The 215,176-nt window shown below is 43.5% G+C and overlaps 3 protein-coding genes and 1 pseudogene across 9 annotated transcripts; 1 reads left to right on the top strand and 3 right to left on the bottom strand.

The window, feature by feature from the left end:
* Nucleotides 1-24,696: 24,696 nt before the first annotated feature.
* On the bottom strand, nt 24,697-48,791 carry RBP2 (retinol binding protein 2). Of its 2 annotated transcripts, XM_003942597.4 has the most exons (5): nt 48,665-48,791; nt 46,201-46,324; nt 33,810-33,988; nt 26,523-26,624; nt 24,697-24,956 (listed from the first exon to the last, which is right to left on the bottom strand). In XM_003942597.4, exons 2-5 carry the CDS (start codon nt 46,271-46,273, stop codon nt 24,906-24,908), a joined length of 405 nt encoding a protein of 134 aa, XP_003942646.1. In that variant the 5' UTR covers nt 46,274-46,324; nt 48,665-48,791; the 3' UTR covers nt 24,697-24,905. The 2 variants fall into 2 exon arrangements, with proteins under 2 accessions (XP_003942646.1, XP_074261474.1); XM_074405373.1 differs by lacking the exon at nt 48,665-48,791 and having other exon boundaries at nt 46,201-46,330.
* A 6,747-nt stretch (nt 48,792-55,538) lies between these two features.
* Nucleotides 55,539-56,416, top strand: LOC101030604 (heterogeneous nuclear ribonucleoprotein C-like; annotated as a pseudogene).
* Nucleotides 56,417-70,066: 13,650 nt separating this feature from the next.
* On the bottom strand, nt 70,067-94,909 carry RBP1 (retinol binding protein 1). The gene is given in 5 exon segments (XM_003942596.3): nt 70,067-70,311; nt 71,046-71,147; nt 93,866-94,044; nt 94,538-94,640; nt 94,642-94,909. Coding segments are annotated over 5 exon segments (597 nt in total). The 5' UTR covers nt 94,801-94,909; the 3' UTR covers nt 70,067-70,257.
* A 22,321-nt stretch (nt 94,910-117,230) lies between these two features.
* On the bottom strand, nt 117,231-213,981 carry NMNAT3 (nicotinamide nucleotide adenylyltransferase 3). Of its 6 annotated transcripts, none has more exons than XM_010330425.2 (5): nt 213,760-213,981; nt 168,764-168,912; nt 131,223-131,406; nt 125,435-125,517; nt 117,231-119,520 (listed from the first exon to the last, which is right to left on the bottom strand). In XM_010330425.2, the coding sequence occupies exons 2-5, from the start codon at nt 168,870-168,872 to the stop codon at nt 119,138-119,140; spliced, it is 759 nt and encodes a 252-aa protein (XP_010328727.1). In that variant the 5' UTR covers nt 168,873-168,912; nt 213,760-213,981; the 3' UTR covers nt 117,231-119,137. The 6 variants fall into 6 exon arrangements, with proteins under 6 accessions (XP_010328727.1, XP_010328728.1, XP_074261938.1 ...); XM_010330426.2 differs by having other exon boundaries at nt 168,764-168,909; XM_074405837.1 differs by lacking the exon at nt 125,435-125,517.
* Nucleotides 213,982-215,176: the final 1,195 nt, after the last annotated feature.

The following is a 215,176-nucleotide window of genomic DNA, read 5'->3' as shown; positions in this document are numbered from 1 at the left end:
TCAGCTGTTACTACTACTAACGTCATGAGTTGCAAATCAGGTCAATTAACTCCATCCATTGAGTTCTATGGGCTCAAACTAAATCTTCAACAAATATGGTCATCTCAGCACCTCACAGAAGGGCTACAGGGTCCAGGCAAAATCATGTGGGTGGGCACCCATGCAAATTCTCACCCACTGTTATCCCGCCACACTCCACACTCATAAAACAGTAGCATAGAACACAGGTGCCATGTACCGTGGTGATGTGTACTTGATAGACAAAAATTACGTGAATTATGCATGTGTGTACATATGTGTATGTGCACACATTTGCAGGATAGTCTCTCCAAAAAAAGAAAAGAAAAGAAAAGAAAACCAAACCCTCCCACCCCTGCAAACTCAAGCAAGTAGTCCGCTTGCCCAATAGTTGTTAGCCATATTATTTCCTCGCCTAAATACAATCACTAGGAGGCGCCTTAATCCTTCTCTTTAGCAGCCTTTCTGCTCATTGTTAACACCAGGGAGTCAGATCTAAAAGTCTTTAAGTGAATCTTTCTCAACCCACTGCAGAGTGCGCAAATCATTTCCTCAGCTGATTCAGATGTATTTTGAGGTGCTGGGAAAACTGAGCATTCTCTCACCCTGTGGAGATTAATTACCTTGAAATATTCATTGGATTAAATGTATTTAAACATGTACTGTTTAAAGCTCAGTGCTGCAACACGCCATCCTCAAGATATATATTACGGGCATTAAATAATTAACTTTGTGAGGGGAGAGAAGCGGGGAGAGGAAGAGCGAAGGTGGGGGGAGAGGAGAGAGAGAAAGAATGAGAGAGAGAAAGAGAGAAACGCATGTTTATTTAGCGCTAGGCCAAGGGTGAGACTGAGAGCAACCAAGTCTAAAGCGTTCCACAAATCAGCTAAGTTGTGGCCTCACCTGTTGCTAGAACTATGTGACCTTGGGCAAAATACTTCACCTCTCTAAGCCTCTTCTGTAAAATGAGAATGATGGTATCTCAGAAGCATGAATTTCAGATGACCGATACAGGGAAGGCACTGGGTATCCTGCCTAAGACATAGCAGCACACACACAAAGCAAGACTCAGCCTCATCTTCCTTTTTTTTTTTTTTCTCCCTTAGACCCAGATATGAGGGCTTGATCTTGCCTCTGCCATTCTCCTTCCTTCTCGGTGCCAAAGTGTTGTCACTCAGCTCTGGGAATGGCAGCAGAGCATGCGTGTGAGGCGCACCGTCTCCAGAGACAAACTGCCCAGGCCCATGGCCCAACTCCAGCACGTACCAGTTGTGTCACCCTCAGTGCCTCAGCTCCTTTATCTGCAAAAGGGGATAATAACAGAACCTTGCCCCACAGGGCTGCCGTGGGGGTCTAAGGAGTTCTCACACATATAAGTTCGTGAGAACTGTATCTGCCACATAACCAGTGCTTTCCAGGGGTTGGCCGTTGTTATTATTTTAGGTTCAATTCAGATCTCATGTGTATTCAACTCTGCAAGCTGTATTTCTCCCAGTGCCCCAACCTACCTGTCTTGGTGTCACATTTAGTTCTTGAATCTTTCAGCAGCCCCCATGCAGGCCTGTCTTCTCCAGGTAGCATCTGCTGTATGCTTTAAGCTTTGGCCTCCCCTCTTTCACTTATCCAATTTACCTCTTCTTAGGACACTGATTTATGGCTCCTGTAGAAACTGAAGCAAACCAACTCATCTTAACGTCGTACTAAGATGCTACAGCTGATATAAGCTCTCGGCGGGCAGAGGTGCTAGCTGCCTTATTCACTACCTAGCAGGTGCCTGAACATAGAAAGTGCTTATTCAATATCTGTTTTGTGACTCTTTGAACTTTTGGAAACATGAAATGTTAGTTGAAAGTAATGGATCACCTGAGGTCAGGAGTTCAAGACCAGCCTGCCCAATATGATGAAACCCTGTCTTTACTAAAAATACAAAAATTAGCCAGGAATGGTGGCAGATGCCTGTAATCCCAGCTAATCAGGAGGCTGAGGCAGGAGAATTGCTTGAACCTGGAAGGCAGAGGTTGCAGTGAGCCGAGATCACATCATTGCACGCCAGCCTGGGAGACAGAATGAGACTCTATCTTAAAAAAAAAAAAAAAAAAAAAGAAAGAAAGAAAGAAAGAAAGTAATGTATCTTTCAGGAATTTTGACAGGATGCTGGAGAGAAAAATGTTGAAGGTAGGGGACTCCCACCTGTGTCCTTCAGAACACAGTGGTTAGGAGACCTTCAACTTTACTTACACATGCAGCTGTTTTTTTTTTTTTTTAACTTTTTCTTTTGAAATAAAATTTAACTTACAGAAAAGTTGCAAAAATGTACAGCGAGCACTCATATATGCATTGCTTGGTTTCCCTAAATGTTAAAGTAACATCCTAAGTAACTAATAGTACGGTGATCCAAACCATGAAATAAACATAGGTGCTATTACTGATGTTATGATGAGTGTTATTAATTACTATTAATGAAACAACAGGCCTAATGTGAATTTCACCTGTTCTTTCACTAACTGGCTCTCACATCACATTTCGTTGCCATGGCTCCTTGGTTGCATCCAATCTGTGACATTTCCTCAGTCTTTCCAGCTCTCCCTTTCCTTTGGTGTCCTTGCCACTTTTAAGAAGGCAAGTCAGTTAAATTGCAGAATAACTGTCAACTGGGTTTCACTAGATGTTTTCTCACTATTGAATTGAGGCTATGCATTTTTGCCAGGCATACAACAGTGTTATGACCTTCTCAGCCTATGGATCAGGGAGTGCATGATGTCAATAAGTCTTATTACTGGTGATAATTAACCTTGATCATTTGGTTAAGGTGACATCTGCTGGCTTTTTTTCACTGTAAAGTTACCATTTTTCTTTTTATAATTAGTGAATATCTTAAAGGACATATTTTGAGACTATGCAAGTATTTTGTTTCTCCTCAAACTTTCTCATATGAATTTGAGCATCCATTGGTAGATTTTGCATGTAATAATTATTACTGTGGTATTTGCCTAATGGTGACTTTAAAAATATTTTCCCATTTAATCTGCATTTATTAATTGTAATTTTTCTGTAAGAACTATCCTTTCTTCCCAGTTTATTTTTGCAATTTTTATTTTTATATCAATAAAGATTCACAGATATTTATTTTATGAATTATAATGCAATACTTTGCTTGTTTACTTCTCAATTTGTTCAGATTTTGGCCAATGGGGTCACCTTCAAGTTGACCTTTGTGTCCTTTCATGTGCTCCTATCCCTTTTTGAGTCCTTCCCTAAGGTTGCATTTGCTAACCATGTACATCACCTGGGCATGTCCCCCATTATTCATGGTGGGTTGGTGGGGAAGTCCGAGGAGGCAGACAATTGTTACGTCGTGGTTGGGCTTTGAAGCCAGGTCTCCCGAATGCTTGTCCTGCTCTCTGCCAAGGCATCATTCTGCCTCTCCACACATCACAACTTTTATTTACCATGAAATTCACATAATTCCTCCTGCTATGCTTCCCTGGGCTCAGCCAGTCACTGAGAGGCTGGGAAGGTAGGAAACAATGAGACACATCCAGAATGTGGACTATTTACAAGAAAATTGGCCTGTACTATTCAATAGCATAAAAACAAAAAACAAAAGTGGTGAGGATGTTGTCGATTAAAAGAGGCCAAAGAGACATAACAATATCAATCTCCTGTGGTTGCCATATGCTGGATTGTGTCTCTCCACAAAATTCATATGTTCAAGTCCTAACCCCCAGTAGCTCCGAGTGTGAGCTTCTCCGGAAAAAGGCTTATTGCAGACGTTATTAGTGAAGATGAGGTCGTAATGGGGTAGGGTAGACCTCGAATCTACTATGACTGGTGTCAGTATGCAGATTGACAAAGTGTCAATCTCAGATGGGATCCTGCTTTTTTTTCCAAAAAGTCATTTTAGAGACAATTGAGGCCATTTTAATTTAGACTGAACGTTAGACACTAGGAATTATTGATTTTCTTAAATATTACTTTAGTATTATTAGAATTATTGACAGTATTATTATTTAGTAATAAGTATTACTAAAGTATTTAAGTATTGCCCTTTTTTCGGTATTACCATTCTGTAGAAGAATATCCTTGTTTTTAGGAGATACAAGTTTAAGTGTTTAGGAGTGAAGTGTCTTGATGTCTGCAACTCATTCTCAAATAATTCTGAAAAATGTGTAGTCCACTGAGTACACTAAAGGTGGGAAAATTGTTAACAGTTATTAAATCTAGGTGTATGATGTAAGTGTTCCTCTTTCCGCATTCTGTATGTTTGAAACTTTTTAAAGTCAAAGCCTGAGGAAAAATTACTCCTATAATCTTGTTTTATATCTTCCATTTGTTGAGGAAACCCCCCTTTCTTTTATTTCCATAAAAATGACAAAGGCCGGTTCCATCCAACTAAAAGGGTCACACAACCAGGAGTTCAGGAACTCACAGGAACAGTATCACGGGTATTGAGCCTGGATATGTGGAAGATGGTCAGGTATGGAGAGTAGGGCTCCAGTCCCTGCATAGCTGGGCTCAAATCCCAGCTCCTTTGCTTTTTCCTCATCTAGTGGTCTTGGGCAAGGCACTTACAACTTTGGGGCTTAAGTTTTCTTGACCGTAAAGTAAGGATAGTAGCATGTTATTTGTTGTGAGAATCATATGCTACATTTGTGCATGTTATAGGATATTTATGTGTGTAACACCTACATGTAAAGCAGTAGGCCCACCACAAGCAGTAGCTGTTGTATTAAGTACCAAGGGCCATCTTGTGAGTCCCTGCAGGCAATTCAGCCCTACGGGAGAATGCAGAGAAAGTTACCTCAAGGCAGCAGAGTTGGGGATCTCACAGGGCAGGTGGGAGTGGGCTCTGTCTCCAAAAATGGTTAGATAATTTTAGCAATTGAGATTGTACATACAATCAGTGTGCCTTCATGACTTTTGGGTTAAGAGAATTAATGTATTAACTGTGAACATTTAAAATATGTCACAATATTTAAAAATTCTGTTTTGGCCTAACAATTTTTTTTGAAGCATTATCAGGAGCCTCAAAAAATAGAAAGGTTGGTAACTGGAGATCTTTATGCAAAAGTTAAAAACTTGACCTTTTTGTCACACCACATATAAAATAAATAGACCATAGACCTAAATGTAAGAGCAAATTGTAAAGCTTATAGAAGAGAAAAAGTCTTGGTGATCTTGTGTTAGATGGATTTCTTAAATAGGATATAAAAAGGATGAATTATAAAATAAAACATTTATTAAATTGGACTTCATCAAAAGACAGTGTCTTCAAAAGTCATCGTTACGAAAATGAGAAGGCAAATTCTACCATGGCAGAAAATGTTTGCAAAACATATGTCCAACAAAGAACTTATATCTAGAATACGTAAAAGAATTCTTACAACTCCGTAATAAAAAGACAACCCAAATTAAAAAACGGGTAAAAGATCTGAACAGAGACTTCGCTAAAGAGCATATTCAGATGGCAAATACATACATAAAAAATTGCTCACCATCATTAGTTAGAACCACAACGAAGTTTGGGTGCAGTGGCTCATACCTATAATCCCGGCATTTTGGGAGGCCAAGGCAGGCAGATCACCTGAGGTCAGGAGTTCAAGACCAGCCTGGGAAACATGGTGAAACCCCATCTCTCCTAAAAATGTAAAAATTAGGTGGATGTGGTGATGCAAACCTGTATTCCCAGCTATGCAGGAGGCTGAGACAGGAGAATCGCTTCAACCTGGGAGGCAGAGGTTGTAGTGAGCTGAGATCATGCCATTGTACTTCAGCCTGGGTGACAGAGAAACACTCTGTCACAAACAAACAAACAAAACAACCATAACAACAAAAAACCCACAATGAATCATCACCACATATTCATTAGGTGACTAAAATTTAAAAGACAAGACCAAGTGCTGACAAAGATATGGAACTTTATTACACTATTAGCAGGAACGCAAAACAGTAAGGCTACTTTGGTAAACAGTTGAACAGTTTCTTATAAAGTTAAGCATATACTTAATGAAATTTATAGCAATTCCACTTCTAAGTATTTATGCAAGAGAAGTGAAAATATATGTCCACAGAGACTTGGATGGGAATGTTTAAAGAAGCTTTATTCATAATAACCAAAAACTTTGAAGCAGCCCAAATGCCCTCAAGTTGGTGAATGGATAAACAAACTATACTATGTCTATACAATAAAATGCTACTCAGTGGGGGAAAAAAAAAGGAGTGAACAAAATCATGGAGGACTATCGAAAACATTATGTTAAGTGAAAGAAGGCAGACATGAAAGTCTACATATTACATAATCCTACCTATACAACATTCTGATACTTTAAATAAGAGAGTTCTGGGAAAGACAATCTAGTGGTGATGTAGAAGTGGCCTTAGGTGCAGAGATTTCCAAGGTGGGGTACCTGGTAGGAGGTTGGTTTTGTTATCCTGGTTTGACATTATGAGGGGTGGGGTTGGGGGTTGGTTAGAGAAGGTGTGAACATAAGAGAGTTGTTCAGAGACCTGGCTTTTCATTCTGACTCTGCTTGGTATAAACTACGTATTATTGTGAAAATTACTTAACCTCTTTGGGCTTCAATTTTCTCATCAGTAAAATCAGGTTAAAAATCTAGTCCTGTGAAGAGTGAGAGTTAAGCTGAGCTTACTGTACTTCAGCTCCCAGAACCAAAGTAGACACAAGGAAGATTAATTTCCATCCCACCTGGTTTCTTCCCCTTGACCCTCATTGACATGTGTCTTGCTCCTCCCCTCCGCCTCACTTCCTTAGGAAATGTAGGCACAAACCTAAGCTGGGTCAGATGTGTCCCCTAGCCAACTTCTTCCCAGCACCAGCGCACAGTGGGGTCTTTCTTGGGCATACCTGAGCCATAACCATTTCATGTGATCTTGGGCAAGTTAATTTCCTTTCTTGGGAGTCTTCTTTAAAGTGAATAGCTTGGGTCAGATGATTGCTATGGGTGCCAATTTCAGCTCATTCATTCTAGGACTCCCACCCAGAAATGACAAATCAGCAGAGTTCAACAAGCAGCTGCATATGAAAGTTTGTGGGAGGAGTGAGATCCTCAAAGACGTTGGGCCTGGGTCTGTGGTCCATCCCTCCGTGGAAAGAGGGCCTTAGAAAAGAGTCTGTTGGGAGGAGAAAGATGATGAAGTTGAGGTGGTTCCTGTTCCCCCTATGTCCCTGCACAATCCACTACCCAGCAAAGTTCTGTGTGGTGGGTGGGGACAATGTTCTTTTTTGAAGGAAAATCATTTCTCAGGGTCCAGTCCCCAAATGTTCTTAGTCAGAGGTGCCAATCTCTGCTCTCCTATGACACATCAGGTTTATCAATAGCTTCCAATGAATAGTGACCTGTTGCCATATCCCAGCTTCTTCAAGTAATAATGTCCTATGATTTCTGTCGGGCTCAAATACCAAAGCAATGAAAGCAACAACAACAACAACTAACTTCTCAGCTGGCTTCTTGGAGGATTTACACAGTTGGGGTTGTTTTGCTGAGTAAGGAGTCCAGCATGGACTTGACTTCCTTGTCTGTTTTCCTTGTAATGATTAAGACATTTCACATGGGAATAAACTGCCCATTCAGGGAGTGGTTCAGATCCTGGGACTCACCAGACACTGACAGGGTCTGCTTCCCTCAATTTCCTCCTATCCTCCCCCTGGCCTCCGGGAGGCAATGCCTTGTCTCTGCAGTGGAAAATGAGATGCCAGTACTGACTTGTGTGGCAGCAAGAGGCAAGGCACGTTCAGGAGGCATGGGGTGTGGCTGTCAGCACAGGCCTCCACCCGCCAGCAGCACCCACTGCGTGAGGAAGGAAATGGCAGAGCACCGCTGTCAGCCCTGTGGCTTCCTCCTCCAAGGCAGATTCTTCCAGCAGGTGGCTGAGCTGCTTCAGGGGAAAGAACCAGTAAAGAGCCACTCACCTCCCAGGCTGAGGGTGATTGATTTCAGCCAGCGATGCCCTTTTTCTTTAAGCTGCAGTACACAGTAATTTCCCAGCTGTCCTGCTGCATCAGCCCCAAGTTCTAGCTAGACCAGTATTTTGTCTCTGATGTGCAAATATTTTGTAAAAAGACCATGTAGTCACATAGGGCTGGCTCTGGATCATGGTTCTTTCCCTTACACAAGTAGCTTAGCTTTTGTGCCTTAGTTTCCCCATCTATACGAGATGGGGAAACTTCCCATCCACTTCAAGGAGTCGGTGCAAGAGGTGACTGAAGGAATGCCAGACATTCAGTGCAGTGGTCTGCATGTGGTGGATATTCCATAATGATGATAATTTTTACAATTGTTTCTAAGACCCTGCACACAGACAAGGATCACATATCCCAGGCTGTTTTGACTACACAGAGGTTTATTTTAGTATCCCAGTAGTTCTCAAAGTGTAGTATGCTGACCAGCAGTATGGGGGAACTTGTTAGAAATGCAAATTCTCAGGCTTCATCTCGGATGTCCTAAATTGGAAACTGTAGGTGAGGCTCAGCAATCTGTTTCAATAAGCCTCGTAGGTGATGCTGATGCACACTGAAGTTAGAAAACAACTGTGCTTTTTCTGTTGTCGCAAAATTGAGCTAAGAAAATTTAAATTGGTATAGATAGCATAATATGTTCATTGATCTCACTTTATGTACTACATTCAAAATAATGCCAATCATGATTTGCGTCATTTTTAAGGCTGATCGGCTGAATGAATTTTGAACAATATTTCTGTTTTACCTACTTTGTGGTGTCTTTTTAGCTGGTATCACTTTGAATGCTTTTGGTTGCAGATAACAGAAGATCCTGACTCAAAGTGGCTTAAGAAATAGGAAAACATGTGAGTTAATATGATAAGAATTCCACAGGTGGGGGCATCTGGAAAACATCATCGGGGCATTTGGCTACTCCGTGATTCTCTCTGTTCCGGGTGCATCTCCGTGTTGGTTTATCCTGAGGATGGGAATCATATGGCTGCAGCAGATGTGGATATCACACCCAGACTTGACAATGCTTCAAGAAGAAACCTATTTGTGTGACACTTTAGGACCCAGGAAGCCTTTCCTACGAGATTCTGCAAGTCTTCCACACAAGTCTCATTGGTTATTCCTAAATCACATGCCCACTTCTAAACCAGTGATTAGCAAGAAGGGAAGAACATAATTGGCCTCATTGATCTCTTGTGGTTGCTATGAGTTGAATTGTTTTCCACCACAAAATTCATGTTTCAAGTCCTAACCCCCAGTGCCTCGGAATGTGAGCTTTGTCAGAAATAGACTCATTGCAGTTGTTATGAGTTAAGATGAGGTCCCAATGAGGTAGGGTGGCCCCCTAATCTGCTATGACTGGTGTTTTTATACAGAGGGCAAATTCAGATACACACTCAGGGAGAACATGGAACATGAAGGCAGAGTTTGGGGTGATGCAGCAGGAGCAAAGGCATGACAAATCCTGGAAAAGCAGCATGGAGCAGCTCTCAGAAAAAACCAGTCCCGCCAACGCCTTCACCTTGGACTTGTATCTTCTAAACTGTAAGACCATACAGTTCTATTGTTTCAGCCACCCACTTTGTGGTACTTTGTTATGACAACCATGGCAAATTAATACTATAGAGGGAGGACTAGATGTTGGGGAATCCATCACCACAACCGCTACACCTGCCATCAGGTAGTGAAGGTTAAATGAATACCTCAACTACAACGTGTGTCTAAAATGTGAGAAAAGCAGCATCATGAAATAGAAGGTGCTCAGGCTTTGGAATCCAAAGATCTGGGTTTAAGCTATGTCCCTGACTGGCTATGTGTCTTTGAACCCTTTAACTGTGAAGCCCACCACTGACCTGTGAGATGGGATATCAATGATCAATTATTAGCATAAAAGATTTCAAAGACATTTTCCTCCCTCAGTCCACCCATGAGAATACCCACCAATTTTCCACCTGCTTCAATTCTATTCCTACCTTGATTCCTCTCTGCCACACCCCACATCAGCAGAGTTTGAAGTTGTTTTTGTGGAACTAATTGAGTAGAGAAGGACAAGACAGTATAAAAGAGAGAAGAAAGAGAGGAAGAACTTAGCCTCTAGAGAAGGAAGTCAGGCTGTAGAATAGAGATTTAAGAGAAGGAAGGGAAGAGATGAGGGGAGATGTTGAGACGGCTGGGAGTAGAGAGAATTTTGAGGGCCTTTAGCTAGTGAAGGGGCCTCAGTGAGAGTGGAGTATACGACAAGATTTAGGAAGAAGAGAAAATAGGTTTTCAAGGAGATTTGTTAGGGGTTATGGGTTAGATCTTCCTTTTACATTTTCAAAAAGTTCCAATAAATAATGGAGTTTCTGAGCTTTGGATAGAGAATGAAGTTAGACTGCACATTTGCTCTTCAGGAGTACTTAATTAAAGAATTTAAACAATAATAAAAAAGATTAAATCAGCTTCTTTCCTCCAGCCCCACCCCCACCCCCACCCAAGCAGCAGCCAGTTAAGAAAAGGGATACAACTTCATTCTATGAAGTTTAAAAAGTGGCGATTGAACAATGAAATGAAGTCCAGCTTGACTTAACATGACTGGTAAAAGTTTCCAACAAGCTATTCTGATCGAAGAAGGTAAGTGAAAGAAATTCTGAGAATTGAGACAACTATGCCCCACTCTGGAGAGAAAGGAACTGAGGTAAGACTGCCTGCTTAGATACAGGATACATAGTCAAATTTGAATTTCAGATAAACAATGAGTAAGAATTTAGGGGATGTCTTATGTAATATTTGGGACATACCTATACTAAAACATTATTTTTTTTCTTTCTGAAATCCAAATTTAACTGGGATGAAGATGATGATGATAATGATGATGATGGCTAATGTTAGGGTGTGTCACTCATGTAAAGAGACCACCAGCCAGGCTTTGTATGAGCAACATGGCTGTTTATTCACCTGGGTATGGGCAGGCTGAGGCTGAAAATAGAGTCAGGGGAGGGTGGTGGGTTACTAGTTGGTTTTATAGGTTGGGGCAAGTGGTCAGTTGAAGGTGGTAATCTATTTTAGGGAGAGGGAGGGCATCACAGGATGCATGATCACAGGGTAGGGGTCATCTATTACAAACAGGCATGATCATGGGGCAGGGGTTATCGTTTGCAAGCAGAGGGGAGGGCGTGGTAAATGACATACTTACTGGGGTAGGTCCTGAGAAACCCAATGTTCAGGGCGGAAATTCTGCAAGGCTGAGCAGGAACAATGGTTGCAGGCTGCAGGTTGCAGGGGGAGAGCAATCAGTTGAGGCAGGAACAAGTTGTTTCACTTCTTTCTGTGGCCACCTGGTTACCTGTGATTACTTCAGACTTTCTGGTTCCTGGGGACCATCCAGAGGTGCACGTGAGGGTCACCAAGGCTATAATGGCCAGGCTTAGACTTGGAGTCCTGATAGCTAGATCTGGCAACAGTACGTAATGAACAGGCATAATGAACAGGCACTCTGTAGAAAATTAAAAAACAAAACATAATGAAAAGTCTTAAATAAAAGTCCCTAACTATCCCAGAAAGGCCTCAGTGGATATAGGGCTCACTGGTACTGTGGTTCTTTTTCTGAATAGAAGCACCATTATAAAGCCTCAGGGGAGCTGCTTGTGGACTTTATTAAAATCCCAGTAGAGAGAGAGGCGAGGTCCTTCAGGCTTCATGTCACTTATAAATGAGCCCTTCTCCTCCCTACTGCACCCTGAGGCTACGAAAAAATTGATAGACTTGAATTACCCCAGCCTCTAGAACTTGGAGAAGACAAACAGACTTTAGGAACAGTAGGATGGAGTCCATAAAGAAAGTTTTACAGAGTCACCTACATTCTAATGAGCGAAATATAAAGGTATATATCACAAATAGGAAAGCAAGCAATATGTAGAAGGTAAGGAATAGATGAAGAACTCCCCCAGAGGAAAATCCCAGGAATAGGAGAAAAATCTCCTCGGGTCATTTTGAGGCAGCTGAGTTTTGTCCAGATTTTTATAACAATGAAAGAAAAAGAAAAGAAAAGATCTTAGATTTTTTGTTAACTCACTGCTTTTGGGAATTTATGGTTAGGGAGATAATCACAGATATACAAGAAACAAACATCACAACCATATATATATATATATATATTTTTTTTTTTTTTTTGAGACGGAGTTTTGCTCTTGTTACCCAGGCTGGAGTGCAATGGCGTGATCTCGGCACTGCAACCTCCGCCTCCTGGGTTCAGGCGATTCTCCTGCCTCAGCCTCCTGAGTAGCTGGGATTACAGGCATGTGCCACCATGCTGATTTTTTGTATTTTTAGGAGAGGCGGGGTTTCACCATGTTGACCAGGATGGTCTCGATCATTTGACCTCATGATCCACCTGCCTCGGCCTCCCAAAGTGCTGGGATTACAGGCTTGAGCCACCGCGCCCAGCCCTATATTTTTAAGGATGTTTGTTCTACTGTTGTTTGTGATAGGTAACAAAAATAATGTATACAGTCAGGGATTGGTTGGAAATTTATAAAGTGGAATACCGCGCAGTGTTGAAAAAAGAAGGAATTACATCTGCATTTTCGATTCTGAGTGGGAATAATCAGGTTATGGAACAGCATGGAAGGGAAGACCCTCCTGAGGTCTTCTGCGCACCTGTGACCACGTGCTTCTCTTTGGAAAAGTGCCCAACTGGGTGTCTGCTAAGATGTTATCAGTGTTCTAATTTTTTTTGTCATTCTCTGCACTTCTCTATATTGCAATGAAGTTTTTTTACCTTCTACATCAAATATGTATCATTTTTATTTAAAACAACAACAAAAATGCTTTGCCCTCTTTAAAAAAAGAAAGAATAAAGAAAGAAAGATTGTCTCTGTATCTGCCTTCTTTGAGCCAAGAGGTTTTTGATGTACCCAAAGCACTGTGGAATGAGGAAGACCAGAAGACAGGAGACAGGGTGATGTTTGCTTCTTAGTGAGTGGCCAAAGAACACTGTCCTTAGGACAGTTCTTCAGCCACGAGCCCTCAGGTCGTCTCAGGAACAGCTGCTTGGCCTGAAGCGACCTGGGACCAGCTGGACAGGCAGCTGATGGGACACTGGAGTTGTGGCAGTTGAAATGTTTTGAAAATCAGAATGGAGTCCTAAGAGGCAGCACCCAGCAGCTTACTCACTAGGCAGCCTCGGGGAATTGTCTCTCATCGCTAGCCTCCGTTCCCTTGTCCATAAAATGGAGTTTATGGAACATACATTATAGGGCCATTGTAGGGATCAAAGAAAACAATGTACTTTAAAGATAATAAATGCCAGTTCCCTACTCAAAGTTTTTCCATTGTGCTGTTAAAATTGGACGTTCATTTTATTGATGATTGGGCCTTGGGTTGAGGGCAAATGTACTTGAAAATGTTTGTGGCACGATGAATGTCTCCCATGCCTCCCAATCTGTACCTACACACCTAGCCTTCAGCACACTTCAGGATTTCACTGCTGCTGGGAGGCTTAGGATTTCATTATTCATTTCCAGAACTTGATTTCCGTGTGCATTATCTTGTTCGATACATGAGAAATAAGAGAATTTTACTGTAATTTCTATGAATAGAGCATGATTAAACAGTTGCCAGAAAATCAGAACAAAAGAGTGCTTTGCACTCAAAAGGCTCACAATCAGCAGTAAAAGGTCAGAATGCTGTCTGTCATCTGAGATGAAGGGGGTTTCCATTACCTGCTCCAGGTGACGGACTCTTAGCTACCAGCTTTTCATCTCTGGATTTCAGCACAATTAAACAGCCCAGGCTGAAATACAAGTTGAGCACATTTGGTTACTTCCAGCTTATTCAGAGCAGAAATTTAGATTTTAAAAGCTAAGATGAGTTAACCAATCCTCCATGCTCTTTTGGAAGGACAGTCTGTCCAGTGGTATGGAAGATACCTTCTCTCTAAAGTCCCTTTAACATAAGAACCCCAGCAAAAAGGAATTGCTCACCAGACTAAAGCTTTGGAAACAATGTTTACAAGAAAATATTTTGTGGCAACTAGTATACCAAAGCAGTGAATTAAAAGAGCTGGATTCTAGTTCAGGCACCAAGCATGCATGCCATGGAATCCAGGATTAAATCAGAACAAATAGGCAGTTTTGTCTCAGCTGACAACATGTGTGCTTTTCATGGGGTTAATGTTGAAAAAGATGGATATACAAGAAACCCTAGACACATGCTTAGGCTGGAGCTTCAGAATTCAAAAACATAGGCAGAGTCATGCCATAACCTTCCTAAGTCAGAGTTCCCTGACCAGGCATATTTCCCCTCTGTTGGAGTGGGTGTTTGTGAGTACAGGTTTGACGTCTTGAATGTCACAAACATCCTCCGTATGAGAGGAGGGAAATGTGGAAGCTTCCAGGACCTGTGTCTTGGGTAGAATAATGAGGTAGTGATGACGCTGATGAATTAACAGCCACCAATTGTCCAGCATTGAGGCCAAACTCTTCAGGATTTTGGTCATTGGTAACCATGGCATTAGTAATTCGGCCTATTGTGAGTGTGACTGTGTGTGTGTGTGTGTGTGTGTGTGCTTGCGTGCATACACATTCAGTGGAATGAGAACAGAAATAAGACATTTTGAACAATTACCCAATTAGTTGTCTCTACAATTATGGGAATGTGACATTCAGTTAAAAATGCAAGGATCATTTTACGTTAAATTGCTCATTTTGAAAGCATCCTCCTGGCTCAGTCGCCATGCCAACTGATTCTTAGAGTGGTGCCCATGGCTTTTGAGAGGCAGGGCACAATAGTATCTCTCATACCATGCCTGAGCCGGCTTTCTTATTTAGTGGAGTTGAAAGCAGGGAGGGAAAGAGTTGTAGTTGGGAGCTGGGGGCTCAGCCAGATTGAGGATGGCCTGCCTTGGCCACTGCACCAGAGGAAATATTGCCGGGGAGAGGCAGGGCAGGGCTGAGAGACTGCCTGAGCAGGGATGTTATTGTACAGTCAGCAGGAGGTCTCTTTTCAAAGCAGGGTGATGTATGGCAAAAAATGAAAGACAAGTGAATAGGGGCGAAATGGCAGGTTCCAGAGAGTTAGCAGCGCTGATTGAGGTCCAGCTGGATGCCCACCAATAATTCCTCCTGGCATCCAGAAAACCATGACAGAGGTAGAACCTAAAAGCCCTTCTTCCTTCTCTTTGTTTTCAAGTGCCTGTTCTCAGGGTCTGACCTGCTCACCCACCCAGAGCCCATCTCCAGGGCATACAAGAACCTGTTTTCTTTGGCATTGTTCCCTCCTGGCATCATGCCCACCCACTGCCCACCCATAAAGAGAACACAAGCCTGAATACAGTGGGGCCCACTATTCCCACATGTATCATTTTCACATCCTGGAGCTTAGAAAGAAGCAGCTGAGGCGAATTAGGATTTCAAAGGGCACTGGGCCTCTGCTTCTGCCTTGGGTGGCAGCTCAGATCCCAGAGCCTGGAGAGGGCTCTGCCGCCAGTGAATGCTTAACAAACACAAGCTTATCTGACACGGAATTCCTGAGAAAGCCCCATCAGCCAATGCTCTTCTCTCCTGCACTAAGAAATGTGGTGCTCATAACAGTCCTGTTGGAGGACATTAACCAGCGCTTGTTTAACGCAAGGGGGGCTTTCAGATTTGGGTTTACTGCAGGCTCTGCTGCTCCAAGCTGGGAAATGTGGACATGTTCCTTGAGTGTCTGAGCATCAGAGAGCTTTGTCTGCAAAACGGGGATAAAAATGTTACCTACCCCACTGAGTTATTGTGAGGACTAGATGAGCAAATGCATGGGAGAAGTCCAGTTCTGTGCCTAACACATAGTAAGTACTCAAAAATGGATACCTTTATTACCATATATGTACTTTCAAAAGATGACTCATTGTCAAAGCTGAGACTCCTAGAGAGGATCCTTAGTCCCTCAAGCCCTGCACGCAGATCCTGGGCCCTGAGTTCTGAGACAGGCCAACTTGGGCACGATTCAGCCTCCACATGGCCACCAGGGGGGTCTTTCTGAAAAGGGAGCTCGGAATTCGGGCAACAGATATGACACCCAAAGGAGCGGGGGATGGTCTGGGGACTAGGGTTGGGCAAACGGCGTCAAAGTGCAGGCTCCTCTGTTAGCTACCTGGACCAGGAAACATCAAATTAACCTTTTTGTGCCTCAGTTTCCTCATCAGCCATTGAGATTTTGATACAACTTTTCCATCCTGGTTCCTATAAAGATTACATAAGATAACAAATACAAAAGTGCTGTAAAAACGGACAGACGCTTCATAAATGTAAAGTGGTCCTTTCAGTTACCCTTAACCGAGTGCTATGCTTTGTAATGTCTCCCGATTTGGAAAGCATGAGAGCCTGAGAGAGGGCAGCACGGCTTTCGGTGAGATGGCTGTTCTCCTTAGACCTCATTGTCCTTGGAAAGAGGTCTGGAACACAAGACAGGAAAATCTGAATTTGAATCCCAGCTTCCGCCATCACTGAGCGATCTTAGCAGGCCCCTTCTCTGGCTGCTCACAGAGGGGAGGGAGTAGTGTCAGATGACCACTGACACTTTCACAGCTTTAGCTCTGTGACTTTTACTGCACTCCTTATCCCTCTAGCCAGAGATAACCAGGTTCCCCTCATAATCTTGACTTTAAAAAATAAAAATAAATGCTTTTTTGAGGTGTAATTGGCAGATGATAAACTGAGGACTCCCACTTCTGGCCAAGGTGGAGTATCAGGGGTTAGAGTTTGACCCCGTAGGTCTTCCATTGCCTCACGTTTAGAGAAAATGGAACTGCTTCCTGGGTCCTGATTAGGGAAAGCAGCACTATTTTTTTCTAATTATCCTGACATTTCTGACAAGGCCATTGTTCTTTAATCCTAAAAAGATTTGAAATCGTTCTAATCCGGCTGGGCTCACGTCACATGGCACTGGCTTCTGGGGTTTCCAAGAGCTAGAAGTGCACTAACATTCCCCAAAGGTCACAACGGGCCTAAGAAAGGGCCTCTGGGCCTGTGATATGGGAGAGAAAGAACTTTGAGAGGGTGACCTTTACAAAACTGTACCAAAATCCTTGGAACCCTGACTCTTTCTGCAAAGAAGCAGGTTTTGTCCAGCTCTTCCAGGCTCCCTGAGAGTCAGCAAGACCCAGGAAAAGTGGAATGAGCCAAACAATGGCAACACCCAGAGCCTTTCGAGGAGGAAGTCTTGCAGACAACTCAACTGTCTCTTAAGTTGTCTTTACTGTCTCTTAAGAAGTCTCTTACGTCGGGGTAAGATTAATCCTATACTTGGATTATAAGGCAAAAAAAATTAAAAAAAGGTCTTTTTAATCTAATTTATTCCAGGAAGTCATCAGCCCCATGTGGTCAATCACTCTGTGTTCACTGAAAATAATGTTATCAAAGAATAATCAACAAGCCAGGAAAAGTCTCCACAACACCAGCTTCTCATTGTCTGCACTGGGGATGTTTGGGGCTGTCCTGCGTGTTGTTGGATGTTTAGCAGCATCCCTGGCCTTTACCTACTAGATGCCAGTAGCGCCCCACCCCCAGTTTTGACAACTGAAAATGTCTCCAGACATTGCTGAATGTCCTCTGGGGGGCAAAATTGTCCCTGGGTGAGAACCACTGCACTAGGGCGATATGGCCCCGTTTTGGTTTAAAACAAGACAGTAATGATAGACTATTGTTTTAGCCACCACTTATTGGGTGACTGTAACATGCCAGGTACTGTGTAGAGCATGTTACAAAGAGAATCTCCTTCCTCTGTGGCCGGTGGATCACAGGGAACTCTTTCATTTGAATGAGAAACACATCAAGCATTGACTTCGGGTCTTCCCATTTCTCCAGTTAATTTGCAGGTTCTCCCTCCGCTTGCCACTCCACCCAGCAAGGAGGAGAGGCAGGGTTGAGCAGGGAAGAGATGAGTCCCGGCCCTGTCACTTCTTAAGGGTGTGCTTTTGAACAGCCTGCTCACTACGTTTGAACCTCACTCTTCTTGTTTATAAAATCACGACAATGACACCTGCAAGACTGTGAAGTTAAAAAACAAAATCTGTGAAGAGAGAGAACTTGCCTCTTTTACTTACCAGCGATTTCCTCAGTGCCTGGCCACTGGGCCTGGTTCACACTAGAAGATCACTGAAGGAGTAGGTGGATGAAAGAAATGTCTGGCTTCCATCACAGGCACTGGCCTTGATATGTGCTTGATAAAGATTGGCTGGCTGTGAGTGATGCCGACGGGCAAAGGACAGAGACACCAGCAATGGAGAACGGGACACAGAAGCACGGCCTCAGCCCCTGCAGAGTTTCTAATCCGGGAGGACGGGAACAACAATTAACAATAGTTATAGATCATTAAACAATTCCACGTGTGAGGGGCACTGTAAAGAGAAGGCTTTGAGTCCCCAGCGCTCACACTCACACCCAGCCGCAGGCAGCCCATGCCCGCGGCTTGCCCAGGCCACAGGCCACACCCCCAGCTTGCCAGGCCATGGGGTCTGCGGGGAGGCCAAGGACCTGGGCTCTTGAGAAGTTTTAAGTTGGAAAACACTGTTTTTTAAGCTTAAAACAATGAAACTTACTAAAAGAAAACATTTCCATTGAGCTTTGAAACAATAGGAGTTAAAAGTAATCACGCTACTAAAATAGTCTTTTTATTAGCATGACAACCCTGTCAGGGGCTGCCTTTTGTGTGGAGGGCCTTAGGGCTCTGGAGACAGACCCCCTGGGTTCAAATTCTGCCTCTGCTACTTACCAAATATGGAACTTTGGCTGAGTATTTCACCTGATCTGAAGGGCATCTTCATCCTAGTCCTGGAAAGCGCTTGAATAAGGACAGAGGAGGCGCTTAACACAGGATTAAGCCTACAACCTGGATCTGTTCCTTGCCTTGAAGACCAGCGGAGGGCCCAGGATAAGCCTCCTGCGTGCGCATTAGCTCTGCCTCAATTGCCTGTTGTTCTAAAATGAATCTTTCTGTGCTTCGGAGAAGAAAACAACAGAGACTAGAGAAAGGCCCTGGAGTCTGTCTCAGGTGCTTTCTCTCAGTGAAAGAGCAATGATAGACTATAATCTGGGCCTGGCTGCGGCGTGTGAACCCTGGCTATTCAGGACACAGTTCCCGCCTGCACCTGTTTTCGATCTTTGCCGGTGAGGAGCAGGTGTTCTTTCCAAGCTTCTCCTTTCTCTCGCCCATCCAAAGGACTTGTTCTAGTCTTTCTCCCTCCTCTTCCCTCTCCTCTTCTTTCTTCTCCCTTTGCCTTCTCCTCGCCCCTGCTTTCCCCTTCCCAGTCTTCCCCTCCGCTGCTCTTTTCTCCTCTCTCTCTCTCTTCTCCCCTCCTCTTCCTTCTGTTGTTCCTCTACCTTCCTTTTCATTTCCCTTTCCTCCTGCCTTTCCCCTCCTTTCCCACCTTCTCTTCTCCTCCACCCCTTATCCCGCCCTCTTCACCTCTCCCCTTTCTTTCCCTTCCTCTCCCCGCACCGTTCTTTCTTCTCCTTCCTCCTTTCTCCTCTCCCTCCTTCTCCCCTCCCTTCCCTTCTCTTGCTCCCCTTATCCCGTGTGTCATCATCATCTCCCAGCCTCCAAGCTGGCAATGACTGCTTCATCAGCTCTGGTCCCAGCCCAGGCCTCCCTCCCTTCTTAGCCAGCAGCAGCTGCGGGCCTCCTAAAGGTAGTAACAGCCATTGGAGGGTGGCAGTCGGGGAGGAAGACAGAGCATGCCGGCCTTTGCAGTCATTGCTCTGTCACCTCATGTGCCACAGGCTTAAACCAATATGTGATCTTCCCTCTGGCATCCCCCTTTCCCTCTGCCACTGCTGAGCTGTGTTGTGTGTATTTGACCTCTCCCTTCCCCAAACCCGCAACCATCCTTAGGCCCTCGCCTCCTGTGTCAGCTCTGTGCACCCACTGCCTAGAGCAGCAGCTCCCTCAAGCACCTCTCTTGTTCTTTCCTTCCTTCCCGTGACCACTCCCTATCCCTAATGTGGGTCCCTCCCTGCTTCTCCCTTGAAATACTTGAACCTGAGTCCCTCTCCTCACCTTCATTTGTCCTTTCGACAATGGCCGGAGTGTATTCCTGGTTCATGTCCTCCGAGGGATGAAAAGGGGTGACGTCGTTCCTCTTTGTCACACTCTAGAACAAAAGATAATAGGAGAAAAGCATAACACATTTATTTGATCGAACTTTTATGTGATATGGGAGACTTCAAAAATGAAGACCCCAAGACCCAGGGAAAACTGTTTTTCATGCTTAGGTTTGATGAAGAGTGGACAGCTGTGTACTTTTTGTACTGGACAAAAAGGGTATAATCCAGTAGTAACAGGCTGAATGGGAAAACCCAGCAAGGCCTGTCTGTTCAGATTCTCCTTGGCCTCTCTGTTGTGGCATTTCTTCCTTCTAGGTATGATGTAGACCCCTCTGGAATGAGGGCCTTATGATCTACTATCAGACAAGGGGAGGTCAGAGAATTTCTTTATGGCCAGTTTCTAGATAGAAAGGCAGGAGGAGATCAGAGTAATATTTCCAAGGGTTCTTTGCTTTCTCTGGAGGAGACGGGTTTCCGTTTTTCTGACCCATTTAGGGGAAGTGGAATTATGTTTCTTCGACCTGCTTTGAGGGAGAACGAAGGGTTAGAGATAGGAAGCAGAAAGTCAGAGTCCATGGTTCCGAGGCTGCTTCTGAGGTCTTTCCAACGTCTTTTTGTTCAAAGTACTCAGCACACCCAAATCCCATACTTTGGGGTATCATTTTCTGAGTCGCAGAATCCCAGATACATCCTTGTCCTCAGAGGCTCTGGCTCCCATGGTGCACTGACTAAGGCCAAACAAATGTTCATGACATACCTGAGCCTGAAAGAACAGTCTCCTCCCCGCTCCCCCGCACCAGATTCTGGTCCTCCTTCCTTCCACCACAGGCAAGAACTCCCACCCCACCTCTCCCCAGCCCTCCTTGCCTTTTTCTGCCTTGTGCCTTTGCTTCTGCTGGTTCCTTCTCCACTATACGCTGTTCCCATCGCCCACCCTCATTATTCAGGGCCTCAACATCTCCCCCATGATGAAGTTTCGCTAGATAGGGTGACATTGCTTCTCTTATAGAACTTGCTGGACACAGTCGGGGGCCCTAATACTGATCGGCAGAAAGATGGGTGAGTGGTTCACATGACCTTTGACCACTGACTTTACTCACCTGTGGAGGTGGACTTGGGCTTTTGCTTGAGAATGTGGATGTACATACGTGTGTGAATACACTTAAAATGATCGTGCTTTGGATGAACAAGTCAGGGTTTACCAGTGTACTTGCTAAGCACCTGCAGTGAATGCACCTGGGAGCTTGAAACAGTCCAGAGTTCAGGGCCCTGTCCCTGACCTCAGAACCAGATGAGAGGAGCAGGGGAGGGGGCAGGAATCTGTGTTTTTAATACGTTCTTCTCTTTGATCTTCACATTTGGAAATGACTCCAGTAAGTGATCTCAGTATTAAAACTCTTAGAAAGCAAAGAGTTTTCATGAAGGAAATCATCACCTCATCATGTATGTATGAATATGGATAAATATATGGGACTGGGGAGGAGAATCTGTGTATAGGGAGACAACTGATTGTTGTTTTAGGCACTGTATGTACCACAGGGTCTTATTCAATCCTTACTATTCACTATGAAGCAGGTTCTATAATCCTCACTTTACAGATGAGAAAGTGGAGGCTCAGAGAGGGGAAGTAACTGCTGCATAGTCACAGAACTGGAGAGTGACGAGGTCTGTGTTTGAATCAAGGGCTGATGCCAAAGTCCAAGCTTGAGTCACCCTGCAATGCTGCCCATTTGTGAGCCTGGATTTTTTTTTTTTTTTCAACTTTCAAGGACAGGTTTTCTTTAACTTTGAAGAACAGACCCCACTGGTTAACAGCTAAGCCCAGTGTCTCTCATGATGCTCCCTAAAGGTGGGGCTCTGAGGTTCCAAGAATGCTTCCCACTGGCCTTCCCTGTCCTCAGTATAAGCCCCAGATGGGTCTCAAGGGTTAATCTCTTCTACTCTATTCCTGACTAGGCTTGTTGGTGCTGAAGTGAAGCAATCCTGCCATGGTTTGGTTCTGAAACAGACTGAGGGAACAGAAATATGAGAGAGGCAACTTGACTTAGCCTACCCACAGTGAGTGCTGAAATGAAAAGAAGGCCCGGGCCCAAAATAGATGCCCAGGCTTTTCAATGGGACCTAAAATTTTACTACTCTGAATTCAGATGCATCTTCTTTAAAAAAGAATTCTCACTAAAAAGAATATAGCCGCTAAGACTCTTTTATACTATATGTAAGCTAATTCATTCAGTTACTTTTCATTTGTGGAAAAAAACACACTGAGAATAACACATTTGGAAAATGAGAGATTTAAATTACATTGTTGCTATCCATAATTGAAAAAGTGGTATGCACATATGGGGAATGAGTTCAATTGCCTCCAAAGCACCTTGTGGATTTGAAACTCTGCTGGGTGAAGGGAATTCCATGGTTTCAGGCTGGGCATCTTTGCTACAGGACTTTTCAGAGCTTTAAAAATGCTAATTCTCATTGTGCATTTCTAGGAAGGAGATATAGTTCTCCAAATTTCTAAAGTTTATTCGATCATAAACCTTTTCACGGAATCTTAGGGACTAATACTTCCTAGAATACACTTCGCGAAACCCAGGATCAAACATCATTAATAAATACTAAGCCCTTACCTGCACAGAATATTAACCCCTTACCTGTGCAGGAAACCCTATTGAATGACTCAGTCCCCAGTAAGTTTCAGACACAACTTCATTCTGTTTCTTGAGGGACAGAAGACAGGTCATTTGAGCCTGTGGTGAGCAAAGGTAAGCCTGCGGGGAGTGATAGTAGTGGGCAGGGGCTCTTGGGAAAGCTCTGGGAAGGTGGGGACAAAGGGCCCACTTCATTGGTCCCTCTACTTGGTCCCTATCTGCCCCAGGAGAGGAGGCCTGCACCTCCTCAGGCAGCTCCCCTTCCTCTCCAGTGCCTCCCACTGACTTCACCAAAAAGGCCACGCATGTGAGAGGACTCTGCCTCCTCTGTTTTCCCTGCCAACATGTGGCTCCAGCCAGGCACTTTCCTGGCTCTCTTTCTCCAGAAACATGGCATGATTATTTGCGAGCACAGCTTGCCAGGGGGCCCATGGCATGGTGGCTTGATCAAAGGGCTTGAGCCAAGGCTGGCCCCGGGCCACATGGCTGGATTGCAGCCTTTCTATCCATCCCCCTAATCCCATTTAGGATGTTCAGGAACAATGAAAAGATCTGATCATTCAAATCATACCAATGTGTGCTAACACCATGCACTACCCCTGTGGGGATAAACCTGCTTTTCAAAGGGAATGCTTGCCTAATGGTGGGACAGAAGGATGAGGGATAGCCTTTCACCTGCAGGGCCCCATGAACTTAGGACCCCATGAAAGATCCAGCACAAATCTGCCCGCATTAACTACTCTGTCCTTCCAGGTGTGCTATTCCATCTGTGTACCCAGCAGCAAAATACAGTTCTGCTCAGAGTAATGAACCTAATGTTCTGATGGCGCCAGAAGGTTGTGGAAGTATAGACCTATCTCTACTTAGCATTTGCTTATCAGGACCCCTGAGACTGTGGAGAGAGTAACTCAGCAGAAGGACCAAGGCTAACAGGGACTGAACCCTTACCACATACCAGCGCCCATTCCAAGTACTTTGCGTGTATTAAATTGCTTAATTTCTTTTCTTGCTTTCTTTCTTTCTTTCTTTTTTTTTTTTTTTTTTTTTTTTTGAGACAGAGTCTCACTCCATCACCAGGCACCAGGCTGGAGTGCAGTGGCGCGATCTGCAACCTCCGCCTCCCGGGTTCAAGCATTTCTCCTGCCTCAGCCTCCTGAGTAGCTGGGATTACAGGCGTGCGCCACCATGCCCAGCTAATTTTTTTGTGTTTTTAGTAGAGACGGGGTTTCACCATGTTGGCCAGGATGGTCTCGATCTCTTGACCTTGTGATCTGCCCACCTCAGCCTCCCAAAGTGCTGGGATTACAGGTGTGAGTCACTGCGCTTGGCCGAATTGCTTCATTTTCACAGTGATCCAGTGGAGATGATAGTTTTGTCTCTTCTCCATATTATGGTAGAGGAAAATGAAGACAGAGAGACCAAATGACAGGCCCATAGTCACCCAGCTAATAAGTGAAATGGCAGGACTTGAACTCAGGCCTCCTGGCCCCAGAGCTTGTGGCACCTAGCATGTGGCTGTGGTTGAGAAACCACACTGAGTTTGAGTAGACATGGGGTCAGTGGCCCCCTCTACAGCACAGGGCTGATGGAGAGGGCTGGCTTGGGCCAAGAGCAGCTGGCACTGCAGATCTGTTGGAATAGCTCTGCCCAGCCTGCTCAGGGCAAGGTGCAAACTAGGAGATGTATGTATCCTGAAATAGAACTTTGGAGAAATAACATGCTATCCAAAGTAATGAGTCTCAAACGAGGGATGTTCAAGAATCAGTAGCAGATGCTGTGTTGGCCATAGAATGTTTCCAGCTAAAATGCCCTCCCCCACCTCAAACCAACAAGCACACTAAGAAAAAAGAAACAAAATAAAATAAATTGAAACAAATTAATAAACAGCAACAACAAAGCCATGTAAAAAACCACACAGCCAGCCACCTCTTCTGCCTGTGAGTAAAACTGACAGCTCTAGAAATAAATAGAGAGCGATATAAATGGTTTCAAAGTATTGAAGTAAGTTTTGTTTTTCCATTTAATGCTAGGTTTCAAAGGAGGAGAATATATCTATCATTGTTACACACGCATTCTGTTTAAAACCCATCCAGATGCCTTCATGGGGCTCTGTCAAGAGTGGGAAGGTCCCCACAGCTGCTTCTCAAAGCCAGGAGAGACCGCTGTGTGGGCAGTGGGGAGCTCGTGCTTGGCAGGCCTCCCGGGTCACCATCACTTCTTTTTGAACACTTGACGGCACACCTGGTCGCCACAGGTCAGCTCCTGCAACGTCAGAAAGTGGGTGAGGGGCTAACAAGCCAGGTCTTTCTTTTGCCCAGCCCTCAGGCCCTTTGGTGTCTAGGGGTGGGAGGCTGGAATAAAGAAGACACTTAGGCATTTTGGGCAAAGGGCATCTCACAGACCCAATCAGCGGGCATGCCCTGCAGGTAGCAGTAATTTGATTTTGACACTTGAACTGAGCTTGAACAACTATAAAAATGAAAAATGCAAAGAAATGACCCTCTTGGGCAGGATTTCCCCTACTCCCATGATTAAAGTAACGTGGCCTAATTTATAAAAGGCAGCGAAGCCACGAGGAAGGAAAGGACCTAGAGTGGAGAAGAGTTTGGAAGATACGGGCCTGAAAAGATGCTGGCCGGTGAGCTGCTCCTCCAGCCTGTGGGCTTTCTGCCCTCTGGTGATTAGAACATTTGCTGGCAGTGGCACAGGTACCCACAGGGTGTGAGCTGCAGAAGGGCTTTCCCAGGCTCGCCTGTGCAGCCGACAAGGTGCTGCTTTTCATCCAGATAGGGGGAGCCCCAGGCCTTATTTGACCCTCACTGATCCTTGAAGGAGGAGGGAAAAACATGAGTGTGGGAAGGACCACCACAATCATTGCAGTTGACTATGAATCCATTGTCTAAGCTACAGGGACTGCCGGGGATTGTATTACAATTAGAAAAATCCATCATCCAAACCAGAGCAGGTGGGGAAAGCCGTCAATGGAAAACATGATGAATGCCTCCCATATATCATCAGCTGACATTGCCTTCAAAATAAAGATCTCAGGTGAAGCAAGGCTGGCTGTGAAGGGTACCATGGCAACCTGAATACTGACATTGGAGCCAGGTACCTGCCTGACTCCAAAGGTGAGTGAATTAATGAATGAAGAGCCATTCATTGAATGAGCCATTCATTTACAAATGAGCAAAAAAGGATGAAGGAGTGAAAAATTTTTCACTATTTGAATGCTGAATCCATGAAGTGCCTTGAAGATTGAAGAATGAAAAATTAAGCTGTTTTGACAGACGTAAGTTATTTAAGGATATCAGCTATTGTTCCTACTGCTCTGTTCTAGTGCTAAATTAACCTAAAATATTTTGGGGTCAGGTGGACATACTCATGGAGAGAGGTCAATGGCTGTACCAGTTCCCGGGCAGAGTGGGTCCCCTCTCATCCCTACCCCACTCCCTCTCCCTTCCAGGCTTCCCTCATTTTGAGAAGGTTCTGTCCCACCCTCCTCCAGGGCATCTAAATTCTGTGGCTCACATTTCTCCCCAGCTGGTCTTCAACAGGTTCCCTGTATTTCTCCTTGGATCTTGGCTTCCTAACTCAGCATTTTGAACTTTCTTTTGAATTGCAGCTGTTCACAGAAACAGCCATATAGATTTCTTCCTGGAGTCCCCTGAGCCAGATGGGAATGACTTTCTGCCTATATGACCACATGCCTTTGGCTGGAGCTCAGGGGAGGAGCGCAGGGTCATTTTTCTTATCAAAGCACCTGGCTAGGTGACCACAGTAGTGTGTGTAAGAGCAATGGAAGGGAGGTGAGCAGACCCCAGTACTTACCAGGTACAGCTTGCCCCCCTCGACCCACTGCTTCCAGCCGCGGTTCTCCTTCTCCCCCTTTTGCACACACACAAGGACATCACCTTCCCAGGTGATCAGTGTCTGTAAAGACAGATTCCCAGGCACATCAAATGTGATCTTGAGGGACTGAACAAATCTAAATCTGCAGCTGCAATTCCTGCAGCCACTTCAGGGTCCTGCTTGCTCAAAGGGCAGAGCCCTCAGCCTCAGGGAGCCAAGATCTTTCTAATTTCATTTTCCACAGACACCTTCCATTCCAGCCAGACCAGCTCATCTTGGCTTCCTCCGTTTTCTTTTAAGGAATTCTACTCTTCCATTTTTCCTTATGGTAAAGATAGCATTTCAAATCAGTGGGGAGAAGATAAATTTCATTATATAATGAAGTAAAATTTCTTTCTGGAAGGGGAAAATACCTCAAAGTCAACAGAGAAATAATAAACTGGGGGAAAATGATAACATATCAGTAAAGATTTAATTTTCTTATATGTAAAGGGCTCCTGTAAATCAATAAAAAAAAGTCATTATCTTAATAGTTCATGTTAACAAAGAACAAGAACCAACAGCTTACAAGGGGGAAAGAACCCTAGCAGATGGCTTCTAGACATAAGAAAAGATATTTAGCCTCATACATTATAAAAGAAATGCAAATGAAGACTTTGTTTTTCAGATATGATCAAAGATTAAAGAGTTTGAGAATACACTGAGTTGGTGGGAGAGTAGAGAAGCAGGCGCTCTCTCTTATACATGGCAGGTGGGGATATAAATCTCTTTGGAGGGCAATTTTATATTACCTTTCAAAATATAAAATTGCATATACTTTTTGATCTAGAAATCCTACTTCTGGGAATTTCTCCTTCAGGAATCACACTGTGAGAACTGTCTATTGTAGGAAGGTAATAAAGGCAGGGGAGCTCCCTTAATAATCAGGGGTTGTCTAGATGGCTCCAGTGCCAGGCTTCTTATCCCGAACCAGATGGATGAACCTTCTCCTGGTCTGTGGGTTCCTCCTAGCAGCAATGCCAACTGGTTCACAGCACAGGGGTAGCAGCAGAACATGTGCTGAACAGCCAGGCTACACTGGCCGGCAGGTTGGAGAAGCCATAGCCCTGCTGGATCCCAAGAGTGCTCAAACCCCTGTGCACATATTTACAAATGATTTACTCTTCAAATTTCTCCTCCTTCTGTTCCCCACTTTTACGCCTCTTAGTATGTGTTATAATCTGTACTACCCGTAGGTGGTCCTACAGGGCCAACCACTTCTGTGCCCAAATTAGCCACGTACTTCCTGAGATGATTACATCATTCCCATCTGAATGGTTCTGTGTCTGTGCTGTTCTTCTTCAGGAATGCTAGCTGACTTTCTTCCGAGTCTGTGCAAACTACATTGTGCCTCTCTGAACAATAAGGACCAGATGTTTATTTTCCTTGATATCTAGTAAACCCAGTTGGTGATAAACTGACCTGTGGTTCTTTTTCCCAGTGTCCTCATACATTTGGGCCTGTTTTTTGTTTTTGTACAAATCTGTTTTCTACAGATTGTTAAATCTACCTATTTCTAAAATAATATTTGACCTTGGCCATATTACATACTTTATGTGCAATTTTATTCCTCCTCATTTTACTCCCCAGTGCATCACGGCGTTGTTTGTTACAGAAAAGGACTAGAAGCTTCGTAAATTCTGTCAGTGGGTGGCTAGTTAAATACGGCATGGTTCATCCCTGCAATGCAGTCATTGAAAGAATATAGCCATAGTGTATAGTTTAAGTCAAAAAAGCAAGGAGCAGAGCCAAGTGCAGAAAGTAGGGAGTGGGGAGTGTGTATGCACGCATATGTTTGTACATGCTTCCTGCAAGGAAGTGAAAGAAACCCTAAATAGTGATTGTCCCTGAGGAGAGAACTGAGTGGCTGGCAGCTAGGATAGAAAGAAAATTTTACTTTTTGATTTTTTAAAACCATCTGCATGTATTCATATTCCCAAAGCTAATTTGAAAATAAAATTCTACATGTTTTCTAAAGAAAAAAAAGGTCTCCTCCTCCTTCAGGGCCATCCTAAACCTCACATCTTTAAAGGTCTCGGAGAAGCTCAATTCATAGGTTGCCTTCCTTGCTCTTCTGGGAGGAAGATGTTGTCTGGAATAATCATCTGTGACGAGCCTTGGACTCTGAGTTTTCCTCTAAACAGATGACAAAGGACTCATGTCTTCAATTTAGGCAAGGACTGTGTCTTCTCTGCCCTTCTTACTCCCAGTTTGCCTCACACATGATAAACACCTAATACATGTTGGTTAAATTGATGCCTGTCTCCCGCAATAGTGGTAAACTCCATGAAGAAGAGGCTGTATCTGCTGTTCATTTCTGCAATACCAGACTCAGCACAGTGACCAGCATTGTTGAATAAATCTCTGTTTGTTGAAACATAATCTTGAAGTAAATCCATTTGCCTCCTTGCCTTAGTTTCTGTGGTCCACCCAGAGTGCACACACATCCATCAATATGGACGCTATATGGTCATTGCTCATTTACTTGTCTGCCTTCCCCAGGAGGCTTACAATGCCTGAAGGCAGGAGAGGGCATCTGATTCATCGTATTATCACTAACTACTTCCTTAGCCCTGGCATGTAGTAGAGGCTTAGCAAATTTTGTGGAAGGAAGGGAGGAGGAAGGAGAAAAATGTTAGTGCATGGGGCCTGTCCTAATATTTGGCTTTAATAACTCGTATTGGACAGCAAGATTAAAAGTTGTTCTGACCCCAAAGTTAATTGGTTGCCAATAAATTATGGTATAGGCTTACTCTTATATAAAAGTAATAAGCAGAAAGAAGAGAATGGTTAAATGAACTAGAATTTCTTATTTTAATTTGCTTTCAGTTGGTGCCCTTCATCCCTGCATCAGAAGAGATTTTAAAAAGAGGCTAAATTGCCTTAAAAGATCCTCAGGTTGAGGAAATGGATACAAGCAAGGAAAGCCCTTGGTTCTCAGCTAGGGGATGAAGAAGGAGAACATTCCAAGGGCAATAGCTACACACAGAATTAAAGAAGAAACCTGGGCCCCCGCTATGCTTTCCACTATCACAGTTTCCAAAGCTAACATTGCTTAAAGGAGCCCTTTATGATAAATGAGATACAGGTACTGTATCAACGTTAAACTTATACAACCCTGATAACTATACTGCAGTTTTACAAGAGAATATCTTAATTCTTAGGAAATACATACTGAACTACTTAAGGCGAAGGCATCTGATTGTTCAGAAAAGAATTGTATATTAGAGAGACAGTATGTGCAAATGATAAAGCAAAGGGGGAAGATGTGGTAACTCTTGATAAAGAGTATACAGGTGTTCTTTGTTATATTCTCATAACTTTTCTGTAAGTTTGAATTACTCTCCAAAATGTGTGTGTGTGTGTGTGTGTTTAAGAAAAAAACAGCTCTTTAGAGCACTGAAGGACAGTATTCACATGCTCAGCCCTCCGCAGTGCAGTTGCCCTCACTTAAGAGTTCTTGGATTTGCCTGCAGGGACCTGGTCTGACAGCCCCTGGTGCCATCCCCTGGTGGAAGGTGGCTTCCCTGCTTGCCACCCCTCTTCTGGGGGCTCCCATCTTCTGCCATCAGAATGTCATTATTGGCTTTAACTGCCATTGTCTATCCCTGCTTTTTCCTGCCCTTACTGTCTGCCCCAGTTTCAATTACTGATTATTTATTGTTAAGATATAATTCACAAAATATAGAATTCACCCTTTTAAAATATATAATTCAATAGCTTTTAGTATACAAGGTTGCATAACCATCACCATATCTGAATCAGGTGATTTACTTCACTCCCCAAAAGGAGACCCTAAGTATTAGCAGTCACTATTCATTTCCTCTGTCTTTTGTCTCTGGGAAGCCACTTTCTATCCCTAAGAATTTGCCTATTCTGGACATGTCATATATATCACACAATATGTGGCCTTTTGTGTGGGGCTTCTCCCACTTAGCACATTTTCCAGATTCATCCATGTTGTATTGTAGCATGAGTGTGTGTCCTTCATTCTTTAGTATGACTGCATATAATCCACATCCCATTACATGAATATCAATTACTTATTTTAATTTTACTTTGGGGTAGCTTGTGTGGTTTTGAAAGGGGCTTTAACTTCTTTTAAAAATCAGCCAGAATAGGAATTTGGGAATACATAGGATCCAAAGGAAGGAAGAAGGGGGTCCCTGGCTCCTCAGAGGAGAATTGACTCTGTGATCAATGTGGTTTCATTGCTTCTGCTCTGGGATGGCATAGAACTGGGCACTACAGGGCACAATATGTGCTTCTCCTCCACACTGCTGAATGGGGAGATTTCCAGAGGGCTCGTAGGGTGACCAAGTAGTTGAAACATGGAGCCCTGGGAAACAACAGCATGAGGAGTACCACACACACGCCCATATGCGTCCTCACACTCCCACATGTGCGTAAGTGTTCACTCAGGCGTGCCACCAAGTGTGGGTGACAGAAGTTAATCAGATAGGCCAGTTGTGGTGGCTCATGCCTGTAATCCCAGCACTTTGGGAGGCCAAGGCAGGTGGATCACTTGAGGTAAGGAGTTCGAGACCAGCCTGACCAAGATGGTGAAACCCCATCTCCACTAAAAAATATATATACATACAAAATTAGCCAGGTGTGGTGGCATGCACCTGTAATCCCAGCTACTTGGGAGGCTGAGGCAGGAGAATTGCTTGAATTCTGGAGGCAGAGTTTGCAGTGAGCCAAGATTGAACCACTGTATTCCAGCCTGGGCAACAAGAGCAAAACTCTCTCTCAAAAATCAGTCACTCAGTCAAACAATCAGAGAAAGAGATTCACCCACTCTCTAGCATCCCCTTCCAGCTGAAGGGTTCCAGTGAAGTTACAGGAAGTAGGTAGTTATTGGGTATCTGTTCTGCATGGTGATTCTCATGGGAATGACTCATTGTTGGGGGCTGGGAAAATTGTCCTGGGTACTTCTCACCCACTACCAAGGGGGTGTGTGTGTGTGTGTGTGTGCGCGTGCATTCACTCTGGCTTTCTGATGATGCAAAGAGGAGGCAAGCTGTGGGAAAGAGGATTCTCTCTCTCTGCAGGGCTAATTGCTGATTCTGAAGAGGGGAGAAAATGGAACATGAAGAGGCAGAAGGGTAGGAGTGGTGTTAACACGTGGAATCCATTAAGGGCTGGAAGGGTGATTTATTTTAGGAAGAGCAAGTTATCTACCATCAAAGGTGACAAGAGATCAAGTCAGAGAGGACAGGCCTGCTTTTCAAGAGCCCACACCCAAAATGGAAAGGCGAGGGAAAATGAATCACTTTGCACTGATTGGGTTGGAACAGCAGAGTGATACAAAAAATTCTGAGACCAATTTTCCTAGCAACTCTGGTGTCCAATAAATTGGCTTTTCACACATGGTTCACAGGTTCTGAAAAGGCTTGTTGATCCATTATCCCCTCAGGGAGGGGTTCCCTAAGTGGACATTCCAGGGCCCAGAATCTTAAGTGCTCATGCCAAGAGTGCTCTGATGGAAAACTTTCTGTCATGCTTTATATTTCTTTACTTTTCTTTAGCAAAGAACACTAAATATAATTCAGCCTTGACTTGATGGCTGCGATTATCAATTCTGCAGGCCAACTTGTCTGAGAAATAAAGTGTGTCCAGCTGCCTCGGCTTTTAAGTCATCGCCAAATAATAATAACAGCTTTTCCTCTCCACCCCAGGAGAGGAGTCAGAGCTCATGCCCATTGCTTTGGGGAGAGTTGAGACCTCTGACTTTGAAGGAGCTCCTGGAAGCACAGTGCGAGAGTCTTGGGGTGGTGGCCTGACCCTGGGAAGATCAGGACTCATGGTGAGAGGGAAAGGGCAGGGCGGAGGGTGTTGCTTGCTTTGTTGTGGCACCTGAGGGGCTGGCCCTTTGCCCGGGTGGGAAGGAGACAACACAGATCCCTTGGGTTGGAGTACTAAGCTTTATCCTCCTTCAGTTTGGGAGATGGGAAAGAGGTTCCAGTGGCTGAGTTGGCACAGGGGGAAAGGATGCTTTGAATTATTCGAACTGCCCACCTTGTACAAAATGCATGGGAATAGACAGTGAACAGTCAATTACAACCATGATAAATGACAAGCCAGGAACCTTTCCAAATCTTTTGGACCGTGTATCCCTGGGATTTGTTATGATGGGAAGGTTGGGTGGAATCCTTAAATACGACTGAGATTGGATTTATCCTATTCCTGTTTGGTGGGGATTGACCAGGTGGAATTTGATTTGGAAAATCAAAAACAGGCACACTGAGCATGAATATGAGCAGGGCTGGTTAACTGGGAAAGGATACCACACCGTAATGCTGGGAAGAGCTGCTGCTCCCCCTGCCTTCCCCAGCAACTCTCCACTTCTCCCTGGTGCCTCTCTGCCTCATTTGCAAACAGCTCCTGTGGGCAAGGGCCTGCCTCTTCTACAAACTCAAGTTTTTGGGGTTTGAGATAACTCTCCACTCCCCTCTCAGAGTTGTTTTCTGCCTGCCTTCAGGGTCCTACCTATATTGAATAGTTGAAAAAGTGAAAGTCTGGCCTTCTGGTACATGGAGGTTGCCTAGATTATCCCGTCGGTTAAGGCAACGCTAGGACAGAAGCCACAAACTTGCCAGAGACTTCCCCAAGTTATTAGGGCTGGATAAATCTTGACTTCACTTAGCTTACCGAAGTTTTTTTTAAATTTGCATTATTCTTTTCTTAAAAAAATGAAATCAGTTGTGCTCATCTATAATGGAGATGTTTTATTTATTTTATATTTGCCCTTTCTCAGCAGAATCATAAAAAATTATGATATTTTATATAAAAGCATCTGATTTATCTATGTCTCCTAAAAAAATCTGCCACCTTCAGCCTTCACTCCATGGTAGTGCTTGGCTGGCGCTGGGCAGGGCTGTCCCCTTTCCAGGTGCCCTTGCTCCCCAGTGGGTACAGGTGCTGTTCTTCCCTGTGATATTCACCTTGCCCTCGTCCCTCTGCCTGCCAGGCCCATGGCTGTATATGATTCACAGGCCCTGGCCCAAGATCCTGGAGAGGTTGAGCTCTTAATCCCCGCTTGGCCTGCCTCTTCCTACTAAACTTTCAGTAAGTGTTCATTGCCAGCATCATTAAGGCCATCCTGATCTCCCTTTCCTAATTTTTCCCAGGTTGTTTCTATCATTTTTGTTTCATCATGATACCCAATAGCCAACTCCTACACAGAATGTGTGAGTGAGAAGGTAGTAAAGCCCCGTTTAGTACCTTAACATGCCGGTTGTCCAGGCCCTTTGTGTACTCGTCAAACTCTACTCCAACAGTGAAATCCAAATCATAGTTGCGGAACGTGCTAGTGGTTTTTGTCTTGAAGTTATCACCATTTTGATCAATAACCTTCGTCTGAGTGAGATGTACTGCAATCTTGCGGGTGGCAAAATCAATATCTGTTGGCAAAGGGAGTTGTGGAGGTTATGATGTGCTCAGCCAGACTCATTAATTTCTTTAACAAGACCAAACATTCAAGACTAGAGATACAGGCCAGGCGCGGTGGCTCAAGTCTGTAATCCCAGTACTTTAAGAGGCCGAGGCAGGCAGATCATAAGATCAAGAGATCGAGACCATCCTGGCCAACATGGTTAAACCCCGTCCCTACTAAAAATACAAAAATTAGCTGGGCATGGTAGCACGAGCCTATAGTCCCAGCTACTCAGGAGGCTGAGGCAGGAGAATTGCTTGAACCTTGGAGGCGGAGGTTGCAGTGAGCCGAGCTTGTGCCACTGCACTCCAGCCTGGTGCCTGGAGACAGAGTGAGACTCTGTCTCAGAAAAAAAAAAAAAAAAAAAAAAAAAAAAGACTAGAGACACAGATCGTACACAGCCCACTGTCTTTGCTTAAGTGGGAAATAAGCTTCTTACTTGCGGCCAAGTTGAGCATCTCAGTGAGTTGCTGGGGAAACCTAGGAGTCTCCTAGCACCTCCTTGGATCCCTGATGGGAGGGAGAGGTAGCATACAGGGGTCACTCCTAAGCTGCAGCTCTCCAACACACACACACACACACACACACACATACTCTCTCTCTCTCTCTCTCTCTCTCTCACACACACACACACACACACACACACACACACAGAGCAGCTCTATTCTAACTGGCCCATTGGGCATCCTCCTAAGAGTTCTCTGAAAATCTCATGGTTTAAAAGAAAAAAGACTTTGGAAACCACTAGTTGTAATCATGGATAAAGATGAAACTTATAAAACTTTTGTTAATGTCCACAGCAGGGGGGGATAGTTACAAGCTTCCATTTAAAAAAAGTCAGATTTGAGCCTGATGGAATAATTTTAAGTAATATTAGCTACCTGGAAGGTAAAAGAATTATATGCCTGTCTCCTACATTGAAAAGAAAAGTAAGTTTAAGTTGGCATGAGCTGCTGCACAAATGCCAGCACCTTGCTGACCTCTCCTTCTCTACTATTTGTTGAGTACCTTCCATGTCTGTGAACTCACCAGGGGGTCCCAAAGCTAGTTCCCCTCTGAATCACCTGAGACTATGTAAAAAATGCAGATTTCTGGGTCTTATCCCAGGCCTAGAATCTCTGGATAGTAGAGCTCAGTGATTTCAGATTTTGAACTTCGTCATAGGAGGCTGTTTGGAGGAAAGCTTCCATGGCTCAAACATTTTGAAAACTGTTTAAGTGCCTACTTGTCATGTCAGAGACAATGAAGTGAAGACCTAGAGAGGCTAGTTTACTTGTCTAAACATACATGGCTGAAACAGCAATCATAGTGGCTTGGTAATTGGATGGATGTGTAGAGAGATTGAGGGGGAAGAAGGAAACAGTGGTTTTGAGCTTGGATGATTAAGGTGAGAGCCAGGGAAGTAAACGAGGGAACTAGTTTTCCAGGGACACATAGGGAGCTGAATTTTAGGTAAGATGAATCTGTGAGCCACGCTGTGTGGACCCTTAGCAATATTTGGGGTGGCAATATAAGACTCTTTGGAGCTAACCAGGGATGGTGCCTCAGAGTGTACCCTCCCTTGGGAAGCTTTCCTCATTTTCTTCTTCAAACAAACCCACAAGGTAAGTTTTATTTTATCTTCATTTCACCAGTGTGGAAAAAACTGCCTCAGAGAAGTTGCGTCCCTTTCCCTGGATCATATGGTGAGGAAGCAGTTGAGATGGTACGTGAACTCTGGATAGTCTGTCTCCAGGGTCACTGCTGTGTTCCCCAAGCTCTGGGGTAGCCCAGTGAGATCATCCCCATGCGTGCACTTTCCGTGGCTGCCCAAGATACTGGTAACTTCTGACTCAAATTTCCCCTGGAGACACAGAGGCTGTGGGATTCAGCTGGATGAGCCCTCCCTGCTTGAGGCGGTTTGTTTTCCAGAGCTCTTGCATACTGTCCCGCACCAAACGACAATGGTTTTCTAGGCCTAGAGGTGTTTAATAAGTCAGAGCTGAAGCAATGGCACTCCAGCCAGGTACATTATCTGACCTCTCGTTCAGCTTCAGCTCTGTGGCTTATGGAATTGTATACGAGCACATCCAAGCCACACAGCCGGTGAGGCATGGGATACAGGTGAGATGAATGGTCTCTTGGCTGCCTTTGGTACTGTGAATTCTTCTAGTCTTCTTGGACAGCATTCCCAGAGCCCCCATTTCCCCATTGTGTTTGCCATGGGGTGCAGCTCTGTAGGATGTTTCGTGAGCAAATAAGTTTGGGAGATGAGGAATTAAAACCAAGACAAGCTGGTTTGTGCCCTGGAGAATTTCATAGATTCTTTCACATAGGAAAGGTGCTTTGTAACTCCAGGTTGGAGGAAGAGTACTGGATGCAGCTTTCCAAAGTCTTAGGTGGGCGTGGAACCCCTCTGTGGAGGGGTCTCCCACAACTTACTATGGAAAGGGCTCACAAAACCCTTTCTGATCCATTTATCTCAGCCACCTTGGCTTTGCAATCATAAAATACCTGTTTAATTTTTCTCTCTTCGGGGTAACTACTGGCCTGTTTAGGTAGGACCTAAGAAATACTAAGTGGTCAAGTATTTCTTACTTAAAAAATGAGCACTTCCTTAAAATTGCTACAAACCACTGAAGAGCATCTTTCTTGTTCTAGTGAGTACACACACATACTTGTGGCAGGTAGAGGAGCTGGCAAGAGGCTGGCATGTCACACTCCAGCCCTATTTCTCTCCTTCTACCCCAAAGACACAGTCTAGCAATCAGGGACATCTGTGTGTCCAGCTTCAGTCCTGTCGCTGTACTCATGGTTCCAGATCTAAAGCACCAGAGGGCAGTGGCCATATGCGGAATTATTATTAACCGCATTACCTTGTTGTGAGGATCAATTGTGATGGTGTTTGGGAGGAGCTTTGCCCCGTGGCTGGCAGCCTGTGGTCATGGCTCTGTAAATGGAGGCTGCCATAATCATAAAATCATTATGAAGCCCCGATCTCACCAGCCAATTTCCTTAGAGTCCTTTGTGTTTTTCCATATACCCCTTGAACAGTTGCTCTCTGAATCCCTGCCGCTCTCATCCCAGCTTTCCAAGTCTCATAAGACACAGCCCCAGATTTGCCTCCTCCTACTCTTTCTTGCCTCCTTCCTTACCTGCCATCCAGGCCAAACAGTTTTATTGCTCCCCTCTTCCTGCCAACAGGACTCTGCATCTCCCCCTGCATTTTTCATGGAGTTGGTTATTCTTTCCTGCAATCTCATCTCTATTAGGACAAGGACGATGCCATCTTCTTGCTTCATGTCCCCCCACACCAAAGAACCAGGACTGGAGCTTGGCACATAGTAAGTGTTCAAGAAATACCATGGATTGGGTAGTGGAGTCAGCAAGGGCCAGGACAATGATTATCAAAGTCAGGTTCCTGGGCTGGCAGCAGCATTAGCACCTGGGAACCTGTTAGGAATGTGGATTCTGTGCCACTGCACTCCAGCCTGGATGACAGAGCAAGACCCTGCCTCTAAATAAATACATATAAATAAAAATAAAAGAAATGCAACACTGGGCCCCACCCTGGAGCTCTGTGGGCCAGGCTCTGCTTGTTCTAACAAGTCTTCCAAGTGATTCTGTGCATGCTCAAGTTTCGAACCGTGTTATAAATGAGTAAGGGTAAGGGGCAGATGCAGGTACAATCCTGTCTCTTATTTCCCAGCTATGTGACCTTGGAGAAATCACTCTTCCTTTGTGGGAAAATGAGGAAAAGAATGCTTACTTCAGAAGACTATTTACTTCAGTAAAAAAAAATAGTGTGGATTCAGTAAAAATAATGGTAAAATGTTTTACATAGTACCAAGTAGCTTGTCAGTATTCCGTGAACACTGCCATCCACTCTTGACCTTGTCTGTTTGGGTCAAGTAGGGACCAAGTCAGCGTTCAGTCTAGAATGAAATCCTTTGATATTTATGCATCGCCATAGCTGTCTGCACTTCACGTTTTTTTAAGGGGCTTGGACTCCGCAGGAGAAGTGGGAATGGTAGCTGATACACTCCCTTACTCTCATAGCCTTGGTCTGTCCCACAGGCATTTTATCCAGCCTGGTGAAACTTTTCTCTGCATGGAACAGTTTCCTCACTCTGTAGTTTGGTGATGGGTAGAATCAACTTTAGCTCCTTCTCTAGGCCTTTGTTCTGAGGTCTGAGCTGTATTAAACCATACTTCTGGAACAATAGTTGGGATATGGGAAAGAAAAACCGTAGGTCATCTGTTAACCAGATGAAAGACAGGGGAGGGCTCTAGGAAAAACCACTAAGGAAGAATTAAAAGTCACAGAGAAATTTAGAACTGAAGTGTTCCTCTGAGAACAAGTCTGTTTCCACTCAATGGATATGAAAACTGAGGCCCTGAGAATTTAAGTGGTGGGTTCAGAGCCACCCAGTTAGGACAGCACTCCTGACAATTTCTTTACACATTCTGTTGCTATTTACAACTGCCCCCTCCCCCCAACTAAAAATTATTGCTTGTCCCTGCTTGCATAGAAAGGTAGATCACAGCTAAAAATATCTATTGCTGAGAGAACTGCTTTGTCCTGGAAACACCAACCCTAGTCAATCTTTGTGACCAGTGCCGGGGGAATCTTATTAGAAGACTATGCAAATGGAATCAAGCATCACTTCTCTTCTGAACTGAAAAATGGCTTGGCCTCTTGGCCACCCTTCGGTGTTTACACAACCCAGTAAATCATGTCGCCTCTGCTTTGCCCCAGGGAAGGGAGCCAAATGTTCTGTTGGTGGACTCACGATATTTCTAATCAAAAGGGTTTAACTGCAGTTGTAGAAGGAACACACACACACACGCACACACGAGATTATAAAAATACTTCCTCTCTGTACTTTGCAGAGAAAATTATTTTCTTGGTATGGTATTTTAACAACAGGGTTATCAAGTATGTTTTATCTGCTTTTCTGGATTAAAGGTATCTCTGAGTCTGATTTATAGCCAGGTGAAATGAATTTCTATCTCAGAAGGAAAGGTCCAAAGGCAAGCTATTTCTGAATAATATATATGGCTTTTAGCTGCTGCAGAAGGGAAAAAAAAAACACTGACGTGACTTTATTAAAGCATACTTTTCATAACTGCATTTTGAACAATACAAGCCATAAAGGTGAAATATGAGTATGCAACTCAACATTAAAATGCTTTGTAATGTACTTGTGAAAAAAGCTAAAGTTGCCGGCGAAAAGGGCAGGTGCTCTTTGTAAATTAAAGAGCAGAGAGGCACAAGTATTCATCATATGAAATCTGAGAACCGTTTAAAGTGCAGCTGTGATGGGCTTCAAACTTGGACTCCTTAATTCTCAAATCATTGGCACTCTTAGGCAATTGAGAGAAGCAGAGTGGAAGAACAATTTTCTCCTTTTTTCCATGCCACTTCCTCCTCAAGAGAATACATTTAGAAAGGAATTAGACGGGATCCCTGCCTGCCTCCTCCTCTCACTTCCTCCCATGCACTGGGGGCAGGCTGGAGACCCTGGGGAGGCTCCTGCTCCCTCCGCACAGTTTCTCCTCCCCATTCTTAGTCTACTGAATCCTTACTGGGATGGAGATTCGGGTGGAGGTGCTGCTAACACATGCAAGGGGAGACCTGTACAAAGGGATGACACCTATCATTGCCTGGGCTTTTTCCATCTCTCAGCAGTTCCCCTTTGAAAGTCCTACCAGGTACTACATGGTTCAAGTAGAGACTTTGGCAAGGTGTATAACGTCATTGTCATTGACCTGTGAGCACCATCAGGAATCCAGATTTTATGAAACAAATTCATCATTGGAGCTTCAGACATCTATCTATCTATCTATCTATCTATCTATCTATCTATCTATCTATCATCTATCTGTCTGCCTACCTACCTATTCATTTTCACCCAGGGACTGTGAGTGACTCTTTTGCAATATTTCTGAGGGTCCTGCCTATTTACTTTGGAGGCCTTCATCTGGACAAACTTGTTCACAATGAAGCTCTTTCTTCCCTGCCTCCACGTTTCATACCCCCACCAAGAGTAGTGCTAAGGAAAGGGAGGTGGGTGTTAGAAGCAGATAGCCTGGGCTCCTGTCTCAGGCTCCATCATTTCCCAGCCACACATGGCTGAGCGAGCCTCTCCTCTTCTCTGGCTTCTGATTCGTCACTCCACAAAATGGAAAGCATTTCTTCTGTATTTATCTCTGACTGTACCCTGAGCTCTATATCCCATATCAAAGTGCCAATTTTAACACTCCACTTGAATGTGTAACAAGTATCTGAAACTCAAATATATAAACTGGAATTCTTAATACATACTCCCCTGCTACCCCAGTCTGGTACTTCCCCCCGACCCACCCAAACTCACTGCTCCTGTGACTTCCCCATTTCAGCCAATGGAATTGTCATCTGCCTGGTTATTCAGGCCTAAGCCTGGGACTGACATTCATTTCTATCATTTCCTCTCACTTCATATTCATCTGCAAACCCAACCCCATGAACTTTGTCTCCAGAATATACGCTGAATCTGCCCTCTTTTCTCCAGCTCCACAGGCACTGCCCAGCCTAAGCCACGGTCGTTTCCTGTCTGGACAACACAGCAGCCTTCTAATAGGTCTCTCGGCCCCTCTGCTTGCAATCTTGCCTTCCTATGATTCGTTTTCCATGCTCTGACCACAGTGATCCTTAAAGAATACAAACAGGAACAGTTTTTCTTCCCAGGATACAGCGCGTGTGTGCTTTGCCTTCTGCCTGCCTTTCCACTCTCACTCCCCAACCGTACTCCAACCCCACAATCCACACACTTCCAACTCCCAGCACCAACTTTCTCAAACCCCTGGGCCAAAGCGATTCTCCCACCTCAGCCTCCTGACAAACTGGGACCACAGGCACATGCTACGATGCCCAGCTAATTTTTTTATTCTCTGTTTTTTTTGTAGGGACAGGAGTCTCACCATGTTGCCTAGGCTCATCGTGAACTCCTGGCACCAAATCACCCTCTTACCTTGGCCTCCCAAAGTGCTGGGATTACAGGCTTGAGCCACCGCGCCCGGCCCTGGCTTCATGTTCTTAAACACACCCAAAGCCTTTGTATTTGCTGTCCCCTGTGTCCAGAATAACACTTGCCAGCGTTCAAACCTGGGTTCCGCTGTCACTCCCTCAAGCCTTCCCTGACCACGGATCACACCCCACTCCATCACTCTTCTCATTTTCCTCCCAGCACTTACCACTACCCAAAATAATCTTAAACTACTTGTTGACTTTGTCTCCCCACTAGCATGTAAACTCCATGCTGGCAGGGAACCCACCTCCTCACTTCTCACTATACCACCAGTGCCTAGAGCACTTCCCAATGTGTCATGGGTGCTCTATACATTTGTTGAAAACTGAATTCACTAAAACAAAGAAATGCATATAAAACTCTAGTGTGATGCGTATCATGGTATGAGAATAATTTGTGCACGTGCTTACCCATCATGCTAGACATCAGGCTCTTAAATGGTTAGGATGAGATTTTGCACATGGCACATATTCGGGAAATATTTCCTGGCAGAGAGCACTTAGACAGGAGCTGTCAGACTTCAGTCTCTCCAGGCTCCCCCTTCCTAGTGGAGCTTTCAGAGCCCTACTAGAACTGCTAGAACCGTTTGCAATAGCCACTGCACTAAGTCTGTGCATGTTCATGTAAATGAAAAAGATGTTCTTCATAGAAGATAATCCTCACCTTCTTTTGTGAATTAAGAAATGATGGGTTTTCCTCAAATAACTACAACTTATGGAATAAAAATTTCCTAGAAGAGGTAAAAATTTAACATTATCTAATTTTCAGACACATGCTTCCCCATCTTCACTGGATAAAGTTATGTGATGGTTTTTTCATTTTCTGGGCTGACTCTTCCTCCTCCAGTCACCAAATCCAGTCTATTTCCTGCTCTGGACAAATTCCTGTTCACCCTTTCTGGGTACTGCTCTCAACACCTTCCCAGGGCCATTGTAACAACCTCTTCAGTTCTCTGGCAGTCTGCTGGTCTATTCATTTCAAGGCTGTCAGAGTGAGCACTGATAGTGTCTCCCTCCTCCGCATACAATTTCTTCCCAGGCCCTCCCCTTGCAAGCTGAAGTTAATGTGTGGCATACTGACTTAAAGATCCTGTTGCTCTTCTAGAGTCTTCTTTTGCCTCCTCCTTGCACTTCACCCTCTGGCAATACAACTCCTTCTGGTGTCCCAGGCCCATGCCTGTGCACATGCCCATGGGGCTGTGCTTGACTCCATCTCTGCTTGGAGAACTGTTCTTCTTTCAAAACCCCACCAAGAATTACTCAGGACGCCTTCACTGACCCCATGTACTGCAGCTCCCTTCACTGCCATGCACACACTTATTGTTACTATTGCTCTATTGAAGCTATAGCCCCTTTGAGCCAGGACATAGAATCTCAGTTGGCCCATTTGTGGCTGATTATATCTTCTTAAATGGCTGCGACAACACTTTTCATCCTACCTGCTGTTCTTACAGTACAACTTTGACATTCGTCCCACTGAGAGGTGGGGTCTATGTCCCTTTCCTTTGAATTTAGCCAGGCTTGTACCACTTCCACCAATAGAATATGGTGGAAGTGGTCCCTGGTAGTTTCTGAAGGTGGGTCATAAAAGGCCATGTATCGTCTATCTCTTCTCTTTGGACACAGCCAGCATATTATGAAAAAAAAAACAAACAAACAAACAAAAAAAAACCCAAAAAAAAAACCAGGTCACATGGGGAGATCACATGTAGATGTTGAAGCCCCAGTTAAGGTCTCAGCTGCCAGCAAGCACCAATTGCCAGACATGCATATGAGTGAGGAAGCCTGAGATGGCTCCAGCCCCAGCTGCTGTCCAACTGCAACCAAATGAGAGCCTTTGAGCAAGAACCATGGGGGTGAACCCAGTCAGCCTCCAGAACCATGAGAAATAACAATTTAATGACTGTGGTTATTTCAAGCCACTACATTTTGGGGGTGATTCATTGTGCAGTAATAAAAAACAAGAATAGCATTTGTGCATGGCTGTGACTTAACTCCTTGCAAACAGATTTCAGGACTGGTTCTGCTTCAGACGGCACCTTCTAAAGTGTTGGTGGAGGAGTTGAATGAGTCCCACCTGGGCAGAGTTAATGCACTCTCTCCCAGTATTCTTTCACATTACTGGGAGCTCCTTATATCTGTCCTCCTTGGTCTCCCCTTTAAAATGAAGACCACCCCACCAACTTCTTCATCCCCTGATCTGACCTGAAGGAGGGCCTACTTCAGGACATGACAAGTTCCTCAGGGCAAAAGTGTTCACCAACTGGTTTCTTCATTGTCACAGAATTATCTGGGGCCTTGAGAAACACCAGGTGCCTAAGAAGGCAGGAGAGGAAGTAACATTGACCCTTGGCTCACTCATCTTTTGAACTCTTAATGATGTAATTTGTGGCAAACCCAAAGGTTGCCGTGATGTGTTACTCTGCAGTGTGTGGAGTGAGTCACTGGTCTCGCAACAAAGCCAGTTTACTGCCCAACCCCACCTCTCCATAGAGTTGCTCTTTCCTTACTGAACCAACAACCAGGCCCACAGAAAAAGTGAGCTCTCTAGTGTTGGGGGTTAAAGTGTTAGAAGTCAATAATTCTTAGACAGGGATAAGGCATCATCCTTAACTAGAGTTACACATCTGGGGATGTCTACACATGCTCTTCCCTAATGCCCAGGGTCTCACTGCTCAAAAGGGTAAATAAGGCAAGCTTCATTGACATCTCAGTGTTGGGAAAGCAACTCTGCCTTGTGGCCTGGGCATGGAGGAAACTGTTGAGATCTGTTGGGCTGCTTTTAGCAGGTTAGATTGAAGGGGTGGCTCTACCTCACCTGCTTCTAGCTGAGCCACTGAGACCTGTCTTCAATCACTGCCATGGCTTCCCCACCCTTGTTCCTATGGCAGGTTGAAAAGGACAAGGGGTCCCACTTCAATGGTGATAAGATGACTCTGGGTGAGGCATTTCTGCACAGGGCATCATGGGCTTGAGCAGGAGCAAGTTCCTGGGGTCCTGAGACACTGGGCTGTCAGCAGCTAGGTAAACCAGGCACCGACAGACCCACACTCTGGGTTTAGCTAGTAGTACCACCTGTGGTATTAATCTTAATCAGTGGAGTGTCAGCCTAACACTTTATACTGCAGAGATCATGGGACAAAGAGATCAAACAATTTTCTCATCATAATGAAATCAATGTAATATGATGTTAAATTGGAAGTTTGGGCTGAAGCTTTAAAAGACAATAAATATTTGATACCAAGGAGAATTAGGAAGTTCAATATGAAACCTCAATGATGAAGATATCCAAATATCACATTCACAACTTGTGAGCCCCTCACTCACATTAAAGGTGTAAGTTGGTGTGAAAAGAGTCCAGAGGAAGGCTGTTGTTAGAGGGAGGATTTCTTGGAGAGAGCTGACGATGTACTCCGCATCCTCCCAACCCCCAGGAGGAGAAAGAGGATACTGGGAATGCTTGCCTCCCACCTTAAGCCTAGAGAGTTGGGCTTTAGGGGTTCACTCTGCAGAGCCATTAAACTAAACAGAGCCTAGATTTTAAATCTAAGTCATCATAGGATTTTTTATTATTTAAGTAAAGGCAGCAAAATACACAAGATTTCTTTCTAATTATATTACTTGACTCTGGCTTATTCAGCATACTGCTGAAACCTTGAAACTTCCAAATAATCCTTGTTAAATACTTTCGACTGCTCAAAACCACAACTACATCCAATATCACCTGGAGGGACAGACAAGGCTAGGGCTGTTATCCCTAATTGGCAGATGAGGAAACTGAGGTTCCAAAAGGTTAAAACACTAGTTCAAGGTCCCAGAGCAAGCCCTGGGCTCTAGTCCCAGCTATGCTGACCCTTCTGCTTCGGTGTCCTCATTCTGTATAATCTTGTTCAGAATTCTGGTTCTGAGCTACGCTCTAATCCATTTACTCATGTGTAGAACCAGAATGCCATTTTTGCTGGCCACTACTGGTACTGAAAAACACAGGTGCAACAGGGTTGAGGATGAGGCTCTGGTAGGAGGATTTTTGCCTCTTTCTTCTTTCCCACAAGCATATTGAGGTAAAAATCCTGCTAACCCAATAAAAAAGAAAGCTATTCAGTGTTAGAAATCCATCTAAAGACCATGAAGAAAGCACTTAGCTTATGGAACTTATCACAGCTTTCCTTGTTCGTTGAGATGGTGGACATTTTCAAACTAGAAGTTTATCACAAAGAAAAACTCATGATTTCCACTCTTGGAGAGACCTCCCACCATCATATCCAAGTTACTATTGGGCCTCTAACTCCTTCCACTGCCATTTTTCTCATTCTATGTATGGAGGAAGTTCCAGTGAAGTAACTCCGTATGTGGAGAACTTTGAAGCTAGAAGAGGAGTTAAACAGGCTGCTGAGGGAGGGAATAAGGATGGGCAACCGAAGCCCCTTTCCCAGCACCTGGAGGACAAGAGCTGCTCAGCAACTGTGAGTTCCCCTCTGCGGACCCACTCGCTCTGGTTTCAGGTAGAACCCGTAGGCTGGGCAGGGCTATGTGTGTTCTGCCAGCTCTGCAGGGAACCTGCCCTGTGGCGAACTCAGGACACACTGATTGGTAGCCCTTGGCCTGGAACCCAGTTCAGAAGTCAGATAAGCAGTGGGTTGTTCGTGCTATCTGACAAAAGTCTCTGTGGCCTTCCATGAGCTCGATGTTCCCTAGGCTGAGAGATGTGCTAGCTATTTCTTTTTTGCTTCTCTATTACAAGACTGATAGAAGAGCAACAGGGGTCATTGGTGGATAATACAGGTCCGAGTGATTATCAAAGAGATGGCGGTCACGAGCTAGGGTAGTGACTGTGTTACCCTCTCAAATTGGCTTCACTCTGTGGGTGTGTCCTCCTAACACACACATTCAGTGTATGTTTTCTGTGGGCCAGGCACTGTGCCAAGGCATCCCAGACATAATCTCATTTATCATTATTCCCAGTTTCCAAATTAGAAAACAGCCTCCGAGAATTTTTATGATCTGCCTAATGTTGCACAGCTGTACATGAGGCATGAGGATTTGCACACAGGTCTCCACAGAAGCACTGTCTGGAGGGCCAGACCACAATACTCCCAACAACAGCTTCCCTCCCCATCCCATCTCCTCCTTACCCAGGGCCTTCATGTAGCCATCAAAGTTTTCATTACTCTCCATCTCCCAGGTTCCATTCTGGTCCCTTGTCATGGTTGTGGCCTCTAGTTCAGTGAGGGTGTGTGATGGATGGCAAGGAGCAGGCTGCAGGGAGAATGTGTTGGAATGAGCTGCTTTTATAGCCTAGTGGACCAGGTTTATGACTCTGAAGATAACAGGTTCAAAGGGCAGAAGCACAACTCAAAAGAACTTTCCCTTGCGAAGTTCAGCAAGACTATGGGCAACCCAGGAGCAAAGTCCTGGTGTGGCCAGGCATGGGTGTCCCAGTGTCCTGCACCATAAGCAGGGCCCTTGAACAGCTCAGTCTTTGGCTGGTTGAGTCCCTACAGGGCCCCTTGTCCCACACAGAACATCCCATCTGGCACTGGAGAAAAACAAACAACCGGGGTCTACTCCGCAGGCACTGTGTGTCACCAACACCCAGACCTCAAGCCTGGAGTCTGTCAGTCATGAATCTAGTGATTGCATCAAGGCTGGTGAAACTGCAAAGACAAAATTCACACCTGTGGAGCTCTACTTTACTCTGTTCTGGATAGCTTGCATACTTCATCTTGTTTCAGCTTACAGGAGCTCTGTGAGTTATGTTTAACCATCCTTATTTTACAGATGAGAAAGGATCATGGAGGTTATATCACATGTCTAATCATAACTTGTAAGTGGTTGGGCCAGGATTCAAACTCAGACCTGTTGGGCTCCAAATCCTTTTCTTTTACAGTATGCCAGGTCAGCTTTGAAAGATGGCTGGAGCCTGACTTGAGAGCCGAACTATCTCTTGCTTCCTGGGAAGTGCTCTGTGGGCTTCCAAACAGCAGGGTGAGACGTGAGAAAAGTGTGTTCTGGGAACACGATTCTACTAAAAGCAAGCTGGGCCTGGAGGGAGGTCAGATGGAGGCAGAGGGGCAGCAGGATGTTGTTTTAAGACCCAAGGAGCAAGCTGAGGATCACCTGGATCAAAGTCGGGGCAAAGCTGGACAAAGACCCCTGGTTCAGGACTGTTCTCCAAATGGGCTATCCTGATGGAAATAGGTTAGTTTATTGCTCTGACACTCTATTCCAAGATGTGGCATCTAAGAAGGGACTGTGAGGAATGGGGGTGTGGGCTGAGAGAGATATACCATGAGTTCCAAAATGAGACCTATTTTGATGCTGACAGTGCAGCTCTCATATATGTATCTTTGTGCTGTGAAATCTAAGTAAATGGCTCTGTGTGTAATGTGAAGGATATAAAACAGCACATTTATCTTTTGGTAAATATACTGGAGTTGGGAAGACAGAGTGAAAAATGGCCCAGCTGTTGTCAAAAGGCCAATGGGGAAAGGTAAAGGATGAGAAAGAAATAACTTTACCGCAAACGTAAAATGAATGGAGGAAAGCACTCAGTCTCCTAGGCTGGAGAAGTAGATATTCCCTCCTAGCCTTGAATTTCAGGGCCTCCACAACCCCTCTTGCCCGCAGCTGAGTACTCCAAAGACCTCTCCTATAAGAATGTGTAACGAAAAGCTGGCCTGGTAGGGGAAGCGGTTGGGAACAAGAAAGGAGTTGCTAATTGCACTAAGCCAAAGGCTTGCATTTTCATGGGCGTTGAGGGAGGAGGCACTGGTCTTGGTGTAAGATGCAAATTTGAAAATGAGATACCTGTATAAAGCCAGGCACTTGAAGGGCTACTCCCTCATTGAGGATGTAAATTAGTCAAAATCTACAGCAACAGACAAGAAAAAAGTTTATCTATTTAGCATGGGATCTACATAGGTTAAAAAAAAAAAGTCTGTTCTGCTCTGACCTTGATTTGGGGTTTAAATTTATCCTTTTGGCTAGCTAAAATATTAAAATAATAAGCACCCCATGCTTGTTAATACTTTTAGGCTGCCAGGAATAAGTAAATGTAAAAGCTCTATAGAGGAATGCACCTTCAAAACCAAACTAACCAGAATTCTGTGTGATAAAGCCATGCCAAATATTAGCTCATAATACAAAATTGTAACACACACTGACAAACCCACACAAACAGATGCTCTTTGTAATTCACCAAGAGCATCGTCCAAAGAAACATACAGTGAAACTAGATTTCCAAGAGTTTCCATTAATAAAATCAGATACAGACTATAAAATAATTATGTTTAAAATGAATAAAGAAAAAAGCACTAAAAACATAAAAAAGAAATAATGTTTTTAAAAACAGATTAAAAAGGTAAAAAGAGTAGTTCTATATATTAAAAATATAATCACTAAAATTAAAAAGGTAATAGTTGGGATAAACAGTTGATCCAACACAGTTTAAGAAACAATTAGTGAAATGGAAGAAACAGTCTAGGAGATTATCTAGAATATACGTAACACAGAATACACTGTGGTACAAATTTAGATAAAAATAAAAATACAATTCTAAAATTTCTCAGAGAGAACCAAAACAACCATACAGATTACCTATAAAAGAACAATGTAGGGTGGCTGGCAAGATGGCTGAATAGGAACAGCTCTGGTCTGCAGCTCCCAGCGAGATCAATGCAGAAGGTGGGTGATTTCTGCATTTCCAACTGAGGTACCTGGCTCATCTCACTGGGACTGGTTAGACAGCAGGTGCAGCCCATGGAGAGTGAGTCAAAGCAGGGTGGGGTGTCTCACCCAGGAAGTGCAAGGGGTTGGGGAACTCCTCCCTTAGCCAAGAGAAGCCATGAGGCACTGTGCCGTGGGAAATAGGGCACTCCAGCCCAGAAAAAAAGGTTAGAGGAATTGCTAACTAGAATAACCAGTTTAGAGAAGAACATAAATGACCTGATGGAGCTGAAAAACACAGCGTGAGAACTTTGTGAAGCATACACAAGTATCAGTAGCTTAATTGATCAAGCAGAAGAAAGGATATCAGAGATTGAAGATCAACTTAATGAAATAAAGCATGAAGACAAGATTAGAGAAAAAAGAATGAAAAGAAACAAACAAAGTCTCCAAGAAATATGGGACTGTGAGAAAAGACCAAATCTACGTTTGATTAGGGTCCCTCAAAGTGATGGGGAGAATGGAACCAAGGTGGAAAACAATTTTCAGGATATTATCCAGGAAAACTTCCCCAACCTAGCAAGACAGGCCAACATTCAAATTCAGGAAATACAGAGAATACCACAAAGATACTCCTTGAGACGAGCAACCCCAAGACACATAACTGTCAGATTCACCAAGGCTGAAATGAAAGAAAATACGTAAAGGACAGCCAGAGAGAAAGGTCAGGTTACCCACAAAGGGAAGCCCATCAAACTCACAGCAGATCTCTCAGCAGAAACCCTACAAGCCAGAAGAGAGTGGGGGCCAATATTCAACATTCTTAAAGAAAATAGTTTTCAACCCAGAATTTCATAACCAGCCAAACTAAGCTTCATAAGTGAAGGAGAAATAAAATCCTTTACAGACAAACAAATGCTGAGAGATTTTGTCACCACCAGGCCTGCCTTACAAGAGCTCCTGAAGGAAGCACTAAACATGGAAAGGAACAACAGGTACCAGCCACTGCAAAAACATACCAAATTGTAAAGACCATTGATACTATGATGAAAGTGCATCAACTAATGGGCAAAATAAGCATCTAGGATGATAATGACAGGATCAAATTCACACATAACAATATTAACATTAAATGTTAAGGGGCTAAATGCCTCAATTAGAAGGCACAGACTGACAAATTTAATAAACAGTCAAGACCCATCAGTGTGCTGTATTCAGGAAATCCATCTCATGTGGAAAGACACATAGGCTCAAAATAAAGGGATGGAAGAATATTTATCAAGCAAATAGAAAGCAAAAAAAAAAAAAAAAGGAGGGTTTTCAATCCTAGTCTCTGATAAAATGGACTTTAAACCAACAAAGATCAAAAAAGACAAAGAAGAGCATCACATAATGATAAAGGGATCAATACAACAAAAAGAGCTTACTATCCTAAATATATATACACCCAATACAGGAGCACCCAGATTCATAAAGCAAGTTCTTAGAGACCTACTTAGACTCCTACACAATAATAATGGGAGACTTTAACACCCCACTGTCAATATTAGACAGATCAATGAGACAGAAAATTAACAAGGATATTCAGGACTTGAACTCAGCCTTGGACCAAGCAAACCTAAAAGACATCTACAGAACTCTCCACTCCAACTCAACAGAATATACATTCTTCTCAGCACCACATCACACTAATTCTAAAATTGACCATATAATTGGAAGTAAAACACTTCTTAGCAAATGCAAAAGAATAAAAATCATAACAGTCTCTCAGACCACAGTGCAATCAAATTAGAACTCAGGATTAAGAAACTCACTCAAAGATGTATAATTACATGGAAACTGAACAACCTGCTCCTGAATGACTACTGGATAAATAATGAAATTAAGGCAGAAATAAATAAGTTCTTTGAAACCAATGAGAGCAAAGATACAACATACTAGAATCTCTGGGACACAGGTAAAGCAGTTTATAGAGGGAAATTTATAGCATTAAATTCCCACAGGAGAAAGCGGGAAAGATCTAAAATCGACACCCTAGCATCACAATTAAAAGAACTAGAGAAACAAGAGCAAACAAATGCAAAAGCTAGCAGAAGACAAGCAATAACTAAGATCAGAGCAGAACTGAAGGAGAGAGAGATATGACAAACTCTTCAAAAAAATCAACGAATCCAGGAGCTGGTTTTTTGAAAAGATCAGCAAGATAGATCTTTCAGTAAATATAAATATACTGGAGTTAGGAAGACAGAGTGAAAAATGGCCCAGCTGTTGTCAAAAGGCCAATGGAGAAAGGTAAGGGATGAGAAAGAAATAACTTTACCACAAATGTAAAATGAATGGAGGAAGGAGTAGACAGATAAGAAACCTTGGCGATTCATCCTGTGAATGAATAGAAATACAAATTACCATCAGAGAATACTACAAACTATATTTTGTATCCCCCAGAAATACAAACTACCATCAGAGAATACTATAAACACCTTTGTGCTAGAATACTATAAATACCTTTCTTCTAGACCAGAAAGTCTAGAAGAAATAGATAAATTCCTGGAAACATACACCCTCCCAGGATTAAACCAGGAAGAACTTGAATCCCTGAATAGACCAATAACAAGTTCTGAAATTGAGGCAGCAATTAATAGCCTACCAACTGTAAAAAGCCCAGGACCAGACAGATTCACAAATTCTACCAGAGGTACAAAGAGGAGGTGTTACCATTCCTTCTGAAATTATTCCAAGCAATAGAAAAAGAGGGACTCCTCCCTAACTCATTTTATGTAGCCAGCATCATTCTGATACCAAAACCTGGCAGAGACACAAGAAAAATTTTAGGCCAGTGTTCCTGATGAACACTGATACAAAAATCCCCAGTAAAATACTGGAAACCGAATCCAGCAGCACATCAAAAATCTTATCCACCATGATCAGGTCAGCTTCATCCCTGGGATGCAAGGCTGGTTCAACATATGCAAATCAATAAATGTAATCCATCACATTAACAGAACCAATGACAAAAACCACATTACTAGCTCAATAGATGCAGAAAAGGCCTTTGGTAAAATTCAACACCCCTTCATGCTAAAAGCTCTCAATAAACTAAGTATTGATGGAATGTATCTCAAAATAATAAGAGCAATTTATGACAAACCCACAGCCAATATCATATTGAATGAGCAAAAGCTGGAAGCATTCCCTTTGAAAACCGGCACAAGACAAGGATGTCCTCTCTCACCACTCCTACTCTACATAGTACTGGAAGTTCTGGCCAGGACAATCAGGCAAGGGAAAGAAATAAAGTGTATTCAATTAGGAAGAGAGAAAGTCAAATTATCTCTTTTTGCAGATGACATGACTGTATATTTAGAAAATTCTATCATTTCAGCCCCACATCTCCTTAATTGATAAGCAACTTCAGCAAAATCTCAGGCTACAAAATCAATGGGCAAAAATCACAAGCATTCCTATATACCAATAATAGACAAACAGAGAGCCAAATCGTGAGTGAAATCCTATTCATGATTAATACAAAGAGAATAAAATACCTAGAAATACAACTTACAAGGGATGTGAAGGACCTCTTCAAGGAGAACTACAAACCACTGCTCAAGGAAACAAGAGAGGACACAAACAAATGGAAAAACATTCCATGCTCATGGATAGGAAGAACCAATATCACGAAAATGGCTGTACTGCCCAGAGTGATGTACAGATTCGATGCTACCTCCATCAAGCTACCACTGACTTTCTTCACAGAATTGGAAAAAGCTACTTTAAATTTCATATGGAACCAAAAAAGAGCCCGTATAGCCAAGAAAATTCTAAGCGAAAAGAACAAAGCTGGAGGCAACACGATAGGGAATCTGGTTTGTTAGTCTTTTTAATTTGTCTTCTGTTTGCTTAGATGTTTGTCTATTTTGAAACAAATCAATTGGAAATTGCATGCCCACTAGGAAGGAGAGTATCTCTTTGATATCTGGAATGGTGAGGGTTTTTTTAATTTGCTTTTTGTTTTTAAATTTCTGTGTCTCTTGTATTACTTGACCTGTGGCTAAAATTGTAGAATTGAAGCTATAAGCTCTCTGTCTGTAATTTGGAAAAGCATTTACCTCTCAATGTGTGTGTATATTTTTCTATTTCTGGAGGGTGTAAATAAATAAGATTATAAAGTCTTTTAAATTGAAGGATATTTGTTCTGATTGGTTAATTGAATAAATAAATGCCTATATAAAATCCCTAAAGCATAAGCTAATTAAATTTCTAATACTTTAATGTGCTATAAAAATGTGCTAAAATTGGTTTTTCCTGAAACTAACTCAGAAACCTTTTAAAAGTCCAAATTCACATAACTAAAGCAAATATTTGGCAAATGACTAGTTTACCAATGTGAGTTTAATAAAAACAGCTTTGTCTTTTCTGATTTATCACTATTATGTGTAATACAAGCTAACAGCTTATTTTACCTGAGTATGTTTTTCTTAACATTTTTTAACAGAACAAATAAGCTAACATTATTTTAATGTAATGTTTTATGTATATTTATGTCCAGGTGAAGTGAATCCTTATTCTGACACAGTTTTTTTTCCCCCTCTTTTTGCAGATGACATGACTGTATATTTAGAAAATCCTATCATTTCAGCCCCACATCTCCTTCTGAGATTCTTCTCTGAAGCTATGCCATCACCTGACACACTTATTTCAATAGTAGTTGTGTTCTATAGTTATGTCATGTTGAAGATAATTTCCAAGATCTCTATCAATTTAAACCTTAAATTGATATTAAATTAATATGTAATCAATAGATATCTAGTTGCTTTCTAAGTAGGATAAAACACTGACACATATTATTAATAATTTTGCTTATTTTTTTATATTAGAGAAACTATAACAATAGGTCATGTTAATAAACGTGCTCATTTTTGCCACACCAGGTTGCATGTGACTACAAAATGTTATGTTATGAATTTTGTTAATCTGCTTAAATGCTTTGAGATGACAGAAATATGTTCATTATCCACTTTCTTGTCTTTTCTGTGAAATAGAAGTTAATTACTTCAGTTAAAAGTTATAATTAATATGAGTGGTTACAACTGCACCTGGGAAAAATAGTGACAGAAAAATGCAACTGAGAATATGGTTTTATTTTTTCATAAGCAGCAGTTCTTGGAATTTTTGTTCTTCAGATTACTTCACACATGCTTAGGACCTCAAAGAGCTTTTGTATATGTGATCACAACTATTTGTATTTACTATATTAAAAATCAAAACTGAGAAATATTTAAAATACTCATTTATTCATTTATTTAAAGATGGCAATGATGACTTATAGCATGTGATCATAAATAAGAGCTTCAGATTATTATAAAATTAGTTTTAAACTTGTGGACCCCTCACATCTGCAGTACAATAAAAGTGTCACCAGAGTATGAAAGAGCATAATAAAGGTTAAAATTTGAAAGTGAAAGCTTAATGTTTGAGCTACTAAATGTGTTAAAACTTTTGCAAAATCCACTCAATCTTGATGTACTTGGTTTCTTGATTTACTGATTGTCTTTACCTACAATGTGAATGGTTATTCTTTCTATGGTAACCAACCTTCCTGATCTGCCTGGAACCACAGGGTTTCCTGGATATAAAACTTTCAGCACTAAAACCAAAACAGTCCTAGAGAAACCAGAATAGTTGGTTGCCCTATTTACTTTCTGTGTAATCTGCCTAGAAAGCAAAGATTCTGTGACTCACTTGAATAACTGTGCATTCTGTATGTTAACTTTATGCTCTTATCTATGAAAAAGTAGAAAAAGGAAAAGAAGAAAACAAGAAGAGGCCAAGGAGGAACAGATGCAGGGGAGGAGAAGAAGGAGGAAGGGGAAGAGGAAAAAATTAAGGAAAAATGTCCCTTATTTATGAAAGTAAGCTTTTTCTTTGATGTAGGGTTCTTTACAACCATGTTACCTTGTATATTTTTAAATGTTTTATTGTCACTTTAATAGGAAACCAAGTACTGTTTCTCGGGAACTCATGAACCTATCTTAAGTGTCCAAGTCTTTGGCAGCCTTTTTGATTTTTGCCTTCTGAAAATCAGATCTGAAATACAGAAGAAAATAAAACAAAACTTGCATGACATCTTTTATACCTACAACAGTTTTTGAGATTTCCCAGAGGGTCCCTAGAAAATCACACGGATTTGTTATTTTACCTTATAAAAAGAGATACTGAAAATGATTACCTTTTGTAGATTCCATGGAAGAGTTGTCACATCAGAAGAGCTGTCCTGTGTTTCCTACATTAAATTTGCACAGGTCAGATGCTATTAACACAAATATTTTAGAAACTCTATGCCTTATGAGGTATTCATCAATGTTTTACTTTCTGTATATGTTTCAATTTTAAGGAAAATACTGATCAAAAGTCTTATAAAATAGTTCTGTTGAATTTTCCTATGTTTATCTGAGTCTGAGTAGTGTTTTACCTGATGATATTGAGCAACAGTATATTTCAATTGTTTAAAATGTTAATTGGCCACAGCCTTTTCTCATTTTTTAAAAAAAGCTTGAATCGAATAATTTTTAGGCTAGTGGGTTCTCAGTGCACATCAGATATACTCAGAGAGTTTTATAGAAATAGAGAAGTCTGCATTTTGTGAAGAGACAAAAACTGAGCGGTTGTGGCCGCATTGCCGACCTCCAGCAGCAGTCGGCTTCTCCACCTAGAACCCGGGAGGGAGTAGGAGGAGACTCAGAATCCAATCTCTTCTCCCTCCTGGCTCCTGTTTTCGGCTTTATGAGAAACCTTCTAATCAAACACAATGGCCAGCAACCTTACCAACAAGACAGATCCTCGCTCCATGAACTCCCGGGTGTTCACTGGGAATCTCAGCACTCTGGTGACCTAGAAATCTGACGTGGAGGCAATCTTTTCGAAGTATGGCAAAATTGTGGGCTGCTCTGTTCATAAGGGCTTTGCCCTCGTTCAATATGTTAATGAGAGAAATGTCCCAGGTGCTGTAGAGGGCGAGGATGGCAGGAAGATTGCGGCCAGGTTTTAGATATTAAAACCTGGCTGCAGAGTCAAAAGTGAACCGATGAAAAGCAGGTGTGAAACGATCTGCAACAGAGACGTACCGGTCAGTAACAGAACACCCTTCTCCGCCCCCTCTACTCAGTTCTTCCTTTGACTTGGACGATGACTTTCAATGGGATTATTATGATAGGATGTGTAGTTACCCAGCACGTGTACCTCGTCCTCCCCTCCTCCTACTGCTCGGGCGTAATGCCTTTGAAACACCAGCAAGTATCAGGAAACACCTCGTGAAGGGGCAAAAGTGTCTTCGATTCTAAGAGTGGACAGCGGGGATCTTCTGAGTCTGGAAAGTTGAAAGGAGTTGACCTTCAGGTCATTAAGAAGGAATTGACCCAGATAAAACAAAAAGTGGATTATCTCCTGGAAAACCTGGAAAAAAATTGGAAAGGAATAGAGCAAATAAGCAGTAGAGATGAAGAATGGTAAATCAGAAGAGCAGAGCAGCAGCTCCGTGAAGAAAGATGAGGCTAATGTGAAGATGGAGTCTGAGGGGGTGCAGATGACTCTGCTGAGGAGGGGGGCCTACTGGATAATGATGATAAACTTTCTAACATTCCAAAAGTAATAGCAAAGAGTTTTCCGACATTTCTAATAGAAAATTAAGGATTTCTGTTCAATGAAGAACACTACTGACAAGGCTAATTTGTAACAATGAGAGAAAACAGTTGCAATATGCCAAACCAACAATTGAATATTAATAATATCTAGTAGAAGCACAGAAGGTAAAACTCAAAATTCTAACAAATATATATACAATTTTATGATATTGAGTCTCATATATAGATTTGTATAACCACCACTATAATTATGACACAGAAATGTTCTGTCCCCACCAAAGAATGCTGATGTGCTGTCCCTTTACTGCCCCTTATAGTCATATCCTTCCTTTACTACCCTAACCCCTGGCAACTCCTGATGTGTTCTTCATCTATAATTTTATAATGTCATTTAGATAATGTCATAGAAATGGAATTATATAGCACATATCTTTTGAGATTGGCTTTTTTCACTTTTCCTTATGCCCTAAGATCCATCCAAATTCTTGTTAAGAATCAATAGTTTGTTCCTTTTTATCACTGAGTAATATTCCACTGATGGATGTAACACATTTTTTTTTTAAACCTTTTGCCTATTGGAGGGCATTTGGATTGAGTTTAGTTTTTGGCTGTCACAAATAAAATGGCTATCAATATTCATGCACAGGTTTTTGTGTGAACATAACATTTTATTTCTCTGGGGAAAGTATCCAGGAGTGTGATAGCTGAATTGTATGGTAAGTGTAGGTTTAATTTTTTTGAGTAACTGATGACTCATTTCTAGAGTTGTGCTTCTATTTTATATTTTCACCAGCAATGTATGAGTAATCTATTACCACTGCATCTTTGCTAGCATTTAGTATTTTTTTAGAAAACCTCACTAAAATAATTATTTTCTTCTTTGTAACTTTATTTACATGATCACATTTTTAATAATGAACATGTATGTTTTCATTTTCATTTTCCATGGTTTTGCATTTACTGATTTATTTAAATTTTAGTTTCAGGGGTAAATGTGCAGGTTTGTTACATGGATGTATAATGTGATGCTGAGTTTGGGCTTCTATTGATCCCATCACCCAAATAGTGAACATAGTTCCAAGAGGAGCTTTTCAACACTAGTCTCTCTCCCTTTCTCCCCACTTCTGGAGTCCTCATTGTTTATCGTTTTCATTTTTGTGTCTATGTGTAACCAATGCTTACCTCCTACTTATAAGTGAAAACATGCAGTATTTGGTTTTTTGATTCTGCATTAATTCACTTAGGACAATGGCCTCTAGCTGCATCCATGCTGCTGCAGAGGACATTATTTCATTCCTCTCTATTGGCTGCATAGTATTTCATGGCATATATGTATCACATTTCCTTTAACCAGTCCACCAGTCCACATTTCCTTTAACTAGTCCCACCATTGATGGGCATCTAGGTTGATTCCATGTCTTTGCTATTGTGAACAGTGCTACAGTAAACATAAAAGTGCTGGTGTCTTTTTAGCAGAATGCCTTAGATGCCTTATCAGCAGGTGCCATAGATGAAGTCAAGAAAGTTATCAAGGAAATGTCCTTTCTCACATAAACACCATGCCCTGATGGTTTCAAAGGCAATTTTTCATTAAATCTTCAAAGGACAAATAATACCATTGCACATTTTTCCTTTCAAGGCTTCGTTGTGTGTATGTGTGTGTATGTGTGTGTATGAATAACTTTATTCTTTTTGTCTTTGTTCTTTCATTCTCTCTGCTTTAGTGTTAGCATATTTTTACAAGATGTGCAAGCAGAATAATTTATTTTCTTTTGGGCATATACCCAGAATGGGATTTCTGGGTCAGATAGTAATTCCAATTTTAGTTCTTGGAGACATCTCCAAACTGCTTTCCACAGGGTCTAAATTAGTTTACACCAACTGTGTAGTGTTTTCTTTTCTCCACAACCTTACCAACATCTGTTATTTTTTGACTTTTTAATAATATCTATTATGACTGGTGTGGGATGGTGTCTCATTGTGGTTTTAACTTGTGTCTCTGATGATTAGTGTAGTTGAGCATTTTTTCATATGTTTGTTGGCTACTTGTATGTCTTCTTTTGAGAAGTATCTGTTCTATCCTTTGCCTACTTTTTAATGGGATTATTTGATTTTTTTCTTATTGATTTGTTCAAGTTTTCTATAGATTCTTTGTCAGATGCATAGTTTGCAAATATTTTTTCCCATTCTATAGGTTGCATGTTTACTCTTTTGACTGTTTTGCTGTGCAGAAGCTCTTTAGTTTAATTAGGTCCCAATTGTCAATTTTTGTTTTTGTTGGATTTGTTTTTGAAAATTTAGTTATAAATTCTTTGCCTGGGCCAATGTCCAGAGTGTATTTCTATGTTTTATTCTCATATTTTTTTATAGTTTGAGGGCTTACATTTAAATATTTAATCCATCTTGTGTTAATTTTTGTATATGGTCAGAGATAATGGATCCAGTTCATTCTTCCACACGTGGTTAGCCAGTTTTCCCAGCACCCTTGATTGAATAGTGTATCCTTTCCCCATTGTTTATTTTTGCTGACTTTGTCAAAGATCAGTTGGTTGTAGGTGTGTAGCTTCATTTCAGGGTTCTGTATTCTGTTCCATTGGTTTATATGTCTATTTTTGCACTAGTACCAGCTAGCAGTTAGTATTAGCAGTATTTTTAATTTTAGCCATTATAACAAGTATTTTTAGCGGCATGTCACTGTGGTTTTAATGTGCATTTTCTTAATGTCTAATGGTGGTAAATATCTTTTAATGTGTTTATTTACTATCTTTGTTTCTTCACTGGTGGAATGTCCACTTAAATCTTTTGCCTATTTTCTTATGGAATTTTTTTGCTTTTTTCAAAAAACTGGAGAGTTTAGAGAGTTTCATATTGTTTTAGATATGAGTCCTTTGTCAAATATGTAATTTGCAAATATTTTTCCCATGTAATTTTAATATTATCAACAATGTCTAACCATTTTGCCATTTAAGTTTGGATTTACAGTTTAATTCAAAGGTTTTTAAGGGAGTAAATAGAACACAAAAAGAATAAAATTTATTAACAACATAATGTTAGCCGGAGGTGTTATCTAGGGCTAAGGGAAAGGCATCTTGCTTAGGCAGGGCTTTTAGCAGTCTCGAAGAATAGATAGGGCTTGGGGGAAAAAAATCTGTGGCTGATTACAGCAACCTTGCAGGTTTATTAATCAGGGGCTATAAAATAATGAGAGTCCGAAAGTGCAAAATAGCAGAGACTTTCTGAAGACATCTCCAAGCATTATCTTCATACCCCAGATTAGGTGATACAATCAATGCCCACCTCACCTGAAGAATAGCACCCTCTCAGATGTGGCCTCTTCTGTGGGCCAAAGGTCCCCACCTGTGGCTGCGTGGCAGGAAGATTTCTTAACATGGTCTGGAGGTCTTCATAGAAGGGCCATAAATGTAAGCATGGTCAAGGTTGGGCTGATAATCACAGTGTGTGAAGTTCAGGCTATTAATTAACTTATTACACAGTTTTGTACAAAGTAACTTAGAGAACTCAGGGAGCAGCAGAGAGGGAGAGCTGAACAGTGTGAGACTAGGTCCTACCTGGCTAGAGAAAGTCTAATGGGGGCCCTGTGGTCATCAAATGGATCAATAAGAAAGAATTCCTGGACATGCAACCTGACTTGGCCCCTGTCTGCCAAGGTCTCAGCAGAACTAAACCAACTGAAATTGAGTAAACTTAATTAGAAAAGAGTGACTCAAAGAGGGTTTCTTGGAGGAAGGACTTTTTGAGCAAGTTCCTAAGGATTGCTAGAAAGGGAAGGATCAGGCATTTTTCAGGAGAAAATGGGAAGGAAAATAATGTGCAGGAGCCATCACATTCACTTCAGGAGACAAGCCTGGCTCAAACAGAAAGGGAGTGTTCAGGTCTTCAGAAAAGAGACTTAAGGGGGCTTTAAACACCAAAATGAGCAGGACAGATGCTATATGACAGGAATTAAGGTGCTACTCCAGGCACTGGAAGTTCCTGGAAACTCTCTCCCCTGACACTTGTCACAGTGTCTGAGACATCACAGAGGGTCTAAAAGCACTTTTTTTTGGATTAAAGCCTTACTCCCTTCAGGTTCTTCTTTTAGAAGCAAAAAGATATTTCTACCCTCTAATGCCCTTACACAATGGACCAGCCTACAGTTCTACACCTGGGGTTGCATATCTGTGTTTTCTAGAAATTTCCCCTCTTATCTTTGCAAATACTTAGTCCCTGTGCAGGGGGTCTTTCTAGATTCCTGCAACTAACCCTGCCCTCTAGATGCCAGCAAGCTCTTGAAGCACTGGCCCTCTGGGTACTCATTTGGTCCCTTGGCCTGATGTGAGGTTTCCTGAGTGAATGCCAGTCATGATTTCAGCACTGAGCCGGTGGTCAACACACGTTTACGGAGGAATGAAAGACTTCAGAGACATCTCAATCCCCCAAGGCTGTTTTGTAATTGTTATCTGATATTGCTCCCGTTTATTTATTTTATTTCATGGGGATTATTTCTATTGTAGTTGTTCTTGTTCTTGTTTGTTTTGGTGTTTTTGTTTTGTGGCTTACAACAAGAGAAATTTATTCTCTCCTTTCAGGAGGCCAGAAGTTAAATAAAATCCAGACGTTGGCAGGGGTGATTCCTTCTGCAGGTTCAAGGGGAGAATCTGTTCAATGACCCTCTCCTGTCTTCTACTGGCTGCCAGCAATCATTGGCATTCTTTGTTTTGTAAACACATCACTCCAATTTTTGCCTTGATTTTCACATCACCTTGTTCTGTGTGTGTCTCTCTCTATGTCTTATAAGGAGACTATCATTGGATTTAGGGCCCACCGTAATCCAGTATGATCTCATCTCAATCTCTACCTGAATCTCATCTCCACTGAGTTAATTAAGTAATTAAGTTGACAGGAGAACCCCTATCTTATTCTGTCCTTCAGTTCCGGGACTCTTCAGGATTCAGAACAAGTTGAGGTTTGTTAGCTCTTTCCCCCACCTGCTAGCGTGTCCCCTTTTTGCAGCTTCTTGGCACCCAGACTATGCAATGTGGCCTCATGAGAAAGGAAGAGTCTTTGGCATCACAAAGACCCAGGTGCCAGTCCCAGTGCTGCCTCTTAGTTCTGCCTATAGAACCCTGTAGAGTGGAAGAAAGTCTTGCTGTGAGCTGGAATGGCAGACACATGGGGTTCAGAGGACAGGGCACAGCAGTCCTTCCTTGTTCCAGAGGCCAACCTGATTGTGCATTGAGTTTCTTTATTAGTTATCAATTTCTGTGTAACAAATGACCCCAAGACTTAGTAGTTTGAAATAACACAAGTATTTATCATTTCACAGTCCTCTGGGTCCAGAATTTAAGAGTAGCTTAGCTGGCCTGGAGATCTTCTCTCAACATGGCTCACAGGTGATGGGTGAGAAGTTTCAGTTGCTGTCCGCATGTGCCTTTCCACAGGGCTGCTCGAGTGTCCTCATGACCTAGTGGCTGGCTTCCTTCAGATCAAGTGGTCCAGAAGAGAGAGCAAAGAGAAAACTATATCTTTTGTGACCTAGCCTTGGAACTCACACACCATTACTTCTGCTGCCAGTCCACATTCAAGTGGAAGGAAATTAGTTTGCACCTTTTAAAGAAGTTGTGTCAAAGAATTTGCTAAAGTATTTTGAAACCACCTCAGCAACCTTCTCCACTAGGTCTCCATCCTCCTTCTCCATTCTCTTCATCTACTTAGTCTTATTCCTGCTCTGCTCCCCTCACCTCCCAGCTCCCATCCCCAGGGTCCAGGATCTGTTAGAGTGGTGTGTTTGTGGTTCTGGGGCAGTGGGTGCCAGATTAGATCTTAGAAGTCTTAGGCAGCACTGGAGGGGTCCTTAGGTCCTTCTAGTTTTAAAACTTAAGTGTAGGCAGGCATGGTGGCTCACACCTGTAACCCCAGCACCTTGGGAGGCCGAGGTGGGTGGATCACCTGAGGTCAAGAGTTTGAGACCAGCCTGATCAACATGGTGAAACCCCATTTCTACTTAAAAAAAAAATTAGCTGGGCATGGTGGCATATGCCTGTAATCTCAGCTACTTGGGAAGCTGAGGCAGGAGAATCGCTTGAACCCAGGAGACAGAGGTTGCAGTGAGCTGAGATCATGCCATTGCACTCCAGCCTGGGCAACAAGAATGAAACTCTGTCTCAAAAAAACAAAACAAAACAAAAACAAAAAACAAACTTAAGTGTCTACAGGAAAACTCTGGTTAACATTGAAACCGTCTCTTGCTGTATAACCTTAATGCTCACAAAAATCTCTTATTCTGTAGTTCAAATAAAAGATGAATCAGGAAAGAAGAAAAGGGGTCAGAAAGAATACCTTCTTTTGACATATATAAGTGCATACTTTTAACCAATTTTACTAACTTATCAGAGATTCAATTTATTTATCAAGAATATGGGGATAGTAATATTTGTCTCACAAGACTATTATGTTAGGACTGTTTTAGTTGCAAATAATAGAACCCCAACTCTTGCTAGTCAAGTACTGGCGTTGCTTATTGACTTGCAAATAAAAAGTACAGGGTTAGGACTGACTTCAGGAAGGACTGGCTCCTGCGGCTTAAATAAGGAAGCACCTCTTCATCTCTTGCCCCCTGCTATCCTCCATGTAGGCTTCAGGAACAGAGGTGCAGCAAGCAAACTGGCAGTGGTCCATTACACTCATGGTGAAGACTGAAGGGCATAAAGGAAATAAACTGCCCGGAACTTTGGATGGGATTTTTTTTTTTTTCTGAATTCTTCTCCTTTCCCGTCTCTCTCTCTCCATGGAATTGTTTAAGTCATTGGGATTCTCCCTTAGCATTGCTGCATGCAAACACCCCTCCTCTCCATTCCACTGCTTGCTATGGCCTTCTACTGCCACTCCTGGACTACTGGAGCATCTGAATCTGAATCTGGCTCTGGATGATCCATCATTCCCACACAGCTCTGAATGGCACCTTGGCTACAGAGGTCCATAGGGATGGTTTATGCCAGAGGAAGCTGGCTGCAGGTGGGCGGTAGAGCAAAGCTAGCTGAGATGGAGTGGAGATGTATGGTAGCCATGGTGCTGGCACCACAGATGCTGGAAACCAGAGCATCTGTGAGCCGAGGGAGACCAGATGGCCAGAGTGCACTGCAGCTTCTCGGCTTCCACACACAAGCAGCTTCACCCTCTATCTTCCCTCCCAGGAGCAGGGATTGCTTTCCGTGCTTTGATCTACAGTGGAAAGTGCCTGGCTAACCCAGCCAACCAGCTCTGCAAGGGGATTCACAGTGAAGCCAGATGGAGTTTGATTTTGTTTAGGCTTATTTATTTATTTTAAATGTTATTTATTTGAATTTGCTTTTAAAAAAGTTTTAAATCGTGAAATATTTCAGACATCTATATAAGCAGCCAAGATAGTTGAATGAATTCCATATACCCATCACTCAGCTTCAAAATCTATCAACTCGTGGCAAGTGTCATCTCAGCGCCGTTCCTATTATTCTTCTCCTCTATTATCTCGAAACAAACCCCAGACATTATGCTCTTTTACCCAGCAGTATTTCAGCATGTATTTCTAAAAGATGAGCACTTTTAACATACACGACCATGATGCCATTGTCATACCTAAAAATTTAGCAGTACAGTATTTTCGGTAATATCAAATATCCAATCAGTTTACAAATGTCCCTAATTATCTTTTTTCTGTTTATTTCATTTTTACAGTTTATTTGTTAGAATTAGCCTTCAAATACAGGCCATATAGTACAATGGATTAATATGTCTCCTGAGTCTTTTAGTCTGTAGGTTCCTTCTTGGTTTCTTTTTTGTTCCTTGCATTTCTTTTTTTTCCATGAAGAAACCAAGCTATTTGTTCTATAGGATTTTTCTCAGTCTACATTTTACTGAATGCACCCCTATCATGTCCGTTAATTTGTCCCTCTATTCCTGCAGTTTCTGTAAATTTGTAGCTAGATCCAAAGACTTGATCAGGTTCAGAGTTGACCTCTTGGCAGACCAGGTCACAGGTGGCATAGGAGGCAAAAGCACCTCCTGGTTGCCTCTCTGTTTCGTGACATCACTGCCTTGATTTATTAATTCATCAGGAGGTATTAACTTTTCTTAATTATAAAAAGGATATGTTCACATTTTGAAATGACTTAAATCATATAACATGATATAAAATGAAAAGTGAAAGTCAAGTGTCGTGCTTTTCCTCCTGGCCCTCTATGTGCTACTCTTCAGAGCTAACCATGTTTATAAGTGATCACGGGTTTGTAATAATTTAAAAATCTGGACCAGGTTCCATGTCTTATGTCTGTAATCCCAGCACTTTGGGAGGCCAAGGAGGGCAGATCAAGAGGCCAGGAGTTCAAGACCGACCTGGCCAATATGGTAAAACCCCGTCTCTACTAAAAATACAAAAATTAGCCGGGTGTGGTGGCAGGTGCCTCTAGTGCCAGCTACTTCAGGGCTTGAGGCAGGAGAGTCACTTGAACCCGGGAGGCAGAGGTTGCAGTGAGCTGAGATTGTGCCACTGCACTCCAGCCTGGGTGACAGAGCAAGACTCAATCTCAAAAAAAAAGAAAAGAAAAGAAAAGAAAAGAAAAATTGATATGATTACTTCAGGAAGGTAAGAGGGTATGCATGGCAGAGATATGCTAAATGTAGCCTCCCCACCCCATAAACTCACATAATTATGTATAAAACAACTCTGTTACATGTATAAGACTCATACAATAACAAGTATAAGGATATATTATATTTATATATACATTATAGAAAACAATAGCAATATGAGACAACCATCTTGGGAAATCTCAAGAGGTATGTGATAATTACCAAATGAGTGGTTGTTTTAGAAAATATTCTTACAGTTTAAAGTAACAAAATTTTGCTGGCTTAAGGCTGAAAGAGAAATGCGATATGCCAGGAATAAGTCTAAGTGTCTTCTAGTGGGAAGTATCACTTGGCCTGACAAAGGATTATTGTGTCCACAATCTAAAAAGCCACCAGGAACATGGCAGCTGCCACTCCAGGCGTCTGTCTGCATATTTGCTTTATTTTTCTCTCTGCAGAGCAGACTTCTCTTCCTTTGTATACACAGATCAACAGAACACTCCTTTCCCCTCCTGCCCACCAAAACTCAGGCTCTGAATCCTCAATTTGAGCAACAGCAGAGGCTCACCAGCATCTCTGAATCCTGTTTCTAGATTTCCAGGGGAGATCTGCTTGGCTCTCATGAGTCAGGCGTCCATCTAACCTGGTCTGGTCAGCTCTGACTGTGAGCCAGGCTGGAAAGAACAGACGTGCAGCACCTTCCTCTCCTGCCCGGCACCGTAGATCTGAGGGGCTGATCTCAGGGAAGAGGAGAGAGCTATGAGATGGGCAGATACCCACCAAAAGGTGTGGCAGTCAGTGTGCTTTATTGCGAACAGAATCCACTCTAGCTCAAGTGAAAAAGGAATTACAGAATTTTAGGTATTCCACAAATCTCTAGGATCAAGCCTAAAGACTATGCATCAGGGAGCAACACACAATCTACACTGCAGTACTACTGAGTGTCCACTGCCAGTGTAGATAATGTCCATGACCCTGGACAGCAGGAACCAGAAGCTGCACCGCTGGTGCCGGCCCAAAGCCATTCCTCTGCTGCCACCATTTCCAAAGGATCAGATCCACGTAATCCACCTTCCTCACACGGCTCTCTTTCCAAACCTCTTTACTGGGACACCTCTAGTTAAGGGAACATCAGCCTTACGTCTGGAATGTGGTTTACAAAATCAGCTGAAAAAGTGAGTTCATCCTGCTATTAATAACTGGAAGAGGTGGAGCTCCTAACTGGATGGAAGGAACTTCCCTAAACACGGAAGAGTTTTTCATGGCAGTGGGCAGTCACAAACAGGCCCAATGCCTACAAGGAGTGTCTAAGATGGTAAGACTGAGTTAAATGTTAGGAGCTCAAGCAGGGCCTCCAATGGGGAACACAGTGTTGGGGGGCGGAACTATTTGGCCCAGACATCACATTCATGAAAGACTTTGCAAGCTTTGATAGTATCTCCAAATGAAATGACACACAACGCATGAAGAGAGACAGCGATGGGACAGAATGAAGTTGTTCTCTGCCTTTAAACTGTGCATGGTGATTGAACCAGACTGCCTCAGATCTACTATGAATAAATTTTATAAGCCCCATGCTTGGAACTAGCACCACCTGATTACGTAACATTGTATTTAATTTGTTATATGTAATCACTTAAAATAATCTTCAACTTTTGTAATTCTGAGCTAGTATTTCTTTATTGGGAGCACCTGTTTCAGAAAGTAGAAGTGGCCAGGATCACCTTTGAGAGGCTCAGATCTCAAAGAAGGGGAATCTTGTGGGCCGTTTGTGGTTGGGGAGAGGAGGACCCCAACTTGTCTCTGAAGGACTGGGAGGGTTTATTTTGATAATTGGAGGGGGGGATAGGAAATGTCATCATTCTTAAGTGTCTCTTTCAGAGTGAATCAAATATGTTATCTATTTAAACAAAGAAACAACCATCCCTATCCTTGTCCCAATTTTCTTGGAGAGGAAAGCCCATTTCTCTGAGGTGGATGATTAGCAAGTCTCTGCTACTTAAGTTGACTCAGTCCTGCAGGCGCTGACTCAGCTGCAGAGTGGGATTGACTCAGCAGGTGTTGACTCAGCTCAGAGTGGGATGTGGGGCCAGGCTGAGGAGGAGGAGAAGCCCCTGGGGACTCAGGGTTGAGAGAGACCCAGATCTGCAGGCGGTGGGGGGGAGGGGGGGAGGTGGCATGGGAAATTGCTGCTGGCAGTGTTGGCATGGATAGAGGGAACATATACGAACGTTACACAGGGTGTAATTGCAGTGTTGAGTTGTCCAATTTGCTCCTGAAAGGAACAATAGTCATGCCCTAGTGAATTGAGATAGAAGTTCTACATTAGGGTTTCCAGAGAGGACACTGGGATTCAATTTGTCATGTTTTTCTTGTGGAAAGGTTTTGGAGGTTGCCCAGAGAATATTTTCGGGGCCTTGGGAGTTTAGGGTCCGAAGTCTGTCCTCCCACCAGCTCTGTAATTTCGGGTCACTGTGTCTGTGCATCAGAAGCTCCAGTGTCCCAACTAGTATCTTGTGTGTGTATAGAGAGGCGTGGTAGAGAACCTGCAATCGGGTTTTCATCCCCAGGAGATCAAAAAGGCCTCGTTCTAGCCTATCTCTTTGCTGCTGAAATGGTGTCTTGAAACTTCCTGTCCTAGACAGGCTACCCCCAAATTTCCCTCCCCAAGTTCTGTTAAATGCTTCCCTGGCTCTCCCTCGGTTTCAGTTTCTATCCATGCCTTGTGGGCAAAAAGTCATGTGGATTCCACCCATGAGGTGCCTCTCAGTCCCTTAAAATAAAACCCACCTGTAAATTGACATGCCAGACACTGTTCAAATCTCTTTGCAAATAAAATACATCTACTCTAAGTTGCTTACATGTATTAGATTCTTTTAATCCTCACAAAACATCTATGAGGAGTAGTTAGCTTCAATTTACAGATGAATAAACTGAGGCACAGAGAGTTTGCACTACTTGCCTTAACTTCACAGAACTAGGAAGTGGTAGAGCTGGGATTTGAACCCAGGCCCTGTGCCTCCAGAGCGTGGACACTCAAGCACTTCACCCTTTGCCTTTGCTCATTAAGAGCTTGTTACTGCACTGGGCTCAGCTTCAGTGCCTCCTGCCAGAGTTACTTCACATGATAGTCCTATTTTTTTAAAGCTTGAAGTTACGTACTATACATATATTAATAAAGATTCAGAGGCTGGGCACGGTGGCTCCCACCTGCAATCGCAGCACTTTAGGAGGCTGAGACAGGCAGGTTACTTAAGGCCAGGAATTTGAGACCAGCCTGGCTAGCATGGCAAAACCCTGAGTCTACCAAAAAAAAAAAAAAATGCAAAAATTAGATGGGTGTGGTGGTGGGTACCTGTAATCACAGCTACTCGAGAGGCTGAGGCAGGAAAATCGCTTGAACCTGGGAGGTGGAGGTTGCAGTGAGCCAAGATCACCACTGCACTCCATCCTGGGTGGCAGAGTGAGACTCAGTCTCAAAATAAATAAATAAAAAATGGAGACTCCTAGTATGTTTTGAAATATTGTAAATTTCAGTTCAAAAATGTCAAAAATCCTGTACTTTTCAAGGTGGCAGGCCCAGGGGGTTGTCAGGTGTGGTTAACTCCACTTCCACAGCCTAGAGGTACCAGATGAGCTGATAGATACAAAATCTCCATCCTTTGTCAGTCCTCAGGGGCATCACAGTATTGTTGCCATGCTTTGAAAAGTCACAGAGTGATTTCTTTATTAATGCCCAGTTATGTTATCAGGTGCTGTTAGAATTGAAAATCTTTTTTTATATCCTATAACAATGGCATCCAAGTGCTGGTTAAGTGGTGGTACTTGGAGTCGTGTTCCGAAAATGGAGTGAACATCAGTAGCTTTCAACCAGAGGTGAGCGGTGCTAGCATGCCACCGAGAAGCCTGAACAACCCCCGTGATGCATGCTGCTGCCAACTTAGGAGCGAGCCCTCTGTAAACTTTGGATAGTGCTGAGAAAATGAAAAGCAACATTAAAGCCAAAAGCCTGTTTCTGTGGTTATAGATTTATGTAAAATAGAAAACATTCCTCTTATTTTACATGTATTTCTTCGGGAACATTAATCTCATATGAAGTGAAATTCCTGTGCTGACTGATATTCCTAACTGCCTTACTGGTATTCTTCATTTTTTTTTCTTGCAGCTGAGAGAATGGCTGGCAGATTAATTCTGCTCAGAGGATGATCACGTCCCTCACCTGCTCAAAAACCTCCCGTGGCTCCCCACTGCCCGCTGAGATGAGTCCCAGTATTCTCTGTAAGTGATGAAGTTGGGACTTTTACTCAGCTGATCTGACTCCTAACTCTTGTCAAGGAGCAGGGCATAGCCCAGGCGGATTGTCAGGTGCACCAAGGGGATCCTCCGTCTGTCCTTTTCCAATTGTTTTCCCTATCCATGATCTCTCACATCCTCACTCCTCCTTCCGTTTCCTTGTGTTGCTTTATGCAAAGGTGCAGCTAGCAATCGCCTACACTTTAGCACGAACATGAGGCGGCTCTGTCTCTTTCAGGGGGAATTGCAAGTTATGATTCATCTACAACAGTGAAAAGAAAGGCTTCACACCAGCCCATAGATGGGGTGATGGTCTGGGGGTCGTGGCATTTCTCATGACATCTCTGAAATTAAATCCAATAGGTGATTACTTATGTTTAAGTAATTTTAAGCTTTGGGCTGAAAATCCTGTTCAGCTCCATTTCACTCCCAAATATGATGAAGCTTCTCCTGCGTGTATTGTGCAGTTACATAGACATTCTCTGCTAGTCGGATCTCTAGGGTGGAAGGTACCGTCTGCTTTCGTGGCACTCACTATACTTTGAGCACAATTAGATATATAACGTGATAGGTACTTGATACACAAATGATTGACTGTCAGGCTACCTCCCATCCTGCCGTTCTAGACCCAAGCCTATGCCCTTGGAGAGAAACACAGGTGCAATTTCAGGACTAAATATGAAGACGTGGCTGAATTTATCCCCTCTGCCCATGGCTGGCACCAGGAGAAGCTGGCCTCAGAAGCCCCGGAAAAAAAGTGAGCACAGTGGGCAGTGAAACTTCCCCTGAACAGAAGTCTTGAACAGAGATCACTTTATTGGCATGGCTTCGTTTTAAGAAAAGGAAAAGAGACAAAGGCAAGAGACAGATTCTGCTAACAGATGCCTGGGGGTGGCTGGACATTTGCCTCATGCTGTGCAAAGAGGGAGATCCTGGCCCACACATCCACACTGCTCATTCCCTGGGACAAAGTTGTTTTCCTGGGCCTCACTGCACCTTCTTGAATACTTGCTTGCAGACCACACCCTCCACTCTCATCTCCTGAAACAAAAGCAGATGTTGGTCATTGGCCAGAGCAGAGTCACACTTGTGGCAAGAACTCTGAAAATACTCGTTGGCTGTGATTTTTCTCCGAGAGTTGGTTTAAGTAACCAATTGTTTGGAAAGGCAGTTAAATTGTACAGCGGCGTGCTCTGCAGCACCCTGTAGACAGAGCTGGCTGAGTGGAACAGATGTGGCTCAGAGCTGCCCAACAGGACCCCCTGACGCTTCCCCTCCCGAATCACCTCCCGCTGACCCAGACTGAGATCACATCTTAGAGAATTCTTCTTGGCTTTGGCCTATGCAATTTGGCATGGTGAATATATACATCATTTGGGAGCAAATGTTGGTTCTGTCACTTTCTAGATGTGCCGTTTGGGCATGTAACCTAAACTTTCAGAGCCTCCATGTCCCCATCTCTAAAATAAGAGCCATATTCCTATTCTGAGAGAATAGAAAGAATTATAGAATGCAAAAGGGCTTAGCTCATTGCTGATGCTTAATGGATATACCTCCTCACGTCTTCCCTCTGATTAGACGACTGGGTCAGCCTAGACCTTAACAACACACTGCTTGGATTTTAAAGTCACTCAAGCATGATCTCCAGGCCCTTGGAAGAGAAGCTTCAGAACAGAACCAAGGCCCAGCCATACTGCCTTCTTTCAAGGTCCATCTGGACCTCAACAATGACCAGGGCCTCTGAGGACCCAGCCTGACCCAGGTCAGGAACCTACCAGATGCAGCTCGTCACCCTCAATCCACTGGGTCCAGCCACGCCCCTCCTTCTCGCCCTTCTGCACGCACTGGAGCTTGTCTCCGTCCCAGCTTACCGTTGTCTGCCAAGCAAGAGGCACATTTGTCAATCCTGAGCAAGCAGGCAGCTCCTGGGGGCTGGGGGAGGGGGCAGCTCCCAAACTTGATAATCCAGGATGTGCTTCTATTAATTTCATTGCAGAAAATTTGCAGCCTAATACTCCCTGTCCACCACATGCTTTTATTAAAGTGTGTAAATCAGTTTTAAAATTTATGAAAACCTTCATAAATTTTATTTAAAAGGGTAATTAGGAGGGAAAAAGTCATTGGGGTGGAGCTGTCATTGCAAGTGTGGAGAATGAGGCTAAGGTGGGGAGGAGGGCCTTCTGAGTATGGGGAATGAGGGATGTTTTCCTGAATCTTATGGTGGGGAGCAGACTTCTCAGAGTACCCTGACCATCCCCAGACACTTCATTCATCCAGTCATTGTTTCAACCTATGCTAAGTCCTGGGACACCAAAAAGACCCCACCCCTGCCCTCAAAGCGCTCTTCATCTCACAGGGAGAATGATCTTAGATATAAATAACCCAGTGAAGGTACAATGGCAGCTGTTAGCTGCCTGCCTGCTCTGCCACACACTCCCTATGCTGTCTCTGAAGCCTCATTAGCATCTCCTTCTCACAGATCAGGTTAAGGGACTTGCCAAGCTGACCCATGTTGTGCAGTGGAAGAGCCAGGTCTGAACACAGATCTGTGGGGCTCTGAAGGCCCCCTCTCCAATGGACTACATTGCTTCTCGAAGTGTTCAGGGCCCCCAGGGTTATAGGCCAGAGGCTGTGGGAGCCCAGGGGGTGGGATGGGTCCTAAGGAGGAAGAATGGAGCCGAAGGAGAGGAAAAGAGGCGCGGGGGAAGGAGTTCCCAGTGGACCATCACGACGTGAAGGCCCGAGGTGGGACAGCAGGACGTACCCTCAGGAGCTCATCCGATCACCAGGGAACCCAGGAAGGGGAGGAAGATCGCACAGCCCAGCCCGGGCTCAGCAGAGCACAGATGAGCACTGTGGCGCCCTCTACACTCCACCTTCGGGCCCCACATCTTCCCTGAGCACTGTGAGCCCTGCCAGGTGCTGGGCATGCTGAAGGGAAGACAGGCAGGAGGAGGAGGCCCACCTTGTGTCCTGGGGAGATTTCAGTCTTAGTGGAGCAGGAAAGGCCCACCTAGCAACACAGGGCTGAAAAAAGTGTTGGAGTTCAGAGGCAAGGTGGTCCTGTCACCCCAGCATAGCCATGAGTATGCCCTAGACTGAGACACATGTCCCAGGCATGGGCACACAGAAAGTGCAGGGGGCATCACTCATATTTGGGGCTGCCCACCTCCTTTTGAATAGCTGTCTCACAAGGGGCAGCTCCATGTTAAAAGCCCAGCCTTCCCACAGTAGTGCTCAGATCTCTGTTTGCCCCTTGCTCACTGTGTGGCTCTCAGCAAATTCATCCCTTCTCAGGGCCCCTGCGGTCTCATCTATCACATGGGGACGTTAACTCAGGCCTTGGATGTAGAGAGCTAATTCTTTTTTTTTTTTTTTTTTTTTTTTTTTTGAGACGGAGTTTCGCTCTTGTTACCCAGGCTGGAGTGCAATGGCGCGATCTCGGCTCACCGCAACCTCCGCCTCCTGGGCTCAGGCAATTCTCCTGCCTCAGCCTCCTGAGTAGCTGGGATTACAGGCACGTGCCACCACGCCCAGCTAATTTTTGTATTTTTAGTAGAGACGGGGTTTCACCATGTTGACCAGGATGGTCTCGATCTCTTGACCTCGTGATTCACCTGCGTCAGCCTCCCAAAGTGCTGGGATTACAGGCTTGAGCCACCGCACCCACCCGAGAGCTAATTCTTGTGTCCCTTGCCATACTCAGCTGAGTCAGGACAGTCAGTAACAGCCTGATAAAGGATTTGGGAGAGGAGACTTACGGGAGCTAGGTGTGGAGTCAGTGGGGCCACTCCCTATAAGAGGACCTCCCACCCCAGGCCTTCTTCTGGGCCTGCAGACCACTACTGCCCTCTGCTGTTGGGGTGAAGCCTGCAATGCAACACCCACACCAGGGATGCAGGTGGAGCCGCATGTGCTCCCCCAGCTTTGCATAGGAATGTCTGGCCTCTGCTCCAGAGAGAAATGGGGCACAAAAGGGCTTGAGGGGCAGCTCCTCTCCCTGATCCAGAAATTCACTCTGGGTGCAGTCTTGTCCCAGGTCAGAAAGAAGGTCTAGCTTCCAAGTCAGAATATAGAGTGGTAGGGCCAGGCTCAGTGGCTCATGCCTGTAATCCCAGCAAGTTGAGAGTCCAAGGTTGTGCATCACCTGAGGTCAGAAGTTTGAGACCAGCCTGACCAACATGGTAAAACCCCATCTCTACTTAAAAAAAAAAAAAAAAAATTAGCTGGGTGTGGTGGCATGCACCTGTAATCCCAGCTATTCAGGAGGCTGAGGCAGGAGAATCACTTGAACCCAGGAGGTGAAGGTTGCAGTGAGCCGAGATCGCACCACTGCACTCCAGCCTGCACAATAGAGGGAGACTCTGTCTTGTCTCAAAAAACAAAACCAAACCAAACCATAGACCATAGTGTGGTTAATATAATATGTGGTGAGACATGTCATGGGTAAAGACTACTCATGACTTCACGCCATAAATAAGACAGGGTGCCCATTCACTTTATCTGTGCTTCATCTGTCCCAGGCCTGCAGAGGGAAGTGGGGACCCAGAAATCAGTCTTCAGCTTTGAGAAGCTTATAATAATTGGTTTCCTCATCAACTGATCTTTTCTTCATGTGTTTATCCAGAAGGCTACCGTGCATATGAAGGGCTCTAGATTCACTCAGAGGCATGAGAGATAATTGCTTGTTTTCAGCTATGATGTACATTTTTGCCTCTTCTGGAAATATTAGGAAGTACAGTCGTACTCTTTGTATTGGAAAATTTAAAAAAAAATCCAAAGAAGAAAATAGTAATAAAAAAGAATACATGTAGTTTTGCTTCCTTAGAGATAATTGCTCTAGGCCAGGTATGGTGGCTCACACCTGCAATCCCAGAACTTTGACAGGCCGAGGTGAGGTGGGTGGATCACCTGAGGTCAGGAGTTTGAGACCAGCCTGACCAACATGGTAAAACCCCATCTCTGCTGAAGATACAAAATTAGCTGGGTGTGGTGACACATGCCTGTAATCCCAGCTACTTGGGAGGCTGAAGCAGAATTGCTTCTTGAAGTGTTCAGGGCCCCCAGAAGGTGGAGGTTGCTCTGAGCCGAGATCATGCCATTGCACTCTAGCCTGGGCAACAAGAGCAAAATTTCATCTAAAAAAAAAAAAAAAAAAAAGAGAGTGAGAGAGATAATTGCTCTAACATTGTATATAAGGTATGGTAAATTTCCATTCACTCTTTTTCTAATTATCTGTCGACATGTTTCTATTTTATACAAAATTAGAATTGCATCATTTGTGGTTTCAGATCCTCATTTCTTCATTTAATTGAAGCAATTTCCCATTTCAATAAATATTCTCCATAAGCATTATTTTAATTGCTACATAATATTCTAGGAAGTAGCTACATAGTGTGTGTGTGGCCCACACAAAATGAAAATGAGCGGTCCTTTGCTCAAAATCATTAAGAATTTTAAGCCAGTGATAGCGGAGCATTAAAGCAAGTGAGGGGCCTTCTGAGCCTGCGGCCCTGTGCTTTGGTCACAGGCCCATGAAACACTCTCTGGTATTTAGCCAATTACCTATTTTGGACATTTAAGTTATTTATTTATAATTCTGTGCTACTATAAATAAGACTTCCTTGTATACATAGTTTTAAACACAGTGTTCCCTTAGAAGAAATTTCCAGCTGGGCACGGTGGCTTGCGCCTGTAATCCCAGCACTTTGGGAGGCTGAGGTGGGTGGATCACCTGAAGTCAGGAGATCGAGACCAGCCTGACCAAGATGGAGAAACCCCCGTATCTACTAAAAATACAAAATTGGCCGGGCGTGGTGGCATGTGTCTGTAATCCCAGCTACTCAGGAGGCTGAGGCAGGAGAATCACTTGAACCCAGGAGGTGAAGGTTGCGGTGAGCAGAGATTGCATCATTGCACACCAGCCAGGGCAACAAGAGTGAAACTGTCTCAAAAAAATGAAGAAATTTTCAAAGAAGGAATTGTTGCATCAAAGAGTGTGCATATTTGTAAAGCTTTTGATGAGTATTGCCATCTTTATCTCCAGAAAGCTTATACCTATTTATCTTCCAACACCAGGGTCAGGGAATGACCATGAAAGAGATGCTCATTAATGGTAGCGCAGGCTTTTGCTCCTGGGGCTACTGTGTCACCATTTCCAGATCACTGGCATCTTTTAACAGGCGCCATCTGGATATAAACAATGATAATAACTTAGCCCAAAAGAATGACAGATGGCAGAATTTCAGGCATCATAACAGATTGAGGGACAGAGAGAGCAGAAGCCTGCTGGGGTGTAGAGAAGGCTTTCTGAGAGCCCTCCAAACCAGGCCTCTTAAAGAGAAGGATCCCTATCACATGAATACTACATTAGTCACCAAGGAAGCCTTTCTTAACTCCAAGCTCTGACATTGGGTGAGCTGGACAGAGCAGAGATTATTCTTGTCTGTATTAGATGTAGAGGAGTGGCTGACCTCAGAGAGGTTCCATGACTTTCTGCGGTCACCTAGTAAATGATAGAAAGAATCTGGGCTGGAACATGGGGTTTGCATGACTTGGTGTCCAATTGTTTCCCAGTCTAGGGAAGGGCACCTACCAGGTGCCCAGCAGATGGCTACTAAAATAGTTGGGGGCTGCAGAAAAACACATGGACATCGTGCTAAGACTCTGAGCAGGCTCCTGGAGGAACACCCTTCAGTTCACTCCAACCATTGTGGGGGTATGGGTGCCAGGAGTCAGAAAGGGGTCTTAAAGGTTTCTGCCTATAGAGACGTCCCCACAGAGAAGTGCCCAGGCTGTCATGGCCTCAAAAAAGTTTCTAGAAACGGGAGGGGCATTCTAGGCAGAGTGAATAAGGATGCAAGGGGCAGGAGGTGATGAGGGAGAAATGACAAGCCAGTGCTATAGAAGACTATTCTGGAGTTAAGGAGAGGAGGAACAAGGTCGTTGGGAGTGGTGGGGAGATGGGGGCAGAGTATCAGACTGAAAAACCCAGACTGTGGCCTGGAGCATGTCTTCAGGACCTGTCTTTGCTGCCTGTGCTGCTGGGTGGAACCATCCAGGGGGGCAGGTGGGCCACGGAATCGGCCAGGCTGTCCTCTGGGTTAAGGAATCCTGGAAGCTCACTTGCCATTTGTACTGGGCTCCTGGTCCCTGCACACCTCCTACTATACCACCTCAACCTATATCAGATTGACCCAGTATTGGTAGCAAAGGGGTGCCAAGGCAGGAGAATTGCTTGAACCAGGGAGATGGAGGTTGCAGTTAGCCAAAATCGTCCCACTGCACTTCATCCTGGGTGACAGATCGAGACACCATCTCAAAAAAAGAAGAAAAAAAAAAAGACCATGGTATTAGATAGACCTGGGTCCTCTGTTCCTGACTATGTCAGATGACTTTGGGCAACTAGATCAACCTCTCTGAGCCTTGGTGCTCTCAGCTTCAAAAGAAGGCGAAATGATACCTATTGTGGTAGACTCTTCCACTGGTAACTCCCAGCAAGTCATATGATATTTAAACCCCTGTGAAGTCTCCTCCTATATCAGCTTGGTTTGGCTACGTGACTCGCTCTGGCCAGTGGGACACGAGCAAGCGGGATGGAAGCAGTGCCTTTGTAAACACTTGTATGCTGGGGGTTAGTCCTCTTGGAACCCTCCCCTCTTGAAACCCAGCTGCTATGCTTTAAGGCAGTCCAAGATACTCTGCCAAAGAGAAACGCCACCTGGAGAAGCCCTGGAGGATGGGAGAGAAGCCACTTGGAGAAGAGCTGAGGCAGCTCAACTGAGCTTTCAGCTAAACACAGCCACTGGCAGCTCAGCTGGCCAATTAACCTACAGAATCATGAGAATATATGGTTGTTGTCTTAAACTATTAAGTTTTGGGATGGTCTGTTTACATGGTATTAGATAAACAAAGCACCTACTTTACTAGGTTGGTCTGAGGATTCAAGAAAATATACAGAAAATGCAGAGGGCTGGCTAATATAGGAGGCATGAGGGCCCTTTGGAACTGCACTCATTTTAGCCCACGCTGGAGTGCAATGGCATGATCTCGGCTCGCTGCAACCTCCACCTCCTGGATTCAAGCAATTCTCCTGCCTCAGCCTCCCAAGTAGCTGGGATTACAGGCACGCACCACCACACCCAGCTAATAGTAACGATGATGCCCAGAGCTTAGATAAAGATGGATTTGCTTGTCAGCATTGAACAATAACAAAAACCTTTTTTTTTTTTTTAAGAGTTGGAGATTTGTGAAGCAGTGATAGACATGCTATTCATCATGGCTAAAGTTTTGGAAGCTCCTTCTCTTTCCGGGATACTCTGGAGACCTGGTGGGGGCTGCCTACTGGGCTCCACTGACGGCTGCTTCCTTTATATGTTAACTGGGCTTTGTTTAAGCAGGAGATCTGTTTGAAGACTCCCCACTGATAGCTGGGATGGCTCAGCAATGTGATTTAGTTCTCCCACTCTCCCTGTGTTCACTTTTGATGGGACTGGATTTTTCATTTTAAGTTTTTTATCTTGTGAGAATAAACTAGTTATTTCAAAGAGAATCCTATTTGTCATAAGAACAGAAAAAGGAGGTGCGGAGCCAAGGAGGGGGACTATCACTTAAAAACACAAGACAGGGAAAAGGAAATAAGGAATGTTGGAAGGCGTATGCCTAATAAACAATGATAACTCATTTTCTTGTGACACAAAATGGAGCTTATGATAACAACTTTCCCCAGGACTCAATAACTTATTCCATGACCTCCCTCTGAAGTCAGCAGCCGGCCATCTTTGCTAGATCAGGAGCAGGGAACATTCTGGGACAGGGATTCAGCCAGATCTGAAAGGGTCATTAAATGGTCACTCAATCTGATTTCCTAGATTAATCCAGTTAATCAGGGTCTAATGGAAGAATTTCAGGTAGGAAGATATTCCTGATGCTTTTCAAGTCCCACAGAAAAGGCAGGTGGCTGTGGGTGTGGGATGAACATGGGTGCAGACCAAAGGGGCTAGACAGTGCTGCTCTCCCCAACCTCCACCATGGGCTCTGAGACCACCTTAGAAATGAAGCCCAGACAATCCAAGAGCAAGGAGGAAGGATGGCCATCTTCAGCCCACCTCCTCACCAGAAATTTTCATCCCACGACCACCCAAAAGTCTGCAAATGGGCTGGAACAAGGGAAGCTGGTTGGAAAGTGAAGCCAATCTAACTTTTCTATTAAAAACTAATAATACGGGCACAGTGGCTCATGCCCGTAATCCCAGCACTTTGGGAGGCTGAGGTGGGCAGATGACCTGAGGCTGGGAGTTTGAGACCAGTCTGTCCAACATGGAGAAACCTCATCTCTACTAAAAATACTAAATTAGCTGGGCGTGGTGATATATGCCTGTCATCCCAGCTACTTGGAGGCTGAGGCAGGAGAATAACTTGAACTCGGGAGGCAGAGGTTGCAGCGAGCCAAGCTCATGCCATTACACTCCAGCCTGGGCAACAAGATTGAAAGTCTGTCTCAAAAACAAAACACAGACAAAAAACCCCCAAAAACCAAGAAACAAAAACTAACAATAATCCCTATCACTTTGGCCCTATCAGCAGTTTACCCAGAGAGACATGTGCCAACGGATGAATGAGGGCAGCTTTGTACCACTGTGACAAGGGGCTGTTAACGTCGGAAGCCATTTTCCAGCTCCTCTACCACTTAGAAACCCCAGCTGTCACTGCTGCATGAGACAGTGACACAAAAAGCCCAGCTCCCACAGGCAGCCTGAGTGAATGTGTCCCAGGGATGTTTCACCGCCCACTTGCCCCACTCAGGTGACTTACACTGGGAATGCCAGACAATTCCTACTAAATGGAACCATCTCTTGGCAGTGACCTGGTATTGCCTGCAAATGGTGGGAACTGTATTTGGTATCAAGAAACTTGTGACATTCATCAACACTCCCATGCCAATACACCACTCTCAAGAGCAGGGGATGAGGAATCACTCATAGCCCTCTACCCAGCCCTAGTAGTCCCTCTGTTTGTGAATCCACCTCTGGAGGGCTGGGACTGAATTCTGTTGTCTCTGTGGTTCCAACCAGGTTATAAGAGGTGAAGCCTTGCCAGTGGTGATACTGCCTGCAAAGGCTAGAGCCAGGACTGACCCAGGTCTGACTCCAAAACCCATGCTTTTTAGATTTGGGGTAAAATTTAAAAACCAGACAGTGAGTAGATACTTTCTCTGCATAATGTAAACTGCTAAAAGATGCAAATCCTGGAGCTTGATTTAAAAGTGTGCTTCTCCCTTTGAGGGTATGTGTGTTCCTGGGACAATTAGAAGGTTTTCAGCATCTGGTGCTTGTGTTAAATAAGTGGTCAGGTGGGAAAGGTAAGGAAGGTAACAGAGAACCTGCCAGGTACCAGGTACTCTGCTGGGAGCTTTCCACAATGTTTCACTAAATCTTCGAGCTTTTTTTTTTTTTGAGAAACACTCTCACTCTGTCACCCAGGCTGGAGTGCAAGGGCAAGATCTCAGCTCACTGCAACCTCTGCCTCCCCGGTTCAAGTGATTCTCCTGCCTCAGCCTCCCAAGCAGCTGAGATTATAGGCTCGTACTGCTGCGCCTGGCTAATTTTTATATTTTTAGTAGAGACAGGGTTTCACCATCTTGGCCAGGCTGGTCTTGAAGTCCTGACCTCATGATCCACCCTCCTTGGCCTCCCAAAGTGCTGAGATTACAGGCATGAGCCACCACGTCTGGCCAATTTTTAAGCTTTAGAGCTGATAAAAATTAGGCTTCTGTAAGTAACAGCCCATCACCTAGGGGTTAGGGCTTGAGCCATACTTGAACCCAGTTCTCTCTGGCTAAAAAGTCCATGAGCTGCTCCTAAGGCCAGGCTAGTGAGTGGGTGGGTAGTGGCTCCTCTTCTCCAGTACATTTCTGGGACCATAGAATTATCTAAAGTCAGCACATTCAAGAGAAAAAGCCAGTTTCACTCTAAAAGCAGATTAAAACTAAATTAATAAGGCCTTAAAATGTGAATAATTAGAGACATAATAGATGTTCAAAACAACTACTATAAATAGTATAGCCACAACAAGGCCTTTGTGAGCATGAAAAAATGCAATTCGAATACTATGAGAAAGATAACAGCAGATGATAACACAATTCTTAAGACAAACAAAATGAGAAAATGTTAAGACTAATAATCTTGACATGTTATAGTTATTTTTCCTTAAACAATTCAGAAGCTTCCTGGTGTCAATTTAAAGCACTGGAGTGATCGAGGCCAATCACAGGTGTCAAGCCTCTTATGCACTAGCTGTAGGTGCTGGAGAGAGAGAGGTAAGGGGAGTGGCCTGTTCTTGAGGGCTCACAGACTATCTGAGAAGAAGGTAAGAAGACAGAAAATGCCAGCAGAATGGTAAGTGCTGGTAGACAGGTGCTGGAGGTTATGGAATTCAGAAGGCACTTTGATAGCCTCTATGGTGGAGAAAGAGGCCCATCAGGGAAGGCTTCCTGGAAGAGGTAAGGCTAGAAGTAATGCTGGGAGTGACACCAGAAAACACCATGGGAGTTAGCGTAAAGAGTGGAAAGAGGGGCTGAGTGCAGTGGCTCCTGCCTGTAATCCCAGCACTTTGGGAGGTCAAAGCGGGAGGATCACCTGAGGTCAGGAGTTGAGACCAGCCTGACCAACATAGTGAAACCCCGTTTCTACTAAAATTACAAAATCAGCCAGGCATGGTGGCACGTGCCTGTATCCCAGGTATTTGGGAGGCTGAGGCAGTAGAATTACTTGAACCCAGGAGGCGGAGGTTGCAGTGATCCAAGATCACACAACTGCATTCCAGCCTGGGCAACAAGAGTAAAACTCTGTCTCAAAAAAAAAAAAAAAAAAAAAAAAAAGAGTGGAAAGAGGAAGAAGAACAAGGGAGTCTCAGTCAAAGGCAAAGGGAACAGCACAGGCAGTTGCATAGGTTTTGCCCAGCTTAACTCTGTTGGTTGACCCTTTCCATGAAGGCTGACCCTGTACCTCCGACACAGAATTTACTGGGGAGATTGCTCATAGCCTCTCTTCCTCACTGCATGTCTTCGTGCTCCAGTTGGCCAAACCTGGTGCCATGGAAAACCCAGATGCTGCTCATTTATAGGCAGTGCTGGATTTGCTACCTGGGGCCAGTAAAAGGGATTGGTGTGTTATCAGTTCCACCAGCATAGGCAGGGGGGTGGGACTGGGGAGTAGGTTGGGAGAATAAGAATAAGAAAGGGGACATCCTGTTAAAGAGTGCTTAGGAGGGGCACTGAAGGCCTCATCCCTTCCATGGGAATCACTAGCCTCTATTTTATATACATGCATATTTCAAGGTAAATAGAAATAAATGGGTCCCAGAAGATAAGAGATGCTAGATCAGTAACCAGGTAACCAGAAAAGAGTGAGCATGTCAGGATCTCTTGATGAACAACTTGGGGTTTGGGATCCTTATATTCACTGCAGGATACCAGCCCCCATGTTAGAATCCATGGCAGAGAAAATGTGCATTACCATTTGTTGAATGGATGAATAGCAGGAAACATTCAAGTGGCACTCTTGCAATGAACACCCTGCTTTCTCCAGGCAATGCGGCTGTTTTTTCCTCACAGATAAGCCTTATAGAAAGGAATTAGCTATTGTAGTGATTTGACCCTGAGTCTCTAAGGCTCAGAGTGCTTAGGCTCTACACTCAAAGGCATGCAACTAGGAATACTATAAGACATGGTGTAAATCCCCTCTGCCCAGCTCTGGGCCCATGGTCTGCCTACTGTTCCCACATGAACATTCTGCTGGCATGAATACTGTGGCCACTGAATATCACCTGGCTGGCTGCGGGCCTGCTCTGGCCCAGCCATGGGACAATGGCCTGCCTGCCAAGCTGGGCATTCAAGAGGGACCCAGTGATAGCCTTTGGTAGAGGAAGACCTGAACTGCAGTCTGTCCCCACTTCTTTCTTGCTGGGTGACCAAAGCAGTTTACTCTGCCTCTCTGAGCCTCCACTTACTCATCTGCAAAATGGGGCTAGTAAGCCCTGTCACAGAGCAGAGCCAACAGAATGAAATGAAACAAGGGAGGCCAGGGGCGGTGGCTTACACCTGCAATCCCAGCACTTTGGGAGGCCAAGGCTGGCAGATCACCTGAGGTCAGGAGTTCGAGACTAGCCTGACCAAGATGGAGAAACTCGGTCTCTGCTAAAAATACAAAAAATTAGTCAGGCATGGTGGTGCATGCCTGTAATCCCAGCTACTCGGGAGGCTGTGGTAGGAGAATCGCTTGAACCCAGGAGGTAGAGGTTGCGGTGAGCCGAGATGGCGCCATTGCACTCCAGCCTGGGCAACAAGAGTGAAACTCCCGTCTCAAAAAAAGAAATGAAATAACGGGTTTCAAGGACCCATTTCAGTGCAAAATACACAAAATGCACAGTAAGCAGTAGTCCCCTCTGCTCTTGGCCTAGCCCAGCCTGGTCCCTGTGGGTGCAGAGAGGCACATGCCTTTTCAGGCCAGCCTCCACTCTCAACATCCTGCTAGCTCTTCTCTGGTTTGCCAGGTATCCCTTCATACATGTGACTATCCCCAGAATTTGTCTTCTGGAAGTCATGGGTCGGTGTGAGCGGATTAATAACAGCTCACACTGACAGAGCAGTTGCACTGTAGATTTTCCCATACACTGTTTATTTAATCCTCACCACGAAGCAGGTATCCCTTACTTCATAATTATCCCCATTTCACAGACAAGCAAAGGCACAGAGAAGTGATGCAACCTGCATAAGGCCACCCACTTTGTAAGGGGCAGAAATGAGATCCCAAAGATGACAGTCTGGCTGGCCCAGCTGGTCTAGCTCTAAAGCTGAACCAGTTAGAATTCAGTCAGACTGAGTCAATTTCTTCAGGTATAATATAAAAAGAATTTTGGCATCTTCATAATAGAATTATTGTGAGGATTAAAAGAATTAATGCATGGAAAGGGCTTAGAAGAATTTTTGGCACAGGCAATACCTAGCAAACACGAGCTATTATTAAATGGTAATTGCACCTTGCAGTGATACGGTCAATGATGACCATTTGCATTTCTGAGGTTCACTTACCATTCATTTAATAAACACACTGTAGCTCACTGAGCTCATGGTGGTGTGGGTGCTGCTGTGTAGAATCTCACACACATTAGCTAGCATCATAGGTGCCCAAAAAGCAGCAGCTGAAGGGAGAGGCTGCAAGGCAAATGAAGGGCATGGTGGTGGAATGAGGAATCAGGATGGGATCAACAGTAGTTAAGCCTGGGCTGGGTCTTGACCAGTGGGTAATTCTCCTCCCAGAGGAAGAGGCAAGGAAACATCTTAGGGAAGTGAGAAGAGGGATGCAAAGAAGATGGCAAGTGAAGGCAACGACAAATGGCGGGATGGGACCAAGCCTAAGAGGTGAGGGAGGGAACAGGACTGAAGAGGCAGGCAGGGTCATGACCGGAAGAGCCTGAGTGCCGCCTGGCTTTTTCCCATCGGCACTGGGGAGCCCTTGGGAATTTTGAGTTGGGGAGTAGCATGATCAGATTCCCTTTTTTAGAAAGGGAGGGATGGGCTGAAGTGTTGAGCATGGTAAAACAGAGATCAACGTGAAGATACTGCAGTAATTAAATGAAATAATCCATGGAAAGCGCTGAGCCTGGCACACAGTAAGCATGAAAGATGTTAATTGTTATTATTATTACCGGCACGAGGTGTTCAGAGCAGTGGGAATGAGGAAAAACAGGAAAGATGTTAAGAAGCAGAATCCATGGAACTTGGTGACTGAACGCCTATAAAAACCTTTCATTTATCTTCGGAGTGATCATTTACATGGCTACGTAGTGGTCTGCAGAATTACAAAACCACAGTCTTTCTAACCACCCACAGTTATTTGATATTTAGGAATACCAGCAGGAGACAGCCTATTCTAGAAACCATACAAAGTAGGGAATGAGAGACATCTGAAGTCAGATCACAAGTCTATGATTAACCAGTAACATGAACCTGGGCAGGTCCTTTCGCTTCCTGTCTGTAAAATGCGAGAGCAGCACCTCCTATCAAGGATTGTAGGAGATTAAATAAACATGAAGTGACAGGGCAGGCCCTGCCGCATAATAGGGCCTGAGACAGTGATTATGCTTATGTGGGTTGTCGAGAATTATTATCACAGAGTGACTAATAGATACCTTTGTACAAACAGAATGATTTTCCTGAAATATAATCCCATAAGTGGGATCCCTCAGTCAAAGAGTAAGATGGTTTTCTGATCTACATTGTGAGAAGATTATTTTTTTTAATTTCCTAAGTGCAGGGCCAGTTCCACTGTAAAGCTGGCAAAGGTAGGTTGTGGAGCCTGGGTTCCCTGCCATCCCCACCTTCACACCCATCTTGTTTATACTGTTATTTCCCAGAGTATTCTTATGCTATCCTTGGACCCTCAGCTAAAGAATGAAAGAGGGAAGGAAGAGGGAAGGGTGGGAAAAGGTAGGAAAAAAGGAAGAACTCATTAATCCCTGTATTAAAGGTAGCTAGCGTCCTAAGGTGTTTGCATGTTAAAGGAAATACCTAATGAAATCGCTGAATATTTAACTAAAATAAATGCACTCTAATGGTAGAATTTCAGACCTGGGGTTTCTCTCTGGAGGACAAGGGTCAGTGAGTGTACATGCATGTTTTATGTGCACATGTGTGTACTCTAGGACAGCTCACATTATGACAGAGCTACAGAATGGTTCCCAGGGAGAAACCAACAGTGAATCGTGCATAGTCCTTGGCTTCAAGGGAGTTTTCAATCAACTCTAAGTCAAAAATACAAATAACCCCCTGAGTCCAAGTGAGAAGTCTGCAAAGGACCTGGACTGCCACAGCTGGTTTCTAGAGGACTACTCACCCTGAGGGTGGGCTGTCCAGGGAAAGACATAAACTCCCTCAGCCCCTTTTTCTCTTCCAACAAAGGGGACCCTAGCAGCAGTCATCAGTGAACATCCACTGGATGCCTAGAAGGCTTCTGGACCACTCACGTCTTCTGGTTCTAGTCTCATGGCACCAGCAAGCCAAGGTTGATGGCGAGGGCCAGAGATTCTAAGCCAGGAATAGTAGACCAGAGCAAAGAAGGCTCCCACACTGAGCTTGAGTTCAGAAAGTGGTTTCAAGCTACTGTTCAGATACATCTCTTTGGAACTTGGAATGGGGTGCAGGGCTGAAGGTGAAGTCCTGGGCTACCCGAGCACTTACAGACCTTTCTACAGGACTCCCCTTTTCCCTTCCAGCCTCCCATCCTGGGCCTAGGGAGGTGAGGAGTTCTTGCCCCAATCACAAAGGCCTGGCTCCAGGAACCACTGGCTACTCCTCTCCCACTCTCCCACCCCTGCAGATTAGTCAGAAACAAACAGCCCAATCCCGACAGAGCCTTAAAGGTTAGCCAAAGACTAGTGTTCCAACACCCACTGAGTGTGCACTGTGTGCCAGGTACTGTGGTAACAGCCTCACATGCATATAATACACTTAACTTTGCTAAAGTGTCTGGCACCCTATGTGCTCTTCTAAAACTTTGCTGTATGCTTATTAAGACATGGAGTCTGTGTCCCCTCCCTGGAAGATGGGTCTTCTAAGACTGCTTTGACCAACAGAGTATGGCAGACCTACTGCTATGTGACTTCAAAAGACTAGGCAACTCATAAAAAATGCCTTGCTTTTTTTCTTGAGACTCATTTTTGGAAACTAGCTGCCATGTTGTGAGGAAGCCCAAGCAGCAAGGAGAGCGTGAGTATAAGTTAGCCATCTGGAAAGTGGATCCTCTACATCCTCACTGGCAGGGTAGGCAGCAGGGAAGAGGCATCCCCTCTGAGCCCTGTTCAAATTGCAGATTTGTGAACAAAAGAAATATTATTGCTTTAGGGTACCAAGTTTCAGAGTAGTTTGTTACACAGCAATAGAAAACAGAAATAATTCACTACCACATTTGATTCTCACATAACTCCATTAGGTGGGTATTCATCTTGGCTCCTTTTACAAATGAGGACATTGAAGCTCTGAGGGATAAAGTACCCTTGCCAAGGTAATATCTGGATGGTAGAACCAGGATTCAAATTCAGATCCATCTTAAAGTCAAAGCTCCTAATTGTTCTGTGTCAGCCTGCACGTATCCGCCTGCACACACTGTTAGTATCACTTCCTTTGACCCTCAGTTGCAATCCACTGTGGGCTACTGCAAGATTGATGTCTCCAGGCAGTCTACATCCCCCACTACGCTGACACTGGGACGGAGCTACACTTACCCATTCTCATTTTTTCCCCAGTACAGGCTTATTACATTGAATCATGAGAAAATCACAGGAAACTAGGCACAGGCCAGCCTGCTTCCTTGTTTTTCTTTCTTGGTAGAAAGCATGGTCCTTGAACCAACAACATTGGCATCATCTGGGAACTTGTTAGAAAAACAAGTTTTCAAGCCTCACCCCAGACCTTCACAGTGAGAAACTTTAGGGGTAGAGCATGCTCAAATTTGAGAATTACTACTCTAACTACTTATGTGGGTCTTAACCCTTGATCTCTGGAGTTTGAATGTCTTAGAATGTTTTCAGATACAAGTGACAGGAAACCAATTCACATAGCTTAAGGGGAAAGAAAGGAAATGTATTGGTTAAAGTACATGGAAAATCTAGGAATGGTGTGTCAGGAACTCCAGTAACCCTCTACTGTTTCGTTCTGTCTGTATTGGTCTCATCTTTTATTTTCCTTCAATTGGATTTTTCCATGCAGCCAAGGAAGGTGGGGTAAGGGGACTGGCCTCAGAGAGTTCCAAGCTTACATCATACCAGCTCATCAACATTTAAGGGAACAGAACTCACCTGTCTCTCAGGGTTCCTAAATTAACTACCAGGAAATGGTGATTGGCCCAGCTTGGGTCACATGCACAAGTATGTGACAGGCCATGGGACACTGTGATTACCCTGGGAAAAGGTGCTTGTCCCAGAAGAGACAGTGTACTATGATTTGCAGCCCCATCAGGAACCAAAAGGTTAAGCAAGAGTAATTCCCACCATAAAGAAAAAGGTGCTTCTTGGGTGGGAAGTGGGGAGCAATGTTGATCAGGAAAACAAACAGTGTAATTCATTAAGTAAACACCTGGCCATTATAAGTGATTATGCCATGCCCCTCAGTCTCGGGTATCACAGGCACTGGCCCTGTTCTGCACATAGCATTGTGGCTTCCCAAGCCTCTGTGCCCTGAACTATCTCTACGGCCCTCAGCTTTGCCTTGTGAGACACGCTGAGCAGCAATTATGAAGCCCATTTTGTGGATATGAAAACAGAGGCAGTGTGTCTAATCATTTAAGGTCGCTGTCAGATAATCGAGAAGAATTCAAAACCAAATGTTTTCCCTCTAATAGCACTGCTCCTTTCACTCATCCTACGCCTTGTGGAAACTTCCTGGGCTTACCTTCAGATTGTGAGGAGGCTCACAAGAAGGAACTGAGGGGCTGGCCTTCAGCAAAGCTCTGTGGGAGACCTTGGTTTAGACAGCTTTATAAACAGACTAATTAAAATTCTTCCTCTGCCACCAGCTAGCCGGGTGACCTTGGGCTAAAAAGGCACTTCCCTTCTTTGAGCCTCAGATTCTCATCTGTGAAATGAGTATAATGATACTTACTGAACAGCATTTCTTGTGTGGACCAAAGGAGAAAAAGTACAAAAAGCAATTGGGACAGGCATGGCACTTAGTGAAGATTTAGTAGATGTTATTTTCCTTTATTCCTGCCTAACAAAACCCAAAATCCAACAAACCAGTGTGATTTTTGAAAGCTACTTTGTGAATTTTATTTGGGTTGCTTTAATTCTTCTTTTTGTAATCCTCAAAAGCACGCTGCTGACACCGATTTCAAAGGTCGGAGAACTTTAGCTAAGACATGAAAGAGATCCTGTGTTTCTAGCCTGGAAAGGGCCCAGCTGAATGCCGGGTGCCTGATCTGGGCAGGGGCAGCTCTCAGAGGCTCCCAAATCCAATGGCATTCTCAGCGCTGCAGCCCAGGGAGGTAATTTAACCAGTGGCATTGTGTGTGTGTGTGTGTGTGTGTGTGTGTGTGTGTGTGTGTGTGTGTGTTTTAATAAGAACCAAAAAATCTCTTTAATCGGTCAAGAATAGGATCAGAAAGCTGGCAGGAGTTTAAACCAAAGTGTTAACAGTGATTTGGTGGATTTCATGTATTACTGTATATAACTAGATGGATGGATAGATGGATGGAGAGATAGAAGGATGTAAGTAAGGAAGTCTAGGAAGGGATGGGAAAGAAACATAGATGGTTAAAAAAGAACTTAGAAAATCTGTACGTGCTGACATGGAAAAATGCCTAAGAAATATCACCGAGTTAAAAAAATACGTAGAGAAGTGGTTTCTTCCCTGCTTTCTCTATCTTTTTTTTTTTTTTTTTTTTTTACTTTCTTTCTTTCTTTTGGTTTTAGATAGAGGCAATGACCAACTGTTCAATCAATAGATAGATAACTGGTAACTCTGAGGAAGGTTTCCGGACAGATCCGCAAGTAATGGTAACAGTGATAACCTCTGGGGAGTGGGAATGGGGCCAAGTCGGGGAAGGGGCCCTTTTCAGCCCATACTCTCTTGTGCTATTTGAATATTTTCCTTTTATAATAAAAACAAAGAAAGCAACAGAGGGGCGGAGGGCTGGGAGCAGAAGGCAGGCCCTGTGGAGGGGTCATCCTAAGTTCAACGCTGGATATGAAGTTGAGGCTCCGGCCATGGGGGGAGGTGACAGTTCCCTGAGTGAACAAAGCCATCTCCTCCAGAAAAAACCTGACCTGGACACGGGGATGACAAACGGCCCCTCTGCTACCCCCACAGAGCCAGGCTCACGGCTGTGATTCCTGGCTGAGGCTTAGTCTTCTCACAAAAGCTGCTCATGCTGGGGGACTGCGAGACAAAGAACCAAATCATTCTGAGACACTGCCTTGCTCAGGAGTGAGAAAACGCTATCTGAAGTCAGAGCACCTTTCTTTCTCAAGAGCTCCCACCCTGCCAAGGCACATATGTGCTATACTCAACAAACGCTGCTGGTTCCTGGCCAGGCTGGATCGCACTTTCTGGTGGACAAAGGCGTGCAGGAAGCAATGGAGAAAAGCCCTGTGTCTGTTCAGCCGAGCCCAGCTTTTGTACATCTCTACCAAACTAGCGCCTGCTGTTTGCTGTTACATAAAATCTGATTAGATCAGACTAGAAATGTGAGCCGAGCAAGGCAGAGCCGCCCAGATCTGAGTCCCTCCGCCTCTCCACCTGGGGAGAGAACACAGAGCTATTTCAGGTGGTGCTGGGCTTGAAATGCAATGTCCATAGGACTCAGGTGATGGGCCACACCGGCCCTCTACATGTCCATGGCCCTCTACACTTAATTTTACAGGTTTTCCGTTTTTTAAATAGAGACACAGGAACAGAGTGTGTTTCTTTACTCCAGAGCAGTGATTCTGAAGCTTTAGTTGCATCAGAACCACCTGGAGGGCTTATTGGCACACAGCTGGCCCCACTCCCAGAGTTGCCGATTCAGTAGGCCAGGGGCGTGGTCAGGGAATTTGTATTTCTAAGAGGCTCCCGGTTGCCTCTGCTTTGGGACCCACAGCTCTAAAGGAACCCACAGTGCAAACAGCGACACATGGCCATTTGATCCTTGACTTCAGGTAACAGGATGGGCTGAAGACTGCGGTAAACTAGAAAATGAGCATACGTATGCCAGGGATGCATGCGGTGCAGGAATAAATGGGGGCCCAGTGTTTCCAGGGCCCTTCCTTTTCTTGCTTTTGTTAAGAACAGCCAGAAATATAGATTTTTCTGTGAAATCTTACAATCTTTGGCAGTCATTGGCAACTGACTCTGCAGTTTTTCAAACATTGCACAGGCCAAACAAAACACATCTGCAGGCTGGGTTTCACCCTCTGGCTGCAGTTCTAGAATACAGATAAGGTTCCCATGGAAAAGAGGCAGGGTCCGAGATCTCCGAGCCAGAGAGAGCGTCTGCCCTTTGGGGAGGGACGTCAGCCTGGCCACACCTCTCCCAGCAAGGGCTCACAGAGGCCTGTGAGGGTCACATCAAGTCTCCCTGTCAGGTTCTCCTGGCTCTCTTCCCTCCCAGCCGCGTCTTACACTCCAGCCATGCCGAAGTCTGCAGACCGCTCCTCTCTCACCTCTGAAACTCCCTCCCAACCAGGCCTGAGCCTTTGTCTATGTGATTCCCTCTTATTTGAAAGCTCTTATTCTTTTCTCCACATCTGCCCTAATCAGTCCTTCAGGGCCCCTCTCAGCTGTCACCTCCTCTGGGGCTTTCCCTGCATTCCCACTCCCGGCTGCGTGCTCCTCAGCCTGCCGTGCTCCCATCATGCATTGGGCTGGAACGGCCTGAAGATGTGCCCGTCTCCTCCACTGGCCTGGGTGTCCTGAAGGCCTTGCTGCCTCTGCGGCCCCAGGGCCAAGCCCAGGTCCTGGTGTGGGACAGCTCCCGGCCTTGGCCTTTCTCTCAACCCTTTTCTGTTTGCCTGGCTACTTCCTGTCTATCTTTTAAGCCACAGTTCAGACTCCACTTCCTGTGGGAACCTTCCCCGGGCAGGGAGTGCTTCTCGGCCCGTGTCAGCACACTGCCAACTACGGCGTGCCTGGCTGCTTCAGTCCACCTCCTCCTCACACCGGACTCCGCGGGGGCAGGAAGCGTGTGGGATTTGTCTCACTGACACGGGGGGTGCAGATAGCGGAAGCACCGTGAGACGCTTGCGGGGTCCAGAGAGGACTGAAAACAATAGGTGAATGAAAGATCCCAAGTGAGAACGGGACTCCTGTAACATGCTGGCAACAAACTCCTCTGGGGCACTGCTCCTGGCCGGTGGGTGCCCCGGGTGAGGCAGAGGGGGTGCCAGTGAAAGTTACCTTTGGCAACCACCTTGTCCAGCATCCCCAGCAGCCCTCAGAGAGCTCAGTGGGTGGCCTCTGGGCACCCGGCTCCCCTCCACTCGCAAGTCTCAGGCCTGACAGTTGCTCTAATTCTATCATCCCAGCCCTATCCAGCCATGTCCTTCCCGAAGTCTAAAGCTGCACACCACCCAGCGGGCAGCCCAGCGAGAACGGCTTCTCTGCACTGCATGGGGCTAGAGGATGCTTGAGCAGAACAGAGGGGCTGTTCCACCTCCCAACAGGCCACAACAGGTGAGTGAAGGGCTGTCTACTACAGAGTGGGTATTCCTGAGTCCTGGGGCAGTGACAGGAACTGTGCGTCCTAGACCGGTTTCACTGACTTCGTCCAGTGGCTCGTCTCCACTGTCTGCTCAACTACTGCTTGACACTCGGTTGACACCGACACTGAATTGAGAAGAAAAGGCGGCCCTTGTCTTTTCCTTTGTATCCGAAACCCTCCCTTCCACCTCCCCGCTTTTATTTTACAATGAAGCACAGAAGTCACCTCTTTCAGAAATTCTTGTGGGATCCCCTTCTCTGGGTAGTCCCAATCCCCTCACTCCCACCCCTGGGCTTTTCTTTGCCAGACTGTGTTGTGAGTGTTGGTGTGCCTGCCTCCACTGCAAAGACTGCGTTCCTGGACATCAGGGCCTGTGACATGCTCTGCTGTCCTGTGCCTGCCATGGCGAGCAGCCCGTGAGGACAGCCGCTTGTTCAGTGCAGCGGTTAACTCAAACCCCCTCTCTGCACTGACTGGACCTCCCCAAGGTCACACAGCAGAAATCCTGCCGTGGTTTTCTTTTCTGTAAAATGAGGTTGGAAAGGGTGTTGTGAAGATTAAGTCAGTTAATGTAACGTTTGAGTAGCATCTGGCACAATAGTAAGCACTTGCTGAGTACTATATTTGCTAGTATTACTAGGTGATCAATCAATGTTTCATGTGTTATTGGATGAGGAAAGGAAGGAAAGAGTGAAGATCATTAGTACAAGCCAGCACCTTCCAAAGTTGTGTGGACCCAAAATGAAGTTTCAATGTGATCTGTGAGTTCCACAATAGTGAGTGGGGGTAAGGATTATTCTTAAGGAGCAAAGTTCTATGCGGTGTGCCAGGGAGCAGGTCTTGGGCAGTAATGAGAAAGGCAGATCCCATCTGAAGGTTTCCTTCCCTATTGTGAGTCTTTCCTGCAGATTAAGAGTCCTTGAGATTTTTAAAGGCGCAAGCTGACATTTCCCTACAACAATGGTGTTTTCTCCCATTAGTGATCCTTTCAAGGACACTCCCTGCTGACTATCCCTTCTTCCTCATAATTCCAAACAGCAGACTCAGATACCAGTCCTGACTGCCTTCAGATGAATAAACAAGGTGGGGGGATGAGTCATCCAGGCTCCAGACACCTATTCCCAGACACGGGCATCCCTTCAATTACAATCCTAACAGACCTCAGCTATCTTGCTTCTGCACAGACTACCAGCAGAGAAGCTGGCAGAGAGCAGGAGTGTGGGTTTCAACATCAGAAGGCCTTGGACTCAAGTCTGATCTCTTACAAGTCTCTTCCTCTCTCTGAGCCTCAGTCACTACATAGCGTGGGGTTACTTATCCCTCCCTCACTGTGCTGTGCTGTAAGATGACTAGCACGGTGCTGGACACATAGCAGGCCAGTGGTAAAGACCCTTGGTAGATTGTGGGAGGGGGTGGGTGAGGACCCCATCAATAAGCAAGGCGGCTTCTGGGATGAACATAAACCAGTTCTGAACCCAAGACTATAGAAGGGAGAACGAGAGTACCTTGACCTCTCAGCAACCAGAGAATGTTGACGGAGGCCTGGGGCTGGCCTTCTGGAGTCTGCTGTTGCAGTGCTAATCGGGGTGTCCTAGGTCAGGAGCTTCCCACCCTTGTGGGAGGGGAGCTCTTGGCACTTCCCCTTCCCCCATTGCTGTTTCCTCTGGCCTGGGCTGGAGGGGCACTGACTTACTGACTAGGTGTCAGCTGCAAAGTTCAAAGAATGCTCAGCAGGCATTAGATGACAGGGTGGGGCACGGGATGGCCAGAAGCCAAATCCCAGCTTTGGGGCAAGGGTGGGCAGATCAGAGGGCTTCCAGCAGAGATCAAGGTGCCCCCGGGCTTCCTGGAGTGACTTCACACTAGGTCATACAGAAAGTTTACACTTCAAAGGGGTTACCTGCGTTTCTTTTTTCTTTCCTTTCTTTGCTTTTTCTTTGCACCAGCCCAGAGTGAGCCAGAGAACAGCATCAACAGACTTGCTTTGACCTCCAGGTTCCCTAACTGTGCTACTCTGGACATGTTACTTCATCTCTTTGAGCCTGTTTCTTCATCTGTGAAATGGGCATATTCATATCTGCCTCAAAGGTTGTGTGAGGCTTAGGTGAAGTTATGTGCATAAAGCACCCGGCAGAGTGCCTGGACGCAGTGGAGACACAGCACATGGCAGCCTTCATAACCATCACCTTCCAGGGTGGAGAGAGCAGGATGCTTCATGAGTCAGTGCTGCCCACCGTGGGGGCTGGGAGTGGGAAGTGTTTTCAGACCTTCAGAGCACAAGGGCCCTTGCTCCCTCTCGGATGAACTAGCCCAGCCCTTGGTCAAGCCCCCCGGGCAGGAGACACCGGGTGTACGCGAATCCTCACCATGCACTTGCGGTCATCAATGCCTGTCAGATCCTCCTCAAACTCCTTCCCAACCTGGAAGTCCATGATGTAGTTCCTAAAAGTGCTCAGCGTGCGGATGATCATATGGTCACCGTCCTGCACGATCTCTTTGTCTGGCTTCAGCAAGTTGGCTATTTTGCGCAAGGCAACGTTGACGTCTGCGGGGGGGACGGGGGTTGCGGGTAGAGAGAGCGGCAGAATTGGCAGGAAGACTCACAGAACCGGTCCCAAGGTAGAGGAGCCCAGGAGCCCGCTCCGCCCGCGAACACTGTTAGGGTTTCCGCTGGCTTTGCGCTGTCTCAGCGCACAGCTTGCCTGTACCTCCCCCACCCCCAACAAAGTTTCCTGCTCTCATGTTAACCGTTTAAAAACAAAAACTAGTAAACCAAACCCAGATTTACTAATGGAATTACGCACGTCCAGGGCCAACGAGCAGACATTTGCCATCGGTTAACCTAGCAACCCCGAATTTTCCAATCCGCAACCTGCTGGCCGCCCTGGGAGCGGAGGACGCCTTTTCTGGCGTCCGGAAGCACCGAACAGCGGCTCGCCCTGGCGGCGGCAGGCGGGCGGCGACTCGGGAGGGCTCTGCGGAGCGGCCTGGAGCTGCTCCCCGCACCGGGCGCGCCAGGCGCGGCGGGCAGCGCTTACCGAGCGCGCGCAGGTACTCCTCGAAATTCTCGTTGGCCAGCATCTTCCAGTACCCAGTGAAGTCGACTGGCATTTCGGGGAGTGACTGGAGCCAGGTGGCCACGGAGCGGGCGCGACGGCTGGAGGCTCTGCCGGGACAGCGGCTAGCCGGTGCTACGCGCGTGGTGGGCGGCCCGGAAATGAGCGCCCTCCGGGGACAGGGGGCTCTGCGGGGCGGCGACAGCTGGATTCCGAGCGCGCACAAAGCCTGCTGGAGGATCCATTGTGGCCGTCGCTCCTCCCCTCCTAGCGAGGGCGGGCGTGGGGCTGGGACTGTCGAAGGGTCAGGTTTGTCCCGGCCGCGCCACCTTCGTTTCAGACGTTCAGTGCGTTTCCCCACAAAGGAAGAGGAGAGGAGGGAGAAGGGAGGGTTGCTTTGCTGGCCGAACTCTTCGGTTCCTCGGGATTTGCTTCAAACGCCATGAACTTCTCACACTCAGCAGTCTCCTGGGGGTTGCTGGCGTGATTAGGGAAAGAGGCCGCTTAGAGGTCTTTGTCTAAACGCCTTGCGCTGGTGTGGCTGGGGTCAGGAAAGCTGGGCAGTTCAACTAGGGGTGAGAAAAGTGGGGCACTGTCCACGTCTCTCCTGAAAATAAAGGTAAAGGATGCCAGGCGTGGTGGGGTGGCTCACGCATGTAATCCCAGCACTTTGGGAGGCCGAGGCGGGCAGATCACGAGGTCAGGAGTTCGAGGACCAGCCTGACCAACATGGTGAAACCCCATTTCTACTAAAAATACAAAAATTAGCCGGCCGTGGTGGCGCGCGCCTGTAATCCCAGCTACTCAGGAAGCTGAGGCAGGAGAATCGCTTGAACCTGGGTAGTGGAGGTTGCAGTGAGCTGGGATCGCGCCATTGCGCTCCAGCCTGGGCGACAGAACAAGACTCTCTCTCTAACAAACAAAAAAAGGTTGATGTTATTTGAAGTGCATGTGGCTAAAAAAAACCTTCTGGGTGATTCTGATGCACAATCAACTTTGAGAGCCACTGCTTTATGCAAATGTAAGCAATAGACTCTTTATTAATGTTTCCTCCCGTTTCACCTGATGGCCGCACTGTACTCCACGGCGTTCTGCACTTTGCTTTATTCGCTTAATATATTCTGGAGACCTTTCCATAATTGGACATAGAAAACATCCCCATTATTTTGCGGTATATTCCATTGCTTATCCAGCTTGTCCCCTGACAGACAAACTACACTGTTTCTGATCTTTCACTATTAAAAGCAGTACTGCAATGAAAATCTTTGATCACATCTCCTTTTCTACCTGTGTGGGTATGTCATAGGGTTTTAACATAGCTGTATTTGCCACCAAGGAGATGACATAATCACATGGGCTGACTTTTTGACCCTCTTTTTAACGACCTCTTTTAAATTGCTTTTTTGCACAAATCACAGCCTAAGTGACAGCAGATACGTTTTCTTTCCCTCTAGCATCACCTTCCTCAGGCTGCCTCCCTGGGGCTCACGTGTGTTCTCACAGTGCAGACTGAATTAGAAGAAGCCTCTTCCTTGGGGTAGAGTCATCTTCGTCTCACGAAGGGACTTGAATTTCAGCCCTTCTCACCCTCTTGCTCTACGCTATGGTTTCTTAACTTCTGTGCTACTGACATCCTGGGCCACATAAGTCTTTGCTGTGGGGCTGTCCTATGTATTATAGGATGTTTAGTGGCATCCCTGGCCCCTCCTCACTAGATCCCAGTGGCACCTACACACAAAGATGTCTCCAGATACTGTCAAAGGCCCTGGAGTGTGGGTGATGGGTGAACCAGCCCTGGTTGACAGCCACTGCTCTAGACAGCTGTTCCCGATATTCTGCCTCTGTTCCCCACTGCAACTTTGTCTGGCTCTGGGATGGTCAGGTCATCGGTTGTTCACACAATCACTGGCTCTCTGTCCCTCCCCAGTCAGCTCAGGGCTCATCTTGGCTGGACACAGGGCAACCCAATCCAGTCCTCCCAACCTGAAGGTGCAGCAAGACACCTCTGCAGGGATGGATGGAGCCTGGCCTGGGTTCTCTAAGGTTCTCTCACTGCTATTTGAGCCAGAGGAGCCCTAGAAAGGAGCCACGGGAGAGAGAAGGGTGCTGGTTTGTGCCCCTCTTCTGGGGCTTTAAGATCAGTCCAATGAGGTGAAATGGGAAATGCTCTTCAAAGCATCAGGTATCATCAAAGTTATCCTTCCTCAGCCACTCTATTATGCTCAATTTAATCCATTTGGTTCTTGATTTAGAAACAAAAAGTAGGGCCAGCTGGCACCAGGGCCAGCCATGCTCTGGGCTTCCTTGTTCTGACTCACCAGAATGGAGCATCGGCCAAAGGCTTACGCAGTGAACTGGCCATTCCTTGGTCACTTCCAACTAGTCTAAACTCTTCTCCCAGCTCTCTGATGCTATCCAGCCCAGCTAACCAAATTTCTCATCCTCCCCAAACGTCTCCCTTTGTGCTGAATCTCCTGAATAGTTTATGCCAAATGCCCAGCATAGGGCCTGGCACACAGCAGAGGCCAGTCAGTTTTGGCTCTCTCTATGCTTTGAGTGGCCCCTTCATGCTCGAGGCAGGGGCCTGCCCACCTCTCCAGTCCTTCTTGTCTATCCCAAAGAACCACAAGCCTTCCACTCCTCCCTCCTCTGACCGCGTCAGACAACTCCTGCACACCTGACCTCACTTTTCTGAGCTGGTCGGCTCAACATATAGCACTTAATTCAGCTGGTTTCACTCAGTTTCTGTCTGCCTCTTTATCTAGTCTTCCAAATGCATCAGTACGCTCCTGCTGTTATGGGTCTCCTCCCAGGAATGCCCTCCCAGGCACAGCCCCTGGCGGCTATGCTGTTTCTTGCAGCAAGGGGTAGGTTGCATAGGTAAGCTTTACAGGCAGAATGCCTTTTCTGCTGCAGGCTGGGTCACTGTCTACCTGAATGATTTGGGGTAAGATTTGGTCTCTTTGTGCCGCGTTACCCATCTGTGAAATGAGGACACTGTGACCGCCCCTCAGGGTGCTGAGAAGCAAAGGATGAAGAATGTACAAGGCATGGCACTGACTGTTGTTCCCGGTCCACTGCTGTTTGAGCCAGAGGAGCCCTAGAAAGGAGGGAAAAGCCACGGGAGAAAGAAGGGTGCTAGTTTGTGCCCCTCTTCTGGGGCTTTAAGATCAGTCCAATGAGGTGAAATGGGAAATGCTCTTCAAAGCATCAGGTATCATCAAAGTTATCCTTCCTTAGCCACTCTGTTATGCTCAATTTAATCAATTTGGTTCTTGATTTAGAAACAAAAAGTAGTTTTTGGAGTTCCTTTCTGTCTGGGGTGATGTGAATTGGGATGTGTGAAGCAAATAAAGAGCTGAACACATTACATAAGGAAGAAGGAGGGCGTCTGTGTGGGCTTGCAATCAGTGAGGGCTCCCTGGAGGGGGTGAGGCTCTAGCTGGATCTTGAAGACAGCCAGAATCAGAGAGATGAAGAGGAGGGAGGACAGTCCAGGGGACTGAGGAGATAGATAAGCAATGGGGTGCCAGAGTGCCAAAGCAATGGCAGACTTGCTAATGACCGAGAGAAAGAGATGTCAGTACATGCAGGCATCCCTAAATGGGCTCGCTTCATTCATTAGCTTTAAGGAAGAGCAGTAGAGATCTACAACCAATATTTAGAGGCCCAAAGAGCTCCCAAGGCCACAAAGAAAAACCAGGCCAGTGGGAAATCACCCTGGCTTGTGTGTAGAGTGAGATAGATGGGCATGAAGAACAATTCTGTGTTGGAGAGGAGAGGAGAGAGCCAAGGATCCCTAGCATGGGCTCCTGAGTGAGGGGAGCTCACGGACACCGTAGGCCCTCCCTGTGAGGATAGGAAGGAAATGTGACTTTTCATTTTTCAGCTGATTAGTCAACTCCACAGGAATAAACCAGAGCTCAGAAAAATATGTCCATGACCTGGGCATGATAGCTCACCCCTATAATCCCAGCACTTTGGGAGGCTGAGGTGAGCGGATCTGATGAGGTCAGGAGTTCAAGACCAGCCTGGCTAATATGGTGAAATCCCATTTTACTAAAAATACAACAATTAGGTGGGCATGGTGTCACACGCTGTAGTCCAGCTACTTGGGAGGTTGAGGCAGGAGAATCGCTTGAACCCTGGAGACAGAGGTTAGGGTGAGCTGAGATCGTGCCATTGTACTCCAGCCTGGGTGTTGCAGTGAGACTTTGCCTCAAAAAAAGAAAAAGAAAAAAAGAAAAACAGAAGAAAAGAAAAATATGTCCATGAAGTGATGCCTTGATTGCCTGCTTTGTGAGGTGGGAAGTACTATGCTTATGTCACTGCAAATCAAGCAGCTTGTCAGGGTCCCCAGTTGTTGGGGTAGCAGAGCTTCCCAAAGGCAATGAGGTTAGAGCAGAGAGCCCTGAAACAGACCCCAAGGCTCTGTCCCCACCCCCCAGAAGATACTTTTCTCAAGACCCTGGGGTAGGGGGTGACTTGCAATCTCCTTCCACCCTCTCTGACAGGTCTGCCACACATCAAGAGATTCACTCCTAGCAGGGGACAGGTGGCCTGGTACTTCTCCCTCATCTTGTAAGAAAATATTTATCATTTGGCTTCCCTGGCTCTGAGACCACTCCCCTGCTTTTCTTCTTAAGGGATCATTGTTATCTTGTAGACTTGTAAAATCTTCCTTTTTCCTGTATTCAAATATATCTCTGGAGTTATGCTATGGAGAATGACCCTGCTCTAGTCTCCGAGCTGTCACCATGCCATCTGTGAGGTTAATGACTGAAAGGATGAGAGTGGCCCAACAAAGCTGCCTTCCTGCATCGGGGAGTGAGAGAGCTTGTCAAGAGGCCACAGAGGCTGAGGGGCACTGAGGTCTACTGAGGACACTCCTTTTTGATGAGTTCATGAATATTCAAACATGCAAATGAGACACCATGTCTACAGGCCCCAGAATCTTCAATCTGCTTTTGAGGGTGGCCTGTGGATTTATTTCTGTGTAGAAAATGGTTCTGCAGAGTGGGTCAGCTACTTTCTGTCTGACCCTCTTCATTTAATCACATATTAGTTTCTGAGATTATGACATATAGTACAAGAGATGGGCTTCTTTCTCTCCCTCTTTTTTTGTTCTCTCTCTTTCTTAGCTATTTTATTACAGAAAATCTTGAACCTATGTAAACTTAAAGAGAATAGTATATTGAGCCACCATGGGTTCATTCCCTAGCTTCAACAATTATTAACCCATAGCCAATCTCGTTTCATCTATATCATCACTACTCCCCAGTTTTCAAAATGATTTTGAGGCAAATACCAGATATCATATCATCTGGGGACATTTCAGAAAGTGTCTCTCAAAGATAAGAACTCATTTTTTAAAAAAAGCTTAAAACAACATGAACTTTTACAGTTCTGAAGGTCGGAAGTCTGAAATGGGTCTCATGGACTGAAATCAAGGTGTTGGCAGAATTGCATTCCCTTTTCAGGCTCTAGGGGAAAATCTCTTCCTTGCCTTTTCCAGCTTCTAGATGTTGCCTGCATTTCCTGTCTTGTGGCTACTTCATTCTGACTGTTGCTTCCTTCCTTACATTTCTTCTCTGACTCTCTTGCCTTTTGTATAGGTACCCAGGTGATTGCATCATGCCCACCCACATAATCCAGGATAACCTCTCCATCTATAGATCTTTAATTTAATCACAGCTCCAGAGTCCCTTTTGCCATTAAAAAGATAACCTATTTGAGATTAAGATGTGGACATCTTTGGGAGAGCCATTATTTTGCCTACCATATCAAGGAACAACAACAACAACAACAAAATATCCTTTTCCAGTAATAAAAAGTCAGTCAATATAGTAAGCAAGACCTTAATGTGATCTCAACCTTCTATCTGTCCCAGTTTATGACTTTGGGCTAGAAAGCTAAAGGAAATTATTTTTCTGGATTTTCCTTCTCTATGTTACCCAGCAAGCTGGGCTTTTTAAATTTAAATTTTTATTTTTTATTCCTCCTGTACTAAACAAGGAAAGGGGGTAGTGATATTTGACTGGGAAGTTCTCACTTCCACTGTTAATAATCTGCTTCTGTCTGTCTGGATTGGTGGGTATTCAAAGGCAGTTCCTTCTTCGGGCACATTTTTGTGGGGCCCTCTGAGATTATCTTGCAGGGAACATATAATTGTGCAGGACTGCAACTTCTTTGGATGACTGCTTCTAAGGAGTCATTTTTTGGAAATGTAACCACAACATTATCATAACTAGAAAAAAATTATTAATTCCTAATGTCATCAAATATCCAGCAAGTGTTCAATTATCTCATTTTTTTTCAGTATATTTGTTTGAATTGGGATCCAAAAAAGTTTTATACAATATCATTGGTTATCTCTTTTATTTTATGGCTTATTCTTTCATTACAAGATATAAATTTAAATATTTATCTATAGCTCTGCTCTTTTGGGAAGTGGTAGCATAACATCTACTTTTCTTTAGCTTAAGAAAGCATCCTGGAGATTACTGCACGGTAATATACAGAGAGCTGCCCCCTCTTTTACAGCTGCATGGTGCTCCTTTTTGTGGGTGTACTATAGGTTCCGGAAGCAGTATCCTACTCATGGACACCTCGGTTGTTTCCAGTCTTTTCCTATAAAAAACAGTGCTGCAATGAGCGGGTTATGTCTTTTTATATTTTTGTCAGTGTGTCTTTGGAATAGATTCCTGGAAGTGGAATTGCTATGTTAAAGGGCAAGTATCTAATGCACTTTTGCTAGATATTGCTGAATCTCCTTCCATAGAATTGTATTATTTTGCTTTTCCACCAGCAATGTACGAAAGCATCTGTTTCCTCACAGCCTTCCCATCAGATGATGTTGTCAAACTCTTGGATTTTTGCAAGTGAAAAAGGGTATCTCAGGGTAATTCCCATTTGTACTGGGGGAGGGTTCTGATACAAAAAAGTGAGTAGTCATTTTCTTATTTAGCCAACATTATAAAAGCCTCAATTAATCTCCTCTGCACATGTGAATAATTATCAGAGTGGGATGCAACTACTGAACACAAATATGACTTCTGGGTTTATTTTAGAATTTGTAGTTCTTATTCCTGGATGTTATGTCATGTGAATGGCTGCCCAGTGTAACATGCTACCAGAAATGCCGTATGTATCAGGCTCAGGGCTCTGAGTAGAGCAGTGTCTCCCAGGATCTGGGGAGATGGGAAGTGACCTCACGAGCAGCTATATCTATCCACCATCTTGGTGGGCTCCCCACTAAGTCATGTCAGGGTCCAGTTTTAGGGAAGGAGGGCCATTTTTCACATGCCTTCCGGCTATTCAACCACAGGCTCATGTGATAGACCCTTCTGTATTGCCACTAGATGCCTAGGGCACCTTGGAAAGGGTGGTTCAGCAGGTGGAACTTGGCAAGGATCCTGCCCACAGTGATGACAACATGGTTCAGTGGGCAGATCCAGGCACTCAATGAGGCAGCTTCTATTGATATGTGTCAGTCTTGTGAAAAACAGAACACCTTCGACTTTATCTATCCCAGCCTACTCGCCCAGCCTAACATCCTTCTGCAAATATACCTGGGTCTCACCTCTCCAATCCTGCAGCGTTATAGACATCAATCCATTCGCAAGGGAAGTGCCTTCTGGAGGATGAAACATGAGTCCTGTGGAATACTGTAGTTTCAGTGGGGCAAGCATACATGTGGGGTGGGGATATGGGTTACCCATTGGCTGGTGGAAGCCCACACATGAGTTCCAAGGTGGTGCCAGGGGGAACATGTCTTGTGTCCTGACGGCCCTATCTTGGGGGTGAAGACCTTATGAGTCTCAGAGGCCCACCAACCCAGATAGTGGGACTAGGGGGATGGTAGGGTTATGGATGCCAAACAGGATGGTTGTGCACTGTGCTGGATCAGCTGAGAGACAGCATCTTAGGTAGTGGCACAGCTGATAGGAAATCACAAACAGTCAGCCTTTGAATTTCAGTCTTATTTCAGTCTTTAAGTGGCCATTTCAACCTGTGAGAGACATCATAGATGAAACAACTGAGAATGTCATGATTCTGTCCCTTCTGATGTCATGACAGTGATCTGGGAATGTTTTTTAGTCAGAAGCAATTACTAAAGGAATTTTTAAGTGAGATGTCAATGACAGTTTGGTTATATTAGAGTGACTGAAAGTGGGGGTAAGGGTCAGTATAATCGATCTGCTACTAGAGGCCAGTCAGCCCCCACCCCATGACATGCCCATAAAAGGACTGAAATAGGAGGTAGAAGAGGCTGTCTGAGAAGTTCGGCAAATAGGAGCAGCCATTGCCAAGTTAGTTTTAGATAGAACAGAGGTGTAGCAGATTCTTAATCCACATGGCTGCTTGTTTTGCTTTCCATAGAGTCATTGAGCCAATGATGAGTGTGGAGAAGGATTTTTTTTTTTTAATCTCTTACACTGAGTAGTCTTTCTCAAGTACTTGGTGTACTTGGGCTTAAGGGCTTAAGACTTCTCAGAATATTTATCAATTTTGTGTTTTCACTTTGGTTTAACTCTTAAAATGTATTTTTGCCAGGAGTAAATTTGAAAAAGATATGAATTATATAAATTTACAGCCTAGTTTTGTGTATTTCACCCTGCACCCTCTTATTGAGCGAATTAGGGGCAATGGGTAGAGGTACAATTGCAGGTGGATCTATAAGGTGAATAGAGGAAGAGCAGGTAGCTACCCTTGGAAGAAGAGGGGAGATGGGAGGGTGGGATGAGATGGGAGTCCTTGCATAAGTTAAAGACTTTGCAAGAGTAATTGTTATGACCATTTATGGGCTTTTTGCTGATTATAGAATCCTGGGTAAGATAATACTCCATTGGGCCTTCACTTTCAGAAGATAATGAGGTTTAGAGAGGTTTTATAACTTGCTCAAGGTCACATGGGTAGAGTGGCAGGGCTGGGGAATCAGTTTGTGTCTGGCTCTGTCTGATCCTAAAACCCAAGGTCTTAAATACATATTTTTTCCAGAATGAAGCAAAGATCCATGGGATCCTGGCTTGCTGGATCTGATAAATGAGCCTGCAGAAGGAAATCCCAGAGAGAAAATAAGTCTCCTAAGTCATCATCAATATGGGAGTAGAATTTGAATCCCCAAGTGAAATGAAAGCACAGGGCATACATTCTAAGCAGAAAAATCTATAAACAGTTAAAGATTAATGCACCTCAGTGAGGCTCTGGCCAGATTTAAAAGGAACAAATCTTGCCATAGCAATGTTTTGTGTTCTTGGGGCAGAATTGTACAATGAAGAGATGAAAGGGAAGCAGCTGGTCAAAAATGTATTGATTTCCAGGAAGCAGGGGACTGAGTTCTCTAAGGCCTTCCCTGTGAGTGAATCCAGATCAGGGCTCATGCTGACTCATGACGAAGAGGGGCAGCCTCGAGGAGTGAGCCAAGGTCACCCCTTCAGAATTAGCCTCAAGGCCTTAGTATCTGTCCTGTTTCCTTGGAAGCAGCAGAGGATAAACACGATGTTTAGGCAGCTTGTGGAGAGTCTATACTTCTAAAAAGATAAGGAATAGGCCAGGAGCACATTGATTCAGGAACAGAGAACACATTCTAAGTAGCATTATAATAATATTTATTAAGCCGGAGTGCCTCTGGAGTGATAGAGTCCCATGCAATGAATAGAGCTGGCTGTTAGAGTCAGCCTGGTGTTAGCCCAGGACCACTGTTCTCTAGTTATGTGGTCTTGGGTCAGTCAGTCATATAATGTCTCTGAGCTATCACCCTCACAGGGCAGTTTTGAGGACTCAGTTTCCTTCTCTTCCTTGTCCCTCCACTCTCCGGCCCTAGCATCTTTTCCCAGCCCTATGCTCACTTCCCTTTTCATTACCATCTCGTGCTGGTGGCTTTGTCTTCTGTGCCCTCACAGTCTAGTCTTATTAGTGTAGATCCCCTGGCCCAAATGTTCTCCGTCTTTTCTTTTGTGTGTGTGTGTGTGTGTGTGTGTGTGTGTGTGTGTGTGTTTTGTTTCTTGAGATGGAGTCTTGTTCTGCTAGGCTGGAGTATAGTGGCACAATCTCAGTTCACTGCAACCTCTGCCTCCTGGGTTCAAGCAATTCTCCTGCCTTAGCCTCCTGAGTAGCTGGGATTATAGGTGCGCGCCACCATGCCTGGCTAATTTTTGTGCTTTTAGTAGAGACAGGGTTTTGCCATGTTGGCCAGGCTGGTCTCAAACTCCTGACCTCAGGTGATCTGCCTGCCTTGGCCTCCCAAAGTGCTGGGATTATAGGCGTGAGCCCCTGGCCCAAATATTCTCCACCTTCTCTTTATTCTCCATTCACCAAGGTCCTTGTATTTCCATTTCACCGTGATCTCCACTCTGAATCCTTAGAGCCCTGGGCTCTCCCAGCTGTGCTGCTTATACTACCTTAGGTGGACAGAGATTTTTCTCATGTGTGAGTGCTTGTCCACATCTGCTTCAGCTCCTCCACCAAGACTGTCAATGCTTTGTGGCTAGTGACTGTCTTAAATTCCTTCTGTATTCCTCTCAGCACCTGATCAAGAGCTGGACGTACAGTAACATGAGCTTAAAATGGATACTCATTGAGAGGACTAGGGGAAGGTGTCAAAGCTGTGAGCTTATGAATCCTTTCAACAAACACTTCTGGGCACTTTCTGGGTGCCTGGAACTGGGCTAGATGCTGAGGGCAGTGCCATGAGTGAGACACAATCCCGAGGAAGTCAAAGTCCAGTGGGAGATAGAAATGTAACAAGTAGAGGATTGTAAAATGTGCTTCAAGGTTAAGACAGTGGTTGAGGGTATAGGAAAGCTGGCATCTTCAGGGAAAGTGGAATAGTCAAATGTGGCTCAGTATTGCAAATGGGGAGCAGTGGCGGGCAGGAGGGATGAGATGGTCCAACACCCTGGGAGAAAATGTTGAAGAGACAGGCGGGGCCAGGCCATGGAGAGCCTTACAGATATTATCAAGCTACTTGGATTCCATCCTGTAGAAAATCGGGAGCCACTGAAAAGGTTTAAGCACAAGAGTGTCACGACAAGGAACAAGAGAAGAGGAGAGAAATGGGGTTATGGAAATAAAGTTGTGTAAGTGAGCCTCTGTGGCAAGCCAGCCGGCGCAGCAGGAATGAAGCATACCGTGGGGGTAGAGGGAGTAGAGAGGGTAGGGTTTTGTTTGCCAGGAGATGGCCAGGACACATACAATGACAGGCACAGCTGTCTTGTTCTTGTGCCACTATGCTCCAGGGCTATAGGGATGAGAGTAGGGTGTGAAGGTCGCCTTTCCACCCAGTCACAAATCCACCATCTATTACAACAACCTCCTTTTATCTACCCACATAATATACCTCCGCAGAAATTGTCCCACTGCCTGCCCATTCACTTATCTACACACTCATTCATTCATACAGAGCATTGCGCATCTAACAGATATCCTTCTGTCCTTCCTTCCAACCATCCATCCATCTTTATTTTAAAACAGAGTTTTTGTTTTTTACTGCGATGCACAATTACGAACCATAAGCGATGCAGAGAAATGTTTGAGGTCTGCTGCGTAGATTACAGAAGTGGCCATAAAGCACAGTGCTTTGCAGCTCTTCTTATCAGGACATGGAGCATATTTCCCCACCCCTTGAGTTTGGGCTGGCCTCATGACTTGCTTTGACCAGTAGAATTTGTGGTGGAAGCAATTAGTTGTATAGGTTTTGGGCATAGCCTCCAGAGGCCTGCAGCTTCTGTTGTCAGACACTTGGGAAACTACTACCTGCTTCTAGGTGAACGTACCTGGCTGGTCTGATGGGTGATGGATGCATGGCTCAGCCACCCACATTACCCCAGACCACCACCAGTCACCACTGTACGTGTAAGTGAGCCCAGGCAAGATCAGCTGATCTTGGCCCAGAGGCACTGGCTAACAGACTCATGAAAAATAATAAATGGCTCTGATTTTAGATCACTTAATTTTGGAGTGGTTCATTACACAGCAAAAGCTGACTGACTCAAGGGAGTAGCATATTCAAAATCCTGCCCATCTCCACTTAAAAGAATTGTGTCTGCACTTAGGCTCCCAGGGCCCTTGCCAAAGTACTTGCCTTCATTTTCCTTGGCAGACCAGATAGTGGATGTGGAGGGGCCCCAGGCAAGACACAGGAGCACTGGAATAGATTATCATGAGCATCAAAGAAAGGTTCAGAACTTTTTTTTTCATAAAGCCTGATGAAGACAATGACGAGGATGATCCTAGCCACTGTTTGGGTGGTCACCATGTAACAAACTTGTTGCATATATTATCTAAATTAATCCTTGAACCACACCACGGGATAGATGTTCTTATCACTCTTACAGATGTAAATAGTGAAATTTGGAGAGAGTAAATAAGTCAAAACCCCGTAATTCTAACCCAGCTGTGTGTGATTCCAAAGCCCACACTCCTTTCTGTTACTGCGGCACTGTGGAGTCATTTATTTGGGCTGCTTCCTTGGAGGTGTGGGATAAGGTGTGATCTTTGCTGAATTCACACCTTTCAGCTGGTGATTTGTCAGTCTAGGGTCCTCTTGAGGGACGAAGGAAACCATTTTGTTCGGGCCTCTGGATGCCTGGGCAAGCACAATGCACCTGCAGGCAGGTGGGCGCTGTGCCACATGCAGCAGAGAGAAGACAGGAGCCCAGAAAGGGGCTCAGGGAGAACCGGGCTGATGAAACAAGAACACAGTGGGTCAACTTAGAGCTTAGAGTTGGGTCAGGATGCCCGGTGTGCCCTGAGAATTGACGCCGTGGTCTGGAGACCTGAGAGTCCAACTCAGACTTGCTCTGGAAATCTGCCTGCACCACCCCGTTTCATTCCAGTTTTTCCAGATGAGGCAGTGTGAATGGATTTCTCCTCATGGACTCTCTGACACTCTCTGATTCAGAGGCAGAGAACCCCCCACGTCAGCCTCAGGTGTCTAATACAGAGATGCGAGGTCAGAGGAGGGGGAACAGAGTCGGGAGGGGGAGCTTTCTGGAAGACACAGGGCTCGAGGGGTTCTCAAGGACTGAATAGCACTAAGAGAGGATAAGAGGAGAGGAGTGTGGATTCCAGAGAAGAGAAATGGTATGGGCAAAGATTGTGAGGTGGGAGACCTGTGATTTATTCCAGCGACAGAGATCTCAAGATGTTCAGGGGCATGGATTAACAACTAGAGAGCAGACAGGTGCAAAAGGGGGTGATGAAATTCAGAGGCTCAAAGGTTGACTAAGAAGCCAGGCCTTTTTGTCGAGGTGATGAGAAGCTATTGAATGCTTTTGACACCAGAGTGACAGCAGCACAATATGAAGACATTCTGGGAGGAATTAACTTGGGAGGGGTGAAGGGCAGACGTGCTCCATCCCTGGGAGCTCTGCAGAGGTTCAGTCAGAGGCCAAGCTGCCTGCTACTGCCGGGGCACACCTACCTGCATTTCTTCCTTCTCTCAATTCTCAGTGTCTTCTGAAGAGAGACCATTTGCTTCAGAGTCCTGGGGTGCTGGTAAAGCCCAGATTCCTGGGCCTACTCCCAGTTACTGAATCACAGTATAGATGGGCCCAGCAGATGGCATCTTTACCAAGCTCTGCAGGTGAGTCTCATGCTCTCTGCATGCTGGGAACCTGAGTCCTGACATCTTTCTTGCTTAGTTGCCCTGGCCGCTACCCTGCACTCTGACCCTGGCAATCTGAGGGCCGGGGCTGTGGCCTTCCTGTGTCTGTTAGCAGGAGCTCAGTAGGGTCAATTAGTCATTAAATGGCAGAGGACACCATAGACCTGATAACATTTGTGAAGTCTAGGGAGAATTTTCTGAAACCATCTCCATGGCTGGTCCAGGGTTAACATAGATGTGAATGTCTGGGCTTGGTCTGGCTGTTCCAGAAAGACAGTATTGCTCATCACAGCAACCGTCACCACTGTCCACTTCTGCCCTGCTGATAGCAGGCTTTCCAGCCAGGTCGTGGTCTTATTTCATCCATTCACTCACTCAGGGTTTGAGTTAGTTTCCCTCCCTTCCTCCCTTCCTCCCTTCCTCCCTTCCTCCCTTCCTTCTTCCCTTCCTTCCCTCCCTCCTTTCTTCCCTCTCTTCCTTCCTCTCTTCCTTCCCTCCCTCCCTTCCTCCCTCCCTTTCTTCCTTCCCTCCCTCCCTCCTTTTCTTCCTTTATCTCCCTACCCTTCCTATTTAAGGTGCAAAGAACAGAAACAGATTCTGGAGATCTTAAGAAATAAGAAAATTAATTAGATGGCTTGTCAAGCACTAAACGACATTTTTTGGAGGGCAATAAGAAAAACAAGTGTGACCTCATATTGGGTTCTGGTTAGAACACCTCCACTAGAATGACCTTCATTCTTTTTCAGTCTGTTGCTGTACTTCAGATTTAAAAGCTGGGAATGAGCATGCAGCAGTACTCCACCAGACGAGGAAGAAAAGCTGTTAAAAGGAAGTCAGGATGTTGTTAGGACAGGGAAGTGGATGCCAGGCTTTCACCAGACTATCCAGAAGCCGTTCCATGGGCATTTGGTCTGCATACTGTGAGACGCTGAGCTGGTTCCAACACAGCCCCTGCCCTCACCAGGTGCACAGTCAGGCCAGGGAGATGGCCATGGAAACAGGGCAACCAGGATGAGTGGGGATGTGACTGGGGATGCACAGGGCACAGGAGCAAGGAGGAGAGGCTCTCCTCCAGCTTTGATGGGAAGGAGGTGCAGGGCACTGGTTGGGAAAGATAAGATGACATCTTGAGATGAGATGAAAATCCACACAATCCTCACAAACATCCGTTTGTACAGATTTGCCATGCTTTTTCAACAAGCCAGTTGAGTTTTGGCCATGTTAGGGTTCCCAGAGAGGTTGTAAGGGAGGAGACAGCTTTCTGGGGCTGTTGCAGAGGGTTGGGCCCCCAGGGCTGGCTCGATGCTCCCAGTCCTTAGCTCAGAGAGCCTCTTGGGCAGGAGGGCCCTGGTTCCTTTGCAGAATCAGGCTGAAGGTGGTGGCTCACCAGGCAGCTTCAGTCCCTTTCCTCTGTCCTCCTCTGTGGAAGTCAGGCTCATCCAGGCCCAGCTTCTGCCCAACCGGCCAGGCTCAGGTCCTGGATGCCCACAGTGGAAGGAGGAGAGTGAAGGGTGGGTGACATGCAGGTGCCATCCCTGCCAGCTTTCCTTTCCTCCAGTGGTGTGCTTTGACAACCAGCATGCATCCTAGTTCAGTGCCTCCAGCAAAACAGGAGTAAGGAGATATATGCACAAAATGCCAGGTGATTTTGTGACTTAAGGGGCACTTACTCTGGTGTTGGAGGTTCCTATCATTTCCTTCCTTCCTACTTACTCTTCCCCTGTACAAAAATGTAACTGGCTCAGTTTGAAGAAGAAGCATATGGCCCCAACCTGCCAGTCATGGCCACATGAGCAAGGATGAACAAGCCCATTCAGGGAGTATCTCTAGGAATTTAGAATCATGACACTGAGATGAGGGGTGAAGGGGGAATGTCACCTGGGTACAGGTGTTAAGGCTGCTGCTGGATAGGGAGAGAGAAGAGAGAGAAGGGGGGGAGAGAGAGAGAGAGAGAGAGAGAGAGAGAGAGAGAGAGAGAAGATGAATAAGAGAGAGGAAGAAAGAGACAAAGGGAAGAAGAGGGAGAAAGAGGGGAAGAGGAAGGAGAGAAGGAAGGAGAGGGAAAGAGAAAGGAAGAGGAGGAGGAGAAGGGAACTTCAATTTCTTCCTTTTTTCCAGTACTCCTGAAACCTGTATATATGTCTTGTCCTTGGGTCCTTCCATTCTTGACATTCTTATGATACCTGATGCTCCCACCTCCCTTATTTAGACAGTTTGAAGAGTTCCTTTTTTGCCAATTATTAAAAATAGTCCTTGACTTAGGCACCCAGCAAATGCCAGGAACAATGTTTGCCTGTGAATTGCTATCTCTCCATCGCAAATTAATTCCTGAAATTCTTCATCATAGATTATCTGCTGAAATAAAGAAATGGATTTTGCTTAGGTTTGTATCAAAGATAATGAAGGAGATTCTCTGCAAAGGAATAAGGAAATGAGAATTTTAGCAACTCTAAGGGATTCTGCTTTTTTTTTGTTTTTAAATCAACTTACTTAAAATCTACTGTCTACAGTCTGGTAACATCTATTAGAATAAAATGTACACACACCATTTGATATAGCAATAACCACTCCTGGGAATCCATCTTACAAAAGCATTAGCTTCTAAGGGTTTATGCATAAGAGTGTTTATTGCAGCATTGTTTGTAGCAGGAAAAAAACTAGAAAAAACCTTTAGGCAGTAATTTCCTGAACTGGTCTTCTGAATATCGTGTTGCACGTATTATCAAACAACACTATATGTGTATAAAAAGGGGTTCTCCCTGGGAGGGGTAGGCTGCAGAGAGCTGAGATCACGCCACTGCACTCCAGCCTAAGCAACAGAGAGAGTCTCCATCTTAAACAAAACAAATAAAATGAAACAAACAAAAAAAAAGTAGAGTAGGTGTTCTTTGTGAAAACATACCTCAAAAACACTGGTTTACATAAAGTTAAGCATGTTTATCATGAGCTTCTCAGAACTATTCAGATGCTTATTCAGACACTATTTTGTGAAATATTTACTGAGCACCTCTGTGAGCCAGAAACTGTGCTTAGGAGAAGAGTCAATAGTTTCAGGAGTGACGAGTGTCCCTAAGGCGAAGGGCAGGGAGCTAGGAGTGCAGTGGGCAGCGCCAGACAGGCTTCCTGTGAGATGTGACTTGAGGTGGAGAGCTGAAGAAGACTCGGAGTTATCCTAAAGAAGTGGAGAGGCAAGAAAGCATGCCAGGCAGAGGGAGCAGCACCTGGAGCACTCACGGGGAAGAGAGTGCGATGAGAAACTGGAGAAAGCCTCACAGATGAAGCAGACAGAGAAAGAGCTGGAGGGGAGAGGCGGCCACCCCATGAGGAGCCACGTCTTCACCTCAAGCGGAAGCAAGAGAAGCATAGGGAGATTTTTCTTTTCTTTTTTTTTTTTTTTTTTTGAGATGGAGTCTTGCTCTGTTGCCCAGCCTGGAGTGCAGTGGTGTGATCTTGGCTCACTGCAACCTCTGCCTCCTGGGTTCAAGCGATTCTCCTGTCTCAGCCCCCTGAGTAGCTAGGACTACAGGCACACACCACCACACCCTGTTAATTTTTGTATTTTTAGTAGAGATGGGATTTCATCATATTGATCAGGCTGGTCTTGAACTCCCGACCCCATGATCCACCTGCCTTGACTTCCCAAAGTGCTGGGATTACAGGTGTGAGCCACTGCACCTGGCCCAAGATTTTTCTTGTAAACTCCTTAATTAAGGTGTTATTTATATAACACAATATCTACCCATTTTATGTGCATAGTTTGATGAGCCTTAGTAAGTTTATACAGTTGTACAACCATTATCACAATCTAGTTTTAGAACATTTTTATCACCCCAAAATTTCCTTGTGCCCGCTTACTACCAATCCCATTCCCAGGCACTGACCTGCTTTTTTCTCTATAGTTTTGGCTTTTCTAGAAATCTCATGTGAGTGGAATCATTTGATATGTATCTTCTGTGTCTGTTTCTTTTACTTAGCTCATTTTGAGGTTCATCCACGTTGCTGCAGGCATCACTAGTCCTTTGTAAAACTGCTAAACAGAATCCCATTGCATGGATATGATACATTCGTTTATGTATTTGCCTATTGAGGGACGCTTGAATTGCTTCTTGTGTTTTACTATAAAAAATTATGTTGCTATAGATGTTTGCCTACAAGTCTGAGTGGACATGTGTTTTTATCTCTCTCTCTCTCTCTCTTTTTTAAATTTTACTTTAAGTTCTGGGGTACATGTGCAGATCTTGCAGGATTGTTACACAGGTATACCCATGCCATGGTGGTTTGCTGCCTCCATCCCCCCATCACTCACATTAAGTATTTCTCCTATTGTTATCCCTCCCTAATCTCCCCACGCTTTGCTATCCCTCCCCTAGCCCTCCACCCTCGAACAGTGTGTGATGTTCCCCTCCCTGTGTCCATGTGTTCTCATTGTTCAACACCCACTTATGAGTGAGAACATGCAGTGTTTGATTTTCTATTCTTGTGTCAGTTTGCTGAGAATGATGGTTTCCAGCTTCATCCATGTCCCTGCAAAGGACATGAACTCATCCTTTTCTATGGCTGCATAGTATTCCGTGGTGTATATGTGCCACATTTTCTTTGTCCAGTCTGTCATTGATGGGCATTTGGGTTGGTTCCAAGTCTTTGCTATTGTAAACAGTGCCGCAGTGAACATACGTGTGCGTGTGTCTTTATAATAGATTGATTTATAGTCCTTTGGGTATATACTCAGTAATGGGATTCCATCTCTTTTTAATAGACATCCAGGAGTGGATTGCTAGGTTAATTTTAATTATTCTAGTGGGTATAAAACGGTATCTCATTGTGTTTCTGGTTTGTATTTCTCTAAGACTAATAGTGTGGAGTGCCTTCTCGTGTGCATGTTATATGCATTGATATGTCTTCTTTGGGGAAATATCTTGTTTGGGGACTTGCTTAAAGGACTCACAGACCTCAGAGTCAGCAGTTGCATCCATGCAATGGTTATCATGGTGAAAACACACGCAGCAGGAGGAAAGGTACATAAGGTAGAGCAGGCGTCCCTAAACTACGGCCCGCGGGCCGCATGCGGCCCACTGAGGCCATTTATCCGGCTCCCCGCCGCACTTCAGGAAGGGGCACCTCTTTCATTGGTGGTCAGTGAGAGGAGCACAGTATGTGGCGGCCCTCCAACGGTCTGAGGGACAGTGAACTGGCCCCCTGTGTAAAAAGTTTGGGGAATGCCTGAGGTAGAGTATGGAGGTATCCAAGTGTAGGCTTTTAAAGTTCTCTCTTCCGGGGTGGGGTCTTCACTGAGCATGCTTCTTCTCCAGCAGTGAAATGCAGCACCAGTCCATGTTGTTTCTGCCAGGAGCTTTGCTTGAGACTCAACATCCAGAGTTTTTTGTGGACTAGTGATGTAGGGACTCTTCTGCCATATGACCAATCGTGATTACTGAAATTCCAAACTCCTAGAGGAAAAGCAGGTGTGCACCATAAATCATAGAGTTTGTACAGACAGTTTAGGCAAGCTGGTAAGGTAGGATTCAGTGCACCGGGAAGACAAAACAGCCTTATCAGTTAGAAACATAGGTAACATTCCAAAAGCCAGGTTCTCAGATGCCAGGCAAGGGCCAACTCCACAGGCAGACCTTTCTGCAGAGCAACATCAGGCCTGCTATGCTCCCCTCTCCTGCGCATGTCTAGTCAAATCTTTTGGCCATTTTTAAATTGGGTTGTTAGTCTTCTTGTTTTTGTCATTAGAGTTCTTTAATATATCCTGAATTTAAATTGTTTATTAGATGCACATTGTGGGATGTAAAAAAGTTCCTCTTTAAAGTTTCCTTTCTTGTTAAAGAATAAATCATAAGTGTGCTAATAACCCTTTGTTAAGCCCTATCCTATGTAGCTGATAAACATGGCATGCTTACAGGTATGTAGTACATTCTATGTCCTTGAACTTGAACCAAGATATCTGTGCTGGATGTGCTCACAGACATGTCCCAGCTCTCCATTGCTTTTACCTGTTTAGAAAAGTTTTAAGTTTTTTGCCAATCAGATTTTAGTTTAAATCGTGAGGTCTGGGTCCAGCCAATGGAGACCAGACACAGCAGTGAGGGCAGCCCAAATGCATAAGGGATAAATATGTTTTTTTTTTCCTTTGTTCATTGTACTCTTGTGGCAAGATGGCTAGTGGGGGTACCCCTCCTGCAGTCCAGGAAGTAAAAATTGCACTGCTGAAAGATCCTTTGTCTCAGTGCTAATTTTTCTCTGTGGCACTGAGCATCTGCTTCCAACATACATTTTGCAATGTTTCCCCCAGTCTGTGGCTTTCCATTTTCTTAATGTCCCTCAGAAGGAGTTTGGGAAGGGAAGTAATATGACCAGATTTGCACACACATACAGTGCCCTACCTACTATGTGGAGAATGGACTGCAGGATTCAGAAATGGATTGGGGCATCCTGTTAGGAGGCTGTTGTGTGGTCCAGGTTAGAGATGATGGCAGTTCAGATGGGGAGGTGACAGAAGGGATGGAGAAAAGCAGCTCCATTCAGAGGGTGTATGGAAGGTAGGACTCAGAGGGCACACACTCCACACATTATAGATTTTCGGCAGGGGAAAGGAAAGGAGACCTTCCCAAATTCATCCACAGAATACATTATCATTATTAGTCTTTCTAGTAGTGAAACTCCATTTATTCGTGGGATTTACATACTGATAATTTGGAAATGTGGGACCAGATGAATTTGAAGGTTCCCGCTAGTCCTCACAGTCTGTGGTGCCATGAAAAATTCTTTCTGAGGTTATTTTAACAATACTAAAATATTCTGAGGCGTGTGCCCAGGTGCATTGTTAGAGATTGTTTATTAGTCACACATGTATATCTATAATGCCAATTTTTGATCCAAGAAAATAACTTCATGACTGAAACTGAACACAATGTATGCATGAAGACCTTTACAGAAAGGGATGGCAAAAACAGTTAGTATAGAAAGTGTGAGGATGGGGATAAGGAAATTCATATTTATGTATTAACCCAATTACCAAATGTACCTTGCAAATCTAGAGCACTGACGGTTTAACATGGGATTTCACATCATTCCGTCCCAAGTGATACAGACAGTATTATAAATGAAAAATTCTTTCCTCAGGCTAGGATACAGCGCTCCTCTCATTTGGGCAGTGCATGCTATCACAGAAGAACCTTTATTTAAGGCTGGAAATTCTATTTACTCAGGAGCTCAAACCACTGTTTTTCTGTTCTTGCAAAATAAACACAACACCCTGGCAAAGTAGATGCAGGGAAGACCCGAGGGAATGGAAAGGAATGTGGAATCAGGTATACAGGTCAGTGTCAACACATTAAATCAGGAGCACAGCAGTGATATATTTTTCTCTTCTGATTCCAGAAAAGGGAGGCTACATGAATCAATGAGATAAAGTGAAAGTACAGAAATTAAGATATATCATGTTTCATTTATATATATTTAATGAAGGAGGTTTTGTGGTTCTGTTGTTTTCTTTTAGAAAGAGACAATGTAATGGCTCAGAAATGGATGTTTTGCCTAGTAGGGGATGCATCATGCACACAGGGATGAGGGAGATGATGGCATCACCTCCAAGCCTGGTTGGACCTGGTGCCCTGAGCCTATGGAAAGGCTGGACAGGGGCATGGGGGCTTGAGACTCCTGCTGTCAGGTGCATGATGCAACAAGGCACCCCTTCTCCAGGAATTGAGGATGAATCCATCTCAGCATGCTGCACATTTTGGCCTCTTCTGCCTCAAGGCCTTTGCATATGATGTTTCCCCTTCCTGAAAGCCAGTTGCTGCCACCCATCCTCAGGTCTTGTGAACTCACCTTTCATGTATCAAATCCATGGTCATTTCCCTTCTGTCTACACTGTCATCATGGCAAATCCATTTTATATAGTCAAAATCTTGTACAATTTTGAAGGCCCCTTTTCAGAAATAAGTGTAAAAGTTATTGATTTGAAATTAGAGATCCACATAATTAGGGCCCTTTTTAGGACCCTGGAAAGGGCCTGGGCAAGTGAGAGACTGAAGCTTAAGCATCATGAGCTTTGCAGTGAACCTGCTGTCTCTGGCTGGCAGACTATGTGTGGATTTGCCTTCAGAGCCCTCATCACAGTTTGGAATCATGTGTTTAGTTGTGTGATTATTTGATTCTTGTCTACTCACTACTGGATTATAAGCCCTTTGAGGGTAGAAACAGTGCCTATTTTGTTTACCATTGTACTGTGTTTAGTGCCTGGCACAAGAGGTCCTCAGTAAATGTGATTTGAATAAATTAATTCTTAATTTTGAACAGTAATAATAATAAATCTGTTAGCTCCCACTCATTGAGAGTCTCTGCTACCAGGAACCCCAAGTTTCAGGACTGAGGGTCCAGAGTATGTTGGACCCTGTGAAAATGCAGCAGAGAAAGTAACCAAGGGCACTTGAAGGTAATGGGAGATTCAAGTTGGGTGTGACTGTGAGTCATGAATGTGGCTTCTAATTCTTACTGTGGACAGCATGGTGTCTGCAGAATAAACATGACTTCATGAGTGGCAGGAAAGCCCCCCACCCCAACTACTCCTTTATAAAAGAGGACTATTCTAAAGCTGCTGCCTCTTGATTTTCCCTGCTAGGAAATAGAGAACCCTTCCTCATATACACACCTCTCACAGCCATATTCTTATTTGATGTCCCAAGTGATAGTTGGCAATGTCTGGGGGCATTTTCGTTGTCACGATTATGGGGGTACTGTTAGCGTCTAGTGGCAAGAGGCCATGGATGTTCTAAGCACGCCAAATGCACAGGATAACCCCATATAGCAAAGAATTATCCAGCCCAGAGTGTCAATATTGCCAAGGTTGAGAAATCCTGCCTTAAATCCACAGGCTCCCTCTCATCATTTTTTCTGGACACTGCAACTGTTTGTAGGTTGGAGTTTTTCCCCCCCTTTCCTCTGCTTTCTCCACTCCACACAGAAGACTGTGGCAGTGAAGCTCTGAGGATAAGATAGAAGATATTCACCATAGTAAAAGTCACACAATCTCAATCATATGTTCAATTTATTGAAAATAAAACTATTATTTGTTGTAAGGGGCACTGTTTTGAGCCAGTGACTCATATCAAAATGCCGATTTTGAGGCAGGTCTGCAGTAGGGCCCGAGAGTCTTCATTTCTTGCTGGCTCCCAGCGGGTGCAAACATTGCTGTTCTGGCAGTTCACTTTCTGTAGCAAATTTCTAGGCATTTGGGATATATCAGCAAACAAAACAAAGATTCCCTGCCCCTGGAGAGCTTTCAGTCTGGCTGTACGTGTACTGGATCCAAAGAAGGCTGGATAGGCTGAAGCCAGAGGCACTCATAGTCTTAGAAAACCAGAACTAGGAGATACTTTAGAGGTGTCTGATTAAACCTCCCACTTTACAGGCAGGGAAACGATGACTAACAGTAGGGAAGGGAGTTAGTGAAAATCACACAGCTTGCTGTGGCAGCTTTTGGACAAAGTTGTGTGATTTCTATTCCCCTGAATTATCAGGGTCCTGACCTCTTGGAGGGCAGAGTTTATTTAGGGTGAGGAAAGGCTGGCAGCTTCAGCGGTTGCAGGGATGGAAATCTGCTTCCCACCCGAACTTGCTGGATCCAGAAAATCTTGACTTCCTACTTCATTCATATATTTCATGACACCTATGTGAACACTGGTATGTTTTGGGGGTGGATAATGGATTCTTCCTAACAGGCCCTTTGTTTTTCTGCATGACCAAACCCAGAGCAAGGATGAACCAGAGTAAAACTATGGATAATTAAATTCTGAATGCATTCAGTCATCTGGTCAGCAAGTTTAAAGAGTAAACCCAAACAGAATTAGGTCAATCAAAACCTTTCCCTAATTTGGGAGTGGAATGACAAATCCTGAGTGCACGAGGCCCCTGTTCTAATATTTCAAAGGCCCACCTGAAAAAAAGCTATCGACCCAGTGCTTTCTTTTAGAAAGCCATTTGCATGGCACTGAAAAGCAGTTGCTTCTTCCATTCCTACTACCTGGAAACACACACTTTTAAATTCATGCCAGTTCAACTGCAATAGCAGCAAGTTTCATGGAGCAGCTAAAAAGAAGAGAAACAGCTGGGACATCAGGCATTAATAATATAACAAAGGAAGAAACTTTTCATTAGTACTTTTTGATGTCAATTTATTATTTATCCCTTTGCCAATATTCAAACAGACAGGCAGTCATAAAACATTAAAAAAAAAGATCCTTTAAAACAGTCAGGCATCTGTTTTACCTCAGTTCCTTTTTAGAAACCTGGAAATCAGGAGCCCCGGCTTTTATACTTGCACTTGCCATATGAAAAATACTGCTTGAGGATCACTATGTAGAAAGAGTTTTGTTTAAATTTTATGAAGGGCTGGTTAGTCAGGCAGACAATGGTTTGTAAGGCAAGATTCAGTGTAAATCAGCAATGTGCTGTTTCCAACTGTTTGACTCCTCAGTTCATATTCTGAAACCAGGGCATTGACAAAACCCACTGTTCAGTAATTAGCATCCTGTCAAATCTCTCCAATCAAGACTAGCATGCTGCACCTGGTCCTAGTTAAAAAATGCATTGTGGGCAATTCTGATCTGACCCTCAGGGGCCCCTGCCATTCTCAGAACTGCATTCAGTGTGCACGCTGTAATTACCATCCACACAAAATAAGTAGTCCTCCTTGGTCCAGCAGCTCTGAGAGATTCTGCCTAATCCTAATGACCTGCCATGCTACTTTAACTTCGTTGATAAATGTCCATCCTTGTGATTTAGACCTTTCCTCTCCCACAAAGAAGAATCTCTTCCTGAGACAGAAGACTCTTCAGAAGTAGAATCGTTGTAGAAATAAACCAATGAAAAATGGAGAAGCAAAAACCAAATTCAAACAGAAACCTTAACAGCCCTCTCCCGAGCAGGAGCTTGGTGGAGGAGGTGTGGGTGCCAAGTCCCCTTCCCTAGCTGGTCTTTCCCTCAGCGCTCTGGGTGCTTTTGCCTTTCCAGGCACTGTCCTTGGTGTAGAGGCCGTGGGCCTTGATGTAGGTGATGACAGCATCGGGGATCAGGTACTTCACACTCTGCCCTTGGCTCAAGGCTCGCCTGATGTATGTGGCACTGATCTCATTCTGCACGGGCTCCTTGGCCAGGTGAATGTTGTGCTGGTGCATCCGTAGGATGGGAGATTCTGAGATGTACCCTTTTGGGTCGTGACCCACCCGGCTCACGCACACCAAGCCAAACTTCTCCACTATTTCCTGGATGTGCGCGTCCTTCCAGAGGTTGGGGGTGTGGAAGGTCTTCAAGACGTCTGCCCCGCAGAGAAGCTTCAGCTCAGGCACAGCTGCAAAAACAAGGATAGACTCAGTAAAGTTACAGAAGGGTCACTGCCAGGAAAGACAACATCACTTCTGTTGGAAAATCTCACAAAATGCTTTCCTTGGAATGTATCAGTGTCTCCAAGTCCATGACTTGAAAAGAAATAGTATGTAAACAAATCTGCAGCTATTTCAGGGAATACAGTTATAAGTAATGACTTAATCAATACATCTTTTGTTTAATATTGGAAAAGTGCCAAGTAATACAAAAAATATTTTTTTCAGTGTTCTAACATAAGTCGGTCTGTGGTTGCTTAGGACCAAAGCAGAGTGCTCTAAAGGTGACTGTGCTGTACCCAGTCCTGTGTTTTCTGATGGAAGGTAAGTTTCTGAGAGGTCTGAGACCAGCAAGCTGTGGGCCGTGGACAAGTCACTGCTCTATTGGAAATCCATTGCAGCCCCAGTATTACTAGGAACTAGTACCTGGCACTTTTATATAAAAATCTCTTTATAAAGATTAATTATAAAGGCTCTTTGGATAACCAAAAGGTCTTAAAACTCCAGCTGGTGGCCATTTCATTGCAGTTTCCAATAAAACAAAGCTCTAGAACAACGATTAATGTGGATAATCCTTTGGAATGTGTTCTAGCAGAATGCTAATTGTGGTAATAAAACAATACCTAACATGGATTGGGAACTTACTATGGGCACCACCACTAAGCTCTTTATGTGTATAATGCCTTATGCACCCCAGAACAACTTATGAGGTGAGTGTTGTTGTGCCCATTCTGTGGAGGGGGAAATGGAGGCAGAGAGATGTAAGTGACTTCCCTCTGGTCACTCAGCTAGGCAGAGAAGTCAGGAGTCCAACCTGGCAGCCATCCTCTAGGTGGGGCATTTGTAACTGCCGGGTTCTGCTGCTACCTGCTGGTGGGAATCTGTACTTGCAGCCTACTGGAGACGCCCTTTCTAGAGACCCAGGCTGATTTTCCTGGCACTATCTGTGTCCCTCTTGGTGAGCTAATCGGCAAAGGAAATCCAAATCCATGCTAGAAACAAGCTGCAGCGTCTCCGGGGCTGCCATACTGGGGAAACCTTGGTGTAAATGGTCAGTTTAGGATCCTCTAAGGCAGAACATTTGAAGGAATCCAAACATGGACCAGAGAGATGAGTTCACACAAAAGCACCGGAGCGACTGTGGACTGGAAAGTGAGAGACTGGAGGTGTCCTGGGCAGGTCTGAGTCCTGGCCTCAATTGGGCACAGGCTGCTGTGGGGCTGGAGCCAAGACCTTTCTTTCTTTTTGTCTCAGTTTTCCCAGCCATGAGATGATGTGCTCTGGACTCATTTAAAGCAACATACGAAATCAAAGAAACACACTTTTCAAATGCTTTAGCAGCGTAATATTGGTATAGTAAGTGGTTTTCAAACATTCCTTTATTCATGCACGTATGAACTCTTAGTGGTTACAAACTAAGAGTCTAGAGCCAGACACCTTAGATACAAATTCTGGTTCTGCCATTCAATACCTCATGTGATCTCAACTTTAAAATGAGGATATTGTCCCTCATTTATTCATTCATTCACTTATCCATTTACCCATTTATCTACCATTCTATTCATAGAAACTCCCACCCAACATTTATGAATTATCTCCTAGTGTCTGGCCTTTTTAAATCAATAAAACTGCATTTAACAATTATTCAGTAACTCATACTTTTCACTAATTTGGGCTGGTCCCATTGTTCACAGCATATATGTGTATTTGAACTGTTCTGCCTCTGTGAAGTTTTACTCTAATTTCTTATCTACCCAACCAGTGTAGTATAAAGAAGAACAGTGTTTGGTCTTTCAAATAATTAGGTATTTTTATGTGGTCTCCCTGTGTGGGAGGTACTACGTAGTGGATTTCATTCCAGGATCTGCTGGGGCCTGGGACACATCCTCTCTCTTCCTACAGGTCAGAGAACAGAGAAGATACTATCTTCTTTTTCCAATAGATTTTCTTTTGTGGGGACAATTTCTACATGTCAGTTTCAATATTCAGTACTGTTTGATTCATTAACAATGACAGTAAGGAATACTATTCACTTTTGGGCCTTGCCTAGAGGGAACAAGCTCCCACACGCCCTCTGCCTCCCAAATCAAAGGCACGTGTGTGTTTGAGGCAGGTGGCACCTGTTATTTCATGGCAACAATACCATGTGATAGGTCACTTCTTGCGCAACATGGGCCTCAGGCCTCCAACTCCTGGCAGTCCTGTCTTCAGGGCTCACAAAGGCATTCAGACATCTCCAAATCCATTTACAACACTGTTACAAAATTTTTAGACTGAGTGACTCTATCCATGTCCAAAGTATGTGACTCCAGGGTGTAGTATAAAGGTTGTCAATATGATTTCTCCTAACAGTGATACAGAGACATAAACAGGATGTCCGTGGGTATTTTGAGGGCAGTATGCTCTACCTTTGAGTAGCTAAGGGCTTTGAAAGGCAGATAAAGCCGAAGTTTACATAGACTGTGATGGAAGTTCCACTGGGATCTTTGAAAATTTGGTTGTCCTAAGTCTGTGACATCAAAGAGCACCAATCTTGAGGTCACTAAGCTCTGGCTGGGTTCCATTTAAATCTACTGGTACCCCAGGAAAATTACTTAGCCTATGGGCCTGTTTCTTCAGCCATGAAATGGGGATAGTAAAGCTTTCTTTGTAAGGTATGGGAATTGAGTGATAGCGAGAATGCAATGTAAATTTCCTGTCCGGCGCAATGTCTGTCATGGTACCTCACAGACACACTCAGAAATGTAGGACTTCTGGATCTAAACAGGACACAAGAGATGAAGCATCTGACAGGCAGCACCCAAATTTGCCATACAAGACCATCTTGGAACATTCAGTGTAAAACAGAAACAGGTAAAGGGCCTGCTCTGTTGGGAGAGGGAATCCTGCACGTGGCTGAGCTGTGCTCAGCTCCATCAGCCATGGGTAGGGGCCACCTTCACGAAAGACAGACAGTCAGCTGTTAAAGGACTGGAGACATCATCCATCCCAAAGTGTCACACCCAAGCAGCCCAGCATGTAGCAATCCATATGACTCTGAGTGAGCCCAAGGAGGCCTGCAAATCACAGAAGTGATGGGCAAAGCAAGGCTCTGGCAGCCAGAAAGTGCTGAGCTCATCATGTAATTTGCAACCCCAGAGTATAACAGCACATCAATAAAACACGCAGCACACAAAATGGTCCTTTAGAAATATGTCACTAGTAACACACATGCCATCTCATCAAAAGCCAAACTTATGCTGAGAAAAATTTCACCTTTCTGTTTTTAATTGCTCTACGGTTTCCTGGATGACAAATATCAAACTGTATTCATTATGGAACGTATGGAAAATAAGTATTTAACGTAGAAATAACAACAATAATAATTCTGCTTTCTACAAAACACCATCAGTATTTTAGTGTATTTACTTAGTCTTTTCTATTTAGACATGCACAGATGTGAAAGTTTAGTCATATTTTTATATACTTAAGGTTATATGCAGTATATAATTTTTTATATACTGATTTTTTTCACTTCCTTCATAAGTGTTTTTCCATATCATTAAAACCTTTTATGTAGTTTGTTTATCCTATGTATACAGTGTAATTTACTTACACATTCCTTTATATTTAAACATTGAGGTTGCTTTTACTTCCTGCTACTGTAAAAACTGCTGTGATAAACATCTTTGTGCATAAATCTTTATCCCAGTTTCTAATTATTTCCTTAGCCAGATTCCTAGAATGGGAATTTATCAAGCAGAGTACAAAGCTTTTTCAAGTCTCTGATACATTTTGGTAAACTGGAAAACATACTTTTCATTTCATGTAAACTTCCTTTTTAAAAAAATAGTTACTTTAGAATAGAACAAGATGAGTGGGATTTAGGGTCTGAATAGAGAGAAAGAGGCCCTCGACAATATAGCGCCAAGGAGAGTAGGCTAGTAGCCCCTAGGAAAATGAATCTGGAAAGAATCTGCAGTAGGCTTTGGCAGAGGGAGAGTTCATATTAATGAGAGCAGCTGGGGCTGTTTTATAGGGAAGGTGAATTCTGAACTGGGCCTCACAGGCCAGACAGGTTTTCAACAGGGGAACCAAGAATTAAAAGGAAGGAGGGGCAGCCCAGGCAAAGAGCCGAGACAGGGATTCTGGAAGCATAAGCAGAGAGGTGAAGTGTGAGAGGCTGGGAGCCTCAGTGTGGTGTCCTTCCCGAGTCACTCTGGCTGCCCCTGCCTCTCACGGGAGACCCCAGCCTGCCCCAGCGGCATGGAGTGCCCCACGCTTATGCTGTCTTCTGCCTTTGTGCTTTCCTTAGCCTGCCCCTTGGCCCAGAAATGTCTCCAACCTCAATAATCCACTCATACAAGTCTCAGTGCAGGTGCCCCCTCCACCATGCAGCCCGCCTAATTCATGCCTGGACTCGCCTCCGTTCATACCCTGTCTCCAGCTTGGGGTAGGGGCTGGGGCTGGCTGTCTCTGTTCTCAGCCTGAGCCCAGAGTCTGTTCCAATGAGGTGCTCAAAAAGTGTCTGCAGAATCCTTTTAGGAATGCCTACTGAGCCAGAGAAGATACAGAAAGAAGGGAGAGGCTGATAATGAACAATGGGCACTGTGCTCATGAGGGATGGGTGGGAAGGAGCCCATGCAGGTAACAGAGAGGAGAGGCATTCAGAGAGACCAGAGGAATATAATAAACATTATATAAGATGATTATATAGGAGGCACTGTAAATCCTTCTTAGATTCTTACTTTCATGCATAGCCCCCCAAACTGGCTGTAAAGCAAATCCTCAGAGTGCTTGTTAAATATCCAGATTCCTGGGCCCTTCTCCCACTCTGAGAAGTAGTGCTTTTAACAAGCCGCACAGGGGATACTGCTGTGAGTGATCCTTTGGCCAGCATTTGGGGACTGTGGCATGGCACCTATAGGGTCTGCTAGCATTTTCAGTTTCTTTTTAGAAGAGTGTTTCCCAATCTTGCTTTAAGGAGCACTAGTTCTGAAAATTACTAACAGATCTTAAACAAAGAGTTCCATATGGTAAGAACAAGGTATTTCTCTTTCTTGTAGAATCCAAATGCACATGGACATAGTAAAGCCTCTGAAAAGTCATGCCGTAAAGAAACCACTTCAGGTGTGCTTAACCTCAGCGTACCCGAACCCTTCTAATCTGGAACCAGTGTTCCATCAACTATCTTCCCCAGGAGACCCTGCCGTAGGAAACTCGGCAGATGACCTGCAGGAGTCTGCGTGCCCACCGCTGCATGGTGCTCCTGCTTATTTGCATGAAAGGGTTAATGCATTTGGCCCCTGACACCAGGGCTGTTCATACTCTGAAATCACAGCCAACAAGGTTTTATCAAACACCAGGAAATGACAACACTTCCTGGCTTACACATCTAGGCTTACAAATTAAGAGGATAATCCAAACCAACTTTAAATTCCCTTAAAAATAGGTTTCCTCTTCTGAGTGAACCATTGAGTAATTCTGCTATAAAAAAGTCTTAGTCTCTTTGTTCAAGTTTTATAATGTCATATTTTACATTCAAAAAGGCTAAGGCTTTTAAAAGAAACCCAGCAGCCCTCATCAGTTTATCCCTGTGTGACCCTGACTGTAATCCATGTCATTAGAACAAGTCACAAGGGTAGGTAAACTTCTTTGGGGCAAAAAAAAAAAAAAAAAAAAATCCCAAATTAGCAGAGCAATTTACAGGGGGTGGTGGCAGATTGTCTAATCTGAACTTCAATCTCAGAAGTGTCTTCCCAAGCAGGCAGCCCCTTAAATTCCTTGTCTGTGCCCAGAGGGTTGGCCTCAAGTCCTCTGCAGCTATGACTACCCCAACCCCGTTCAGTTCTCACAGAATCCCTGACATCTCATTCTCCTACAGACAAGAGGGTCAGCACCCACCTGCAGGGGTTGGGGAGAGTGCCTTGCCGTGGTCTGGGCCTTCCATCTGGGGTGGAGATCTGAGCAGTTTGCTGTGATGATGCCTGCGATGGAAACATATGGGCTCAGGGTATGTCTGTCCTCCAGCCCTCAAAGCAACCCAGGGATTTTCAGATTTTGTCTCAACCTGCTTTTATCGACTTTAGTTCACTCATTCCCCAAATATCCATTGAGGGCCTACTCTGCGGCAGGCATTGTCAGGTGCTGGGACAGAAAGTCAGGTGGGTCTTCATGGAGAGTCCTGTCCAAGACAGTTCACTACTTTCCATGTGACATGTGTGAAAGCAGGGAAATTAATACATTTCTACTCTTTTAACATTTCCTTTAATATTTCTCACCTTAAAAAAAAAGGAGTCACTTTTGAGTAGGGGTTAAGGACATGGGCTATTGAGTCAGACAGACTTGAGTTCAAGACACATTTTCATTTGAGAAGCAGGGAAAACACCTACTTTTAGACTCTTGTGAAGGTAAATGAGCTACACACACGAAGCACTGGCACAGTGCCTGGCCCATAGCGAGGTCCAAGAAAAGCTGCCCGCTCTAATTAGAAACTAGTGCTTTAGACGGCAATAGAGTGGCAGCCTAGAGCCAGGGCTTGCAGCCAGATGGCCTGGGTTGGATCTCAGTTCCTCCACCAGCTGGCTGTGTGACCCTGGGTGGGTGATTTCAAGTCTCTATGTGGATGGTGCTGCATCTGCCAATGAGGAATTATGACAGTGCCCACCTCTGACGGGTGGTTATGAAGATTAAAGGGGTTAATACACACAAAGTACACCGGGCATTTCAAAGATGATTAGACTTTCATAAATTTGCCATGCCTCCCTTCTTCAGCAATCTATCTTCTGCAAATCATGAGGTACCGATATATTCTTTTGTCAAACAGAGGCAATCACTGTTCACCCCGTCTTGTATCAAATTGATCTTCCATCTTCCACTTCCTGTATTATGCATTTACTAGAGCTGTGTTGAGGGGACAGTAGTGCCTGCTGGAAAAAGCATATGCTTTTCAGCCAGAGTGGGTGGGTTTAAAGCTCAGGCTTTTCTGCTTGAATGACCCTGACACCCTGTGGCACTGATAATCTCCGAGCCATGTGGACTTCATCTGTTAATTAGTCATGAAAGTTAATGCTGGCCTTATCTACAAGAAGTGTTGCAAGATCATGAATGAAAAACTACTTCTACCTTGCGAAATGCTGGGGAAGTGGCCTGCTGCTGATTATAATTGGGAAGGGGCACAGTGTTAAGTTCTACAATTAGACTTTCTGGGTTGGAATTCTGGTTCTAACTACTAGCCACGGAGTCTCGGTGTCTCTGGTTTCCTTATCTATAGAGTGAGGGATAATGACAGAACCCACCCCAGAGAGCTGTCATGAGGATTGATTGAAACGCTTAGCCCTGGCCCATACACAGAAAGAGCCCAAAAAATATTAGCTGTTATTATAGTCTATCTTCCCACGAGATTGTGAATAGGGACCCCACTGAATTCACTTTTATATTCCTAGCACCATGAAAATGCTCCTTAAGTCTGCTGAATTCAGGAATGATGGAAGGAGTGGATGAATGAATACATTTAACCTGGTTCAAAGCCCTTTCAGATTATCTCAGAGACTCAGTAGAATCTTCTTAGAGCCTGGCTGGACTCAGTGGCTTCATTATTGTTTTACTGCTTTGGTTTTGGTGAACTTTATTTCTGATGATTCACCCTTGGGTTGGTATGGGCTCTCCTATCAGACTTGAGTAGATTGAGTCTCACCTCCACTTTCTAACTGTAGGACTTGAAGTATTTTATGACCCTTTCTGAATCTCCACGTCCTCACTTATAAAATAGGACTAAACCCACCTACTTCTTGGAGTTACTGAGCTTACTAGATATACATGAAAGAGCCTGGGACACATAGCGGGTGATCAGTAAAAGGTGGTGATTGTCATTTTACTTACCTTGAATGTCCTAGTTCAGGTTGACCCTACTTTGAATATTAGCTGGATTGCTGAACTTTGTTGTGGAAATCATTGCTTTCAATACAACATGCATTTTCCAGGGACTTTCACTGTGCCTCCATGGGGCATGACCGTTGCTGCTTCTTGCTGCCTGCCTGAGTGGCACCTTGGGCCTGTGCACTGCCCTCGGGGGCATGTTCTTGGTGTCCTCAGCAGCCCCACTGGTCTTCGGGAAAGCCCGGTTGGAGGGTAACTGTGGCAGGTTGAAAGCCAGCCACATCATGTTCCCAGGCTGCAGATCCCTGTTTTTCAAGGTGGCCATAAGCAAGGCTTCAGGGCTCCACAGATGGGAGCTCCATTTCCTGTTTGTTTATGTGTGTGACTGTTATTAACTTAGCCTCTTTGAGCCTCAGTTTCTTTATCTGTAAAATGAGGACAACACAAGATCACGTATGCAAGGGGGTGCACGAAAGAGTGATGATGATGACAATAATGGATTATATCAAATGGCATGTGACTGGGGCCTTGCCCACAACACAGGGAGAACGTGAGTGAAATGTATTATCAAATGTCCTAAAGGCATGGAAGTTGGCCTAGATTTTAAAAATTAGAATAAAAATAAGCAATCTTATGAGGAAAGAAGGAATCCTCAATAAGCTCTACAGTGAATTTACATTATAGAGATGTGTGTTACTATGTCACTATGATGTAGATTCACGATGGACTTTATCAAGAGGACAGTAAATGGAGCAAAGGATGGGGTGGATTTCTACCATGCTTCTAAAACCACCTGACTTTACAGTTATAACCGGATTTTCAGTCTTAAGAAAACTGTTTCTGCCTACATATTAAAGCTAAATCATTTGTTGGAAATTTTAGGAAAGTGTTAGTAATCAAACACAAATGCAATTGGTATATTTTGGAGACAAAACTCACTCCAAACGATAATTTTTAAAATCTGAATCAGCATTTGATAAAACTGTGTTGACTATATCAGTGATTCTCAATTTTGGTTGCACAAAATACATCTGGGAACCTTCATGAAAATAGTAATGTTTAGAGCCTAATCCAGACAAATCAAAATCTCTGGGATGGGTGGGAAGAAGTGAGCATTTTAAAAAAGCGTATTAAGTGATTTCTGCAGCCAGAGTTGAGACCACTGGTTTAAATGCATCTTGGTACTGATCATAAGCTTAATTCATGTACTTGGCAGCTGAAGCTATGGGCTAGCCATGTATTAGAATCACCAGGGAGCTTTAAAAAATCCTGATACCCCAACCTAGACCAAGGACATCTTAGTCTCTGGGGTGAGACCCAGACATGGGTACTTTTAAAAGCTCCCTGGGTGAGTCCAGTGTGCAAGCCAGCACTGAGAAATACAGGAATAAAGGAGTTATTTAAACAAATTAAAAAGAGGCCAGGTGTGGTGGTTCATGTCTGTAAGCCCAGCACTTTGGGAAGCTGAGGTGGGTCAGGAGTTCGAGATCAGCTTGGACATCTCTACTAAAAATAAAAAAAATTAGCAGGGCATGGTGGTGTGTGCCTGTAATCTCAGCTACTTGGGAGGCTGAGGCAGGAGAATTGCTTGAACCGGGAGGTGGAGGTTGCAGTGAGCTGAGATTGCGCTACTGCACTCCAGCCTGGGCACCAGAGCTAAATTCATAAACTTGACAGCTGAAGCAGTGGGCTAGCCATATATTAGAATCACCAGGGAGCTTTTTTTTTGACACCCTGTCTCAAAAAAAAAATTAAAAAGAAAATGAATGTGTTCAGTAGAATCTTAGCTCACCCCTATATTTTGCCACAGAAGCACAAGTAATCATAAATAGTACTATGGTCAACTCCTATTTATCCATGAATGGCTTATCTGTTCTGAGGACAAATTATGGGACAGCATTAGGGATTCATGGAAGGTAGCTTACATTATTAAGTACCTACCATAAAGCAGGTGTTTTGCCTACATCATCTCATTTAATTCACATGGAATCCTAGTGAAGTGGATGATGTCATTTCCATTTTATTAGGTGAGAAACTGAGACTCAGGGAGGCTAAATCACTTACATCAAGTCATTCAGCTAGTAAATTTGGCTCTAAAACCTATATCCTAGGCTACACTGCTTCTCACAGGGTAGAGGAGAAAGCGTCTGTTTCTGCCTACATATTAAAGCGAAATCACTTGTTGGATGATCTATTTGCTTGCTTCTATTCCCCCTCTCTTAGACTAGATAAATGAGAAATAATTGCATGACTCATTCTAAAAGGATGATCTAGGTGTCAATTTATTCCTTATATAATTTTCAATATATGAATTTTTGCTTATATTAACGGGTAGTTTACAAAAGTAAAGAACATGTGTCTAACAATTATTTTATAATGGCTCTCCTTTTAATTTGGCAACAGGCGCCAGACGTGGTGGCTTATGCCTGCAATCCCAGCACTTTGGGAGGCTGAGGTGGGTGGATCACCTGAGGTCAGGAGTTCGAAACCAGCCTTGACTAAAATGGTGAAACCCCATCTCTATGAAAAACACAAAAATTAGCTGGGTATTGTGTCATCTGCCTATAATCGCAGCTACTAGGGAGACTGAGGCAGGAGAATTGCTTGAACTTGGGAGTGGAGGTTGCAGTGAGCCAAGACGGCACCTTTGCACTCCAGCCTGGGCAACAAGAGCAAAAGTCCGTCTCAAAAAAAAAAAAAAAAAAAAAAATTGGCAACAGGTTCTGAAGCAACACTGTAACTGTAACTCCTGAATGCTTCTGGCTGGTTCTTTCCCCAGTAAAAGGTAAGTAAAAAGAATCAGGATATAAAAACGAAATGATTACCTCTACTATAAAGGTAAACCTTTTCTCCCAAGTGATTTTTGAAGACAAGTATAAAATGAAAACCAAAACACTTTATGAACAGGCCTGTCAATCATGTCACCTCATTCCTTGTGCTTCCCATTTCCTGCCAATCCTAGTGGTTCTAAATAGACAAAAAACACAGCCTGCAATTTGCAATCCCTTCCAGCAGAGCTGGTTGTCATTAGTGATGAGGCAGCCCCCCCCCTCACAATCCCAGCAGCCAGGATAGGTGGGACTTCCCACTTCTCTGGCAATTCCCCTTAAAGTCGGCAGACACAAGCTAGTGACCCACTGCCTTAACATGCAGGGCTTGCTTGGGGTTTTAAACAGTTATATTACTTACACTGAATACAAATAGCAATTCCAGAAGAAAAAATTATCCTGAGTAACTATTTCTAGATTTATAGTCTTTCTTTTTCCTATTTCACATAAAAGTCTGGGTTTATATAGAACCCAGGAATTGTACAATTTAAAAAGATGGCTTAATATGTAGATGCAGTTTTCACCCTAGACAATGATAAAAATAATGAAAGGTCCCACCTACTGAATATTATTATGTAGTTCTGGGTCAGGAAAGTTATTTGCATTTAAAAAAGTCATTCATTAGGTTTTGTTGTTTCCATTTTGCAAGTGAGAAATATGTCTCAGAGATATCAAATCACTTGCTCAAAGTCACGCAGCTACTAAGTGGTGGTGCTAGACCCCAGTGCTTCCATCGTCTGAAATAAGGTTGAGTGTTTCCACAAGTGCATCTGAAAGGACAGTGTTTTGTAATTTTTCTGCTCAGGGACTTCTGAGAATGTGAATCTGTTGGCTCTCTCCCCCTATGTAGAAGCTGCTTCTCTGATGTATGCTGAAAAGGCCTGGCAGAACCCCAGCCCCACAATCTGCCCTACCTTTTACCCTGCAGGCTCTGTAGACGTCTCCCGTGGGCCCTGCTCATCAAACAGGAGAGTGACTACCATTACCTCAGCACCTTCACTGTCTCCATCCACTGTGCCTGCTCACTCTCCCAAGGGTCCACTCGGATCCAGTCGGACGTCTGCAGGGCCAGCTGGGCCATGGCCACTCGGTGACGAGAAGCTGCGAGGTCTTTCTTCCCATATTTGTCATTGACAGGAGAGATGATACCCTGGATGACCTGGTACATTCCTAGGTAAGAGAGAGCAGTGGTATTGCACATACAGACAGATGCTCACCATCTGGTAGTCTGAATTCAGGCAGGTGCTAAATCTCTCCAGTGCCTCATCCTGAGTGGGAGTAGAGTCTGGCATTCTCTCATGGGGGAGGAAGGGTGGCTCCCTTAGGCAAGAGTAAAGGCACTACCTTAGGATGACCACGTGCTTCTCCTCTAGAGCCTTCTACAACCCAGAGTAGCACTGAGAGGAAGGCTTCTCTGCTGAGAGAAAGGCTGTGGAGGTGGAGCTCAGGCAAGGTCCCATACAGCAGTGTGGACCGTTAGGACCAAGATATAGTTGAGGAACAGCATGACTTCCCCTTCTATAGAAATTAACAGAGGCACTATTTTTATCCTCTATGTGAGGATGAAAATTATATATAGTTTCTTAGCCCAAATGGGGATTTTGAGGATGAAGGACGAAGGATAGGATTTTAGCATGAACCAGGGTTGGTGGGTATTGGCTGTAGATGAACTGCACAGGTCACCACTGACCTGGGAGGATTGTGCTGCTAATGGAATGGGAAAGTGTACTTTGGAACAGACGTGGACTGTGCTTGCTAACAATGATAACTGCCCTGTAGATCTTCTAAATCCACACAGGGTTCATCTGGTGAGAGATAAATTTTCATGTGTTAAGCTCCTAAAACTGGAGGATTTATTATTGCAGCGAGCCTAGTCTATCTGACAAATATGTTATTTTGAGACATTCCCTGTTAGTCCTAGTTTGAGTGCCTGCCATAAATGTTGAATTTTAATAATTTTTTTCTGTAACTCTTGCTTGTGTGATTTTTTTTCCTTTACTCAGTTAATATGGTAAATTGCATTGATTAATTTTCTAATCTTAAACTAACACTGCATTCCACAGATAAACCCGATTTGGCCAAGATATATTAGCTTTTTTGTGTATTGGTGAGTTCACTTTGCTGATTTGTTTTTTAGGTAGTAAGACAGGTCTATAATTTTTCCTTTCTCTCACTGTCCTAATCAGGTTTTGGTATCAAGGTTATTTGAGCCTCATAAAAAGTGTTGGAGAGTTCTCTCTTTTTCTATGCTGTAAGAGATTTTGTGTGTTAGGACTGAAATAACTTTCTTTTTGAGACAGTCTTGCTCTGTCACCCAGCCTGGAGAGCAGTGGGGCAATCGCAGTTCACTACAACCTCTGCCTCCCAGGTTCAAGCAATTCTCCTGTCTCAGCCTCCTAAGTAGCTGAGACTACAGGTATGCGACACCATGCCCGAACAATATTTTTTAATTTTAATTTTTTATTTTTAGTAGAGACAGGGTTTTTCCATGTTAGCCAGGCTGGCCCCAACTCCTGACCTCAAGTGATCCACCCATCTTGGCCTCCCAAAGTACTGGGATTACAGGCATAAGCCACTGTGCCCAGCCTGAAATAACATTTTTTAAAAAGTGTTTTGTAGAACTCACCAGCGAAGTTTTGTGAGGCTAGATTTTGTTTAATTTGTGTTGTCACTGACAGGAGAGATGATACCCTGGATGACTGGTACATTCCTGGGTAAGAGAGAGCTGTGGTGTTGCACGTACAGACAGACACTTGCCACCTGGCGGCCTGAAGTCAGGCAGGTGCTAAATCGCTCCAGGGCCTTATCCTGAGTGGCAGTAGACTCAGCAGTCAATTTTTTGACTACTGATTTAATTTCTTTAAGGATTATAATTCAGATTTTCACTTCTTCATTATGATTTTGGCAACTTATGTTTTCCAGGATTTTGTCCATCATACCTAAAATTTGAAATTTCTTGGCATAAAGTTCTTTACAATATTCTTTTATCTGTTTAATGTCTTTTATCTGTACCATCTGCAGTGATGCCCATTTTTATTCCTAATGTTTGTTTCGACTTCTTTCTTTTTCCTTGGGTACTATTGCTAGAGGCTTGTCATTTTATGAGTTGGTTCTTTGAAAAGAACCAACTTCTGCCATATTGGTTTTCTCTATTGAAGGTTCATTTTCTGTTTCACTAATTTCTGGTCTTGTTTTTAATCATTCTAACCTTCTACTCTATTGGTGTTATTTTGCTGTCCTTTTTCTAACTTCCTGTGATGTATGCCAAACTAATGAATTTGCAGTCTGCCTTATTTCCTTGAGAGCTTGTCTGGAGGTTCTAGCAGGCGAGGGCAGCTACTTGTACACCCTTGACTGAAGTCCTCCTCTATTGTGGATGGTCATCCTCTTTGACCAAGCGTGCAGTTTCCAGAAGGACGTACATGGAGCAGTGAGGGAGGAAGGGGACACCTGCCCCGCCAGCCAGATCAGCCAAATCAACATCGGTGATCAGTGGGGTGACAGATGTCTCAGCCAGATCGCCCTCACATCCTTATTTCCTACTATATACAGTTCAGGCTATAAAATTGCCCTGTAAGCAATCCCACAAATTTTGATATGCAGTGTTTTCATGATCATTTAGTTCAAAACATTTTCTAATTTCTATTATGATGTCTGTTTTGATCCATGAATTATTTAGAAATTTTAAAAAGAGTGCGTATTCTATGGTTGTCAAATGTAATGTTCTGTCCATTCAGTCAAGATTACTAATTGTTTTGCTTAAATCTATGTTCTGATTTTTTTTTTGTCTGCCTCTTTTGTTAGTCATAAACAAAGGCATGTTAAAATCTCTCACTATGATGGTGGATTTTTTCATTTTTCTTTTTAGGACTTTCCACTTTCGCTTCATACATTTTCAGGATTGTTTTTTAGCTCAGAATATGACCTATCTTAATGAATGCTTAAAAATATATTTTCTGCTGTTGTTGGATGGAAAGTTGTATTACACATCAGTTCAGTGCAGTTGTTGAGTGTCTTTAGTTCTGTCCGGTAGTTCTGTCTAGCAGTAGTAGTTGCCAACTGTGGGGTGTTGAAGTCTCTACCTGTAATTGCAGATTCGTCTGTTTTTCCTTTCAGCTCCATCAGTTTCTGCTCTGTGTATTTTGGGATCCTGTTTTTGGTGTATACACATTTAATGGATTTTCAATGAATTTCTAATTTTGTTTATTTTGATCATAATTTCTTGAAATTTTGATGAGTTTTTCATTAAGTCTGCTAAGTGACTTTCTATAGTTTCTTTTTTTTTCCCTTAGCTATAAATGCTACTTTTAAAATCTGTATCTGACAATGCCAATTTCAAAGTCTGTATAGGTTATTTGTGTTGTCTGTTGTTTCTGATAGTTCTTAGCCATACTGTTTTCTTTCGTGCTTGGTTATTTTTGAATGTTTTCTGGTGAATGCCCCTGAGTAGTTATTTGTGAAAGACCCTCCAGATCTAAGATAGATATTTCAGGGACACTTCATATTTGCTTTTGCCAGGCACCTAGAGTTATTAAAACTCATGAATAATCTGAAATCAAATTCCTGGCTTGAACTTTTTTGGCTAATCCAGGCTGGGGGTTTCAAATCTGAGCAAGGACTCATGTGTGGCTGCTTCTTCCTAGGGATATTTGATCCTTTCATTAGTCCTCTAGGATTAGGAGGAAAAGGTGAATTAAGATCTAGTTCACCTTACCCCTTAGGGTATAACTCCTTGTGGGTCCAGTTTAATGTGGGAGAAGTCAACTCTGAGGCCTCTCAGCTTGGAAGGGACCCAGCCTCTGAGTTTTGACCTTCCCAGCTTGCGTGGCTGCTGATTCAAAGTGTAAGTGAGCAGTTCTGGCAAGTGCTCACAGGACAGCAGTGGCTCTGGCGCGCCCGTAGCCTGATCACCTCTCTGGTTACAGTTTTTTAGCTTTAAAAGTGAAGTTTGCTAAAGACGAGCAGAACAGAAAACCAATGCTGCATGTTCTCACTTATAAGTGGAAGCTACTGACAGGAACTCATGAACACAAAGAAAAGACCAACACACACTGGGGTCTACTTGAGGGTGGAGGGTGAGAGAAGCAGAGAAAATAACTACTGGGTAACAGGCTTAATACCTGGGTGATGAAATAATCTGTACAACAAACTCCCTGTCACATGAGTTTACCTACACAACAACCCTCATAGGTACCCTTGAACCCAAAATAAAAGTTAAAAAAAGGTCAAGTGTGGAAAACGTTCTACCCACCACTTTTTGTTGCTGTAATGGGAAAGTTGATCCTAAGAGTATAGCCTGTCCCCTGGAAACTTGAAACATTTTCCATACATGGTAATCCTGGCAGGCCTAGGCTCTCCTTCCTGGGGTACCCCCTCCTTCAAGGGGATGACAAAACCCAGCTGAGAGCAAGGAGGTCATATTCAGTTTTTGACTCCCACAACTGGCTCTTGAAACTCATTTCAGAGGTAATGCTTGTGAAGGTCAAAGCTTTCATTTATAAGGGCCAGGCTACATTGAGAGAGAAAAGGTTTATTTAAGTTCCAAAAGTTACTCTTAAAATAATCAAGAACCAGAAAACCCAGGGAATCAGAGTGCACAGTTTCACTAAAGCCCACAGAGCAGTGAAAAGAAAAGAATGTGAAAATGAAAACAAAAGGCCCTTTTTGGCCTGAGGATGAGGTGAGGTGGAAAAATGGGCAGAAGGGCAGAGAAGAGCCTGATAGACGAGGTCTGTGGTGACAGTTTAGACAGGCATTTGGTCTGCTCTCTATAGTCTCATATCCTGCAGAGATAAAACTCATTTGTATTGGGGTTTGGGAGGGCATAATTAAGAGGCCCAGTTAAGTCTGGCAATGGTAGAGAAGTGGGGTTTATATTTTGCTTCCCACCTGGAATTCTGGAAGACCACCTTGCATTGCCCTGTGCCAATATGGAACGGCATTGACAGAGTAGAAATGGCATGTAGCGTGTATCACACAGAGGGCTTCAGAACACCCTCCTAGAGCTTTGGCAGGGCATGGCACAGATCCACAGCAATTCTAAGTCTCCTCGAGAGGTATTCCTCGCTCAAGGAGGAAAATTAGCAGTCAGCAGGTGCCTGGGCTACTGGCGGGTAGATACAGGGTATAGGGAGTACAGTCCCAAGCCAGGAACTATGGCCTTGGCAGTACCAAGGAGAGCCCAGGCACAGATCCAGACAGCAGGGATATAATACCTGACACAAGAGAAGCTGAAGAGGCTTCAATAGTGGAGCGAGAGTGGATAGAGGCCAGGGCCTGAGATTAGGGACAGAGTCCGTGAGCTAGAAAGTAGTGAGGGCAGCTGCCCTGTTTTGGATGCCAGGATGCTAAGCCACCCAGGATGCTTAATGCACTCTTGGGGAGGTAGGCAGGAAAAGATGCACTTGATTAATAACTAGTCTGTAAAAGACCAACCTGAAAATTAAAAGGTTTACCACTTCAAGAACACCTTGAAGTGGACAAATTTTTCACAATTCATGGAAATGGTGGCTTAAGAGTAAGTCGAATGTCATAGAAAGCAAGTAAATTTCATTTCTGCACATCTGAGCTCCATGTTATACATGGGACATACATGCTACTTCTTTCTCTCTTCCTGTTTAAAAGAAATGGGGGCTAGGAGGACTAACTCTTGTTGGGTGTTGACTCTCTGAAGTAATTTACATACATTTAGCCTTCATATTAATTTTTGTTTTATAGAAGAAAATGGGATGGAAGGACAGAGCCCTCTCCAGGCAGCTCTGCTGGGCATGTCGGATAGTTAGGTGTCACTGTGATGGTTTAGCTCATCTTGATAGGGCTGGTCCTGCATTGAGAAATCAATGCTTTTTTATGACACCCAGAAAAGGAGAGTCAATAAAAATAACAATTTGATCTAAAACTCCTTCTTGCCCTCCAAATGGTCATAAGTCCAAGCCCTTTCCCTCTTGGCCACAACCCCAGTGACCCTCCCAGCCTCTCCCCCACTAGATGCTGATACTTGTCCCGTGACCCTCTGCTGCTCAGACACACCCCGTTATAGCACTTGTATGAAAATGATCCATCTGCGCATGTCTTTCCCCTGCCACTGAGCGCTCCTTAAGGACATGAGCTTGTCTTAGCCCCTCCCCCACTAGATGCAGATATTTCTGTGACCTTCTGCTGCTCAGACGCACCTCCATTACAGCACTTTTATGAAAATGATCCATCGGCCCATCTCTTTCCCATGACACTTAGTGCCCCTTAAGGACATGAACTTGTCTTTTCGCTCTGGGTAACATGACAAGCATTATCAGAATGAAGCTATACTATCCTAACATGACAGATAGAATTCCTTGTTTATCTCCACCCTCTCTGAAAACTAATAAAATAAACAATAAAGGAATAAACAAAGTATGAAATCACAAGGACAAAGAGAGTGCAAAAGGAGATGACAATACTTGGGAAGATGTGAAACATTTTGGAAGCTGGAGTGCTGATAAAAAATGATAACAGGCTAGGCGCGGTGGCTCACGCCTGTAATCCCAGCACTTTGGGAGGCCGAGGCGGGTGAATCACAAGGTCAAGAGATCCAGACCATCCTGGTCAACATTTTTAGTAGAAACCCCGTCTCTACTAAAAATACAAAAAGTTAGCTGGGCATGGTGGCACGTGCCTGTAAACCCAGCTACTCAGGAGGCTGAGGCAGGAGAATTGCCTGAACCCAGGAGGCGGAGGTTGCGGTGAGCCGAGATTGCGCCATTGCACTCCAGCCTGGGTAACAAGAGTGAAACTCCGTCTCAAAAACAAAACAAAACAAAAACCAAAAACGATAACAAACCAAGCAGAGTTTTCTGCATGCAGGGAAGGCAGTAAGAGGCAAGCTGAGCAATTGCAGAGGCCCAGAGTGGCTCAGGAGCCAGAGGAGCCAAGAACCTCTCCAGGTGCGGGTGCCAGAGGGCCTGAAAATAGGAGGGCCAATTGAGAGTTTGTCTGAAGAGTCCTTAGATCCACCCCAGCCTCCAACTGCCTACCTTATCTTCCCATCATGGCAGAAGGCTAGATATCTGCTTTCTCCCTGGGTTGGACCAGAGAGAACCTTGATTCTCAAATTTAGGCACAGCTCAGGGAGGGGAAGTAACATCTTTAAGACAGAAAGATTAAGTATGTTTCCCAGAATGTCACTGTGGGGAACAGACCTACCTAGGAGAAGACACCAATACCCACACACATTTGAGGGCCCTACCATATAACCATGAGGTCTACCAGCTTTAGACACACATCCAGAGCTTCTAGCCTAGATTTAGGGCCTGATCTGCAAACATGAGTGGACAGTTGAGGAAGAGACAAATTTTAGAAAGGTGCTTACCATGAAAGAGAGCGACTAAAACAGCCACCAGGAGGACACGAACTTGGAGGATACAAAGGCAATGCAGAAAGCAAAAGGAAATTTCGGAAACCTTCAGATAATCTTGTCAGAAATACTACAGAGATGATATCCCATCCATGAAACGAGAATGGGGTTTTATAAAGAAACAATCAAAAACAGGAAGAAACTTTAGAAATTAAAAAATATTCACTCATCTAACTAGATTCACCAGCTGCCTATTACATGCCATGCGCAGTCCTAGATACTAGGGAAATCCTGCGGTGATGAAACAGACCAATTCATTCCCTGGTGGAATTTACATTCTAGGGGACGATAATAGCAATTAAATTAAATAGAAGAATTAGAAGATAAATCTGAGGGAATTGCATACTAAAAAGAAGAAAAGACTAGAGGTTTAATCTAGGAGGTACACATTGAACCAATAGAAATTTCTGAAAGAGAACAGAAAAACAGAGGAAATCATCAAAAAAGTAAGACATTCTATTTTCCCAGAGTAGAAGGACATATATTTTCAGAATCAATGGTCCTCTGAGAATCAGCATTTGGTATAAAAAACAAATTCACACAATGGCAAATCATTATAAAACCAGTAGGTTTAAAGAGAAGATCCTAAAAGTTTCAAAGGAGAAACCAGAGGTTTAATCTACAGAACTGGAAAGCAGGATAGCATTGGATTTCTCAACAGCAAGTCTGGAATCCAGGAGAGAATGGAGTGAAGTCCTCAAAATGTTAAAGGAACATCCTTTCCAACCTTAATTCTACAATTGATCAAACTACCAATCAATTAGAACAGGGAGTCAGCAGGCTTTGTGTATCATTTAGAAATGGAGTCGAGTACCAGAGAAAACATGTGAAAGACTCATAAGTGATTGCTCTGGGAACCAGGAATCAGAAATGAGGATGGAACAAATAACACTATAAGCCTTATAGTAACAATATTTATTATGTAATAAATTTATGATATGTAAAATACACTTAAAAATTAATGCACACTGTAGAAATATTGTAGTCTATTGAAAAGTGTAAAGGATAAAAAGTTAATAAAAACTTATCTAAGAGGTTAATATGGGTTATATTATAGTTCATTTTGTCTTTTTTTCAAATGATGCAAATTCACTTTTATATCTTCTTTATTTAGATTATATCATAAATGTTTTTCTTGGTCATTAGCACTCTTGAAGACATTTTTAATAGCTGCATAATGATATAGACTAAAAATATAAACATTTTGTGTTAGAATCCAAATACGACTATCTTTGTAGATCTTGGTTCCAAGTCTTGGACAGTTTTTAAAGATAAATCATCAGGAAGAAAACTATAGACTTGACAATTTTGGGGGCTTTTTGCTATATCTTGCTGAGCTGCTTTTCAGAAATTCTGAATAAGAAGAGAAAGTCACCAGCAGGTATGAAAGATGCCATCTCATTGCATCTGGCCATACTGGGACTGTTCATTTAAAAACATCTTTGCCAATCTGCAGGAATATTTTGTGGCTTCAAATTGGCATTTAAAGTTACTTATGTGATTTTAATTTATTATTAGACACTTTTATTTCTCTTTGTATGAACTGCCTGTTCACATTCATTGATCATGTATCTGCTGACACACATAAACTATTTTAACAAGTACAGTCATCCATTGGTATCCACGGGGGATTGGTTCTAGGCCCTCCCATGGATACCAAAATCCACAGATGCATAATTCCTTTATAGAAAATGGTGTAATATTTGCATATAATCTATGCACATCCTTCTGTATACTTCATCTCTAGATTACTTGTAATATCTAATACAATGTAAATGCTATGTAAATAGGTGCTATACTGTATTGTTTAGAGAATAATGGCAGCAATATTTTTTCCTCTAATTTCCTTTTATCTGTGCTTGGTAGAATCTGGGGGTACAGAACCCATGAATCTGGAGGGTTGGCTGTATATTAAATATTTGTCTGATGGGTCTTTTGGCAATCATATAGAAAGGAGAGGACTCTCTTCCAAATCATGATTTCCCTTTCACCCAGCTCCTGTCTGGCTGCTGGAAATTAGGCCCAGATCTTAGATTGACTAAGTTTCCCCACTTTACTGAAGCAAAGCCTCAGGTCTTTATCTCAGGGATCATTTCTTCTGTCATTTCCTGGGTTACTATTGAGCCTCTGCTCTGTTGTCTTCCACCAATTCTCTATGTTGGATTTCATCATTGCCATCCCCTTATCTTTTTCTTGAGTTCTGGAAGAATTCCTGGGACTGATGTTCTAATTTTCTATTTATTGCCATAAACAGCCTTCCTGCTGCCCTCCTTGAGCACTAATTGGGCAAGGGAGTTTTCACTCCCAAAGCATTTTACTGTCCACAGAGTGCACCTTTTACTGACAGGCTGTTCTTTCGCTATTATCACATTCTTCTGTTGAGTCTCACGGAGAAACAGAAATTTAAAAATTTTATATTCTTCTTAAACGAAGAGCCACTTGCCCTGAATCTGCAGCCTGGTCCCTACTTTGGAACTACAATCCCTTTTCCTATGACCTGTGGTTTTTCTCTGCCAAGTCAGCCTTTTACAGAAAGGTCTATGTGTCCCTTATGGGCCTCTGGGTAGCCTTGTCAGAGCATGGGTAGGTCCTGTTTAATTATTTTTGTTCACAGCAAAAGGATCAAGGCAGCATTTAGGCTTACTGTAATTCTTCTCTGCCCCTGAGAAATATACTACCTGTGTAGTTCTAGGAGGTAGCTGCAGGTCAAAGGAAACAGCCATTGATAGGGAATTCTCCACACTTAGGTTTTATGTTTAGTATTTTACTGAGTGAAATATATGTGGCAGGAAATCAAATTGCTTTTTTTCTCCTCCAAATACTTAGGTGACTATACTGTTTTCTTTTCCTGAATAACTTTCCCCTGACTCCCACTGACTTTTTGTTTTTCCCTTATATTAACTTTTTATATAGAGCCATGTTCCATTATGCTGTGTGGAGTCAGTATCATACTCACTTAATCACTTTCAAAAACAATTACATTTTGATATTTGCAAAAGCTTTCTGAGCACCTGGTTAGTCTTCTGGGAGAACCTCTGGATACTTTTCTCAAGTTAACAAATAAAGAAAAATATCCACCCATTGGCATTTTCACTGGAAAGCCAATCAATAAATGGCTGTTTTCGTGAGGAGCTGGCCATGTTTCCATTTAGTCCAGCTTCAGAGCAGGCAGAGCGGCTGCCTGCTGCCCTTGGTGCCCTTCATGCATGTGGTTCAGGTTAGCCTTGGTGACAAATGTACTTGGCTTTTCATCTTGTGAATGAGATCTTTTTTCCATTATATTTTGTCATACACACACACACACACACACACACACACACACACACACACTACATTGCATTACAACCATTATATAGGAAACCCCATACTTTGGTTTATTTTGAATCTGGGCTACCTTACTGAACTTATTAGTTCTAACAGTTTTTCAAATGCCTCTCTTGGACTTTCTAAGGACACAGTAACACCACCTGCAAATAATGAAAACTGAATCTCCTTTTATAACTGTATTTCTTATTTTTGACTGATACCATTGGAAAATAATGGTGGTGAGTAGGCATTCTTTTCTATTTCCTTGCTTCTGTGGGGATGCTTTTGAAGTGTTACGCTATTATGCATCATGCTAGGGAAGGATCCTTATAGTTCTAATTTACTAAGAGCATAAAAAAAAATCCCCGAGTAGGTGTTGGATTTTATTGAATGACTTAAGTGTGTATTCAGATGATGATTTAAGTTTCATAAAAATATATTGTCTTAGTAATGTGGTATATTAATAGATATCTTTATGGTATATTGTCCTTGAATATCTGGGATAAATGCTACCTGGTCTTGTTGAATTATTCTTTTATTAGCAATTTGATAACCTACTATTTTATATGGGTATTTTGCACCTAAGATTATATTGTTAAACACTAGCTGTAATGCCACAATATCCTTATCCAATTTTCTTTGTGCTAGAAAACGGCTATGGTAGATTGAATTATTGCTCCCAATTCCTCACTCTGCCATTATAGTATTATACACCCACAACTCTGCCACAGCCTCACAAAGGCAGAATGTATTTCCCTGCCCCTTGACTTTGGAATTGGCAATGAGACTTGCTTTGACCAATGGGATAGCAGCAGATGGGACATAAACAGAAACTTAAAGCTTGCTTGCTTGGTGGGGCTTGCAGTCCTCTGCCTGTGCCATCTAAATGAGGATACATAAGGCAGCTGCTGCCTCTCCTAACTCTCCTAAACCTCAGATAGGAGAGGAGGAACACTCCTGTCTCAGCTGACCCAAGATCTGTGATCAAGAAATAAACTGCTTATTCTTGTATGCCATTGTTCATTTGTAGCTTTTATGCAGCTGAAGCTGATCAATATGTCTCATCTGAAAACAAAAAAGTATGTGAATACTATTTTAAGACTTAAATAATTAGAATTAGATAACAGATGAAGAGCTCATGGCACTTAGCTTGTGCTTAGCAATCATCACTCCCTCCATTCTCTGGCCTGGTGGGCTCAGTAGAGGTGACAGAGAGTCTTTTCAAAACATGGCCACAGGATCATCTCCTAGTTCACATGCTCTTCTAGAACCTGGCCACTCCTCCATTGAAAGATGATGTCTGTGTTCCTCCTGGTGGACTGGGGTAAGCATTTGTGACTGCTTCACTCAATGGCAGAAGTGATACTGTGTGACTTCTGAGACAAGGTCATAAACATGCCACACACTTACATCTTATGGTCTTGGGGCACTTGGGTTTTAGAAACCAGCTGCCATGGCTGGGTTCTAAACAACACCCAAACTCGCCGACTCAGAAAGACCCCACAGAGTGGCCACATTCATGTGCTGTGGTCAATGTGCCACATCCAGCACCAACTGCCAGACACATGAGTGAAGGGTCCCTGGATGACTGTAGTCTCCAGCTGTCCACTCAGTCTCAGTCTTCAAGTCTTCTCAGCTGAGTCCCCAGGTATCATGGAGCGGGGACAAGCCACCCAATTGTGCTCTGGCCAAATTCCTGACCCACTGAATCTATGAGCATAACAGAATGGTCAATTTACATCACTGCGTTTGGGGTGGTTATATCCTAATAACTGGAACAGGAATGGAGATTCAAAAAGGTTCTGTGATTTTCCCATGGTTATACTACCTGAAAATGGCAGGATTGTGATTCAAACCCAGGTTTGCCTGTATTTTTTTCTGCTGCACGGTACTGATAATGTACAGTGAATTTGGAGAGGTGGTGGCTAAGCCAGGCAGGGCTAAGAAAGTTATCACTAAGCAGCTCCACCTCCATCCATGTGTAGCCTGAAACCAGGTGACTCTGAGGTGTGATGGAAAAACTGTCCTGTCTGGAGCTGACCATCCCCCTCAGCAAGACTGGGCCTCAATAAAATGTTATTGCTGCTTAAAATGCTAGCAGCCTCACAAACCATGAAGCAAAGACTTAATAGCATTCCAAACTGTAAAGACTTCATTATTTCCACAGAGAACTGCTTGGCACATTTATCAGCATTTTATTAAGAATTACCATACATATTTAAAACAAAACTACACGTGTCAAAACAATTGAGAAAAGCATTAGGCAATGCTCAGACGTGGCTGCCCTGTAGCACAGACTGATTACTAATCCGCCTCTTCCTTTTCTCAGACTTCCTTTCTGAAGCTTCTGCTGGGAGAAGCTTGGTGTTCTGTGGGCACAAGCACAGTCTGGCCCCTGCCACCTCATGCACCCTTTTGCCCACTTTCTTCTTCACTTAGTTGTGTTGGCTGAAGGGCACACTGGGAAACAAAGGCCGTGAAAGACAAAAATCTAAGAGATCAGGAGCAACTGCCTCAAGTGATGTTAAGAATCAAGTAACAAAGAAAAGAAGCTGGGGGTAATATAGCAGGTTAAGAAAAAACATAACGGGCCCAGTATGGCAGCTAACGCCTGAAATCCCAGCACTTTGGGAGGCCGAGGCAAGTGGATCATGAGGTCAGGAGTTCAAGACCAGCCTGGCTAACATGGTGAAACCCCGTCTTTACTAAAAATACAAAAGCAGCTGGGCATGGTGGTGTATACCTGTAGTTACAGCTACTTGGTAGGCTGAGGCAGAAGAATCACTTGAACCTGGGAGGCAGAGGTTGTAGTGAGCCGAGATTGGGCCTCTGTACTCCAGCCTGGGCGACAGAGCAAGACACAGTCTCAAAAAAAAAAAAAAAAAAAAAAAAAAAAAAAAGACCAGAATCTCAACTAAATGGTTATGCATGCTTTTGCAAATAGATTATTGTGATTAAACCTCACCACTAAGTGAAACTTGGAAAATATAATCTGGCTGAGGCTACTGAGGCTTTAAGGCCATTTTGGCATCATTTTCTTTATTTTCCTCGTCAGCCTTCAAGATTATTTAATGTTTTGCATCTTTTTCATTTCTCCAGAGAGCTCTTCACCTGTTTGATCCAAATGAATCTGAGACCACCTATTTAACTGCTCTACCCTATGTTCTGTGGGCCAGAAGTGACCATCAGTTTCAAAGGCCTCTATGTGACTGGACTGAAGAAGCCAGAAGCAGGTAGAAGAATAGATCCAGGTTTTCCCTTTACTCCAAAGTAGAGCTTGGCCTGGCACCACAGTCGGTCAGCTGGGACCATGGTGACAATTACAAAGTGTGATTATCCACCCTCCCTCCTTAGTGCCCTTGGAGAATGTGCTCTTCTGTCTGCCTTCAATTTCTCTTACTTATTTCTGTGTGAAGAGTCTTCCTTTCAATCAGCAAACTCTTCCTGCACACTATAAAGCCCACTTTGGTCTTCAGAATCTTTCAGTGCCAGAGTTTGTCAGTATGAGGTTTCTCTTTCTTTATTTCCAAATGTCCTGCTTTCTTTGTGTGCAACTTCTTAAGAACTTAGCAAAGTAAACAACAAAGCAGCAATATTTCCTAGGGTTTAAACTTCCCTTTGGTCCTGGATACAAAGGATTTTTTTTTTTTTTTGAGATGGAGTTTTGCTCTTGTCACCCAGGCTAGAGTGCAATGGTGTGATCTCTGCTCACTGCAACCTCCGCCTCCTGGGTTCAAGCGATTCTCCTGCCTCAGCCTCCCAAGTAACTGGGATCACAGGCTTCCACCACCATGCCCAGCTAAATGTTTTTGTATTTTTTAGTAGAGGTGGAGTTTTGCCATGTTGGCCAGGCTGGTGTCGAACTCCTGACCTCAGGTGATCCACCCGCCTCTCCCTCTCAAAGTGCTGGGATTACAGGTGTGAGCCACCATACCCGGAAGAAAGGATATTTTTGTTTCCTTTTTCTCCTGTTCCTTTCTCTGCCATCATCTCTCCAAGTCTCAGAGGTGATTGAGTGGCACCTTCTGTGTGTCTGAGCCCTTACACAGCTTTCAGAGGAGGGGGTGCTCAATTAGGGTCCTGCCTGCTTTTGGAGTATTAACGTCTCTTTCTTTTGCATGCCTCTGTCTCCCACCATTTAATACCCACATGTGTCTCTCTCTCCCCACTGACCAGAATGAACATCTTTTCGCAGTAGGTAGGCTTTAAAATGTGCTCTTTGGGGTCCTCAGACTTGGCAGGAACCTCACATAGGAAGAAAGGCAGCCAGGGAGCAGGCAGTAAGGACTGTAATCAGGCCATTCTGGCTGGACACAGTCTGCTCCTGCTGAAGGGAAGTAGCTCAGCCCTGCACTGGACATTCTCCATGTGTGGAATCTAAGCAAAGCAGCTCTGTTCTCTATTAACAAACAACTGAGCCCGGGCAATCTGTCGCTTCAACTGTCCTCTCAAGCCAGGCTTTGCTGTAGCAGGAATTTAGGTCCAAGAGGCAGAGACAGACCTAAGTGTGAGCCTCTGCTTATGAGCTGCGTGACCTGGGGCAGATTACTTAACCTCTCTGTACTCCAGTCCCTTCACCTGTGCAATGAGAATAAATAATATCACACACTTCAGAGGCATGGTGTAAGACTCAAATGAGCTAATATAGGGATAGTTCAGGGGCAGAGACATGGTTGGAGAGCACACTAGAAATATCAGTAGAATCTGAATTTTCCCCTACCTGCCTCCTTGTTTTCACTACAAATAGCATTTCCTCTGCTGCTTTTAAGGCGAGTGGAACACATTCATCATTTAGCAGACAGTTTAGCATGCACTTCAAGCCAGGGAATGTACCAGCACTGTGGATTCAGAAATAAATACGTTGGGAGCCCTGCCCTAACAGGACAGGGTTGGGGTGGGGGTTAAAGTATGGACAGTCACCACATGGGTGGTCACTGCTGGACAGAGACACATGAGGGAAGTTTCAGGAGCCTGAAAGAAGCTCTGACCAGGTGGGAGCAGGTTTTCTGGAGTATGGGACACTGAAACTGAATCACCTAGACTGTTCAAGGCAGATGGTGACCTAAGAAAGGTAAAGCCTTGTTAATCAAATCAACTCTTTTCACTTTAACTGTATTGAAAAGAGATTTAAAAAATCTTCATAACAACTGAAGCTCGATGATGCCTTGATTCTGCACTAATATTCTTGCCATTTCTTGATACATTTTCAATTTACCTTCATGGCAATTTACACTCAAGGAAACTGTCCAAGATATGCAGAGGATTCAATAAAATAGGTCATGGAGTTAAATGCTGTGCTGAAACACGGGGCTTAATTTTATGGATAAAATTTAAACTGCTTAGCTGCCTTTTTTGCATTATTCGTGTTAAGACTAATGATTACTCATAAATGGGAAGGAATCACTGTAGAAATCAGGAAGCCATTTTCTTAATTCTTTAAGCACATCTAGTGGGGTTGTGGACTCTACCCTTGAGGTTAACAGACATTGTATCAGGGAATAGACCTGCTTGGCCCGCCAGTCAACCTCCCCTGCCTGGGCTGCTCCTAAAACTGCTGCAGGAATGGGAAGCTTGAAACAAGATTTTTTTCCTAGAATTGACATTGGGTAGAATGAGCAGAATAGGAGACAACATATTAATGTCAGTTCCTTCTGGTATTTTTCAAAGTGAAGTCTACATTGATGTCATTGACAAAAATGCATATTCCAGATTGTAACCAAATCTGCTTACTGGCAATGAGGTTTAGGCACTTCAGTTATTCATAAGCATCCCAGGCGGTTCTGATGCGCTAGTGGAGAACCACAGATTGACATCGGCTATAGAGAGACCACTTCCTTTCAGTCATCCAAGGTTATTTTATTAACCTAGCTTTGGGCTCCAACGTAAACGAGGACCATGTTTCTATAATGATCAAATTACTAATTTTCTAAGTATAGAATAAAAGGATATGGGTTTCTTAGATTGTAAATGTTTTATTTAGTTAATGCAATTTCATTTTTGAGGCTTGTTTCTAATAATACTCCTAATTTACAAGTCTAATGCATTCCTTGTACACAATTCTGATTATGTAAACTTAAGATAATCTGGTCCACTTTATAAAACAAGACATTTACAGTAACCTAAAGTTGCCCATTCTCACTAAGCACCTGAAAATTATTCCCTGTGGTGAAACTTTGTTTTATTTTTCTTTTTATTTCAAGTATTGTTTATGTTGTTTCTCTGTTTTACGTAATTGTTGATAGGCACCTAACTTCCCCAAAGAAAAAGAGTAAAGTGATCAAAGAAAAAGAGTAAAGTGATCCTAGTGTTTGGGAAACACTAGGGCAGACAAAGTGAAACAGACTTTTACTGCAGATTGCAGATCCTCTGAGAGCCCTTAATGTGCACAGTAACTCTCCAAGAAGGGCACAGAAGTCCCAGGGCTTCCCAAGCCTGTTTAGTTTTTATGGATCACTCTGCTGGATGAGTGTTCACAGGATCACACTTTATGAAGTACTTAGCTCTGTCAGAAAATTATATCAGGGTGATTGGGTTGCTTTCATTTGGATGCATTTCCCATGTTACCAAGACTTAGGAAGATACTTTATGAGATATCTGGGGGAGTTTCCTCCAATACCAACTTCCTACTTCTGACTTTCAGGTTAAAACACTGACCTAAATTGTGGAAATCACAATCTATTTCACCATCACCAACAGCACCACCATCATCAAATCATGATCAGCATCAACCAACACAATGATTCCTGCTACCACTATCACATTAATAGCACCACTACCATCCTACCATGCCCAGCAAGACTACTGCCATCATGGTCACCATTACTACCACTGCCACTGCTACGCCAATAACCACTAACACCATTACCACCACACTCTGACTCCACACTCCAACTAACCAATATTGCTGCCATCATTACTGCCATGGTCTGTACTACCACCATGCCACTAGTGCAAACATCACCACCACTGCTGTGGAAGCAGCCAGCACCACTGCTCCCACTGTCTTCACTGTACTTTCCATGTTCAGACGAAGAAAGAAGTGGAGATAGAAAGCACAGTGTCATAATTCTAGGTTGTACTACTCAAAGGTGGGTTGGTAGATATAATTGCACATATGTTTCCCTAGTTACTGTGGCATCCCAATAGCCAAGAAGTGGAACTAGACATGGCCTCATGCAGAATCCTGGAGCCTAAGGTCTAGTTTAAACAAGACATCTGATCCAAGGCAGGGATCCCTCCATTACCTCTATGATAGGAGGCAAAGATGTCACACAGGGCTGCGTGCCAGGTAAACTCATTGGAAGATTCATTTCTGCCTTCAGAAATGTAGACACTGGACTTCAGCTAGTCGAACCATGTGGCAACTAGAGGGGCTTTAAAATGAGCACAAAATTAAGTGTTGTTGCTGCTTTGAGAAACGTTCAGGGTTGAGGGGAGGGGATTACAGCAGACAAATGTCTAATTTACTCAACTATATGTTCAGGTTTATGTAATTGAGCTACTTTAAAGTTATATTTGATGCATGCATTGCTGTATATATTGCACATATATAAATGTACAATAACAATAAAGAGTGGCATGTATGAGTCTCAGGAATTGTGCCCAAGGCTTTACATATACTCTCTTTAATCCTTGCAAACTCCTGTATGAAAGGAGTGTGACTCTCTTTCCCCAATGAACAAACTGTGGCAGGAAGAGGTTAAATACCTAGCCTAAGGTTACAAAGCTAATTCATTTTAAGACTAAGATCTAAAACCCAGGTAGTCTGGTCCCAGGGCCCCTGACCTTAACCAACACTCTACACTGTTAACACTGTCTGCACACTGCCTACACACAGATGCAGTGTGTATCCATCGGTTGTATATACATCATCTTGCATGAGGTGATTTAAGGGATATTCAAGGGTACTGTTGATTATATGCAATTTATTTCATATGCTAATTTTTAAGCCTATTTCCAGAGGAAATGCAAGTTCACTGAAATCTCAGGGGAAAAGAAGAGACATGAAAAAGCAACAAGTGCAAAGCAACGTGGTGCCAAATGTGGTGGCTGAGCAACAACCATGCTCAGAAAAATCCTCATTAACTCATGCCCATAAGTATGCAATGAGGAGCTGCAGTATTCAGGGCACTGGGTGGGGCAATGCCAGCCCTCCTGCTCCTTATCCCATGACTTGTCAGATGTGTTGAAGTTCTCAGCGGGTATCAAGAGAAAAATATCTCAGATTCAAATTGTTGCAAAGTTTTTCAGTCACATTCACAGATAACAAGACCCACTGGAGGCAGATCAGGGATACGTCCAATGGTGGTGCAGAGGGTGCCACCAGGTGATCACCAATCCTTCCTCCTCATCTGCATTCATTCCTTAGACATCTTGATGTTAGAAATTATTGGTTTGTGAATGCACATATTGTTAATTTTTTCAATATACAAATACATGCAAACATAAGTATTTTCTACATATATGGAAAGGCATAGATTTTTTTTTAAGTTGGACTCCTCCAAACAGAATTAATCTGTGAGGGTATAAACCCACTCCACAGTGTCCATAGTGTGGCCAAAACTGCTTTTGGGGTGATCAACTCTTTGCTGGGGGAAGGGGAGTTCTTGGCTGAACTCAAAGATGCTTCTCAGCTCTAAAATACCATCATCATCTTCACCCTCATCTTCCTCTCCTTTTCTCCTAAGTGCCCAGAATGTGCCAGGCTCTGTGCTGAGTGTTTATGGGGTTTATATTCTCACAAAACCTCAAAAGGCAATTGCCAGAATTTCTCTAAAGGTTTTTAATTGGTTTGGCCAAGGTTGTACAGGCTAGAAATGGTAAAGCTTGGATTTGAAAGCAGGATCATTTGCCTGGCTTTGAAGTTTTTTTTTTAAAAATTAATTAATCAATTAATTAATTTTGAAAATGTGTTTGGTGCTTGTTTTTACCATACTAAGCACCTCTTAGATTTAAATTCTTCATCTCTAAAATGGGGAAAGGGGCAATAATACCAACCTGATGGGATGTTTTGGCAATTAAATACCAATGTAAAATTCTTTTTGTAAAATTTTGTAAAATTTAAAAAGCCATGCACATATAACATTACTATTATTTTGGTTTCATGTGATATTTTTTTTTCAATCTAACAATTCAAAGTCATTATCTAGATGATGACTTCAACATAATTGCCTTCCTTTGTAATTCTACATATTTTAACTTACTTTTAGATAATTTTAGACTTATGAATGTCACAAAGATAGTATGAAGAGTTCCCATACATCCTTCATTCAACTTTTACTAATGTTAATAAATAACCATGGTACAGGGACCTGAGCCAGGAAAATTAACAATAATTCAACACTGGTCTAGGCACATCATTTCTATTTCCCTATTGTACCACAGTCCAATTTAGGATCTCACATTGCATATACTTGTCCTGTATCTATAGTCTCTGCTAATCAAGGGCAGCTCCTCAGTCTTTCAGCACCTGGGCTCTTTCAAAGAGCACTGGCCAGTTATTTTGTAGAACATCCCTCAGTTTGGTTGGTGTTTTCTCATGATGAGATTAAGCTTATTCACCTTAGGCAAGAATACCTCAGAACTGATGCTGTGCTCTTCTCAATACATCCTACGTCAAAGGGTACATGATGTTGATTTGTCTTGATTTTGGTCATATTAACTTTGATGCTTACATGCTAGATTTCTCCACATAAGTTACTATTTCCTCCTGTGTATCTGTAAATAATATGTGGCCTGTAAGAAAATACTTTGAGATTATGTAAATATCCTGATTCTCATTATGTTTTGCCTACTAATTTTGGCATCCATTAATGATTCTGGTCTGTAACAATTATTACTGTAATATTAGTTTGTAAAATAGTGATTTTCTATTTCTGACATTCTTTCTACAGTATTAATTAGTATTCTACTACAAGGAAGGACAGACCTTTCTCCCGCATTTATGTATTCATTTAATAATTTATTTTTATCAATATGGATTCATGGGTACTTATTTTATTATGTGGGGTGTAATCCATTATCATTATTTATTTTCTTCCTCAAATGATCCCAGATTTGCCCAATGGAAGCTCCTTTAAGTTGGCCCCTGTGGCTTTTTGACATTCTCCCATCATTTAAGTATTTCCTTGCTTTCAGAACTGCAAGATGTTCAGTCTTATCTTGTGAGCTCCCTGCCCCAGCCCTGGAATCAACCATTTCTCCAAGGAGCCCTGGTTTCTTTTATTGAAGAATGGCATTTAGAAACCAAGGGGACTAGCTGTACTCATGCTACTGGGGTTTTATGGTTTCTAGGCCCTCTTAGAGAACAAAGCTAGAAAATTTTATATAAATATAATAATTATATTAATTATATCTGTGACTATCTGTGTCTATCCTCACACGTGTACACACACCACTCTGTGTTTACTTCTAAAACTATCCATCTGTATATATATTGAAAACTGTTCATACCAAAACCTCCAATTCCAATACAACACCAAAGAGTTTATTATAGCCTCCTCTCCCTTATTTGTAATTCCTTTCTTCAACGTTAAGAAACCTGGCTCAATCATCTACAATCATTTACTCATTTGCTCAATCCTAGCATTTACATAAAGTAGTTTTAAAATTGCTCATCCACACCCCTGTGGGAAACAAATTACTAACTAGTAAACAGTACTTATATATACCTTTTCTTGTCCTTAGCCTTGCAGTATCTGATCACAATGCTGCTTTCCATATTACTGAGGTTATTTTCTTTCCTACTGCCCTCTGTGTGGCTATTTATTCATTTGTAAAAGAGCCAGGCTCATTTGTTACTGTTTGCACTTCATCTTGGGTTCCCCTTGCATCCGGATTGACTTTCATTATATAGTATTTCTGGCATGTGATCCCATGGTTCTAAGAGTCAGAGCTATATAAATAGGAACACTCAGAGAAGGCTCTTTCTGCCCTCCTCCTATCTTCTACCCCTTTGCCATTTCCTCATTCTTTGTATTCTGTTCTCATCCAACCCTTGTAAGTCACCAATAGTTTATAAAATCTATTCTTAAATGATTTTGACCTTTTAAAATTTATTTTCCCTATAATTATTAGTAACTCATAAATTTCCCCAAGGTCTTGACAACCCCATCTTTAGGAATATTTATACAGCCGCACCTATTCGATTCATTTTAATTAACGTCTTTGTGCTATTGGGAATTTTACTTCACTCTGTGTTATCTGATGCCATCCTGGGTTTTCTGAATGCTCTTTGCAGGGTTTCTCTTTATGGTCTGTTTAGCAAAGACGCCAACTGCTGGTTCTCCCCTCTGAATGATCACCGCTTCCCATTTGGAAGACAAAGATGGTTACTGGCCTTGGCATATTAACTCTGGAGCTGCCTCCCCAGTGAGTGAAGAGTTGGGCTGGGCTGGCTGGTGTAGCAGCAGTGGCGGCAGTGGAGACAGCACGGCCTGCTCAGAAGGGGCGCCCAGGTGCCAAGAACAAGGGCACTGGCTTTGCATTCCTTGGGACTGGGGCATTACCTAACGCTTGCAAAACATATCACCCTTCCAGTCCTCAGGTTTCCTTGTACCTATAGAATAGGAATATTAAAGCTTACTTCACAGGACCGTTTTGGGGACGAAGTGACGATTTGAAAACTTGGCCATGGAAGCAGTCCAGTGAAGGACAGTGTCACTTCCTCACTTCACCCTGTCATGCCTAAATAATAATTAATTCATAATATACGTTGGCCCCCTTTTTTTTGTATTTTTAAGTGTAGATTTACATACAGTTGTAAGAAATAATACAGAATGATCCCAGGTACCCTTACCTAGCTACCCCAATGGTAACATCTTGCAATATTATACCACAATGTCACAACCAGGATATTCAGATAGATGTCATCCACTGCTCTTACTCAAAATTCACTCATTTCCCATACATTACGTTGACTGTGTGGTAGTTCTATGAAATTTCATCCCGTCATGGAACCATCGCCACAATCAAGACACAGAATGCTTCACTTCCATCACCACAAGGAGCCCTTGTGTTGTTCTTTTATAACCACATCCACTTCTCTCCTGTCTCCCAAACTCTATCCCTAATCCCTGGCAACAACTAATATTTTCCTTACTTATATAATTTTGTCATTTTTCAAGACAGTTATAGATATTGAATCACTTAGTATGGGGACTGGTGTTTTTCACTCAGCATTATTCCCTGGAGATCATCCAAGTTGTTGGATGGATAATTTGTTTCTTTTATGGCTGGGGAGTAGTCTATGGTATGGATGTATCACAGTTTAATTATTTGCCCCTTGAAGGACATTTGAGTGGTTTCTAGTTTCTGGTTATTATGAATGAAACTGTGACCACCATTTGTGTATGAGTTTTTGTGTGAACATAAGTTTCCATTTCTCTGGGATAAACGCCATGAGAACAACTGCTGGGTCATACGGCAATTGCATATTTGGTTTTACAAGAAACTGCCAAACTGCTTTCCAGAGTGGTTGTGCCATTTGAAATTTCCTCCAGCAAGTATAAGAGATACAGTTTCTCGGCATTCTTTCCAGAATTTGGTGGTTTACTATTTTTTATCTTAGCCATTTTGGCAAGTGTGTAGTATTTTGGCAAATGTTAACTATCTTCTCATGTGTTTATCTGCTACCTGTGTATCCTCTTTGTGAAATAGTTCTTCATGCATTTTTCTAATTTCCTGATTGTGTTTTAATTGTGAAATTTTGAAAGTTCTTTAGATATTCTAGACACTAGTCCTTTGTTGGATATGTGGTTTGCAACTCTGTCTCTCTTTTTTAAGAGATAAGGTCTTGCTATGTTGCCCAGGCTGAAGTACAGTGGCTATTCAGAAATGCTATCCCATCATTAATCAGCCCAGGAGTTTTCACCTGCTCTGTTTCTGACTAGGGCCTGGTCACCCCTCCTTAGGCAACCTGGTAGTCCCCCACTCCCAGGATGTCACCATATTGATGCAGAACTTAGTGGATCAGCATAGCACACTACAGCCCAGAACTCCTGGTCTCAAGTGATTCTCCTGCCTAAACCTCCGTAGTAGCTGGGACTACAGGTGCATACAATAAGGAATAAGACACTAAAACTAAATAAGCAAAAAACAAAACAAATACATGTATTTGTTTTAGCTTTCTATTTGGGGAAATAGAGAAGAGGATGGGAAAAGAGGCAAAGAGGTAAGCGGTATCACAAATTGCAAAGATGTGAGCAATGGTTCCCCATTTTTCACAGCATTGTGTGTGTTGGCAGTAGTAAGGCAGTGAATTCCAGAATACAGGGGTCTCATGAAGTGCCTGAGCACCTCCAAGTAAAGCGCGCTCATCTGTCAAGTGCTGTTTATCCCCTGACCTGGTGTAGCCAAGTCTGGTTCTAGAGCACATGCCATGGACATTTCCTTCTCAGAGTCCCTTTCCAGATCTGTTTCATTTAAACCACATCTGGAGATAGACATATTAAAAAGAAGGAAAATGCTGATTTGTTATTAAATTAGTAAAGCATTTTATTTTCAAAGAATTTGGAATCTAACATGTATAACCTCAAATCCTGGAAGCCTCACATGATATCAAAAAAATTATTTTGGTTCAAAACAATTGTTGGAGTAACTCAACATTCTTAAAACATTCTCTCTTCTTCAGAAAAATTTTTTAAGTTAGAGATGTGAAAATGAACAGTTTTCAGACCAGGCTGGAGAACTATCTGTGAATATATATTAAAATCACTCTATTTGGTTAATAAACGTCAGTGTGAGCCCAAGATTAAAGCAACACACTGAGCTTATATAATATTTACTCATGCTCTTGTGGTATCTCCTGAAGCCCAGAAGACCCAGGGCTGGGGCTGTCACTGCCTTAAATAGAATTATCATAGCTTAATTTCCCCCTTATCTCAGATTGTATTGTACCACCTTATCATATGCATTTAATTCTCTCTATATTCACTGTGTAATAGAGAATTCAAATGAAAATCACCAAGGCAGCAAAAGTGATATACATCACACTGGACACTGATCAGACATTTTTATTTAACACAGAAAATTGCTGGTGTAAATGATATTACAATAAATATGCTTCAATTTAAAATGCAAGTCACTGACGGGAAAAACTGGGAGCCATAAAATACCTTTCCTCTCCTCAAGGTTGTCCTAAGTTGGTGGGGATTGGGGCGGGGGGCGAAGGGGTGGTAAGAAAAGGACAAGGCTTTGGACTGGGTTGTTATCTTTACGATGCAATTTAATCTGGGATGCCACAAGCACGTGGGGCAGGATCGTTAGGAAATAACATCATAAAGAATCAAGAAAGCTCTAAAAGAAAACAGGAGAAACTGTCTTGAGACTTTCTTTCTCCCATGCATAGTTATGAGAGTATTACGATAACCTGTCTGGACATGGCCACAGGAATAGGAGATGCTTTAAGGAAGCATTGAGTTGGGGTCCACTCAGGATACAAGAAAAGAAACCAAACATATATTGGATATATTGCATGGGCTAGACAGTTTATGTATATCATCACATTTGATCCTTAAAATAAACAAGCCTGTATGATTAGAAGATATTACTCCTTATTTACAATTGAGAAAACACAGGCTAGAGAGATGTTCAAGGTCCTACAGCAAGTGAGTTTGACACCAAAATTTGACGCCAAAGCTAGTGATCTCTTTCTGTGACACCACAGTCACAAGAAGGGGAGCATGTCCCCTCTGAAGTTCACCAAAAATTCTGCAGTTTTTTCTTTTGTGGGTTGTGACATCTAAGGGAAAGCAGAGATAGCAAAGAGAATCCCAAGACCCAGGAGCAACCAAGTGAGAGCTGAGCTTAGCTGGGCAGTGAGCCAGGGCTGAGTGGGGTCTTTGTGTTGGTGGGTTGCCAGGCATGGCCTCCTGCATCCTGCCCATGACAGGATAGAGATTTGGCTGACAGCAGATCTGTGCCCATTTCTGCTTCACAAGTCAAGAGAACCAGTACTCTTCTTTCTGGGGTATCTATTGAGTTGATCATAGAAAAAGTATAGAGGAGGGCCAGGTGTGGTGGCTCATGCCTGTAATCCCAGAACTTTGGGAGGCCAAGGCAGGTGGATCGCCTGAGGTCGGGAGTTTGAGACCAGCCTGACCAAAATGGAAAAACCCCATCTCTACTAAAAATACAAAATTAGCCAGGCATGGTGGCACATGCCTATAATCCCAGCTACTTGGGAGGCTGAGGCAGGAGATTCACTTGAATCTGGGAGGCAGAGATTGCAGTGAGCTGAGATCATGCCATTGCACTACAGCCTAGGTAAGAAGAGTGAAACTCCATCTCTAAAAGCATAGAGGATACATTCCGGAGACCATAGTTTGGCACTCTGAATGTGAACTAGAGCAAAATCAGGGAAGCGAGTCTAAAACATAGTTTCTGATTGCTTAGAAAAAGTGATGACTGCTCACAGCTAGCAAGAGTTCACTCAGAGTAAGTCATTTTCCTACTTGGTAGTTTCCAGCTGAGCAGGCAAGTAATGGCCATGAATGCAGGACCTTATCCTGCATTCGACATTTGACAAGGCATTTGACAAGGTGTCACAAGATCACCTTGGCAATGAGGTGGAAAATGCATGCTAGATCAGGCTGCAAGCAGGTGGTCCAAATAAATGCATGCATCCCTTTTCTGGTGAAGAGGGCCTGAATGCTCAGAGTCAGCAAGTCCTAGCACTAGATGGGGATTTGGCCTGAGAATCAGGTTGCTGAGAGATTCTAGTAGTTGCTTTTGCAGAAAGGTGTTTGAAGGTTCCTATGCTAAGGGTCCTCCTGTGGTCTAGTAGGCATGTGGTGAGCTAGTTGGTTAAAGGTGTTCAACAAGTTTCTTTCACCTAAAGTCCCCATTTCTTATTAGGCATTTCAGACTCCAAGATCAAGCCCTGACTACTTCCCTACATTCTGCTAATCTTCCAGACTCTCTGCTCTCACCAAATCTGTATTTGGGGCTTACACATTGAGGAGGCCTCATAGAAACCTGCTGTTGCCTCTCCGAGCACAAAGCAGCGAGAGAAACACTGGCCCTTGGCCCAGAGACCTGGGTTCTCTTTAGCTTGCTTTCTTCTGGAATAGCTCTTTAGTTGTCTCTCATGAGGTTGACATTTCATATAGGCCAATTATTTAGCAGAATGTCCCTCACTTTAGGTTTGTCTGATGTTTCCTCTGGAGGAGGTACAGGGTACACCCTTCTGGCAGGACCAGCACAGAAGTGGGAGTGTACCTTCCTCAGGGCATCATATCAGGACATGCATGATGAGGTCATTATGACTGATATTGGTGGTGTTACCTTTGGTCACTTGGTTAAGGTTGTATTTGTCACATTTCTCAGCTATAAAAATACTTTTTTCCTATGGAATTAATAAGTCTATTGTCAGGAGTTACTTCGTGACCACATACCTATCTTGTTATTTCAACCCACTAGTATTGAGATTCATTAGTGATTCTTGCATAAATCAATTATTTGAATGGTTGCTAAATGGTGATTTTCTAATTCCACTATTCCTTCTGCATTGGCATTCTACTGTAGGAAAGAGTCTTCCTCTTTCTTGCATTTGTTTGTTCATTTCATTAACCAGTACATTTATTTGCTTTAAATCAGTTTAGACTCGTAGACTGTAAATGTATTCAATGAGTTATAATCCCTTATTATTTGTTCTTATGCTCAAATTGTTCTCAGATTTTATTGTAGGGAGACCTTACATTGGATGTGGTGTCCCTTTGACATGCCATTCTTTGAACTCTTCCTTACTTTTTGGTACCACAAGATGTCCCTGTTTATCTTGTGCTTTCCATCCCCAGCCCCAGATTCAACCATTTCTCTAAGGAACTCTTTTAGTACAAAATAGTATTTAGAAACCAAAATTAGGATGCTAGTTTATATTATGGCTACTGGGTATAACTATTTCTAGGCCCTCTCAGCAAACAGGGCTAAGATAAAGTTATACATGTATCTATAAAAATATCCACACTCATCTCTCTATCCACCCACTCATCCACTGTATCTATCCTTTTTATCTTATCTATTCATGAGTTCACACTGATACCTTTAATTCCAATCCCACATCTCAGGACATTTGTAACTTCCCTCTGTCCACATTTGTAACTTATTTCTCCAACAGTGAAACGGTTGACTTCCATTATCTATAAGATATTTACTTATTGCTTAATGCTAGGGCACACAGAAAGTAGTTTCAGGATTGCTACGCTATATATCAGGAAAAAGAAATCTACTTATTAGTGTAGAATATTGTTTAGAGTTTAATAGTTTGTTTCCCATATTTTGCAGTTTCAAGCAATGCAGGCATCAACAATCTTTCAAACATGGAAGTTCCTATTTCTAGCTTCTGGCGAGAAATGAGAAGGTGTGGCTACTCCTCGCTCTGGACAGAGCATGTGTGCTCTACCAGGGCTGCTATTCTCAATTGGCTCCCTTTGTCATTACGACAAATCATCTCTCCTTGTTCTTGTACATTTGACCTCACTTTACCTGGGTCCTTGTCATTCACAAGAGGACTGTGGCTACTAGCCACCTCTATCTCCTCTTCTTCTAGTCTCCCCTGAATGCATAGCCAATCCAGTTGTCAATACCACTGCTTCAACAAAGCCCTTCTCTCAGACATCACCAACTCTACATTGCTCAACTGCACAGATGTGATTTTTCAGTCCTCATCTAACTCCAATACTAACCTCTAACACTAAATGCTGGGGACCCTTTATCTTTCCTGTCTTCTGTGACAGAAACTACTCTGGTTTCCTCCTATTTCTTGGGTCTTCTTGAACTTCTTTATAAGGCTGTCAAATCCTGGGGCTCCTCAGGGCTCCTCTCTCCTTATAACTCCTCTCTCTCTCTCTCTCTCTCTCTCTCTCTCTCTCTCTGTGATCTCATGTTCCCCTATGGATACCTTCATGTATTATCCACAGGTCATTTGCAAATGTCCCTCTCCAGTGCTTTATTCTCACAGGTCTCTGAAATTCAGCATATATGGAGGTAAACCTATCTATCTCCCAGATCTGGCCCTCCCTCAGGACTCTCTCTCTTTCTAGTGGGTAGCACTCTCTCTTCCTTACATTCAATCCATTACCAGTTCAATTTCACCTTCAGTTGTTAACTGAATAAGTATTCACTAAACTGACAAAGTTCGATTTAAAATAAACACAAGTGGATTATTGCTGAAATACAGGCCAATAATTAAATTATATTGATTAGAAGTAATACATTGTCTAAGTAACAGAAAACAGAATTTAAATTTAATTCAATCTCTATTAGTAAGTTTGTTGGTAAACTTACTTACATGTTGGGGAAAACAAGCATTTACAACTGGGAGTACATCCAACATCTTAAGAGAAATGCAGGCTCAAATTCTGAATACATTCAATGAATGCTTTAGGGATGTCCGTCCAAAGCTATGGACTAGTCATACGTTGTACTGAACCATTTTCTGTCAAAAATCAGCAAAACAGGAATAAGAATTCCAAGTGAACTTTTTGAAACCACTCACATCCACTACACAAACTCATCCATCAAGCCTTTGAGAACCTTCTCTGTGAGAACTTGCACAGCACGTGACACAAGACAAAGAAGTGCCTATGATTAAAGAACCACACTATAAAGTATAGAAAATCCACAGCTAACACTCAATTGTGCCAGCCCAGATCTAATTCCCAAACATTCTTTCAAGTAAAGGAGTGTGAAAAACATAGCTGCGTTCAACATTTCATCTCTTGATCATGGATGACTTTGGCAGTGTATTATTAACAATGAAGATTGACAGACGTAAGTTCCTTTTTGTATAACATACACTTTTTTCATCATAAAGAGGTGTGTTATCACAGGACTAAAGATAGAATTTTTGGTGTATGTGTCTATCAACTCTAAAACAGGGAGAATAGTAGTACCCACCTGGTAGGGCTGTTATAAAAATTAAATGAGTTCATGTAATGCACTTAGAGCACTACCTGGTAAACAGTAAGGATGACATAAGTGTCTTTGTCAGTTTTTAAGGTTATGTTGTTATTTCAAAAGAAAAAGGAAGAAATCAACAAAGGAAGGACAATTGTAGTTTGAAGAAGGAATGCTTGTGAAAGGGGAAAGAGTCCAAAGCCGAAAAGGAATTAGTGCTACTGCAGCAAACCAGGAAGACACTATTAATTTCTGTTTAAAGTTACTAAACAAATTGCTTCAGCTTGCTTAATTCAATTTATATGCATGTAATATTGAATGAAAATTGTGAATTGTTTTAGTGAAAATACACCCACAGAAGAGATATTTAGTTTTCTTAATGAAAAAAGAAAGTTTGGGACCAAATTTTCATTCAGCCTTAATTGCGAATTGGTTCAGATGGAGAATAAAGGCACTGTTTAAATGATCTGTCCCTGGAAAGATGACGGGTCAGGTTATGGCTCGGTGCACAGATCAGCTGGCTGTGGGTAACGGTGGGTGATGCCTGGCTGTGCAGAAAAGGGAATTTGACTCCACATACTCTCACGGTGGCAAGTGGGTCCACTCTGCTTTACCAGCCTTATCTCTATGCTTGAGTCTTCCCTATCCTGTCAGCCTTATGTTTTCTCCCATGCATTAAAATGTGATTCTCCTCCACCTCTGGGTTTTACCCATGCTGCTTTCGCTGCATAAACTCTGCCTAAACTGTGCCTGGCTAAACCGCCTCCAGGGAATTTTCTCCAGCTCCAGGTGGAAAATGCTCTTTGTACCTAGTGCTACAATTACCTGCTACCATGTGGTAGGTCTCTCGCCACCTATGCCTTTTGGGCAGGGAGTGCAATTTAACCAACTCGATTTCCAGCAATAGTGCTTGGAAAATGCAGTAAATATTTGTGGAATGTTGAAAGGTGGCAACCCAATGTATAACACTAACACAGGTAGCAGAGTCCATTCTTAACTTTCAAAGATGACCAAGCACTTTCCATGGAGAGAGGACTGAATATAAAGGCAAGAGGGTGATTGAGGTCATAGGTGACCAGAACCCCACTACCTAATATTCCCAGAGATAAAAATTACATGTAACATAAATGCATAATGTATCCAATGTGATTAATTATCTATGCATGCTGTGGTTGTCATAGCCTTTGGGGACCAAGAGTACTCTCTGAAGCCTCACTGGGCCTTACCGAAGTTTCTCCTGAGGCTAAAGGAGAGCCTGCAAGTACATCGAGCGTCTTATAAGTGTCCAATACAACGTGTAGGTGGACCTGTTTGAGAAGCAGCACGTTCTGCAAGTAGAGTAGAAACCCTGCCCTTGGGAAACCTCACAACAAAGACAACACCAAAGATGCCAGGGGCCTTTCTAACAAGTCAAGGTTGGCAGGAAAAGAGACTCAGTGGCTTACAGTCAAGCCTGTGTTTTATCAAGCCGGGAGAAAGTTATATACTCCCCCAAATAACTTTAATGTTATTCGGCTCACTATTTTAAGATATGCAGGGAATACATCCTTTCTTCCTCTGCTAGACTAAGGGTACAAACATGTTTTTCTAAGAGATAAGGACACATTTTGTTTTAACACAGCAGCAATACCATTCTTGGCCTGAAAAAATTTAAACAATAATTTCTAAATACCATCTAATATCCAGCCAGTCTTCAGATTTCTCCAACTCCCTCATAAATAGCTTTTGATAGTTGATTTGTTTTGAATCAGGATTCAGATAAGGTCCATACATGGTATTTAATTTATACATCTTCAAAATCCCTGTGGAATTTTATAGTTTTCCATTTCTCTTTCTTACTATTTATTTGCTTTGTCTTTTGCCCTAAAGAATGTATTGCTATCTTATATATAGCTAAAGCAACCTTGTTGAGTCTTTAAAAAACAAGTTTAATCTTTTTTACTGAGGTATAACTGATATACAATAAACAGTATATCTTTAAAGGGTATAATTTGATAGGTTTTGACATATGTGTTGAAATTACAGGCATGAGCCATGCAACTGGCCATATTTGACTTTTAAGAAACTATGAAGTTGTTTTCCACAGCCATTCCACTATTTACATCCCCACCAGTAGTGTATGAAAATTCCAATTGTTTCATGTCCTTAGTCATACTTGGTATAGTCAATTTTTAATTTTAGTCATTCTAATAGGGGTGCAGTGGTATCTCACGGTGATCTTCATATGCATTTCCCTAATGCTACTGAGCATCTTTCCACCTACTTATATGTCATTCATATATCTTCTTTGGTGAACAGTCGGTTCAAATATTTGGCCCAGTTTTTCATTGGGTTGTTATTTTGTTTCATTTATTTATTCATTTATTTGAGACAGGGCCTTGCTCTGTTGCCTGGGTTGAAGTGCAGTAATGTGATCTTGGCTCACTGCAAGCCTCCCAGGTTCAAGTGATTCTCATGTCTTTTTGCCTCCTGAGTAGCTGGAATTACAGGTGTGTACCACCATGTCCAGCTAATGTTTATATTTTTAGTAGAGATAGGGTCTCATCATGTTGGCCAGGCTGGTCTTGAACTCCTGGCCTCAAGTGATCCACCCACGTTGGCCTCCCAAAGTGCTGGGATTACAGGAATGAGTTACCACGCCTGACCAGAATTTATTCCTTCTATCTTACTGCATATTTGTACCTTTTAACCGAGTTCTTATCATCCTTCCACTTCCTCTCTGACTCACCCTTCCAGTCTCTATTAACTATCTTTCCACGCTCTACCTTCATGTGTTCAAATTTTTTAGTACCCACATTTAAGTGAGAACATGTAATGTTCATCTTTTTGTGCCTGACTTATTTCACTTAAGATCATGATTTCCAGTTCCATCCATATTGTGGTAAATGACATGATTTTATCCTTTTTTATGGCAGAATAGTATTCCACTATGTATATATACCACATTTTCATTATCTAGTCATCCACTGATGGACACTTAAGTTGATTCCATATCTTTGCTATTGTGAAAAGAGTGGAATAAACAGGTGAGTTCTGGTATCCCTTTAATATATTGATTTCTTTTCCTCTGGGTAGATATCTTATAGTGTGATTGCTGAATTAAATAGTGATTATATTTTCAGTTTTTTGAGAAATCTCCATACTATTTTCCACAATGGCTATTCTAGTTTACATTCTCACCAATAGTTTATAAGAGTTCCCGTTTCTCTGCATCCTCACCAACATTGGTTATTTTTTGTTATTTTAATAACAGCCATTCTAACTGGGATAATATGATATTTCATGTTGGTTTTGTTTTGCATTTCTCTGACGATTAGTAATGTTTAGCAGTTTTTCATATACCTGCTAGCTGTTTGTATATATTTTTTGAGAAATGTTCTAAACATATCTCAACAAAGAAAAAGGTGCAGGAAATATATGGTATAAAAGATAAACACTACACCTTTAGAGGGCACTTACCATGAATGGAGCCTGCGGGACTGGAAGTTGCTCTTGGTGAGTCAGGGCATGAGTAAATGTGAAGGACTACAATATTACTGTGGACTCCTATAGACTCTATTATCACTGTTTATTTAAACTATACTACATTTTTTAAAAGATTTTTCTTTCTTCAATAATACATTAACTTTAGCTTACTGTAACTTTTTTACTTTATAAACGTCAATTTTTTAAACTTTTGGATGCTTTTGTAATTATACTTAGCTTAAAACACAAACATATCGTACAGATGTACACAAATATTTTTCTTTATATCCTTATTCTATATGTGTTTTTTAAAAATTTTTACTTTTTAAGTTTTGTTAAAAATTAAGATACAAACACACATATTAGCCTAGGCCTACACAGGATCAGGATCATCAATATCACTGTTTCCTACTTCCGTATCTTGTCCCACTAGAAGGTCTGCAGGGGCAGAAACATGCATGGAGCTGTCATCTAGGATAACAATGCCTTCTTCTGGAATTCTTTCTGAAGGACCTGCCTGAGGCTGTTTTACAGTTAACTTTTTTTTTTTTTTTTTTTTTTTTACGAATAGAAGAAATACACTCTAAAATAAGTATAAAAGTAAATACATAAACCAGTAACTTAGTCATTTATTACCATTATCAAGTACTATGTACTGTATATAATTGTATATGCTAGACTTTTTAGATTTTAATATGATTAGTCATGCATAGGTTTGTTTACACCGGTATTACCACAAAAATGAGTAATGCCTTGCACTATGATGCTATAATGTCACTAGTCAATAGGAATTTTTCAACTCCATTACAATCTTATGAGACCACTGTTGTACACACGGTCTGTTATTTGCTGAAATGTCATAGTATGGTGCATTATTGTATTTCCTTTCTTCTGCTTATTTTGGGTTTTGTCTATTTTCTGTTTATCAAGGTGAAAGTTGAAATCATTGGTTTGAGACCATTTTTTTCCTACTATATCTCATGCTATAAAACTTTCCTTAAGTACTACTTCAGTGGCATCCTAAATTTTTTTATATATTGTTTTCACTTTCATTCAGTTCAAAATGTTTTTTAATTTCCATTTTGATTTCTTTTATGACCCATGAGTTTGTAGAAGCATGTTATTTTATTTCCATATTTGGAGATCTTTCTGTTACTGATTTCTAATGTTATTCCACCGTGGTCAGATAATACACTTTGTATTACTTCTGTCCTTTTACATCTACTGAGACTTCTTTTATGGTTCAGAACATGGCCTATTTTGGTAAATGTTCTGTGTGTCCTTGGGAAGAATTCTGTGATGTAGGATGCAGTGGTCTATAAATGTCAATTAGGTCAAATTGTTTAATAGTGTTGTTCAAGGCTTTTATTAATTTTCTGTGTGCTTATTCTATTAATTACTAAGAAGAGCATTAAAACAGCTGACTGTAATTATGGGTTTGTCTCTTTCTTCTTGTAATTTTAAGAGTTTTTGCTTTTTATGTATTTTGAAGTTCTATTACTAAGTGCAAAAAGTGTTAGTATTACTTCTGCTTAAAGAATTTACCCCTTATGATTATGAAATAACCTTATTTATCCCTGGTAATATTCATTCCTCTGAAATCTACTTTCTCTGATACTACTATAGTTACTCCAGCTTTCTTTTAATTGGTGTTAGCATGGGACAGTTTTCTGTTCTTTTACTTTTAATCTATTTGGGTTTCTATATTTAAAGTATGCTTGTTATTTATATCTGGGCCCTGCTTATTTTATTGAATCTGGCAGTCTGCCTCTTTGCAGAAGTTGTTAGACTATTTATATTTAATGCGATTATTGATATAGTTAGTTTTAAATTTCTTATATTGTTTTCTATTTGTCTCATATGTTTTTTGTTTCCCGTTTCCTCTTTTTCTTCTTTTGAATTAACTGAGTATATTCTGATTCTATTTCTTTTGTATATTTATTAACTATAACCACTTCATTTTAGCAATTGCATTAGAGTTTAAAACATATCTTTAACTTATCACAGTCTATCTCTTAGTGATGTTCTACCACTTTATGCATACTTCCATTTCACCCCTTCAGCCTTTATTCTACTGTTAGCATATATTTTATTTCTACATATGTTATAAATCCCACAATGTATTGTTATTTTTGTTTAAACTGTGAATTGCATTTTAAAGAAAATTAATTAGTATATAATTGCCTCATGTGGTTACCATTTTTAGTGCTCTGCATTCCTCTGTGTTGGTCCACGCTTCCCTTTGGTATTGTTTTCCTTCTGCCTGAAGGAATTTAGCACTTCGTGTAGTGCAAGTTTGCTGGTGGTGAGTTCGATCAGCTTTCGAATATCTGAAAATGCCTTTACTTTGCTTTTGTTTTTGAAAGATATTTTTGCCAGAATGGAATGGATATAGAATTCTAGGTTGACAGTATTTTCTTTCAGTTCTTTAACAATGTTATTACACTGAATTCTTTTTTGGTAAATTCAGTAACAAGATATCTGTTGCCATCTTTATTTTTGTTCTGTGGCTGCTTTTGACTATTACTGGTTTTGAGAGACTTGATTATTATATATCTGTGTTTTCTTAATGTTTCTTATATTTGGAGTTTGTTCAGATACTTGGATCTGTGGGTTTTCACCAAATTTGGAGAAATTTCAGTCATTATTTCTTCAAATACTTTTTCCAGTTCTTTCTTTGTTTTCTCCTTCTGGGATTCCAATTCCAAGTATATTAAGCTGCTTCAAGTTCTTCCATATCTCACTGCTATTCTTTCTTTTTTAAAATTCCTTTTATTCCTGTATTTTATTTTAGACAGTTCCCTATCTACAAGTTCACTAATCTTTTCTTCTGTAATGTCTAATCTGTTGTTAAATCTTTCCAGTATATTTTTCATTTTGCAGATTGTAGTCTTTAATTCTATATGTTTGATCTGGGTCCTTTTTATATTTTCCGTATCTTTACTTAACTTGAACATAGAGCATTTAATTATAATAACTGTTTTCAAGCCTTTGACAGCTAATTCTAACATCTGCATCAAATCTAGTTTGGTTTCCACTGGTTCATTTTTCTCTTCATTATGAGTGTGGGTACAGACTTTAAATTTCTTTGTCACAGAACACCAAATTGTCCTCAAAAATGTTTTATCATTTATTCTATTACTACCAGTACAGTCCTATTACTACCAGCGCTTCTTTATTCTGCCAGCACTGAATTTTGTCAATCTTTAATCTTTGCCAGTCTCATAGGCTAAAACTATTTACTCCTATAGCAGATATTTTGTTGAGCACTAACTATAAGCCCAGTGACACATGGTTACAATTCTGTGGTGTTCCAGCAGCCATAGGAGATACCCTCATGGTGGTGCTTATCACCTTGTGTAGTTTATCACATTCTTATTTGCACTTTATTTGGTTATTGTGATTTTAAGCACCTTTCCCTAAGTTTGTTGGCCATTTATACTTCTTCTTTGATATACTGCCTACTAATATCTACCAATTAGTTTTAATAAATTGTTTGAATATTTTTTTATTTCTATTATTTACTAAGCTATTTATTTGTCAAGGATAGACACTCACTTTCACTTTTTCACTAATAAAAATATGTTTTTAAAATAAAGACATTTCCTTTAAAATAAACTAATACTTGTATATGATTTCTTTGAAGAAATGATTTCTATGTTACTCAAATACTTTTTGCTATATTAAAAGTAAATAGAAACTGATTTTGGTATAAAAACAATGTCCTTAAAGGCAAACTTTTTCAAAGAATATAGAAACACAAAATACATATATAAATATACGACATTCACAAATATGCAAGTAAATAATTTCATATATATATCTGATAGCAACATATGCATTACTTATATTCCTTAGAAACAATCATGCAGATTACAAATGTCACTTTACTTTTAACAATGAAATAGAAAGACAAGGAGATTAAACATCCTCAGACTATATATTTCCAGTTGATTAAATATTTCTGGCAAAGTCATGCCATCTGTATTGGAAATGCCCCATGTATAAGATTATTAATTTGCAATAATCTAGGATCTCTCCTTTCAAGAAAGTGTCAAAATGCCCATTATCAAGCATTTGCTTATCCTCTGAAGAGTATCAGGACCTTTCTAAGGTACATGCTACCTATTCATCTGGCTATATAGGCAAATGTTGGGAGTACCAGGGAGGATGCCCTCATTGTGGCACAGGTTCTATAGAGGGCCTGTTGTCATTCATTGCCAACGTGAGGTGGACAGGGAGGGGAAACCTTGAGATGTGTTCAGCTCCATGGAAAGGGGTATGACTTGTACATGTGTCATAAGACTATGAAGCATCAGCCCTCTGAATATGATGAAAAAAATATGCCACCAGTTATGCTGTGAATAAATAAACTGAGCAGTTTTAATAATAGTGATGCCAGCAGCCAGAAAAGTCCCATGAAGCCTAACCCACCAGTTCTTCTGTTGGGCTCAGGGCCCCCTGACTGACCTGTTTGGTGCAGGTGATCTCTGGCCACCTCAAACAAGCGCAGGTGCATGTTGGTGATGGGGTTAAAGGAGCCACAGGCCAGGAGCACCACAGGGATCGGGCTCTTCATCTTGTCAGGCACCTCCACATCAGTTGCAGTGGCCACCCTGCTTTTATGGAGACAAAGCTCATGTCAGGGAGTTATCACTGAGACAATTATCCAGACCAGTTTCTTTAAACCATACACAGACCATTACTTCTCACTTGTAAGATGACTGAGGAGGCCATAAAAACAACATTTAAGGAGAGTTTGCCATGGGCCATGAAGTATGCCAAGTGCTATGCCAAGATATATCCTTCTCTTGCCAAGTCCTTTTTAACAACCCTGAGTGGTTACTCATATAGCTCAGGGACCATAGAAGCTACTGGGCTGGGACTGGAACCCAGGCAGCCTGATCCCCGAACCTGTGTTCTGTTCTGAACCTCTGTATCCTCCCTGGGCTCTGACAGATCACCCTGGGGTCAGAAGGAGGGCTATAAAACCCCCCATAGTGTCATCTCTGGTAGTTCTAATAGATTTCACAAGGTCCAAGAGTAGATCAGCACTTTTAAAACACTTTTTGTTTTGAAACAATTTCAGACTTATTGAAAAAAGGTTGCAAAATGTGTACAAATTTTTTTAATACTCTTTATCCAGATTTCCCAATGTTAACATTTTACCACACTTGCTTTATCATTCACTCTTTCCACACACATACAAATCTGTATATAATTTTTATCTGAAATGTTTAAGAGCAAATCATAGACATAAAATCCCTTTATGTCTAAATACTTCAGTATGTGTTTTCTAAGAATGAAGACACTTTCTTACATAACTGCAGAGTGATGAGTGAAATAAGGAAACCACCACTGTTACCAGACTATTATCTAATGTGCAGACTGTATTCTGAGTTCACCTATTGTCCTTTATCTGGGGCCCAAGCATTTTGAGAGGGCGCAGCACACCGTCTGGCCTCACTCTGTTGAGGTTAAAGGTAAGAAGGAAACAGCCCGGACTCCAGGGCAGACTGGCAGACATGGCTCTCTTGCTTCTGAGATGCTGCCTCCTTGAGGTGGGCCTTGGTTGACCCCTAGTCTGCCTCTCACTGGCTTATGAGACCTAGGACAAACTGCAGACCCTTTCTGAGCCTCAGTTTCCTAATCTGCAAGATGGGGATAATGTTACTTACTCTTACAAGGTTGCAGTGAGGATAGATCAGTTACATATGGAAAAGTGCCTGGTACATAAGAAGCATTTCATAAACAATCACTGTGACTGTGGGGATGAGGACAACAATGGTGAGAAAGGTGCTGCTGCTGCTGCTGACCCTAACGGACAAGGAGAAAGGAGATGACGGTGTGTCTGTGGTAGGCAGTGTTTAAGATGGCTCCCAAGGATCCTTCTAGAATTCTGGTAATCTCACCCCTTAAGTATGGGTTGAAACTTGCTTCCAACAAACAGAATACAGCAGTAGTGGTTACCACTTCTGAGATCAGGTTACCAAAGGCCTCTGGCTTCCCTCTTGCTCCCTTCTTTTGCTTTGTCACTTGCTCACCCTGATGCTGTGAGCTGCCCCACGGAGACGCCCATGGGCCCAGGGAGTGAGAGAGACCTCTGGTGGCCAACAGCCAGTGAGGAACCGGACCTGCCAACAACTACGTGCATGAGTGTGGGTGCGATCTTTCCCCAGTTAAGTTTTCAGATGTGATTGTGGCCCTGTGAACACCCTGAGTGAAGCTTTATGAGATAAGCTTTTTAACTTAAGTTATATCTGGATTCATGACCCACAGAAACTGTGATATACTAAATAAAAATAATAAATAAATGTGTTGTTTTAAGCTGCTACATTTTGGTGTAATTGGTTATGCAGTAATAGATAATACAGCAGCCAACAGGAGGAATGCATTTACTGCCTTTATTGCTCATCTTGCGACGATGCTCTTAGCTGTAATCCTGCAGTTCTGGGGACAGCATGTGGAGTGCTCAGTCACGGGAACCTGGAGCCCTATTTGTATCTAAGGGAGACTGTTTTAACTTGGCCCATGTTATCTGCTTCTCTAGGCTTTCATCAAGCTTCCTACTTTATATTCTAGCAAGAATGAACTACCTGTTAGGGCTTCTTTGTGAGACCTTAATGGTTTCCTGCTTCAACCTTCTGTATGAGCTATTTTGGTTTCCTCCAACCAGAAAACCCCCTAGCACATTCCAATCTGTTAAGACCCAATTTATGTGATCACATTATTTATGACTTCAATCACTATCAATTACCTGCTAGGTACCTATATCAGTTAGGTATATACTGGCTGCAAATACCAGAAGCCTAACCTCAGTGGTCTAAACAAAGAGCGGTTCACTTGTTTCTAACATGACAAAAAGTCTGGAAGTAGGTACCTAATGACATTAGATCACCTGCAGTTCAGTTTTTCCCTCACAAGCTTGCTGTTACAGCTATAGCCATCATAACCTCAATCAAGGTAACGGGGAGGAGCAGGGAGCTGTACTGGATTAGCTATTCCTGTTAATCAATAACACAAGAGTATTTTAAGAACCTCCTGTAGATTTTGCTCCTGTCTCATTGGCAAGACTAGGTTACATGGTTACTGTAGCTACAATAGAGGCTAGAAAGGCATATATTTAGCTTGACAGCCTCTCCGGTGAGAACAGTGAGGGAAAGGCTATTGCAAACTGGATTAACTAATCCACTGTGGCTGCCACAGAGTTAGGGATACAAGTGTCTGGGAGCTGGGAGGGTAGAAGGCTGCTGAGATGGCTTCTCTAACATCTAGCTTAGGTTAGCTCATCTCTGACTTACCTTTAATAAATCACATCCCACATTCTATTGAAAAAAGAAAAGAAAAGAAAAGAAAACCTGCTTATGAGTCTCTCCTATCCACTGATCAGTAAATGCTTTAGGAGGGGAAGTGGTGTTTTCTCCGTCTTTGGATTTCAGCTTGAAGCACAGAGCCTGGCCCAGAGTGGGGCTCAGTGAAGACTGAGACAGGACACTGGCTGGCTGGAGGGCAGACCTGCCTCCTGCTGGCGGGAAGGCCCAGTGCATCTCCTACTGTACAGAGTTGTTCTGCATGTACTCTGAGCTACAGTGTGAAGATGAAAAGCTCTCAGCCTACGCGGGCCTTGGTCTCTCCACACTTCCTTTAAGGAAGCAGGAATACCCCCTACCGTGTGGGAAGAAAGCAGTCAACAAACTGCTGCTAGCTTCTTCCCAGGGAGGTTGGATGATTTAACGAGTTATTTGCAAAGTGTGCCAAGCTATTCACAAGAGCAGCCTCGTGATGACTGTATCTGAAAAGGGGGCTGACTGTTTTTTTTTTTACAACTATTATAAAGTCTTTCAAAATCCTATTTCATTTCGACAAAATATACATTGTTAGAATTGTTAAAACATGTAATTGTAGCATCTCAGGTAACCTGGGGCTCTCATCCATTTTTCCAAAAGTTCCCAAAAACTGTAAATGTGTTTGAATGGTGGCATCAACAGCACTGAAGTGTGATGCTGAGAAGGAGAATAAATGACCTTTATTAAGTGCCTTTCTTTTTCTTTTTTTGCTGTGGGCATACTGAGCCACACTGTTCTAATGGTAACTGTGCTCTGTCTGGGCCACATCTCAGGCTGAAGGACACAGTGAGTGCACATTTCCAGCATCAGTAACAGGATCGGTGCACCTGTACCATTTGTATACTCTAATTTGCTTCAGCTAAGTATCTTCCCAAGCCAAACCCAGAGAAATACAGTGATAGGGTTAAAATGGACTCACTCCAGGAATCCACCAGGACAATACACTGACTCTGGGTTGAGTGCAAATCTCATCAGACACAAGGCAAGACGCATGCCATAGAAGTGTTCCATCTGCCCTTATCATCTAATAATAGCTAGTGAGACCGAGCGAGTGAGGGAGACTTGCTATTGGGAAAGGCTTCTCATCAATAAGCATTTAATGGAGGCCACAGAGTGAGTAATCATTGCTGCTGAAGGATTTAACAAGTTGAGAATGTGGTGTACAAGCCTGTTGGAATTTATCATTAAACTGGAGATAAGGCAAATGGGTTCCACCCTTGGCTCCCGCCCCCTCTCCAGCTTTACTGTCTCCTACTCCACAGTTATCTAGAGAGCGTTTCATCCCACTCCTCAAGTGTAACGTGCTGCTTCTGCAAATGCAGTCATGACCACCCGAAATGCCCTCCTCCCCCTTGTCACCCTGGTGATCTGCCTCCAAGATTTTCTCCCTGGAATACTTACCTTATCTCTCCCCGCACTGCCCCTACCACCATGTTAACTCTGTATCTGCTACACATTTTATCACCTTTCTCTTTCTTCACCACAGAACTCTCACTGTTTTTATGCATGTTGCTGTTCTCCAAGTGGAGGATAATCTCCTGGAGGGTTTTTCCTTCTTTTTTCTTTTTCTAAGAGACAGAGTCTCACTTTGTTGTCCAGTTTGGAGTGCAGCGGCATAATCATAGCTCGCTGCAACCTCAAACTCCTGGGCTCAAGTGATTAGAGGGTGGTTTTTTTTTAAGTAATTTTTTTATTACACTTTAAGTTCTGGGGTACATGTATAGAACATGCAGGTTTGTTACATAGGTACATATGTGCCATGATGGTTTGCTGCATGCATCACCCCATCATCTACATTAGATATTTCTCCTAATGCTATCCCTCCTCTATCCCCCCAGTAGAGAGTGGTTTTCAAATTTATCGTGGTCCTTTCAACTCCTAGCACTGTGCCTGGCACCAATAGGTACCCAGGAAATGTGTGTGGAACAAACAAGAGAGTCGGTGTCTGTCCCTGACCAAGTATTTTTGTCAGAAGGCTACCTCCTCTCTTCGGTTCTGTCCTAGTCAATGGAGTGGGTCTTCCAGAGATATACAGTGAACTTTCTGGCTTCCTGAAGGCACACAAGATCCCTCCCCAAAACCCCACTTCACGCGACTCAATCTGAAATAAAAAAAGAGACATCCCTGCCTGTTGGGCCCTCTTTAACACCATGATCCTGTCAGAAGGGATATGCTGGCCTCCTGTACATTGACACCGAGGTCATTCCTCTGCCATAGAGAAGTGGAGGTTGATGGCTGTCCAATTGCCAAGACAGTCCAGATAATTCCTTCCAGGTTTTACTGCCCAGACATTGCTCACTACACTGGTTTTCAGAGTCCATCCAGTTTCTGCACAACAGCCAGGTCTCTGGCACCCAGCTGCCTCTGAAGGTTTTTAAATAGGGATGTGACTTGCTCAGCCTGTGTTTTAGAAAGAATATTCAAGTGCATCAGGAAGTCTCGGGCACAGTGGATGCATCAGAAAGTCTCAGGATGGCCCAGCTGCCCTCAGGTCTTTCTGGCTGGAGAAGGTCAGGCAGCCTCCACCTTTCTGGAATATGGCCTCTTCTGCTGCTCACGTCTCACTTGACTCAGCAGGTAATGTGATGCTGGCCAATACTCCATGTGTATGAAGTTCTAACCTAGTGTGCACCCCTCAGCCCATTTGTCAGAGGCCGTCACAGAGGCACGGAACGGAAGGCGAGCTGGGAAGGTTAAGTGCCACCACTGCAGATGTAATGTCCTAATGCTCATCGCTTTGGAGGCAATCAATTTACCTTTCCCTGCAGTGAGCATTTCTAACAGGCCCAGGCCCGGGAAAGTGGCTGAAAACATCCCTGTTTATTATAGACATAAAGCAGATGGCTTCAGGCAGAATGGAAATGGATTCTACGAACATCTTTCATTACACAGACCTCTTGACCAGACTCCTCATCTTAAAGAACAAGAGTCACGGTTTGTATGTGGGGCTGACGACCACATTTTTCAGGACTTGGTGAAATCATTTCCGTCTGTGTGAGTGTGTTGATTCCTCTAGGGCAATCAACCTTCATGCCAACTCTGGTACTTTTTCTTTTTAACTTTGTGGCATTCACCCGCTGTCGCTATGGGCACACAATGCTGCTAAAAACAAAAGCAAAGCATACCTTCCTTGTCAGTGTGAGGATCCTCTGCCAGTCACCCCTTGGAGGAAACAAATACATCAATTAAGCATTCACCCTAATTGTGAGACTCTCAGGAAAGGGGGCCGCCCACTCTTCAGTTTTGAGAAATTTCAAAAGATTTAAGGAACACAAGGAGTGGAATGAGATCTCTTGCAATGCCACACTCAGGAGTTTGGGACTAGTTTCAATTGCTGCAATAAAGTGCATCTGGGTAACTGCTACTGGGTTTATTGAGTAATAGGCGAGGCACTGTGCTAAAAACTTCACACACATCAATACTAATTCTTTCAACACGCCTGGAAGGGAAGGGTTTGTGCTTGCTTTTTGGTAAAGAGTCCAATCAACCTCCCTAAGGCTCAGTGAGCCCAGAGAAAATGGAGTTAATTATAGGTACTTCTTAGAACTCTCATGAGGGTTATTGGAAGTGACCCATCTAGCACAGTACCTGGCCCATAGAGAGTTCTCCCTTTTTCTTTTATTATGTTTAAAACATAATTTGCCATTCCCTATACCAGCTTCCAGGCACTTCTTTATCTTGCTTGAAAAAGACCTCCCATTTTTCTAGTTACCCACGATCAAGACCTGGCAGCCCTTGAACACACATTCGGCATCCTTCTGCCTATTAGGCAGCTCGCTCAGACCAGCTCAGCTTGGAGATGTCACCACTGAAGGGTGCTGATGAGGAAGGTCAATCCCAAGTACCACTGCTGTAGTCCTTTGTCTAGCTCCAACAAAGCAACCCTCCTCTAAGCATCTCTTGTCCCTGGAATTCAGAATCAGTATTGAAAAACATGGGAACAGACAGTCTAATATAATTCTGGAAGAAATAACATTTTCTGAGGATGAAAAATAAATATGCCTCAAATCATAGCTGACCCGTCAACTTGGACAAAAATGGTGGAAGAAGGGGTTAGAAGGTAAGGAATGTCTTGGGTCTGCTGTTAGGAATGCAAATGGCAGAAAATTAAAAACACAACCCACCATCCACTGTGCTAGTGCCCTGGAGATAGAGGAGTAAATAAAATCTGTTCCTGTCCTCAAGAAGGTTCTAGCAGGAAGAGCAAGCATCAAGGACCTCTGGAAGGATAGAGTTTGCCGGTGACTTCTCAATATCCATTCTCCCATCCTCTTTAGACACAGAATGCATGTTTTCAGCTGGGCATATTGCTACCTTTTCCAATGTCTTTGGCAGTAGGGTGAGGCCATGTGCCTAAGGTCTGGCCAGTGATCTTTGAATAGAAGTATTAGGTCAGGCACTGTCCTTAAAAGGGAAAGGCACGCCTTTCTCTTCTTCTCTACTCTTGCTACCTGGAATCTGATAGCTGGAGCGTGGCAGCTATCTTAGACCTTGATGACAAGGACCAACTCCAGGTTTGACAAAGAACAGGTCAAAAGAAAACCAGAACCCCATGACCCTGAAGCTGTCACAGCAGCCCCGGGCCACCTACCTCCAGGTTTCCTTTACCTGGGGGAGAAACGATCTTCAAAGCCACCATTATTTTCCATTTTTCTGTTATACACAGCTAAACCTAATTATAACTGATATGCCAATATTCAACAAATGTTTATCAGGTTAGTATATAAAAATGGAAAAGTATGTAAACTTTTAGAGGTTTCTATTGACCCAGTTAAGTCTATTTTATATGCAGCAACTCAAATGGACATTGTTTGAAAGGGAAAAAATACACCTAAGAAGAAAAACCTACCATAACTTATTATATGAATTTTTCATGGGAGGAAGAATCCTTACTCAGGACTCTGGATGGCTGAAATGTGCAGCAGCGAATCTGCTTTTCTGTAGATCACAAAAAGCAGACGCTGTCCTATCAACGTCCCCCCCCAGAACAGATTCATTAGGGCTTGTTGTCGCACTCTGCTGCTAGTGGGCATTTGCCATATGGCTTGGCAGTTTAATGGTTTTCTGATACTTGACAAAAATGAAGCGCAATTATTTTGCAAGGAGCTTGTGTTCCTAGATGGGTCTTTTCCAAATAACAGCTGTGCCTCAAAATTGAGTTACTCAATTTGCAATTTGTGGACACAATACTCAAACATTTACAAGTGAGCAAAACCTCAAATCACTTGGGCTATTTCCAGGCATCAGAGTTTATGAAGATTTTAGCAACGTTATGAGTGTGCAGCTGTCAACAAACTCAAGCCAGCATCTCTGAACCAGCAGACCCGCCAGGCAACAGTGATGTCCTACTTATCAACAGGCCATGTGGAATTGACTACAAACCTGTGGGACAGAAAAAACTTGAGGGTGAGAAGCCTTGCCCTCAAAGCCCACAGACTAAATCTCTATTACTTCCTCTCCATTTCCTATCACATTTGTGTAAGTGATGCCTAAATCTGCAGCTCTAGACTTGACCCTGCTTACAGGCCCCTAGAGGTCTGCAGATGTCTGCCTGACACTGGCTTGATGGCAAGACAGACATGAAATCAAAGCCAATGAGTACTTCCTAACCGAGTTATCTTGACTAAGTGTATCAGTCAGGAGAGGCCATGCAAGCTACACTAACAAAGAACCGCTAAAGGAGTTTTTGGGCTGAGAGAATGGGGTTTTTGAGACATAGTATCATTCCATTTGCAAACAGGGATAGCTTGACTTCCTATCTTCCTATTTGGATACGCTTTATTTATTTCTCTTGCCTGATTGCTCTGTTTGGATTTCCAATACTAGGTTGAATAGGAGTGCTGAGGGAGGACATCCTTATCTTGTGCTGGTTTTCAAGGGAAATGCTTCCAGCTTTTGCTCATTCAGTATGATGTTGGCTATGGGCTTGTTATAGATGGCTTCTGTTATTTTGAGATAGGTTCCTTCAGTATATAGTTTATTGAGAGTTTTTAAAATGAAGAGATGTTGAATTTTGTCAAAAGCGTTTTCTGCATCTATTGGGATAATTATGTGGTTTTTATCTTTAGTTCTGTTTATATGATGAATTACATTTATTTATTTGCAGATGTTGAACCAACCGTTCATCCCAGAGATGAAGCCTACTTCATTGTGATGAATTAGATTTTTTATGTGTTTCTGATTTGGTTTGCAAATACTTAGTTGAGAATCTTTGCATCAATGTTATATTGGCCTGCAATTTTCTTTATTTGTTGTATCTCTGCCAGGTTTTAGGATCAGGATGATGCTGATCTCATGGAATGAGCTGGGGAAAAGTCCCTCCCCAAATCTTAGTGGCTTAAAACAATAAAGGTTTATTTCATGTTCATTATATACACCCATTCCACATTCGTTGAGGGCTCTGCTCTATGTCATCTTTGTCCCTCAACTGAGCAAAACCTCATCCATGACTCAAGATGATAGATCAGCCACTATATGGAATGCAGTCAGTCACAATAGTAGACAAAAAGAATGCCCTAGAATGTTCCCCACCAGTGACTTTGCGCTTGGCCCCAAATTGTCACATGTCACCTCTATAGACCCCGTGCAACTACAGTGAGCTAGAAAGTACAATTGGTCTCTATGTGCTGAAGGTGGAAAGCCAGAAATATTTGGCGAATAGCCTTGTACATACTATATGACTTACTCAGTCTGTCTCAACCTTAGTGACCCATATGGAAAATGGAGATTCTGGCCTTGCTCTACCTCTCCTACTCGTCTCCCACCCACCTTTATTTCCTACAAGTACTCTATATCATCACCAAGCTGGGATTACCTACCATTCTCTAATGTGTCTTCTGCATGTTCCTGTTTCTTAGGCATCTGTTTATGCCAATTCCTAGGGCTAGAATGTTCCAGGTGGTCCACTTGGAAGTCAGCGCTCCCTCCTCTGACCTTGTAAAGGTGACATACTGTATTTGTCTATATATAGACAAATATTTTTAGTCTATATTTTTGAGCCCCTACTCTTTTCTTGTCTAGCACACTGTAAATCCCCGAGGGCAGGGAGTCCACTGGGTCTAATGTGGAGTAGAAGGTGAGTATAAGAGATATTCACCTTATTCATTGGAAGACAAGGCAAAAATGAAAAGCAGATCAGAGTGGGAGCCAGGGATCAGCAGCCCACTTCATGGCAGGATCTAGGCTGAAGCAGGTGGCTGTGGAAGAAACGTTCCCCAAATCAAAACAGCAGAGCCCCAGGTTTGTCCACCCTCCCATCCACATGATTCCCTTCAACATCTGGCATTTCTCCTTTGCCCAGTTTGCTTTACCTCTTGAGAATTTCTGCCTCCTGATCTGGGGTGCCAGTTCTCTTCTGAACTTAAATTTTGTTTTAACCCCATAAATCGTTTCTTCTGCCTTGGCTGAGCCCCATCCAAGGACCCCGATTCCTGATTCCTACCTTAGAGATAACATTTGACTCCTCTGTCCTCTCCCTGCCTCTGCCCATATCCAACCTGGGGTCCATGCCAAAGGCCCGCACTCTAGTCTAACAGTGGATAATATGCCACATTTAGTGTTGGGAAAGCAATCCCATGCCATCTACATCCCTGGAAGCTTCCCTGTGTAGCTGCAAAATGCAGAAGCAACTGTTCTTAATGACATGAAGGGATGGCACCATGGCCCTTCTAGTGCCCAAATCGTGAAACTGGCAGCCATTTGGTTCTTCTCCCTCCCTTGCCTTGACAGTCCGTCAGTTTCACCTCTGTAATATCTTCATGGCTCATCCCTCTCTCAAACTCCACAGTCCCTGTCTTAGATTGGGACTCATTATTTCTCATCTGGACCTGAATGCATTCCTAGCCTGTCTCTTTTTCCCAGTCTCACCTCTGATCCATCCTCTTTGTGCTGAATCTTTCAACACACATATCAACATGTGGATTCCCTGCTTAATCCCTTCCCTACCAGTCCCACTCTGGATAATGTGGAAATTCCTTAATGTGTCATCCAGAGCCCTTATCTGGTTATGACCTTTTCCCCCAAGCCTTGCTACTTACCCTCCAACTCCCTCCCTATGGCTGCTCTGTCAAACCGCCTTTCATCCTGTCCTGAGTGCTCCACTCACTCTCACCCATGTAGGTCAGGCTAATGGCTACATCACTTCGACTTTGTCTCCTCTGCAAAGCTCTCAATGCCTATTCCTTCCAAGCTAAGTTGGGTTTCCTCCCCTGCCTTCCACGTCCCCTTAGACCTTTCTCTCTTCCATCTCATCCTATTCTACCTTACTCTCTATTCATTGCCTATCTATCTTACCAGAGAGTGAGCTTCTTAAGGGCAAAGCATGTGTTTTATTTTTGTATTCTAAGCTCCAAGCATAGGATCTTGCTCAGAGTAGGTGTAAAACGTGTGTGGAATAATCAAATTGAATGTATGGATGAGGTCAACACAAAGACAATGTTGGAAGGTGATTCTCCATGGGTTGCTCATGTTTCTGCACGCCTTTCAAGTAAGGCATTGGCTTCTGATTGTTTTGGACTCTCTTTCATGGATATTTGAATACCTAACAGCAGCCCTAGAAGACTGATACTGTCTCCTGCTGGGACAAAGGCAGGCAAAGTTACTATCCAGTATAATGAAGATGATGTCCCTCTTTGGAGCAAAAGACAGGCATGTTTATTGACCCTGATAAAATATCTGGGTTCCCTAAGCCCAGGGATCTTCTCCCATAACACAATCCACTGCAACTGTGGGTGTCACCGTGGCTATCTTCCTTCTTCCTGTGGGAATTCTAGCTGAGAAAATGGCACAAGAAAATGCTGACACCTGGCTACTGCTGTTGCTGTGAGCAATAAAGTCTTTTGTCTCAGGGAGAAGTCTCATGTCTTCTGCCAACATCCATGAAACTGTGGCAGGTTAATTTGTTAGCTTGCCAGTAGGGTAAAATTTCAGACCCTTTATGGTTCTTTACAGACAGCAGAGTAATTCTGGACTTCGCCTAGTGACCCAGGAAATACCACAGAGGGGCAGACAATTGAGAGAGATGTTGAGGAGATACTAGAGGTCAGGAGGCCCTGACCACACTCCTTCCATACATAATAAAATTTATTTCCATCAGAAAGAAACTCAGATAAAAGTGACTGTCTACATAGCCACAGCCCAGCTGTCTTCACATGGAAACAGAATCAGGAGAACCCCTTTCCCAGTGAGGACGGTGCATGATGGGACTCTGTCGTCCCATGTACCAGCAGGACAGGTTTTCTGAAACTGTGAATGCCTAAGGGTCCTAGGAACATGCTAGTAGAAATGGTACCATGAGCATCAGTATGGATGGTAGATTCCAGTCAGCAGAAAGAGGTCAGGCAGAAAGGGCAGTGAACCAGTGTCTGCCCTGTGCCTGAGTGGGCAGAAGCAGCCTGATGGGGGAAAAACTCAGGACATCAGCCAGGCTGCTTTCTGGTTTTAAGAAATAAAGATGCTGATACAGGAGAAGAAAAAATTGCTGTGGAATATAGGGTAACAGCTGTCTCCCCTATACTATGTCAGCCTTGTCCCTAAGATCTCACATCCCCTTGGACTAAATTTTAGGACCAGCCCTGAAATGTAATCTAAAAATCCTACCAGAAAAGGCCACTTTGTTTTAGCTTGTTTTTTCGTTCACTCACTCAAAAAGAAAACAAGCACCCATTGCTACCAAGTTCCTCAGGGTAATAGGAGGACAACAGGATCCTGAAATATCTGGGAGGTGGAAACTTGGCCTGGCTCTCCACGAGGGCTGAACAGGCCAGAGGAGGCTCCGTGCATCACAGTGGGGAGGTGCAGGCAGGACCCCTCTCTCCCAGGGAGAGCTGTTTGCCTGATAATTTCACTGGGCACAGCACAACCAAGTCCAGAGTCACTCTCTCCAATCTCGTGTAATATAATTTCCTCGTAGAAAGTATAAAGCCAAGCAGCCCAGCTTCTTTTCTTTACTGAGCTATGAGTAGACTTACAGTGATAAGCAGATAACTGCAAATCTAGGCAGTGATCTATGAAGTCGGAGCAGACCTGAGTCAGGTTTGAGGTTGTGATTAATTAAAAATTTTAACTGAGTTTATCCAACATATATTGAATGGTATGCATAATTGCTACTGTGTTGGCTAGAAATTAGGACCAAATGGTTGGCAGCTCATAAATAACAACCGTACTCTCTATGATCAGGCATCCCCAAACTACGGCCCGTGGGCCGCATGCGGCCTCCTGAGGCCATTTATCCGGTCCGCCGCCACACTTCAGGAAGGGGCACCTCTTTCATTGGTGGTCAGTGAGAGGAGCACAGTATGTGGCGGCCCTCCAACGGCCTGAGGGACAGTGAACAGGCCCCCTGTGTAAAAAGTTTGGGGACGCCTGCTCTATGATTCTTAAACAGACAAACTTTGTTTCTTCCTGCAGTTATTGTTTCAGAATCCACAACTACAACTGGCAGAACATGTCTTGCCCATGTTCTCACCAAAGCCCATGCATAGGTTAACAAGTGTCAATGAGCCTGACACATTTGCCAGCAAGTCATACACAACCCTCCAGCTAACCCCCTACCAGGCTCCCTCCCACAAAATGAGGACTTGTTGACTTTTCCTACTGTGTATGAATTTAAAAACCAGCAAAAGCTTCATTTGCTTCTGTGATTTCCAAAGAAATTAATGTATTGATCTGCTAAAGTTGATGAATGAGAGTCACAGATTTGCTGTGAATAACAAACATGGGGGAAAATAATGCCTTAAATAAAACTGGGCCTAAACTTCTGTCCCATAAAATGACATTGAGGAAGGTAGGCAGTTCAGGGCTGGGGCAGCAGCTCTGATGTCACCAATTTGCCAGGATCCCTCTAGATTTTTTTTCTCTGTTATTCTTAGAACATGACTTCCAGCTACCCTCAAGATTATCTTAAGGTCACATGATGGCTGTTGCAGCTCCAGCCATCATACCTGTACTCCAGGTAAGAAGATGAAAGAGAGGAGAAGGGTAAAAGGAACCTACCTGTTGAGCCGGCCCCCTTTATAAGGAGTTTTCCTGAAGCCCCAATTTCTGCTGACATCTCACTGACCAGAACACTGTGGCAAGGCAAACTATAACAAGAAAAACTGAGTTCAGTTTTTTTTTTAGATGGCACATTGTTGCTCTCAACAAAATTGGGTCGTTTTAGTAAGAAAAAAGGGGGAAACAGATATCTGATAGGCAAACTGGCCATTGGTGACTCAAGAGATAGAAGTGTATTATTTAAGTAAAAATGTATCCAATTAAAGAATAAAAATCATAATTGAATCATCAAAAGTGAGAGGAAGGAGGAAAGGTGATGTGCAGAGAGTATAAATGAGTTAAATCCTTGTTTTTTGTAATGGAACTCAGGGGCATACAATGTAAAATTCCTTTTAACTTTCAAAATAATTAAAACTCAAAAGGCTAAAGCAACTTGCCTTCAGGATGTAGGTGGGGTGGGGGACAGTAGGGACAGAGCTCCAGCTTTTTATTAAAAGCCCTTCTGTAGCACTTGAGTTTTTTAAAAAACATGTGCAGATATGGTTTTGATTTAAAAGTATCAGTGTTTAGTATTATGCTGGGAAACCAAGCACCACTATGTCTCCTTTGCAATCTGGTTCTATAGTGAACATTTTGGTATGTTTTAAAACCCCCATCGCTGGCTTAGAAAATGACAAACTTAGCCATGGTCAGGGCTTTATTTTACTTCTTTCAATTGATTTGTTATCTTTTAAACGTTAGCCATTCAAATTGTCGCTATAAGGCAGTCTCTGGCAGTGCCATCCCCCTGTTTCAGGTGCGGCAGTCCATGGATGCCCCATCCTCTGTCTGAAATGAGGCAGCCAACATCACCACAATCATTCACCTGAGCCACTCCTATTTGCCCACAGACCTCTCTGCAGGGAACTATGTTCTCTTCCTGCCTGGTCTACACTCTCAAATCACTGGCCTAATATCTCTATAATATATTAACAGGCAATGGCCAAAGGGAGTTCTGCTGAAATAGGCAGCAGTTGGGGCCATTTTGGACTGAATCCTAGAATGCACACGATAATGCTGAGCGATGCAGTTTAATTTATGAGCATGCAGGTCTGCTGTGAAATTGGGAAATGGAGGTATTAGACATTAGCATTCACATGACAAGGGGAGGGCCAAGTCCAAAATGGCTTTTTACAGGGAGGACTGAAGAGTTTGAAGAAGCAGACATACTGTCAGTTAAATGTATGCTTATGAAACTTATCCTTGTATTTGAATGCTGCTAAATGCCTAAGAGGTGTGCACTTCTCCTGGCCTTATGCTCTTAATGTTGCCTAGCACCATTCATTGTTTTTAACAAGAGCGAAACACCTGTATGCACATCTGGGAAGATTTTTTTAAAAAAATATGGCACGAGTGTGGTTTGATCTGCAGGAAAGAAGGTATAATAGCTTCTCAACTTCCTTCTAGCTAGGGCATATAAACTTTCATACAGCTAACTATTTCTAAATCAAAAAGTGAAGACAGGGACATTTGTAATTTAACTCACTATAGTTGTGTGTGCAATTCATGCCACATAGTCTCCAATTTAGGAAGCTTGTAAGCCAGAGATTTTCTGTCTGATCTTGACTCTGGCACTTCACCTTTCTAGCTAAGTTTTCAATGCACAGAGCAAAATAACATCTATTTCTGCCTCCCTTATGAATAAAAATACATTCTTCCAAATGGCTCAAAGGATATATCAAATGTGCCCCAGCAGTAAAATATATTGGGAAGAAGGTCAACAACTCCATCAAAGTAGGTCGAATAATGTCCCCCAGAGACGTCAGGTCCTAATCCCTAGAACCTGTAAATGTTACCTTACTTGGAAAAAGGGTCATTGCAGATGTGATTAAGAATCTTGAGAAAGGAGGTGATAAATGCAATCACATATATCCTTATAAAAGGGAGTTGAAGGGAGTTTTGACACACAGGCCGTTTGAAGACACACACACACACACACACACACACACACACACACACCCCACTGGCTTTTACACCAAACTCCCTGGTGGTCTGCCATGTTTTTAATTTTAAAAAAGAAAAAAAGACATACAATCAGTAGTCAAAGTCCCAGGTAAGTGTGTCTTTTGTCTCTTCTACAAGAGTGGGGCAAAGCCAACATTCATTGACTCAGCGGTTTCACACAAAAGCCAAGGGAATCTGTCTTTTGAACACTTTCTTTCTGAAAAATTCTATATGATGATGTTTCTAAAGGTTGTTTTACCTCCTGGAAGGGCAGTTTCTCACCAGTGGGCAGATGGTTCCTGCAGGGTTAGTTACTGTACACAGCCCTCCTAGCGTTTGTGAGCTGCACAGCAGGGAGGGGCGCACTGTACCTTTGAAAAGGACACTACTAGCCTCCCTCCCGAGTATACCCCAAAGCACACCCAAATCATGTTTCATTACATACAAAAAAAGAGCTCTTGGATCAAAGAGTCCCACCTTACTTGCCAATTTGAAACACTGTTTTGGATTAATGCACAGTCAGGCTGAAAAACTGCATACCCAAAAGGCATTAATACAGCTAAGAGAAATATGCATTGACTTCACAGCATTCAATTCAGGGGCACTGAAGAGATGAATGGGAATGTGTCTCAAGCCCCCAAAGCAAAGATGTGATTTCTGGACAACAAGAAACTAGAAGCCCAACTACCTTTTGGATAAATAGAAGACGGGCATGGGTAACTTCTACCTCAAACACAGACTGCATGGGCACAATGCTTTAAAGGTGACAGGTCTCGGCAAATACTCCTTATGTGATGGCTCTTACTGCAATTACTGCTTTTTGCTGAACGAAAAGAACCAATCCCTCGCTCTTCTCCATATAATATGAAATGTTTATTTTTTAAAGACATATTTCTCCAAGATTTGCCACAAATCATAAAAAGTCTTGACATTTTATGACTGCTTATTACAAATTTCTGGAAAGATTTCATCTTCTGTATTTTAAAGATACTGTCACAAAAATACACAGATTGGGAGTTGGATTTTTCCTTAGGCTGAGGGAATGCTCTATCTGGAAGGCTTATGCTTAACCAAGATATTTAACCCTGTTGGTTTTGTGCTCCAATTTGCAGAATGCTAACATGTGGTCTAAACTCCCTGTGTTATAACTGAAGAAACTCACTTGTAGTTGAGGACTGGAGAGTTGATGCTGCTTATCCAAGGTTATACAGTAAGTTAATAACAGAGCTAGAGTCAGAGCTCTAGGCTCAGGGCTGAGATTTCTATCGCACTGGGACAGTGCTTTATAAACAGCTCTTTAGCTATGGAGACTTTTGGGTTTTACCTGAGGAATGTATCCTGAAATATATCCCTCACCACTGGGCCTAATGAGATGGACATTCTGAGACAAATGTGGAAGATGCGGGAGATCGCTTCTGTGAAAGTGATAAATTTAGAGAAATCTAAGGCTGAAAGGCACCTGGAGCGATTCTCTAGTCCATTTCCCTTCCTCGAGGCAGAAGTTGCTGACATCATGCCAAGGGAGAAGTACTTATCTTATTTCTAAAACCCTTCAGGGAAGATTTCATAACTTGACTTACAACAAGGAATATCTGATTTTGTCTGAACAGGAGAATCCAAGAAGTGATCAAAGAAAACTGCCATATCGTTTTTAAAATATAAAAAAATACTTCCTCATTTTGATACCTCAGAAGTAATTATTGAAAATACTTTTTTGTTTTTTCATTATACTTTAAGTTCTGGGGCACATGTGCGGAACATGCAGGTTTGTTACATAGGTATACATGAGCCATGGTGGTTTGTTGCATCTATCCCCCATTATCTACATTAGGTATTTCTCCTAATGCTATCCCTCCCCAATTCCCCCACCCCCTGGTATCCCTATCCTAGTCCCCCACCCCGCTATAGGCCCCAGTGTGTGATGTTCCCCTCTCTGTGTCCATGTATTCTCATTGTTCAAAACCCACTTGTGAGTGGGAACATGTGGTGCCTGATTTTCTGTTCTTGTGGCAATTTGCTAAGAATGATGGTTTCCAGCTTTGTCCATGTCTCTGCAAAGGACATGAACTCACCCTTTTATATGGTTGCATAGTGTTCCATGGTGTATATGTGCCACATGCAGCCAACTAACATATAAAAAAACCTCATCATCACTGGTCATTAGAGAAATGCAAATCAAAACTACATTGAGATACTATTTCACGCCAGTTAGAACGGCGATCAATAAAAAATCAGGAGACAACAGATGCTGGAGAGAATGCGGAGAAATAGGAACACTTTTACACTGTTGGTGGGGGTGTAAATTAGTTACAACAACCATTGTAGAAGACAGTGTGGCAATTCCTCAAGGATCTAGAAACGGAAATACCATTTGACTCAGCAATCCCATTACTGGGTATACACCCAAAGGATTATAAAACATTCTACTATAAAGGCACATGTTTATCGTGGCACTGTTTACAACAGCAAAGACTTGGAACCAAACCAAATGCCCATCAATGACAGACTAAAGAAAATGTGGCATATATACACCATGGAATAAAATAACTTTCTAATTTAATCCAATATGAACATTTCTGTTGGAAAAGGAAAATACTTTGGAAACTAAGAGCATGGAGTTGGCATGACATCTTACGTACAATTTTTGTAAGAAATGCTAAGAAGATAAGAGACCCACTTAGGCCTGTTTGTATGAAGAACTTTGGTAAAAAGTATAATATATAAATAACCACACAGCATAAAAACTCAGGAGCTAGAGACTAAATAATGGCTTTCGTTATATGATTTTCATTTTAGGTTTCCCAAGTCTCCATTTTTTTTGCAAGGTAGTTTCTGTATGAGGCCTTAGCTCAAGAAGGTACATTTCCAACTGATCTGAATGGAAAATTAACAGACTAAAAACTCCACCAGTGATTCCGTATTTATTCATGCCAAAAGATTCAAAAGCCAGAGGTTATTCTGAGAGGGGAAGGCTGCCTAATTTCTGTGATATTAAGAGAAGAGAAGCTAACAGTGTGTGGTTGGTGCTCTATCTGCAGATAATGCTGCTGACCACCACCAACGACTTTGAACTGCTTCTCCATCAGACATGGTGAGATTCCAGACTCCTGAAAACCAAGGGGTGCATATCAAAGGCAGCTGCTGGAATTAAGGTGGCCCGCATCTGTGGTATAGCTCAGACTGTGTGAGAGCTGGCAGGTCTGAGAGCAAAGCGAATCCCTAGAGGCCTGGCCCAGGTTCTGCGCAGGGGTGAAAAACGGCCTCCTTAATTACTTCCCCTACCCTATCCCACCCCGTTAGTGGCCTAGTCAAGCTTCTCCCAGCCATAATCAGTGCTCCTTCTCCAGCTATTTCCTGCCTTTTCTGCTATTCTAAAGTCAGTGTTCCTCTAAATGCTCCATGCTCCCTCCCCTGGAAGAGGGAAACTGACAGCCTGGGGACCTAAGTCCTCCCTTCCTCACTGAGCAGCATATCTGGGGCCCACTCCTTGACCTGTGTCCGGCCCTCACGGTCCACCCAGCTTCAGGCCTGCCAGATAAAGTTCTAGGTCCTGGCCTAGAGGCCCCAGAGCCTAGGCTGAAGGTGATGCTGGGAGGAAGCCTTCTGCCCTGGGAAGACCCACCTGCCCTGGGGTCTATCCTTAGCCAGCCAGTGCCTCGGCCAGGCATGGCATCCCAGAAGACTCTCAGCATCACTGCCCTGCAGCAGCCAGGGGCTGTAATGCCCCCTTACATTTCGTGGGTACCCAGATAATCAACCTCACTGTGTGTAAGGGGACTCAGAGCTAAATGGCTCTGGGTCAACAATCAAAGGAAAGCTAAAGAAGAAGCATTTGTACTGTTGGATATTTCCAACCATTTAAGGGGCACACATATTTCAGATGCTATTACTCCATCTTTGCCCATGAGGAAACTGGGACTTAGAGAACTGAACTTGTTTGCCCAGGGTGGCATAGCAAGGAGGAAGGAGCTGAGATTCGACCCCACCCTGCTGGGTGCTCCAGCTATCTGCTGGGCTGTGTCGCGTGGCCCCTCAGGACCTGGATGTGATCAAGAGCAGCCCATGGGTGGCAACAGCACTTCTCAGTGGCCCTAAGAGTGGCCCTTATGAGGACTTCACTGCTTTGACTCCAAGGTTCTCAACAGTGCAATGTTTTTAAGTGAAATTGCAAAAATATCAAAACCAAATTAAATCCCCTTTAATTCTGAAAGCAAAAGCAAACAGATGTCCTGCAGCCTCTTCCCCTGGGGGAGGGTATTGAGATCCAATAAGCTAAGTCTCTTCTCTTCCTTGAGAGAAGCTGGGTATCACCACAGAGCCAAATGCAGCTCTGCCACTGTGAGAGCAAACAGCTTTGGCTGTATTTCAGGAAGTCCAGAAGCAAAAGCGACCAGAGAAAAAGCAGGAGCTCCATGTGCCTCACCAGTGAGAGGCACATTCACTTAGAGAGGATTAAAAAGATTCAAAGTACAAAATGGGTTTCATGGTAAGTATTTTACTCTCATTTTATTGAAATAATAGAGTTAAAATGTTAACGAAAAGGATAGATTGGCGGTGGGAAGGGGGTACCATAAGTTCCAGTTTAAGGAGTCATTGCTTCATAAATGTCATTCTGTTGGCATTATTCTGTCATTTTCTCTGCCTGCTCCATTTTATAAACATACTTATGTTTGAATTAAATGGCTCCTAAGAGGTCATCTGTTAAATAACATGGGACTCAGAGGTGTGTGTGTGTGTGTGTGTGTGTGTGTGTTTTAATTCAAATGCAAAATATCTTACACCTCTCAATGTGTCATGGAATGCAAAGGTGATATTATTAAAAATTCCCTAATTTAAAAAACTTCTATTTAAAATTAATGGAAATCAGAAGTTATGAAATGCTTATGTGAGTTGAAGCCATTATTTTCTGAGCAATCAAACAGATCATTTATCAGCAAAACCTACTCTTTCCTTTTATGCTCATAGTTCCTTTGTCTACATCATATTTAATAAAGTTATCTGACTATATCAGCAAATACATCCATCACCGACACTTTTGGAAACAACTGACTGCTAAGTGTAGTAGCCCTGTGGTGGGGACAGGAGGATGCTGAGAGGGCTCAGCTTGTTGCCTTCATGGTCTCTGTGCCTAGCATGGGGCTGGAACATAAGCCAGGTTTAGGAAATGCTGGCTGAATGGAGAAATGAGCTTCCCCACAGCCCAACACCACTCTGGCTCCAGAAACTCCTCCAGCAAATCCTGGCTGCCTAGACATTCTTCCCCTACTTCGACGACTTACTCACTGCTTGAGTCCTAGGGCGTGGCAGCATTTCAGAGGAAGGTGGAAGGGACCAGAGACATTTTCTAGTCCAGCCTCACCATCCCATGGGTCAGCAGGTTGGAGACAGGCTATGAGATCTAGTCAAGAGCAAGCAGTGCCCTCTGACCACAGTGCTTCTGCTATTCCTTCCTGTCCCTCAGTGTCCAGGTCCTAGTACAGTACAGGACACACACAGTCTTACACGGGGACAGCTCCCAATACCATTGTGCTCGCCATGTCTTATGAATGAGATCTTTCAGGCAGGGTTCGCACTTGGCTCCCCTTTACCTCCCCGTGGCTAGGAGCATGAGAGGTACCTGAGTAGCTGAAAAGCTAAGCATTTGGCAATTAACCTGCAGATAAAAATAAAGTCGACTTCAAGCCAGGGGGCTGATTTAAATGTAAATAATGTGTCCCAACTGACCCGTGAGGCTAGAACTGACTCAGAATGAGGATGGCGATGAAAAAGTAAGGTACTGGGAGACGTGCCCATTCACTGGCAGGCCTGTGGGCCCACCAGGGGGAGAGAGAGCCAGACGCTGGGTTACAGAGCAAGGGCGAAAGTGAGAAAACGTGCTTCCTGGGCTCACAACTGATTCATTAATAAGACTGACCTCCTTTAGATGACGGAAACATTTGTGTGTCCTTCAGTACTTATAACAATATCACCAAAATAAGACGCAAAGCGGCAAACACATTGCTGGCCTGATTATGGTACAGAGGCAAAACTATTATGTTTCTAAAGGCTAATTTTGCCTTTGATTTGAAAACTGGGAGGCCTAACTCATGACCCCCCGCCCAAGTCCATCACAAAAATGAACACAGACACAGAGGACCCAAGCAGCCCAACTGGCTGTAGAATGCATTATGGGATTTATATTATCAATGACTCTATGTCATAACTGTGCTTTTCAAAGACAAACTTTAAAATGGTTTCAAAGTCCTTGACCGCCCTTAATAATCTCTTCATTCAACAAATATCAAGTAGCAGCTACTCTGAGTCAGGCAATACACCAGGAACAAGGGAGACAGAAAGACACACCACAGTCATGCCTAGAGGCTCACCTGTCTCTGCTGGGTGGGAGACAGAAAGGCTAAGGATGATCACAGCCCAGGGTGGTCAGAGCTGGAAACAGCAGGAGCCCCGGTGGTTAGAGGAGAGCCCTCAGCCCAGTCAGATTAAGAGTGAGGAATGCTAGGAAGAAGTAACAGGTGTTTTGAGTTTCAAAGGATGACTAGGAGTTAGACAGGTAAATGAGTTGGGAAGAGGAAACAGCATTTGCAAAAGCCTGGGAATGTGAGAGGCCATAGGGCTTTCTGAGGCAGTAACAGGGTCAGCAGAGTGACTAAGGTACATGGGAGGCCTGGGCCAGCTTGCCATGGGCCTTATGCTCTATGTTGACAAGGTCCAACTTGATTCTGATGGTGGCGGCTGGTAAGCCTCTGTATGGTTGTATGCAGGAGAGTGATCAATCTATAAGTGATTACCTGAGGGGCTCCTGAACCAGCTGAGCAGCTCTCAGGGATGCTTTCTTTTATTCACTGCTCCTGAGGCAACAGCAACTTAAAAGCCTCATTAGCAGGCAGGTCTCCAACTAACAAGCAAGCCTGCCTTCCCTTCCATAATGCCCTCTCTCTGAGGCCACAGCCTCTTTCAATTGCATTCTAATTTCAAGAAGTGATAAACATATGCTCATGTTTCCATTTACAAGTTTTTGATTATCAGCCTGGCATTGTAGCTGCAAATTACCCATTTTCTATTATAATTATTTTTACGTCTCTCTACGAAGAAGAAGAAGCAGCATTTCTAAATTACTAAAGTGCCCGCGCTACAGAGGGAGGGAAGCAGAAAGCACTGCTGTGTCTTTTGCCAATGGCAATATAATAGCAAGAGTTTGAAAACCATAATGTAAGCTTGTGGGATGTGTCAGACCAGGCCTTCCAGATGGGCACATTTGCTCATTGTGATTATTTACCTAAAACCTGGCTGGATTGCAGCAAACCAGGGGTGAGCCGGGCTTGTGGTAGAATTGCTGCCTGTGAGGGTTTTCCAAGAGTAGCTCCTTGCAAACTGGGCTGCTTTACGTGACTGGCCATCCCCTCACGCTCCTAGTATCTAAATCTTGCTTTTTCTGTTTCTAGCAGGAATTTTAAAAGATTAGAATGCCACTAACTCAGATACGTCCAAGCAATTACAATATTTGGTAATGTGCTTAAAATTCAGCCATGCTATTTCCTAAAGAAGACCCACGGCAGGGCCACGTCTCGCTGCCTTTCTGCCCTGGTTAGGGGTGGCTGGGGTTGGGGTCGAGGACAAACCTCGATAATTAATGGATAGGATGCAATGAATTCAGGTCACCAGCTGAAGTGAGAAGGATTCTGTCATGCAGAGTTGCAGACCTTTAGGCAGCTTAATGTCGCATTTAATTGGCATGTAACAGTAACTGACAGAGTAGCATGTAAAAAGAAGACCACAACCGTGGCTTTGAAGGTCCTGTGGGCGGCTGTTTCTCAAGCACAGCTTGAATGAGCTAAACTGTTTTGTTATTCCTAACATCTTCCATGTGTGACTGTGCTCAGTCCTGGGGACAGAGGCATGGAGGATACGCTCTCTGCTCTCATGGAACTCATTTTAGTGGGGCAGTCAAATATGGGGAAACAACAAACAGCTACTTATTCAAAATGCCAGCACTTTGGGAGGCTGAGGCAGGCAGACTGCTTGAGGCCAGGCGTTTGGGACCAGCCTGGGCAACATAGTAAGACCCCCATCTCTATGAAAAGTTTTTTTAAAAAAAGTAGCGGGGTGTAGTGGTGCATACTTATAGTCCCAGCGAATTGGGAGGCTGAAATGGGAGGATCTCTTCAGCCCAGGAGGTTGAGGCTGCAGTGAGCCATGGTTGTGCCACTGCACTTCAGCCTGGGTGACACAGTAAGACCCAGCATCTAATGACAAACGAAAACCAAAATGCTATTTGTAGTAAAAAACAAAAGGTCATAACATTGTAGCTACAGAAATTCCAAATCTTGTTCTTTTCATATTTTAAAACTTCATGGACAATAATACAATAATAAATCAAGCATAACAAACCAATAACAACTAAAAGTTAACATACTATTTACTAGGTGCTTTTCAGGTGTACTAACTCATATTTTGGCAGTACGTATACTGTGCCTAGAATTACTTTTATCTTTAATATTTGCAAACACTGCAGAAATTTGCAGAGAAGTACTATCATCTTGTTTCTGATGGGGACACAGAAGCTTGGGCTCCATCCCAAGATGTGGAACTAGGAAATCCAGGCAAGTTCAAGCTCCTGTAGTGAAGGGCCTGCCAGCCATTTCACTCCCTGCTGCTTTTGGAGGGGCTTTTGGAGGGGTAGAAACTAACAGAAGCGCTGACTGAAACCAGTCTGCCCCACCATCCAAACCACAGGATCTTTGGTATTTAAGATGGGCTTATTCATCTTTGTAGGAAATAAATGTAATCAGCATATTAACAATCCTTTAGACATCAATTATACCTTCTTCCCTCAAGAGTGAGTTGTTCCCCTTCCTGTGTATCTCAAGATCTTTGCCCAAGCAAAGGAAGGTAAAAACAGGTTAGTGCAGCAGGTGTCAGAAATTACTCTTTCTTCAGCAGCAAAGTGAATGAGGCCTCCAGTCAAGAATCAACAGGAGTGTATCTTGGGAGGTGTGCAGTGGGTTGTGTGCTGTGGCTGTCGTGGGTATGTGTTGGTGTTGTAGGGGTTGTCATAGAGAAGCACATGCTGTAGTGGGGTGCTGTGGGGGCTTCTGTGGTGGGGAGTCTGCCATGGAGGGATTTGATGGAGAATAGGTCTCTAGGTGTCTCATGGGGAAGGGTGCCATGAATGTGGGGTGAGGGTGGGTGACAGGAGGGCCATGTTGCATGATGTGTTGTGGAAGTCATGTTGTGGGGGATGGATCATGGGGGTATGCTATGGAGGATATAGCATGGGAATGTGCCATGACGGTACACTGTGGGGGGTTTTGCTGTGGGGGGTATCATGGTAGGTGTGGTGGGTGGTGCTTCAAGAGTGTGTCTTGGGTTGCAATGGGCATGTTGTGGGGTTGTGCTGTGGAGATATGTCCTGAGTGAGCTATGGGGCTCCCTCGAGGGCTCCCTACCAGCCCAGAGAATGCCATTCTTGCCCACCAGACCTGCCTAATCCCCATAATAGTAAGTGCCTGCCCCAGGAACCCCACCCTCACTCTGCCCCGAGCCTTAACATTCTCTGGTCTCAGGGTAGCCAGTGGACATCACGGGTGGCATGTTTTGAGGTTCTGCTGGTTGGAGAAGCTCAGGAAGCACCCCTCTCTGTAGTACAGCTCAGGTAGTATCTGCAGGTCACATCTAACACAGCTTCTGCAGGGATCCTTTCCCAGAGCTCACTGCCCAGCTAACCCACCCTGGGACTTCCCAAGATACAGCACAAGTGAAAGGAAGGAAATACCCTTGGCATTCTCCCCTGCAGTGGGGCCTGGCACTGAGGAGTCTAGGCTCAGAGTCCGCTCTCCCAGTGCAGCGGCTTCTCTTAAGGGTGCACCCTCGCACCCTCGCACCCCCAGCTCATCGCTCCAAGCCTCTGGCCTATTTGACTTCCACGAGGAGCCATCCCCTAGCAAGACCTGGGGTGGCAGACACTCAAGAGCTCAGACATGCAGATGAACTACTTGTTTGTTTTGAATGTATGCATCAAATCACTCACCCCCCAAACTTTATTATGGAAGATTTTCAAACATGCAGCAAAGTCACAAGAATTTTAAAGTGAACATCTGGATATCCACCACCTAGATTCTACCATTAATATTTTATTGTTTGTTTTATCATATATCTACCTTCTATCCATTTGGCAATCCAGCTTATTTTTTTGATGCCTTTCAAAATAAGTCGCAGACAGCAGGATACTTATTCCTAAACACTTCAGCATGCCTATTTTTCACCAGAGTTCAGTATTTGTTTAGCATTTTTTCCTTTCTTTGAACATACAATGAAATGCACAGATCTTGAGGGCACCATTCAAGGAATTTTAACAAATACATGCACCATGTAACTCCTACCCCATCAACGTATAGAACATCTCCCTCACCCTGAACATCCCCTTGTGTCCCTTCCCATTCAATCCCCATCCCCTTCCCTCAAGCTGCCACTATTCTAAGTTTTTCCACCATAGACACATTTTGCCTCTTTTAGAACTTTAAATATAAATAGAATCACACTGTGTGGTCTTCCGTGTCTGTTTTACTCAGCACAACGTTTCTGAGGTTCACTCACGTTGTTCTGTGTGTCAGCGGTTTGTTCCTCTTCATTGCTGAATGGTGTTCCATTACTTGGCTATACCACAGTTTATCTGTTCTCCTATTGATGAATTACTTTTTTGTAAATAAAGATGATCATTGAATCGAGGTTACTCTATAATACAGTTGCTCTCACCTGCAGTGGGACCTGTTTATCTTGCTGAGCAGATCGGGGGTGCTCAAAGCTAGCACAGCTCATGAGAGTGCATGAAGAACATAAATAGTGCATTTTGTCACCTTTATGACAGAAAGATGATTAAAAAGCACAGTTCTAGCGTAGAGACTCCCCAGGTGTGATGGAATGCAAGATGATTTCAGGTGAGAACTTAAAAATGTCAAAAGAGAATATGTTTGTTATTACAACGATGCCCCATTTGGCCTGTGAAACTAGTTTTCCTACATGCAAGGTATACTTGGTTTGCTTTTTAAATACATATGTTTACATAACAAAAACTGATTTAAAGAAAAATATTAAACAAATATGTGGGGAGAGTAAAGATAAAAACCTCATGAGGCTTGAGGCATGCAGATTTTGAGGTGTGGGAAACATTCTTGAGCAATCCTAGATGCACATTAGAACCACCTGGGGAGTTTTAAAAATACCCCTGCCTAAGTGCCATAACCCAAGGCTTTCATGCAATTGGTCAAGGTACATCCAGTCATCCATAGTTTTTAAAAGCTCCCCAGGTGATTCTGGTGTGCAACGAGAGATGAGAAACATTTTAGAAAGTAATAATTTTCAAAGATCAGCAGTATCAGTATCACCTGGGTGCTTCTTCAAATGCACGTTTTTAGATCCCACTCCAGACCTTTGCCATCAGAAATCAGGTCTGGGGCCCAGCAACGTGGGTCTTAACTAGCCCTCTTGGTGGTTCTAATTCTTGAAGTTTGAGACCCATTGTCTAGGGGTAGGTGGGACAAGTCCAAAAGGCCACTGCTGCCTCCCAAGACGAAGGTCTCCACCACCATGGCACCAATCCAGCCAGTGTCAACTAGGTCTGCCTGGTTCCGCTCCTGGGAAGCCCCTCTCTTCCTAAGGACAGAGAGTGTGGGTGGGTGCTGAGTGGTGAGCAGCTGCTGGCCGGTGACCAAAGGGATGATATCCTATGGTCCGTTGGGCATTAGCCTCAATCCACATACCAGCTAATCAGCCCTCAGAAAATCGAGTGTTGACTATAATTTTATTTTCACTATGACTTTTGATGAACAGTGACCTCCTTCCACTCCATTACCCTTGTTAATTGAGAATTGACTACACAGTTAAAATGAATGTTTCGTCCACGAACAGAGCTGTACCAGTTTCATCTTAAAGTCCCTCACAGCTCAAGAAAATGTGATGAGTCTGCATATATATTGATCTTATACAATTCATTTCACCAAGAATTTATGAAATTACCAGTAAGGTCACCTGTTAAGCATTCATGTCCAAAGGCTTATAGGAAAGAAATGGAGTTTTATTTGAAGGATAACATTGTATTTAGAGAGCTAAATCAGAACTTGTGCAAAACCCGGCCTCCTGATTAGCAGTGATTTCTCTACTAAAAGATACTTAACACAGTTCTTCAAATTTGGTAAAGTCTTTGGAAATATTGTTACCTTACAGTTAGAGAGAAGATAAGTAACAACAAAGGCTCCAAAGTCTGCTCCTTTTCACCAGCTGGCTATTTTGATAAGGAAAAATACAAAGTAAGAGGGGCCTAAGGGGAGATCAAGAAATCTGATTATCTGTTTCAATGCTAAGTTTGAAAAATGAACTTTCATGTAACACCAAAAAAGATTAGAATTTGCTAAAGAAAATGTGCTGGGGAATCTGAAGTAACATATGCAATGCCTATTAAGTAGTATGTACCATGAGATATTTCACAAAACATCATCGTCCTTTTTCCTGTACCCTAATGCAGTAAAGGAATAATGTCACCACGGCGGAAAAGCCCACCCACCTGTTTGTGGAAAGGCAGGCGCATACCACGAGGAATCTTTCAATGAGTTTAAGTGTCGTCACAGACTCAGCCAACTGTTTCTTATTTACCCGACTGCAGATTGACTATAAAGAGCTCAACAAAAGCACCTGCGCAACAGGGCGAACTCAGAGTCAGATCTGGTGATAAGACTTTCTTGGAGCCTGCTCCCAAGATCTGCCCTATCACGGGCAAGGCACGTAATGTAGGACCGTGTCTAGTTCAGCATAAGACTGAGTATATCCTAGTACTTAGTGAATGACTTAAACATTTTTTTTAGCTGGGTGCTGTGGCTCACGGCTGTAATTCCAGCACTTTGGGAGGCTAAGGTGGGTGGATCACTTGAGGTCAGGAGTTCAAGACTAGCCTGGCCAACATGGTGAAACCCTGTCTCTACAAAAAATACAAAAAATTAGCCAGGCATGGTGGTGCATGCCTGTAATCCCAGCTACTTGGGAAGCTGAGGCAGGAGAATCACTTGAACCTGGAGGCTGAGGTTGCAGTGAGCCGAGACAGCACTCCAGCCTGGGCAACAGAGTGAGATTCCATCACAAAAATAAAATAAAATTTAAAAATAAAATTAAAAAATTGCAAACATATAGAAAAGTAGAAGGCTGGGTGTGGGGGCTCATACCTGTACTCCCAGCACTTTGGGAGGCTGAAGTGCAAGGATCACTTGTAGCCAGGAGTTTGAGACAAGTTTGCATAACACAGCAAAACCTATCTCTACAAGAAATTAAAAAAAAACTTAGCCAGGTGTGTTGGTGTGTGCCCGTAGTCCTAGCTACTTCGGAGTTCCAGGGAGAGGATCACTTGAGCCCAGGAGTTCAAGATAATAGTGAGCTATGACTGTGTCACTGCATTCAGCTGGGCGATAGAGTGAGACCCTGTCTCAAAAAAGAAAAATTGGCACCGATAACAGTATAAGGAACTGCCACACAGAGGTCCCCCCCAAATTATTGACATACTTCTATATTTACTTCCCCTTCCCTGCCTTAAGTATATGAAGACTCATTATAAACACCATGATATGTTACCTGTATATACTTCAAAAATAAAGGGCACTTTCTGAAATAAGGACACTGTCTTACTTTTCCACAATATGATCACACCTGAAAAAAACAATAATTAACAAAAGTTCCTCGGGATCACCTACTAGCAATCCAAATATCAGTGTATGTTTTTTGGAAAAATAAAACACAGACACAGTTGTGGTGACTCCAAACGGTAGAAGTGAATGTCCCTGCAAAGTCCTCAAGAAGCAAAGCCCCCATGCTCCATCATTTCCACAAGTGTACCCGGATGGGAAGTGGCACTTCCTCTACTGGGGGCCTCCTCTTGAAGATCTGGGGGGCTCTCATTCCCACAGGCTCACAGTATCCAGACACAACTCTCCCAGGCTTCCTTCCAGTAGCCAGTGAATGCCAGTTGTCTCTCTTCTCTCATTAGGGTGATGGCTAGGCAGAAGCTCAGGGGGTCAAAGAGAGGCCTACATCCTACCAAATCCTCAAGGGGGGCTCCTAGCTCCTGCTTCCTCTAATGTACGGTGGTGCTGCTGGAGACGGAAGTGCTGAAGAATTGGAGGAGGAAGGCCTTGCTGACCGTAGGAGCAGAGAGGTTCTCCAAGGGTGCCTTTGGCCACCCATTGGGCCTTCTGGTATCTCTTATTGGCCTCTTAGTAGTCCTGTGCCTTACCCCAGAGGCACAGACTGGTTCTTCAGACACCTGTTCATCAGCTACTCTCCCTTTGCTCTCTTTTAATGACCCCCCCCATCAATATTCCTATTTATTAAGCATCTATTATGTTCCAGGATTTTTGCTGGGTAATTTTCAGACATTATTTCCTTGACTATATATGCCAGGCTTTTGAGGGAGGCATGGTTACTCCCCTTCACAGGTATATTCATTTCCTATGGCTGTTGTAACTAATTGCCCCAAGCTCAGTGTTTCATCTGCAACCGTAATGCCCCCATAGCACAGAACCTAACACATTCACAGGTCCTGGGAATTAGGATGTAGACATTTGGAGGGCCATTATTCTGCCTACCTCACTGCACTCAGAGAAGCAATGGTGCTTACTCAAAGTTACACAGCTATTATGCAGTACTAGACTCCAAAGTCAGACTCCGGGATCCCAAACCTAGCTCTGCTCCTGGTACTTCACTGCGTGACTTTGGGCCACTTAACGCCTCTGACCTCAGCATCCTCACCCGCGAAACAAAAAGGTAGTCTAAATACTCTCTAAGATGCCCTCCAGCAGCTAGTTCATGACCTTCTGAGCACCTGGGCTTCCCTCTAACTACACACATGACTTGAAGTCAGGACCCTACCGAGCCCTCACCTGATCTGTCCACACTGACCCTGGCTCAAGTTCTGCCCATGAGAAGGGGAGATGTAGACTTATGGTCACAGCACAGACTTCCTTCTCTCCCCGGCTGGAATTTTCTGAGGCTGTTGTTCTGGGAAGCTTGGAAACATGGATTTAAGGGCACTTGACTATCTTCACCCCAGCACCCTCCAAGCCTACTGCACCAATCTAAAGTCAGCCACTGTGTTTCCCCTCAGTTCCCAGCTTAGAGGGAAGTAAGGACTAAGGTCTCTTTGTGCAATGAAAAGAAAAGCAGAAGGTGAGAAAATCAGATAGTAAACACAGAAATGTGAAGGCTCGTTGTGAGTTCCCACACCAAAAATGTTTTGAATGTACTTTAAAAAAAAAAAACACTTTATATTACAGTAGATATCAAACATATGAAAGTAGAGACATTAACACAGGAACCCTTCCTTAACTCTCAGGTCTAGCATCCCCAGGTTGGATACTCTTCCCGGTCTGAAATTCCAATTTTGAATCACCATCCACAGTAGGCAGTTTTATTGTGTGGTCCTGTAGCACCTTTGTTTTCAAAACTGCTAGACTACGATTCCTCATGATTCTGAAAGGTCTGTCAATCAAGATGGCCAGAAAACTTCAACTTTCTGTGAGAAATGAGTGGTCCAGGAGAAAATATATGATTCCTGAAGAACAAATCTGATCCTCTTTCAATAGGGATACTGGAAAAAAATAGTGCCTTCTGAGATAAGGGGCTATAAACTTCACATAAGCCTGGAACTGCAATCTTCCCTACCTTAAAGAATGAAGCCAATTCAGTGGTAATAAGAGCTGAAAGACAGAGGTGAGATTCCTAGCACCATCATCTATCTGATAACCTGGACCCAGCTGTGCTCGATTCCCCAGAAGTTTTCCATTCTGTTAGCCATACGCCTAATTTTGCTTAATTTAGTTTCAGTAAAGGTTTTCTTTCTTACAAAAGAAAGAATCTTGAATACAAGCCATCCCAGAAAGCCTTCTTTAAAGCAACAAGCACAACTGTCAGTCTTTCTTGTGAAAATTAGAGTTTTGCCTCCTAAATTTAACAACAAAATTTTATATTCCTTAAAGAATAAGTTTCCTAGCAAAACAATAAAAGTCTGAGATTTAAGAATACTTCCTTGACAAGAGAGAATTCTCTCTTGCTGGATTTTTATCAGGACAGCAATTCTTCAATGATACCTTAGTATTACTATGGGATGAGTACCACGTGCACCCTCCCCCACAATAAACTCCTGTTGGTGCTATTTTTGAACAGGATAAACTGTCAGGAAGTAGTTCTGGGCCAACCTGGGAGACTACACAGAAACTAGTCTTTGGGCTTGAGTCTTCTGGGATGCACCCTGTACACGAAGCCAGGCAAAACAGGGTGGAACCAGATTCCAGTTTTAGTGACAGGTTGAGGAAGAAACCACACAGGCCTTAAGTGGTACCTGCCACTAAGAAATGCAGTTACAGATGCAATGAGAGGAGGTGAAACACAGGTCCCCCCAGACACCTGTACTCATTCACCCTCCTCCCTCCTTCTTCCCTCCTTGACACAGACCTCCTCGGCAAAGTGTGAACACAGAGCGCCCTGTGCTAGGCAGTATGGAAATAAGTTACAGTGGCCACAGTCCATAATCCCTAGGAGCCATGGTCTGGTGAAAGGAGACATGGTAAGTGCCATTATGGAATGAGGTGTAAGGCACCGTGGGAAGAGGATGACCATGTTGGCTTGAGCTCTTGAGGAAGGCTTCCTAATTCTCTCCCATCAGAGATGGCATTTTAACTGCAGTGTTGTCTGTAATGGTAAAAGATTGGAAACAGCTCAGTGCCTACGCACAGAAAACTAGTTTAGTGATCTCAAGTAAAGCTCACGATAGAATACTGCTTATTTGTAACAGGAGGAAGAGAGGGAGAAAGGGAGAGAAGGGGAGGGAGAGAGGGAGAGGGAGAGAAGGAGCGGGAGAGAAGGAGAAAGGGAGGGGAGAGAGAGAGAGAGAGAGAGAGAGAGAGAGACATTTTGGTACTAAGTCATCTCCAGAATTATTTTAAGTGAAAAAAAGCAAAATGTAGAACAGTGATTATGAAATACTGTTTTGTATAAAAAGGGTGAAATATCAAAATACCTGAAAAAAAAAAAAACTCTGAAAGCATATAAAAACATAGATTGTCTATGGGGAGGCAGAGGTAGAAGGAATGAGATGAGAGGGAATATTTTCATTGAATATATTCATATATTTTTCTTAACTTTTGAATCACATAAATATGCTACCTATCAAAAAATTTAATAAACAAAACAGAAAGCTTCTGTGGCATTCCAGGTGGTTCTCAGAGGAGTAGTCAGACATGTCGGAGGCCTGTGGCTGGATGTAATTTCCAACCCAGGCACAACAGCACACACCATCTACATGCTCAGCAATGTCGGACAGTGACATGCCTCCCACAGAGAGGTGGGTTTATTCTGTCTCCCTGAAGATGGGCAGACCAGAAAATACGGCAAAAGTGATACTATGAGACTTGTGAGGGTAAACCGTAAGAGGTGTCTAAGCTTCCACCTGGTCCTCCAGGGATACCTGTTTTTTTTTGGTTTTTTTTTTCCACAGTCTCCCTCTGTTTCCCAGGCTGGAGTGCAATAGCATGACCTCGGCTCACTGCATCCTCTGCTTCCCGGGTTCAGGAGATCCTCCTGCCTCAGCCTCTGGAGTAGCTAGGACTACAGGTCCATGCCACCATGCCCAGCTAATTTTTTTGTATTTTTAGGTAGAGATGGGGTTTCACCGTGTTGGCCATGATGGTCTCAATCTCTTGACCTCATGATCCACCTGCCTTGGCCTCCCAAGGATACCTGTTCTTAGGACCCAGCTGCCATGCTGTGCAGAAATCTAGGCCACCTGATGTGGCATTCCAGCATCCAAGTGGAGGCCCCAGCTGCCAGCCACTGAGTGAGAAAGCCTTTTAATTATTTTATTTTGTGTTAATACATAATAATTGTACGGGGTAACGTGATATTTTGCTACACGCATGCAATGTGTATTGATTAGGAAATCCATAACCTCAAACATTTATTATTTCTTTGTGTTGGGAACATTCTTAATCTTCTCTTCCTACAACGGAAAAATCTATGATAAATTATTGTTAACTATTGTCACCCTACTGTGCTATCAAGCACCAGAACTTACTCCTTCTAACTATATGTCTGTACCCATTAACCAACTTCCCTTTACTGTGCCTGCCACACCCCTCCCTGACCCTTGCTACCCTCTGGTTACCATCATTCTACTCTGCCTTCATGAGATCAACTCTTTTAGCTCCCACATGAGTGAGAACATGAAATATTTGTCTTTCTGTGCCTGGCTTATTTCACTTAACATAATGTCCAGTTCCATCCGTGTTGCTGCAAATGACAGAATTTCATTCTTTTTTATGGCTGAGTAATATATCATTATGTATACAATACTATATTTTCTTTAGTGATTAACAGAATGGTTAGCATGCTGATAGACATTTAGGCTAATTTCAAGTCTTGGCTATTATGAATAGTGCTACAATAAACACGGGAGTGCAGAGATCTCCCCAATATGCAGATTTCCGTTCTTTTGGGTATGTACCCAGCAGTGGGATTGCAGGATCATCTGATAGATCCATTTTTAGTTTTCTGAGGAACCCCCATACTGCTCTTCATAATGGTTGTACTGTTATTTAATACACCCCCATCAATGAGGTAGTAGTGTTCCCCTTTCTTTTCATCCTTGCCAGCATTTGCTATTTTTTGTCTTTTTGATAACAGCCATTTTAAGTGGAGTGAGATGATGTCTCATTGTGGTTTTTGATTTGCATTTCCCTGATGTTAGTGATGCTGAGCATTTTTCATATGTCTGTTGGCCATTCGTATGTCTTCTCTTGTGAAATGTCTTTTGGATCATTTACACATTCTAAAAAATCAAAATATTCGGGCTTTTTTTTTTTTTTTTTTTGCTATTGTGTTGAGTTCTTTATGTAGGCTTGTTATTAATTCCCTGTCATATGGACAGTTTGCAAATACCTTCTCCCATTCCGTAGGTTTCTCTTGAGTGAAGAAGCCTTTGGAGTAGCTCCAGCCTCAACCACCATCTAACTGCCTCTGAATGAGACCCAGAGTGAGAACTGCCTGGTTGAGCCCAGTCAACCCCCAGAATTGTGAGAGACAATACACTTATTGTTTTAAGTCCCTAAATTTGAAGCCATAGTTCTTTGTTTGTGTGCTTGTCTTACACTTGATTTTCCAAGACAGAAGCTTTCTGACAAGCTCATAATGGTGTATGTATGACTTCAAGGAGGTAGCAGAAACAATCTGAGAGGGGGCAAGTATTTAGTTGGGCTTGTGAAAGAAGAAATAGTCCAGAACAAACAAAACATGTTGACTCCAGATCCCTATAGGAGGCACATGAGGAAGCATTCAACAGGCTGCTGGACACAGAGGTCTGGGTTGTAGAGAGAGGATGTGATAGAGATAAGGATACGGGAGGTATCTATACAAAGGTGATGGTTAAAAACCAGGTGTGTGAATGAAATCATCCAGGTGTCATGCACAGACAAGAGGAACCCAAGGGAAGAACCTTCGGGACGCCCACTAAAGATGCCAGCAGAGGAAAGGGAGCAGGTGGAGAAGTCAAAGAAGAAACAATGAGGGAGGAAAAAAGAAAGTCCAAGAAAGAGCAGTTCAAAAGGTGGGGCACAGTCTGCGGTATCACCTGTTGCACTGAAAATATGGACAGAGAAAGCCTGTAATATTTGGTAATGTAAAGGTTATTAGGGATCTATAGCAGAGCAGTCTTCCTGAAGGTGTGTGTGGGGAGGGATCGCTCAATGCATTTCCCTTCATACAAATGACTTCAAAAAAACTTTGTAAGAGAGAGAATAGCCAGTAATTTGGGGCTTCCTGTTTTATATTCTTAGCAACATTAAAGAAAATGAAGAAAGAAAACCAAAATGCACATGATAGAAGGAAAAAAGGAAGGGAGCCAATCAGTCATTGACAAATAGAATGCCCGCACTCTGCGTAACAGAGAGGTGGCTAAAAAGGCACTAGGTGAACAAACCAGCTGCCTCCTGAATTCATCTTTTAAAAACTTCTTTTCGGAAGGGAAACTATGATAACTTTTTTTGTTGACCATTCCCAGAAATGGCAGAGACAAGTACAAAGATATCTAAGAGCATGGAGAGTCCGTAGACTTCATCCAGTGAACGAATTCTGATGAACTGTAGCAGCTGGCTGCATAGAGAATTTTGCAGAGGAGAATTCAGGCTTGGGTATCAGTCAATGATGTCTGCCATCTGCACAGGGCTTGGAAAAATACACACACACCAGGTATTTGTCATCTCAGTCTTTAAGGAATGTGTCTTGGACCATAACTTAAAGGGAAACAGCTTCATTTATCTAAAACACTAAGATCTTGAATTCTTTCTACACAAATTCTAAAATGCCTAGAACTCAAAGCATATGAACTTTAACCATTAAATCCTATTGAACTTACTACATGATTTACAATTTCAAATCATTTCTTGGAGTATGGCCTTCATTTGTAGTGACAAATATTCCAACAGACTTAATAAATACATAGTGTTTCTAGAATCTGTATTATACCCCCACATTTCTGCTGCTATGTCTCTTCTATGTATAGCAGAGAAAAGCATATAAAATGGACGGGCGCACCAGTTGCAGTGGCTCATGCCTATAATCCCAGCACTTTGGGAGGCCAAGGCAGGCAGATCACTTGAGCCTTGGAGTTCAAGACCAGCCTGAGCAACATGGTGAAACCCCATCTCTACAAAATAGAAAAAAATTAGCCAGGCGTGGTAGTGCATGCCTGTAGTACCAGCTACTCATGGGGCTGAGATGGCAGGATTCCTTGAACCTGGAAGCCGGAGGTTGAAATGAGCGCCAAGACTGTGCCACTGCACTTCAGCCTAGGCAGAAGAGTGAGACCCTGTCTCGGCGTGGGGCGTGGGGGCGGGGTAAGGGGGAGGAATAGAATTGGGAGCCACAAAACTGTAGAGTGAATTAAGTTGAAATGTCAGCACAGCCATATAGTATGCCTCATTTGTGAACAGATATTTTGATGAAGAGCTACTAAGTCTTTAACTGAAGATGAAGTATTTCTATGTAAAGGCAATGACTGCAAAAAATATATCATAGCACCTAAAGCTGTAACTACGGAAAACTTCTGCCATCCCCTTGAATTAGTGAGTACAGTGAGTAAATCCAACATTAATATTAAAACAGGGCACTGGAGATCTAATTATGGGTTGATATAAAAATTTCTTAATGAAATTTTCTCTTAAAATCATCTCAATCTACTAGAAAAATAACAGGAGTAATCAAGCTACAAGGAAGGAGAAAACATTGCCACAATAAAGACAAACCTTACACACTCAGGCCTTCTTTTAAAGTGTTGGGTCTTACACTGCACGGTTGCAGAAAACTAGCATTTTGCCACTAAAATCAAATTTTGGTAGTCTAATCCAATTCACTAGGAAGAAATACGGTAATGTTTTTCTTATTTAAAGTTTTCCATTCATGATTTTTTCCTCAAACTTTTGGGGTTAGTTATACTTAATGCAGTCTTCAGTGTGGTGTAACTGGGTGTGATTTATCAGGGAATTGTGGACTTGGTTATCTTCAGATTCGTACACTGGTAATATACACGGTGTTAAAGGGAAGAAGGGTGCAGCAGACACTGTCAGTGCCATGCCCTGAGCCCCAGGCCTCATCATCTTAGAGCAAGCCAGCCTGACTTCCACCGACAGCATCTCCATCTCTTTGCCTGAGCGTTTTACCTGGTGGCTGGAACCCTTCCAGAAGAACCCGAGACTTAACTTCCCCTAAGGAACAATGCTAAACCAATGAGCGATAGAACTGGTATGTGTACACCCAGCCCCCAGACCCATGAGGGGATAACTCTGAGATGGTTCTACACTGGCTCTGGAGATCCCCAGCAGGAATAAAGTCCAGCTGCTCCTGCTGGTCATCGACTTGATGGTACACTTCCCTGGCTCATTTCCCTACTTTTCGCTAATGTTTCCTGGGGTCCACTCTCAAATAAACTACTCAGACTCAAGTCCTTGTCTTGTGTCATGATTTCCCAATATTTAGCCAATTGAATGAGTTTAATTTAGAACATACCATTGCCCATGTACTAGGCTTCGGCCAGCATTAGGTAGCAAAGAATACACAGACAGAGGGCCATCACAGTGAGAGTTGGCAGTACACACATAATATCCAGTTCCTGAGGTACTAAGTACAGTGCCTGCAAGACAAGAAGCCAGAATGACACAGGCCTACCCTAAGCAATTGCTAACTATCTGTGTTGGGTTGGGGAAAGACTTTGCTGAAATGTCACCAATAAGGCCTCTGAAGGTTGCAATTCCAAATCCCCTCTTCCTCCCACACTACTGGGGATCAGGAGAGGCAGTGGCCTTCTTTAACTTAAAAACCCTGAGAATCCAAGTGTACAGGGCCAGGGTGAACACATCTGCCAGTCATTCCACCATGAACCCAGAGTGTATCCTGGACTGAAAACATGGAAGTAGGGAGCCAAGTCTGGCTATAACATTTTTCTTGATTGGATGATTTAATTCAGGCTAAGGCCACAAAGATAATGCCCCTAAAACTGAAAACTGAAGAAAGATCATTATTTAACTTGGCTGATTTTAAGATTTTAAATAAGCTATAGGAATAATAAAACAATATAGAAAGCTTGATATATTAAAAAGGTTACCCATAATTCCCCTGTTCATATGTAATTCTTGTCCCTTAGAGGGTTCCCTTGAAGACTGTTTTCCTAAATACGTCTGTAATGTAATGGTGCTCTGGTTCCCAGAGCAGATTAAGGTTTCCTATGTGACTAATCTTCATATTTTTAAGTACTACATAATATTCCATCAGCCTGGTGTTCTGTAATTTGTTCTCTTCCTATATTGTATATTCGGGTCACTTTTAAGTTTTCACCGTTACGAATAACGATGCAGAGAGCATTTTTATACAGTGGCTCTTTCTACTTTTCAGATTACTTTCTTAAAGCAGAATCCCAGAAGAAGCCAAAAGGTAGCAGCATTTCCGTGACAGCTGAAACAGGCAGCTTCTATGCTTTTATCATCGATGGTCCTTTGATTACTTGCAGAACACAACATGCGTTAACAGACAGTGCATCCTCTCTCTCACAAAAAACATTAAGACAAGCATGATCAACAGTATCATATAAGTTACACAGCAGAAGGCCAGATGGGGAAATGAAAAGCAAAACAGTCTTTGATACTAAGTATAAGGCTTGTGCAATAAACCTATTACTGATCTTTACAATGAACATCTGAAAGTGAGTAATAATTTCAAGTTAGACTACTACACACTAATTCATGTAACAGGCATTCTGTCCTAATGATCACTGGCTCTCAGAGAAACTTCCAGCCTTCTAAAGGTTTCTCTTTATCTGACCTGGTATGATTCCCTCACTGACACTGACATTCATTCATTCCCATCTGCCACTTAGTGAGCCCAAATTCAGGTTGGTTTGCATCACATGTTTTCATCATTCTTTTCCTTTCTGGTTGTAAACCTTTCAGTGAGCAGCCTGGGTGATAGCAGAGCTGCTGATGACAGTGGTTAGGATGGAATTAGCTGAGCCATGCTTGTCAGCCTACCTCCATACTCTCCTCTTTCCAGGACACTGTGACAAGGGGGAAGGACCAGAATCAAGGCTCTAACCCCTACACACCTGCCTTTAATATGCTAACTCTGCTTCTGCAAGGTAGTTCCAACCTCCTCCCTGGGCTGTGTCCTGCCTTGACACTTCATTTTTATAAGAGAAAGCAGAGAAAGGGGGGCATGCTGATGGAAGGGGGAAGGCAGGAGGAAGATTGGCTCTAATTTAAAACCATCTTAGGAGCTCTAAAAAGTTCCAGGTTGACTGATGGACACATTTTACTCCTCAAAACCCTTTTCATTAATATCCACCACTTAACATGCACTTTCAAGAGGCATACATACTGTCAACGCGTCAGCCTTTATGACAGGGAGATTTCTAGAATCACTTCTCTCCTCCATGGCTAAGAGCCACACGATTACAATCCTATTAGAACTGTATCTTGAGAATATGGACCTTCCTCACCAGTCTGGGCAAGGCAGTCCAACTCACCCCACTAAGAGTAGCATGGAGGCCTTCTCAGTCTCTGTGCAGTGATGCAGCCTTCCCTTGCTGCAGAGAAGATGGCAGCTCATCTCTGGTAATAAGGTCTACATCTGAGACTGGTGGGGGTTGGAGATGTATTTTGTCAACAGCTCTGGCCAAAGTAACTCTCTAATAATATTCAAGTACGGATAGACAATGTTTCCTGAGGCTGTTTGGATCACCTCTTATTTTGAACAGGACGTTAGTGTGGTTTTTCTCCCTGTTCTCAGTGGAAATGAATGGGTTTTGAAGGCAGGCATGGTGCCCCTCTGGAGAACTGCTGGTTCCTCACGAAGGACTGTGCTGGCACGGCATGGCTCTGCATGGGTGGAATCACTACCAGCTCACCCTGCCACAGCTGCACACAGATGGGTGGGCCTACTTTTCTGGACAACAGCAGTCAGCAGTGTCCTTCTTTCCCCTCAGACAGCAGACCACTAGCCCTAACACTAAGTCTGTGCTGAAGCCTCAGTCTGGTGTGCCCAGGTGTATCCGAGAAGGAGGAAACAGGTTCAAAGGTGGACTCTGTCACTCAGAAGGGAAAGGGCTCCAGCGCCCATGCCACCAGATTTACCCTCAGGTGAGCTGAATGCCTGTTTGCTGCTACAACCCAGGATGAGACATAGGATGCTGAGAACCAGAGCACCCAACCAGATAACTTCCTAGAGGGCACTCTGGAAACTATAAAGGGGTAGGTGAATTGGAGCACAGCATTATTCTCCCATTTGGAAGCTGAAACACAGTTGTTTTTAAAAGTATACATTCTCAGTAGGATGACCTTGGCAGCATACACCATTGCTTACCAGGATTTATAGAAAAATATCATCCAGTGGTCTTCAAGGGTGTATGAATAAATGAACATAAGCCTCCACCCAACACTTTGGGCTCCTCTATCTATAGTGATACTGACTAAATTTATCTATCTTCCTTCCTTCCACATGCTGCCCTGACACACCAGGCTCCTCCTTCAGGAGAGTTAACCCAGTTTAAAATGTGTTGCTGTGTGTGTCTATGTGCTTAATTCTGCTGTTAAATCTGTCTAACGATGTGTGTGGGCTCCATGAGGGTCAGGACTATGTCATTTTGACTCACTGAATCCCCAGGACATTGCCTGAAGTATTTGTAGAAGAAAGAAAGAGAGGAAGGAATGAAGAGAGAGGAGAGAGAGAGAGAGAGAGAGAGAGAGAGAGAGAGAGAGAGAGATTGAGAGAAAGAAAGCGCCAGGCATGGTGCTGAGTACACTCCAGAGCTGTGGAAGTGCTCACAGTCTGGCAGAGGAATAATTCTGGGAAGGCTGAGGAGTGGATTCAGGAAGGCTTCCCTGCAACAAGGTGTGCCTCTGTAGCTGCCCCAGGGGTTCTGGATTTAGGGGCAGCTCTGGCCAGAGGCAGGGACAGCAGAGAGGCACAGGGATGCAGACCAGGCCTTCACTGGGCAGGAAGCCAGCCCAGACACAGCACTCCTGGGTGGAAAGAGCAGAGTTCTGACTTTTCAGACGCACGGTCACCCTCATCCCAGGCACTTCCACCCAAAAACCTGTTACAGAGCAGCTTAGATTTCCCTGGAGCTGATTTCTCAGATTCTCTCTAGCAATAGAATGCCTTTCTAGTCCTAATTCCTAGAGTGGCACATGGGCCTATGTGTATGTGAGAGACACAGTGATGAAGGAATCATGAGTCCACTGTGGTTTGTTAAATACCATCATGAGAAACTGCACAGCTAAACCAATGGGGCAGGAGCTGCCATCCCGAGGCCTGCCCTGCAAAATGGGATCTGTCCATCTTTACCGGGGAACCATGAAAAACGAGCAAAGACAGACACTGGTGAGGACAAGCCACTTTATTTAAGAGCTTCGACAGCCCAAAGTGGTTTAACATAGATGCATGGAAAATTTATTGAGATGATAAAATACCTGAACTTGAAAGGCACATAAATTATAATTTTGCAGTTTTTTTCTTTTTAAAATTTCACATAGTCAAGTGCTTTAAGTAATGAATGAAATGCACATAAAGTTGATTTCATGTCACACAACCTGTCTGGTTAGTGTCTGCAAAGTGCCTTTGGTCCCAGATGGGACTGAGTTCAGAATCAAGGCCACCCATCTGTGCCTGCGGCCTTCAGTTTCCTCATCACGGGGGAGCTCCTTGGGAAGATTAATAAATATCATAATAAGGCAGCCATTATTGACAGGGCACTTATCATACTAGATGTTGTAGACTGAGGTCAGTGCTTCATATGCTTATCTTGCTTCATGCTCCTAACAGCCCTATGAATTAGGTACAATGATTCTCATTTTAAAGATGCAAAAACAGATTTAGAGCACTTTGGTGATACATGGGAGGTCACACAAGCAATTTTATCTGACTACAAGACTGTGGTGTTCACCACTAAGCTGTGACATACATGAAACTATTTGGCCTCAGCAAATGCTTAAATAAATTAGTCATTTTTCCCTACTTTCACATTCCTTTTTAAAACACATGTGCACACACACACACACACACACAGAGTGAAGAATCTGCCTCTTGGGTTTATGTTCATTTATTTGATCATTACTGATTCCTGCCTTTTCGGCCTGGTACTCTGCTGGGTGCAACGGTTACAAAATTAGACCCCACAGCTCCCACGTCAAAGAGCTAGACCCGTCTCCGGCAGTTACTATGCTCAAATGGATGGGTGTGCAAGGAGGCAGGGAACCCCCACTAAGCCATTGGTTAGAGACACATCATCAAAAAGACCATTTTAGTTTCCCCCAACTTTTGCTATGTTTTCTTTGGCCTGAGTCTACAAAGATATTCAAACTCTGGGGCTTTCTGACAGTGTAGCTGCCAAGGGGGCCCTTTATCATGTAGAACACTCCTCCCTGCTGCCAGGATCTTGCTTTCTGGCAAAACCGCTGCAACAGATAATCTAACCCACTGACTAATCACTCTGCACAGTTCCTCATACTGCCCTCACTCCTCTCCCTCTCCCCCTGCTGCCCTGCCTTGTTTCAACAATTTTTGCCCAGACTAAGAAATGATATCAATAGTTACAGTAGTAGTAACCTCCTACATGTCAGGCACTGCTCTGTGTATTTTAGGTCCTCAGTAAATCCCCATAATAACCTTCTGAGGTAGACACTACAACTATGTGTATTTTAGTTCATTCAGGAGAAGGAGAGGGTGGGAGTTAATATTTCTTCAGGGCCAACGATATGCCAAGCACCTGTTATGCCTACACAATCCTCACGACTCACATGATGAGTAAGCTGCCCAGGGTCATTCACAGAGCTGGGAAGTGCCAGGTCTGTGACCACCAAGCCTGAAGCTTCCCTTCTCATGGGCTGGCACCCTGCCATGGTCTGAGAGAGGAAAAGAGAGGCTGCACCACGGGCTGCCCTCTCTCCTCTTCCCTCCAACACCCTCTGTTAACATCTTACCTGGTTTTTTTAAACCACTTCACACAAATGGTGCCAGGCTTCTGCCTCATTTGTGTTCCCCTACTCTCTAGGACTCTCAGTTAGTTTTCACGGAGCAATTCCTTTGTCTACACCAATGGTGTAAACAGAGCCAAATAAGAAATTGGGATCATTTGAGCTGATAAAACACAGTGAGCAGCTGACAGGTGTTTCCTGAAAACTAAAGTGCTCTCCCAAATCCACAAGGTCTCAAGGTCTGACATGTCCTCAGCAAGGTACCAGCATGGTTGCGCTTCTGGGAAGTCTTCTCTCCAATTTTAGGGGGTGACACTGAAAGCTGAGAACCACCAGTGAAATTCTGGAAGTAACTGATTCTCAGTGGAGCTGTGTGAACCACACCTTCAGGGCCTCCTCCAGCTGGTGGCTTTCTGAGAAATGTGCACCTGGTCAAAGGCGAGGATGAGTTCCCCTGCAAGGCCAGAGGGTCAGACCCCTTCCTCTGGGCTCCGCGAGGCTGAAACTGTCACTTTATTTCACCTAGCCCACCTGACATGGGCTCCAGGAGGGCAGGGCCCCTTTCTGATTTCTCTCTGAATCCTCAGAGCAAGGGTAAAGTGGACTCCAGTTTAGTATTTCAAGAATGAACAACGAAACCAGTCATCATTTTAGAGAACAGGCTGTTTGAGAGATTCTACTCAGAACCCCTTATTTGATAGAGGAGGAAACAAGACTCAAGGAGAGGGGAAGTGAGTTTGCTGAGAGGCAGGCACACTGTGTTTAGTACAGAACAATACCCAGCCTTGGATGTTTAATGCAGAGTAACATCCAGCACCCACCACTCAGTGCTAAGTCATTTACATTCACCGTTTCCATTCTCAATGGGTAGGAGCAGTCCCATTTTACAGAGAAGGAAATTCAGGTAAAGGCACTTGCTGTCCCCCCAACTCTCTGCAGGCCAGCCCCACCAACCCTCCTTTCCTCAAACAAGCCACATTCTCTCCCAACAAAATAAGTTTGCTCTGTTGTTCTCTGTCCCCGAATTCTCTCAAGTTTTAGTTCCAGCAGGTTTTGTAGCTGGGGGCCCTAATAAAAGCTCTCCAGCACCCTATACTTTCCATCACCATAGCTCTGACCAGTTTTAACGCTCACACTTGTTTGCATATATCTCTATTTGGTGTCTCTCTCTCCCACTGGACTGGGAGCTGCATGAGGGATGGCGTCCTCACGTCCATTGGCCCGCCACTGTTACCCCAGCAATTAGACCAGCAGCGGGCACGGACTGGCACACGTTAAGTACTTGTTAGAAACTGTGCTTATATTTTTAACTGTTGAGTGCATGAGTGCTGAGGGTGGGATCCGAACCCATGTCTCCGGGGCCTGGTCATAGCTAAAGAGGCGCTAGGGATTAGACTGATAAGCTGCTGCGAGAACCGCCGGCGCGCAGAGGCAGCGCGGAAACCGGGTTTGTGCGGTCCCGGAAGGCTCCACACTCCGCCGCCACCAGTCGCCCGAGCGGGGGCGCCCAGGACTCCGTCGGGGACTGAGAGTCACAGGGGCCGGGTCGTTCAGCCGCGGTCCAGGTCCCAGCGGGCTGACCAGGGCCCCAGGCTCCGCTTACCTGCTATTCGCAGGGCTCAGCAACGGCGCTCGGCGAGTCTCGGGGAACTGCGGGGGACTGCGGGGGACTGAGGGGGACTGGGGGACCTGCTGGGCCTAGCCGGGGCTGTTGGTCCGCGAGCTGTCCCGCGCCCGACGTCCGGGAGGCAACGACACTTGGGCTCGGGGCTCAAGTCTGCCTCCCGCCCGGGCGGCCTCGGGTCTAGCCCGCCTCTGGCCCAAAGCCGACAGTCTGAGGGAAACAGGCCTACGCCCCGCCCCCTCGCTGGGACGGGCCCTACGGAGCCCCCGCCCTGGTCCCGCCCCTGCCCCGCCCCCGGCCCCTAAGCCCCGCCCTCTCCCTCTCCCCGCCCCCGCCCCCGCCCCCTGGCTCCCAATAGCCGAGGCTCTTCTGTGTCGCGTGCGTGTTTGCTTTTTATTTTCTGGTTTTGTATTCTGTTTTGTATTTTTATTTAATTTTCTTTTTAAAAGACAAAAAATACATGAAAGTAACGTCCACTTACTTTTTGCGAAATAAAGTTGTCTAGATTTGCTTATAATGAAAACAACAGGCCACCTCTCGCTCTCTCCCATCGCAGCTCTTTTTAACAGTTCCTCCGTTTATTTCTTCTGGTGGTGACCCGCTTGTCGGGAAAAAAAAAAAAAAAGAAGAAGAAGCAGCAGCAGCTTACATAGCGATTTCTTGATTTATCTATTGACTTTCTGCCATGTTATATGAGGATTTACTCTCTTAGTGGCCCCGGCTTCCCTTCTGACAAATTTACACCTCTATTCTCAAGCCCTGCCCTGGTGAACGCCAGACCTCAAAGCAGGGAAGGTTTTCTGGGGCCTGAAGCTTACACAGTTGTGTGGGGAGAGGGTAAGGGAGGGCTGCTTTAGAAAGAGAAGACAGAATTAAGGCTTGCCAGTGAACATTTATTTAGAAAGAGAAAAGAAATCCTGAGGCCTTGGAGATTGGGGTCCCTATCCCGAGACCTTCTTAGGAAATTTAGGTCCCAAATTTGCTTCCCTAATGCAGTCTGCCTTCCTTTGCCCACTCAGAACTCTGCATAAGGCCCCAGGGCTCATGGGAGCCTAGCAGGGAGAGGCCTTGAAGGACAAGATTCACTAGATTCTGCCAGTAGGGTTTCTAAATTGAATGAATTGGAATGTGCAGAAAAAAAGAGACATCAAGGATGATGTCAAGGTTTTGTGATTGCTGTGCACTTAATTTCCAGCGTTTCCTAGACACAGAAACATGTCCTCACCTTAGCATGGAGAGTGTTTTATAAGCCTGCCCTCATCACCAGCGCCTCACAGTGCACCCATGAGGCTGGCTGGACGGGTGCACTGACTACACTTTTAGGAGGCCCATAAATTTGTCCCTTGTGGATCAGCACAGGGGGCATGCAGCTTGCACCCAGTAAGTACCCAGGTAA

This window comes from Saimiri boliviensis, chromosome 9 (assembly GCF_048565385.1).
Source record: "Saimiri boliviensis isolate mSaiBol1 chromosome 9, mSaiBol1.pri, whole genome shotgun sequence".
NCBI classification, from domain to species: domain Eukaryota; kingdom Metazoa; phylum Chordata; class Mammalia; order Primates; family Cebidae; genus Saimiri; species Saimiri boliviensis.
Note: the sequence above shows the minus strand (reverse complement) of the source record. Positions and strands in the feature narration are given on the sequence as shown.

Excerpts from the sequence above, each read along its gene's own strand:
- RBP2 (XM_003942597.4), bottom strand. The coding sequence starts at position 46,273 with ATGACAAGGGACCAGAATGGAACCTGGGAGATGGAGAGTAATGAAAAC. Across the intron at positions 33,989-46,200 it reads TGGCTACATGAAGGCCCTGG|ATATTGATTTTGCCACCCGC; the intron begins GTAAGGAGGAGA and ends CTTTGCCAACAG. Across the intron at positions 24,957-26,522 it reads AGGGGGGCAAGCTGTACCTG|GAGCTGACCTGTGGCGACCA; the intron begins GTAAGTACTGGG and ends CTGACGTTGCAG.
- NMNAT3 (XM_010330425.2), bottom strand. The coding sequence starts at position 168,872 with ATGAAGAGCCCGATCCCTGTGGTGCTCCTGGCCTGTGGCTCCTTTAAC. Across the intron at positions 131,407-168,763 it reads AGATCACCTGCACCAAACAG|GAATGTACCAGGTCATCCAG; the intron begins GTCAGTCAGGGG and ends TCTCTTACCTAG. Across the intron at positions 125,518-131,222 it reads GAGACAGTGAAGGTGCTGAG|GCATCATCACAGCAAACTGC; the intron begins GTAATGGTAGTC and ends TTTCCATCGCAG.